A 246,508-nucleotide genomic window follows, 5' to 3' on the forward strand; every position below is an offset into this window, starting at 1 on the left:
TCTCCCAGCAGCTTAAACAAAACTGAAGCACAATTTATTATTTTTCTTATCAGAGCCAAGCCGTGACGGATACAGAGTGCGGCTGTGCGCATGGGCATCCCGACTGTCTCTCCCTCTCTCTTTCTCCTTCCCTCTCTCTATCCTTCCCCCTCTACCTCTCTCCTTCTCCCTCTCTATCTCCCTCTATCTCCTCCCCCTCTCTATCTCCCTCCCTCTCTTCCTCCTTCCGTCTCCGTCTTTCTCCTTCCCTCTATTTCTCTCTTACTCCTTCTCCCTCTTGATCTCTCTCTTTCTCCTTACCTATCTCCATCTCTCTCTCTTTCCCTCTCTACCTCTCTCCTTCCCCCTCTCTATCTCCCTCTTTCTCCTTCCTCCCCTCTGGACGCGATTCTCCCATGCCGCGCCGTATGGGACAATCGCACCATTTTTTCCCGCGGCGATTCTCCGAGGAGCAGAGAATCGGCGCCATTTGCGCCGGTGCGTTTGGCGCGATGCCGGTCCCGGGCCGCTGTCCGCAGCCGGGCCGCCGATTCTCTGGCCCGGATGGGCCTAGCGGCCGCACGGAAACGGCAGAGTCCTGCCGGCGCCATTCACAGCTGGTCGCTGCTGGCGGGAACTCTGCGCGCAGGGTCAAGGGCGGCCTGTGGGGGTGTGTGGAGGGGGAGCCTCTGATGGGGTCTGGCCTGCAATCGGGGCCCACCGATCGGCGGGCCGGCGTCTCCAGCCCCAACCCTATTTTATTATGCTGCCGGCCCCTGAACCCCCACGCCATGTTGCGTCGGGGCCAGCGCACTGAGGAAGTCCCCCGCGCATTCGCGCGGTCCAACTGCGCATGCGCGGGTTGGCGCGGCCCAACTGCGCATGCGCGGGTTGGCATGGCACCTATTTGGCGGCGGGAAGGGAGGCTGGAGAGGCGTGAACCGCACCAGCGCCATGCTGGCCCCCTATGCGGGTCAGAATCTGTAGTCCCCACGCCCGTTTCACGCCGTCGTGAAATACGACAGTGTTCACAACGGCGCAAACACTCTGTCTCCATTTCGGAGAATCGCGCCCTCTATCTCCCTCTCTCTCTTTCTCCTTCCTTCTCTCTGTCTTTCTCCTTCCCTCTCTATCTCTCTCTTACCCCTTCCCCCTCTATCTCCCTCTTTCTCCTTACCCCTCTCTATCTCTCTCCTTCCATCTCTCTTTCCCCTTCACTCCCTACCTCTCTTTTTCTCCTTCCCCCCTGCCTAGCTCCCTCTCTCTTTTTACTTCCTTCTTTCTATCTCTCTTTCTCCTTCACTCTCTCCATCTCTCTTCCTCCTTACCCTTTATTCCTCTTTCTTCGTCTCTTGTCTTTTTCCTATTTCTTTTCTCTCTTCACCTCTCCTTCCCTCTTCTCTTTTCCTCCTCTTTTTCACCTCCCTCTCTTTTTTCTCCCTTTGTCACTATCATTTTCTCCCTTTTTTTTTCCTTATCTCGCTTCCTCGCTCTTTCAGTTTCTTTCTTCGTTTTCTCCCTCTATCACTCTTCCCACCTCTTTCTCTCTTATTTTATTTACTCCATCATGCTCCCTTTTTCAACCTCTGCCTTCCCCTTTCTTTCATGTCTCTGCAGGTGCATTCAAATTGTTCTTTTGGTTGAAAACTCAAATACTTGTCTTGGGTTACTAAAAGGTTCCAAATATTATTGAATTTCTTTGTCATCTTTAACCAGATCATGGTGGTATCAATGCTTCATATTTCGTCGTGATCCTTTAGTCAATTCAGGCACCTCCTAATGTTTAGATGAAACCTTATAAAATGAAGGGTTAGACTATGCCAGGTTTTAAAAAATTAGTCCTTCATGTAAAATATCCAATATGTTTCATATGAAGCAATGGCTGAATATGAGTCAGTAATTAATTCAATCATATAAACTCAAGAATTAAGTCAAAACTTTAGGCACATCAGAAGATACGCAAGCTTAACCTTAAAGTCACCAGTTAGTTATACCTTATGATGTCTGTTCACTAGTTCAAAACTTGTTTTTGTTTTCATAGATTATCATAGAATTTACAGTGCAGAAGGAGGCCATTTGGCCCATCGAGTCTGCACCGGCTCTTGGAAAGAGCACCGCACCCAAGGTCAACACCTCCACCCTATCCCCATAACCCACTAACCCCACCCAACACTAAGGGCAATTTTGGACACTAAGGGCAATTTATCATGGCCAATCCACCTAACTTGCACATCTTTGGACTGTGGGAGGAAACCAGAGCACCCGGAGGAAACCCACGCACACACGGGGAGGATGTGCAGACTCCGCACAGACAGTGACCCAAGCTGGTATCGAACCTGGGACCCTGGAGCTGTGAAGCAATTGTGCTATCCACAATGCTACCGTGCTGCCCTTTCTTTCACTTCAGTGGAAATTGTAACACAGAGAAATTGCTGGAGGCCAGCCTTTTCGTGCTTTCTATTGGCAGCGGAATATGAGAAAATATTTTAATACTATGCAAATATGAGAAAGCTACCAGATGGCATAAACTCTGCTGCCCTTGTACTAAACAATAACACATCTCATTCACCCATCAACTTGTGGCTTGTCGATTGGATCATTGCTTCATTTTACAAGGTGTTCTGGAATAGAACTCAACACTGGAATTGCTGGTTAACAGCTCGATCTCTGACCTTGTGGTGGTTGGACAAAGGACCATAGGCGGCAATGGGAGTGAGACAAGGGGCGCCAGAGCGATGAGTCACCGGGCTAGCAGATTGGCTAGTCAAGGGAGTCAGGTGGGGGGGGGGGAGAGAATACCGCCAGTGGATGGCAGGGGTGGGGTTAGGTTATCGGGTGATGTTGCTGACGGGGGGATCTGAAGTAGGTAATGGAAAGGAGGTTGGGGGTGGAGGCGGCCAAGAGGCGAGCCAGGAATGGCGTGGCGCATGGGCCGGGGGCGGGCCCAAGAAAGGTTATGGCTGACCGGCGGGGAGGGTGGGGGGGGTTTGTGCTGATCACCTGGAATGTCAGGGGACTAAATGGGCAGTTAAAAGGGCACGTGTGTTTGCGCATTTGCGGGCTCTGAAGGCGGACGTAATTATGTTGCAGGAGACACATCTGAAAGTGTCTGACCGGAGAAAGGCTGGATCAGCCAGGTCTTCCACTCGGACTTGGATTCTAAGTCCAGGGGGGTAGCAATTATGATCAATAAGCGGGTTCAATTTGAGGCGGAGAGCATAGTCGCAGACGGCGGGGGCAGATTCCTTATGGTAAGGGGTAAGCTGGAGGGGAGAAGAGTGGTGCTGGTGAACATATATACACCGAACTGGGACGACGTTGACTTTATCAAAAGAGTGCTGGGGAAGATCCCGGACCTAGACTCATTAAGTTGATAATGGGGGGGGACTTTAATAGGGTCCTTGACCCGGGGCTGGACCGGTCATGTCCCAGAATGGGTAGACTCCCAGCAATGGCAAGGGAACTGAAAGGGTTCATGGAGCAAATGGGGGCTGTGGACCCATGGAGAGCCAGACAGCCGACGGGAAGGGGCTACTCATTTTATTCGCATGTTCATAAAGTATATTCTAGGATTGATTTTTTTATCTTGAGCAGGGACTGTGTGGGGGAGGTACAGAATACGGAATACTCTGCAATCACTATCTCGGACCATGCCCCGCACTGGGTGGACCTGCAGGTCGGGGAGAGGGGGAATTACCAACGCCCGCAATGGAGATTAGACGTAGGACTGTTGTCGGAGGAGGGGATATGTGAGAGACTTCGGAAGTGTATACAAAATTACTTGCAGGTGAACGACACGAGGGAGGTTTCAGCAGCGACCCTGTGTGAGGCACTGAAGGCAGTAGTGAGGGGGGAGCTGATCTCAATTCAGGCTCACAGGGACAGGGCAGACAGAGCAGAAATGGACAGATTGGTTAGGAAAATTCACCGGCTAGACGAGGCGCATACGGGGTCCCCGGGGGAGGACCTACTCAGGGAGAGACGAAGACTGCAGGTGGAACTGGGGGTGCTACCCACGAGTAGGGCCGTTGAACAACTTAGGAAGGCGAGGGGAGTGGTGTATGAGCACGGGGAGAAGGCCAGCAGATTGCTAGCGCAGCAACTCAGGAAGAGGGAGGCAGCCAGGGAAATAAGTAGAGTGGTTGATGGGGAGGGGAGCAGAGTGGAGGACCGGGCAGGACTGAATAAGCTATTTCGGGACTTCTATAGTAAGCTTTACACTTCAGAAACCCCGGAAGAGCCTGAGGAGATGAAAAGGTTCCTGGATGGACTAACCTTCCCAAAGGTAGTCAGGGGACTAGTGGACGGGCTGGGGCCCCGATTAGAGCGGAGGAGGTATTGGGGGGCCTAAAGGCCATGCAGTCAGGGAAAACTCTGGTGCCGGATGGATACCCAGTAGAGTTTTACAAGAAGTTCTCGGAGATAGTGGGACCGGTCCTGACAAGGGATTTTAATGAGGCAAGGGACAGAGGGACCCTGCCGCCGCCGATGTTGCAAGCCACCATCTCACTGATATTGAAGCGGGACAAGGACCCGAAATCCTGCGGGTCATACAGGCCAATCTCCCTGTTCAATGCGGATGCCAAGCTCCTGGCGATTAGAATTGAGGACTGCATACCGGAGGTGATTGGGGACGATCAGACAGGGTTTGTGAAAGGCAGGCAGCTGACAGCTAACTTGAGAAGATTGCTTAACGTGATCATGATGCCCCTGACGGGCAAGGAGGTGGAGGTAATGGTGGCAATGGACGCTGAGAAGGCCTTCGACCGGGTGGAGTGGGGCTATTTGTGGGAGGTGCTTGGACAGTTTGGGTTCGGGGAGGGACTGGTTAATTGGGTCAGACTATTGTACCAGGACCCAAAAGCTAGCGTTAGGACGAACGGGATAATGTCAGATTATTTCAGACTACATCGCGGGACCAGACAGGGGTGCCCACTCTCCCCGTTGCTGTTCGCGCTGCTATAGAGCCGTTGGCGATGGCGTTGAGAGCTGCGAAGGGGTGGAAGGGAATGACTAGGGGGGGGTGGAACATAGGGTCTCTCTTTATGCGGACAACCTGCTCCTGTACGTGTCGGACCCACTGGCCGGATTGGAAAATATACTGGAAACATTGAGGAAGTTTGGCCGGTTTTCAGGGTCCAAATTAAATATGGCCAACTGTGAGATGTTTGTGGTGCAGGCAAGGGGCCAGGAGAATAGACTGAAGGAGCTGCCATTTAGGCTGGTGGAGGAAAGTTTCAGGTACTTGGGGATACAGGTGGCATGAGGCTGGGGGAGGTTGCATAAGTTAAATTTGACTAGGGTGGTGGAAGAAATGAAGAGGGAGTTTCGGAGATGGGATGCACTCCCTCTGTCACTGGCGGGAAGGGTGCAGACTGTAAAGATGACAATCCTCCCTAGATTTCTGTTCATCTTCCAGTGCCTCCCGATCTTTATCCCACGGTCCTTCTTCAAAAGGACTGGCAAAATCATCATGAGCTTTGTCTGGGTGTGAAAATCCCCGCGGGTGAAGAAGGCGATACTTGAAAGGAGCCGCAGCGAGGGGGGACTGGCATTGCCGAGTCTGATCAACTACTACTGGGCGGCTAACATAGCCATGATAAGGAAGTGGATGGCGGGTACAGGATCTGTCTGGGAGCGAGTGGAGGCAGCTTCGTGCAGGGGCACCAGTTTGGCAGCCCTGGTCACGGCTCCCCTACTGCTGTCGCCAACCAAGTACTCCACCAGCCCGGTAGTGGGGGCGGCCCTGTAGATATGGGGCCAGTGGAGGAGGCATGTAGGGGGGTGGGGGGGGGCTGCATCTGTCTGGGCTCCAATATGTGACAACCATCGATTCGCCCCCGGGAACATGGATGGAGGGTTTCGAACATGGCGGCGGGCGGGGGTGGGAGGGTGGGCGATATGTTCCTGGAGGGGAGCTTTGCGAGTTTGAAGGGCTTGGAGGAGAAATTTGGGCTGGTAAAGGGAAATGACTTTAGGTACTTACAGATGCGGGACTTTGCATGCAGGCAGGTCCCATCCTTCCCACACCTACCGCCAATAGGGATCCAGGACAGAATAGCCTCTAGAGGAGAAGGAGGAGATGGTAGAGTCTCGGATATCTACAAGGTGCTCATGAAGGGGGAAGAGTCCCAGACGGAGGAACTGAAACTCAAATGGGAGGAGGAGCTCGGCGGGGAGATGAAGGACGGGCTGTGGGCGGAAGCCTTGAGTAGAAAACCCGACCTGCAGGTCCACCCAGTGCGGGGCATGGTCCGAGATAGTGATTGCCGAGTATTCCGTATTCTTTACCTCCCCTACACAGCTCCTGCTCAAGATAAAAAAATCAATCCTAGAATATACTTTATGAACATGCGAATAAAATGAGTAGCCCCTGAGTAAACTCAACCGCAACATGTGCCAGGCTCGACCTGATTCAATTTAAGGTCGTTCACCGGGCCCACATGACGGTAGCTCGGATGAGCAAATTCTTTGGTGTAGAGGAGGTACAGGGAGGGATTTGCATGGGTCATGTCCCGGGTTCTGAAAACAAGGGTGGTGATGAGTCCAGGGGTGGCAATTTTCAGGGTTTCAGAAGACCTGGAAGTCCTGGGGGAGAAAGAGGCATTTGTTCTGGCCTTTGCTTCCCAAATAGCCCGGCGGCGAATACTGCTGGCATGGAGGGACTCAAAAGCCCCGAAGACCGAACAATGGCTTTCGGGCATGTCAAGTTTTCTGGGTATGGAAAAAATTAAGTTCGCCTTGAGGGGATCTGTACTGGGGTTCACCCGAAGGTGGCAACCATTCACCGACTTCTTTGCTGGAGAGTGAACGTCAGCACGGGGGGCGGGGGGAGATTAGAGTAGAGTAGGAGGGATAAATAGGCCGGTAGTGTCTAGGGGAGAGGAACGGGCATGTGCAGTATGGTTTGATTGAAGTATTGGTTTTATATTGATGTTTGCACATTTCTGTAATCTGTAACTGTTTACAATGCCAAAAAATACGTCAATAAAATTGTTTGTTAAAAAAAAAGGACCATAGGCTGCTATCCCCTTTGAGAGCTGGCTGGTGGTGATTTAATCGGAGGGTCACCACACCTCAGGCGAGAGGCAAGGTTGGGAAGGCGGGCGGGCCTTCATGAATAATCTCAACCGATATAGGAATTGAACCCATGCTGTTGACATCGCTCCGCATCACGAACCAGCCGGCCACGACTTACAATGAAGATAGTTTATTTCTCAGCTCAACAGCTACACTTGTGCTCTGCCCAAGATCCCGGGAATAACTCCCGCCGTCCTGTCGTGTCCTCATGTGACCACTCGAGTGCCTATAACTTGAAGAGCCATACAGACTCGAAATGTTAATTCTGTTTCTCTCTCCACAGATGCTGCCAGACCTGCTGAATTTTTCCAACATTTTCTGTTTTTATTACAAATGATAAATTGTGTTCTATTTCATTTCATGCTACAGAGGTTGGATTGGATTTGTTTAGTGTCACGTGGACCAAGGTACAGTGAAATGTATTTTTCTGCGAGCAGCTCAACAGATCATTCCGTACATGAAAAGGAAATAAAAGAAAATACATAATAGGGCAACACAAGGTACACAATGCAACTACATAACACCGGCATCCGTTGAAGCATACAGGAGTGTAGTGTTAATGAGGTCAGTCCATAAGAGGGTCATTTAGGAGTCTGGTAACAGCAGGGAAGAAGCTGTTTTTTAATCTGTTCGTGCGTGTTCTCAAACTTTTATATCTCCTGCCTGATGGAAGAAGTTGGAAGAGTGAGTAAGCTGGGTGGGAGGGGTCTTTGATTATGCTGCCCGCTTTCCCCAGGCAGCGGAAGGTGTAGATGGGCTATTGTGTTAAGATTCGAAGATTTGCATGCACTTTATGTCTACAACCTTTATTTCTGGTCTCCACATTTCAGGTCCTACTGTGTGTCAATTATTCTCGTTGTAAATTCACAAGTTCACATTCTAGTTAAATTCCTAGAGCCTCACAACTTCAGCTATTGCATACTTAGACCACTAGGTGGTATTATATATTTTGAAACCATAATCGACATCAGGTTTGCTGTGGCTGAAATTTCTAACATTCAAAATAAGGTTTAAATCAAAAGTTCAAAAAAGCACACATTTCACAGGAACATGATTTGATTCAGTCATTGAGTTTTTGTTGCAACAACAATAATGATGTGCATTTATATAGCCACCTTTATTATAATAACACATCCCAAATCACTTTGTTGGAGCATCATAAAACAAAATCTGGCACTGGGATGTGATTAGGTCAGATGGCCGAAAGCTTGATTAAAGGGGTAGACTTTAAGTATCGCCTTCAAGGAGGATAGAGAAGCGGAGAGGTTTAGGGAGGGATTTGCAAAGCTTAAGGCTTTGGCAGCCAAAACACAGGGCTACCAGTGACGGAGTGACTAGAATTGGGATTACTCAAGAGGCCAGAATTAGTGGAGCGCGGATATCTCAGAGGGCTGGAAGAAATCCCGGAGATATGGAGGGGCCAGGCCATAGAAGAATTTGAAAACAAGAATAGAGTTTCGAAATCAAGCCAGAATTTAACTGTGAATCAATGTGGATCAATGTCCCCTCAGTTTCAAGCAAGAACCTTTGTCACTTGCTTTGAAGACTTGAAGATTATCATAGAATTTACAGTGCAGGAGGAGGCCATTCGGCCCATCAAGTCTGGAAAGAGCACCCTACCCAAGGTCAACACCTCCTATCCCCATAACCCCACCCAACTCTAATGGCAATTTTGGACACGGAGGGCAATTTATCATGGCCAGTCCACCTAACCTGCACATCTTTAGACTGTGGGAGGAAACCGGAGCAAACCCACGCACACACGGGGAGGATGTGCAGACTCCGCACAGACAATGACCCAAGCCGGAATGGAACCTGCGACCCTGGAGCTGTGAAGCAATTCTGCTATCCACAGTGCTACCGTGCTGCCCAGATAGCAAGATAGCAGGATGCAAGTAGGATTTCAATGGTTAAATTACTTATTTGATTTGCCTATCGATCAGGTTTTGCCAGGCATGGAAGGTTAAATAGACCCACAAGTGGCTATTCACTTTCACTACTGATACATGGTTTATCCAGATGCAAGTTGAAATCCTTATCAAGATTCAAAACGGGAAGAGTGTGACTACGATATCAAACTAAAATGGTTGTGAATGTACCAACCATGTGGATTGGCATAGATGATTCAACTCTCGACAATAAGAAACCCATTTTTCCAGTGTAAGCTTGGGGCAGAAAAGTAACCAGCTGATTTCCCTCTGAATGAGTTCTTGCTGGAAGGAGATTGGGGAGAAGAGAAGAAAGATTTTTGCTTCTTGAATCTTTCACAATCATAAGTCCAATGCTAAGGCACTTTGGCTAATTACAGTAATTTAAATCTCTATCAGACTCTTCACCCTCCCGTAGACTCAATACTCGAGGAGATTTCGCTGATAAACGAAAGCTGCAGCTATCCCACGTATTTTCCAGTGCATAAAATACCACAATTCATGTTGAATTGTTAAACATAGATAGCAGCTCCACTCACATCTCACCTCATTAAGTTCATAGGATTCAGTTCATCGTAGATTTATTCCATTTATGAAAACTAACATCCAATTTTGTAGAGAGAGAATAAGCGTTGAGAGTGGGGATAAAGGAGTCTTTTTCAGGATGGCAGCCGGTGACTAGTGGTGTGCCTCAAGGGTCTGTGAGCTGGGACCACAACTTTTCACAATATACATTAATGATCTGGAAGAAGAAACTGAAGGCACTATTGCTAAGCTTGCAGATGATACAAAGATCTGTCGAGGGACAGGTGGTATTGAGGAAGCAAAGGGGCTGCAGAAGGATTTGGACAAGGTAGGAGAGTGGGCAATGAAGTGGCAAATGAAATACAATGTGGAAAAGTGTCAGGTTATGCACTTCGGAAGGAGGAATTCAGGCATAGACTATTTTCTAAATGGGGAAATGCTTAGGAAATCAGAAGCACAAAGGGCCTCGGAAGTCCTCGTTCACGATTCTCTTAAGGTTAACGTGCAGGTTCAGTCGGCAGCTAAGAAGGCAAATACAATGTTAGCATTCATGTCAAGAGGGCTAGTATACAAGACTAGGAAGGTACTTCTGAGGTTGTATAAGGCTCTGGTCAGACCCCATTTGGAGTATTATGAGCACTTTTGGGCCCCGTATCTAAGGATGTGCTGGCCTTGGAAAGGATCCAGAGGAGGTTCACAAGAATGATCCCTGGAATGAAGAGCTTGTCGTATGAGGAACAGTTGAGGACTCTGGGTCTGTACTCGTTGGAGTTTAGAAGGATGAGGGGGGATCTTATTTAAACTTACAGGATACTGCGAGGCCTGGATGGAGTGGACATGGAGAGGATGTTTCCACTTGTAGGAGAAACTAGAACCAGAGGACACCATTTCAGACTAAAGGGACGATCCTTTAAAACAGAGATGAGGAGGAATTTCTTCAGCCAGGGGGTGGTGAATCTGTTGAACTCTTTGCCGCAGAAGGCTGTGGAAGCCGAATTACTGAGTGTCTTTAAGACCGAGATAGATAAGATTCTTGATTAATAAGGGGTTGCCACAGAAGGTTGTGGAAGCCAAATCACTGAGTGTCTTTACTACAGAGATAGATAGGTTCTTGATTAATAAGGGGATCAGGGGTTATGGGGAGAAGGCAGGAGAATGGAGATGAGAAAATATCACCCATGATTGAATGGCAGAGTAGATCCGATGGGCCGAGTGCCCTAATGTTGCTCCTATGTCTTATGGAGAAAAAGTCCAGATTTCAGCAAGGCCTTTGGGGTAAAATACTGCATGAATTTGAAGTGATATGTTCCCAACATTTTGTTTTACTAGCTGAGTCTCAATTTGAAGACTACTGTCCCATTTGAAGTTCTTTTCCTGTGTACCACATCAATTCCACTGGAAGTATTTTTCCTGTGTACCACATCAATTCCACTGGAAGTTGTTTTCCTGTGTACCACATCAATTCCACTGGAAGTTCTTTTCCTGTGTACCACATCAATTCCATTCAGTAACATAAACACCTCAGCAGATCCCCTCTAAATCCCATCTCCAAGGAATAAGAAGCAACTTTTCCCATCTCAGCTGAACTTTCAGCAAGGCCTCCTTTAAATGGGTGTCCAAAATCACATAAGTTCAAAATCATAATTCTCCAGCTAAGATATGGCCAGTTCTCTGCGTAACTATGGTAATACTTAATGGGAGGGCGGCGATTCCCCCTTCCTCTCTGGCATGAGCTCCACAATCAAATCTGACTTCAAGATGGCTGGAGGTGTACTTTCATAACATAACATAACATAACAAGTTGATTATTAGCATGTCATTCCTTCCAATAGGCCTGATGGCATGCAGTAAAGAGTGGGAGAGTTTTGTGGTCAGACATACTGCAGAAGACAATGACAAACTACTGCTGTGCTTGGTCAAGCATAATCATGGCCCAACCCAGTGGAATATCATTGTCACCGATGCGTTCTTCGGGCATGGTACCTGAAGGAGAAAGAGGAGTACTTTGTATTCTATACTTTTATGATGAAGAACAGCATGCCATTAGGCTTTTGAGCAGACTGGGGGTGCCCTGCGTAAGGGGGGTAGGGGGACTCTCCCATAGTGCGTTTGGGCTGGTGGGGGTCAGGGATTGCTTTACGGGCCTTGAGGATCATAGAACATAACAGCGCAGTACAGGCCCTTTTGCCCTCGATGTTGCGCCGACCTGTGAAACCACTCTAAAGCCCATCTACACTATTCCCTTATCGTCCATATGTCTATCCAATGACCATTTGAATGCCCTTAGTGTTGGCGAGTCCACTACTGTTGCAGGCAGGGCATTCCACGCCTTTACTACTCTGATTAAAGAACCTACCTCTGACATCTGTCCTATATCTATCTCCCCTCAATTTAAAGCTATGTCCCCTCGTGCTAGACATCACCATCCGAGGAAAAAGGCTCTCACAGTCCACCCTATCTAATCCTCTGATCATCTTGTATGCCTCAATTAAGTCACCTCTTAACCTTCTTCTCTCTAACGAAAACAGCCTCAAGTCCCTCAGCCTTCCCTCATAAGATCTTCCCTCCATACCAGGCAACGTTCTGGTAAATCTCCTCTGCACCCTTTCCAATGCTTCCACATACTTCCTATAATGCGGCGACCAGAATTGCACGCAATACTCCAAATGCGGCTGCACCAGAGTTTTGTACAGCTGCAACATGACTTCATGGCTCCGAAACTCAATCCCTCTACCAATAAAAGCTAACGCCTTCTTAACAACCCTCACAACCTGGGTGGCAACTTTCAGGGATCTATGTACATGGACACCGAGATCTCTCTGCTCATCCACACTGCCAACAATCTTACCATTAGCCCAGTACTCTGTCTTCCTGTTATTCCTTCCAAAATGAATCACCTCACACTTTTCTGCATTAAACTCCATTTGCCACCTCTCAGCCCAGCGCTGCAGCTTATCTATGTCTCTCTGTAACTTGTAACATCCTTTCGCACTGTCCACAACTTCACCGACTTTAGTGTCATCTGCAAATTTACTCACCCATCCTTCTACACCCTCCTCCAGGTCATTTATAAAAATGACAAACAGCAGTGGCCCCAAAACAGATCCTTGTGGTACACCACTAGTAACTGGACTCCAGTCTGAACATTTCCCATCAACCACCACCCTTTGTCTTCTTCCAGCTAGCCAATTTCTGATCCAAACTGCTAAATCACCCTGAATCCCATGCCTCCATATTTTCTGCAGTAGCCTACCGTGCAGAACCTTATCAAACGCTTTACTGAAATCCATATACACCACATCAACTGCTTTACCCTCATCCACCTGTTTGGTCACCTTCTAAAAGAACTCAATAAGGGACGCCATTTAACAACTCAAGGGCTTCTTGTTGCAAATAACGGCTCGCCAGCTGATAACGCGCTTGCCAGCTCCCCACTAACTAGATTGAGCAGCACTTACTCAGCCAACCCCAGCCAGCTTGCAACAATGGCACCGAGGAGACCAACATTCAGGGGACCTGGGGAGCTCTTGGACACAGTGGAGGCCAGGAGTGATGTCCTGTTTCCCCAAGGGTCCCAGAGGCTGAGCAACAAAGCAACCAGTGCAGCCTGGGAGAAGGTGACGGTGGCCGTAAGCTCGAATAGTATGACCAAGAGGACTGGGCAGCAGTGCAGGAAGAAGGTCAACGACCTGCACAAGTGAGTAGACATAAACAGGGTCAATGCCAGGGAAGAGAAAGGCAATTCCAGTTCCAGGAATCTGGTTCGTATCCAAAAGAACCTGCGCATCCTCCCCAAACCATAGGAAATGGACCCACGCACATGCCCAAATATCAGAACATAATTTTAAAACAACTAGAAAATAGAACAATTAGTTTTTTAAAAATCAGAAGTGAATTTGATGTACAGATAAATAGGCTAGTTATATACCGATATCTTTTTATTTGCGGAGTCTTTTAAGCCTTTTATTAGAAAATCACTTATTTTTGATATGGATATCAATACATACATTTACATCATGAAAACTGTTTACTCAACTTGATACTCATGTGTTCCTGTGAAATGTTTCATCATACAGATCACATAATAAACTCTAAATTCCATCACCGAAATGGTTATAACTAAAGTGACACTCTTTTACAGGTCACTTGGTCACAACAAACCAAATTTTAAAAGAAATGCTCAATTAAATTTAAACCTTTCAGCTCGCCCATTTTCAGAACAGGCAGTGTTAAGCTTTACTAATTCAATTGCAGTGCCCTACTGCAATAATAAAAAATAAATGATATGCATGTTCAAAGTGGAATCAAAAAGATATGTTTTCAGCAGGTTCATGACAGTGTACTGAAAACAGGATGTGCGACTTTTCAATGATGTGATCAGGATCATAGATTATCATAGAATTTACAGTGCAGAAGGAGGCCATTCGGCCCATCGTGTCTGCACCAGCTCTTGGAAAGAGCACCCTACCCAAGGTCAACACCTGCACCCTATCCCCATAACCCCACCCAACACTAAGGGCAATTTTGGACACTAAGGGCAATTTATCATGGCCAATCCACCTAACCTGCACATCTTTGGACTGTGGGAGGAAACCCACGCACACACGGGGAGGATGTGCAGACTCCGCACAGACAGTGACCCAAGCCGGAATCGAACCTGGGACCCTGGAGCTGTGAAGCAATTGTGCTATCCACAATGCTACCGTGCTGCCCGGTAACTGTGCCACTGTGGTCCAAAAGTGACGCCTGGCAGCTCCCATTTCCAGCTTTAATACATAAATCCAGGAAACAAAAATAACCTTAAATGTCTTCAAACTTTTATACAAGCATGAATTATGTTATAGGACGGATAAGGGGGTAGATTTTCAACATCCAACCAACACACAAAATTAAAGTTGCGCAAAGCCACCCTTATACAAATCACCCAAGGGTTAATGAAAACCAAACTGCAGCTGATCTGCCCTTTCATCCCAAGGTGCAAAGTTGAACATGTACACCCAATATTTAGATAACATTGACTCACTTTAAGCTGCAATAGTCTTGATTATGTAAACTGTTTTGAGTACCAAACTGCAAATGCTTTGCATCATGTTTTGCAACAAATCCTCCACAAAGATTTTGAAAACATCGAAAGTGCACAAAGGGGTTGAAATGAAATGAACATGAAAATCGCTTATTGTCACGAGTAGGCTTCAATGAAGTTACTGTGAAAAGCCCCTAGTCGCCACATTCCCGCGCCTGTTCGGGGAGGCGGTTACCTGTATATCTGCAGAACTATATGCTATGAAACCATTATTTTAATTAAATTTCCAATTTAATTACACACAGGCAGCTCAATGTATAGGAACCCAAACAATAATAAAGATACATCCCCGATCCCCGAGATGGCAATGTGCACCTTCTTGTACAAAACTATTGTGTAAACAATGCAATGTATGAACACAAAGCCTGAACACAAAACATTCCCAGACCATACGAGTTTTAAAAGATCAGCACATGATGTAGCCAAATCTTTTACCGAATTCCAAGGAGCAACAGTTGTAGAAATGTGATCACTCTTGTGAACAAAATTCTTTAATTACCATTCTCGTTATTGTGATGTAAAGATTAGTGCTTACAATTCAGAGCAATCTTAACAAATGAGTTATAGGTTTATTAGGATTGAAGCTTTTCATCACATATGGATTGTACATAATTCTGCTTTGTGGCGATCGTGATCAACATTATACAACTTCATAAACACTGCTGCAGTATCATTTACTGCCAGATGCTCAGGCGGCACCACTGCATCTTCTCTGTATTGCAGTATACCTCTCTCCGATTAAACTTTATTTATGTGGTTATTGCACAACAAATTATGACAGAAGTTAAAAGTTGCAATTCAATCTCAGGGCACCACGGGCATTCAGAAACTGCTAACGCCAAGATTGATTTGAATGTAACCTCATGGGGGCCACAGATTAAATTACAACTGACTCCCTCCACAGAACCCATTGTACATATTTAAATATTTGCAGTTCAATGATAATAGAATTTACAAAAACAGCATATATTTCCAAAAGGCAGATCAATTACGAATATGCTCCGGTTCAAGAGCTTTGGACGCATTATTTTTCATTGTAAGCAATGCAGGAGATACATGGTAGATGATGCATTATAAATAGTAAACTGAAATAAGTGCAAGTTTTAATCTTGACAGTAACATGGAAAATTAACTATAGGAAAACTTAAAATACACAAATAATAATGAAATTAATGCTCAAGAACAAAAATGATCTCAAGCTAGCATTTTGTTTCTGAAATTGTTCCCAGTTATATTATGCTCTCTGCTGAAAGCAGATTTAAAAATATGAATGACAGATAAATTATGTGAATTGCAGGATTTGGAGTTGGTTTGATATGATATGGCAGACAGGATCAATGTGAACCAGGTGCTCAGTTCTCTTCACACCTTTTTCAATCCTTTTCCCATTAAGCAAGCAAAGACAGTCATGACCATCTTTGGCTTCACTTCAACCAGATCTTCAGGCAACGCATATACACGAGTGCCTATCTTTCGTGCTACTGAAATGGCATATCTGAAAAGAGACAAGCACACCATTAAAAAAAGGAGTAATCAATTAAAAGAGATACTTCCAGAAAGAGTGTCTTTTGTTGTTCAGCCCTGCATCCTACCTTCTAGTTGGTTTATGCCCACCCCGCATTTTGTGCAGTACATTTTGTTTTCAATTATGTTTGTTGCTTTCTTGTGATAAATTATGGAGGAAGGCTCCCATCCAGGTTACCGACCCTTCGAACAGTTTAAGTATTCCTTTCAACATTTTAGCAATAGCATCTCTCCGCTGACATTTCAGTTTGAAACTAATTACTAGCAGTGACAGATACTGAGAAAAGCGATAACTCCGACCACAGCTCAAGCAACAAAACACAATTGAACTCCTTTAAAACAATTCAAAATAGAATGAACTGGTTATTCGCATTTAATTGACTTTGGGAGATGGGGTAAGAGGGGATGGGAATGACATTTCAAGCAACATTTTCTCCTGTTTGCGGATTGGCAATAATAATAATAATCTTTATTAGTGTCGCAAGTAGGCTTACATTAACACTGCAATGAAGTTACTGTGAAAAGCCCCAAGTCGCCACATTCCGGCGCCTGTTCGGGTACATGGAGGGAGAATTCAGAATGTCCAAATTACCTAATAGCACGTCTTTCGGGACCTGTGGGAGGAAACCGGAGCACCCGGAGGAAACCCACACAGAAACGGGGAAAACATGCAAACTCTGCGCAGACAGTGGCCCAAGCCGGGAATCGAACCGGGGACCCTGGCACAGTGAAGCAACATTGCTAACCACTGTGCTATTGTGCCGCCTGGCAGAAAGGCTGGGTGAAATACTTACGTAAATTCTGTTGAATTTTGTTTTAGTTTAAAACAAGCAAATCTGGTGGACAAAAATACAAAGAATCAAAAGGACACCTAATAGCTATTAGGTGCGGTCTTTCAGATCAGACATTACACAGATGTCCTGTCTTCCCCTTCAGATAAATGTAAATGATCCCATGGCACTATTTCAAAGAGCAGTAGAATTCCCAGCATCCCCAACAGCACCCCCCTCCGCCCCCCAATTCAATGTCCCCAGCCAATATTTATTCCTGAACCAACATGTGGTCATTATCATATTGGCTGGGATTTTCTGGCAGAGCCATGGAGAGACCCACCATGGGGGATGCAGCGGACCAGCCAAAAGTTGAATGGCAGGACCGGAAAATCCCAGCAGCAGGCAGAGCCGGAAAAACCCGCCCATTTTGTTTGTGGAAGCTTTCTGTGCACAAATGGTCCGCCATGTTTCCTGCATTACAACAGTGATTACACTTCACAAGTATTTCACAATCTGTAAAGCATCCTGGACATCCGGTAGTTGCGAATGGAAATGCAAGTCTTTCCCTTTTAAATTTTCTTTTTAAAAAAAAAAAGTACAGCTCATTTTGAAGCCAGAATTTGTCGTTACTTTTATCCAAAATAACAGCCTCATGGTAGCACTGTGGTTAGCACTGCTGTCTAACAGCACCAGGGACCCTGGTTCGATTCAGACCTCGGGTGACTGTCTGTGCGGAGTTTGCACGTTTTCGTAGTGTCTGCGCGGGTTCCTCCGGGTGCTCCGGTTTTCTCCCACAGTCCATAGATGTGCAGGTTAGATGGATTGGTCATGCTAAAAATTGCACCCAAGTGTCCAAAGGTTAGGTGGGGATAGGGCGGATGCTCTTAGTGGGTCGGTTCAAACTCGATGGGCCGAATGGCCTCTTCTGCACTGGGGATTCTATGAAAGTACTTCAAATAAGAATCACCCACCCCAATTCTGCACAGGTATTTTTGTTTAAGTAATTAGTAGAGCATTAGGAATTACTGATCATGAACACCAAACTTACTTAGCATTGTTCAACTTGTCAATGTCTGAGAATTCAGTCTGTTTCACCAGCTCATAGCGAATCGCATTAGGTACAATAGCATCTATCAAGTCTATAACGGGCAAACTGGTGCAAATGCATTTATCCTAGGAGATAAAGAAGAAGAAAAAAAGTCCTTTAAAAAAAGTAGATTATACAGTGGGGCTGGTTTAATGGCAACCAGTCTGGACAACCGAGAATTTCTATAGAATGCAAAGCAACAAAACAAGTTGGCCTGCTGAAAAACAACCTTCATTTGCCTAAATTTTGAACATCTTACAAAAGAAGGGTGAATAAAGTATAACAAAATATAATGATAAATGCTCACACTGGAAGAATTTTCTATTCTGCTGTAAAGATTCAAGATATTTTTATTGGTGCTGATCAGAAGTCATCAAACGCCTGCGCTCCCTCTTTCAGTACAAGTCATGCATCAAAACTTTCACCATCTTTTAACCCAATGAATCATTACAGAACGCATGGTGCACTGCATACCTTTCTAACTGAATTTCCAGCCTTGCCCAAGTCACCTTTCACCATTATTGAAATGGAAAGATAAAGCTTTGCCGCAAACTATCAGAAATCCCTTCATCACCGTCAGCTTGTGATTTCCTTGCTAGAGATCAGTTGCTGCTCACCCATCATCTGTGTGTTCACTGACCAACGTTGGCCCCAGTTCCATAAATGCTTTGATGTACTAATTCCTCATCCTGATGTTCAAATCCCTCCTCTTGGCATTCATTGTCCCTCCCTAGCTTTGTAATTTCCTCCACGCGTACAACCCTCCGAGAATTCAGTGTTCCCCCAGTTTCTGTCCCAGAATGAAAGGACACTGTTTAAAAATAAGAGATGAGGAGAAATACTTTCTCTCAGAGGGTTGAGTGGTCGGGATATTGAAAAATGTTGCAATGCACAGGTAGATAGATTCTTGACTAACAAGGGAGTCAAAGATAATCGCAGGTAGGCAGAATGTGGAGTTGAGGTTATAATCAGATCAGCTATGATCTTATTGCTGGCTGAGCAGGCTGGAAGGGCCAAATGGCCTATTCCTCTCTAAATTTGTATTCTCATTTGGTCTTGTCCATCTCGGTCTTCTTTTCCCCCCCAACATTGACAGCTGTGCTTTCAACTATCCGGCCAATCTTTGGAATTTCCGCTCTAAACCTCCAGATCGCTTGAACTCTCTCTCCTCTCTAGGATGCTCCTTGAAACTTACCTCTTGATCAAGCTTTCAGTCGCCTGTTAAAATATCGCCTTCCAAGTCCCAGTGTTAACATTTCTCTGATTAAGCTGCTGTGAAGCACTTGTGTTAAAGGTACGATATAAATGTGGGTGCCAGCATCCATGAAAAGTACCACAATCTTGCACTACTTGGCATTCAGAGATTAGCTACATCCCGGAATTGTTGATGTCATCCAAACACTAGTACTGCTTTCATGATCAATTGAAAAAGTTTTCACATTTTAAAGTGGTGAGAGTTGGTACTTTTCCCCAATCATGGGCGGGTTCACATTATTCAATCCCATTTAGTTACAGACAAGAACAATGATGACCTTGAATCATACAGAACAGAAGAACCCTTTGGCCCATCAAGCCTGCACCAAATTAAAAAAATTACACCTACTCTAATCCCACTTCCTGGGGGCAGCACGGTTGTGCAGTGAATAGCACTACTGCCCGACGCGTCGAGGACCCGGGTTACTGTCCGCATGGAGTTTGCATATTCTCCCCGTATCTGCGTGGGTCTCATCCCCACAAACCAAAAAGATGTGCATAATAGGTGAATTGGCCATGCTAAATCACCCCTTAATTGGAAAAAAAGAATTGGGTACTCTAAATTTGTTTTTTAAAAATCCCACTTCATCACTTTTTAAAAAAATGTTCATTAAAAATTTTTCATGGTAATCAAAACCATTAAAAACAATTAACCACAATTACACAATAGAAAAAAAAACCCAAAACACATTAACTTTAACCCAAAAAATTAAACTAAACCCCCTAACAGCTGACAGTGACTAGCTCCTTAAAAAAGGAAATGAATGGCTGCCATCTTGCGTAGATTCCCTTCCACCGACCCTCTGGCGGTGTACGTAACCTTCTCCAAATGTAAGAAAGACATGAGGTCATCCAACAGGCCGAGGCACTAGGCAGAGTAGGAGACCTCCACCCATACAGAATCTGTCTCCGAGCTATCAATGAGGTGAAGGCGAGGACATCCGCCTGAAGCACCAGTGAGTCTGACACCCCCGAAATGGCCACCAATGGACATGGATCCAAATCTACATTGAGCATCTCCGACATGGAAGAAAAAGGCCCTGAAGCTTACCAACTTGGGACAAGTCCAGAACATAGGAGTGTGGTTAACCAGCCCCCAGAGAGTAGCGCTCATACTTATCCTCCATCCCAGAGAAGAATCCTTAATCAGATGAACCTGCGCACCACCTTGAACTGAATGGATTTTTAGCTGAGCAGATGAAGACATAGAGTTGACCCTGTGAAGGTCCTCACTCCATACCTCTCCATCCAGAATGTGACCCAACTCATTCAGCCATTCATCCTCACCTCACTCAACGTTGCTGATTCCGCTGAGGATAGTGCCAAACATGCCTGAAATAGTGATCCCCACAACCCCCCCGCCCCGCGCAAAAACGTTGTGAATCTGAAAAGACCTGAGAAGACCGGAACCAGGCAATTGGAATTTCTCCACCAACTCCTTAAAACTAGCAAACCTCCCCTCCGCAAACAGGTCTCCAAATCTCTGCAGACCGTTCCCAGCACCCCCCCCCCGCCTTGACTTCAATGTAGAGTACAAACCTGCTAGCAGAAAAGGGTGTTGCAGATGGGGAACTAGCGAAGGCAGGGAACAGAGCTTGAAATGCTGGACACCACCACGGGATTCCGGGAAAATCTCATCGGAGGGAGAGAAAGGCAACAATGCAGTAACTATTGTGCGATGGCTAGAAACAGTGCAGGAGCTCGTTTCCATTTGTCCCCATATGGACCACGATCACTGAACCACAGCAATATCTTCTGAATATTGGCTGCCCAATAGTAAAATAATAAATTGGGTAGAGTCAGGAACCCTGATTGTGTCTCTTTGGAGCAAAGCCCTACGGATCCTTGGAGTCTCACCTGCCCCAATCCACAGCAGCCATCGTTACCCAATCCACAGCTGCCATCCTTACCCAATCCACAGCTGCCATCCTTACAAATCCACAGCAGCCATCTTTACCCAATCCACAGCAGCCATCCTTACCCAATCCACAGCTACCACCCTTACCAATCCACAGCAGCCATCTTTACCCAATCCACAGCAGCCATCCTTACCCAATCCACAGCCGCCATCTTTACCCAATCCACAGCAGCCATCCTTACCCAATCCACAGCTGCCATCTTTACCCAATCCACAGCTGCCATCTTTACCTATTCCACAGCAGCCAACGTTACCCATCCACAGCAGCCATCTTTACCCAATCCACAGCAGCCATCCTTACCCAATCCACAGCTGCCATCTTTACCCAATCCACAGCAGCCATCCTTACCCAATCCACAGCCGCCATCTTTACCCAATCCACAGCTGCCATCCTTACCCAATCCACAGCAGCCATCTTTACTCAATCCACAGCAGCCAGCGTTACCCAATCCACAGCAGCCATCCTTACCCAATCCACAGCAGCCACCCTTACCCAATCCACAGCCGCCATCTTTACCCAATCCACAGCAGCCATCCTTACCCAATCCACAGCTGCCATCTTTACCCAATCCACAGCTGCCATCTTTACCCATTCCACAGCAGCCATCTATACCCAATCCACAGCAGCCATCATTACCCAATTCACAGCTGCCATCTTTACCCAATCCACAGCAGCCATCTTTACCCAATCCACAGCAGCCATCTTTACCCAATCCACAGCTGCCATCGTTACCAAATCCACAGCAGCCATCTTTACCCAATCCACAGCAGCCATCTTTACCCAATCCACAGCAGCCATCTTTACCCAATCCACAGCAGCCATCTTTACCCAATCCACAGCAGCCGTCTTTACCAAATCCACAGCTGCCATCCTTACCAAATCCACAGCACGCATCGTTACCCAATCCACAGCAGCCATCCTTATCAAATCCACAGCAGCCATCGTTACCCAATCCACAGCTGCCATCCTTACCCAATCCACAGCAGCCATCTTTACCCATTCCACAGCAGCCATCGTTACCCAATCCACAGCAGCCATCCTTACCCAATCCACAGCAGCCATCTTTACCCAATCCACAGCAGCCATCGTTACCCAATCCACAGCAGCCATCGTTACCCAATCCACAGCAGCCATCTTTACCCAATCCACAGCAGCCATCTTTACCCAATCCACAGCAGCCATCGTTACCCAATCCACAGCTGCCATCCTTACCAAATCCACAGCAGCCATCTTTACTCAATCCACAGCAGCCATCCTTACCCAATCCACAGCAGCCATCCTTACCCAATCCACAGCTGCCATCTTTACCCAATCCACAGCAGCCATCCTTACCCAATCCAAAGCTGGCATCTTTACCCAATCTACAGCTGCCACCCTTACCCAATCCACAGCTGCCACACGTACCCAATCCACAGCAGACATCTTTACCCAATCCACAGCAGACATCTTTACCCAATCCACAGCAGCCAGCGTTACCCAATCCACAGCAGCCATCTTTACCCATTCCACAGCTGCCATCCTTACCCAACCCACAGCAGCCATCTTTAGCCAATCCACAGCTGCCATCCTTACCAATCCACAGCAGCCATCGTTACCCAATCCACAGCTGCCATCTTTACCCAATCCACAGCAGCCACCTTTACCCATTCCACAGCAGCCGTCGTTACCCAATCCACAGCAGCCATCTTTAGCCAATCCACAGCAGCCATCTTTACCCAATCCACAGCAGCCATCCTTACCCAATCCACAGCTGCCATCCTTACCCAATCCACAGCAGCCATCGTTACCCAATCCACAGCAGCCATCGTTACCCAATCCACAGCTGCCATCCATACCCAATCCACAGCAGCCATCTTTTCCCAATCCACAGCAGACATCTTTACCCATTCCACAGCAGCCATCGTTACCCAATCCGCAGCTGCCATCCTTAACCAATCCACAGCAGCCATCTTTACTCAATCCACAGCAGCCAGCTTTACCCAATCCACAGCAGCCATCGTTACCCATACCATAGCAGCCATCTTTACCCAATCCACAGCAGCCATCGTTACCCAATCCACAGCAGCCATCTTTACCCAATCCACAGCAGCCATCTTTACCCAATCCACAGCAGCCATTGTTACCCAATCCACAGCAGCCATCATTACCCAATCCACAGCAGCCATCTTTACCCAATCCACAGCAGCCATCATTACCCAATCCACAGCTGCCATCCTTACCCAATCCACAGCTGCCATCCTTACAAATCCACAGCAGCCATCTTTACCCAATCCACAACAGCCATCCTTACCCAATCCACAGCTACCACCCTTACCAATCCACAGCAGCCATCTTTACCCAATCCACAGCAGCCATCCTTACCCAATCCACAGCCGCCATCTTTACCCAATCCACAGCAGCCATCCTGACCCAATCCACAGCTGCCATCTTTACCCAATCCACAGCTGCCATCTTTACCTATTCCACAGCAGCCATCTTTACCCATTCCACAGCAGCCAACGTTACCCATCCACAGCAGCCATCTTTACCCAATCCACAGCAGCCATCTATACCCAATCCACAGCTGCCATCCTTACCCAATCCACAGCAGCCATCTTTACTCAATCCACAGCAGCCAGCGTTACCCAATCCACAGCAGCCATCCTTACCCAATCCACAGCAGCCACCCTCACCCAATCCACAGCCGCCATCTTTACCCAATCCACAGCAGCCATCCTTACCCAATCCACAGCTGCCATCTTTACCCAATCCACAGCTGCCATCTTTACCCATTCCACAGCAGCCATCTATACCCAATCCACAGCAGCCATCATTACCCAATTCACAGCTGCCATCTTTACCCAATCCACAGCAGCCATCTTTACCCAATCCACAGCAGCCATCTTTACCCAATCCACAGCTGCCATCGTTACCAAATCCACAGCAGCCATCTTTACCCAATCCACAGCAGCCATCTTTACCCAATCCACAGCAGCCATCTTTACCCAATCCACAGCAGCCATCTTTACCCAATCCACAGCAGCCGTCTTTACCAAATCCACAGCTGCCATCCTTACCAAATCCACAGCACGCATCGTTACCCAATCCACAGCAGCCATCCTTATCAAATCCACAGCAGCCATCGTTACCCAATCCACAGCTGCCATCCTTACCCAATCCACAGCAGCCATCTTTACCCATTCCACAGCAGCCATCGTTACCCAATCCACAGCAGCCATCCTTACCCAATCCACAGCAGCCATCTTTACCCAATCCACAGCAGCCATCGTTACCCAATCCACAGCAGCCATCGTTACCCAATCCACAGCAGCCATCTTTACCCAATCCACAGCAGCCATCTTTACCCAATCCACAGCAGCCATCGTTACCCAATCCACAGCTGCCATCCTTACCAAATCCACAGCAGCCATCTTTACTCAATCCACAGCAGCCATCCTTACCCAATCCACAGCAGCCATCCTTACCCAATCCACAGCAGCCATCCTTACCCAATCCACAGCTGCCATCTTTACCCAATCCACAGCAGCCATCCTTACCCAATCCAAAGCTGGCATCTTTACCCAATCTACAGCTGCCACCCTTACCCAATCCACAGCTGCCACACGTACCCAATCCACAGCAGACATCTTTACCCAATCCACAGCAGCCATCTTTACCCATTCCACAGCTGCCATCCTTACCCAACCCACAGCAGCCATCTTTAGCCAATCCACAGCTGCCATCCTTACCAATCCACAGCAGCCATCGTTACCCAATCCACAGCTGCCATCTTTACCCAATCCACAGCAGCCACCTTTACCCATTCCACAGCAGCCGTCGTTACCCAATCCACAGCAGCCATCTTTAGCCAATCCACAGCAGCCATCTTTACCCAATCCACAGCAGCCATCCTTACCCAATCCACAGCTGCCATCCTTACCCAATCCACAGCAGCCATCGTTACCCAATCCACAGCAGCCATCGTTACCCAATCCACAGCTGCCATCCATACCCAATCCACAGCAGCCATCTTTTCCCAATCCACAGCAGACATCTTTACCCATTCCACAGCAGCCATCGTTACCCAATCCGCAGCTGCCATCCTTAACCAATCCACAGCAGCCATCTTTACTCAATCCACAGTAGCCAGCTTTACCCAATCCACAGCAGCCATCGTTACCCATACCATAGCAGCCATCTTTACCCAATCCACAGCAGCCATCGTTACCCAATCCACAGCAGCCATCTTTACCCAATCCACAGCAGCCATCTTTAGCCAATCCACAGCAGCCATCTTTACCCAATCCACAGCAGCCATCTTTACCCAATCCACAGTAGCCATTGTTACCCAATCCACAGCAGCCATCATTACCCAATCCACAGCAGCCATCTTTACCCAATCCACAGCAGCCATCATTACCCAATCCACAGCTGCCATCTTTACCCAATCCACAGCAGCCATCTTCACCCAATCCACAGCAGCCATGTTTACCCAATCCACAGCAGCCATCTTTACTCAATCCACAGCAGCCATCTTTACTCAATCCACAGCAGCCATCTTTACCCAATCCACAGCAGCCATCTTTACCCAATCCACAGCAGCCATCTTTACCCAATCCACAGCAGCCATCTTTACCCAATCCACAGCAGCCATCTTTACCCAATCCACAGCAGCCATCTTTACCCATTCCACAGCAGCCATTGTTACCCAATCCACAGCAGCCATCTTTACCCAATCCACAGCAGCCATCTTTACCCATTCCACAGCAGCCATCTTTACCCATTCCAAAGCAGCCAACGTTACCCATCCACAGCAGCCATCTTTACCCAATCCACAGCAGCCATCTATACCCAATCCACAGCAGCCATCATTACCCAATCCACAGCTGCCATCCTTACCCAATCCACAGCAGCCATCTTTACCCAATCCACAGCAGCCATCTTTACCCAATCCACAGCAGCCATCTTTACCCAATCCACAGCTGCCATCGTTACCAAATCCACAGCAGCCATCTTTACCCAATCCACAGCAGCCATCTTTACCCAATCCACAGCAGCCATCTTTACCCAATCCACAGCAGCCATCTTTACCAAATCCACAGCTGCCATCGTTACCCAATCCACAGCAGCCATCCTTACCCAATTCACAGCTGGCAACTTTACCCAATCTACAGCTACCATCCTTACCCAATCCACAGCTGCCATCTTTACCCAATCCACAGCAGCCATCCTTACCCAATCCACAGCTGGCATTTTTACCCAATCTACAGCTGCCATCCTTACCCAATCCACAGCTGCCATACTTACCCAATCCACAGCAGACATCGTTACCCAATCCACAGCAGCCATCTTTACCTATTCCACAGCAGCCAGCGTTACCCAATCCACAGCAGCCATCTTGACCCATTCCACAGCTGCCATCCTTACCCAACCCACAGTAGCCATCTTTAGCCAATCCACAGCTGCCATCCTTACCAATCCACAGCAGCCATCGTTACCCAATCTACAGCAGCCATCCTTACCCAATCCACAGCAGCCATCCTTACCCAATCCACAGCAGCCATCTTTACCCATTCCACAGCTGCCATCCTTACCAAATCCACAGCTGACATCATTACCCAATCCACAGCAGCCATCTTTACCCAATCCACAGCAGCCATCTTTACCCAATCCACAGCAGCCATCTTTACCCAATCCACAGCAGCCATCCATACCAAATCCACAGCAGCCATCTTTACTCAATCCACAGCAGCCATCTTTACCCAATCCACAGCAGCCATCTTTACCCAATCCACAGCAGCCATCTTTACCCAATCCACAGCAGCCATCTTTACCCAATCCACAGCAGCCATCTTTACCCAATCCACGGCAGGCATCTTTACCCAATCCACAGCAGCCATCTTTACCCATTCCACAGCAGCCATCGTTACCCAATCCACAGCAGCCATCTTTACCCAATCCACAGCAGCCATCTTTACCCATTCCACAGCAGCCAACGTTACCCATCCACAGCAGCCATCTTTACCCAATCCACAGCAGCCATCTATACCCAATCCACAGCAGCCATCATTACCCAATCCACAGCTGCCATCCTTACCCAACCCACAGCAGCCATCTTTACCCAATCCACAGCAGCCATCTTTACTCAATCCACAGCTACCATCGTTACCCAATCCACAGCTACCATCGTTACCAAATCCACAGCAGCCATCTTTACCCAATCCACAGCAGCCATCCTTACCATATCCACAGCAGCCATCTTTACCCAATCTACAGCTGCCATCCTTACCCAATCCACAGCAGACATCTTTACCCAATCCACAGCAGCCATCGTTACCCAATCCACAGCAGCCATCTTTACCCATTCCACAGCAGCCAGCGTTACCCAATCCACAGCAGCCATCTTTACCCATTCCACAGCTGCGATCCTTACGCAACCCACAGCAGCCATCTTTACCCAATCCACAGCTGCCATCCTTACCAATCCACAGCAGCCATCGTTACCCAATCCACAGCTGCCATCTTTACCCATTCTACAGCAGCCACCTTTACCCATTCCACAGCAGCCATTGTTACCCAATCCGCAGCTGCCATCCTTAACCAATCCACAGCAGCCATCTTTACTCAATCCACAGCAGCCAGCTTTACCCAATCCACAGCAGCCATCGTTACCCATACCATAGCAGCCATCTTTACCCAATCCACAGCAGCCATCGTTACCCAATCCACAGCAGCCATCTTTACCCAATCCACAGCAGCCATCTTTACCCAATCCACAGCAGCCATCTTTACCCAATCCACAGCAGCCATCTTTACCCAATCCACAGCAGCCATTGTTACCCAATCCACAGCAGCCATCATTACCCAATCCACAGCAGCCATCTTTACCCAATCCACAGCAGCCATCATTACCCAATCCACAGCTGCCATCTTTACCCAATCCACAGCAGCCATCTTCACCCAATCCACAGCAGCCATCTTTACCCAATCCACAGCAGCCATCTTTACTCAATCCACAGCAGCCATCATTACCCAACCCACAGCAGCCATCTTCACCCATTCCACAGCAGCCATCTTTACCCAATCCACAGCAGCCATCTTTACTCAATCCACAGCAGCCATCGTTACCCAATCCACAGCAGCCATCGTTACCCAATCCACAGCAGCCATCCTTACCCAATCCACAGCTGCCATCCTTACCAAATCCACAGCTGCCATCTTTACCCAATCCACAGCTGCCATCCTTACCAATCCACAGCTGCCATCTTTACCCAATCCACAGCAGCCATCCTTACCAAATCCACAGCAGCCATCTTTACCCAATCCACAGCAGCCATCTTTACCCAATCCACAGCAGCCATCTTTACCCAATCCACAGCAGCCATCTTTACCCAATCCACAGCAGCCATCTTTACCCAATCCACAGCAGCCATCTTTACTCAATCCACAGCAGCCATCTTTACCCAATCCACAGCAGCCATCTTTACCCAATCCACAGCAGCCATCTTTACCCAATCCACAGCAGCCATCTTTACCCAATCCACAGCAGCCATCTTTACCCAATCCACAGCAGCCATCTTTACCCAATCCACAGCAGCCATCTTTACCCATTCCACAGCAGCCATTGTTACCCAATCCACAGCAGCCATCTTTACCCAATCCACAGCAGCCATCTTTACCCATTCCACAGCAGCCAACTTTACCCATTCCAAAGCAGCCAACGTTACCCATCCACAGCAGCCATCTTTAACCAATCCACAGCAGCCATCTATACCCAATCCACAGCAGCCATCATTACCCAATCCACAGCTGCCATACTTACCCAATCCACAGCAGCCATCTTTACCCAATCCACAGCAGCCATCTTTACCCAATCCACAGCAGCCATCTTTACCCAATCCACAGCTGCCATCGTTACCAAATCCACAGCAGCCATCTTTACCCAATCCACAGCAGCCATCTTTACCCAATCCACAGCAGCCATCTTTACCCAATCCACAGCAGCCATCTTTACCAAATCCACAGCTGCCATCGTTACCCAATCCACAGCAGCCATCTTTACCCAATCCACAGCAGCCATCCTTACCATATCCACAGCAGCCATCTTTACTCAATCCACAGCAGCCATCGTTACCCAATCCACTGCAGCCATCCTTACCCAATCCACAGCTGCCATCTTTACCCAATCCACAGCAGCCATCTTTACTCAATCCACAGCAGCCATCTTTACCCAATCCACAGCAGCCATCCTTACCCAATTCACAGCTGGCAACTTTACCCAATCTACAGCTACCATCCTTACCCAATCCACAGCTGCCATCTTTACCCAATCCACAGCAGCCATCCTTACCCAATCCACAGCTGGCATTTTTACCCAATCTACAGCTGCCATCCTTACCCAATCCACAGCTGCCATAATTACCCAATCCACAGCAGACATCGTTACCCAATCCACAGCAGCCATCTTTACCCATTCCACAGCAGCCAGCGTTACCCAATCCACAGCAGCCATCTTGACCCATTCCACAGCTGCCATCCTTACCCAACCCACAGTAGCCATCTTTAGCCAATCCACAGCTGCCATCCTTACCAATCCACAGCAGCCATCGTTACCCAATCTACAGCAGCCATCCTTACCCAATCCACAGCAGCCATCCTTACCCAATCCACAGCAGCCATCTTTACCCATTCCACAGCTGCCATCCTTACCAAATCCACAGCTGACATCATTACCCAATCCACAGCAGCCATCTTTACCCAATCCACAGCAGCCATCTTTACCCAATCCACAGCAGCCATCCATACCAAATCCACAGCAGCCATCTTTACTCAATCCACAGCAGCCATCTTTACCCAATCCACAGCAGCCATCTTTACCCAATCCACAGCAGCCATCTTTACCCAATCCACAGCAGCCATCTTTACCCAATCCACAGCAGCCATCTTTACCCAATCCACGGCAGGCATCTTTACCCAATCCACAGCAACCATCTTTACCCATTCCACAGCAGCCATCGTTACCCAATCCACAGCAGCCATCTTTACCCAATCCACAGCAGCCATCTTTACCCATTCCACAGCAGCCAACGTTACCCATCCACAGCAGCCATCTTTACCCAATCCACAGCAGCCATTTATACCCAATCCACAGCAGCCATCATTACCCAATCCACAGCTGCCATCCTTACCCAACCCACAGCAGCCATCTTTACCCAATCCACAGCAGCCATCTTTACCCAATCCACAGCTACCATCGTTACCCAATCCACAGCTACCATCGTTACCAAATCCACAGCAGCCATCTTTACCCAATCCACAGCAGCCATCCTTACCATATCCACAGCAGCCATCTTTACCCAATCTACAGCTGCCATCCTTACCCAATCCACAGCAGACATCTTTACCCAATCCACAGCAGCCATCGTTACCCAATCCACAGCAGCCATCGTTACCCAATCCACAGCAGCCATCTTTACCCATTCCACAGCAGCCAGCGTTACCCAATCCACAGCAGCCATCTTTACCCATTCCACAGCTGCGATCCTTACCCAACCCACAGCAGCCATCTTTACCCAATCCACAGCTGCCATCCTTACCAATCCACAGCAGCCATCGTTACCCAATCCACAGCTGCCATCTTTACCCATTCTACAGCCGCCACCTTTACCCATTCCACAGCAGCCATCGTTATCCAATCCAAGCAGCCATCTTTACCCAATCCACAGCAGCCATCTTTACCCAATCCACAGCAGCCATCCTTACCCAATCCACAGCTGCCATCCTTACCCAATCCACAGCAGCCACCTTTAGCCAATCCACAGCAGCCATCTTTATCCATTCCACAGCTCCCATCATTACCCAATCCACAGCAGCCATCTTTACCCATTCCACAACAGCCATCTTTACCCAATCCACAGCAGCCATCTTTACCCATTCCACAGCAGCCATCTTTACCCATTCCACAGCAGCCATCGTTACCCAATCCACAGCAGCCATCTTTACCCAATCCACAGCAGCCATCGTTACCCAATCCACAGCTGCCATCCTTACCCAATCACCAGCAGCCATCTTTACCCAATCCACAGCAGCCATCTTTACCCATTCCACAGCAGCCATCGTTACCCAATCCGCAGCTGCCATCCTTAACCAATCCACAGCAGCCATCTTTACCCAATCCACAGCAGACATCTTTACCCAATCCACAGCAGCCAGCTTTACCCAATCCACAGCAGCCAGCTTTACCCAATCCACAGCAGCCAGCTTTACCCAATCCACAGCAGCCATCGTTACCCAATCCACAGCAGCCATCTTTACCCAATCCACAGCAGCCATCTTTACCTAATCCACAGCAGCCATTGTTACCCAATCCACAGCAGCCATCGTTACCCAATCCACTGCCGCCATCGTTACCCAATCCACAGCAGCCATCTTTACCCAATCCACAGCTGCCATCCTTACCCAATCCACAGCAGCCATCTTTACCCATTCCACAGCAGCCATCGTTACCCAATCCGCAGCTGCCATCCTTAACCAATCCACAGCAGCCATCTTTACCCAATCCACAGCAGCCATCTTTACCCAATCCACAGCAGCCATCTTTACCCAATCCACAGCAGCCATCTTTACCCAATCCACAGCAGCCATCGTTACCCAATCCACAGCAGCCATCTTTACCCAATCCACAGCAGCCATCTTTACTCAATCCACAGCAGCCATCTTTACCCAATCCACAGCAGCCATCTTTACCCATTCCACAGCAGCCATCATTACCCAATCCATAGCAGCCATCTTTACCCAATCCACAGCAGCCATCTTTACCCATTCCACAGCAGCCATCCTTACCAAATCCACAGCAGCCATCTTTACCCAATCCACAGCAGCCATCTTTACCCAATCCACAGCAGCCATCCTTACCCAATCCACAGCAGCCATCTTTACCCAATCCACAGCTGCCATCTTTACCCAGTCCACAGCAGCCATCTTTACTCAATCCACAGCAGCCATCTTTACCCAATCCACAGCAGCCATCTTTACCCAATCCACAGCAGCCATCGTTACCCAATCCACAGCAGCCATCTTTACCCAATCCACAGCAGCCATCTTTACTCAATCCACAGCAGCCATCTTTACCCAATCCACAGCAGCCATCTTTACCCATTCCACAGCAGCCATCATTACCCAATCCATAGCAGCCATCTTTACCCAATCCACAGCAGCCATCTTTACCCATTCCACAGCAGCCATCCTTACCAAATCCACAGCAGCCATCTTTACCCAATCCACAGCAGCCATCTTTACCCAATCCACAGCAGCCATCCTTACCCAATCCACAGCAGCCATCTTTACCCAATCCACAGCTGCCATCTTTACCCAGTCCACAACTGTGAAATGGCCTAGCAAGCCTCTCAGTTCCTGAACATGGGCAACAAATGCTGGCCTTGCCATCGATGCCCACATCCCATACCAGAACAATTTTAAAAAGTATTATACAGGTTAAGTGAGTGTGGAAAGTTTTGGCAGATGGAGTATGAAGTAGGGAAACGTGAACTTGTCGACTTTGGCAGGAAGAATAGCGAAGCAGTATACTATTTGAATGGAGAGAGATTGCAGAACCTCGTGTCCCCACTAGGTGTCCTAGGTGACAATTGTAGTGTGCAGGTACAGCAAGTGATTCAGACGGCAAACAAAATGTTGGTGCTTATTGCAAGGCAAATGAATATAAAAAGTAGGGAGGTTTTACAGCAGCTTTGGGGAGCCCAAATCCGGTGTCCGGTGTACAACTCTGGTCTGCTTATTTGAAAAAGGATATAAATGCATTTGAAGCAGTTCAGAGAAGGCTCACTGGTCTGATTCCTGGATGAGGGGCTTATCCTATAAGGAAAGGTTGAAGAGGTTGGGTCGATACCCAGACCGATTTTTGATAGACAAGGGAGTTGAGGGTTATGGGGGGCAGACAGGAAAGTGGAATGGAGACCACAAACAGTTCAGGCATGATCTTATTATATGGCGGAGCAGCCCTCAAGGTCCAAATGGCCTTCCCACATCCCATGTTCATTGTTTCTATAAGTAACAGTTTTGCGTGTCAGACTCGCATTTAAATGGGAACCGGTTTAAGTTAAATTGTAATATGTATGGGGAAAGGTGGAATTTTAGAAATGCTTGCATTGTAACAGGAATGGGAATTAAATAACTAGGTACATTTTATGCATGCATCTGAAATGACAGAGTTGCATTTATATATTGACTGGACGCGTTTTAAGAATAAGAATTTAAGAATAGTGGGGCGGCACGGTGGTTAGCACTGCGGCCTCACAGTGCCAGGGACCCGGGTTTGATTCTGACCTCGAGTAACTGTCTGTGTGGAGTTTGCACTTTCTCCCTGTGTCTGCGTGGGTTGCCTCCGGGTGCTCCAGTTTCCTCCCACAGTCCAAAGATGTGCAAGTTAGGTAGATTGACCACGCTAAATTGGTTCTTAGTGTCCAAAAGGGGTTACGGGGGATTGGGCTTAGTTAGGGTGATCTTTCACAGGGTCAGTGCAGACTTTTTTCGGTGTGAATATCCAGTGTGGGAGAATTCAGCAACCGGCGGGGGCGGGATTCACGCCAGCCCACGGCGATTCTCCGACCCGGCGGGGGGTCGGAGAATCCCGCCCCATAGCCTCAAACAAAACTCTCTGCTTAGAAAAGTGCATCATATTATGAATGGTGCGGGGTGAGAATTTTAGTTGTGATTAGAAAATGGGTTAAGTTCTGATTTTATTTCCTCGAATAACAAAATTGTACATTTATTGCACGATAAATGTTACTTTAGGAATGTGCAAGTGGATGGGTCGAGACATCTGCCTCAGACAAATCTCTCATCTAGATTATACTTGGACAGAAACTGAAGTTGGGAAAATTCACTTGCATCATATCAATGCTGAACAATGAGAAACACAAATTATTATAGAACCCCTGCAATGCAGAAGTAGGCCATTCGGCCCATAAAGTGTGCACCGACCCTTCATAAGACCACCCAAGGTCTGAATCGAACCTGGGTCCCCGGCGCTGTGAGGCATCAGTGCCACCGTGCCATAAAGACAAAACAAGTAAACCAAAGCATGGGGGATAATGATTGGAAGGTTAACAGGTCTCAGTCGCTCAATGCTCACAACCCAATCAGATATGCTGTACATAGCAAACAAAAAAGGGGGACACGGTGGCACAAAGATTAGCACTGCTGAGTCACAGTGGTAGGGACCCGGGTGACTGTGTGGAGTTTGCACTTTCTCCCCGTGTCTGCGTGGGTTTCCTCCGGGTGCTCCGGTTTCCTCCCACAGTCCAAAGATGTGCAGGTTAGGTGGATTGGCCATGCTAAATTGGCTCTATGTCGGGTTACGGGGATAGTGTAGGGTTTGGGCCTAGGTAGGGTGCTCTTTCAGAGGGCTGGTGAAGATTTCATGGGCCAAATGAAACAATTCTGCACACGAGCGAGAGGAAAGAGGAGGAGCAAAACAGAATTGTATCTTCAAAAGTCAGTGGAAGGACTGGTAGGTCAGCAATTTCCCAATTCAGAACGCCAAATCGGATAAGGTAAAATAGCTCATATTTTGCATTTACCTTGAAGCTAGTAATTGAGCTTTTCTTCTTCGCATTTGCCAAGGTCACATTTACCCATTTTATAATGATTTCATCTGTCACCTTAGATCCGTCTCCAAGATCTGAAAGCACCTTCAGAGTATATCTGAAAGAATCAAGTGGAAGGTCAAAGATTGAACATTTCCAAAAGTTTCATGATGTGTCCTTTTTATAACATGCATCTGAACCAAAGCAAATGCTCATTTCCATAATCCTACAGATTGGCAATAAAAATCCAGCACTAACTGGGCAACATTGAATTAGAGAGAGAAGAATGTGGCATTTTGCCATTGAGACGGAAGCAAATGTTCCATGGGGAGAATACATAATCGCATCACCATGGTCGCTTCTTATACACTTCCTAGAGGACAGAGCATCCTAACCTGCCATATCGAGTAATCTACTCTTGCAAAACTCAAGTTCCCATGACTCGGGTTTTAGCCAAAAAGTCAGCATGTGACTTTTACACAAGCAATAGTTCGGAGGAACTGAACTCCATCCTCCCGCATCACCTCACTATTGCTGGTAGGGAGATGGGTGGATGGTTAGTGTGAAGTTGGTGGTAGGGTTCGTTAAGTCCTCACCGAGGTCGAGGATCCCCCCCACCCCCCAGTCAGAGCTAACCCATATCGGGTTTGTATTTAGCTTTTTGTTATTTGGAATTTAAGCATCCTATCTCCGTCAATGGCCTGGGCAGATTATCTATCCTGGGGAGAACTGGACTCTTCCAACTTTTCCCTGAGGTCACCATTTTTAGGGAATAAATGGGCTTGGTTAATCCTCGATTCATTTGTTGATTGTTCCTGGACCAACTCAGGTATTTTTACTTTAAGGGGTTTATTCTTCTTCTCCTCATCCGGGCGAGCAGTGTGCTCTTCAGTGGGGGTGGAGCAGCAGGGAGAGAGCTGTGGGGTGTGCCGGAAGTCCTGGGGGAGTTGACTTTTGTGTGTCAGAGGGTGCCAGGCACGGGGCTGTGGTCGGTATCCTGTGCCCCCCCCGAGCTTAGGATGTTACTTTTCGAAGGCACTTATTAGGGACACGAAAGAGAAAATGCTGGAAAATCTCAGCAAGTGTGGCAGAATCTGTGGGGAGAGAAAAGAGCTAACGTTTCGAGTCCAATGACTATTTGTCAAAGCTAACAGACAGAGAAAGTGGAAAATATTTATTAGGGACATCCTGAGAGAACTCATATGTGCGCGGGGGCCTGGTCTTGGGTCGATATCCTGCCCCCCTGAGGCAAGGAGATTGTGGCGTGCCATTGGTGCCTCTGGCGCTGGAGTTGAAGGAGATGCAGATTTTCACAGTCACCTCATTGCAGTGTTAATGTCAGCCTACTTGTGACACTAATAAAGATTATTATTGTTAGTACGTGCCCGAACATGGCGCGAAAATGAATCCTGAGCTCTCGTGATAATTGCGAGGGGCTGGTTTAGCTCACTGGGCTAAATCGCTGGCTTTTAAAGCAGGCCAAGGCAGGCCAGCAGCACGATTCAATTCCCGTACCAGCCTCCCCGAACAGGCGCCGGAATGTGGCGACTAGGGGCTTTTCACAGTACCTTCATTGAAGCATACTAAGGGCTGTTTAGCACAGGGCTAAATTGCTGGCTTTGAAAGCAGACCAAGGCAGGCCAGCAGCACGGTTCGATTCCCGTAACAGCCTCCCTGAACAGGCTCCGGAATGTGGCGACTAGGGGCTTTTCACAGTAACTTCATTTGAAGCCTACTTGTGACAATAAGCGATTTTCATTTCATTTCATTTCAATCACTGCATGGAAGGTGTGGACCATTTCACCTGTTTTCATGGCTTTGTCCTATTTTCCGTCCATCACTGGTGGGGCTTATCAGAGGTGTCAAGTTATGTCTAATGATTGTATTGACCCAGTTGTACTGCTGTTCTCTCCTCTTCCCCTCTGCATTCATGTATGTCGAGCCTTTACTTGGCTGTACTATTCCTGTTGCATTATTTGTTAAAATGTAAAACCTCAATATAGTTTTTTTTCAATCCATTAAAAAAATCCTCCGCCTCATCTTCAGAACCAAATAACGCACCCCAGTCTGCTCTTGAAACGTCATCGTCAAATAAATCATCAACAACATCGGCATCAGCCATATCATTCCACAAACAATCTTCTGTTCCATCAAGAGCATTGGATATCCCACATTTCCTGAATGATTTGAAGACAATCTCAGTTTAGATTTCATTCCAGGTCCCTACAACCCATTCAAACAGAGTGGCGAATGATGGAGGCTAAATGCTGCCTCTCCACTTATCCAGTCATTTCACTTTTCTCTCGTGCAATCCTTGAAGGGTTCATCTAGAGAGACATCCAATGGTTGAATATGGTTGGTTAGGCCACTGGGAAATTGCTGCAATGTCACTGTTTTGTGGTCTAACTACAGCAACACTATCATCAACAAGATGTGATCTGAACGTGTTCCAGACGAGCAGATCATCTTCTTTATGTAATCCTCATGGTCAGAAACTCCAAACTTTGCTCAGCCGTATTTTCAAGCCACCTTCATCCATCCATCCTTTATCGTGAATGTGGGTGGCTACTCCTATTGGGAATTGCTGTTCTGGGAGGGTTTTTCTTTTGAATATCACCATTGACTTGAGCTTTGTCTCATCAGATACATACAATAACACTCCTGGGTGCCTATGCTTTCCATGGCCAGTTGTCTTCACGAACACAGGGTTGTCTCTCCAACCTTTCTCACCATCTGACTGGCTGGCATGTCATAATTTATGGAATTCTGATCCATGTTCCCCATACCTGCCAATCGTTATCCAATCTTTTGTCGATATTTGATTGTAAATTTCTGAAATGCGATAAGAGCCTGTCATCAGGTTACGCTGTAGATGCTCTGAAATCCTGGTCTTACGTGCAAAACATTGTCTTCATAAACATCCAAGGCTGGGTTTGAAATCTGCAAAGGCTAATTGTCTCGCTTGATTCAGGGCGAAGCCTCAGAGAGACCCTTGAGAAACCGAAAGTCCATTCTGGCGATTCTCAAATGACTTGTTTTGCAACTTCATCTTCCATCTGCTGCCATGTGCTAGGCTTTCCTCTGTTTGCGCATTTATTCTTAGGCAGCTGCCCAAACTGCGCAGAAAGCTTCAACCAATCTCTAATGCTCTTTACCCAAGGTCTTGAATTCTCTAACTGCTGTGCAATTATTTGTCCGCTTTGCAATTTCAACAACCTGTGTGTTTGAGCTGGGCTATATATTTGCCCTTCCTTCCTGACACCATGCTGCCATATTAGAGAGGGATTGGCAGAAATGCAGAGAGTTTCAGTGAGGTGGTAGCCTGGACATTACACAATGACGTGCGCAGACATGGGGAGTAAAGCACTACTTTCACAGCGTGCTATTCCATAATTCCATCAATGAGTAGGTTTGCACCAGGGAGAGTTGGACTTTAGTGGTGAACGAGTGGCAAGTGCAAAGAGTTTGGGTTTTTTGGGCTAAATATTGGGGGTCAACGAATATGAGAGAAATGAATGATTTTGGGGGCAAAAGTCAGGGGACCACTTTTACACAATATCAGCCATGTCTTGAGCAAATACGGAACTGACTTCGGAAATGGGGGTGGATACCAGAAAAGAACATGAACAGTTGGCCCTGTTGACTAGATGGCTAGCGTGCGGTTCAGAATCAGCTAGCAGCTGGGTCTGATGCCATACTGAGCTAGCGGCGCTCGAGATTGCTTGAACATGTGAGCCGCATGGATGTTGGCACGATCCCCAAGAATGGATTGCACAGTGAGTTAGCCACTGGCACCAGATCCACTTGTCGCCCATCCCTTCACTTCAAAGCCGTCTACAAACATGACATGAAGTCCTGTAACATGGACCACAAGCGTTGGAAGCATGTTCCCATCAATCGCCACAGCTGGTGGACAGCAGTGAAGGAGCATGTGAAAAGAGGCAAAGAGAAGAGACGCAGCCGCTGGCAAGACATGAGAGACAACACCACAGAGAGACAAGACCACAGAGAGAGAGCCAGATGCTGCCAAACCAATCATGACCCACTGGCATGCACCCACTGTCTCTTAAGATAGGGAGGCCAAGAAAAAAGATATAATATACAATGGAGAGGATATAACTGTTTGCCCTTTTGTATTCTAGAAAAAAAAACTGTTTTCAATAACAATCAGCTCTTTCCAAGTAACATTAAATCAGATTTATTTATTCCCTCTATCCCAACATCTTGCCAAAGAACATTTCTCAAAACAAGTGAGCTTAGCCAGCACAATGTTAACTCTTTTGATGTTTCTTTATAATTTTCAATCAACTGAACGCTTGAAAGATCATACTGCCAAGAAGGGAGCACAAGAATGTTTTATGTTTTAAAAATCTACATGACTGCATCAACTAGAGATTCTCTTACCTTCTCATAAGTTGCCAGATGAGTGCCAGTGTAAGTGTTGGATTGCCATCATTCAAGTCTTGCCCACCAATACCCACAAGGGAAAAGCTGGCCTTTGTTTTGCCCAATTCAACAGCATAGTTGCAGTTTTCAAGCTAAAACCAGCGAGAGCAAATGTCAGATTAATTTGTTAGCACAGGGCTAAAGAGCTGGCTTTTAAAGCAGACCCTGGCAGGCCAGTGGCACGGTTCAATTCCCGGACCAGCCTCCCCGAACAGGCGCCGGAATGTGGCGACTAGGGGCTTTTCACAGTAACGTCATTTGAAGCCTACTTGTGACAATAAGCGATTTTCATTTCATTTCACAAAGCATCTACAAAGTCAGTCTCTGATTCAACCATTAGGAATGAGACAGAATGATTTTACTGGGTTTTTAGTACATAGCCAAACTGTGCATGTGTGTGTGTGTGTGGGGGGGGGGGGGGGGGCACCACACACATACACAGTTATTTTTAAATTGTTGCAAATTAATTTTTTTCAAAAAGTAACATTTCTAAAGTTATTTTCATTCAGTTCAATTACCATCTATGGATCTTAAAATCTTGTCGCTGAAATATGGGCTTATGATAACAGAGGCCAAAGAGTGCGACGTCAGGTCAAGATGCCGGGGGTAACCTGGCCATGGCTATTTTGAGCCCCAACACGACTCTGTACCCATCAGTCAATGATCTGCCTGGCATCAGGATTCCCGTCCCAATAAGGGTAGGAATCCAGTCTCCCAAGAGCTGCCAGTCAATTAGAGGGCAGGCAGCTCTTCAGTCCCTGCAGCATCACCAGGGGCAGTGGCCACTGCTGGAACTGCATCTGGCCAGAACCAGAAAGATGGAGCAGGTCCAGAACTCCGTTAAGTGGAGCTGGGCATGCTGGGGCCAGTTGGCCAGTGAGGGGGTGGGGGAAGAGGCATCATTGCTGAAGGCATGGGGTGGGTAATGGGCCTGTTTTCTCCATCCCCTCCAGCCAGCCATCAGGGGGACCTCCATCCATGGGCCAAAGAACCAAATCAGGCGATCCCTCCCCGCTCCCCCACCTGCTGCTGCGAGACAAATTAAATTCTACCTATGACTTTATGTCAGCAAATCCGAGATTTCTTTAATCCTTTTCCACATTATTAATTATTTCATCATAAAAACAAAATGATTGGCATCAAGTTTATTTACAACCATCCACACGGAGGAGATGTTCTGCGGTGCAAATGTATTATTGTGATTTGAAAACACCACCTTTGCCATATTTTGACTAGAACCTCAGCTCTAGGATCTGCATGTGTTTAATGAAGATGAATCAGAGGCTTCCAGAGTGAAGGTAGATGTATTGTGGAGCTGAGCCACACAGTTGAGGAGGAAGGTTAGATTTTCCAACACCAATTCCAAGATTCTCTTGGGGCAGCAGTGGTGTCTCTTAAAATTAATCAGCTGGAAAAGGAGCGGGCTGCGTACAGTGGGGGAAGGATACTTCAGAGCTTCTGTTTCCAATTTCTACTCAGCAACCTGCTGAAAGCTATGGTGAAGACAGGACTGCCTCAGCTGTGATACCTCCAGGCCCAAATAGAGGGGAACTGTTGCCTATGCTATTGCACTCCCTCAGGAGTCATGATGGGGAGAAAATTAAGACGCTAATCATTCAGGCAGCAAGGACAAAAGTTAATTGGCTAAATAAAGATCAAGTGTATGCTAGTTAGGAGCACTCATTACATAATTACTTGTGTACATACAAAGAGACATTCTTTCAACAACCGGTTGGTGCCACAGGGGTGCATCATAACACCAATATTTTAAATAATTTGATAGGTTTTTGTTAAAACTTAGGTTATTGTTACAGTGCCGCTTTAAGAGGTGAACACTTTTTAAATTGGTATACTCAAACGAGTATAAAGAGACACTTATTGACTCTGGCCGTGGGAGCTATATATTTGTAATGTTTCCGTTTGTGAATAAATCGAAAGATTGATTTCTGGTTTCCTCCTTCACCTATTGGCAATAAGAAGTTTAAAACGACAGCAGAGAAAAGCAAATATTGGAAACCAAGAAAAGGAATTTTAAGTCAGAAGATTATAATTCCAGTAGGTTTTCTGAAGAATGTCTGAAAGCAAGTGTAAATTGTCAGGTTATAATTACCCACCCATGTACTGGGAGTCTGGCTCCAAAGATCAGGATGTATGGACACAGGTTACATCCCAACCAAGGATGAAACAGGGTGTGGTCTCGGCATGGTCACTTCCTTTGGAGTTTCTTTGCCCAGTGCTAACATTTAAATTACTGGGTTGTTATGAAGTGTCACGTATGGTCTTAACTAGGGTTCAGGTCTCAGAAAGTGAGGTCTCAGAAAGTGACCCCCTTTTTGGAGTCTACCAAACCAAAAGCAGTCATTTCCAGCAGCTTTGATGCCACAAATGGGACATTCCGTACTATCAATAATGTGGTGGAATCAATGATTGCGGCATTTCAAGACCATCCAGTGGGTGCAACGATAAAGGAAAAGTTACGGCCCCAGGAAAGAAAGAGGGACAGTTAACACGTGCACCTCAAAATATTATGGGATGACCTGTCCAAAGCAGAACAGCAGGCTTCTTGAAGTGACGCATGAAAGAGAATTCAGAGGTTGAAGATAATGAACAGTCGAAAGTCAGATGAATCTTTAGTTTCATGAGAGGATTAGCCATGGCTTCATTTAACTATGTGGCATTAGATAGTGTTTCCACCTCAACAGCGTGTGGAACAGATTGGCTAAAGTGTTATCACACGTCAACAAAAGGTCATGGGAGATGAAAAGTTTACTTCTACTTTTTTGGCCACATATTTGAGAGTAGATCCATTGACATAACAACCACGTTTTTGCATTACATTTTGCAATGTTTCGCTTTGTGAAATAGATCAAAAATGGAGTAAAGATTGACATCTGGTCTCCTCCTTCACCCACTGGCTGTAAGAAGTTTAACAATGAACAGTTTCTTCCAGCTTTATTACAGAATAAAAATGTTACCAAATGAGACACATTTTGAATATCTATGATATAAATGCATGCCCTGCACAATGAAAACAGCATAAAAAAGAGGCATCACTAGTGTTCTGAGACTGATTAAAAGGGAGGTAATTAATTCAACATACTTTCTTCATGTTAGCCCCAAGCTGTGGATAAGGAGGCCTGTTGACATGGTACCAATCCACTGGCACAGTGACCTTCTCATATAATTGGAATATTACTAAGCCATCAGTCAGGTCACTGGATTGAAGCAAAACAGCAGCAGGTAAGCATTTTATGTAAACTTTACAAGTGTCAAACAAGCATAATGATGAAATGTGTGTAACCAAAATGCCATAACCAGTCTTTTCTCTTTATGGATGTTGACAAGACCTGCTATGCACGCATACCATATTCTGTTTTACTCCTGATTTTTTACAGTCTGGTGAAGTGGATGATGAAGTGCAATGCTTTGTTAATTGGTCGAGGGATGTGGCGAACTGACAAAGTCATAATTTACTGCTCAACCACAGCTGCCCTTTAGGTGGCAATGGTGGGTCTTTGCTTTCAACACTTTCAGTTCTTGCTAATGTTTCCACGATGAGGTTCGGTAGGGAGCTCCAGGATTCTGACCCAACAGTTATAAATTGATGCATTGTGCCAGGTACTGGTTAGGATCCTGGTAGCTAAGCATGTGACCCTGTACACCGGAAACGCCTGCCGTCAGCTGAGTCTTAAAGAATTTGGTGAATGGGAGATCCAACGTGAAGGGAAAAGTAAACAAATTCAACAGAAAACCTATCCCAGTTCAAGAATAGTTTGGACCCTTCCTCCATGACCCAACACTGGACCATTCCTCCATGATCCAAAACTCAGTTGACTGTGCTGAACTCCATTTTAACTGTTCACTTTATTTAGATGGTTGGGACACCTGACGGGAGTGGACAAAATGTTGCCCCCGTGTTCCAGACATGGTTTAATTTGTGTATTATGCAGTATTTGCATGAACTTTACTGGCTTCTACACTGATGTATCCCAATATTTTATTAGCTTTGCCAAATTGTCTAGAATAAGAGATTTATTTGCAAAGTCCTTTTCCAAACTTTATTTTTGAAAATTCTACTCTATTTATTGTATATTTATAATCATGTAATTTTTCACCCAATGTGCAATTGTCAGTGCTGAATTTAGTTGGTTTGACAGAGGCACAGCTGATCCAAAATCAGCCTGCGGATCATTTTAAAAATAAATTTAGAGTACCCAATTCATTTTTTCCAATTAAGGGGCAATTTAGCGTGGCCAATCCACCTACCCTGCACTTCTTTGGGTTGGTGACATGGGGAGAATGTGCAAACTCCACACGGACAGTGACCCAAGGCCAGGATCAAACCTCGGTGCCGTGAGGCAGCAGTGCTAACCACTGTGCCACCGTGCTGCCCTTTTTAATTGTTTATTTATCCATGGGATGAGTGGAAAGGTTGCTGGAAAGGTTAGCAATTGTTGCCCACCACTAATTATCCTTGAACTGAATGGCTGCCAATAATTGACCACATAAGGGCCTCAATTGGTGCAAGAACAGGCGCTTCAGAGGCCTTGTCTGCACCAGGGTAAAATTGCCGAGATGAGGGTGGGCGAGAACTCAGTAGGAAGGCCATTCTTTCTAATTTACCCTCTTTTCTCCCCTCCCTAAAACATGCTTGGGGGGTGGGGTGGGGGCTCTAGCTTTCAATTCCAGATTTTATTAACTGAATTCTGCCGTGATAGGATTTGCGCATTAGCCTGGCCTCTGGATTACTTGCTCAGTGACATTGCCATGCACCATCACCACCCCACCCCAAGAGAGATGCTGGGAAAGAAATGGGACAAACAGCAAAAACAGGGAGGGGTTTAATGGGAAGTAGCATTTCCCAGAGCTCTGTGGTGACTCCTTTATAGAATCACAGTGCAGAAGGTGGCCATTCGGCACATCGAGCCTGCACCAACCCTCTGAAAGAGCACCTTACCTAGGCCCAATCCCCCTAAAACCCGTAACCCCATCTAATCTTTGGACACTAAGGGACAATTTACCATCGCCAATCCACCTAACATGCACATCTTTGGACTGTGGGAGGAGACCGGAGCACCCGGGGGAAACCCACACCGACATGGAGAGAATGTGCAACTCCATACAGTCACCCAAGGCCGAAATTGAACTCGGGTCCCTTGTGCTGAGGTAGCAATGCTAACCACTGTGCCATCCTTTACTCAACAAAAATATGTTAAATGGTTAGCTAAAAGGAAAAGTTCATTTTGATAAGTGAAAGGGATTTGTGGTAGCCAGTATAATTTACAGTAGTGTCGTGTGTTATTCAAAAGGAGCCAAGAAACAAACGCCTCGTCTTACATGCATGGATGCTATTAGAAGTAATGATACAGGGAAAGGACTTCAGCGATTGCGTTCATCAGAAATCTAAGATAACTATGGAGAAAGTAAAGTAAACAGGATTCTATGAAATATTGTTCAGTAAAAAATCAAAATTCAAGAGTGCTATATTTTGGTTATATAGATACATTCACAAATTGTTGCCCAAATCTAGTGAGGGACAGTAAGGAATGTGATATGTCATGGATAAGCCATATTTTCCTCAAACACATTGAAGTTCCTGATGCATTGGGGAGGAGTTTTCTAATTCCTCTTGAAACTAGGGCGCGATTCACCGACCCCCCACCGGGTCGGAGAATCGACGGGGGCCGGCGTGAATCCCGCCCTAGATTCAAGAGGAATTAGAAAACTCCTCCCCAATGCATCAGGAAGATTCGGCGGGGGCGGAAATTGTGCCACGCCGGTCAGCGGGAATCCCCCGGCGATTCTCCGGTCCGCGATGGGCCGAAGTCCCGCCGCTTTCAACCCACGCTAAGCCGGCGTGGATTGAACCACCTTTCGAACGGCGGTATAAAGCGGCGCGGGTGGGCTCCGGGGTCCTGGGGGGGGGCACGGGGCGATCTGGCCCCGGGGGGTGCCCCCACGGTGGCCTGGCCCGCGATCGGGGCCCACCGATCCGCGGGCGGGCCTGTGCCGTGGGGCACTCTTTTCCTTCTGCCTTCGCCATGGTCTCCACCATGGCGGAGGCAGAAGAGACCCCCTCAACTGCGCATGCGCGGGGATGCCGTGAGCGGCCGCTGACACTCCCGCGCATGCGTCGCCCGGCCAAGTCATTTCCGCTCCAGCTGGCGGGGCACAAATCAGTTTGGCTCGGGCCTAGCCCCTCAAGGCGAGGGCTCGGCCCCTCAAGATGCGGAGAATTCCGCACCTTTGGGGCGGCACGATGCCGGACTAATTTGCGCCGTTTTTGGCGCCGGTCGGCGGATATCGCGCCGATTGCGGAGAATCCCGCCCCTAGTTTTTATTTACCTAATTCCCTCCCATAGTTATTCGCAGTACAAGCAGCTGGAGAAGAAACAGTATCACTTAGTGGCTCAGTGACGAGCCTAGTAATCTTTTCTTACCCCTAGTTTGTATTGTCTATTAATGGGGACGTGGTTAGTTTTAAAACCAGACCTTGTGCACATTAGAAGCAGCAAAGTTCCAAGCATGACCTCACGTTATGCCATGTAATACCCCATGTCCATGAACCCAGACTGACAACATCTTTTGTTAGTACTCTTGTTGCAGTTTCCTGTGCTCTACAATGGACTCCAATTGCTTCAAGTTTCGTGCAAAATTGTTCATATGGAGTGTATCAAGAAATTTGTAGGAATCCAAAACAAATCTGTCAGACTTTTGTTTTCTTAGATTATCCTTAACCTAGTCAATGAGCCAAGACTGGGTTTATACAGGAAGCAGTTTGTCAGTACTTAAAATTCCAATAGAAGCAACAGTATTACAGATCATTCACTTCTTCATAGAATCATCAAACTGAAGATAAATATGTTTTACCTGTAAAGGTGATTGACAAAGGGACTCACCCCCTGTGAATTCATCCAGTTCCTGAAGGTCCTTTCTTCCCTCGATTCACCTAGAACAATACAGGATTAATGGAGAGAGAACGGAGTGGCGTGGCAACCAAGTTAAAGAACCTCATAAAGACTGGTGCAACAGGCCAGGAAATAGGGGGGGGAAATACCAGAGTACTTGATTCTCCAGTAGGATTTTATTGGTCTGAAAGTCACATGGATGTACTTATCTATTGTCCACAGCTGTCACATCCTGCTGGTTACTTTAACAAAAAGACTTAACTCATAGGATGTATTAAAAAAAGCATCATCCCTCATAATTTGCTTTCAAAACAATGGCAACGCGAATGGCATTCACAAATGCTGCAGCAATTTCAACTGAGGGCAAATGATTGCCGGAAGGTGGAACTTCAGTTAGGAATATGGATTGGAGAAGCCGGGCTGTTTCCCTTGGGAGGAAAGGAGTCAGATCGGTGTTTTGGTGGAGATGTTCAAAAATAACGAGGGGTCTGAAGAGTAGATAGGGAGAAACTGTCCCGCTCGTGAAAGGATCAAGAACGAGAGGGCATAGATTTAAAGCAAGTGGCAAAAATAAGCAACCGCGCGATACGAAAAAACACTTCACGCAGCGAGTGGCTACGGTGTGGCATGCACTGCCTGAGAGCACGATGGAGGGAAGTTTAATCGAAGCATTTAAAAGGGATTTAAGCTATTATCCAGAAAAGGAAGAACGAGCAGGGTAACAGGGCATAACAGCGCCACGTGAATTGCTCAGAGAGCTGGTGCAGACATGATGGGTCGAATGGTCGCCTCTGCACTGTGACAATTCTGTGACGTATGTGGAAATCCAAACATCATTGCCAGAGTTTCAGTTGCATAAACAGCATCCCTGTGTTTGGCTTGCTATTGAAATGTGTTGAACAACAAGTATCTGCTCGGTAGAATCAAAGTAAGACTCATGACAAGAGGTGAGAGTTGGTGTTAAATGATGTAACAAGCCTGTCCTGGAGCCATTTAAGTTCCTTATATATGTAATTAAGCCTGGATTTGCTGTCAGAGATCCTTTTACCAATGAGCTAAGCATTAATTACAGACAGTGCACCTCTCTGGTACTGGAAATTAACAGTGTGGAGGCCTATCTCTTCTGGCTTTAATTGTTTTTTTGCATTTCAACAGTAACTACAATTTACTTTCCTGTAATGCACTTTGAGATTCCCCGAGGTGTATGAAAGGCACTACATGAATGGAAGCTTTTTTGTTGGATATGCAATTATTGTAAACTTAATTTTCTTTATATTCTTTCGTGGGATGTGGGCATCGCTAGCCAGGACATTTGTTTCCTGACCCTAATTTACCGGGAGGTTTGTTTAGCCATTTCAGAGGGCAGGCCAAGAGTCTATCACATTGCTGTGGGTCTGGAGTCACACATTGACCAATTAATGAAATGAATGAAAATCGCTTATTGTCACAAGTAGGCTTCAAATGAAGTTACTGTGAAAAGCCCCTCGTCGCCACTTTCCGGCGCCTGTTCGGGGAGGCTGGTACGGGAATTGAACCGTGTTGCTGGCCTGCCTTGGACTGCTTTCAGGTAAGGGTGGCAGATTTCTTTCCCTAAAAGGGCATTCATGAATCAGATGGGGGTTTAAGAACAATCAGTGATGGCTATCATCATCACCATTACGGAGATTTGTTTTATATTTCAGGTTTAATCATTGAATTTAACTTCAACTATGGTGGGATTTATGTCTCCCAGAGCATTAGCCTGGGACTCGGGATTATTAGTCCAATGACATTACCATTCTGTTATCACTCCCTTTAACCTGCTTTAACGTTTCTTCTCCCTCTGTTCAATCTTTCTTTCCCTCTTTTTATTTCTCTTTCTGCACCCGATTTGGCATTCGATTTGATGACACTAATTTACATTTTCCTTCCCAGTGTTCTTCCTTTAACCCAATTGGCATATCTCTCTCTTAAACCATTGTTTATCCTGTTCACTCGGATTGCCTATTTCCCCGCTGTGGTCTTATCAGCTCACACTGTCAACAACCTGCACTGCAAAATATCATAATTACATAGATAAGGGCAAGGCTAGTTAATGGTGGATGTCATTCATTGCCCATCTGCTGCAAATTACAGGTCACTGTATCTACAGTACAATTTTAATGCATTTAATACATTTCAAATGACTTGTTCTGTAACTGTGTCATTTAAAAAAAAACATTTCAGTTGTTTTTTCTGTTAACTCCACAGAGCATTAATTAAGAAGGGTAGCAAGGCTAATCCAGGGAACTACAGGCCGGTGAGCCTTACATCGGTGGTAGAGAAATTACTGGAGAGAATTCTTCGAGACAGGATCTACTCCCATTTGGAAGCAAATGGACGTATTAGTGAGAGGCAGCATGGTTTTGTTAAGGGGAGGTTGTGTCTCACTAACTTGATAGAGTTTTTCGAAGAGGTCACAAAGATGATTGATGCAGGTCGGGCAGTGGATGTTGTCTATATGGACTTCAGTAAGGCCTTTGACAAGGTCCCTCATGGTCGACTGGTACAAAAGGTGAAGTCACACGGGATCAGGGGTGAGCTGGCAAGGTGGATACAGAACTGGCTAGGTCATAGAAGGCAGAGAGTAGCAATGGGTGCTTTTCTAATTGGAGGGCTGTGACTAGTGGTGTTCCGCAGGGATCAGTGCTGGGACCTTTGCTGTTCGTAGTATATATAAATGATTTGGAGGAAAATGTAACTGGTCTGATTAATAAGTTTGCAGACGATACAAAGGTTGGTGGAACTGCAGATAGCGATGAGGACTGTCAGAGGATACAGCAGGATTTAGATTGTCTGGAGACTTGGGCGGAGAGATGGCAGATGGAGTTTAATCCGGACAAATGTGAGGTAATGCATTTTGGAAGGTCTAATGCAGGTAGGGAATATTCAGTGAATGGTAGAACCCTCAAGAGTATTGAAAGCCAGAGAGATCCAGGTGTACAGGTCCACAGGTCACTGAAAGGGGCAACACAGGTGGAGAAGGTAGTCAAGAAGGCATACGGCATGCTTGCCTTCATTGGCCGGGGCATTGAGTCTCAGAATTGGCAAGTCATGTTGCAGCTGTATAGAACCTTAGCTAGGCCACAACGGAGTATAGTGTTCAATTCTGGTCGCCACACTACCAGAAAGATGTGGAGGCTTTAGAGAGGGTGCAGACAAGGTTTACCAGGATGTTGCCTGGTATGGAGGGCATTAGCTATGAGGAGTGGTTGAATAAACTCTGTTTGTTCTCACAACGGAGATTGAGGGGCGACCTGAAAGATCTACAAAATTATGAGGGGCATAGACAGAATGGATAGTCAGCGGCTTTTCCCCAGGGTAGAGGGGTCAATTACTAGGGGGCATAGGTTTAAGGTGCGAGGGGCAAGGTTTAGAGTAGATGTACGAGGCAAGTTTGTTTATTTACACAGAGGGTAGTGGGTGCCTGGAACTCGCTATCGGAGGAGGTGGTGGAAGCAGGGACGATAGTGACATTTAAGGGGCATCTTGACAAATACATGAATATGATGGGAATAGAGGGATACGGACCCAAGAAGTGTAGAAGATTGTAGTTTAGTCGGGCAGCATGGTCAACACGGGCTTGGAGGGCCGAAGGGCCTGTTCCTGTGCTGTACTTTTCTTTGTTCTTTGTTTTCAGACCACAGGGCCCTTTCTCAGTAAGGCTAGTCTTAATGTGACAATCACTACAAATGAGGAAGTCAAAAAACTGAACTCTACCCTATGGTCTGTGTCCTTGATGGTACAATGTAGCTAGCTAAACAAAGTTGAGACAATAACTTCCATTCAATGGCACAATAGATTATAACCTTCTGGTCATTAACAGGAATTGTCAGAATATTAAGTAGTCCAAAAATATAGAGTGCACACATGGTCCAGCAATATCCCCATCCCAGTGCAGACATGGTCCAGCAATATCCCCATCCCAGTGCAGACATGGTCCAGCAATATCCCCATCCCAGTGCACACATGGTCCAGCAATATCCCCATCCCAGTGCACACATGGTCCAGCAATATCCCCATCCCAGTGCACACATGGTCCAGCAATATCCCCATCCCAGTGCACACATGGTCCAGCAATATCCCCATCCCAGTGCACACATGGTCCAGCAATATCCCCATCCCAGTGCACACATGGTCCAGCAATATCCCCATCCCAGTGCACACATGGTCCAGCAATATCCCCATCCCAGTGCACACATGGTCCAGCAATATCCCCATCCCAGTGCACACATGGTCCAGCAATATCCCCATCCCAGTGCACACATGGTCCAGCAATATTCCCATCCCAGTGCACACATGGTCCAGCAATATCCACATCCCAGTGCACACATGGTCCAGCAATATCCCCATCCCAGTGCACACATGGTCCAGCAATATCCCCATCCCAGTGCACACATGGTCCAGCAATATTCCCATCCCAGGAAGGAAGATAAGTACAAGAAAAATCTTTCCATTGCTGCAAGTCTGATGATATAGGACAGGAGAAGAAGAAATAATAATCTTTACTGTCACAAGTAGGCTTACATTAACACAGCAATGAAGTTACTGTGAAAAGCCGCTAGTCGCCACATTCCGGCGCCTGTTCACAAGAGGGAGAATTCAGAATCTCCAAATGACCTAATAGCACGTCTTTTGGGACTTATGGGCAAACCAGAACACCCGGAGGAAACCCACGCAGACACAAGGCGGACGTGCAAACTCCGCACAGACAGTGACCCAAGCCGGGAAGCGAACCAGAGACCCTGGCGCTGTGAAGCCGTAGTGCTAACCACTGTGCTACCCAATGCCTCCTTTGTCAGATGAAACTTCCTGATTAATGTTCACAAAGGGTTAATTTGCATATTCAAAATTGAATTTCCGCTGCAAAGGTAAACTAGGGTTTACTATTCCATTCGGTAGTTGTGAAATAGAATTGTGAAAACATTGTGCAATGTGAAAAGTATCCAGCAACAAACCCAGGCCTCAGCCATTGTCAACTGTGACTTTTAAATTACCACCAGATATCTTTCTAGAATAGGATTTATTCTAAAACTGTGAACTTTAAAGGGAAAATTAAAACAAATCTGCATATTATCCAGTGATATCCTCCCAAAGGGGAATGTTACTTGACTGGCTGACCTTTCATTGCCTATTTCTTGCTTCGTGAAGCCCCAAGGCCAGCAGCGCGGGTTCAAATTCCGTACCAGCTGAGGTTATTCACAAAGGCCTGCCTTCCCAACCTTGCCCCTCGCCGGAGATGTGGTGATCTTAAGGTTAAATCACCACCAGTCAGCTCTTCCCCCCTCAAAGGGGAAAGCAGCCTATGGTCATCTGGGGCTATGGCGACTTTACCTTTTACTAGCTTACCTACAAGTGAGGACTTTATTTATTAATTTAATTCCCAAAAGAATAAAGTGAGGACGTAATAATAATATTTTTGTTTAATAGTAATCTTTATTATTGTTACAAGTAAATTTACATTAACACTGCAACAAAGTTACTGTGAAAATCCCCTAGTCGCCACACTCCGGCGCCTGTTCGGGTACACAGAGGGAGAATTCAGAATGTTGAATTCACCTAACTAGCACATCTTTCAGGACTTGTGGGAGGAAACCGGAGCACCCGGAGGAAACCCATGCAGACACGGGGAGAACGTGCTGACTCCGCACAGACAGTGACCCAAGCTGGAATCGAACCTGGGACCCTGGCGCGGTGAAGCAACAGTGCTAACCACTGTGCTACTGTGCCGCCCTTACCCAAAAAAGCATACAAATTCAGAGTAGGCCACCCGGTCCCTTGAGCCTGCTCCGCCATTCAATAAGATCGCGGCTGATCAGATTGTAACCCCAACCTGACATTCCTGCTTACCTCAACATGGTCCTTTTAGTTTAATTAGTTTAACCAAATAGTATAAGTGGGGACAGATGAAGTCTTGTGGAGCAGTAGGCAGTGTCCCTGACCCACACCAGGACTTGATTGCCAAGGAAGGTGTGCTCATAACACATCCAAAAGGTTGAGTATCAACCTGCAAAATCCTCCCGACATATACCAATGGCAGGTGAGACACACACTCCTGGTCAGCCGGACTTGATGGCAGAGTGGCATCCCTCAAGCTACAACCTCTGGTGACAGACTCGCAACCTGTTCCAGGGAAAAAACTAGCTCTGGAAACAGATGAAAGTCTGCCTTGTACACCACTAGCTGCAGGTCAAGAAACAACAACTATAAAAGTGGAGACAGTTTGGTTTAGCGTTTTACATTTCCTTTGCAATTCGTTTTTTTGTTTGATGCAGTATCCGTTTAAGGGGCAGCTCTTTTCATTTGCGTCTCCGCTTGCTTGATTTAGTTTAATTGGTTGTTGGTTTAGCTCCAAAGAATACAAGTGGAGACAGCTGTAACAATGAGGTGTGGAATGAACAGACTTTGTCACTTTGTTCAGCTGTCTTAGGGAAAGACTAGCTTTGGACTCATTCCTCCACAATATAGATTTACTGCAGTTAACATCTTCTACAGCACTGGCTCACAGTTATTAGCAGGAATAAATGCTATGGCAACCAGATGATCTACATAAATGTATATTCTGACCATAACAATTCTAAGCGGTTTAAAATACCATTCGGTTAAATCCCAGCAAAAAGACGTACAATCAAACTCATTACTGTGCTTTTGCTACCCTTTAAACAGCAATATATCAAATCAATCATTTTAAATCACCTTTACTTCACTACAGAATGGAAAATATAACCACAAATACAAAGGCCAAGGACTGGAAATGCACAAAAAAGAACAGGAAAACCTGGAAATGGTAGCATCTGTGGAAAGGTCCTCAACCTGAAACATAACTCTGTTTCTCTCACTACAGTGCTGCTGGATGTGCTGAGTATTCCCAGCATCTACTGTTCTACTTTCGAAAAAAAAATCTGCATACAACAAATATGGCCACACCGTGAATTTTGCAATATTAGGGTATCATAATAAGATTTAGTGGGACATCAATTGGAAATAAAATTTAAAATTAATCTATCGCGTATAATTCATTAAAAGTCATTCCCCACAATTCATAAATATAGACATATAGGTTTAGGTAAAACTATAAGCTTATTTGTATAAATTGGCAGATTCATTTTACTTGCTATTCAATTAGCTGGCAAGTGTACTCTTCCAGATTGAAAATGACATCAATTTACGAAATTACACTTCATACGCAACTCATACTGACCCCAGGTACACAGGTGAAAATGGAGTTGCCTGTAACCACTATGAGCACAAGACCAAAGGCTTCACATTTTTCATAAGTTTGCAATGGTAGTATAAAGCTTAAAGCCAAATAAACATTTGTTTCTCATTCTAAAAGACAGATTTATTCTGAAAATAATAATTTCAGATTATAGAAATTAATTGTTTTACAAAGACATGATAATCCTAAAATGCATCAACATATATATTTTAAATAAATGCACCAGCACAAACAAGTGTAATTTCAATGCACATAAATGCTGCATGCTGAAAATGGATCAGAGCAACAAGCAAGGTTTAATGATGCATTATTTGAATGAATAAATTATAAAAACACTGGGCGCTATAATCATGGAAACCTTTTTCTTTCAAAAGAAAATTCCAATATTTATTCCAAAAACGATAAAGCACTTGGTACAATTTATATTCAAATTCTAGTTACAGCTGGGCTTCTATCCTAATTCTTCGAAAAGGAACAACAGACATAATAATCCAATTTAAAAATAAATCAGGCAGCAGTATGGATGTTCCATGGACCTCAATCATATTTTAATATATTGAGGAAATTGAGGGCAGCACGGTGGCACAGTGGTTAGCACTGCTGCCTCACGGCATTGAGGACCCATGTTCGATCCTGGCCCCGGGTCACTGCCCGTGCGAAGTTTGCACATTCTCCCCATGTCTGCGTGGGTCTCACCCCCACAACCCAAAGGTGTGCAGGGTAGGTGGATTGGCCACGCTAAATTGCCCCATAATTGGAAAAAAAAATTCGGTACTCTAAATTTATAATAAAAAAAACATTGAGGCAATTGAAAGAGGGATAACCATTAGGCAGTATTTTATGGCCCTGCCATGGTGTGTCTCTCCCCAACCCCCGCAAATGTGGTGAACCATTTTCATCTTTATTCCGCTTGGCGGAACATCAGCTGGATAGGAGGTGCCTTTAAATCCTGCCCATTTTCGAAGACTACCTTTCCTGCTGACGATCTTTGCCAGTAGCAACCAGTATTGATATTTTTTTAATAATGTGTATAACATTCAATGAATTGTTACCTCCTGCTCAAATTTACATGGATATAAAGGAAATTAAAACAATTTTCCATAATGCATCTTTAATCTTAGTCCTATATAGCATATAGTTTCTTCATTAGCAGTAAGCGATTGAAAATGCTAATATGGTGTTGTACAAGACAACATCAGCATGATTTCCTGCCACTCCAAATTGCAACGCCTATGCTCAGATGGGCATCCATAATGACGAGATGCATTGAAAATAAAATAAACTATACACTATATAATTGAAGAATGGTATTATTAAATTTTGGGGTTCTGCTAACTTTCAGAGTGCCTTTACAGCACCAGAACCCCACAATTGAATATTTGCTTTGTAACTCGTTTCCAGTCACTACTTCCTTATGTGGACATATGAGAAGTATAAGCTTCTGAAAAAAAACCACACAGCCAATGGCATGCTCTGTTACTTAACATAACGATTACGGCAGTTTCCAGGAAAAGTAGCAGTGCATTCCGCAAGTGCTCCCAGAAATTACCCTGTTCACAAAGCAAATCAACAGCTGTGAAAGGAAGATGGAATGTGGGAAGGTTGTGGTCATCGTGGGGTGAGGGGGTTCAGGAGTGGTGAAAGAGAGCACATCAAGCAGTTCTAAATACAGTACCTACAATGGGAGGGGTCAATTCTGCATTCACCAAAGCAGACAGGAATACAAAAAAAAAGGAAAGCAAAATGAAACGCACTTTGAAGCAATCTGACGATTTGCATATACTACTCCAAGCATTATTCAAATAATTGTGTTTGTTGGCTATCGAAGCAATGACTGAAGTATGTGCACTCTTGCACGGAGGAAAAAAATAAATTGCTGCTTTTTCATTATGTTGAAAGATTTCAAAGCACTTCACACCACAAACTTCTTTTCAAAGATCTCAACCATTGTGGCAGACATTTTGCAAATGCAATGTTCCACTAACAACGTTGAGGTAAATAACCAACTCTATTTTGATGGTATGGGTTGAGAGAGGAATGTTTTAAAAAATATATATATTTATTCTAATTTTTCAACAAATTTTCAACAAACCCCCCCCCCCAAACAAAAAGAAACAAGATCACAACAATCAGAAATTAGACATTGGATTTCCCCCATATACAATAACACCCCATATAACATTTAAAAACACAAATAGGGAAACCCCCCCACCTTCACCCAAACGCCATCCCAAAAGAACCCCCCCCACACCCTTGGGCTGCTGCTGCTGACCTCCTCCTAACGCTCCGCGAGATAGTCTAGGAACGGTTGCCACCGCCTGAGGAACCCTTGCACAGACCCTCGCAAGGCAAACTTTATCCTCTCCAGCTTGATGAACCCTGCCATGACATTGATCCAAGCGACACGAGGGGGCTTCGCATCTTTCCACAGTAACAAAATCCTCCGCCGGGCTACCAGGGACGCAAAGGCCAGAATACCGGCCTCTTTCGCCTCCTGCATTCCCGGCTCGTCCGATACCCCAAACAATGCCAATCCCCAGCTCGGCTTGACCCGGGCATTCACCACCTTGGACATAGTCCTCGCAAAACCCCTCCAAAATCCATCCAGCGCCGGGCATGACCAGAACATATGGACGTGATTTGCCTGGCTCCCTGAGCACCTCCCACATCTGTTCTCCACCCCAAAGAACCTACTGAACCTCGCCCCTGTCATATGCGCTCTGTGAGTAACTATGAACTGTATTAGGCTGAGCCTGGTGCAAGAGGAGGAAGAATTAACCCTACTCAGGGCATCAGCCCACAGACCCTCCATCTCCTCCCCAAGCTCCTCCTCCCACTTGCCCTTTAACTCCTCCACCGAGGCCTCCTCCTCTTCCTGCAGCTCCTGATAAATCGCTGAAACCTTGCCTTCTCCAACCCATACACCCGAAGTCACCCTGTCCTGAATCCCACGTGCTGGAAGCAGCGGGAATTCCCTCACCTGCCGCCTCACAAACACCCTCACTTGCATGGACTTGAAAGCGTTTCCCAGGGGTAGCCCAAACTTCTCCTCCAAACGCTCGCAAACGTCCCATCGATGAACAGGTCCCCCATTCTTCTAATCCCTGCCCAATGCCAGCTCCGAAACCCCCCCATCCATCCTTCCCGGGACGAACCGATGATTCTCCTGAATCGGGGGCCAAACCGAGGCTCCCACCTCGCCCCTGTGTCGCCTCCACTGCCCCCAGATCTTCAGCGTCGCCGCCACCACCGGACTCGTGGTGTACCTCGTCGGCGAGAGCGGCAGCGGTGCCGTCGCCAGCGCCCTCAGGCTCGTGCCCACACAGGACGCCATCTCTAGCCTCTTCCACGCTGCCCCCTCTCCTTCCATTACCCACTTACGGATCATCGCCACATTGGCTGCCCAATAATAGCCACACAAATTCGGCAGCGCCAGCCCCCCCTGTCCCTGCTACGCTCCAGAAACACCCTCTTCACCCTCGGGGTCTTATTCGCCCACACAAATCCCATGATGCTCCTGCTTACCCGTTTGAAAAAGGCCTTGGGGATCAAAATGGGAAGGCACTGGAACACAAAGAGAAACCTCGGAAGGACCGTCATTTTGACCGACTGCACCCTACCCACTAGTGAGAGTGGCAGCATATCCCATCTTTTAAAATCCTCCTCCATCTGCTCCACCAACCACGTCAAATTGAGCTTGTGCAGGGCCCCCCAACTCCTAGCTACTTGGATCCCTAGGTACCGAAAGCTCGTTTCCGCCCTCTTCAGTGGTAGCTCATCTATCCCCCTTCCCTGGTCCCCTGAATGCACCACAAAGAGCTCACTCTTCCCTACGTTGAGTTTATACCCCAAAAAGTCCCCAAACTCCCTAAGGATCCACATGACCTCCGCCATCCCCTCCACTGGATCCGCCACATACAACAACAGATCGTCGGCATACAACGATATCTGGTGTTCCTCTCCCCCCCGGACCAGTCCCCTCCCATTTCCTGGACTCCCTCAGTGCCATGGCCAGTGGCTCAATTGCCAGTGCAAACAACAAGAGGGACAAGGGACACCCCTGTCTCGTCCCCCGGTACAGCCGAAAGTACTCCGACCTCCGCCGGTTCGTAGCCACACTCGCCACTGGGGCTCTATATAGCAGCCTGACCCAACTGATGAACCCCTCCCCGAACCCAAACCTCCGCAACACTTCCCAAAGATACTCCCACTCCACCCGATCAAAGGCCTTCTCCGCGTCCATAGCTGCCACTACCTCCACTTCCCCCTCCACCGAGGGCATCATAATCACATTGAGGAGCCTCCGCACATTTGTATTTAGCTGCCTACCCTTCACAAATCCCGTCTGGTCCTCATGAATCACCCCCGGGACACAGTCCTCAATTCTCGTGGAAAGCAACTTAGCGTCAACATTGAGGAGCGAGATCAGTCTATAGGACCCACATTGCAATGGGTCCTTGTCCCGCTTCAAGATCAAATAAATCAGCGCCCTGGGCATTGTCGAGGGCAAAGTCCCCCCTCCCTCGCCTTATTAAAAGTCCTCTCTAGCAACGGGCCCAGCAGGTCCACGTATTTCCTGTAGAATTCAACCAGGAACCCATCCGACCCCGGGGCCTTCCCCGCCTGCATGCTCCCCAATCCTTTAACCAGCTCCTCGGCGCCCCCAAACCAGCCACCTCCTCCTCCACCCTCGGGAACATCAGCTGATCTAGGAATCGTCGCATCCCCTCCTCCCCCGCTGGGGGCTCAGAACTGTACAGATCCCCATAAAAGTCCCTAAATACCTTGTTTATTCTCACCGCACTCCGCACCGTATTCCCCCCATTATCCCTAACTCCACCAATCTCCCTCGCCGCCTCTCTCTTACGAAGCTGATGTGCCAGCATCCGACTCGCCCTCTCCCCATACTCATACGTCGCCCCCTGGGTTTTCCTCCACTGTGCCTCTGCTTTCCCAGTGGTCAACAGGTCGAATTCCATCTGGAGGTTCCGTCGCTCCCCAAGTAGCCCCTCCTCGGGGGCCTCTGCATACCTCGGTCCACCCTTAAAATCTCCCCCACCAACCTCTCCCTCCTCTCTCTCTTCTCCCTGTGGGCCCTAATGGAGATTAGCTCTCCCCTGACCACCACCTTCAACGCCTCCCAGACTACCCCCACCTGCACCTCCCCGTTGTCGTTGGCCTCCAAATACCTTTCAATACACCCCCGCACCCGCCCGCACCCCCCCTCATCCACCAACAGTCCCACATCAAGGCGCCACAGCGGGCGCTGGTCCCTCTCCTCCCCCAACTCCAGCTCCACCCAATGCAGGGCATGGTCCGAGATGGCTACGGCCGAATATTCCGTTCCCTCCACTTTCAGGCGCCCTACTCAAAATGAAAAAAATCTACCCGGGAGTAGGCTCTATGGACGTGGGAAAAGAAGGAAAATTCCCTGGCCAGCGGCCTGGCAAACCTCCATGGATCCACTCCCCCCATCTGGTCCATAAACCCCCTGAGCACCTTGGCCGCAGCCGGCCTCTTACCCGTCCTGGACCTAGAACGGTCCAGTGCTGGGTCCAGCACCGTGTTGAAGTCCCCCCCTCCCATTATCAAGCTTCCTACCTCCAGATCCGGAATCCGACCCAGCATGCGTTTCATAAATCCGGCATCATCCTAATTCGGGGCATATACGTTTACCAGTACCACCCGCACACCCTGCAACCTACTACTCACCATTACATATCGGCCTCCATTATCCGCCACAATATTCAGTGCCTCGAACGACACCCGCTTCCCCACCAGTATTGCAACCCCTCTGTTCTTCGCATCCAACCCTGAATGGAATACCTGTCCTACCCATCCCTTTCTCAGCCTAACCTGATCTGCCACCTTCAGATGTGTCTCCTGGAGCATAACCACGTCTGCCTTCAGTCCCTTTAAGTGCACGAACACCCGAGCCCTCTTGACCGTCCCGTTCAGGCCCCTCACATTCCAAGTTATCAGCCGGATCGGGGGGCTACTCGCAGCCCCCCTGCCAACTAGCCATCTCCTTTTCTCGGCCAGCCACGTGCCCGCACCTCCCGCACCCTCCAGTCCCCCAGGCGGCGGACCCCCGCCCCGACTACCTCTCCTACTTCCAGCTCCCCTTTGGCCAATGCAGCAGCAAACCAGTTCCCCCCCGCTAGATCCTCATCTAGCCATTTTGCTCCCCCCATGACACTCCCGTAAGTCAGCTGACTCCTGCTGACCCCGGCCTCTCCCGCCATTCCATCAACCCCCCAGTGTGAGAATCCCCCCCTTGGCAGCCAGCACCGCCCTTCCCCCCCGGCCCGCCCCCATCCTTCCCTAACGTGGGAAAAGCCCGCGCTTTCCTGAGACCGGCCCCATCCCCTCTGGTGCAGCTCCTTTTGCGACCTTACCCCAACTCCCCATCCCCGGGCCTCCACCCCCCTCTTCCTCCGTGGGACCCTGCCCCTCCAACACCAACGCCCACACTCTCCCACACCCTCACATCAAATCCATTCACCCATCCCCACCCAGCACTCAAACAAAAAGAACATTCCCCAAACGCAGTAAACACAGTAAACATCCCCCCACGACAAACCCTCAATTTGAGTCCAACTTTTCAGGCTGTATAAAATTCCATGCCTCATCAGGCGTTTCAAAATAGTGGTGCTGATCTTGGAATGTGACCCACAATCGCGCTGGCTGCAGCATCCCGAACTTAACTCCCTTCCGATGGGGCACCGCCTTATCCCGGTTGAAACCAGCCCTCTTCAGCCACCTGCGCACTCCAGTCCTGGTAAATTCGGATCTCCGTGTTCTCCCACCTGCTGCTCCACTCTTTTTTGGTCCATCTCAGGACACACGCTGTCCATAAAGTGGTGGAACCTCACCACTACAGCCCTTGGCGGCTCGTTGGCTTTGGGGCTCCTTGCCAGGACCCGATGAGCCCCATCCAGCTCCAGGGGCCTCAGGAAAGCTCCCACGCCCATCAGCGAATTGAGCATCGTGCTCATATATGCCCCGGCATCGGGCCCTCCACTCCTTCAGGGAGACCCAGAATCCGGAGATTCTTCCTCCTCGACCTATTCTCCAGGTCCTCAAATTTGTCCGCCCACCTCTTGTGCAGCTCTTCGTGCGCCTCCACCTTCACCGCCAGGCCCAAGATCTCGTCCTCAGAGGCTTTTTGCCGCACCTCCCGGATCACCGCCCCTTGGGCCTTCTGGGTCTACACAAGCTTCTCAATCGCCGCCTTCATTGGCGACAGCATTTCTGTCCTCAGCTCCTCAAAGCAGTGTTTAAGAAACTCCTGCTGCTCCTGCGACCACTGCGCCCACACTGCTTGGTCTCCACCCGCCGCCATCTTGCTTTTCCTCCCTCGCACTTTTCGCTGCACCAGGATCACTTTTTTAACCGCTCCACTCCTGGTCCAATCCATATAATGTTGGGGGGACCTTGCTGTCACCTTCCCACACTGGAAGCTGTCGAACAATTGCCGTTGGGGCCCCTCTGAAAAGCCCAAAAGTCCGTTCCCGGCGGGAGCTGCCGAACGTGCGACCTACCTAGGCATAGCCGCAACCGGAAGTCGAGAGAGGAATGTTGACCAGGTTACCAAGCAGGAAATCCCTCCTCTGCTGTTGAATAGAGCCAGGCCTTCTAACATTCAACTCTAAATCAGCACAGCATTGGAACGTGAAGCTATTATCCAAAACTGGTTTTGTGGGAATGTTAGTTAGTTTCCATTGAGAACTAATGTTTGTATTTCCCTAACTTTCCAACCATATGATGTTGATGGGAGGTCCAGGACACTTAAAGCTAGACTGCAGCTGTTAACGGTGAAGTACATTCTGGCTGCAGCAGGCTCTGGGAGTCATCAGAGAGGAGTGTCTGACCGACTAAGTGTAAAAATGGTACAACATGGCACAACATGGCAGATAGTGGGCTCCCCAATATTCTGCTGTGTCACTAAAGGCCCTGGTTCAGGAGGTGGACAGGGGAACAGGTGCTCATTGAATGCAATATCTTTCCAACTACAAGGGTCTTACTTGGCCAGTTATCCAGCACCTTATCATGTCAGGCAGCTTGTCAATATGCATTGTCTAGGCTGATTCTATGAATAACCATTCAGGTAAAACATCAGAGCAGCAGTAATCAATCAAACCTGATCACCTTCATGAGGGGGGCCGGACAGCTCAGGAAACCAGTCAGCCAATGGTCCAATAGAACTAGCAAGGAAGTGCTTTTCCCGCATTGAATCAGGGTTACGTGTGCTTCCCTTTGGGCTCTCAAACAAGGGTCCTGCTGCAATATCTCCATCTCCCCCAGATCCCATTCTGCAATCTCCCCCCCCCCTCCTCCCTTCCTCACTGATGTACTTCAAAGCCCCTGATCCTCACCATACCCTGACCTCTGGTTGCTAGGGACTATCCCCAATGTTCCTCTGCACTGTAGGTGTTCCTGTCTGGCAGTCAGAACCTCAAATCTGGCCGGTTGTTGAGTGGGAAACAGAGAGCTAAAGACTTTCTGCCATTAACAGTCATTCACCAATCCCAAAATCACGGACACTTTTTTGTTTTTGCTGTCACTATAATTTGAAGATAACGCCGGCTCTCAATATCTTCAAGTAGCCATAATATGGTACCTTTCTCGAAGAGTTCAACTGAGTCATACCCAAATACATACTGGAAACATGCTACAAATTATATTTTCCCCTTGTATTATTTAACTTGATTATCTCTGCCACTGAAGTTAAGTGGGCATAATCATTTTGCCCCTGCTGGTCAGTCTGTAAACAATATATCTCGAAAGCTACTGGAGGGATTTCAATGAGTTTGCAGGTAAGGTGTGGCCCAAGGAAGAACTAATTCGATTTTGGTGAAAATACAGATCCAGATCCTGGAAGTTTTTTAAAAAAAGGATCCATTAACATTGGGCAAGAGAACAAATTGACTCCCCCCCCCCCCCCCCCCAAATGGTGTGCTGTTTGATTTAGAATGTTGTGGATTGTTTTAGAATGTTGTAGATTGTCTCAGTAGCTGTGGTGGTTTTGGGCACATCTGGCAAAACATGAGCAGAGTTTTCAGTGCAGATTGTTGGATGTGGATTGACCCGGTGCCTCTTCAGTGAGACGGAAGCTCTTAATAGAAAGATTTATTTTTTTCAGCTTTGTAGTTACAGAGCATCAATCAAGCAGGGAAAAGCCTCAAGGAAGAGTTGCGTGATTGTAATCGCGTTGAGTTGACACAGCATATCAGAGGTACTGCCTCCACTTGCCCTCTTCACTCATTTAATTATGAGGCTTTTATTGTTATTACTGGACCTTGTATCAGAAACCTGTTGGTCAACATGTCACCAGAAGCACTATATCAATCCACATACTAAGAATTATGGATCAAAGGTGTAATCTGTAATCATTATTATTAATTATTATTATTAGTTCACGTATAAAGCCTGTCAATGCATCATCCATGTAAATAACGACTGCAGGGTGGTTCAAAAAGGAATGCGAAAACAAAAGAGGCAGTAAATAGGCAAGAACAAAAACAATCATTAAAAAGGGGTAGCTTCCTCTTGGAGGGGGTTTAGTTCCCTTTAAACTCTGGTTTTCATTTAAGATACAGCTACATACTTCTCAATGTGCAACTTACCTTCCAACAAAGTGAGGTCGTACTCCTTGTTTGGCTTGTGCAATGCTGGGTATTTATTAAACAGGTTGGCTACAAAGGCCAAATTGAGTTTGGGATTACCACTGACAACATCAAGTGGAGTGACAAACTGCTTGCAGCCTAGTTTATCAGCTTGTTGCAGCATGCACTCTGCCCGTTTAAGGTCATATTTCTCCTGTAAGATCACGAAAAGAGCAATTAGACACCAAAATAGTTAAGGACAAACATCTAATGAAAAGCACCACGGCAAACTTACGTTAAAACCAGCCATGTCAATCTCAATCCTCATATCATCACCTTCTCCATTGGGTGCAATCTGATCAAGTAGATGGAAATAAGCCTTGGAATCCTAGAAGTGGAATATTAAAACAAAGTTAAGATATCGGGAGTGAACCAGTCGCCAAGCAGTCACCAGTTTATTGTACCAGAAGAAAACATCAGAATTTCAACCCAGCATTGCTTTCAAATGTTGTTGTGTCTGTTTCTGTATTGATGATGTATTTTGTACCGTTGACACATGAATTGAAATCAGCCACCAATGCGGAATATCACATAATTCAAAGTTAAAATATTGCAAATGCTGGGGATCTGAAATAGAAGCACAAAGTGCTGGAAATACTCGGGTCTGGCAGCATCTGTGGAGACGCAGCGCTTCTTTCACAGCAGAGGGAGGCAGCCCACGGTTAGCAAGGATTTCTGGTCCCGCTGTTGCCAATGGGGTTTCCAGCTGAATGTACCCCTTGGTGCCATGAAACCTGCGGCAGGGGATGCGCCGTTGGCAAGAGCGGAAGATCCCGCCGGCGTGAATGGCCAAAAAGCTCTGGCCTAAATGACAAAAGGGATGCTGACGCAAACTAAAAAGAGGTGGTAACGGGGCCAGTAAAAGAAACAAAATGGTGGGTCCAGAGTTGATGTAAATGAGAATGGCATTCATAGTCAACAGCTGCTGCCTGAAGAAACTAGGACAGGAGTTGGAGTCTAAAATTGATGAACTCATGTTGAGCCCAGAGGTCTGTAAAGCTCCTCAATCTCATGTTGAAGTTCATTGGAAGAGTTCAGGACGAAAAAGTAATGGGGGTGGATAGAAAAATTTAAATCATACATGGCCGAAGGCTTGAAGTCATGCTTGTGGACTGAATGGAGGTGTTCTACAAAATAATCACCCAATCTGCATTTGGCATCCCCAATGTAGAGGAAACAGCAGAGTGAGGATTAAATACAGCGTATTCAATCTATCGTAGATATACTTGATGTCCTGGACAATGGACTTGTTTGAAAAGGTGCCGTGTGACGGAGAGAAAGTTGGGGGCGGAGTGAAGAGTGGACCAGAGTATGGCAAATTGAATGGTCCTTTCACAATGATCAAAGGAAAGGAGTGGGAAAATGTGTTTGGCCGCAGCATCCGTGCTGGAGGTGGCAGAGGATGATCCGTTGAATGCGCAGGTCGGTGGGATGGAGGATGAGGAAAAGGGGAACCCTAACTAGGAGGAAGGAAAAAGGAGCGAGGGCTGAAGTGGAGCTGACCGTCTACCACAATAGAGGGAAATCTCAGATGAGGAAACGGAAATCATATTGCAAGCACTGGAATGAAATTGGAAAGAAATGAAAATGAAAATCGCTTATTGTCACGAGTAGGCTTCAATGAAGTTACTGTGAAAAGCCCCTAGTCGCCACATTCCGGCGCCTGTTCGGGGAGGCTGGTACGGGAATGCGACAGAGGCAGAGAAAATAGGAAGTGGGGTGTGAGGAAGAGGAGTCAAGATAGCTGTGATCCACTATAAGCCTCCTGATTCCCAATGGTGGCTGCTCTCTTGCTTTGAGATCAAGTCTAGAATTCTCTTCTGCCTTTTGATTGAAGAATTTGCGGGTGGGATTCTCTCATGGCCCCACCGGCAGCTTCAATGGTGGGTTGGGGGATGGGGGGTGGGGAAAGAATCTGCCAGGAGCGGTTCAATGAAACCATGTGAACTTCCCGTGGTATCTTCCGCTGGTGCCCACCATGGCAGATAAGGAAACATTGGTCCAAAACACGTCTGGTCCAAGGTGGCATGAAGAAGTTGGGGCACAGCTGAACAATGCTTGGGGCCATCTGTGGAGTTCAGAATGGAGGTTGGACCCCAGAACAACACGGCAATGGGTGGGGGAAGCATCTACAGGCAGATCTTCCAAATACATTGTCATCCAGGATACCGATCTTCCAACCTCGGAGTGTTCCCAGCTATCCATCTTCATTCTCAAGTGGTCCATCTTCTTTCTTCGATTGTGGGTTGGTGATGTTGGATACCTTTTCAATATGGCACCTGGATATGACAGCGGTTTACATGTCATTAGGCTGGCCCTGCCTTGGAATACAGCACAAAACCCCAAGTTGCATATCTAATAAGGTTGGGGCTGGAAGATACGACACCCCATCTCCCTGCCACTGCAACGGGACTTAATCGCCAGATGGGAGAATTCCGCTGTTTTATTCCATCTGCCCCACGTAATTTGGTAACGTGCAAATTTTCAGTGTGAAATATTTGTGCTGGCTCCAAATCATCCTTTCTGCAATTAGCTTTCTGTCCCTACAAAACATGTCAAACAATTCCATCAACCCCATCGGGAAGAGCAGGGATAAAAATAGCCACAGATATCTCACAGATAAGAGAGGAAGTCCGATATCAGTCTTCATCGTGGAAATGTTTAATCAAAATGCTAGTACCTTAATGTCTTGACTGAAGTTGCTGATTTTTTTATACTCTGCGTTTTCAAGATGGTAATTGACCCAACGCAGGAGCAGATCCTCAGGTGAAAGTTTCAAGAGCTCCTCTAACTCTTCACCTTCCCTCAGAAGAGCAATAAGTGCTAAAGCAAAGAAACAAGTGCATCAGACATGTGACAATTTCTCAGGGTCAAGTTTAATATTCATGCAGAAAAGATCGTCACAAGCCATAAAACCAGATGAGCGGAATTTTAGATATATCCAAAAGTAGCATGACTTTAAAAACTTAGGACAATGCATGAAACATCGGTTGCCAAGTAGACTACAAAATTACACATAGTATTGTCAAGGTGAGCATCATCATTGCACTGATTATTAAACATTGCTACCTTGGAAGATCTTCTCATAAGAGGCAGGCTCGTAAAGCAGTATCATCACACCTGGACAGTTGTTGAAAGGATTTACAATAATGAACTGCATGCACATTGATAATTCTTCTTGGAATCTACAGTGCAGAAGGAGGCCATTTGTTCCATCGCGTCTGCACCGACCCATTTTGAAAGACGATCCTATGTATGCCCAACCCCCCACCCTATTCCTGCGGCCCCACTCCCAAGGGGAAATTTAGCATGACTAATCCACCTATCCTGCATACCTTTGGATTGTGGGTGGAAACCGGAGCACCCAGAGGAAATCCACACGGACACGGGGAGAACATGCAAATTCCGCACACTCACTCGAAGTCGGAATCGAAAACAGGTCCTTGGCGCTGTGAGACAGCAGTGCTAACCACTGTGCCGCCCTTTTATTATGATGGAAGCACGGTGATGCAGTGGTTAGCTCTGCAGCCTCACGGCGCCGAGGTCCCAGGTTCGATCCCGACTCTGGGTCACTGTCCGTGTGGAGTTTGCACATCATCCCCGTGTTTGCGTGGGTTTCGCCCCCACAACCCAAAGATGTGCAGGATAGGTGGATTGGCCACACTAAATTGCCCCTTAATTGGAAAAAATGAATTGGGTACTCTAAATTTATTTTTAAAATGATACATAGATACATAGAACATACAATGCAAAAGGAGGCCATTCGGCCCATCGAGTCTGCACCGACCCACTTAAGCCCTCACTTCCACCCTATCCCCATGACATAATAACCCTCCTAACCTTTTTGGCACTCAGGGCAATTTATCATGGCCAATCCACCTAACCTGCACGTCTTTGGACTGTGGGAGGAAACCGGAGCACCCGGAGGAAACCCACGCAGACATGGGGAGAACGTGCAGACTCTGCACAGACAGTGACCCAGCGGGGAATCGAACCTGGGACCCTGGCGCTGTGAAGCCACAGTGCCAGCCACGTGTGCTACCGTGCTGCCCAATGCTGATGACACCACCCGATCACTTGCACGCAGGAATAAAGTGATGAGAATGAGCACTGTACTTCTGGACTCCTTCACTGCCTGAAATTATTGCCCCTTTATACTAGGATGGCATGGCAGCTCAGCGGTTAGCACTGCTGCCTACAGCACGGAGGGCCCGGGTTCAATCCCAGCCCTGGGTCACTGTCTATGTGGAGTTTGCACATTCTCCCCGTGTTTGCGTGGGTTTTGCCCCCACAACCCAAATATGTGCAGGTTAGGTGGATTGGCCACGCTAAATTGCCCCTTAATTGGAAAAAAAATAATTGGGTATTCGAAAGTTTTATTTTTAAATAAAATAAAATGGCATATAGTCTCTTTTAAAAACGTTACGTTCAGCCTGATGGGACTGCAGATACCATCTGTGTTTCTTGTTTACCTTCATTCCTGGTAATCTCAATGTCAGCAAAGAGACCAATCTTTATGATCTGCCACAGAAGACCCAGTACCAGATGGTGTCTCCCTTCCTTTAGATCTTGTGCACCAATGTTCACCACTGTACAACCAATGGCAGAGGCAGAATTCAAAGCCAGGTTCAGGTTTTCCTGTGAGAGAAGTAATTAGAGCTGTGATGTCCTCAAACAGCATATTGATTCCAAAGCATGAACTACTTTAAAAACGATTCCCTCACAATCGTGTCAGCTCTGATTTTATTCTTGGAATTATACAGTCATGGAGAACTCAAATTACAATTCAACGGTCAGCTAAATATAAAGGGCACCCCTTTTGTTATAATCCCAGCTGGTGTTACTACTGGACAAGTCAGGTCCCAGGGCAAATCCTGACTTTATGGATCCTAACTTTTATGGTTTTTGTTTGACACATGGTTGACTGCCGATGAACTTTTAACAAAAGACCAAAAACATGTATTAACAAGATTAAACTATAATGCACTACTCCTTCACCCCAGCTACACTAGATTTGTATGGATAACACAAGTTATAAAATATCTTATAATGTTCTCAGTTAGTATTCCACGTAATCCAATAGGTGAAATGTGGTCAGGCACCCCACACCTTGAAACTAAGTGACAGATGCATTCCGGCTCCGCCTTCCACGGACTCGCTCAGACACTGAGCCACACCAGCAGAACGCCACTGCTTCACAGGCCCGCGATACGGAGCCGCCAGCCTCCTGATTACTTCAGCGTTTGGCTTCTCGCAAGCTCAGTTTAAATCTGGTTCCTGCAACTGTCTCCAATTCAGCGTCCTTTCTCTGCTCTTCTCTTCAATATCCCTGAACAAGGCCTTCCTCGGATTCCTGTTCTTTTTCCCTTTGACTTGATTCTGTCCCAGAGGCATTCTTTTGCCGCACTCTCGGGTTTTTTGGACTTCTATTTTGCTCTTTTAGGAAATTTGCTCACTGCATTTCTGTCCTGTGCCCTGTTGCTCCTGACACTAAATTATAACCAACTCCCAAGCTCTTGCTGTCTCAGTGTCAACCCAGGTTGCTAAGTAACAGCCTATATTTTTAAAAATCCTGTATTTGCTCTAGCGTCCTAAACCCTCATTACAATGCAGGCATCTAAAACCAACCTGCAGACTTGCAACTACATTTTTTTTTTTTTTACAAACATGAACCTAAAATTTAAATTTAAACCCTTCTTGGCACACCAGTTCAGAAACACAAAATTAAGCTTAAACTTGAGCCTTATTCCTAACACCAGCAAAACAAATCTAAATTACTTAAAACAATTTTGCAACCGTTGCCAGGAACAAAATCTTCCATAGCGCCTTTGCAAAAAGTTGACAGAATTTGAACGAACACATTAGTTGGCATATTGGTGGATGTGAATAAAATGACAATCACATACCCTACATATTTGCTTAAATTGTTGCTGGTTAGGTAGTACTTACAGAAATTGTGAATGGAGTTAACTTCCTTTTATTGATCACCCGGTCATCAATTGTATCTGGCTGGGATAAGTTTATCATTTTGCTAAACAGAAAAGAGATTTTTTGGTGAACAAGTTGAACTCTAAGCCAATATGGAGAATATTTTTGTGTTGAGCAACCCCTTGCACTGCCCTAAATTCCACACCGTCTTCCAGAAATGGCTTCCTCACTAGCGTAAGGAACAGCCAATCAGAGCTTTTACATACTGATATAGAGCATTAAGGAGTGTGTACTTGCCCCCCACCTCACAGTGAACTCCTAAATGTCAGCTGGACCAATGGAGAGAGATGGCAACTTGAAAGGGGGAAGGGCAGAAGGAAAGGAAGAGCAAGTTTATCTAGGTATTTTCTGAACAACTTGATTAGAGACCTGGAAGTGGATTGCCTTCTCAGTCCTGGTGACTGTGCACTGCAGCAGTCTCAGACTAGGTGTCAGAATGGATGGGAAAGTGCTGGGGAGGGACAACGACAGGAGAGTTCATTCATAACATTTATAACTAGTGGGTCACAAAATCTATTCATAATACAAATAACCTATTTGATTTGTTATGTTCTCGGTGTAACATAAGCGGCTTCCTTGTGGTGCACTTGACAAAGGAAGGTTCAGACGTGGAGATAACTTCAACACGTATATTAAACTATTTACACTTCTATTACTCGGGTTCGACACTACTGTTAATCCAACTATAGCTACCCAGACTGACTAACCAGCTGCTGCAATCCATGTGGTGGGCGTAATATTGAATCAACCCTGTGTCTCTACTCACTGACTGTCTCCACTGGAAAGAGGCAGATCAAGTGTGTGGTGTCCTTTATATATGGGTTGGTGTAATGCCCCCCTGTGGTCGTGTCACCTCCTTGTGTATCGTGAATGTCTATTGGTCATGTCCTATCTACTTGATCTATTGGTTGAGTGTGTGTGTGTGTGATGTTTCTGGTGCTCCCTCTGGTTTCTAGCTAGCCTACATGCATTTACATTGATGCACATCACCACATCCCCCCTTTTTTATATGTTCATATTTTCTGTACACTTTAAGAAAATTGAACAAAGAACAGGTAGATAAGGTAAGGTATATACAAGTCATGGGAACAGTGATTAAACAATAAGTCCAAATCATTCGTGTGTTCCAAAAACCATCAATCATCATGGTCAAATGTCTTTCTTTGTTATGAACGGCATCAACGTCCCTGTGCCACAGGAACATGAAGTGGTCAAATCACTTCGCTGTCTGATTTGGAGTCCCTTTCATTTTTCGATGTTTGTTATGGTGCTGTCGGATGGCATCTTGTAGCTGATAAGGTGTTGACGTTGAAGAGGTACCATCAACAGTATCATTCGAGGTCATGGATGTGCCATATGGTGAAGTTGGATAAGACTGTACATACTGTTCCTGGCCACATGCTGTGCAGGAAGGATGATCCTGCTGAGAAGCGTTGAAGCTTGTCGAATTGGAAACACAATTACTGCTCGCATAAATACCTGGTGATGGTGTGAAACTAGAACTTTGCATCTTATAGGAATATGCCGTCTGGCCAGGCTGGGGTGCAGCAAATCCTGGGCTGTAACTAGGGCATCCAGTCTGTAGTGCAGATTGCGCTTGCGGTAGTCCTCCTTCGGTCTTGATTCCATTAATGGGCAATCTGTAGTGCTGGCCTGTCTGAGTATATGCTGCATAGACTGCTGGCTGCCCGAATACTGGGTTTGTCCAGCATGAGCTGTCATTGGCTGCACTGCTGGTGTTCAAAAAATGTGTGGATATTGCTGTGGTGAATATTGATGTATTCCTCTTGGACTGTAGCCGCTGCTTGTTATTACTGACCCAGTGTAATTGTTAAGTGATCCATCTCCTGTCGTTGTGGCATCTGCTGTCACCCTGAGCATGCCATCACTGAGGTTGCGGCACTCCCTGTCTAGAGTAAAGTCTGGCTTACGTGAATCAGAGTCGGCGTTTGGTTGCTCCCCATCTGGAGTCTGGTCTGTTTTAACAGAGTCAGTGTTGGTTTGTTCATGTTCCCCGTCCAGAGTCTTAGCAGGTTCACTGGAGTCAGCTGAGATTTCTTGAAGTTGCACGTCTGGAGTGGGAACATGCAGGAATGCATTGACTTGTGGAGAGGTTCGAGCGAATGAGGGTGGAAGTATCATGGTGTCACCGGAGTCACCAGTGGTCTCACAGTGATCGTCGAGTGCCTCTGTACACACTAGCTGAGGTCTGTCACTTTGCACATCTTGCATGGGAAGTGGGATGTTGTCGTCACTCGTCTCACATACCATGGGTAGATCCTCAGTAGCTGCTTGTTGTTCACTTGGGTTGGGTAAATTGTCAGAGTCTTCATCTGGTGATGCAAACAATGTGGGTGGACTGTCATTGTCTTGCTGTTGTCCTTCATTTGGGCTTGGACTGTCATCGTCGTTTGTTCTTCACTGTAGCATGATAGACTGCCATGGTTGTCCTGCTGTGCACTGGAGCGTGGTAGACTGTCATAGTCTTCTTGCTGTTTGCTTGAGCATGGCAGAATTGCATCGTCTGCCGCTAGTTGGTCATAGGAGGTTGATAGACCCTCATGGTCTTGTTCCTGCAAGGACTGCGCGTCGGAGTCTTGCATTGCTTCTATCGTGGAGGCTGTCCATGAGCTCGCTGGGGAGGCTTGTGCCACTGGAGTCACATCTTGTGTGCAAGGACTGCGCTCTGGAGTCTTGCGTTTCTGTGATTGTGGAGTCTGTCCACAAGCTCGCTGTGGAGGCTCGTGACACTGGAGTCACTTCTTGTTCGTGCAAGGACTGCGGTGTGGAGTCTTGCATGTGTTCTTTCTTAGAATCGGGAACCCTGTGCGGTGCGTGGACCACGCTCTGTGTGGCAGCAGGCCGCTCTCTGTGGGCTTGGACCGCTCTCTGTCTCTTGGTGTCAGGCTGCAGCATCATCCTGCACTCACGAGTTGGGATGTCATATCTGCTGGGCTGAAGATCCTCAAATCAGAAGAACGAATCCGCGTCTGCGTCGGATTCAATACGGGGGTCGCCAATGTGCAACATGTCGAGTTGCGGTTCGGATTCGGTACTGGGGTAGCCTCCCAAGGTGACAGGTCCGTCCGAGTCGTAGTCTTCTAGGACCATATCATCACTGTTTGCGTCGGAGCTGGCATTGGGCTCGCGAGGTCCAGAGAAAATGTAAAGGTCGGTATCGAAGTATTCAAGTTCGGAATCATCGGTTTGGGTGTAGGTAACTGCTTGTTGCAGGGTTCTTCGGAGGTTAATTGCATTCCCTGGTTCAATTTGAGGCATTGTGCTGTCATTCCAGGTGAAGGAAGGTTGTTTTACAGCTTTAAAACAGGTTTTCTTTGATTTGGGAGGTTTCCCCTTTAAATGGGCGTGGTCCGAGGCCTCGGGCGTCATAACGCGCGTGACATAGAGCGTAGGAAGTGATTGCGCATGCGCAGATTCCTTTTGGGCCATTTTTGCAATTGCGCATGCGCGGCTTCTCGCGCATGCGCAAACGGGCCTTCCCGTTCTGTGCGCTTCTCGCGCAACTGCGCAAGTGCAGTCCCTTTAGAAAGATGGCCGCCAATCAAAATCGTTCTCTGCTCCGGGATTTCGGCCTCGTGGCAAGTACTGGCGCTTCTCTTACCTTTTCTTGCTGATTGGAGTGTGTTTTCCTCACTGTATTTGCCAAATTTGTCCAGGACTGCCTGGAAGTCGCTCCTGTTTTGCCCCTTGGAGAACTTGAATTTTGAAAAAATTTCTTCTGCTCTGGCACTGGCAATGGTGAGGAGAAGCTCTTTTTTTTCAGGATCGGCCACTTCCTCTAGTTCGGCTGCCACCAGGAAGATTTCAAACTTTTGCCGGAATGCCTGCCAGTTTTCGCGGAGATCGCCGTGGCACTGGAGCTGCTGCGTAAACCGGATCTCGAACATCTTGCCTGTGTATCGTTGCTGGTTGTCACTGTACGCTGAGGTATGTCTATCTGGATTGAAACAGTTCACTTCTGGTACCATGATATGTTATGTTGGAGGTGTAACATAAGCGGCTTCCTTGTGGTGCACTTGACAAAGGAAGGTTCAGATGTGGCGATAACTTCAACACGTTTATTAAACTATTTACACTTCTATTACTCGGGTTCAACACTACTTTAATCCAACTATAGCTACCCAGACTGACTAACCAGCTGCTGCAATCCACGTGGTGGGCGTAATATTGAATCAACCCTGTGTCTCTACTCACTGACTGTCTCCACTGGAAAGAGGCAGATCATGTGCGTGGTGTCCTTTATATATGGGTTGGTGTAATGCCCCCTGTGGTCGTGTCACCTCCTTGTGTATCGTGAATGTCTATTGGTCATGTCCTTTCTACTTGTTCTATTGGTTGAGTGTGTGTGTGTGTGTGTGTGTGTGTGTGTGTGGGTGTGTGGGTGTGTGGGTGTGTGGGTGTGTGGGTGTGTGGGTGATGTTTCTGGTCCTCCCTCTGGTGTCTAGCTAGCCTACATGCATTTACATTGATGCACATCACCACACTATTTATTTGCCTTACTGCTGCAGACAGTCATGCCATCTCAACTCAGATACTGCAGGGAGAGCTTTCATTGCCAGCTCAGTGGACTATTCACTAAAACAGAAACAGTGGGTGCCACCATCTCGTTCCTGATCATAACCAACAGAAATATTATACCCATCATATCTTAGGTTAAGTGTTTCCACGATCTTGATTAGTCATCCATATGGCCAAGAGGAGCACCTCAGAGTCTCGTGACTCAGTACCATCGCAGCGGGAGAGTCGATGGCAAGAAGGGGTAACTTGGTGGCAAAGCAGGAAAGAAGACTGGGTCATTGCAGCATCAGCAGCGGCCCCTCTAGCAAGCGACTGAAAGAGAAGGGGGACTGGCAGAAAGGAGAGGGGATGGGAAGGTGGCAATTAGGTCAGGAAGTGGAGGTTGGGAAATCAGGCAATCAAACCAAGAGGTTGCAGTACCTGAAGTAAGAAAGTGGAGGCTGGGTGGGAGCCAGGAGTGGGAGTAGCAGCACTAACTGGGGAGGAGGTGGTGACAGAGAGGGCGAATCACCATTCCTTAAATCCGGCAATGGGAGGAATATTCTTGTTCCTCCTGGCTCCACATTCAGGTAAGTATATATTTTTTAATGTGGCCTTTGTCGGCCAAGGATTGCCTGATCGGAAAACCCAGTTTATGGACTACCAGAACTGGGTGCCTCAGGGCAAATCGCTCTTGCAATGGAGGATTCAGAGATATTGGACCCTTATTTGCACATGCATATTGCCAGTTCTTGGCTTGGACATCTTACGATGATGTCTTGGCCCTCAGCAATATGGCAGACGGCACAGATCTGGCTCATAACGAATGCTTGCTTCCTGCCTGTTCCAGGGAGACTTAGGAAGTTGAATTTCTAGGTCTACGTATCCAACCAATTTGGGGCCAATGAAGCATTTCGTCACAAGGGAAGAGCTATCAACAGATAATCCGACCAAAAACCAGTCTTGTGCACCTCTTCGCAGTTAGATTCAGAGTAGAACTAGCAGAGGGCTAGGAGTATGACACCTCTCATGGGCAAAGAACAGTATCAAAAAAAGGAACAAATAAAAATAATCACCAGTATTTCAAACTTCATTATGTGGTGCCATTGTTTTTATTGCAATGATAAAATAAAGGAAAAAAAACAAGTTACCAGAGAAGAATTCCATCACCAACTGCGCTAAACAGGCGGTCACTGTTAGCATCCATAGGAATCAAATGTTTACAGTCAGGATCCGCTTCTAACGCTTTGTTAATCCAATTAACAAAAGCAACCTTCTCTTCCTCTAAAATTTAAAAGAATAGCTTTCAGTCAATTCTTGTCACATTTAATACAAGTTGAAAAAGATTAAGGAGTCACAGGATAGAGGTAAATGGGTGCTCAAGGTGGTTAAAAACGATTCATTAACATCTCTTGAATTGGTCTTTGGATTTCTTCATTTTTATCCGTCAAGTATATCATGTGCTGAAGTTGGACTGGAATTCTTCACCTTCTAGACGCAAAAGACAAAAGTGCTAACACCAAATTACAACTGCGCCTTCAAATAAAAGAAAAATCAACGAAGAAAAACAGTTGCGTTGTTCTGAAGATGAAAAGTTAGGATCTGGATTAGGGTGATAAAAATTGGATAACAAATCTGAAATGATGGCTTCATTTTTTTTTCACCAAATTAGTCATTAACAGCAGTCAATTGTCTGACCAGGGGGAAGTGCAAATGATTCGAGCAGGCTCAATTGAGCAGTACTACCATTGCTGAATCCCCCACTATCAACATCGTGAGGGCTACCATTAACCAGAAACTGAACTGGAGTAGCCACATAAATACTGTGGCTGCAAGAGCTGGTCAGAGTCCCCAAAGCCTGTCCGGCATTTAAGGCGGAAACCAGGGCTGTGATTGATATTCCCCCACTTGTCTGTATCGGTGCAGCTCGAACAACACTCAAGAAGCTTGACACCGTCCAGGACAAAGCAGCCCTCTTAATCGGCTCCCCATCCATCACCTTCAATATTTACTCCCTCCCTAATACACAGTGGCAGTGGTGTGTACCATCTACAAGATGCACTTCAGCAACTCACCAAGGCTCCTTCAACAGCACCTTCCAAACCCACGATCTCTACCACTTAGAAGGACAAGGGCAGCAAGCACATTGGAACACCAGCACCTGTACACTCGCCTCCAAGTCACTCACCATCCTGACGTGGAACTATATTGCTGATCCTTTGTCAACGCTGGATCAAAATTCTGAAACACACTGAACAGCACTGTGGGTGTACCTACACCACATGGATCACAGTGGTTCAGGAAGGTTACTCGCCACCATCTTCTCAAGGACAATGACGGATGGGTTACTAATACTGGCTTATCCAGTTATGTTCACGTCCCAGGAGCAAATGAAAACAGAAAATTCCTCAAAATTACACATACCTTGGAGTATTTCCTTTTCTAAATATTTTTATTTCCATTCAAATCCTGATGCAAACAAGAGTCAAACATTTCTTCAGACATTGTGGGCGAGATTTCCTGATATTCACTCGGAAGTGCTGGCTCTGGCGAGAAAATTAGGGTCAGTCCCCAGAAATGCAGCACTTGAGAGCAGATGCCTGACGCTGCAAGGCTGGCGGGGCGAGGCCCATAGAGCCAGCATCACCAGCTCCACAGAGATCAGGGCACCATTTTTAAAATTACTCTTTCTCCCCCTGCCACCCACCCCTGCTGCACCCCACACGTAAGGGAAACACCCCCAATATGGCTTCCCGAGGGCATCCCCCCTTAGCACCCTCCTGTCACAGCCATTCCATGCCGCTGTCACGTCATTTCCCCGCCGCCCCTTCCCTCCCCGGGGCTACATTTAAAACATTTGTAAACCTCGCTGGCGTGATGTCACAATAGTGTTCAATTCTGGTCATAGTGTTCAATTCTGGTCGCCACACTACCAGAAGGATGTGGAGGCTTTAGAGAGGGTGCAGGAATGTTGCCTGGTATGGAGGGCATAAGCTATGAGGAGCGATTGAATAAACTCGGTTTGTTCTCACTGGAACGAAGGAGGTTGAGGGGCGACCTGATAGAGGTATACAAAATTATGAGGGGCATAGACAGAGTGGATAGTCAGAGGCTTTTCCCCAGGGTAGAGGGGTCAATCACTAGGGGACATAGGTTTAAGGTGAGAGGGGCAAGGTTTAGAGTAGATGTACGAGGCAAGTTTTTTACGCAGAGGGTAGTGGGTGCCTGGAACTCACTACCGGAGGAGGTAGTGGAAGCAGGGACGATAGGGACATTTAAGGGGCATCTTGACAAATATATGAATAGGATGGGAATAGAAGGATACGGACCCAGGGAGTGTAGAAGATTGTAGTTTAGTCGGGCAGTATGGTCGGCACGGGCTTGGAGGGCCGAAGGGCCTGTTCCTGTGCTGTACATTTCTTTGTTCTTTGTTTTGTTCTTTATTAGTGAGAGGGAAATTCTGAATGTGGGGGAACGAATGGCAGGGAAACCTGTTAATTTTATTAAAATGTATTAAACTGTATTCAAGGTTTAGAGGAGATGTACGAGGCAAGTTTTTTTACACAGAGGGTAGTGGGTGCCTGGAACTCGCTGCCGGAGGAGGTGGTGGAAGCAGGGACGATAGTGACATTTAAGGGGCATCTTGACAAATACATGAATAGGATGGGAATAGAGGGATACGGACCCAGGAAGTGCAGAAGATTTTAGTTTAGACGGGCAGCATGGTCGGCACGGGCTTGGAGGGCCGAGGGGCCTGTTCCTGTGCTGTACTTTTCTTTGTTCTTTGTATTGAAATGAGGTTACTGCCCTTTCTGGGTGGGACCCTCATTGCACATCACTGGCGAGGCGCGGAGAAAAATCGGAAAAAGATGTCTCACAGGCGAGAATCTCGTTTTCTAATTCTGTGCCTACGTCACCGTTTGCACTCGAGGCAAACTCAGACGCAAAATCACCCCCTATATTAATATATAACTTTTCAGTATAACGTGATCCTTTGAATTCTAGCCTGAATGGGCAGCACGGTAGCAGTGGTTATCACTGCTGCCTCACGGTGCCAAGGACCCGGGTTCAATCCTGGCCCCAGATCACCGTCCCTATGGAGTTTGCACATTCTCCCCGTGTCTGCGTGGGTCTCACCCCCCACAACACAAAGATGTGCAAAGTAGGTGGATTGGCCATGCTAAATTGGCCATAATTGGAAATTTTTTAAATAAATAAATAAAGTCCAGCCTGAAGAGGCAGCTTGAATGTTCTAATAATTGCCTTTAAAAAGAAATGGAAATCAAACATCTCTTCAGCTCAAGGTATATTCAGACAGAATACGCATACCGCCATTGGGCTTTTAGCTCTCAAGAACCACAACCCTCAAGGATGCAGCAGATCAATTAGTTACCAATTTAAATTTCCTGTTGATAAAAAAATATATCTACTGCTAGATGTGGATTATGTAGTAGCCAAAACTCTCCAAATGTGAGCCATTAGTGTAAACTCTTGTATTGGATGACGTAACTAAGTTAAGAATAATCCTTTTTTAATTATCTTTTATTGTCACAAGTAGGCTAACATTAACACTGCAATGAAGTTACTGTGAAAATCCCCTAGTCGCCACACTCCGGCACCTGTTCGGGTACACAGAGGGAGAATTCAGAATGTCCAATTCACCTAACAAGCGCGACTTTCAGGACTTGTGGGAGGAAACCCACACGGGGAAAACATGCAGACGCCGCACAGTGACCCAAGCCGGGAATCGAACCTGGGTCCCTGGTGCTGGGAAGCAACAGAATTAACCACTGTGCTGCCGTAGATATTTGAAACAGTGCCACTCGAGGGCAAGGCGTCTCTCTCTTTAAACTTAGAAACTAAAGTGAAAGTCAAAGGCCCACTGGCACATCCAAGGCTAAAGAGAATAAACAAGATGACAAGATAAATAAGGATGGAGTGATTTGGAGATGCCACAGTGTAAAATTAAATCTTGGGGTTTTAGCTCTCAAGAACCACAACTCAAGGATGCAGCAGATTAATTCGCTATACAATTTACATTTCCTGTTGATTAAAAAGACATCTACTTCTAGATGCGGGTTAAGTAGTGGCCAATGAGAGCTATTAGTGCAAGCTCCCGTTTTGAATGACTTAACCAAATCCAATTTAATATTTTAAAATCCCCCAGTCCAATTGAGGAATAAAATTTGAGGGAGATCAGGAGTTCTACAGTTTTGAGCGATTCAAGAATATTTAGAAAATAGTGTGTTGAATCCAGGTTTTAACAAAGATTTTATGCTTACACGTTCAACAAGCAATCTTGCCCACCCATTTTTACAGTGTTGAAGCTGCTCAACACTGGTACAGATGAGGTAACCGTTAAAGCGGGGAAACTGTACAATCAACTATATTCATTGGTGCATCAAAAATTGTTTTTGCATTTGGCTGCCAAGCAGGGTGACCAAACTAGTATTTAAAAGGTAGTCCTCAGGGCAAGGAGGGCAGAAAACAGGCAACTCCTGGATGGAACTAGCTGACAGTAAGAGTCTAGAGTGGGGGGAAAAGTAGGGAGAGAAGTAACCATGGGGGTTGAGGAGGGAGTGAGGCAGTGACTCATTCAGGTCACCGACAAGAATGGCTCTGAAGCCAAGTTGTCACAGTTTTCTGCTCCTGGAACGGAGGCAGCTCAAAGCCCTAATAGTAGCGCTCAGTGGAGAATGTATAAGGGCTAACAGGAATTCTGCAGTCATTTAAGAATGAATAATTTAATGAGATTACAATGAGTTGTGCCTTCATTTTGCTGATATAATTGATTTACTCATTTGTAAAAATACTTTGCATATTCTCTGCGACTTTAACTTATTTTCTCTTTTGTTCCGTTATCCTTATGACGCCACCAGACTGCGTGGGGACCTCTGTCATACAGACTAGAGAAGACATGATGATTTCATCTGGAAATGCAGCCACGCTGAAGGCTTAATTTCCCACGTTTCTGACAATAAATCTTGAGAATGCAGCTATATTCTGGGTAGTACCACACAACATTAGGCATAATTTAGGTTGCATCCATGGTTCAGCGGCAGAATTGCTATTTCCGACTCCAAAAGTTGCGGGTCCATCTCATTCAATAGGCTCGGCCACAGAAGGTGGATCCAGGTGCTGTCCATCAGGCGAGATATTAAACCAAAGCTTCATCTGCCCTCACGTAGCTATTTATAAGGAGAGCACGGGAATTCTCCCCCATATCCTGAACAACATTTATATTTCAGTCATAATGAAGAGGCCAACAGAGGAAAGGGGGGGGGGCGGGCACAGGTCATCCTATCATCACTTTAATTGTATACAATTATTACACAATCACTGAAACAACTACACGATGACATAATTAAGTTCCAACCCACCATCAGACTCACCAAAATCGGTTGCATTCTTGGACACGCTCATCTCTATCAAGGACGGTCACCTCAGCACTTTGCTTTATCGCAAGCCCACGGATTACCTCACGATGCTCCACTTCTCCAGCTCTAACTCTAAACACATTTAAAAAGCCATCCCCTATGGACAAGCCCTCCGCATACACAGATCTGCTCAGACGAGGAGGAGTGTAACAGACATCTACAGACGCTGAAAGATGCCCTTGTACGAACGGGATATGGCGCTCGACTCATTGATCGACAGTTCCAACGCGACACAGCAAAAAACCGCACCGACCTCCTCAGAAGACAAACACGGGACACAACCGACAGAGTACCCTTCGTCGTCCAGTGCTTCCCCAGAGCGGAGAAACTACAACATCTTCTTCGCAGCCTTCAACATGTCATCGATGAAGATGAACCCCTTGCCAAGGTCATCCCCACACCCCCACTACTTGCCTTCAAACAACCGCGCAACCTCAAACAAACCATTGTTTGCAGCAAACTACCCAGCCTTCAGAACAGCGACCACGACACCACACAACCCTGCCATGGCAATCTCTGCACAACGGGCCAGATCATCGACATGGGTACTACCATTAGACGGGAGAACACCACCCACCAGGTACGCGGTACATACTCGTGCGACTCGGCCAACGTTGTCTACCTCATACGCTGCAGGAAAGTATGGCCCGAAGTGTGGTACATTGGCGAGACCATGCAGATGCTGTGACAACAGATGAACGGACATCGCGCGACAATCACCAGGCAGGAATGTTCCGTTCCAGTCGGGGAACACTTCAGCAGTCAAGGGCATTCAGCCTCTGATCTCCGGGTAAGCGTTCTCCAAGGCGGCCTTCAGGACGCGTGACAACGCAAAATCGCCGAGCAGAAACTTGTAGCCAAGTTCCGCACACAAGTACGGCCTCAACCGGGACCTGGGATTCATGTTGCATTACATTCATCCTCCACCATCTGGCCTGGGCTTGCGAAATCCTACCAACTGTCCTGGCTTGAGACAATTCACACGTCTTTAACCTGGAATTACCCCTCTCTCTGGATCTGTAAAGATATAATTACCTGCAAATGCTCGCATTCAAAGCATTGTCTTGCATCTTTGACTTTGTCTATATGTATGTTTCTGGAAACTACCTCTTCACTCACCTGAGGAAGGAGCAGTGCTCCGAAAGCTAGAGATTTGAAACAAATCTGTTGGACATTAACCTGGTGTTGTAAGATTTCTTACTGTCTTCACCCCAGTCCAACGCCGGCATCACTACATCATCACTATAATTGAATAGCCATTGGGAACAAGTTTCCATCTGTCATACAAAATTAATTATTTTTTAATGGATCAATCTTGAGAACGATCTTACGGGGGCTGCATAGGAAACAACAATTCATTCGGAGGACGTCCGAGGGCACACCCAGGACTTCCCCGGTGCCAGACATTTTCTTCGCAGAAAGTAGTTAAATTCACATTTGAGCTTCCATACAAATAAGAGGTGGTGTTCCAGTCAACAGTACCACTGAAGAGCGACTCCCACAAACAGCAGTTTTATTCCAGTATTACATGTTGACTTCCTGTTTCAATCAATATTGGATGTTAACAGGCAGCTGCAGCCACTGTTCCTGGGACAGACCGGGAGGTCCATCCAACTTAATCGCTAACAAGTCGCCTAATGTTTTTCCCGTAATTATCTTTCAGAAGACTGACAGCTCAGTCATATTTCTGCAGAATTGTGGAGAAGGGGGGTCTGCACCGCACACCAAGCTAATTCCATGCATCGCTCTTAAATGGATCTGCTTTGTATGAAATGCAAGGTCAAGAAATAGGCCATTTCCCTGTAGTGTTTCAAACACTGCTCCGACACAGACCGGACATTTGTGGCAACTTATCGAAAATTAAACAGCAGATAGCACAGGAAGCTGGGGCGACTGATGGATGCAAGCTGGCTTTGTACAAGATTCAGTGGTAGAGTGGTTTTACATGGTCTGCTTTTGGAGTCGGTTGATTATAGAAGTCAACAGGCAACATCAGCGTTTGATGTTGCACCTCATCAGTGCCTCAAATACACTCAAAATCCTTCCCGGGCTTCTTATCACGAATATCTATCCACATGAAAGGAATAAGCAGATGGAGAAGGCATCGTTTTTCACCATGGAACTGTCTGCAAGCACATAATGTAGTATGGACCGACTGCTACTCATGAACAGCAGTATTTTTTCTATGTAGAGCAGGGAAAAGGAGCAGTAGTGGTATTGTCACTGGGCTAGCAATCCAGAGGCCATGGGTAATTCTCTAGGACCTGTGTTCGAATCCCACCACAGCAGATGGTGAAATTTGAATTCAATAAAAATCTGCAATTAAAACTTTAATTATGACCATTGTTGATTGTTGTAAAAATTCATCTGGTTCATTAATTCCCTTTAGGGAAGGAAATCTACCACCCTTTCCTGGTCTGGCCTACATGTGATTCCAGACCGACAGCAATGTGGTTGAATGCCCTCGGAAAGGGACTAAGCAAGTCATCCATTTCAATGGCAATTAGGGGTGGGCAATAAATGTTGGCCCAGTCAGCAGCGCCCACATCCCCCAAATGATTAAAATATATTGTAAGCATTATTAAAATATTACAATATTAAAAGCTACAATCTACGAATGACATTTACAAGTCAGGCCAAATTACTCTGAGAGGTTCTAAACTTTCTAATTCACATTACTTAATAATAATAATAATAATAATCTTTATTGTCACACGTAGGCTTACATTAACACTACAATGTAGTTAGTGTGAAAATCCCCTAGTCGCCACATTCCGGTGACTGTTCGAGTACACGGAGGGAGAATTCAGAATGTCCAATTCACCTAACAAGCATGTCTTTTGGGGCGTGTGGGAGGAAACCGGTGCACCCAGACAACCTGCATAACTAGGGCTGTGGACAGGGTTTTAAACTAATGGTGTGGAAGAGTGAGGATTCAGAGAAAGGAAGACTTAGAAATCCAAGGAGAAAGGTAAAGGCATCAGAACAGTACAGCAATGTGGGTGAATACAAGCAGAGGGGGACAGGACACAAGTTAACAGAAAATGTACATTGGTGAATACGTTCATTACATGCAATAGAAGTTTTTTAAAATTAAGGTTCTTTATCGGAATGCAGAAAACATCTACAGTAAGATAGAGGTAACCCTTTGCACAAATAGAGATAAATGATTTTGATCTAATCATCATTAGAGACATGGTTACAAGGTGACCAAGGTTAGGAAATAAATGTCCATGGTGTACAATATTTTGGAAAGATCGACAGAATGGCTAAGCAGATTGGGTAGTCCTGATAGTAAAAGATGACAAAGGACATTAATGAGAAAGGTCTGGTCTCAGAGATCATAAAGTAGAATCAGCATGGGTAGGCATTAAGAATAGCAAGAGTCAGGAAACAGTTTATGGAAGCAGTTTAAAGGCCCTCTAACAATAGTCACATTGTTAGGCAGAGCATTAAACAAGAAATTATTGGAGCTTGCAACAAAGGAAATGTAATAATTGTTGGGATTTTAATTTTCATATAGGCTTGGACAATTTTATTGGCAAGAATGGTCTAGAAGATGAGATGTAGAATGTTTTGAGGGAGTTTCTTGAAGCAATACATTATGGAAGAGACTAGAGATGAATCGATCTTAGATTTACTATTGTGTAATGAAGCAGGGTTAATTTGTAATGTCATAGTAAAAGATCCACTGGGCATCATGATCATAATACCACTAAATTCTGCATTAAGGTTGAAAATGGCATAAAATCCAATTGCATAAATATGAGGGGAGAGTTGGTTAAATAGATTCGAGATAATGGAGGTAATTGAAAAGTGGGAAACTGTTTTAATTCAAAATGCTCGCGGAAAGTACATTCAACTGAAAACCAAAAATTCAGTGAGAAAGAACCATCCACGGCTCATTCAGGGTAAGTACTAGATGGACAGCATGGTAGCAATGGGCAGCATAGTAGCACAAGTGGCTAGCTCTGTGGCTTCACAGCACCGGGGTCCCAGGTTCGATTCCCCGCTGGGTCACTGTCTGTGCGGAGTCTGCACGTTCTCCCAGTGTCTGCGTGGGTTTCCTCCAGGTGCTCCGGTTTCCTCCCACGGTCCAAAGACGTGCAGTTTAGGTGGATTGGCCATGCTAAATTGTCCTTATTGACCAAAAAAGGTGAGGAGGGGTTATTGGGTTACGGGGATAGGGTGGAAGTGAGGACTTAAGTGGTCGGTGCAGACACGATGGGCCGAATGGCCTCCTTCTGCATTGTATATTCTATGTTCTAGATTAAAACAAGAGATTTACAACATTGCGAAAAACAGTAGCAAGTCGGAGGATTCGGAGTGGTTTAGAAACAAGCAAAGAACAACCAGAGAGTTGCTAAAATGGGGACTAATAGGAGTAAACCAGCCAGAAATATAAAACAGATAGCAAGAATATTCATAGGTTTATATAAAAGAGAGTATCTAAAGTAAGTGATGGTCCCTTAGAGGCAGAGACAAAAGAAATTATGAAGAATGAGGAAATTTAGGGGGCATTGAACAAATAGTATCTTAATTTAATTTAATAATCTTCATTGTCACAAGCAGGCTTACATTAGCACTGCAATTAAGTTACTGTGAAAAGCCCCTAGTTGCCATATTCCGGTGCCTGTTCGGGTACACAGAGGGAAATTCAGAATGTCCAATTCACCCAACAGTACATTTTTCGGGACTTGTGGGAGGAAACCGGAGCACTCGGAGGAAACCCACGTAGACACGGAGAGAACGTGCAGACTCTGCACAGACAGTGACCCAAGGCGGGAATCAAAGCTGGGACCCTGGAGCTGTGAATCAACAGTGCTACCCACTGTGCTATCACACCACTCCTTGAAGACACATGTTTCACACCAGGAATAGACCATATTTAGCCCGGGGCTAAAAAAAACAAGAACATTTATATCAGTAGGGAAAAAGTATTGGAGAAACTTAAAGGACTCAAATCTGATAAATCCCCAGGACCTTCTGGCTTACACCCTGCAGAGAAAGTGAATACGTTAGCTATGAACAGTCCCACTAGATTGAAAGTTGGCAAATGTCATACTTCTTTACTTCTTTTCAAGAAAGAAGGGAGAGAGAAAACCGTGAACTCAAGGCCAATTAACCCAACGTCAGTTGTTTGGAAATGCTGGAATCGATTAAGAAGGAAGTCTTAACAATGTATTTGGAAAAGCACATGATGATTAAAGCAAATCAACATGATTTTCCTAAAGGGAAATCCTATTTGCCAAATGTTTTGGAGTTTTACTAATCAGTCGGGTAGAGAATGGAGGAACCAGTCGATACAGTATGCCTGCCATTCCAAAAAGGCCTTTTAAACGTGCCAAACAAAAGGCTAATAGGCAAGATGAAGGCTCATGGAGTTGTAGGTAATATGTTAGCATAGAGACAGGAGTGCTTATTACAACAAGTGGCTGTGAGGGAATAATTAATCCAGGCTGGACTGTAAGTTCAATCTGTAACACACATCATCAGTGCTCCTAAGATACAAGAAGTTCTTTTTCTAAAGTGTTCTAGTAGTCTCCATTTATAGTCCAATCAATGTCACATGTTCAATTAGCAATTCCTTTAAGAAGGTAACTGCTACACACTGTACATTGCTAAATGGATAGGAAGCAACGAGTGGGCATAAATGGGGCTTTTTCAAGTTGGCAGGCAGTGAATAATGGATTGTTGCAAAGGTCAGTGCTGATGCCTCAGCTATTTACAATCTATATAATGATTTGGATTAAGAGACAGAATAACATATCCACGTTTGATGACAACAAACTGGGAAGAAATGGAAGCTTTGGGGAGGACATAGAGGGGCTGCACAAATATATACCAACAGGTTAAATGAGTGGAATATAGTGTAGGGAAACTGAAGTTATTCGCTTTGCTTGAAAGAATAGGAAACCAGAATAATTCTTAAAAGATCTGCAGTCCCTCAGCGTGGTTGTGGTCCTCACGGCCTCTCACGTGGTCGAAATGTTTCTTTACTGCCTTGTCGCTCAAGTCCACTACAAATAAAACTGGCCCCGACTGGGACACGATTCGGTCTGGTAACCATGGTGGACCTGAGGCAACATTTCTGACAAGGACCAGGTCACCTACTTGAAAGGTCAGTTCCCTTTTCCCGAAGTGTGTTGTTTCCTCTGAGTGGCTTTCCATGCATCCTCCCTCCCTGACAAATTTGGGAAGACGAAGTCCAAACTGGCTCAGTAATTCTGCTAGTGTAATGCCCGTGGTAACATGGGGAGTCATATTGTAAGACAAAAGAAAGTTGGCCAACCCAAGGTGCAGTTGTCTGGTGGACTGCTTCTTCAAAGCTGCCTTGAAAGTTTGTGCAGCTCTCTCCGCAGTGTGAGGGGGGCTGGTCTGGTATGGCAAATGCCATTCGTTCTAACAAAATGCTGAAAGTCCTCACCAGCGACGACTGTGCCGTTATCAGACACAATTACTTCAGGACGCAATGTGTAGCAAACACCTGCCGCAAGGTCTCTACTGTGGCCCCAACTCTTGAATCTCCAACCACTTTGAATGGGAGTGACCAAAACGAGGAACGTTTGCCCAAAGGACCAGCGAAGTCCACATGTACCCTCATCCAAACGCATCCAGGCCATTCCCAAGGGTGGAGGTTTGATGCAGAGGGAAGTGTTTACGGTGCATGGTAAGGGCTGCACTGGCACACCATGTTTTCAGTGTCTTTGTCTACCAGATGTAGCCAAGGGCAAGCATTTTCATTTTTCTCTGGCCCAGATGGGCACCACGTAATTATTGCAACAAGGGCTCGTGGGCAGGGGACACTACCACCGGGGAACCCCAAAGTACGATTCCAGCCTCACAAAGGAGTTTGTCCTTATGAGCAAGGTACAATCTTACTTGTTCAGATTTAGTGTGTACCCACCCAGTTAAAATGATGTGTTTTACCTCAGATAGGGCTGAGTTCCATTGTGTCCCATTCTTTATGTAGCTAGCCGAAACTGGTAGGGTGGCCAAAAAGTTCAATGTTAAGATGATTTCTTGAGGTACCTTTTACATTTGAGTAGGATTCACACATCTCTGAATCTTCTCAACACCTCTTCTAAACTTGCTATGTGCTCCTCAGTGATATTCCTGTTATTAGGACATCATTCAACTAAACCTCAACCTTTGGGATGCCTTGAAGCAGATTCTCCATTGTGTTTTGGAATATCGCACAGGCCAAGGAGATGCCAAAAGGTAATCTGGTGTATTGAAACAGACCTTTATGCATTTTAATTGTCACAAATCTTTGGAATCTTCAATTAGTTCTAGTACACTTGACTGAGGGAGAGTTTGGTGTATGTTAGGCCTCTCGCCAACTTTGCACATGCAATTGGGTATGCCTGGTTGATTGTAAGCTTGGGGTCTGGAGTGGAAATGCTCCCTGACCAGCTTCACCAACTGGTCAAATAACTTTGTATCAACTAACTTTGTATCAAGAGCCTCTGGGAACTGTTAGTAGGATAATGTTCTGTTTATCCTCCTTCGTTATTCGTTTGCACGTGCACGATGGACCGTGAGGGAACTTCCCTTCGAGGGGCCACACTATTCCACAGAGAACAAGCAATGTGGGGAACAGGCAGGAACATAGAATTGAAGCCCAAGATCAGCATGATCACGCTGAATGGCGGAGCAGGCTGGATGGGCTACCTGGCCTACTCCTTCTCCTTGCATTTATCTAGCACCATTAACATAGTAATACATCCTAAGGCACAGTATTATTAAACACAATTTGACACCAAGCGCATCAAGAAATATTGCAGCAAAGTTTGGTCAGAAGGTAGGTTTTAAGGAGTGTCTTAAGGAGGAAAGAGAGTTTGATAGGCAGAGGTGCAAGAGAGAACTTCAAAGCTTAGGGTCTTACCACAGCTACCAATGGTGCAGTGATTAAATTGGCGATGCTGAGGAGACCAGAATAGGAGGACCGCAAATACCCTGGGAGGTTTGTACGGCTGCAGGAGGAAGGGCAATGCCATGAAGAGATTTGAGAACGGGGCTTTAAGAACTAAAACAGAGTTGTTACTTAACTGGAAGCCCTTCTATATTAGTGAGTGCAAGGCGATGGGTAAACTAGACTTGGTCAGTTCGGCCATGGGCAGCTGAGCTTTGAATGGGAACATGGGAGGCTGGCCAAGAGAAGTGTCAAGTCTAAAAGGTAACAAGAGGCATGAATGAGGGTTTCAGCAACAGTTGAGCTTTTCTTGTGGTCAAAGCGGACACCAAGGCTGCAAACAGCAGCCTCTTGTCAAGAACAGGAAGACATGAAAAAGAACCAAAAATATTCAGCAACCGAACCCATGAAGATTTATGTTGCGATGCTGAATACATTGAAACAGAACTGGTACCGTGGCAGCGGGGAATAAAGAATAATTCAATATTGGGTGTACATGTGACAATAAACAATAAACAAATCCATCCAGCCGCATCTTGCTCACACAGACTGAGCTGAGCTTATTCATTAAGTATTGAGGACAGATTTCAATTATTGGTTTGAATTTTTAGAATGGTGGGTAGGCCCCTCTCCATATGTCACGAGCCGCTTCAAACTCTTTTACTGTGATTTGTGCCAAAGACCTATGTAATTCGTGTTACCACTGAAATTTCAGGATATTTTAGAGATTTTCAAATGTTAGCAACGAAAGGTTCAAGAGCGAAATGAGTTGTTGAAAATAGCCGGTGTGCTTCTTTGGTATCCAAGTGCTGCCTTCATTTCTGACCTCGTCGGTAATGGAAATGGGAAATTGTCCAGGACAAATCGATTGCTTCCAGAGACATGGACAGTATCAACGGGGTGAACACTGCACTTTAAAGGGAAAGAAATTGCAGGGCTTTAGGGAAAGAGACGGTGAGTGGGACTAATTAGATAGACCTTGCAACAGCATACAGGGCCAAACTGCTCGTTCTGTGCTCTATTAGTCTATGACAGCCAGCTACATAAGTGCTTTGCTTGTCCAGAACGGAAGCAAAATTATAGAGAACTCTATTATTGTCAGCACAAGCTGTCAAAGTATTTACCCTGGAAGGGTTTCTATTCATGGACATGGTAATTTATAAAAAGACCACGATTAAAATTTGAATTTTACATTCCTCCCTCCCACGCGCCCCCCCCCCCCCCCAACCACCAGATTTTTATGCTAGGGTGGGCAAGGCCTCAGGCAGGATGCCCGCCCTAGCCCAAATTATCACTCAGCTTCAAATATTAGGCTTCCGGGCAATTAAAGATCTGTGGGGAAAAGCCAAAAATAATCCATCATAGATCTGAAATTTGGGGGGAGGGTCTCGTCTCAAGATGCAGTTCTTCGTCCGAACATCTGCTCCCCCAAGTGACACTATTTCAAAGGGCTGGGGCACTATCCCGGTTGTCCTGGCCAATGTTTATCACTCAATTAACACTACTAAAACAAACCATTTGGTTATGATCACGTTGTTGTTTGCGAGATCTTACTGTTCCCTACATTGGGAGGTCAGTTAGCTCAATTGGCTGGACGGTTGGTTTGTGATGCGGAGCAACGCCAATAGCGCGGGTTCAATTTCCATACCAGCGGAGACTATCCATGAAGCCTTCTCAACCTTGACTCCTCCTCCCCCCACCTCCCTCCACCCCATCTTGAGGCGTGGTGATCAGGTTAAATCACCACCCGTCAGCTCTCTCCCAAAAGGGGAGAACAGCCTATGATCCTCTGGGACAGTGGTGACTTTCATTTTATTTTCACATTACAATAGAGACCGCATTAATAGATTGGCAGCGGATGTCTGTCAGGCACTATATTCAAGCAAGTCTTTGTTATTTTAGCTTTGTAACTTTTACTGCTCTCTAAATCCTCTGATAGAACTTGGGGCTAAAGATGCTCATTCCATCCAACATTTGTAACTGATAAGTTGTGCTAACAACATGCACCCACTATAAACTGAATGTACTTTTTGGTGAAGGCTCAAAATGTCCTTGACACACAAACTGATACAAAAACACTTGACCAATATGTCCAACACAGGAAAAGGTTTACATTTATCATACTGTGTATCAAGGGTGGGGTTCTCTCAAAAAATGGCTCAGTGCCATTTTGTGCACAAAAACCCAGTGTGAATGGTGCCAGTCATTCCGGTGCAATTCCCATCGCAATCTTCCCACACTTAGTAATTTTTTGGAGAGGGGCATGATTTGCACCGGCACTGAGAGCGGTCCCTAAACACCATCGGCAAAACTGGCTTCAGAGAGATCGGGTGCCATTTTTAAAGGTTGGCACTGCCAAGGTGCCACTGCCCTGCCCAAGCGCCCAACCACCCGGGGGCTACAAAGAAAGAGGAATACCAGGAGCTGGGAGAATCGGTCTTAAAAAATAAAATCCCAGCATATTTAAATGATGATTTAAATATTCTAATCTGATTCTCGCCCAATGAGGGCGTGAACCAGAACACATCAGCTGAAGCTAGCCGACGGCATCGCGCACTGTTTGGCACCCACTGCAAATCCCGCTTCAGGGTTCACCTTCTATTCCCCGACACAGCGGGATTTGCACCGGATGCAATGCGGCCGGTAAAATATCTCCCCCACCCTCCCCTTCAAAATGTCTCAGAAATATTTCAAAGCACCTCTCTAACAAAATGAGAACTGGAAGAATAGGAAAAGAAGTACAAAGTAAAATAATTTGTGAGCAGACTTTGACTGCCAATGATCAAGCACAGATCCAGAACTGGATCAGCAGAAATCAAAAAGGCACTCAATACAAACACAAAAACATTTCAGAGATTGCCTTCTCACTTATCCGAAATGAGCCTTCATGTTGGACAAACCTTAACAGCTAAATAAATGAAATAAAAGTTTATATTTAAAAAAACGTCAGTCTACTTCGGTTATGAAGGTCACAGCAATGATGGTTTTAAATTCTGAAGCAACATTCAGACAAGCGAAGAAAAAGTTGTTTCCCAAAGCCAGTGCCAAGAGATTAAAAACACAATTAGCTCATTGGTTATTTATGGAGTTCAAGCTGACTTCTACAGAGACGCAGATCTTTTCAATTCAGCACACAATGTGCCCATTAAGGTGACCGATAATATCCAGACGGAAAAAAAATATATATTTTTCCATAGGTGGATGTCACAACGACAGTCATTGTAAAAAATTTCCATGGAATATTTTGAGCTGCAAAAATACTCAAATGAATTATAATGCCCCCATCCAAATTAGCATCCAGGTATGGTCGATTAGATAACAACTCCACTCATGAGGTAACCACAATCTACTTCCACTCATTATTCACGAGTGTTGTACCAATGTAATCAGTCTCCCCTGATATTCTGGCGGGTCATGGCATAATCCTCATTCGTATTACTCTTCAGGTCAGGATGTTTTACCTGAATTAGCTATTGGATTAAGCTCAGAGTCCCTACAACCACCTGATTTGACCTCGAGTCTCGGGAAAGTGTGTTTAGTGCTGTGTCGAACTCACCACCCCAGCCCCTCCCCGGAGAACAGTTGTGGGGCCTGGTCAGGTCAAGTAGCAAACATCTTCAAGGAAGCAGGGAATGTACCTTCATAAGAATGTTGTGTTCCTTCACTGGAGCGGTCAGACATTCCACCAATTGCACAAATTCCCTCCTTTTTGTTAATGACTTTTCTGAATGTTTTGCTGATCTCTTTGTCTTTGAGTTCCTGGAAAACCTGAAATTTATTTGAAAAAATAAATAAATGACAGGAGCTGATTTGGCTCAATTATATTACAAGGGAGTCAAGGCAGACAGGAAAGATCAGAATGAGATCAGCCATGATCTTACCAAACAGCAGAGCAAATTCAAAAGACTGATTGCCATTGCTCCAATTATAATTTTTTAAAAATATTTTTATTCCAAATTTGCCAACATTTTTACAATTTACAACAGTCACAAAACCCACCCTCCACATTAAACCAAACTCCATACACCCACATCCCCCCCCCCCCACCACCACACCTCCATCATTCCGCTAGCAGCAGTCAACGGTAACCAACTCTCCAAATTGCTTAATAAGCAAACCCCAACTGATGTAGAACCTGCCACTCACTCCCTTTAGAGCAAATTTCACCTTCGCCAGGGCAAAAAACTCCCGCAGGTCTACCCGCCACGCCGAGGCACAGGGCAGGGAAGCTGACCTCCACCCCAACAAGACCCGCCTGCGAGCATTCAGCGATGCGAAGGCCCAGACATCTGTGCCCGCTCCAGCCCGCAGCTCCGGCCACTCTGACGCCCCGAATATGGCTTCCAGGGCATTCGGCTCCACATTGACATGCAGAACCACTGTAATGGTGCTGAAAATCACCCAAAACTTTGGGCAGGACAAAAACATATGTACATGGTTCGCAGGGACCCTCCCACATTGCTCACAGACATTCTCTGTCTCCCCCCTCCCCCCCCCCCCCCACTCAAACAGCGGCTCACCCCTGCCTTTGCCAGTGCGCTCTGGACATCACCTTCAGCCATATCAGCCCCAGGCTCGGACACAAAGCCAAGGCATTCACCCTCCGCAGCACCTCACTCCACGATCACTCCTCCAGCGCTGCCCCCAGCTCTTCCTCCCACTTAGCCTTAACCCCCTCCATGGACACCTTACCCTCCTCCAAATTCCTCCCCCCCGCCCCCCGCCGCTGACAGCACCGCCTCCAGTAACGAGGAGGCCAGCGCTATCGGGTAGGTCAGGAAAACCTCCCTCGTCCCACAATTGCATGTACTGGAAACGCTGACCCTGCGCAAACCCAAACGTCTCATTCAGCTCCCCCAAGTTCACACACCGCCCTCGCAAAAAAAATATCCTTCACCTCCCTAATCCCCTGCTCTTCCCATCCCTGGAAACTCACATACATTCTCTCCGTAATTTCCCCTGATCGGCATCCCCCCAATCGTGCTCCCAACGCAAAACGCGGCCGAAACTGCCTCCAAATATTCAGCGTGGCCACCACTACTGAACTCACCGAATACTTCCCTGGGGCCATCAGGAGGGGTGCCGTTACCAGCGCCTGCAACACCTACCCCTATGTGAGCCCAGCTCCATCCTCACTCACAAGGCCCCCACTTCCTATTCCATCTCTGAACCTTCTCTGCATTCCCGACCAGTAATAATATATCAAATTTGAGAGGCCTAACCACACCTGCCCCCCCCCTCCCCTCCCGACTGTGTCCCCTCTGCAGATTCATCTTACTTATCCTAGCCACCTTCCCCGCTCAGTCAACGAAGAGACCACCTTACCCACCCCCTTGAAAAATGCCTTCGGCAAAATGACTGGCCGCAGCGAAGCAAAGTCAAGAATTGCGCCAAATTGTTTTCTTTCACTGCATGTATCCGGCCCGCCAACGACTATCTCACTTCAGCAAATCAGTCCACTTTCCCTATAAAGCTAGTAAAATTGAACTTCCGAAGACCTGCCCAATCCCAGGCCACCGGCACCCCAGATATCTAAAGTGAGACGCCGCTAGCCAGAATGGCAGCCACCCGCCCCAGCTCCTGTGCTAAATTCAGCTTATACCCAAAGAATGCCCCAAATCTTTGAAGCAAACTCATTATGTCCCCCACCGAGGAGCCCGGCTCCGAAATATACAATAAAAAGTAATCCGGATACAAGGACACCCTATGCTGCATCCCACCCACTGTCCCCCTCCACAACCTCAAGCTTCTCAGCACAATTGCCAAGGGCTCTAAAGCCAATGCAAACAAAAGGGGGGGGGGTGCATGGGGCATCCCCTGCCTTATTCCCCGATGCAATAAATTGCTATAAGTTTCTGCTCGGCGATTCTGCATTGTCGCGCGTCCTGAAGGCCGCCTTGGAGAACACTTACCCGGAGATCAGAGGCTGAATGCCCTTGACTGCTGAAGTGTTCCCCGACTGGAAGGGAACATTCCTGCCTGGTGATTGTCGCGCGATGTCCGTTCATTCGTTGTCGCAGCGTCTGCATGGCCTTCAGAACAGCGACCACGATACCACACAACCCTGCCATGGCAATCTCTGCAAGACATGCCAGATCATCGACAACGAATGAACGGACATCGCGTGACAATCACCAGGCAGGAATGTTCCCTTCCAGTCAGGGAACACTTCAGCAGTCAAGGGCATTCAGCCTCTGATCTCCGGGTAAGCGTTCTCCAAGGAGGCCTTCAGGACGCGCGACAATGCAGAATCGCCAAGCAGAAACGTATAGCCAAGTTCCGCACACGAGTGCGCCCTCAACCGGGACCTGGGATTCATGTCGCATTACATTCATCCCCCACCATCTGGCCTAGGCTTGCAAAATCCTACCAACTGTCCTGGCTTGAGACAATTCACACCTCTTTAACCTGGGGTTCCCCCTATCTCTGGATCTGGAAAGACTTAATTACCTGCAAATGCTCACATTCTAAGCATTGTCTTGCATCTTTGAATTTGTCTATATGTATGTTTCTGGAACATACCTCTTCATTCACCTGAGGAAGGAGCAGTGCTCCGAAAGCTAGTGTTTGAAACAAACCTGTTGGACTTTAACCTGGTGTTGTAAGACTTCTTACTGTGCTCACCCCAGTCCAACGCAGGATCTCCACATCAGATTAAAAAGGGCAGATGCTTTTCTTATTTCAGAAGCATTGAAGATGCTGGAAGGGCCTTAAATCTGGTTCTTGACAATAGCTGGATTAGCTGCAGCATTATTCGTCAGCAGGGCAGGAGGAGGCAACCGACAGGCTGATCTTTTAAGAACTCGAAGTTGGGTGAAATGAACGCCAGGGGAAATTGTGAAACTACTAAGGTTAGAAGTCTCAGATGCAAGGGAAACAAATAGATATGTTTAATTGTGATAGGCAAGTGTGGTGGACAAATGTTACAGGGATAAGTGTGTCACCTACCGGAGATAGATGCAGAAGCATAACTTTGAACAATTGACAAATAAATCTTTCAATGCATCCATCTGCGAAGACATTACACCATTTAAACAGAAAGGGGTTAAGCACAGGAGACACTGGAGTATTAAACGGCAGACAGGATAGCAAACAAAGCAATATGAAGAGAATGAATACAATACCCTCTCCCCCACTTTATAATACAGCACACTAACTTATCAAGAGTAATGTCAGAGTAACTACTAGTCGAATGTTTCAAAGTACTGAATTTTAAAATCAATTCGGCTTCATTCTCCAGCTTCCAGGTTATAAAGCAATCTTTCCAAATGTGTTGTAAAAAATGAGAAATACATGATGTAAAAAGTGAGGAATGGACTGCACCTCAAGAATAAATTTTAACCCTTTGTTTTGATTACTATAATTTATTCACAAGAGACGTGCAATTACGCCAATCAGAACATGTGTTTCTACTGAGGAGAAAGGATTGATGAATGATACAAGAAAAGACTCCAGTTTTTAATCTTTGCATTTCTTTGATGATTATGTTCATTTAGGTTGAATCTTTCCTTGTATTCACCCTTGGATGCCACAACACAAAAGGTTCACAGATGAGAACCAAATTCCATTGCTTTACGAGCTAATTTGTGATCAAGTGGAGGTAGGACACACAGGAAAAAAAGGTGCGTTTGTTCAGTATTGCATTGAAAGGCCAGTAAATTACATAGAAATGTGCTTTTGAGCTGAAGGAGAGGAACTTAATTTCTGGAAAATAGGTATTCGCTCCCAAGCGTTCTAACACAAATACTCTGATCATATTTCAGAGCATTTCGAAGCAGGATAAAGCGCCCTTCATATTTGGTCAACAATGTGGCTTAACCCAAACTACAGTCAAGGACACTTTCCTCCATTACCAGCTACATGCTTTTCTCCAGGCTTCACGCCGCTCTGACTTGCAATTGGATCGCCATTCCTTCCCAGTCACTGGATCAAAATCCTGGAGAAGCCTTCCTAGCAACACTGTAGGTGTTCCTGTACCAGATGGACTACAACCGTTCAAGTCAGCAGTTCACCACCACCTTCTCAAGATCAGTTGAGAACAAGGCAACAAATTCTGGCCCTGCCAGCGACGCCCACATCCCATGCACGAATTTTTAAAAAAGTAACCCATCAGGTAAATTTTCATAGTCTTGCCACAGTTCAGCAAGCATATGAAAATTAGGTTGAGCTGTACATGTCCCACCGGAGGTTCCTTCTTATTTTCATACACAGTGGAGGATGTATTGTCACTGGACTATCAATCCAGAGACTCCGGGCAATATCTGGGTACATGGGTTCCAATTCCACAGTGATACGACAGGATCTTCTGGTCCTGCGGGGGCGACCCTGTGGTGGGTTCCCCAGCGACGGAACAGACGACTCACGCCATAGATGTCGGCGTGAGATGATCCCACCAGCGGACAATAGCGAGCCAACTCCGCTGCATGGAAATACTCAGCGGGGGGTCCGGAAAATTCCACCCAAGGTTTAAGTGGCAGACCAGACAAAAAACCCAGTTTAACCAAACTTTATACTCCGGATAGGCCGAGGTATTTAATGATGAGCAGGGGGCAATTTCACTTCCCATTCTATCCAATTGAAATGCTTGGTTGATTGGTTAAACAGTAACAGTTGAAGGTTGCACAGAAACCACGGTGTTTGGGAATATACAAAGGCCGAAGAACCAAAAAAAGAGAACTGCCAAACATAGAAAATAAATGCAAACGTTCACTCACCGAGACAAATTCCTCAAAACTGATCTTTCCATCCTTGTTGCGGTCTCCGACGGTCAGAATTTGTTCCACAATTTCACGCACCTTGTAACCAGGCAGTGGAAGGTTCGCTTCCTTAAAGAGGTCTTGAAGTTCATAGTCACTGACGTAGCCAGAATTGTCAAGATCTTTTTTTAAAAATAATTTAAAAATCACATTTATGCAGTCTGCCTTAGAACAGCCAGAGCGAAAATAGGGACATTTAGCCTATCAGTTGTTGGAAAAATGTTGGAATCCATTGTTAAGAAAGTCTTAGCAATTCATTTAAAAAAGCATAGTAAGTTTAAAACAAGTCAACGTGCCTTTACTAAAGGGAAATCCTGTTTGACAACTTCATTGGAGTTTGACAATTTAATTAGTAAGGTAGATAATGGGGTGTAGTGTGCCTGGATCTCCAAGTGGCATTCGATAAGGTGCCACAGAAAAGGTAAATAGGCAAGATAAGTGTGCACGGAGTTGAAGTTAATATATTAGCATGGATAGTGGATTGGTTAACAGCTAGAGAGTAGGCATAAATGGGACTTTCAAGTTGACAGATAGTGAATAGTGGAGTATCACAAAGGGTCAATGCTGGAGCCTCAGCTACTTACAATTTGTATTAATGACTTGGGTAAATTACTCGGTATCTTCTCCCTTGCTGATGGTATAAAGCTGAGTGAATAGGAAAGCTGTGGGGAGGACACAGAGGGTGCAGAGATGTATAGACAGGTTAAGTGACTGAAGAACAAGATGGCAGATGGATCATAATGTAGAGAAATTAAGTTATTCACTTTCGTTGAAAGAATGAAAGAGTTGAATATTTTTTTTAAAGGTTAGAAACTTGTAAACATAAATGATCAAAGAGACTTCAGTATGCTCAAATATGGAACACAAAACATTAAAATAAAGGTATGGAAAGAAATTAGCAAACGGTAGGTTGACCTTTATTGTCAGGGGACTGGAGTCCAGGAATAAAAAATTCTTGCTGGAGTTGCACAGTGCATTGGGGAGGCCATTTGGAGTCATATGCACAATCTTGGTCTCCACATTTAAGAAAGAATATATTTGCATGGGGGCACAGCGAAGGTTCACTAAATTGGGACCTCGGATAAGGGGGTTGTCCTATAATGAGAGGCTGAGCAAATTGGATCTATTTTCTCTTGAGGGAGAAGAAAGGCGATTTCATTGAAACACATAAAATTCTTAAGGAGCTTGATAAGATGGGCACAGATCGTATCCACAGATCGGGGAATTTTAAATACGGGGGCACGGTCTCAGGATAAGTTGCCGATTATTTAGATGGAGATGGGGGCCAGGGTGTTGTGGATGCTCCATCATTGAAGACTGGGATAGACATATTTTTGATACCTCAGGGAATCAAGGGTTCCTAGGAATTGGCAGAGAAGTAGAGTTGAAGCCCAAGATCAGCAATGATTGTATTGAATGGTGGAGCAGGTTCCTATTTCTCAGGTTCTTGATCATTTCTCTACGTACACTTGCACACTGTCTATGAAGTTTGGAAAACTAGATTAATAATCCAGCTGCAACTACATTTATGTGCTGTGTTTAATAAATACTTCAAATGAATCATTGCTTGCTGGGCTGTTCATTTTAAAGTATTGTGTCATGGGAAACACTTGGCAAATAATCCTGGGCAGGTGTTTGCACTTTGGCCCTCCAAGGTCAGGATCAAACCCCACACCGTGGCAGGAACAATCACTTAAAACTGATTTTATCTTGACTGGCCAATTAGTGTCATCTTGAACCAGAGTCCGCTGGACGGGAGGTCACCGTCATTTAGGGAGCCGAAGGGCCTGTTCCTGTGCTGTATATACAGCTACTTAAGCTGCAAAGGGCCTGCAGGCCAACAGGAAAATCCAGCCTCTGGTCCAGAGCCTTAAATGGTCTCTTAATAACCTTACCTAGCTATCTACCTACCGCTTATGTGCCGGCAGCACTCCATCTCCCACCAAAAGAAATCCTGCATGTTATTTTGATAGCACTGGATATAGCACTTAGGGAGAATGGTATCAAAGGCTATGGGGAGAAAGCAGGATTGGGCTATTGAGTTGGATGATCAGCCATGATCGTGATGAATGGTGGAGCAGGCTCGCAAGGCCAAAAGGCCTCCTCCTGCTCCTGCTCCTATCTTCTATGTATCGATGTATAGCGACCTAAAGGGTTTTTCCCCTAATGCTCTTTAATCACATCATCCTTCAGTAATGAAGTGTTGATCTAAGTATCTTTCTCAACACTCTAGAAGTTAATTACAGCAGCACAACCATATCAATACAGCTTATGTTTCCCCAAAAATAGAACGGTGGATGAAAATCAACATTTTATAACAGACGGAAACCATACCTATTTTGTTAAAAGCTTCCTTCATTTCCTCCAGTTCTTCCCGGGAGATGTGAGTTGTGTGGTTTTCCATCTTGAACTAAACTGGATAGTCTTCTTTATGCTTTCAGACCTAATTTGAGCACAAGATCAATTCAATACCTTTAATTCCTGAAGCAGGACATAAATGGAACATAAGAACGAACAATCAGTTTGAAAAGGAGAGTCTGTTTGTTTTAAAACCAGTCACTGATAAGCCTGTTACTCAAGACTCGGCGCTGTGTGACAAACAGCCTGCGCCCCTTCGCAACCTCTGCAGGAATATTTGCAGAGTCGGAACTACTATTTTCCAAAGTTGTTCTGAAATTTTGAACATGCTGTTTTGAAGTGGCCACTCACACTTGCCCCAGTTGAGGCCCTTGCGTTTTTAAGGGCCATTTCTTGCCCAACCTCAGTTTTTAGGCAAACGAGATTTCCCAGTTCGGGGGGCAGCCCAAATTTGATCGGGTTCAGGCCTCATTCAGTTTTCTTTCTAACTTCGGGCCCTTAAGGTCCACTGGACCTTCTCCCCCCAGCCGCACCTCCTCTCTCTCCCTCTCCCCCCCCCCCCCCCCCCCCCCAAGTGGATCTTCCCTCCCCTCCCCGAGACCCTACAAACATACCCTTCTGTCAAGTCCCGGGACCTAGGCTCCAAAACCTTCAGGAAGCTCCTCCCCTGCTCTTCTGTCCACTGCAAACTCTGTCGTTGCAGGGCCTACCTAGCGAACTGCCGGCCAATCTGATCGTGGCAGTGCCACCCGCAGCCAACTGATGCTTATAGAGTGTGAAATGGCAGTGGGACAGCCAGAGTTGGCGGGTATGAGTTCCCTGCCGACCTTTTGGATGGTGGGACAGGAAACCCTCGACATCTGGAATATCCTGGCCAGTGTCACATACAGTCGTGGACCAGGTTGGAGAATCTCATGGATTGTGTGCACACGAACTTGACGGCACGACTTTCATACATTTCATAAAAGTTCCAACTCGCTGTAAGGAAGTGGCAAAAAGCAATTACTTTTGAGTAGAGGCGAAGTAAAGACTGTTTTAACTTTCATAAATTAAACTGTGACCGAGAGGCAAGATTGAAAGTAAACGACCAGCACCAATGCTTCAAAATGCTTCGGCTGCAACTGCAGCCACTTGCACCATGTTTAACTCTGAACAAGGAACGCCCTGTTTCAGCAAAGCCATTTAGTTTATTTGTGTTTCAGACATTGCCTTGCCCTTAATGACTAGGCCGATTTCTCGTTACAATACAGAAGCAGAGCAATGGTTTGTGCTTCTGCAAACAATAGCTGACCAGTCAACCAGAAAATTACACCAGCCTGAGAACATTTCACTGAACTGGCAGGGGAAACAATTCAAGTGGGTTCAAAATGCAAACTAATCGTCACTGTTACGGCCAGCTGAGAAGGGGTGAACTGGTTCCTCTCTATTCAGCCCCCTTGGTTGGTCACAAAAGTTTTAAGTTTCTTTTTTACAAGGCTATGCTGTTGCCAAACCACAATATAGTTAACTTTAAGCTCATAAGAAGCCAATCAAACAAGGCTTTGAGTCAAGGACAGAAAATTTATTAATGGCTGAACAAGAAAAAAATAATGAAAATGCGACATCAAAAATTCTAGCCGAGGTGCCGAGGATCAGAGGGATTTTGGTGTGCATGTACACTGGTCGCTTAAGGTAGCAGGGCAGGTGGATACAGTGGTTAAGAAGGCATAGGGTAAGGTGCACAGGAAGCCCAGCAAATCATGTCCACATGAGGGTTTTGGCAGGGTTTCGCTAGGGTGATGTCCATGATACTCACAACTGGTGCCGTGTCCAGAGGTGGCGATCTTTGGAGTGTCGGAAGAGCCGGGAGTCCAGGGGGCGAAAGAGGCCAACGGGCCTTTGCCTCCCTGGTAGCCCGGAGACAGATCTTATTAATGTGGAGGGACTCAAAGCCCCCCCCCCCCCCCCCCCCCCGAGTGCAGAGACCTGGGTTCGTGACATGGCTGGGTTTCTCAGTCCCTAGAAAATAAAGTTTGCCTTAAGAGGGTCAATGTTGGGGTTCACCCGGAGGTGGCAGCCGTTCGTCGACTTTCTCGGGGAAAATTAAAATGTCAGCAGAAGCAGAATTCCAAAGGGGGGAGGGGGACAGACTGTTGTTTTATGGTTGGGGTGTGTGAAGATTGTGAAGGGGGTGGAAATGTTTATTGTACCATGTTTATGTTGCTGTTATTGTTATTATTAAAATCGCAAATACCCGAATAAAAATATTTTTTTTATAAAAAGGCATAGGTTACACTTGTCTTCATTAGCCTGATATAGAATTTAAGAGCAGGGAGGTTATGGAACCATATACAATTTTTGTTAGGCCACAGATAGAGTATTGTGTGCAATTCTGGAATCAACACTACAGGAGGGATGTGCTAGCACTGGAAAGGGTGCAGAGGAGATTTACCAGGATGTTGCCTGGGCTGGAGAGTGTTAGTTATGAAGAGAGATTGGAGCAGAGGAGATTGAGGGGGGATATGATTGAGATGCATGAAATTACACAGAGATCAAAAACCAGGGGACATAGATTAAGGTAAGGGGGCAGGAGGTTTGGAGCGGATGCGAGGGAAAAAACCTTTTACCCAGAGGGTGGTGGGAGTGTGGAACGCATTCTCTGCAAAGATGGTGGAGGCAGAGACCCTCTTAACATTTAAGAAGTATTTAGAGGTGCACGTGAAATGCCAAAGGCTATGGGCCAAGTGCTGGAAAATGAGATTAGAATGTTTTCGACTGGCACAGACACAAAGTGCTGAAGGGCCTTTACTGTTCTGTAGCGTCAACCTGCAGCTCTCTCTGGATTCCGACTCCCAGGAGATCATCAATCTCAACTGAGCAAAATTGAGCACTTTTTCCTTTGGTTATTTTACCCAATTATGTGGATGTTTTGATTATTGTTCGTTCTTGGGTAATAACGTGAAGCAAGTACATAGAGAGGATGCACGGATCAAATGGCAAACGTGACCCACTGAGCAATCAGGTAGATAACAGCACAAGCCTCACTCGGGCCAACTTGCAGAATTTTGCAATGAGGAAAAGGCATTGAGCACACATGCTGCCTACCTCAGTGGGAACAGATCATGAACCGTGACTCTTCCGTTCAAAAATTTGACCTAAATCATTTAATCAAAGATACATGCACAAAGTTCATCACGATTCGCGACTCCTCAGATACTGAAGCAGCTTGTGCCCATGTTCAACAACGCCTGGACAACATTCAGGCTTGGGATGCACAGTGGTTAGCACTGTTGCTTCACAGTGCCAGGGTCCCAGGTTCGATTTCCGGCTTGGGTCACTGTCTGAGCGGAGTCTGCACGTTCTCCCCGTGTCTGCGTAGGTTTCCTCCCGGTGCTCAGGTTTCCTCCCACAAGTCCCGAAAGACGTGCGGTTAGGTCATTTGGACATTCTGAATTCGCCCTCTGTGTACCTGAACAGGCACCGGAATGTGACGACTCGGGACTTCTGACATTAACTTCATTAATGTAAACCTACTTGTGACAATAAAGATTATTTAAAAAACAAGGGGCACAGAACAGGTGCCAGACAATGACCATCTCTAACCAGGGAATCTAATAATTTCCCCTCGACATTCAATGGCATTATCATCGCCGTATCGTCCATTAGAAGCATCCTGGGGCTACCCTGGACCAGAAGCTGAACTGGGCCAGCCCCATATAAATACTGTGGCTACAAAGGCAAATCTGCGGCTGGGAATTCTGTGGTGAGTAACTCACCTCCTTACTCCTCAAAGCCTGTCCACCATCTACAAGACACAACAAGGAATACTCTTCACTTGCCTGATTGAATGGAACTCCATCAACACAAGAAGCTCAAAACCTTCCAGGAAAAAGCTGCTCACTTGAGTGGCACCCCATGCAACATCTTAACCATCCACTCCCTTCACCACTGACACACAGTAGCAGCAGTGTGTACCATCTACAAGTGCAGCAACTTACCAAGGCTGTTTCAGCAACACATTCCAAACCTGTGACCTCTACCACCTAAAAGGACAAGGGCAGCAGGTGCACGGGAACCCCACCACATGCAAGTTCCCCTCCAAGTCGCACAAAATCCTGACTTGGAACTATATCACCGTTCCTTCATTGTCACTAGGTCAAAACCCTGAAATCCCTCTCAAACAGCAGCGTGGGTGCGTCTACATCACATGGACTGCAACGGTTTAAGACGATGGCTCACCACCACCTTCTTAAGGGCAATAAAAAGGCCAGGGCAGCACAGTGCACAGTGGTTAGCACTGCTGCCTCACAGCACCAGGGATCCGGGTTCAATTCCAATCTTAGGTGACTGTGTGGTGTTTACTCTTTCTCCCCTTGACTGTTCCTCTGGGTGCTCCAGTTTCCTCCCACTGTCCAAAGTGTGCAGGTTATCTGGACTGGCGATGCTAAAATTGCTGCTTTATGTCCAGAGATGTGCAAGTTAGGTGGGGTTACAGGGCTAGGGCGGGAGAGTGGGCCTAGGTAGGGTGCTCTTTCAGAGGCCTACACTGTAGGGATGCTATGGTCGAGCCAGCACTACCTGCATGAAGAATAAAAAAGCAGCAAATGTTTTACAAGGATTATCATGACTAGTACAGTCTTTGAGGGCCGAAGGGCCTATTCCTGGTCTTTGTTCTTATCTGCTTAGGATTTTGGCGAAGGGTGGTATCATGACCGGTACAGGCTTGGAGGGCCGAAGGGCCTGTTCCTGTGCTACATTGTTCTTTGATTCAGCTTTGTGTATTTCACTAGATCCACAGGCTGCTCATTAAAAAGGTATTGTCCTCTCTATGGCTGAGGGAAGGTTCTAAACTATACAAATTAATTGAATGCAATAAAAAGGGAGCCGCCCAACTTCCCAGCAAAGCAACAGTTGTGTTGGGAGAGTGGGAGCAGTGGTGAGGAGAGTGAGAGGTTTGGTGGTACGGACAGAGACAGGACAAAGACACAACATTTTTACAGAGGTGCAAATAAGTGATGTGATGGTTGATGTTAGAGGTCAAAATAGATGTTTCGTGATGGATTGGATTGTATTTTGAAGTAAAGCTCACAAACAGCTAATACACCAATGTGCTGGCAGCTTTAGCAAAGGGCAGAATCAATGGATAGAACCTAGAGTTGTCAAGGTGGTGAAGCCAAACACCTTTCAGTGTCCCACACTGTACATTCGAAAGTTTTTACAGCGAGAGCGGAGATCCAGGTGGGGGGGTTCCCCTGGGTGACATGTGTGTATGGTGTGTCCTATGCGAGGCTGGGTGTGTTTTTTTTTTAAATAGTTACTCTGGCGATAGAAGTGTTTTATTCCTTCTAACTGAGTTACTATCGGGGTAAAACTGGCAGAAGCATCCAAAATTAGTTATTTAAATCGCTTCTGTCGGATTGTTCTCAGCCCAGCGCAACTGTCCAGAGTAAGTTCGCACTTCTGGACAATTGCCAGGTAAACCATTACATGGGAACCTCCTAGAAGCATTCTCCATGAAATTAGAGAAGGTTTTCTTTAATATTGAGACAATTTATACTCCAAACTGCACAAAACCCAGGCTATGGTCCAGCAGCTGTAACTCACTGCTGATGTGGACCACAAAGTGGCCCGTGTGTCCTGTCCAAAGCTAGGGGAGTACTGGAAGGAGGTGTTTAGGGTAATTTGCAAGGTGGTGCGTGTGAAACTGGACCCGGGTCCGCAGGGGGCCATATTCGGGGTGTCGGACCAGCCAGGGTTGGAAATGGGAGCGGAGGCAGATATCATAGCCTTCGCCTCGTTGACCGCCCGAAGGCGGATCCTGCTGGGATGGAGAGCAGCCTCTCCACCCAGTGCCCTGGCGTGGTGGGGGGACCTGTTGGAATACTTGACCCTTGAGGTTAAGTTTGAACTGAGGGGAAGCTCGGAGGGGTTCTACAAGTCATGGGCACTATTTATTATGCACCTTCAAGAACTGGATAACATCGAACATTAGTTGGGGGGGGGGGGGGGGGGTGGAGAGCAGTGTAGATTAAGGGTGACTACGGGTAATCCCGGATTCCTTTTTGTCATTTGTTTATGTAAACATGCGGGTTGAGGTTTGGGGGTTGGTGAGCGGATGGGATCGTTGTTATTATGGGGATTGACATAACTTGCTGATTATTGATGGGTGTTAATGTGGGAGAAAATGTGAAAAAGGAGAATAAAAATATTTATTTAAAAAAGATAAATTTTAAAAAAAGTGGCCTGTGTGGTTGGCCATCAAGTATAGAATCACAACAGTGCAGAATGAGCCCATTTGGCCCATTGAGGCTGCACTGATCCTCCGAAAGAGCAGTCTACTGAGACCCAGGCTCCCACCGCATCCTCGTAACTCCATATCCCCACCTATCCTGCACATCTTTGGACAGTGGAAACACCCGGAGAAAACCCACGCAGAAACAGGGAGAACGTGCAAACTCCACACAGACAGCCAAGGCCAGAATTGAACCAGGGTGCCTTGCGCTGTGGAGCAGCAGTGCTAACCACTATGCTACCGTGCCACCCCAAGTGTTCATTATCAAAACGTAACTATATACATCCCCAGTCTAGCTGACTTCTGCTAGATTCGGCTGCTCACAGTCCACTGTGATGTGACACTCTACAACTTCATACTGTAGGCAGTACAGTACTCCTTTCTCACATTAACCCTTGCTACGTCAAACACCCTTACACTACAACTGCTACACTAAACACAAGCAAAAGCTCAGTGACTAAGTGATGTACAGCTGTTTTTTCCCCCCAATAAACAAACGGATTTCAGAGTTTCCATTATTTAAAATTGACCACTTGGAATTTAAGTGGCAAATATATTTCCGTGGCAATAAGTTCAACCATTTTAATTTATTTTCGATCTAAGTACAGCCACAGAGAGAAGGTCCGTAGAGATCCACCTCACCCTTCTCCATTCCCCCACTCAGTGTGAGCAGGTAACCTTCCGGCCTACGCCACAACAGATGGATTTCATGTAACTTCCCTTGATATATTGAAACTGGGGAACAGGATGGAGACTGTGCAGAGTTATATGTATTTTCTCGTGGACCTAAAGAACATCTCAACTATAAAAGCTTGAGCTGAAGCAGATCAGACTGTCATGTAAACTACACCCAGAGATTATAGGCTGAAATAAAAAAAACAGAAGTGTTGGAAGAACTCAGCACGTCTGGCAACGGCTGCGGAGCGAGAAACAAAGTTAACGTCAAGATCAGTATGACTTCTTCAGAACAAAGAAGAGTTCCAAACAGAGTTCCACAGTAGTTAGCACTTCTGCCTCAGTACCAGGGGCCCGGGTTCAATTCCAGCCTTGGGTCACTGTCTCTGTGTTGTGTGTACGTTCGCCCCATGTCCGCGTGGGCCCCCCGTGCTCCGGTTTCTTCCCACAGTCCAAAGAATGTGTAGGTTAGGCGAATTGGCCATGCTACATTGTCCCCTTAGTGTCCAATGATGTGGTTAGGTGGGTTTACTGGATTATGGGGATGTGGTAGTCTGTGTAGAGGTATTACGGTACCTGGTAATGCTGGAACACCATTGGTAGATATTGTATGTTTCCTATTGGTCAAGCTGTATGGTAGCTCCGCCCTGCAAGGCGGGGTATAAGAGCCCGTGCCACCCCAGGAGCCTTCTTTCTGTACCTGAGCTGCTGGGGGAAACATCTAGCTTATTAAAGCCTTCAGTTGGACTACACCTCGCTGTAGTGGTCATTGATCGTGCATCAGGGGATAGGGTGAGGGGGGGGCATGGGCCTAATTACGGTGCTCTTTCAGGGGGTCTGTGCAGACCCGTTGGGCCGAATGGCCCCCTTCTGCACGGTAGTGATTCTACGATTTTATGTCCTGCTAAGATTATCGAGCATTCTCGGTTTGAATTCCAGATCGCCAGCATTTAGTGATTTGCATTTTATTTTAAATTAGAGGCTGAAAATGTGTTAAGCAAACTCTTTCAGGAACTGAGCCAGCCAAATATTTCCTGACAATTCCAAAACAAAGTGTTTAAAATTTCCCTCCAAAGTTACCCAACCCTAATCCTAACACTTTATTACAACTGCCAAGCACATCATGATCTAAACCTGGATCATCCAACTTCTGAATTCTACAGTCACATCACCCAAACCATCGCTCACTGCCTTTGTCTGATAACGTCAATTACAAATCCAAAAATATGTTTCAAACCCAAATAATGATCATGTATCAAAGTAAGAAATTTAGTTTTGAATTGCTTTTAGAGCTCTTTGTAATCTAAAATTCAAGTTATATGGAGTAAAACAGTATTAAAGGCGAAGAACAATAATTATAGACTTCATTAATCAGTTTAGTTTCTGCCTACAAAATTCAATCTTCCGTTTGCCAGAAGGGCAATCATTGATCAAAACTACGACTTAAATTGCACAGTGGTGCTTCACAGCGCCAGGGTCCCAGGTTTGATTCCCCGCTGGGTCCCTGTCTGTGCGGAGTCTGCACGTTCTCCCAGAGTCTGCATGGGTTTCCTCCGGGTGCTCCGGTTTCCTCCCACAAGTCCCAAAAGACGTGCTGTTAGGTGGATTGGACATTCTAAATTCTCCCTCTGTGTACCCGAACAGGCGCCGGAATGTGGCAACTCGGGGATTTTCACAGTAACTTCATTGCAGTGTTAATGTAAGTTTACTTGTGACAATAAAGATTATTATTAAATAGATAGATTGGAAGATTCAGATGAAGGGAATGCCTCAATTACATAAATTTAACATGACAGGCAAGACTGCAAAGTTGAAGCAGGTTGACAGGGACATTTAGGGATGGGTAATCCATACCAACTTTCCCAGCAATGCCTACACCCTATAAATGGATAAAAAACACTGTTTCCACCTTTGCGTTCTTAGGTGTGCCACAATGCAGCCAAATTCAAATCCTGTTAACAATTTGCCCACCTTCAGCTGTGTAATTTGCCAACCTTACCTCAGGTGGGAACACGGAGATTTAATTCATTCGCCCCGGAAAATTACTGGAAAAACTAAACAGCCTGGGCACTGCACCCAATTGCAAACCAAAATGGGGATTGCTTGCATGATTTCATGGGTGCCCATTCAAAAAAGAAATTATCGTCAAGGATATTCAATTACTTTCCCAGATTATGCCGGGCTTTGAACTTCCTGCACATTATTTTGTTAAATATATTGGGCGGGGTTCTCTGGTCGCTGATGCCGAAGTCACGTTCGGCGATCAGCCAGAGAATCCCCGTTTGTGGCAAAATCGGTGGCTGCGCCGCTTTTGTGATGCTCCCCCCCCCCCCTCAAAAACGCATACCCGGGGAGTACGCTGTACACCATATGGACAGCCTCAGGACATCACCCGAGACCCTGCCCCGATGCGCCGTCCCCGATGGGCCGAGTTCCCGACGGCGTGGAACACTTACGCTTTTTTTTTCGTGGACACAGCGTGGTGGCTGCAGGTTGAGTCCCGCGCCGCCACAGTTGGAGGGGGGGGTGCCGTTCTGGTGGCCGGAGGGGCTTTGGCGAGGGCTGGGGGGGGGGGGGGGAAATCGGGGGTGGCAAGGTTGGTTACAGGGGGGCAGGTTTTGGCAGGCCAGGTCTGCACGGCGCGGCCGCCGCAGGTCGCCACCGTGCGCAAGCGTGGCCATGGACTTGGCAATTCTCCGGCCGTATCCGCAGATAAAGCCAGCGGCTAAGGACGGAGAATCGGCGTGGGGGCGGCGCCGTATTTCCTGGCGTAAAATGACACCGTTCCCACGCGGGCGTCAGCATTTAGATTGCAAATCGGAGAATCCAGCCGTTATGCTCGTTACTGGAGTGCTAATCCAGAGGTCTGGACTAAAAAAATAATCCAGGCAACGCAAATCTAACTCTCACTGTGACAGTTTGAAAATTTGGATTCATTTTGAACTATTTGGAAATAAGGAAAATGGGATCGTGAATGTGGCCATGAATTTGATGGACTATTATTCACCGATACCCTTCTGGGGGAGGAAATGTATTGTCCGCAACAATTTCTCTGCATTAAACTTCATCTGCTACCTGCTGGGCCACTCCACCAACTTGCTTCAGTCCTTTGAAGTTCTACTTGATTCTCCTCACATTTTACAATGCTTCCAAATGTTGTATCGCCACAAACTTTGAAATCGTGCCCTGTATACCAAGGTCTAGGTCCGCAGAGAAAACCGCAGAGTTTTCAATCAGTGGTCGGGGACTTGACATTGCGGCGAATAATGGATTGGGATCCCGTCCTCACACTGCTCATGATATTTTTACAAAAAAAACATAAACAGGCTAATTGGCTAGGAGGGGAGCTCAGTGTCCAATTAGTGGCACTGAGCATTTCCAGGAAGTGGGAATTGCCTACCTGCTGCCCGTGGTAAAGGCAGGTGGTAGTCATGTCAGAGGCTGTCAATGCCTTGAAGATTAGAGTTGGCATCTCCTGGGAAGGCCAGGGAGGCCAAACATGATGGAAAACAAACTTGGGAGGACAAGGCAAGAACTGGAGCTCGTGCCAGCTCTAATTGGTCCCACAGGTTGGATTCGCAAATGACTCCAACGTAAATTTGCACCCTGCAGTGAACCCAATACTAAGAATCTCTTAAGATAATGTTGCAGATCTATTTAGGTATGTGAAATGTCTATTACTCTCCCTCTTTCTCTGCTCCTCTCTCCACTGTGCAGTGGTAAATCTTAGCAATTAAACAGTTGACATTTTAGCTTCAATGATACTGTCTCTGGCACAGTTGTTAAATTATTCTGTATTGTTTGCAGCAAGCTGTGCCCACTCCTCTTCCAATTTATTTATTTGATTTTCCTTTTGGTAAACTTCTTCTCTTCCTCCCTTTCAGATGCTCTTTAAAACCCATTTCTTGGACCAAGTTTATGGTCATCTGCCCTAATGGCTCCTTCTGTGGCTCCGAGCCAAAGGTTGCTGCATAACACACCTATTAAAGACGCTATATAATAGATGCCTTTCTAAAGAATAAAGGGATTCGGGGATATGGTGTTAGGGCCGGAGAGTGGAGCTGAGTCCACAAAGATCAGCCATGATCTCATTAAATGGCGGAGCAGGCTCGAGGGGCCAGATGGCCTACTCCTGTTCCTAACTCTTATGTTCTTACATAAACACAAGTTATTGTTGTTTGGATCAAACAGCTGGAATTTTAAACTTATTGCTTGTACTTTTAACTTCAGCCTGTCCTCTGTTCTTCCATTTCTTTTATCTTCCGGTTTCTCCCTTCTCTAATTGTATTTTCAGCCTTTCCACTCCTTTCCACACAGCCAAAACTTTATCACAAGATTGTTCACAATGCAATCTTGAGCCAGGATTTAATACAATGCAATACAAACAAACCAACAATCTACTGTTGAACTTTCAAATTTTGTGACAAATTATGTGTATTTCATGGTCTTCCGGAAATCTTACGATAAGGGTTTTGTATGTTTATTAATAGAAAACTATTTCAACAGTCCCACCCATCATAACTTTGACTTAATAACCCCTGAAGAATCCTAACATGAATGACCGTAACTTAAAACACATAACCACAACTAATACCTCATCATCCAGTGTGGTCCAACCAATGTCTTCGTTGCCCGTATCTGGGTCATGGCAGCTTAACTGGGGGTCCCTTGGAGTTTGCGAGGCAGTTTCAAGGGGTCAGCCGAAATAACCAGAGGATGTGTCAAAAAATATACAATTTGCATCCTTCAATTAGCACGTCCCGAAAGATGTGCTGTTAGGTAATTTGGACATTCTGAATTCTCCCTCTGTGTACCCAAGCACGCGCCGGAATGTGTGATTAGGGGCTTTTCACAGTAACTGCATTGCAGTGTTAATGTAAGCCTACTTGTGACAGTAAAGATTTAAAAAGTCACTTGCCACCCAGAAGACATATCTATATTTGTCTGAATGAGTTGGCTCCTCAAAATTCTGACGGTAATTGGTCACCAGGGAATCAGGAGAGGGGGCCGCCCGGGATGGGCCGGCGCCGTCGGCTGGAGGACTTTTTCCGGCACTGGAGGAGAGTCCTCTTGGTCACACTCCACCGCCACTTCGTCCCAGGTATCCTTATCCGTGAAACCACAAGCTCCCATTTCTGACACTCAGCAGTTATTCATTTAACATTTCTACCATGTGCTACTCAAATTATTTTCCCTTTGGCTACCTCACAAACAACCAAAAGAATGTTCACACAAAGAGCGCCAAAGTGCTGTTGCAGTGTTAACATCGGCGGGAGAAGAGAATTTGATGCCAACTCCCAGTTTGAAAAGAGGACACAAAAGAGTGCTGGATAGATTTGTCCCACTGAGACGAGGAAGGAATGGTAAGGTGAAGGAGCCTTGGATGACAAGAGAAGTAGAGCTTCTAGTCAAGAGGAAGAAGGATGCTTACATAAGGCTGAGGAAGCAAAGATCTGACTCGGCTCTGGAGGGTTGTAAGGTAGCCAGGAAGGAACTCAAAAATGGACTGAGGAGAGCTAGAAGGGGGCATGAAAAAGCCCTGGCGGGAAGGATTTGGGGAAACCCCAAGGCATTCTACACTTATGTGAGAAACAAGAGGATGATCAGAGTGAGAGTAGGGATCAGGGATAGTGGAGGGAACTTGTGCCTCGAGTCTGAGGAGATGGGGGAGGCCCTGAATGAATATTTTGCTTCAGTATTCACTAGAGAGAGGGACCTTGTTGCTCATGAGAACAGTGTGAACCAGGTTTTTTTTTTTTTTTTTATAAATGTTTTATTGAAATTTTTTTCCCCAAACAACAATTTTTCCCCTCTTACAAAGCAAACGCAACAATAACAATACAGAAATTTTAAACAATACACAAGTAACAAAACCCCTTTATCTTTGACCTAAACTGAACCCCCCCCCCCCTCCCCCTGGGTTGCTGCTGCTGGTCATCTGTCTTCCCTCTAACGTTCCCCTAGGTAGTCGAGAAATGGCTGCCACCGCCTGGTGAACCCTTGAGCCGATCCTCTCAGGGCAAACTTTATCTGCTCCAGTTTAATGAACCCCGCCATATCATTTACCCAGGCCTCCAGTCCGGGGGGTTTCGCCTCCTTCCACATGAGTAGGATCCTGCGCCGGGCTACGAGGGACGCAAAGGCCACGACATCGGCCTCTTTCGCCTCCTGCACTCCCGGCTCTTCCGCAACTCCAAATATAGCTAACCCCCAGCTAGGTTTGACCCGGGCCTTCACCACCCGCGAAATCACTCCCGTCACTCCCTTCCAATACCCTTCCAGTGCCGGGCATGCCCAAAACATATGTGCGTGGTTTGCCGGGCTCCCGCCACACCTCCCACATTTGTCCTCCACTCCAAAGAACCTGCTCAATCTTGCTCCCGTTATGTGTGCTCTATGTAGCACCTTAAATTGAATCAGGCTAAGCCTGGCGCATGAGGAAGAGGAATTTACCCTGCTTAGGGCATCAGCCCACATACCCTCCTCTATCTCCTCCCCTAGTTCTTCTTCCCACTTTCCTTTTAGTTCGCCAGTGTGAACCAGGTTAACAGACTCGAACAGGTTGATATTAAGGAGGATGATGTGCTGGAAGTTTTGAAAAGCATCAGGATAGATGAGTCCCCTGGGCCAGATGGGATATACCCAAGGTTACTACGGGAAGTGAGGGAAGAGATTGTTGCGCCGATGGTGATGATCTTTACGTCCTCACTCTCCACTGGAATAGTACCGGATGATTGGAGGGAGGCAAATGTTGTTCCCCTGTTCAAGAAAGAGAATAGGGGAAATCCCTGGGAATTACAGACCTATCAGTCTGACGTCTGTAGTGAGCAAAATATTGGAAAGGATTCGGAGAGATAGGATTTATGATTATTTAGAAAAACATAGTTTGATTAAAGATAGTCAGCATGGCTTTGTGAGGGACACATCATGCCTCACAAGCCTCATTGAATTCTTTTGAGGATGTGACTAGACACATTGAAGGAAGGTCAGGCAGTGGATGTGGTGTACATGGATTTCAATCAGGCAGTTGATAAGGTTCCCCATGGTAGGCTCATTCAGAAAGTTAGAGGGCATGGGATACAGGGAAATTTGGCTGTCTGGATACAGAATTGGCTGGCCAAAAGAAGACAGCAAGTGGTAGTGGATGGAAAGTATTCCGCCTGGAGGTCGGTTGTTAAGAAGGCGTATGGTGTGTTGGCTTTCATTAACAGGGCGATTGAGTTTAAGAGCCACGAGGTTTTGCTGCAGCTTTATAAAATCCTGGTTGGAACACACTTGGAATATTGTGTCCAGTTCTGGTCGCCTCATTATCGGATGTGGATGCTCTGGAGAGGGTACAGAGATTTACCAGGATGCTGCCTGGACTGGAGGGCATGTCTTATGAAGAAAGGTTGAGGGAGCTAGTGCTTTTCTCACTGGATCAAAGAAGGCAGAGTGGTGACGATAGAGGTGTACAAGGTGATGAGAGGCATGGATAGAGTGGATAGCCAGAGGCTTTTCCCCAGGGCGGAAATGGCTGTTACAAGGGGACATAATTTTAAGGTGATTGGAAGAAGGTATAGGGGAGATGTCAGAGGTAGGTTCTTTACACAGAGAATGGTGGGTGTGTGGAATGCACTGCCAGCAGAGGTGGTGGAGTCAGAGTAATTAGGGACATTTAAGCGACTCTTAGACAGGCACATGGACAGCAGTAAATTGAAGGGGTGTAGGTTAGGTTGATCTTTGATTAGAATAAATGGTCGGCACAACATCGTGAGCTGAAGGGCCTGTACTGTGTTGTACTGTTTTATGTTCTATGGTCTAATTTATCAAACAGCTCAAAAAATATCTCGGGATCCCAACAACATTTGGTGAACGCACACCATATTTCCGCAACCAACCCCAGGCATAAGGTGAAGATTTCAGTCCCATGCGGGACGACAGCCACCTTATCAAAACTATTTTTGGAATACACCTTTAATTTAATGATGGTAAATCTACAGAGAAGTTTATTACATAAAATGAGCTCTATACTGACCCGACCCAAATATATTTCATGGACCCGCGACACTTGATGTCGGGACAGGCCATTGAATCTGAAGAGAGGCCTTCATCGAGATTCGCGATGCTCAACACATCTCCGTCGCAGTGCAGCGCAATCTGGATCTCACGTTCGCTGGTCGAGATCCAATCACGCACATTTAAATGATGCATTAGGCTTATTTAAATATGCACTTGCCCAATTCACCCGGGGCCCGGGACTCACCAGCCTCATCAGCGAGGCTTCAACCAGGCACCATTTGGTACTGGGTCACAAAGTCGTGAACCAGTCATGATGGCACCTGGGGGGGGGGGAACCAGTCATGATGGCACCTGGGGGGGGGGGGGGGGGGGGGGGGATCACAGAAGAGATAAGTTGAGTGAAGTGAGGGAGGGGTCCTGGAGCCGTGGTGGGGGTGCAAATGGAGATCGAAAGATCAGGGCTGCCCCGATCCGCGAATAGTCTTCCTGGACTGGCGGGTATATAGGGAGTTCCTTGCCAAGGCCAAAAAAAACTGCAAAGTGCCGTTGGACAGTGGGGTCTTTCTCAGCGATGCCGGCGCTGAGCAACACCCGCTAAATGTGCCATCCTGCGGACTTTAGAGTTCTGTGAATCTCGCTGCAGATTTAGTCTATGTTTCAATATAGCACAAATTAAATTGAACTGGTGTATTGGAAATGATGGACACACAAATAATCAATTTTCCATGGCTGAGGATTTCAGCTGCAGGTTATCTGAGGCAGGAGAGACAAATGATTTGACTCAAGTGGAAGGAGGCTAACTTAACGGCGAGGATACGGGGTCAGAAATTCAGCTCAGGGTCAAACAGGACACTGAGGTGGAGATCATTTTGGTTCAGTGTCAGACAGTGCTCAGGGCGGGGAGAGACATTGAGTCAGTGGTGAGGGAATGGGATTTGTCGTCTTCCCAATATTTAATTTAACATTTTTGCTCATCCAGTACTGAATGGCAGATAAGCAGCCTGGACAATTTCAAGCAATGCTGTGTTCTTACAGCAGCTTAGACACACTAAGCTACTTATAAAAGTCTACATTAGGAATGTTCCAAATTTCAGTCAATAGTTCACGCTGGTGTTATTCAATCATGTGAAAGAGCTTTACTACAGATTAAACCCTTTTATTACTACGTAGGATAAAATGCCTACATAACAGAAAACATTTAGTGGGCTAAATAATTTGAAGCAGTTTGAATATTTCTATTCATGTCACTACTTCATGCAGGTATACAAGATCAATTGATTACTTGGGTGGCCATAACTCAGACTGAAGTCTATGGCCAAGAAAATACCAGCTTCAATTGTAGCCATCTAAGATGACCACCTGCAAAGGACCATGGGAATTATGGCCAACCCAGGACTCAGGCAGATACACAGCCTATGTGTATCTGAAACACAGGTAACCAGGCCTGATCGAAACCCCCGCTCATTTGCATTTTAACGGCCCATTTTCCCAGGACAATAGAACTCCAATCAAGCAACCAGTACAGCCACAGACTGATCGGCGCCGCTCCCCTTACTCAGGAAGCCCAACTGCCAAGGTCAATGACCGCTAAGGGCCCGCCCAGCCACCAAGGCACCTGCCCCTTAATTGGCCGAAATCGAAGACAGTGATCAGAGCCCTGTCAAACTATTGGGTCAAAGGTTAAGGACCGCCCCAAAAGAGCGCAAAATCCCAGAGGGATAAAAGAGGGCACAGCCATGTGTTCTGTCCCTTTTGGATCCGGCCTGTGCAACATGGTAGCACAAGTGGATAGCACTGTGGCTTCACAGCGCCAGGGTCCCAGGTTCGATTCCCCGCTGGGTCACTGTCTGTGCGGAGTCTGCACGTACTCCCAGTGTCTGCGTGGGTTTCCTCCGGGTGCTCCGGTTTCCTCCCACAGTCCAAAGACGTGCAGGTTAGGTCGATTGGCCTGGTTAGGAGGGGTTATTGGGTTATGGGGATAGGGTGGAAGTGAGGGCTTAAGTGGGTCGGTGCAGACTCGATGGGCCGAATGGCCTCCTTCTGCCCTGTATGTTCTAGGTCTATCTAATCCAATCGTAGCAGGAACAGCCAGCCAAGTTTAAGACCAATGATTGCGAGCTCAGCAGAGACAGAGCCACTTTCTTCGAACCAGCCAAGTGAAATCCAGATAAAGGCCTTGTCTATTTGCACAGTGCCGATCGCCCTGAAGTTAAGTATAGGTTATTGTAGCTGATAGGTGTAGTTTAACTCGTAGTAGATATTCTGTTTGCATGTCGAGATAACTCTTGTGTATGTAAATAAACCATCTTTTGGACTAACTAACTGGTTGTGGTCATTTGATCGATATATAAGGGAAGGCATGTGGTTCACCAACATTATTAATAGAGCAACACAATCACTGATTGACACAAAGTTAAGCGATCATGCCAATGATAGGCCTTGAGATGGGGGTGTGGTGTGGGAGCTTTACCCTCAAATTTGGGGAGAAATAAATTGTGTGGGACTCCTACTGGATACTGATGGATGTCAGGTGAATTCTGCATCATGATTCTTTGCGTGATCCACATTGCAAAATGCCTTGCTGATATTGGTGGTCCAGGCTCACAAACATAGCAGTATCAGAGAGCCAACTCCACTCTGGGAGGAGAATTTCAGCATGAGGTGCCTAAAGTAGTAATGACAGATGAAAGAATTTTAAGATCAGCAGAATGCTTTTCGGTTTTAAAAAAATAAATTTAAGAGCACCCAGTTATTTTTTTTCCAATTAAGGGGCAATTTTAGCGTGGCCAATCCACCTACCCTGCACATCTTTTGAGTTGTGGGGGTGAAACCCACGCAGACACGTGGAGAGTGTGCAAACTCCACACGGACAGTGGCCCAGGGCCGGGATTGAACCCGTGTCCTCAGCACCGGATGTAGCAGTGCTAACCACTGCGCCACCGAGCCGCCCAAACAGCAGAATGTTTTAATAAGAGACTGGTTTTGCTTGGACATAATAGTTATAACAACTGAAGCCAACTGCTTCAGCGTAAGCGAGATTTATTAGTTGTAGTGTGTGCATTGGGAGTATCGTAGGGGGCTAAGTACGCAGCCTTGCGGGGTCCCAGTATTGAGGACTATCGTGGAGATGTTGTTGTTTATCCTTACTAACTGTGGTCCATGGGTCAGGAAGTCGAGGATCCAGTTGCAGAAGGAGGAGTCAAGTCCTAGGTTTTGGAGTTTTGACAGGAGCTTGGCTGGGATTATGGTGTAGAAGGCAGAGCTGTAGTCAATACATAGGATTGATTCATTTCCAGCATTCCAAAAAAGACACATTTCTGATTCAGCTGTGAATAAATGATTACAGATTCGGCATTAAGACAGATGGAAAGTTTTGCAAGTGGCTTAATTGGGTTATCATCAAAATGTTTTCCCTAGTTCTAGTGTTAGTAAATATATATATATATATAATATATATATATATAATATATATATATGTGTGTGTGTGTGTAGTTGGCTGCAGAGGAAAAAAACAAAAACCTATGCTGGTTGGATTGGATTGGATTGGATTTGTTTATTGTCACGTGTACCAAGGTACAGTGAAAAGTATTTTTCTGCGAGCAGCTCAACAGATCATTAAGTACATGAGAAGAAAAGGGAATAAAAGAAAATACATAATAGGGCAACACAACATATACATATATATGGTTCAAGTGCTTTGAAGATAGTGCAAAGAAGGTTTACCAGGACATTGCCTGGTCTGGAGAGTGGTAACTATGTTTTAATTGGAAAGACGGAGGCTGAGGGGTGACCTGATTGAGGTGGACAAAATTACCAGAGGTATAGACAGAATGAATAGTCTGAAGCTTTTTCCCAGGATGGAAGACTCAATTACATGGGGGCAGAGGTTCAAGGTGAGAGGGGGAATGTTTAGGGGAGATGTGCGAGAAAGTTTTTCAAGCAGAGGGTGGTAGATGACAGTGGAGGTGGTGGAGGCAGGCACGATAGCAACATTTACGATGTATCTTGATAGACATGACCAGGCGGGGAATGGAGGGATACAGATCGTTTGGGCAACAGCTTGTAGGTCTAAATAAGGAATCTGGATCAGCGCAGGCTTGGTGGGCCGAAGGGCCTGTTCCTGTGCTGTACATTTTCATTAATGTTCATAGGAGTCTGACTCAGGAGACCTTGTTGACAAGATGCTCCAGAAATGTGTAGGGCCAGGGCGATGCAGTCTTCGCTGGACTGGTTGTGGCGGTATGCAAACTGCATAAACATTTCCTTTATCAGGTGTTAGCTTGGGCTAGCGATAGCACTTTTGCCTCTGAGTCAACAAGTTGCTATTGCTCCAAAAGAAACTGCTCCCAATATCTGGGTAAACAATTCGTGCAATATTCGTTGGGATGATGTTGGTTGCAGAACGTGTCTATCAGACAAGTTTTTATAATCTTCAGTAAGATAACAGCAAGACTTTATTACCTACATATTTGCATATAGTTACAAGGGTACAGATAAGGAGTCATCTCAATGATTAGATCTTAATATTTCTAGGCAGCACATTAGCCCGAGGTCAAGGGTCATGTGCCTTCTTATATCAATGGACAGCACTGTAGTGAGTCCCACTTTATACTACAGTACCGAGGGAATGCTGCAATGTCAGAAATGGTGTTTTTGAAGGTGAGGCATTGAAAGCAAAAAAATAGCTCCTATTCAACGAGGAACAACTTTTATCCGTCAACCATTGCCACCTAATTGAAAAAGATTCGCTGGTCATTTATAACAGTGCTGTTTGTGAGGCCTTGCTGTGTGTAAATTGGCTAACATCATTGCCTGAAGAACAGTATTGGCTACACCTCAAAATGAAAAATTTGTCGGAATCCTTTGGATGGCTGCAGAACATGACACAGCACGATAAAAATGCAAATTATGTTACATCAGTGAGAAGAAAATGGTGTTGAGATAGCTCTTCAGATATGATCTAACGGAAAAGTCAGGAACCCCATTACCACGCGTTTAAATATCACTGGCTGGCTTCCCTTCCCAGCAGTCCCACCCCCCCCCCCCCCCCCCCCATCTGTCCCCCCCCTTCCCCCACACACCCACTGATGTGAACCACATTGGTGGGTTTACATTAGGTCCTGGCAAAACAGGAGCTGGTGAACGATCCCCAACAGGGGCGCACAGGTCAGTAGAGAGTCCACGCATATGTGGTCACTGCTGTTATGAGTAGTCCACAGCAGATCTCACTATTAGCAGTAAATGATATGAGGAATGAACTAATCTGCTTCTGATGGTGTCAAGAACTTAAGTCTTCACATTCTATTAGTACCACAGATGAACGTGACATTGTTGAATGCAAGGGGTCAACGGAATGTTAGGAAAGCTCGGATTCATACAAGTTTTTATTCTGGTCACTGACAGATGTATTACATTTCCAGCTCCTGATTTTTCTATCCAGCAGGAGCCTGTAACAGACAGCATTACTGCTGCTTACAATCTGGAGTTCAATCACAAGAGGAAGCAGCATATATGATGGTGGGGTTGGAAGGGGTTTGACATCTGTACCTGTTACAACATGTACAAAGTCTATTTCCCCAATCTCCACTGATTGCTGTAAGCATTTTGGGAAATTAAACTTTAATTCCTGTGATTAGATAACAAAATCCCAACATTGATATCTAATTTTGTCTGAATAGCTCAATTAGTAATATACAATTAAAAATATTATGTTGTTTACGAGATTAACAGTGAACGTCAGATGAAAATAAAAGACAAGTAACAAGACTAGCCACCTAGAGGAATAATGAGGTGCAATTTTCAGAGTAACAAGATTAGTAGGAATCCAGAGGTGTGAATGGCCATATCAGAAATAATGTTTGCCAGAAATCAATGGGACAATACAAATGATCACTTCTAAAGGCAAGAAATTTGAGCGAGGTAGACAGCAGAATCCACAGAGGAGGCTAAAGAGTATAACTCATTGTGGAAGGAGACTAGTTCTTCATCCAACAGCAAAAAAGCCAATTCCATCTATGACCCGAGAAATGGAGACCTGTTCCATCTAACATTTAGCCACAGCAGATTGCAGATATTCTCCTCTAAAAGATGTAGTTTCATGCCTTCGCTGAACCAGGGAAAGAAGTTTTTCTAGCCTTGGTCATCTAAATGGTATTGTGTGGTAACTATTAACTGGATGTGACCTATAGAGTTACTAAAGTTGGACATTGCTTGGGAAAATGGGTGTCTCAAGCGAGTTCAGGCAATGTGGGTACATTTTTGAAACCAGGAGGCAAGTTCAGATGACATGGTGATGAATACCAGACTGAGCACAGAATCAGATAAAGTAAAAGCTTTTAAGAAATAAACTTGTCAGGGGTGAGGGCAAGGTTTGGGGGGGCGACCATTCCTTAGGGCTAGCATTAGGAAGATGCTTTGCAGAGATCACGGCAGTCAGAGGGGTTGGGTCTTTTGAATTTACTATTTTATTACTGGGCGGCGAACACGGAGGTGAGGAGCTGGGTTAGAGAGGGGGGGGACTCCCAGTGGTTAGAAGGGAGGAGAGTCTGTGTAGGGGGTGGGGGCTGAGGGAGTTGGCAACAGCGCCGCTCCCGATGGCCCCGGGGAAATACTCGGAGCCTGGTAGTAGTAGCGATGTTGAAAATCTGGAGGCAGTTGTGCCAGCACTTTAGGCTGGGGGCGATGACAAGGGAACTGCCGATTCGGGGGAATCACAGGTTTAAGCCAGGGAAGTGGGATGGGAGTTTTCAGAGATGGGAGTAGAAGGGAGTCAGGACTTTAAAGGATTTGTTTCTAGGGGGCGGTTTGCGGGATTGAAGGAGCTGGGGCGAAATGTTTAGGTATATTCAGGTCCGAGATTTCACCAAGAAGGAGATACAGAGCTTTCGGTGGCACCAGTCTCCACTCTTGGAGGAGGCGCTGACGACAGGGGGAATGGAGAAAGGGATGGTGTCAGCGATTTATGAGGAGATTCGGGGAGAGGAGAAGGCACCGCTGGAGGGGATTAAGACAAAGTAGGAGGAAGAGTTGGGAGAGGGCATGGAGGAGGGGTTGTGGAGTGGGGTGCTCCGGAGGGTGAATGCTTCAACTTCGTGTCCAAGGTTGGGGCAGATAGAGCTGAAGGTGGTGTATAGGGCGCACCTCACAAAAGGTGAGGACGAGCCGTCTCTTTGAGGGGGTAGAGGATGTTTGTGAACGTTGCGGGAGGGGCCCCGCAAACCACGTTCATATGTTTTGGTCCTGTCCAAAGCTGGAGGGGTATTGGAGCGAAGTGTTCAAGGAAAATTCGAAGGTGGTACATGTGAGGCTTGAGCCGGGTCCTCTGGAGGCCATATTCGGAGTATCGAGTCAGTTGGGGTTGGAAGCGGGTGCGGAGGCAGATGTTTGAGCTTTTGTCTCGCTGATCGCCCGACCACGGATCCTGTTGGGGTGGAGGTCAGTCTCTCCACCCTGTGCCGTGGCGGGGGTGGGGGTCTGTTGGGAGTTTTTAAACACTCGAGAAGTTGGAAGTTTGAGTTGAGGGGAAGGATGGAAGGGTTCTACAATTTATGGGCTTTGTTTATTATGCACTTTCTAGAATAGGATGGCATCGAACATTAGGGGGGGTTGGACTCTGTATGTTGTCGGTGACTATGTATGGGGTGGACGGTGGATTCCTGATTCCTTTTTTTTTTGATGGTTGTATTTAAAATGTTGAAGGTTGTTTGGAGATTGGTGGGAGGAAGGAATTGTTGGCCACGGGATTGACATTGTATTTGTTATCGTTGATTGTTTGTTGGTGAATGTAAATTTGGATGAAAATGTGAATAAGGAGAATAAAAATATTTTTTAAAAAAGAATTGAACTCATGGCCAAGAGTTGAAACTGGTGCACAGTATATAGTTGTACAGTTGGACAGCTCCGCCACCACTTTCCAGATAGCTAAACAGTACAAACAAAATCAATACAATTGTCTTTCAGAATCCATAATACACATTGAAAAGAAACCCCTCCCAAACATAAATTATAACTAGCCTTGGACAAATTAAATTACCTCAGACAATCAAAGTAATATGAATGAAATATGAAAGGACCTTGGATTGACAAACATAAATCCCTTTGAATGAAGAAACTGCAGCAGCAAAGCGAGAGGTCCACAACACAGCATACAACCACCTTTCAAGTAACCTTCTGTTCGACCATATATTAATACATTTTGACACTCAAACCGTTATTGACTGATAAATCACCTTCCGAAGACCGACTGTCATTTAGATCAACTAAACTGCAAATGTAATTGGCTAAACTGGTATAGGCTGCTTCCTACAGACAAAAGGAACATTAGGCAAATTAATGTTCCTTTTGTCTGTAGGAAGCAGCCTATACCAGTTTAGCCAATTACATTTGCAGTTTAGTTGATCTAAATGACAGTTGGTCTTCGGAAGGTGATTTATCAGTCAATAACGGTGTTCAAGATAGGGAAGGAAAATAAATTTAAAAAGGAATGAAAATAAAATGAGACAGATTCAATCGAATTCTGAAGAGAGAGAGTGTCGGTTTGATCGAATCATCGAACCGTTGTATATTTTCCTTTCTTTTCTCTAAAGTAGCCCATTCGGGACTTGTAACAAGACTTTATTAAAGGTTCTGTAGTAGATAAGACTTTTGGATATCCATGTTCAAGTACATTTCTCTTTCAGCAATGACAATCTGTTAATAGACAATCTGTTGATATACTTGCATTCTGTAAACTCTGTAAATCTATTGAATATTTTAAAATGTTTATAATAAACCCCCACTAAAAATGTTACTGTGTATGTGTTACATTGAGTAAGTTTAAGCTCCTAGAAGCTCATTAGGATGTCCTAAGAGAAAAGGACCCACTATTAGAATGCGACTGATAGTCATTCAATTACTCAGGGCTCTGAAGGTTATCTTCCCAAAGTGAAAGCCTCTGATTGTTCTCTTTAGGTGGCTTAGTCTTAAACAGACGAGGAATATTAATAATGCAAGTCAGAAATCAAAAATTATTCACAAAACGGGGCATTGAGTTATTCATATACTTAAATGTCATCGTGTTTATTAATCGTTGTGGTTTTTTTGCCTTTTACTTTAATAAATATTCTTCATCAATTGTTTACACGACTGGTTCCTCACTAGGTTTTTTCATGGTTCCTCACATTATTCCAAACATAAATACACCACTAAGAATCGTTGTTTTAAGTTATCCTTTCAGGCTTGAGACACTCTCACAGGTAACATCAGCGGGGTTCTCAACAATATAAATAATAAATATGTCTGCCTAAATACAGCAGAGAACAGAAATACTCTGACCCAGGAAGAAAACTAGAACTGCACCCAAACCGGAAGTAGAACTCCATATCGTAGTTGAATAGCCGGAGTGCTGTGGAGGTTCAGTCAGTGAGTACGTTCAAGACAGAGATAGATAGATTTCTGGTTAGTAAAGGCATCAAGGGATGTGGACATGGTGAGAAGAAAATGGTGCCAAAGTGGATGATCAGCCAGGATCTAACTAAATGGTGGAGTAGGCTTAATACATAGATTACATAGAACATACAGTGCAGAAGGAGGCCATTCGGCCCATCGAGTCTGCACCGACCCACATTAATCCCTCACTTCCACCCTATCCCCGCAACCCAATAACCCCTCCCAACCCTTATGGACACTACGGGCAATTTTTAGCATGGCCAATCCACCTAACCTGCACGTCTTTGGACTGTGGGAGGAAACCGGAGCACCCGGAGGAAACCCACGCAGACACGGGGAGAACGTGCAGACTCCGCTTAAGGGGCCAAGTGGCCTACTGCTGCTCCTATTTCCGATGTTCCAATGTCACATTTCAGTCAACTAAGAAAGGGGGCAATTCAAACATCCAGATTGATGAATTGGACAGTTTTACAGTTGTGCTAAAGGGTCACCAAACTGAAATGTTAACTCTATTTCTCTCTCCGGAGACATGGTCGGACCTGCTGAATATTTCCAGCATGTTCAGTCTCTGTGTTAGGTCTGTAGGTTCATGTGAACAATTGACAGATTTTGCAGGTCTACAACAGCGTGCACACGAGCTGTTCATTAGGCTTAGTGCTGTGCTTTCACCAACTGCATCCAAGAACTAAAACTCAAACAGATTCCACTGAGAAAATTCTCATCATTGCCTCTGAAAGAATTTACAAGAAATAATCTAGCCCAAGTAGTGAAAAACTTGGCTGTAATGATCTTTGCACATAGTCCAGCATTATTTTGTCTATTAATTTTTTTAATAATATGGGACTCTTATGATGCAATTTAAAAGGCAGATAGTCTATTTGTTCTGCTCCCCTCTTTATTTTGCTCAATTCGAAAGACGCTGGTTGTCATCAAACTGAAGGGACTAAACTCAAAATTGTGACAACCTTTGACCCAGAAGCAATACAGTCGGAAAAAATTGTCATGTCTGTGGAATCTGTAATTGCTTTCAAGAATGTTCTGAAAAGACGTTTAAGAGTTTGCATCAATTGCAGAAGGATCAGTTGTACCTTTCTTGGATGATAAGTACTGGTCCTTGTGACTTGGTGGCTCCCGACTTGGAAGCAGCAGCCAACAGGAAGGAAGATATAAATGTGGCCAGACACAAAGGAGAGCCGCAAACACAAAGGAGATCTGAAGGCAGAAGGTGATTAGCACACAGATACAGACACAAGGAACAAGCAGAATGAAAGAGGAACACAGACAATTATTGAGGAAAAGAAGCACATCTGTCAGGAAGAAGTTCCCAACAAGTTTTTATATTTAACAGAAAAGATGACAGGAGCTCTTGGAAGGTAATGTACGAGCTGGCTAAAAAGATCCAAAACCTGGAAAGGTGTGAGAATAGCTGAGTACTAAAGAGCTGGGCGTTTTACCAGAAGTGCGAATCTGTGAATCAGGTATGTTTGATGTTGCTTTATCAGTTGAACAGGAACTCTGAAAAGCTATATCATAAGGACTATCATGAACCGAGGAAGTGAGGGTCTGTAGAAGTGTGCCTTGCTGATCATAATCAGGCCCATGAAACTGTGGTGAAAGTTGTTGTTTGAATAAAATTTCTGACCTACCATGCATGAATGAAAACCAAACATTTGTGTAGCTGTGTAGCTATGTAGTGTAACATGTCTACAGGACATGAGCCAGGGACATGTGGTTGTACAAAATGTACCCTTACATCAACTATTCAAATTAATAATTTACCTTTTTATTTGAAAGATCATTTGCCTGTTAATTCATTTTAATTTTTGTTTGTTCTGATCATGTTAAAGCTGCAAAAAGTGAAATCTTGTTGGTAATCTGGTCATTGGGAAATTCAGTAAATTCGATTATAGGTTAAATGAATTATGGGAGGCCAAATGGGCTGGATTGTCATGCACATGACTGTGATTGAACAGAAGCAGCAGGTCAGTAAAAGTCATGGCAGGTGGGACCCAATTCTGGGATTCCCATCCACATTTCTGTTGCGGACAATTTTTAGCGGCGCAGTGCAAGGGTGGCAATAACGAGCCCACACAGTGGCCTGGCCTTGCTGGCTCCATTGCAGGCATTTCAAAGCTTCACAATTGTGAGAGAGTCAGGCCAGCTTCTGAAGGGAATGTGGTTCACACCAGCTCAGAGGAGGTTTGAACCATGGGGGAATCAGGGTCTGGAGTTGAGACATTTTGTCAGGCAAGCTCAAACATTCTGCCAACTTTGCGTGTCATAATGTACTGCTGTATGATGAGGTAAGTAAATTTTGAATGCAACCATTGATAAAAAAGTGACCATCAAATTGTTCATTGTGTAAGTAGAAAACAGATGCATTAGAGTACATTATACTGTGGGCAAAGTGTACTGCATTGAACAACATTGATATTCATATCAAACTTTGTCAGTTGACCCCCCCGTGTCTTGAGGAGGAAGTGGCGTAGAGGTATTGTCACTGGACTAATGATGCAGAGACCCAGGATAACGCTTTGGAATCTGAGCAGATTGTGAAATTTGAATCTGGAATTCAAAGTGTAATGATGACCATGAAACCATTGTCGCTAGTTGTAAAAAAGAATATGGTACACTAATATCCTTCAATGAAGGAAATCTGCTGTCCTTATCCGGTCTGGTCTCTATCTGACACCAGACCGCTGACAAAGTGGATGACTATTAAAATGCCTCTGGAATGGCCTAACCAGCCACTTAGTTCAAAGGCACTTAGGAATTGACAACAAATGCAACATCCAAATCCCATGAACAAATCAAAAAAAATTGAATGACAGCACAAGCATTTGAATCCCTGTGACAAATCTTTAACTGAGCTCTTTCAATGACTTCAAAGACTTTATTCAGCTCTGAAGTTTAAACCAAATCATTATGCAATGGAAACTGCTTGGCTGAGTTCCAAACTCAGCGGTTGAATAAACTCGGTTTGTTCTCACTGGAACGAAGGAGGTTGAGGGGCGACCTGATAGAGGTCTACAAAATTATGAGGGGCATAGGCAGAGTGGATAGTCAGAGGCTTTTCCCCGGGGTAGAGGGGTCAATTACTAGGGGGCATAGGTTTAAGGTGAGAGGGGCAAGGTTTAGAGTAGATGTACGAGGCAAGTTTTTTTACGCAGAGGGTAGTGGGTGCCTGGAACTCGCTACCGGAGGAGGTGGTGGAAGCAGGGACGATAGTGACATTTAAGGGGCATCTTGACAAATATATGAATAGGATGGGAATAGAGGGATACGGACCCAGGAAGTGTAGAAGATTGTAGTTTAGTCGGGCAGCATGGTCGGCACGGGCTTGGAGGGCCGAAGGGCCTGTTCCTGTGCTGTACATTTCTTTGTTCTTTGTTGTTCAAACCTCGCTAATGGATTCAGCTCAGCAGAGGTTGTTTATAAAGCTGTCAAATGGACGGAGAGTTTGATTAGCTCGACAGTTTTAAGATAACAATTTTTTAAGTGGTTCTTGAAATCACTGTTTGACAATTTGGTGATCATCTCAAAAGTTTCCCGTTCAAGCATTCTGTATATTATGGATTATGGTGGGGGGGGGGGGGGGGGGGCATGGTGGGGGCTGAAGGAGTATGGGGAGACAGCATGGGGAGTCAGCAAGGGAGGCATGGAGGGGTGAATAAGGCAAGAAGCCTCATGCTCATCTAAAGAATTGAACCAATATCCCAGTATGGAGGTGGGCCTTGTAATCTGCCCCTATCAGCATCCATCGGCCCAAGATTTTCCTCAAACTAACTTTCGGAAGCACTGGCCCCAACTCCAGCCCATCTGCATTCTGACAAGATACCCAACTCCCGATTTCTACAACCAAGGTGAAAAATCCAGCCCCATATGATTAATAACTTTTAAATCCCCCCTCAAAGTTTAGGAAATAGAACCATGTACACTTGATAATCCAATAGGCTGACAGTATCTGAATTTAAAGATATGCTTTACCTTTTTGTTTCCATTTCTCCTGTGGCTGTCAACAGTGTTTTATTTCAAGATCAAATGTCACTTAATTCTAAAGGATAGAAACAGAGTAACTTTGAAAACAAAAGCAGGAGGAGGCCATTCGGCCCTTCAAGCCTGCTCTGCCATTCATTATGACCATGGCTGATCATCAAGTTCAATAGCCTGATCCTGCTTCTCCCCCCCCCCCCCCCCCCCCCCCATACCCCTTTAGCCCCGACAGATATATCTAATCCCTTCTTGACATTACACAATGTTTTGGCCTCAACTACTTTCTGTGGTAGCACATTCCACAGATTTCTCGTCACCTCTGTCCTAAAAGGTTTACCCTTATTCTCAAATTAGTTCTGGACAAACCAATCGGGAATATTCTCTCTGAATCTATCCTGTCCAATCCTGTTAGAATTTTGTAAGTTTCCAGGAGATCTCCTCTCACTCTTCTAAACCCCAATGAATATCCAACGCCAATGAATATGCTCCTAGCCAACTTAGTCTCCCCTCATATGACAGTCCCGCCATCCCAGGAATCAGCCTGGTAAACCTTCGCTGCGCTCACTGCATAGCAAGAACATCCTTCCTCAGATAAGGACACCAAAACTGCACACGATATGCCCTATACATGGTTAGACGTATTAGTGGCTGTGATATGAAGAGTCTAAAGTTCTGTTCCTTTTTCACAAACACACATTTATTTCCTTCCAACAGCCTTTGCACAAAACTCTCACTATACCATCACCTGACAGAGACCACCTGAAGCCCCTTTACATATCAGTGTCAATTAATGGATACTTAACATAAATGAGACAACTAATTGCAATGTCTCTTAACCCATTACTTAACATACAATTACAGTAAAACATCTCTATTCATATATTCAATTGGGCATTCATTTCAGAACACAAAAAATATTTCATGTGCTGCTTTTTAAAATCAGTCCTAAATTGTACAGTGATGATACTCGGAGAATTTCAATTGAGAATTTGGCCAAAGAAAAACGTGCGGCAGAATAAAAAGTGAGAACAATCACTGGCTTACGGGGAAATGGGAATGTGGAAAAGTATTGATTATTCAGTACAGACCTTCAGAATAAACTGCACATTTTAGATTTTTTGATATTTAATTTCAGATGCCATGAACATTGAAAGGAGTATCCAAACACAATTGATATTTAAAGGAGTCCTCATTGCACAAAGGAACCTGCCCGTTTAGCTGCACCTTGGCCAAGAGATGCATTCTTTTTTTAAAAATTCATTTACAGGATGTGAGATTCGCTGGGTAGGCCAGCATTTATTGCCCATCCCTAGGTGCCCTTCAGACATTTTGGGGGAGGGGGGGGGGGGGAAGAGTTGCCTTCTTGAACTGCTGCAGTCCTTCAGGTGTAGGTACATCCACAGTGCTGTTTGGGAGGGAATCCCAGTATGTTGCCCCAGCGACAGTGAAGGAACGGCAACATATTTCCAAGTCAGGGTGGTGAGTGACTTGGAGGGGAAGCTCCAGGGTGGTGGGGTTCACGGGTATGTGCTGCTCTTGTCCTTCTAGGTGGTAGTGGTCATGGGTTTAGAAGGTGCTGCCTAAGGAACCTTGGTGAATTACTGCAGTGCATCTTGTAGATGGTGCACACGGCTGCCACTATTCCACTGTTTGTGGAAGGGGTGCCAATCAAGCGGACCCAGCTTTGTCCTGGATGGTGTTGTGCTTCTTGAGTGTTTTTGGAGCTGCACTCCTCCAGGCAAGTGGAGAGTATTCCATTATATTCCTGACTTGTGCCTTGTAGATGGTGGACAGGCTTTGGTGGGATAGGAGGTGAGTTACCCGCCGTGGATTCCTAGTTTTTGAACTGCCCTGGTAGCCACAGTATTAATGTGGCTAGTCACGTTCAGTTTCCGATCAATGGTAACCCCCAGGATGCTGATTGTGGGGTTTCAGCGATGGTAACATCATTGAATGTCATGGGGCGATGGTTAGATCCCCTCTTGTAGGAGATGTCATTGCTTGGCACTTGTGTGGCGTAAATGTAACTTGCCACTGGTCAGTCCAAGCCTGGAGATTGTCCAGGTCTTGCTGTATTTGAACATGGACCTTGAGGAGTCACGAATGGTGTTGAACATTGTGCTGTCACCTGCAAACATCCCCACTTCTGACTTTATGATGTAAGGCAGGTCATCGATGAAGCAGCTAAAGACGGTTGGGCCCAGGCCATTATTCTGAGGAAAATCTGCAGTGATGTCTTGTTGAGATGATTGACCTCCAACCACCACAAACATCTTCCTTTGTGCCAGTATGACTCCAATCAGTTGAGAGTTTCCCCCCTGATTCCCATTGACTCCAGTTTAGCTAGGGCTCCTTGATGCCATACTCGGTCAAATGCTGCCTTGATATGAAGGGCAGTCACTCTCACCTCACCTCTGGCATTCAGCTCTTTTGCCCATGTTTGAACCAAGGCTGTAATGAGGTCAGGGGTTGAGTGACCCTGGCAGAATTAAAACTGAGCATCCGCGAGCAGGTTATTGTAAGTGAGTAAGTGCTGCTTGATAGCACTGTTGATGACTCCTTCCATTACTTTGCTGATGATGGAGAGTAGACTGATAGGGTGATAATTGGCTGGGTTGGATTTGTCCTAACTCATGTGTTCAGGACACACCTGGGCAATTTTCCACATTGCCAGGTAGATGCCAGTGTTGTAGCTGTACTGGAACAGCTTGGCTAGGGGTGCAGTAAGTTCTGGAACACAAATCTTCAGTACTATTGCCAGGACCCATAGCCTTTGCAGTATCCAGTGCCTTCAGCCGTTTCTTGATATCACGTGGAGTGAATCGTATTGGCTGAAGACTGACATTGTGATGCTGAGGACCTCCGGAGGAGACCGAGATGGATCATCCACTCGGCATTTCTAGCTGAAGATTATTGTGAATGCCTCAGCCTTGTCTTTTGCACATACATGTTGGGCTCCTCCATCATGGAGGATGGGGATATTTGTGGAGCCTCCTCCTCCAGTGAGTTGTTTAGTTATCCACCACCATTCATGGCTGGATGTGGCAGGACTACAGAGCTTAGTTCTGATGGGTTCATTGTGGAATCGCTTAGCTCTGTCTATTACTTGCTGTTTATGTTGTTTTGCATACAAGTAGTCCTGTGTTGTAGCTTCACCAGGTCAACACCTCATTTTACAGTGTGCCTGATGTTGCTCCTGGCATGCTCTCCCGCACTCTTTATTGAACCAGAGTTGAAGCCCGGCTTGGTGGTAATGGTAGAGTGGGGAATATGCCAGGCCGTGAGGTTACAGATTATGGTTGAATATAATTCTGCTGCTGATGGCCCACAGCGCCTCATGGATACCCAGTCTGGAGTTGCTCGATCTGTTTGAAGTCTATCCCATTTAGTATGGTGGTGGTGCCACACAACACAATGGACTGTATCCTCAATGTCAAGACAGTGACATGGTCACTGCCATGGACAGATGCATCTGCAGCAGGCAGACTGGCGAGGATGAGGTCAAGGATATTTTTCCCCTCTTGTTGGTTCCCTCACCACCTGCTGCAGTCCCAGTCTAGCAGTTATGTCCTTTAGGGCTCGGCCAGCTCGGTCAGTGGTGGTGCTAGCGAGCCACTCTTGGTGATGGACATTGAAGTCCCCCACCCAGAGCATACTCTGCACCCATGCCACCCTCAGAACATACAGTGCAGAAGGAGGCCATTCGGCCCATTGAGTCTGCACCGGCCCACTTAAGCCCTCACTTCCACCCTGTCCCCGTAACCCAATAACCCCTCCCCACCTTTTTGGACACTAAGGGCAACTTAGCATGGCCAATCCACCTAACCTGCACATCTTTGGACTGTGGGAGGAAACCGGAGCACCCGGAGGAAACCCACGCAGACACGGGGAGAACGAGCAGACTCCGCACTGACAATGGCCCAGCAGGGAATCGAACCTGGGACCCTGGCGCTGTGAATCCACAGTTCTAGCCACTTGTGCTGCCAATCTGGGAATGTCCTGCTAGTGATAGTGGTGTCTGGGACATTGTCTGTGAGATATGATTCCATGAGTATCACTATATCAGGCTGTTGCTTAACTGGTCTGTGAGACAGCTCTCCCAACTGTGGCACAAGCCCCCAGATGTTAGTAAGGATGACTTTGCAGATCGGCAGGGCTGGGTTTGCCGTTGTCGCTTCCGATGCCTGGTTCAATGCCCGGTAGTCTGTAAGGTTTCATTCCTTAAAATGTAGAAAAAAAGTTCTTATCCCTACACAAAAAAGCAATGCACACAGGGATCATTCAATCTACGAATATATTTTCCAAAAGGTTATTGTTTTGGGGCTTCTTCACTGGTTATGACTGTGGCCCATGTTAGGATTCCAGTTGATGTTCTAATTGGGGGTGAAGAGCTCAGAATGGAATCCTGGCTCAAAAGACCATGGGCGGGATTCTCCACTCCCGCGCCGATGTGCCCACGCCGTCGTGAACGCCGTCGAGGGTCATGACGGCGCGAAACGGCCCCTATCCCGATCGATTCAGGCCCCGACAATGGGCTAGGATCGGGGCCGCATCATCTACACACGCCAGGCCTTGTCGCCGCATAAAGGCGGCGCCGCATAGATGACGTCACCTGCGCATGCATGGTTGCCGTCCTCTCTGAGTTCGCCCCAGAAGAAGATGGCGGATGGATCTTGCGGGGCCGCAGAAGGAAGGAGGTCGTCCTTCAGAAAGGACGGCCCGACGATCGGTGGGCACCGATCGCGGGCCATGCCACATTTGAGGCACATTTGCAGGACCCCCCACCCCCCCAGCGTTCCCGCGCTGTTCCCGACGACAGCGACCAGGTGTGGACGGCGCCAGGGGGAACCCGCCGTTTTGGCCTGGTCGCTCGGCCCATCAGGGCCTGAGAATAGCAGGGGTGCCGGAGAATCGCCATTTTGGGTGTCTCCGGCGATTCTCCGGCCTGCGGCCCGTGGAACTCGACAGGGCCGTTCCCGCCACTTGGGAGAATCGCGGGAGGGCGTCGGACCGGCGTCCCGGGAAATTTTGGCACCCCAGGCGATACTCCCACCGGCGCGGGAGTGGAGAATCACGCCCCACAAGTTTATTTTATTTTTCCAAATAAAGTGGGAGGACCAGAGTCACAGGATCACTGATTAGTTTTAGCAACAAGGAAAAAATATTATGAAAAATTGGATCTCCTCCCCCCCCCCCCCCCCCACTTAGTTTAACAATTATACACAGGTTTTAGGATTAACACAGATTACAAAGTACATCTTAAACTACCATGTTCTCATTCACACTAAGTCACTTTTAAACACACAAGATGACTGTGGGCAAATACAGTCTCCACTCTGAACCCCAAGTTAACGTTTGTGGATGTCTCCTTGGAATCCCCCCCAAATGATCGGCATGTGTGCGTTTACAAACTTTACTTCCAAAAACAAACTTTAAAATCTTCTCCCATAATAATACTTTCCCTTAACAGTTTTCATTCTGAAATCCAGTCCAGGCTTTACAAATGACTCTCTAAATCCAAGCTTCCATGACGCGTTTAACAGTGAATCCAGTCCAGGATTTATCACCACCCTTTTTAGATTTCCTTTGCCTTCACTGTTTTTACACAAACCCTGAGATTCAGCCACTGATTTCTAGTGTTCCAGTCCCGGTCCACAGGCTGCAGTAAAATCTCACAAACCTGAAAATCACTTCAGATATCTTTCTGGTGTCTTCTTCGCTGTCTGGTTTTACTGAACAGTGCTCTGTTCTCGTGCCTTTAACTTCAGACTTCTTTGAAACTTCTCTTGATTTCTCTAGTTTCCTTAATTAGCTGGTCTTCAGATCTCTGCAATTGTTTTCTTCACGATTACTCCATGGTATGGCTTTCCTTCCAGAAAAGCTGAGTGAGATGTTCCCTCTCTAGTCTTCTAGAACGCCTTGATCCACTGCAATTCGCATACCGCTGCAACCGGTCCACATCAGACGCCATTTCCCTGGCCTTACACTCATCCCTAGAGATCTCGAAAACAAGGACTCCTACATCAGACTCCTATTTATTGACTACAGCTCCGCCTTCAACACCATAATCCCAGCCAAGCTCATATCAAAGCTCCAAAACCTAGGACTTGGCTCCCCACTCTGCAACTGGATATTCGATTTTCTGACCAACAGACCACAATCAGTAAGAATGAACAACAACAGCTCCTCCGCAATAGTCCTCAACACCGGGGCCCCGCAAGGCTGCGTACTTAGCCCCCTACTCTACTCCCTGTACACACACGACAGTGTGGCAAAACTTGGTTCCAACTCCATCTAAAAGTTTGCTGACGATACGACCATAGTGGGCCGGATCTCGAATAACGACGAGTCCGAATACAGGTGGGAGATAGAGAACCTAGTGGAGTGGTGTAGCGACAACAATCTCTCCCTCAATGCCAGCAAAACTAAAGAGCTGGTCATTGACTTCAGGAAGCAAAGTACTGTACACATCCCTGTCAGCATCAAGGGGGCCGAGGTGGAGATGGTTAGCAGTTTCAAATTCCTAGGGGTGCACATCGCCAAAAATCTGTCCTGGTCCACCCACGTCGACGCTACCACCAAGAAAGCACAACAGCGCCTATACTTCCTCAGGAAACTAAGGAAATTCGGCATGTCCACATTAACCCTTACCAACTTTTACAGATGCACCACAGAAAGCATCCTATCGGGCTGCATCACAGCCTGGTATGGCAACTGCTCGGCCCAGGACCGCAAGAAACTTCAGAGAGTCGTGAACACCATCCATTGACTCCATCTATACCTCCCGCTGCCTGGGGAAAGCAGGCAGCATAATCAATGATCCCACCCACCCGGCTTACTCACTCTTCCAACTTCTTCCATCGGGCAGGAGATACAGAAGTCTGAGAAGACACACGAACAGACTCAAAATCAACTTCTTCCTCACTGTCACCAGACTCCTAAATGACCCTCTTATGGACTGACCTCATTAACACTACACCCTGTATGCTTCATCCGATGCCAGTGCTTATGTAGTTACATTGTATATGTTGTGTTGCCCTATTATGTATTTTCTTTTATTCCCTTTTCTTCCCATGTACTTAATGATCTGTTGAGCTGCTCGCAGAAAAATACTTTTCACTGTACCTCGGTACACGTGACAATAAACAAATCCAATCCAATAAAACAGCTGCTTCAAGCAGAGCTACTCTAACTGCCTTCTCTCTCACTACCTATCTCCAATTGCAATCAATTTAACAAAGCTAAAACTTAAAAGCTTCTCTACCTTAGAAGGCCTCAGTTGCTAAGCAACACCCACATACCTCTGCTGGCCTATTTCATCTTCATACTATAACCCTCTCCAAACACAATAGGAACCCAGTTGGCACTTAACCAGCCCCCACACATGGCTTTGTCCAACATGATTCTAACTTTACGTTTTACCCTGCCAGTCACCAAATCATTAAATTAAACTTACTTAAAGGTACACCTTATTTCTATGGTTTACAAATACATATCTAATTCCCTAAAAACTACCTGTTTTTCCTTGAACCTAACATTTAAAAAAAATATTTGATTTTATTTTTTATTTTTTTAAAAACAAGTTATTTTCAGAAAATCCGCCCAAATGAGTGAGGTCATAATACTGGTATGACACATTTAATATTTATTTATCTTGATATACAAGTGCTTCAAAAACGTAAAAATGTTGTGACCTTGTACCTATCAAGTTACATTACAGAAAATATTTTTTACAAACTTACAGTCTCGTATTTAGCTCAATTTAATTTTATCCTCACAATTTTTGGGTGCTCAAACTAAAGACCATTATAACACACTTCAATTTCTGCATTCAATTAATTGTTCCCCCAAAATGAGTACCACCATATATTATTTTCTCACAATGAATTTTATCACATGGGTTAAACGTAAAACGATGGTCGAGCCAGTCTTTCAATTAAAATTATTACCTCCTGAACCTTGCAGGGTTGCAGTAATACTGGGAGTTATGTAGCCTGCCAGCAAGTAAGCTTTAAGAGAGTATACCAGGCACAAAATCCAATCACGTGCAGAACAAAAATCCAGAGTTCCTCAGTGTAGCCTGAACTGGTTGACCTTTGATACTCGTGTGACTGTGCTCCCAAGCAAGTTAATGTGTAACATGCCCAAAGGTCTCAAATTCTGAAGTGCAACACACAGACAAGGCAATTGGGATTGAAGCTGGCCTCAGGCAGGTGAAAGGGAAGAGCAAGAGAATTTCAATATAACAAACAATTAATGAACTGCAGTGTTCAAGATGGCAGCCCACCGCCACCTCAAGGGCAATTAGGAAGGGGCAATAAATGCTGGCCTAGCCAGTGCAGGGTACCTCCCATGAATGAGTAGTTTAAAATATACCATGCATCTCAAAAAAAAGGGTGAGTAACGCAAGAACGAGTCTTCTTAGAAAATTAACTACAGTCAACATTCTTAAAGTTAGCTGCAAACAAATAACTTTGTGGAGTTTGTTATCTTAAACAGCTGGAATCCACTGGAAGAGTATTGCACTTGCAATATTAGCCAGGATTCGGTCATAATAGCTTCTGAGTTTTAACCACAAACCAAGTGAAAATTTCGGAGTCCTTGCAAATGTACATTTATGAAGCGAACATTTTCTTTGCACGCTCCCATGCTTTGCAGGCCCATAGTCCGAGTCAAGCTAAAGCAGCAGCCAAAACACATTCAACTTTATAATTTACAAATTTGATTGAGCATGTTGCAGTTTGACTGTCCATTGGTATCTATTTCTACAAATAGCCGCCACTGGAGGGCTTGTTTGCTTTGTAGCCTTCAAACGCCTTAACTGTTAAGGGAAGATGATCATAGCACAAACCGAGAATAAGGAAAGTGGAAATCCCCTGTATGAAGCAGAATTTGTTGCAGGTCACGATTCAATCCCCTAACTTCTGCAGTTTTGTCCATATGAAAGAAATGTGACAATGCCCATCTTCACTACTGAATGTTCAGTGTAAATGCCACAAGAAAAAAAAAGGTACATATGGAAATAATATCAGGAAAAGACAGATTAGTCCATGGAACCTGTACTAAGGTGCAATCGTCACACAATTACGAACATCTATACAATCTCTGGAACATATTAAAGAAGGTGATGTTCTGCGCAAGTTGTCTCCAACCTCTAAAAGGTCTTCAATTAAGTTTTAGGAGGTGGTGCACTTCACACTTAGCTTTTATGTGTTGTTACATTATCCATATTCAAGAACCTGGTCAGCTTACTTCTGAATACTTAGTGAATTTGCACTCATCGTATGTATCAGAACTTTGATCCATGCAACCCTGTATTGGTGCATATTGTTACATTCGTCTCTTCTCGACAAAAACGCACCATACACCAGAACTGGTGTAATAATGAAGGTTCTGTCATGATATCCACATTAACATATCATGGTGCAATCACGCACACACACTGATGGACAGGTAGATGGACCAACCAACACACACACACATCACAGCCAATCATCAGTGAGAGCACACGCACTATAAAACAGGGAACACCACAGTTCCCGCTCATTCTGCCAGAAGATAGTTCAGAGCACAGAGCTCACAGCGTGCCACTCAGACATACACCATGTGCTGAGTGCCTCACAAAGATAATGCTAGGGCTGGGTCCACAGGTTAGCTGGTGAAGTACGAACCACAGCCAGAAGTTAATAGTTATTATCGTACAGAATAATAAAACAGAGTTGTACCATCTACAACCGTGTTGGTTCGTTTGTGTATCGGAACACCCAACACGACATGATACCAGGTCTGGAAACTCGCCAGCGACTGAGACCTACCTGCACCTCTTCAGAGATCCGCCATCCTGTGCCATGGACACCATCAGCCCGCCGCAGCCGCTCCAAATCGCTGGAAATCTCAGCGTCAACTGGAAGCTGTTTAAACAGCGCTTCCAGCTCTTCCTAGAAGCCACAGACAGGGAGAATGCATCGGACACCAGGAAGATCGCCCTCCCCCTCTCCACGGCAGGGCAACACGCCATCCACATCTACAACTCCCTGACATTCGCGGAAGGCGAGGACAAGACGAAGTACAAGACAGTCCTTCTAAAATTTGAGGAACACTTCAGTGTGGAAGTTAATGAGAGCTTCGAGAGGTACCTCTTCCAGCAGCGCCTGCAGGGTAAGGATGAGCCTTTTCAATCTTATTTGACACACCTCCGTATCCTCGCGCAGTCATGCGGCTATTAGGCCACCTCCGACTCCATTATTCCGGATCAGATAGTTTTTGGGGTCACCTCAGACACCCTACGCCAGCAGCTCCTCAAAATAAAATGCCTCACCCTAGCCACCGTCATCGAAACCTGCATCCTCCACGAAAACGCGACCAGCCGGTACTCCCAATTCCAGGCGGCCAAATCAGCACGGCAGGGGTCCTACGAGGCCGAGCGGGTCCAGTCGATAGAGTTCCTCACGGCCCGCGGCCCGGACGAGGGCGGCCATTTTGTGCGCTTTTCGAGGGCTCACGCGCTTGTACGCACCAAAAGAGGGGATGGCGACGCAGAGGGACGTGATGCGTAGGCACGCTCTATGCAGGAATGCACGTGCATGCGCGGAGGCGCAACGAACGCCATGACGTCACGACGTGCGGCAACAGTGGATCCGCACACTTAAAGCGGCAATGTCCAGCCAAAACGCGACAATGCCTCCGCTGCGGCAGGATGGGCCACTACGCTGCCCGCTGTCGAGCAGCTCAACCTGCCAACTCTCTGCAATTCCGCCAGCCTCGCAGGGACGTGCGGGCCATTCAGCCCCCATACACCGAGTCATACCCTGACGACGTGTAGACCGGTGATACCGACGACCGGGAACCCTTCCGCGTTGCGGTAATAGACAGGAATCGGATGTCCCCAAGTAGGACGAACCAGCCGATTCCAGTGCACAGCATTAATCCGGGCGATGAATGGTGTGCCACCCTAACGGTCAACCCGAATTCATCGCCCACCTAATAGACTGAACTTATGAGCCTGTTTGCACATTGGACTCTCTAACTTGTTGTGCAATAATGTTAACCTGTTTCTTTCTTGTTGTTCCAGGAGTTCTCTTTTGATATTTGATGATTGCACTTTTTTTGTTTGTGGTACAACCTCGTTGCTCTGTTGCACCCGACACCTTCCTATGTATACAGTTTAGCCTCATGTACATGTTGTAAATATTGCACACACATACTCAGATGCACTCAGTACACACCAATATTTATTACCATGTAGGCACATATCTTTGTGAAAAGGGGGGATGTCATGATATCCATATTAACATATCATGGTGCAATCACACACACACTGATGGACAGGTAGATGGACCAACCAACACACACACAACATCGCAGCCAATCACCAGTGAGAGCACACGCACTATTAAACAGGGAACACCACAGATCCCGCTCATTCTACCAGGAGATAGCTCAGAGCACAGAGCTCACAGCATGCCACTCAGACATACACCATGTGCTGAGTGCCTCACAAAGATAATGCTAGGGCTGGGTCCACAGGTTAGCTGGTGAAGTACGAACCACGGCCAGAAGTTAATAGTTATTATTGTACAGAATAATAAAACAGAGTTGTACCATCCACAACCGTGTTGGTTCGTTTGTGTATCGGAACACCCAACACATCAGGTTCATTATTTGAAGCTGAGAATATATGCAGATAAGAGTTAACCGGGAGATTATGTACACATCTTACTCCTACTTTCTGACCGAATACAAGTCATGGGAGTGATCCATCCTGTCGAGGTGTGTAACGACAAGCATTTTTAAATATACTTCCTTAAAGGTATATACCCATAAAATCACAACATATACATGGAGTGTTACCTCTATCCAAGTCCATAGAGTTATATTTATCAATATTAAAATAATCTGCAGAGGCCTAATCTCTCGTCACACCTATCATTGCATTATACTTGCCAAAGGTTCCCCTTGAGTCTTCAACCAGATAATTGACAAAGGTGAACAGTGTCCCATCCAGAGGACAGGAAGGAAAATGTCAACAAGAATAATTTGTAAAATTATTTCACTTTAGAAATGGACCCTGACATGCCTGACTATCATGTCTCATACCAGAGAAATTTCTAGCCTTCAGGAAACCAGCAGGGGACCTAGTTATCTTTAAAGATGCGTAATGCTGTAGAAAATCAAATTCTAAAGAAATGCACCAACACCCTTCTCATTTCTATGGCAGAGCTCCAGCCAATGCCGTTGGTATATCTACAAGGGCAAAACTGACCCTGACTCCTCCATTAAAACTCTCAAGATTCTAGACCTGGAAAAAAACATCCTTTGTCCAACACCCAGGAGAAGTGGAAGGTATTGCTAGAACCTGCATTATTGCCATGGCAATCAACCATTTTACCACCGAACAGGTAGCAGCAGAAAGAGCTCTGCCTATGTAAATTGTCTGGCCCTCATATGCATTGTGTGCTATTAGAATTCCTGGAACTCCTGTCTGTGTCTTTAAGACTTATTTATCTCCTCTACGTGCCTTCTTCCATTGGAGGTCCTTGCTTCTGGAAAAGCAGATCACCTTACAAACCTCTGAAGGAATACAGATTGGATTTTTGATGCTGGACTCGCATGAAACCATCTCTCTTATTTTTACTGTGGTCTTTCCCTGTACCTCTTTCTTTTGCTTATGCCTCTTTTATAGTCTGAATGCAAAAGGGGCAGATGTTGCAACAAAAAAAAAAAACATCCTGCATTTTGAGTGTAAAATAAGTCAATCCTCTTATTTTACCTGATCTCGATTTTACCATGGGATTATTAATAGAGGATCAGATCACTCCAAACTGAAAGGTTGGAGAAAATATACCACCACTTATGAAGGACAAAAATCAAAATCACCTTTCTGTTTCTGGATGTGATCAGGGCAGTTTAAATGAATCCTCCTCCTGTCCGTAACAACTGCAACGGCTGCAACAACAATTCCTGTGGGATTCCACTAGTGACTAGCTTGCACCCAGCACTACTACCACCATTAATAACTATCCTCAGTCTAGGAGGATGGAAGTAGTTACTTACACAAGCCAAAATTTGTCTTGTGACAAATAGGGCTCCAATTTATTTCCTAACCTTTTGTGCCAATAGTATTTTGAAAATCACCAACCCAGCATCTGACATTCCTAAACAACAGGCAGGAAATAGAACCTTCTTTGCCAGAAGTCATGCTGAAGTTCCCCAATCACCCTTTCTCCAACAATCTAGTTGTATAGGACATCATCAATACACTTTCCGAGCAAATATCAAATACGCGGCTTTGTTATTTCCGTAATACGAATTATTTTTCTTTAATATAAATTCTGCACAGCTTCACAGAGATCTGATAACGTCAAGAGGAAATGGCTCACAAAACACAGCCCCGGTCTCTTTTCACACTTTCAGGTGAATGGAGTCGGGGCCGGCAACACAATCTGCTTTCAAAATCATTTCTTCTGACCAAGATTATATAATCACTTTGAAATTCTCAATTTTAGCCCAAACTCCATGAAGTGCTATTCGGAATTCAGCATCATTTTAATAATGAAGACTGAAACAAAGTAGCAACTTGAAACCTTATCCGCGAAGGCCACCAGGATCTACCCTGACGCACCTTTCACATTACTGTATTCGATCCCCAGTGGTTTCCAGACTCCGAATACTTAAAGACCTTGCTATTAGCACGTTAATTCACGACCCTCTTCGCCAATCCTTCCCACTACTGACAGCAGCCTTCAGTGGAATTTGCTAATAAATTAACATTTTAGTTTATAGCATAGCCTTAACTTAGGAATCGCGGAGTTAGATCTGAAGAATATCCTCAGTGCTACTTCACCAGTACCCAGTTAGCAACAGTTCTGCAGCAACTCGCAAGACGGAAGCATCTTTAAAATGTCCACCCATTTAAACAAAAGGTGGTCAAAGGAAATGGAACAGTTTGGGTAGGCAGCAGCTCCAATACTGACTGCAGTCTCCATGCAAACTTCACAATCAGCAGAAAATAGGGAGCAGAGCACGATGAAACTTTGCCCTCCTATGTCTTGACTGTAGGGTGCAATTAACTTTTGGCTCCAATTCTAGCTTCTGATTTTTGCAGGAATTTTTACTGCATGTGATAATATGCAATATTTTTTAATATTGGGATAAGGGATTAACAGTTAGGTTTAAAGACCGGAGAAACTGGTGTTGTTATGCTTAGAGTGCAGAAGGTAAAGATGAGATTTAGTGGAGTTGTTTAAAATGATAAACTATTGCAGAGTCTTTAAAGAGAAATTATGTGGAGATGCCGCCGCTGGACTGGGGTGGGCACAGTAAGAAGTCTTACAACACCAGGTTGAAGTCCAACAGGTTTGTTTGGAATCACTAGCTTTCGGAGTGCAGCTCCTTCACCAGGTGAGTCACCTACGCTCTGAAAGCTAGTGATTCCAAACAAACCTTGTTGGACTTCAACCTGGTGTTGCAAGACTTCTTCTTTGAAGAAAAAAGCCTTCCAGCAGCAAAAAGGTCCGTAACAAATGGACACAGACTGGTGTCAGGGGTGACGTGAGGGAAGGTTTCCTTTATACACCAAGTTGCCGTGATCGCGAATGTACCATTTTTATAAAAAGTGGTGCAAGTAAACTCAGTAGGAATTTTCATCAGAGAATTAGATGAATGCTGGAGGACATTTTTCAAAAAACAGGAGGCGAGTAGAACTAAATGGATAGGTTTTTCAACGAGCCACCAGAGGGACAATGGACCAAATGGTCTCCTGTGCTTCTAGCAGTGGTCAAACAGAATCAAACCTTTAAAACAGCTGCTCTCCACCAATCCAGATTATACCAATGGTTATTGCTGTCATCCACTTTGCAGTGTCCTTTTGTTTTGAAATAATCAACAGCCTTCCATCTACTGCCAAGACCATGCTGTGGGTAAAAGACAAGCAGAGTGGGACAGGAAGGGACAAATAATTTGACGGTCATAGTGTAGTAGCAAAAGGTTCACGCAAAGCATGGTTGTAAAATAAAAATAACGAAAGGCTCTTTATCTAAATGCATGAAGCATCTGTAATAAGAAAGATGATCGATTGGCAGAAAAAGAGAAGCAGTTTAGATCTCATCACAATTGCAGAGCCATGGGCCGGAATTTTCAACGGGCACGAGAAACGGGATGGAAGCCGCTGATGCTCGGGCGGCTTCCTCCGCTGTTGTTTCAGGCACTTCTAAAAAGTGAAGTTTATAGAAGCCATTTTTAAAAGGGTGCCCTGATTTTAAAAAGTAAAAAATAGAGCCCCCCCCCACCCCTGGAATCCTCTCGGAGCAGCACCCCTCCCATGGACACAGAACGGTGCCCGGGCATGATTCTCTTCACCCTTGGGGGGTTGTACTCACCTGTGCACCTGCAGAAGGTTCTATTCACCAGGTGCAAGTCATGGGTGACCTAGCAGTTTCACCCCCACCGCCAATCCCTTCCCCCGAAAATGGGACAGAAACCATCACCCCCCCCCCCCCCAACCCTATCTTTACAAGGTGACCAAGGTTGGTAATCCAGGGTACAAAATATTTTTAAATGACAGAAAAGGGGGAGGAGTGGCCCTTATAATGAAGTATGACGCAAGGACGTTAGTGAGAAAGGATCTTGCCTCAAGGTGATCAGGAAGGAAAGTAGATGAGGAATAACAAGAAAATGTTGGTTGCTGGAATTTATAAGCCCCCAGCAGTGGTTATACCATTGGACAGAGCATTACACAAGAAATCGTTGACATTTATAACAAAGGCAATGTAATAAACGTGGAGGACTTTAATCCTCATATAAAATGGACCAATTAACTTGGCAAAGATAGAATGGAATAAAAACAGAAAATGCTGGAAAAATTCCACTGGGAAAGAGTGATCATAATACAACTAAATTCCATGCTACGGTTGAAAGTGACATATTCCAATCACTTACAAGAATCTAATTTACACTATGTCACCTAGGCATGTAGAGAGAGATAGCAACGGATTATTGAATAGTTAGGCTAAAAATGTATGGCAAGGAATGCACACTGGTAAACATTTAAAGGAAAGAATTCAGAAAGTTTGAAGTATATTCCATTAAAATAAAATCAGCATGAAAGATCCATCAATGGATTACTAAACAAACTACGGCTAGTATTAGATTAAGAGAACGTTGCAAAAAAATAGTAGAAATATGAGGAGGATTGGGAGTGCTTTAGAAGCAAGCAACCAAACAATTGATATAGATATAGAGGGAAAAATGGAAGATGAAAGCAAACTAGCCAGGAATAGAAGTTTTTTTAAGTGTATAGATATACTGAAGGAGTCCTCTCGAGCAGGAGAGGCAACAAAACCAATACTTCAGCATTCCGATCTCTGCTTGATGTGGATGTATATCTTTCAGCATATGGATGCTGAGTTGTGGAGGGGAGTCATGAACAATGTGTGGAGCAGCTTGTTGTCCAGCATCCCTCTGGTTTGACTTTGTGGCTGAAAGATTGAGGGAAGAGTGGACTGGCACAGAATAAATGCATCATGATTGCTGCAGAAAAGCAAACATTCACCAGTGTACTATGCAGAATGTGGTCAGACACTAACCACACACTGAGTGACTGGTAATTCTCGCATTGAGACGCGGTACCCACAGAGCCACGTGTTTCAATCGATGACGCCCTGCACCATGAGAAAGTCTGTTATCCTGGCACAACTACATGCACACTTCAGCTGCTTACCTCTGTTCAGAGAGGAAACACAATTATGACCCACCTCCTGGCATAAAGGAACAGTCACTGCTGTAACACAGCGGCAGACTGGGAGACGCAACTGTTCTAGGAATTCAGGGCCACGGTCACCTTTGCAGTTGCTTGCAATGCTGTCCTTGCTCTGCCCAGAGGCAGCACTTTTGGTTCCAAGAGGCAGGGTTCTGTGAGCATCCCCCTTTGTGGATCCACACATGATGCACATCCTGCTCCAGGCTGAGGGGAGGTAGCAGAAACGTTCCCGGACCAGGTGGTGTGCACACAGTCCATGCTAATTTTCTGACCAAGATGGCACAAGAAGTGAACGCGAGCACTATTTTGGAACCTAAATAACACCCATAATGCCAAAGCTACAGCAGCCATGGCACCATTTTTTGCGCCTTGAAAGTCCTTAAACACAAAATAAGAGTTTTAAAAACATTCAATGGTTACTCTTGGGAGTAGAAAAGGATAAAATTTCCATGGAAAACATTCCTGTTTCTCACTTATAATCTTGGGTGTAGAAGCAGCTTCTCTGGGGTTTCTGTTCAGGATAACAGCAGAAGAGCAGTAGAACCTCCATGAAAATCCTATTGTCGCAAGTCATCTCAGAAACAACAGGCAGCAATGGAGATCTAGTGCAAGGCGATATACAAACCAAATCCACACACGTTATTTACCATTAGTTATTTTAGGTGGTTAATTAAGGGGACGCAACATGGATCTGTAAAAGGCAAGTGATGCTCCACGAATTTTTAAATCCTGCCAAAGGAAAAACGCAGATGCTGTATATACGGATTTTCAACAAGCATTTAACAAGATGCCACCCAAGAGGTTTATGGTGCACAGTATAAATGAAAATCTGACCAAGTGGCAAGTACCTCACCCCCGATTCCCGAAAGCTTGTCCACCAACTTGCAAGGCACAAATCAACAGGGTTATAATGGAATACCCTCCACTACGTGAATGAGTGCTGCTCCAACAACTCAAAAAGCTCAACACTGGTGTGTTTGGTCTTGCAAAGGAATCCATCAAAAACTTTGACTTATTCAAACCAGGATCTTTATTGAGTCTTGTGTGGTAAGATAGCAATCTGTTACGGAGCATGTTATCATGGAGTCTCTTTATATTCCTCTGGAACTACACCTAGCTCCCAACATTCACCTGTGCGTGTCTTATTACCATCTCCTGCAACCACCTTCTGATGATGGCTGGATGTGTCTCCATTTATATGGGAGTCCATAGTCATATGACCACAGTCTGGAGGCCACATGGTGTGGTTGCACTGCCACCTACTAGTTGAAGATCGCACACCAACCATCTATGGTATTGCTTACAGGCATATCACCACAAACATAGTAGTATGATTGACTGGCACCCCATCCAACAACTTAAAACCTTATTCCCACCGTCACCAGGCCACCATAGTTGCCATGTGTACCATCGACAAGAGGCAGAACAGCAACATCCCGAAAGGCTTCTTTGACAGCATCGTCTAAACATGCAACCTAAATCAACCATGGAAACAGGATCACCTGGAAGAAGTCACAATCCATCCCAACTTGGAAATATACATAGCTCGGTCAAAATTCCCAATCTCTCACTACTGTGGGAGTAACTTTGGCACAGAAACAGTGACTCCAAAAAGGACAGCTGATGATGGGCAATAAATGTTGATTGCACCAGTGACACCCACATCCGGTATATTAACAAGGCAAAAATAAGCCGTTGCTCTCACCGACACATAAATACACTTCGCTCTGGGACACACCAATGTCAAAATTCCAGATCACAAACCAGGGAATAGTAAACTCTGAAGAGGACGGTCAGTGACTTCATGTGGGCACAGCAATGTCCGTTGGTTAGTGTTATTGAAAATATGGAAAGATGTGTCATTTGAAACATGGAAGTCTGGCAATATCTGGTCTGAGAGAAACATGAGAGGATACAGGGAAAGATCCCACAAAGGGTTGACAGCAGCTGCCAGGGAAGGATTGTAAAAATGCAGATATCCTTGGTCAAGCAGGCTTAGCAAACAAGACAAACAAGATTTTGAATGAAGCCAAAAACAATTGCTCACACCTTCATTGAAAGTAACTATCTTAGTGAACAGCTGGAAAAGAATGGATGCGGTTCAGTTAAATTTGGTGACGATTCTAGGTGTGAAAATTTGCTAATACCAGGTAAATTAAAGAAAACTGGAGACTATCAGTCTACGAGAAACATAATTCAAAGTCAAAATAAAAGTCAAAATTATGAGCGGAGGACACAATTGGAAAATAAAACTATAGAAATGATAAGAATTAAAATTCACACCTCTATTGAAACCAAAGCATTTTTGAACATCACAAAGGACACAATGTAATCAGATCTGTGAGGTGAAGTCATGTCAAAATGAGTACTTAGTTGGATTAGAATGTTTAGATCAAAGATACTTTTTACAATCAAATCAAGAGTTACTTTACAATAAAGTCATAAAAACTCAATAACTGTTAGAAAAATATATAAACCCGAAGAAAGGGGACACAGCCAGAACCAGAACTCAGAGAAGCGGAGAAGCAGAGTCAGATTACAGTCAGCTCGGCCATGGGAAAGGTACAGGGCAAAGCAGCCGAGCTAAAACATCTAAGGAAGACTAGAATTTAAAGAGTAGGCAGAGTCAGCTCAGAGATAGCCAGCAGAGCCAGCTCTCATAGCTCGGTACATGGGAAAGATAGGACACAGCAACCGAGCTCATCGGCGAATACATCTAAAGAAGACCAGACTTTAAAGAAGATAGATTGTCAAGGTGGACCTGAAGGTCCGTTCAACCAACCAGAAGGATCCAGAAGCAAGATCTTTTTCCTTTCTGTAAAGAAAGTATTTGCAGCTTTTAAAAGAAAAAATATAATAATAAAATAACTCAATTTAACCTGAAATAGTGGTTATTCTAAAGTCTACTTTACTTACTTAGCAATGCGGGACCCAGGATCGATGCTACTAAGTGGTAAGTAGATGAAATCTTCGGTGAAGGTATGGGTGATACCGGGAGATAACTTGAAAACATAGTTTGACCTGAATACCACCCACTGAAGCTTGCATCAGAGTCAGGGAGAATCCCTGATCACCATTTAGAATGTCGGCCCTTTTTGGTATAGGGGGAATTCTAAGAATAGTGGTGAGTTTTCAAAAACATTAGGCAGAAAAAAAACAGAGGTTAGATGAAATTGGATACAATGTGAAGCATTAGGTTTTGGGAAGAAGGATAAGGAAAGTAAAATTCACCAAATAGCAAAATATCATAATGAGTACAAGATTATAGGGAGACAGGGCGGCATGTGGCACAGTGGATAGCACTGGGACTGCGGCGCTGAGGACCCGGGTTCGAATCCCAGCCCTGGGTCACTGTCCATGTGGAGTTTGCACATTCTCCCCATGTCTGCGTGGGTTTCACTCCCACAACCCAAAGATGTGCAGGTTAGGTTGATTGGCCACATTAAATTGCCCCTTAATTGGAACAAAAAATAATTGGGTACTCTAAATTTTGAAAAAAAATAATAAGGCGACGGACCAAGGACTCGGATACACAAACCCTTAAATTTTTAATTGACAAATTCATGCGGCTGTAAAATAAACATGCATGTTGCCTTCACCTCTCTGATTGCACGGCGACGTATTTTGCTGGAGTGGCGGTCGGCATTGCCACCGGGGGTAGCAGCATGGTTGGGTGACCTGTATGACTTCCTGCGGTTATAGAAGATAAAGTATGAGTTAAGGGGCTCAGCAGGGGTTTTGAGAAAAGGCAGGGGATGTTTGCGATCATATTTGAGGAGCTGTTCATCGTGAAAAAAGGAGAAAAATGTGTACAAACTGTATAGCTGATTATTGGGAAGTATGTTTCCCGGGGCGTTTATTTGCTGTAACGTACTTTGATACAAGTTTGTAATAAAATGCGTTTTAAAAAAAAATAACATGCGTGACATATCTGGTTGGGAACAATGGTATGAAGTTCAATAACAAAGGGACACTACTGAGATTATCATTCATTGACTCGAACTACACCTCCCGTTGCCTTGGGCAAGCGGACAGCATAATCAATGACCCCTCCCAGCCGGCTTATTCACTCCTTCAACTTCTTCCATCGGGCAGGAGATACAAAAGTCTTGAGAACACGCATGAACAGATTCAAAAACAGCTTCTTCCCCGCTGTTACCAGACTCCTAAACAACCCTCTTATGGACTGGCCTGATTAATACTGCACTCCTGTATGCTTCACCCGATGCCGGTGTCTATGTATTTACATTGTTTACCTTTGTTGCCCTATTATGTATTTTTGTTTCTTTTCATGTACTTAATGATCTGTTTGAGCTGCACACAGAAAAATACTTTTCACTGTACCTCGGTACACGTGACAATAAACAAATCCAATCCAATGGTTACATTACCCAACCAAAGGTTACACAATTCCACACTATCAACCTGAATCCACATGAGTCAGAGTCAGGATTGAATTAGGGTTTTAACCAAATCTCTGCACCGTGCTCCCTAGGAGTTCAATATCAATGTGACTATTCTGGGCACCCTCCTCCAGGAAGGATGGCAAAGTGGCAGACAGGGCATGGAAGAAGTTTACCAGATTGATAGCTTCTGCTTATGAGGCGATGATAGAAATTAAAGCTCCTTTCACATAAATGGATCAGTAAACCCGACAGGCTTCAAAATGATCTTAATGAAGTAAAAGTGAAAAGCTGTTTGCATTGCTTGGTGAGTCACCAATTTTATCACCTAAAGAATGCAAAGCTGCAAGAATGTTTTTTTAGAATAAGGAAAATCTGATCGAACTTCATTTCTGTATTGCATCCATTATTTACGAAGAGAAATGGCAGAACAAAAATTAAACTAAATCAGCACAATGGATAAAAAGAACATTTTCAATGATGGCATTGCAAAAGGACTACTTTGCAGAGCATAGTTGGTTGGTAAGTTTGCCCTCCCCCATATCGGATTCTCTCATAGAATATGATGCCTTAAAACATGAAAAGGGAATTGTTCAGAGTCTGATAATGTTGAGTGGAGGAATAAAACATTAATGGGACAGGAGATCCTAATGATTCCATGGGAACTAGACACAAACCCCATCTGAAGTAACCATTACCATTAAGTGTAGCCTTGTGAGGAAGATGTTTGTGACAAGTGATCCGTAAGGCTGGCTGGGCAGATAGGGCACACTGCCCAAGTGCTCAAGTTCATTGCTACTTATGTAAATTTTTAAGAAGTCATTATGCATTTAATGAGCTTGCTTGTATCATTCAGATTGCATCACGAGCATGTGTAGTGTTGTTCAAGGTCACTCTAATTTGGAGTCAGGCCCATCTATGCTACATTTCATGTATCTCAAAATTTACTGACTTTCTACAGTCCAACTCAAAGTCATTATTCCCTCTCAAAAGGCCGTGACAATTCAATTGAAGATGGCACTTGAGCAGTGTTCCCATTTGCCACGTAAATGGACAGCACAGTAGCACAGTGGTTAGCACTATTGCTTCACAGCACCAGGGTCCCGTGTTCGACTCCCGGCTTGGGTCACTGTCTGTGCGGAGCCTGCCATTCTCCCAGTGTCTGCCCGGGTTTCCTCCGGGTGCTCTGGTTTCCTCCCACAAGTCCCGAAAGACCTGCTGTTAGGTAATTTGGACATTCTGAATTCTCCCTCTGTGTACCCGAACAGGTGCCAGAATGTGGTGACTAGGGAGTTCTCACTAACTTCATTACAGTGTTAATGTACCGTGCTCCGTATACACAGGATCTGCTCAGACGAGGAGGAGCGTAACAGACATCTACAGACGTTGAAAGATGCCCTCGTACGAACGGGATATGGCACTCGACTCATCGATCGACAGTTCCAACGCGCCACAGCAAAAAACCGGACCGACCTCCTCAGAAGGCAAACATGGGACACAACCGACAGAATACCCTTCGTCGTCCAGTACTTCCCCGGAGCGGAGAAACTACGTCATCTTCTTCACAGCCTTCAACACGTCATTAATGACGATGAACATCTTGCCAAGGTCATCCCCACACCCCCACTACTTGCCTTCAAACAACCGCGCAACCTCAAACGAACCATTGTTTGCAGCAAACTACCCAGTCTTCAGAACAGTGACCACAACACCACACAACCCTGTCATGGCAATCTCTGCAAGACGTGCCAGATCATCGACATGGATACCACTATTACACGTGAGAACACCACCCACCAGGTACGCGGTACATACTCGTGCGACTCGGCCAACGTTGTCTACCTCATACGCTGCAGGAAAGGATGCCCCGAAGCGTGGTACATTGGCGAGACCATGCAGACGCTGCGACAACGAATGAACGGACATCGCGCAACAATCACCAGGCGGGAATGTTCCCTTCCAGTCGGGGAACACTTCAGCAGTCAAGGGCATTCAGCCTCTGATCTCCGGGTAAGCGTTCTCCAAGGCGGCCTTCAGGACCCGCGACAACGCAGAATCGCCGAGCAGAAACTTATAGCCAAGTTCCGCACACATGAGTGCGGCCTCAACCGGGACCTGGGATTCATGTCACATTACATTCATCCCCCACCATCTGGCCTGCGAAATCCTACCAACTGTCCTGGCTTGATACAATTCACACCTCTTTAACCTGGGGTTACCCCATCTCTGGATCTGTAAAGATTTAATCACCTGCTAATGCTCGCATTCCTAGCATTGTTTGGCATCTTTGAATTTGTCTATATATGTGTTTCTGGAACAGACCTCTTCATTCACCTGAGGAAGGAGCAGCGCTCCGAAAGCTAGTGACATTGAAACAAACCTGTTGGACTTTAACCTGGTGTTGTAAGACTTCGTACTGTGCTCACCCCAGTCCAACGCCGGCATCTCCACATCAGTGTTAATGTAAGCCTACTTGTGACGATAAAAAGATTATAATAAATCTCACAACTTGGCTGTAAAGAATGAGGGAGTATCTTTGGACATTGATGGATATTTATTTATTTTCGGACATGGGTGGATATTATGTGTAAAAGCCATTTCTTTCCAAGGTCAATATACAACAGTGGTAGCTTTACGATACAAATTTGTGTTTCCTTTTGCAAGCATTACTTTCCTCTTTTTGTTCAAGGATCACAATATGTGCATTAGAGCTCAAACAATCCATTGCTGCATTTTAAATTAAGCATACTGAACATTAAAAATGGATTCTGCAAGTAACATGCAAATCGGATATTAAATGATGTCTGGTCATTTACACATTTTAGTTTAAGAGCCACAAGACTGCATTTGCCAACAATGACCTAACAGCATTTGAACAACAGATCAGGGTAGATATTTACTCTCAGTGGGTTTTCGGCAGGGAGGGAGTGAGAGCTGGCCCAGATTTCAGGCAGAGGAATTTTAGCTTCCCGGCCTTACTAATATTTGATTGGAAGCTTTCCTACCTGATCATATCATAAACGGGAAGCTATCTTGCTTTCCTGTTGCCTGTTTCCGATGGACCTGTAGAGGTCTATGCAGATCTCAAAGGGTGGGGCGGGGGGGAATTTCCTTTTGCATATTACTGCAAGGTAGTCATTTTGGAGCTATGAATGGAAGACAGGCCTTCACATCCCAAGCCTCTCTGGAGGCACTTGTCAAAGAGGCGAGGCCAAGAAGGGAATCATTTTCCACGAGTCGGAGGAAGATGAGGCAGTCTGGCATCCACCAGGTGAAGAAATGTGGGTTTAAGGCGACAACCGCTAGAAATATCACTCCTCCGATCTAAATCCAGTGCAGGAAACGTTTGAAGATCTAATAAGAAAAACAATGCATCTAGCAACTGTATATCTAGTTTCTTCTCACAACACATCCACTACCAGCATAAACCTCATGTAAACTTTCCTTGATAATGGATACGCCAACTCAGCCTCCTTTTCTGCAGAAGACTGCAGATAATAGCCGGGGTTGGGGGGAGGGGGGGGGGGGTAAACCTTGAAAATTTGCCTCACACAAGCAGCTATGAGTATTGGATTTTCAAATCCCTTAATTTTCTCTAGCAGCCACCTGTATAGTACCTTGACAAAGGCTTCCTCAAAGTTCAAATAAATCGCAGCACTTGCACTTCACCAGCTAATTGGTCTCTCGCCCCCTCATAAATCTATGCACCGTCTATGCCAAATCTCACAAGAGTTTCGTCAACACCCTTTGGGGGGGGGGGGGGGGGGGGGGGGGGGGGTCCGTGATACTGCCACAGTGGTGTAGAGCGGCTGGTAGGGGCCGATACCTTAGAGGGGGGGGTGCTTTGTCTTCGTGTGCACATCAGTGTGGTTGGGGGAGGTGGGGGAAAGGGAGAGAGACAGAAAGAGTTAAAGTTCGGTGCTGACCTCGCCATCTCCATCAGGCCCATCCCACCAGACAGACAGCGTAAACCACGCCTCCAGATTTTTTTTTTGACGGAGTGGCTGAAGATCTGCTCTGGAAACTCGGATGTGCATCTGGGGATACAGACACTGGTTTCAGTCAGAGCCTGAAACGGAGAAATTATGGGAAAATTTTGCCCCAAATCTTCTCCCTTTTATCTGCATCGAAAACCCAACACTCATCGATAGAGAGAATATCACCTTAAATTAGAGATTTGTATTTCTACCACAATTAAGCTAACTGGTCTGTAGTTACTTGGACTAGTTCAGTCTTCCGTTTTAAAAACCGGATACAACACTGGTTACTATCCAGTCCACAAGCACATAACAACGCCCAACAGAACCCTGAAATCTAATATCTAGGCTAAAGCCTTGGCAATTTCTTCACTTGTCTCCCTTGGGATCAAACATATTTCCTGACAGGCTTTGATTCTTTGTCATCCTTCAGGCGAAATAGCAGAAAGAGAAATGTTCCTTTATTCACCTTAGAAAAGGTGAATTAGAAAAGGGCTTTGAAACATCATTTCTGAATAGGAGTTTGTCAAGAGGATATTATTCATCAAAGTTCTTCACTCAAAGGAGGAATTTTGTCTTCCACCTTCCTTTGAAGGGAATCTTTATCATGTCTCCATAGAATTTTAGGCAGCAATAAATGGAGTCTGGCAGAATAGGCCATGAACTCACTGCTCCTTTGTGCCAGATTTATGCATCAAAGCATTATTACATTTTAAAACAGTTTGGACAATCATTTAGATTTCCCATTCTGGAGGTTAAAGCACACACACATCTGAATGAAAGCACAAAAAACAAACTAAACAAATCTGCATTGCTGCAATACCTTTCATAACCGTTGTTTGTCTCAATGCTTCCTTTGGAAGTTGTTCTATCGCTTGAGTTTGTCGCAAAGAGACAAAGGTACAGAGGTGCCCACACTCTGGGATTCTTACACATACGATGAGGGGTTTTCTTATTAGGAGATGTTGCTCATACAAGATGGCAAACACTGCTGCTGAGGTCACAACAAATCACATGGTGCTTCACCATCTGGCCAACGGAACCACCACAGACCCAAATAAGTGCGCAAACTGGGGTCAAACTGGGCTGAGTCATCACACCAATGCTCTTCCTCACGGCAACACTCCAGCCCATCACCCTGACGCTCCCCACTGGCGTTGAGCTAACCTACCGGACAAACGGGAAGTGATTCAACCTCCGACAACTCCAGGCTAGAGCCAAGACCATTTAACATCTCATCGAGCTGCAATAGGCAGACGGTGCTGGTGTGCACTCACGCAAGAGACCGAGCTACAAAATCAACGCATTCACCAAGGCATACGAGAGCATAAACCTCAAACTAAACATCCTGAAAACAACCATCACCACCAGCCCGCTCCTGCCACACAAAACTGCCCCCCAACCATCAAGAAGCACGGTAAGCACAGTGTTCTGGCGAAAAGAGTAAATAGGGTGGTCAATAGGACTTTAAACTAGAGATTGGGGGGAAGGGAAAGTCAGGGAACCAAGAGGTGAAGTAATCAGTGGGAAGCGTAGTTGCTTAGGAATACAAAAAAAGCACGAAAAGACAGAACTCAGGAGAGGTTCCGATAGTCCCCATCCCACAAAATATGACACAGTGTATGGAAAGGCTCAGTAAACCAAGGTCCACCTCACTAAGAAAACAAAAAGGGACGGTCAATAGAGAATTAAAGTTGCTATATTTAAATTTGCGCAGTGTACGGAACAAGGTAGATGAGCTTGTGGCCCAGATTGTGACTGGCAGGTATGATGTGGTAGGCATCACAGAGACGTGGTTGCAGGGTGTTCAGGACTGGCATTTAAACATCCAGGGATTCACAACCTATCGAAAAGACAGAGAGGTGGGCAGAGGGGGCGGGGTTGCCTTGTTAATTAGGAATGAAATTAAATCAATAGCACTAAATGACATAGGGTCAGATGATGTGGAGTCTGTGTGGGTAGAGTTGAGGAACCATAAAGGCAAAAAAACCATAATGGGAGTTATGTACAGGCCTCCTAACAGTGGTCAGGGGCACAAGATGCACCACGAAATAGAAAGTGCATGTCCGAAAGGCAAGGTCACAGTGATCATGGGGGACTTCAATATGCAGGTGGACTGGGTAAATAATACTGCCAGTGGACCCAAGGAAAGGGAATTCATTGAATGTTTACAGGAGGGCTTTTTGGAACAGCTTGTGATGGAGCCCACGAGGGGACAGGCCATTCTGGACTTAGTGTTATGTAATGAGCCAGACTTGATTAAAGATCTTAAAGTAAGGGAACACTTAGGAGGCAGTGATCATAATATGGTAGAATTCAATCTCCAATTTGAAAGAAAGAAGTTAGAACCAGATGTAAAGGTGTTACAGTTAAATAAAGGTAACTACAGGGGCATGAGGGAGGAACTGACGAAAATCGACTGGGAGCAGAGCCTAGTGGGAAAGGCAGTAGAACAGCAATGGCAGAAGTTTCTGGGAGTAATTGAGGACACAGTACAGAGGTTTAGCCCAAAGAAAAGAAAGGTTATCAGAGGGGGGGGATTAGGCAGCCATGGCTGACAAAGGAAGTTAGGGAATGCATCAAAGCAAAAGAGAAAGCCTATAATGTGGCAACGAGTAGTGGGAAGTCAGAAGATTAGGAAGGCTACAAAAACAAACAGAGGATAACAAAGAGAGAAATAAGGAAAGAGAGGATCAATTATGAAGGTAGGCTAGCCAATAACATTAGGAATGATAGTAAAAGTTTCTTTAAATACATTAAAAACAAACGGGAGGCAAAAGTAGACATTGGGCCGCTCCAAAATGACGCTGGTAATCTATTGATGGGAGACAAGGAAATAGCTGAGGAACTAAATAAGTACTTTGCGTCAGTCTTCACAGTAGAAGACATGAGTAATATCCCAACAATTCAGGAGAGTCAGGGGGCAGAGTTGAATATGGTAGCCATCACAAAGGAGAAAGTGCTAGAGAAACTAAGGAGGTCTAAAAATTGATAAATCTCCGGGCCCAGATGGGCTACATCCTAGAGTTCTAAAGGAGATAGCTGAAGAAATAGTGGAGGCGTTAGTTATCTTTCAAAAGTCACTGGAGTCAGGGAAAGTCCCAGAGGATTGGAAAATCGCTGTTGTAACCCCCTGTTCAAGAAGGGAACAAGGAAAAAGATGGAAAATTATAGGCCAATTAGCCTAACCTCGGTTGTTGGCAAGATTCTAGAATCCATTGTTAAGGATGAGATTTCTAAATTCTTGGAAGTGCAGGGTCGGATTAGGACAAGTCAGCATGGATTTAGTAAGGGGAGGTCGTGCCTGACAAACCTGTTAGAGTTCTTTGAAGAGATAACAAATAGGTTAGACCAAGGAAAGCCAATGGATGTTATCTATCTTGACTTCCAAAAGGCCTTTGGTAAGGTGCCTCACGGGAGACTGCTGAGTAAAATAAGGGCCCATGTATTCGAGGCAAGGTACTAACATGGATTGACGATTGGCTGTCAGGCAGAAGGCAGAGAGTTGGGATAAAAGGTTCTTTTTCGGAATGGCAACCGGTGATGAGTGGTGTCCCGCAGGGTTCAGTGTTGGGGCCACAGCTGTTCTCTTTATATATTAACGATCTGGATGACGGGACTGGGGCATTCTGGCTAAGTTTGCCGATGATACAAAGATAGGTGGAGGGGCAGGTAGTATGGAGGAGGTGGGGAGGCTGCAGAAAGATTTAGACAGTTTAAGAGAGTGGTCGAAGAAATGGCTGATGAAATTCAACGTGGGCAAGTGCGAGGTCTTGCACTTTGGAAAAAAGAATAGAGGCATGGACTATTTTCTAAACGGTGACAAAATTCATAATGCTGAAGTGCAAAGGCACTTGGGAGTCCTAGTCCAGGATTCTCCAAAGGTAAACTTGCAGGTTGAGTCCGTAATTAAGAAAGCAAATGCAATGTTGTCATTTATCTCAAGAGGCTTGGAATATAAAAGCAGGAATGTACTTCTGAAGCTTTATAAAGCATTAGTTAGGCCCCATTTAGAATACTGTGCGCAATTTTGGGCCCCACACCTCAGGAAGGACATACTGGCACTGGAGCGGGTCCAGCGGAGATTCACACGGATGATCCCAGGAATGGTAGGCCTAACATACGATGAACGTCTGAGGATCCTGGGATTATATTCATTGGAGTTTAGGAGGTTGAGGGGAGATCTAATAGAAACTTACAAGATAATAAATGGCTTAGATAGGGTGGATGTAGAGAAGTTGTTTCCATTAGCAGGGGAGACTAGGACCCGGGGGCACAGCCTTAGAATAAAAGGGAGTCACTTTAGAACAGAGATGAGGAGAAATTTCTTCAGCCAGAGAGTGGTGGGTCTGTGGAATTCATTGCCACAGAGGGCGGTGGAGGCCGGGACGTTGAGTGTCTTTAAGACAGAAGTTGATAAATTCTTGATTTCTCGAGGAATTAAGGGCTATGGAGAGAGAGCGGGTAAATGGAGTTGAAATCAGCCATGATTGAATGGTGGAGTGGACTCGATGGGCCGAATGGCCTTACTTCCGCTCCTATGTCTTATGGTCTTAACCCCACCTAACCTTGTGGACACTTAAGGGGCAATTTTTAGCATGGACAAGCCACCGAACCTGGCCATCTTTGGACTGAGAGGGGAAACCAAAGGTCCCAGAGGAAACCCATGCAGACATGGGGAGAGTGTGCAAATTCTAGACAGTCACCCAAGGTCGAATTGAACCTAGAACCCTGGTTCTGAGGCAGCAGTGCTAACCACTGTGCCACCATACCGCCCATATTCGCGTTCCAATGCAACATTAGCTATACAATGGGCAAAGAAAATGCCACATACTTATTATTCATTTTAGGAGTGGTTTCCCATTTACATTGCCTCATGAATTCATTCAATCCCCAAAAGGAAACTCTGTTCAGATACAGTAGTTTGCATCAAGTCTGTCTATTTTTACTTTGTAGTAGGTGCTGAGGAATTATTTCCTGTTCAACGGGTGGACTATCGCATTTTTGACTAAGTGCCGACTCGGGTGGGAAAAGTAGAACGCAGCCTGTAGTAACGACAAGGGGAGTCCATCGAGTTCACAGGGAGACATTTATTCAGCTTTACAGTGAAACATACGGTGGGCCCGGTTACACATTACCGGGTCCTTACTCCTTTCCCTCGGCCAATACAGAAGCCGGCCTATTATACAAATACTGGTTAATTCTTGGTCCAATCAGGAAAAGGGAACAATCATCCCCAGCTGGATGAATCTCACGTTCGGCACATGGAGGTTACTACACCACGCACCTCCCTCCCCACCCAACATCCATAAACCCGCTGAAAGGCGACCCCAGAGGAGAGGACCAATGTAAAAAATGGAAGGGTTAAACCCATCGGCCCAAGATCTTCGCCCATACAACGCCCGCCATTGCATCAGCTTACTGAAAGGGGGGGGGGATTTACGCACCCACCGAAAATGCTCAATGAACTGTCACCCTAAAATTTTGCACCGTAGTATTGTAGTTTAAGCACAACATAAATAAAACAGAGCCCCACGCAGAATGTCACAAGACCAGCATTCACACACGGAATGCCCTATCTACTCAACGTAAACAGAGTCAGTCAAACATACGTCAACTCAACAGCGTCTTTCGACTAAAAGCTTGTAGCCATGCAGCAACCATCAGTACCTATGTAGAACATTGCTGTCGTACAGCTCACTATCCCAGCGTCGCGGAAGAGTCCCTCGAAACCAGCGCCGCATTCACAACCCGAACAACAGTCCAAGGGGGCGGCAGCAAACTCACGAACGGCCTCCCCGGTGAATCGACTGCCGCAGCAAGCCAGCAGCGCAACAGGACGGCAGATAGAGACTAACGAAAACATTGCGCAATCTCCATCAGAGGTCACCTTCAACGATGCCACTTCCAGTACTGCCGGATACATCGGCCCCGGAACAGACGCAGAATATGTGCTCTACATGCCGGTATCAGAAACCTCGGCCCAGCGCTCGCCTTCCATCTCAACACAGGATCCGGAAAACGCATCACAGCAATAAAATCAGGCTGTGCCCCCAGTCCATACAGTCGTAAAAACAAATTTCTGGGATGTGGCCTGCAGCTTCCTCCCCCCCCCCCCCAACCCCCCTCATTGTTAATGTAGTAACGACAAGGGGAGTCCGGCGAGTTCACAGGGAGACATTTAGTCAGCTTTACAGTAATACATACAGAGGGCCCACTTAACATACCGGGTCCTTACTCCTTTCCTTCAGCAACTACAGAGGCCGAGCTGTTAAACGATTCTGGTTAATTCCCGTTCCAATCAGAACAAGGGAACAATCATACTCAGCGGGGATTTGAATCCCTCCAGGGTAGATGGTGGAATTTGAATTCAATAAAAATCTGGACTTAAACGTCTAATGACGACCATGAACCATTGTCGGTTGTTGAAAAAAAAAACATCCTGTTAACTAATGTTCTTTAGGGAAGGGAATCGGTCATCCTTTCCAGGTTTGGCCGAGATATGACTCCAAACCCACTCTTAAATGTCCTCAGGGGTGGGCAATAAATGCTGGCCCGGCCAGCGACGCCCACATCCCATGAACGAATAAAGAAAAAAAAATTTGTAAATATCAATAAGTTAGCTTTCATTTTTCCAATTTAGGGATTTACCAGAAGCATGGGACATTCCGAAAATGCCGAATTGTTTGTGGGCAGCATGAACACCAAATGCACATCACAAGCATGTAGCTCAATGCACTTAGCTGAACATAATTATTAAAGCATGAATAGCTAACAACAGGTACCATTATAACTAGCTGTCAACTCTCAACTTAAGGAGATGGGTCTCAAGTCGAACAAGATTGTCGAACACCACAAGTCCAAGTTTTCCTACATTACAACAATGACTACAATCACAAAAGTACTTAATTGGCTGTGAAGCACAATCTGATTATAAACCAATCTTTTCAGAGCAGGAGGGGAAGTGGAGTAAAAAGGCATAAATAGTCAGAATGTAAAACACTGGCCTGTTTAAGTCAACAAACCAAATGGAGTAGTGGGGGACATTTCTTATTTCCATACAATCAGGCAAAGACACATTGTATCAATTGAACTAACTGAATCCGATCATAACTATTGCTCTGTACATCACAGCAAAATTGCTTAATAAAGCAAAGCAAGCCTCATCTCATCCCATGGCAACTCTTGTCTGCCTTCAGAAAGACTGGCTTCACCTAAGGAAGGGGCAGTGCTCCGAAAGCTAGTGATTTGAAACAAACCTCTTAGACTTTAACTTGGTGTTGTAAGACTTCTTAACTGTTCAGAAAGACTGAATGACATGGGTATGCAAAATACATGGATCCAGGTCAGAAGGAGTTTAATGCAGGTCATGAGGGGTTTGATTGTGATCTCATAGGTAGGTATGTAATAATGTTAAGTTATCTCCCATACAAATAAGGACTCAGATTTGTTTTGGGGGGTGGGAAACGGCTGAAGCCACAAAATCATCACCCAAATTCACAACAAAAGCACTGGGGCCAGGGAAATGAATGTATGCCAGTGAAGATGGGTTGATGAACAAGTCAAAGTTGGGGAACAGGTGGCCTAAGTTTCAGTTATGTAAGGGTTTATGGACAATCCAGGGTGAGAAAGGAGAATTCGAGTCTACCGATAACAAAGTGGACTTGTTTTTATCCATTTACGGAACGTGGGCATTGCTATGTAGGCCAGTATTTATTACCCATCCCCAACTGCTCTCATGGTGGCGGTGAGCTGCCTTCTTGAACCACTGCAGTTCATGTGGTGTAGGTACATTCACAGTGCTGTTAGGAATAGAACTCTAGGATTTTGACCCAGCAACGGTGAAGGAATGACGATATATTTTCAAGTCAGGATGGTGAGCGACTTGGAGCGGAACCTCCAGGTGGTGGTGTTCCCATGGTGAGCGACTTGGAGCGGAACCTCCAGGTGGTGGTGTTCCCATGTATCTGCTGCTCTTACTATCTAGAAGGGCAACGGTTGTGGGTTATTTGGAAGGTGCTGCCTCAGAAGCCTTGGTGAGTCCCTGCAGTGAATTGTGTAACCACTGCTGCCAATTTGCATCAGTGCTGCAGGGAGTGAAGATTGAAGGTGATGGAAGGGGTGCCAATCAAGCAGGTTGCTTGGTCCCAAATGGTGCCAAGCCTCTTGAATGTTGTTGAAGCTGTACTCCTCCAGGCAAGTGGAGAATATTCCAACATACCTGATTTACGTCTTGTATGTGGTGGACAGGCTTTGGGGAGTCAGGTGGGGAGTTACTCACCGTATGATTCATGGGGCATAATTTTACGCTGCTCGCTCCCCACCCTCCCCAATTTGAGTTCTGAGGCGAAGGGAGGGTGGGGCAGCTGGTGGGAGCATAAAATTGAATGGATGGTTAATGCGTCCTCGTTGTGTGCCAGGCTCAGCCTGATACAGTTTGAAGTGGTCCAGAGGGCACACATGACTATGGCCCGGATGAGCAGGTTTTTTGAAGAGGTGGAGGATAGGTGTGGGCGTGTGTAGGGGGTACTGTGAACCATGTCCGTATGTTTTGGGCATGTCAAAGGCTGAGGGGTTTCTGGCAGGCTTTGCTGATGTCATGTTAGAGGTCTCAAAAGTGAGGGTGGTTCTGAGTCCAGAGGTGACAATCTTTGGTGTGTCAGAAGACCCGGGAGCCCAGGGGGTAAGAGAGGCCGACGTCCTGGCCTTTGCCTCCCTGGTGGAGGGACACGGAGCCCCCGAAGCCTGGGGTGTGCGTTAGCGACATGGCGGGGTTTCTCACACTCAAGAAAATGAAATTCACTTTGAGGGGTTCATCGCAGGGGTTTGCATATGGCTAGTCGAGTTCAATTTGTGGCCAATGGTAACCTCCGGGATGTTGATAGTGGGGGATTCAGTGATGATAATACCACTGAAATGTCAAGGGGTGTAGTCAGCGTCTCTTTTGTTGGAGATGGTCATTGCCTGGCACTTGTGTGGTTACTTGTCAGCCCAAGCCTGGCCATTGTCCAGGTCTTGCTGCATTTGGACAGGGACTGCTTCATTATCTGAGGGTCACGTATGGTGCTGAACATTGTGCACAGTCATCCGCAAACATCCCCACTTCTGACCTTATGATGGAAGGAAAGTCATTGATGAACATGATTGGGACTGGGACACTATCCAGAGAAACTCCTGCAATGACGTCCTGGAGCTGGGATGATTGACCTCCAACCAGCACAACCATCTTCCTCGATGCCAGGTTAAGACTCCAACCAGGAGAGGATTTTCCCCTCAGATTTCACGGACTCCAATTTAGCTATGGCTCCTTGATGTAATACTTGGTCAAATGCTGCCTTGTGTCAAGGGCAGTCACTCAGCTCACCTCTGGAGTCGAGCTCTTTTATCCATGTTTGAACCAAGGCTGTAATGAGTTCAGGAGCTGAGTGACCCTAGCGGAATCCAAACTGAGCGTCCTTGAGCAGCACTTGATAGCACTATTGATGACTCCTTTGCTGATGATGTAGAGTAAACTGATAGGGAGGTGATTGGCTGGATTGGATTTGTCCTGTTTCTTGTGTATAGGACATACCTGGGCAATTTTCCACAGTTGCGGGTAAATGCCAGTGTTGTAGCTGCACAGGAACAGCTTGGCTAGGGGTGCAGCCAGTTCTGGAGCACGTCTTCAGTACTATTGCCGGAATATTGTCAGAGCCCATAGCCTTTGCAGTATCCATGGTCTTCAGCTATTTCTTGACATCACTAGTGAATTGAATTGGCTGAAGACAGACATCAGTAATGCTGGGGACCTTCAGAGGAGGCCGAGATGTATCATCCATTCCACACTTCAGGCTGAAGATTGACACGAATGCCTCAGCCTCAACCTTTGCACTGATATGCTGGGTTCCTCCATCATTGAGGATAGGGAGATTTGTGGAACCTCCTCCTTCCATGAGTTATTGATTATCCATCACGATTCACGACTGGATGCGGCACAGCTGCAGAGAATAAATCTGATCAGTTGGTTGTGGAATTGCTTAGCTCTGTATCACTTGCTGCCTATGCTGTTTGGCACGCAAGTAATCCCGTGTTGTAGCTTCACCAGGTCGACACCTCATTTTTAGGTACAGGAACATCGGAAGAAAAATAGGCCATTCAGCCCCTCGAGCCTGACCCACCAATTGATGAGATCGCGGCTGATTTGTGGCCGAAATCCAAATACCGGCCTGTGGCCCATATCCCTTAATATCTTTGCCTAAAAATTTAACAACCTTCTAGCTTCAATTGCTGTTTGAGAGAGTTCCAAACCTCTACCATCCTTTGTGTTAAGAAATCCCAACATCGCCAGTATGCCTGGTGATGCCCCTGGCATGCCCTCCTCCACGCTTCATTGAACCAGGGTTGCTTCCCTGGCTTGATGGTAATGGTAATGGGGTATGCCGGGCCATGAGGTTACAGATTGCGGTGGAGTGCATGCTGCTGATGGTCCACAGCACTTTATGGACGCCCAGTTCAGTTGGGAGATCTGTTCTCAGTCTATCCCATTTAGCACAATGTCCTTTAGGACCCAGCCATCTTGGTCTGTGATGGTGTCATGGGGTTCACAGTCAATGTTGAGGACTCCCCGGGCAATGCCTTCACAACTGTACAGCACCTCTGCTCGTCTGTCCTGGTGGTGGGATAGGACATACCCAGGGATGGTGATGGTGGGATGGTATCTTGGACATTATCTGTAAGGTATGATTCCAAGAGTATGACTGAGTAAGGCTGTTGCTTGACTCAGCTGTGAGACAGCTCTCCCAAATTTGGTACAAGCCCCCAGATGGAGGACTTTGCCAGGGTCAACAGGGCTGGTTTGCCTTTGCCATTTCCGGTGCTTAGGATGGTCCATCCCGTTTCATTTTGTTTTGTTGCCTTGGAACTGGTTGGATACACCCGAGTGGCTTGCTGAGCCATTTCAGAGGTCAGTTCAGAGTCAACCGCATTGCTGTGGGTCTGGAGTCACGTGTAGGGCAGACCATACCAGTACACCAAATTTCCTTCCCTAAAAAGGACATTCGGGAACTAGATGGGGTTTTGCGACAATTGAATATGGTCATCATTGGACTTTTCATTCCTGATTTTGTATCGAGTTCAAATTCCACACATGCAAACCAGGTGCCCAGAACATTACCCTGGGTCACTGGATCACTGGTCCAGTGACAATACCACTATGCCACCACCTCCCCCAACTGCACCAAGTCAAGGTGGCTGCTCAACACCAGATTCTGAAGGATAGCCAATTAAAATAAAATGCTGGCCCAGCTAGCAAGACCCATGCCCTGTTGAAGAATGTTTTAAAAACGGATTTCAGCGTTTGGCTGCACACGTGGATTCCACAGGTTTCTGTCATGACAGCAAAGGCTGGCAGTTGCGTCATCATTAGCAGCGCAAAATTCGGGCCATTGAATTTTCCATAGAAACGCAGTAATCTCTTTTCATGAAAACAGGATGTGGGATTGAAACACAAACAGTTAAAATAGATATAATGAAACTTTGAAAGTGCATCTATTTCAAGCACAGCTGCTGTAATCGCAAAGCAAAGGTTTTGTTATCTCAATAAAGGCAGTACAGATTACGAAGCAGGCCACTGATCTTCAGTGACAAGTTAAATTCAGTTTTCACTGGAAGTTTTAGAGTCATTTTGGGGGGGGATGCAGGGCTACGGGGGAAAAAGGTGGGTGGGACTAACTGAATTGTTCTTGTAGCGAGCCCACCCAGACATAGGTGGATTGGCCTACTTCGGTGTGCGATTTATTTACAGCTCAGGCCATTGCTCAATTCTAGCTCCATAAGTCAAATATCACAGGATACAGGGTGGCATGTGGTGCAGTGGATAGCACTGGGACTGCGGCGCTGAGGACCCGGGTTTGAATCCTGGCCCTGGGTCACTGTCCGTGTGGTGTTTGCACATTCTCCCCATGTCTGCATGGGTTTCATCCCCACAACCTAAAGATGTGCAGGGTAGGTGGATTGGCCACACTAAATTGCCCCTTAATTGGAACAAAAAATTTGGATACTCTAAAAAAAATTTTAATTTTTAAATATCACCGGATACCAGGGATTGTTCCTGATGTTCGGAGATCTGTTTACTTTTCCATGAAAACCATATGAATATTCCGCAGTACATTCCCAAATGATTTAAAATCACCGATAACCCCATTTGAAAAGACAGGAATTCCTTGCTCTTGAAGGAATGGGAAGCATTAGGTCAAAAGTTCTAACTTGGGAGGATATAGTACAAATTACACTGAGGCATTCTACTCCTCAATACGAGAAATACACAGAAGATAGGGAGATCAGTGATACTGTTACACACGCTGGGCTAGTGCATGGTCAATTCCAGCCCCACAGGCCTCACAGTATCAACATAATTGAATTAATTATTAATTTGTATATTGTCCCAAGATCTTTTATACTTGACCCCTTCAATGACTCAGTCACCAGATTTGAAAGTAAAACTTAATAACAGTTTACTTCTAACAGGAACAGGGAGATAAACATGAAATGGCGACAATCGAACAATGGTCTGCTGATCTAATTATTCCCCGAACACCGTCCCACCCTCCACCCACGCACACAACACAGACACACAGTGGGGGTAGGGAAGGATCAAAATAATGGAGATTAAACTGTGAATGAGAGAGGAGTATCTTCGCTGCTGAGGTTGTGGTCTATGTAGGCGGTGATCCTCTAGGGATGTGAAGTGTTGAAATCCACCAGGTGGATCGGACTCTCTAGTCTGTGCCTTCAATTAGAACCCGCAGGCTGCAGAACATCCTCTGGAGTGTAACTTCAGGGGCTGGTTTAGCACAGGGCTAAGTCGCTGGCTTTGAAAGCAGACCAAGGCAGGCCAGCAGCACGGTTCAATTTCCGTACCAGCCTCCCCGAACAGGCGCCGGAATGTGGTGACTAGGGGCTTTTCACAGTAACTTCATTTGAAGCCTACTTGTGACAATAAGCGATTTTTCATTTCATTTCATTTCACTTTCACTTGACTGATCCCCCACCAGATTGTCAGACTGATCCCCACCAGATTGTCAGTGAGACTGAGAATCAATCTTAGAATTCTCTACTCAGTATTTTAAAGGGGGTTGACCACTCCACTGCTCGAACTCTTATCTGCTCTTTCTGCAGATCAAGATTAATTGTAGTAAAAAGAGAGAGAAAAAGGATCTAGGGAGGTCTCAGCACTGTGCCTTCCTCAACCTTTCAAACAGAGGTTAGACTTTCACAGACCTGGCTACAGAGACTGCTTGCAGACTTTTAACCAGAGGTTAAATTTTTACAGGCCTGGCTGGAGAATGTTTAAATCGCTAGCCTTAGCTGTTACAGTATCCAAATCTGCTCCTTGCTGCCTTCCAGGTCTAAGCAGAATTGAATGCAAAAATGGCAATAACCTTCTCTTTCCAGAAGCTTTTGAAGCGCTCTACCAATCAAAATCAGGAACTGACTACATCCTGGAATTTCAGAAGAGTTGATTGACTTCTAGCCAAGTCCATCAAAATGACACTGGACCATGCCAAATAGCACAATAGACCGAGGAGAGTGCTTGGGCCAGTTCAAACAGCACAATGGACGGGGAGTGTTTCAGTTTAAAACCAAAGTCTGCAGAATGGTGGAATCCAGCATAACATGACGTAAAGAGGATTACACAGTAAAGCAAGATTTTAAACACGATTGGGGGTGTAGTGGTTCTCATGAAGAGAAAGAGACAGTCAGAGGCTTGCCGGATTCCAACACCAAAATAAGTAACAGAAAGGATACAGGGCACGTGGACGGATCGCCCTAATCAGATTGAAACCAATTGATTATATTGTGGACCTAGGACTGGAGTACAAGTTTGCTTAATGCAAAACTAAATTAAAATGTCACATCACTTTGACAACAAAACCTCAATGCACTTTAGCCATTAATTCCCAACTACAAGGTTGTTATCTCTTTCATATGAATAAAAGATGATAGTGGGTTGAATTAACTGAATGAAGTCGAAGGGAACCCAACAGAAGCCATCTGTGAGCAATCAATCAATGAGGCAAAAGCTATATCTGCCCCGCTCCTGTCTGCAGCTACGACAGGTCCGACATCCTGAATATGGACTCCAGGGGCCTGGCTCCAGTTCCATATGCAGAGCCTCGGACATGGTGCTGAAAAACGGCCCCTAATATTTCTCCAACTTCGGGCAGACATATAGACACATGGACATGACTGGCTGGACCCCTCCCACACCACTTGCAACTATCCTCCACCCCTTCATCCTTGCCTTTGTTAAGTACACCCTATATACCATTTTAACTGAATCAAGGGCCAATGCCTCACTCAATAGGTCCCCAACCCTTCCTCCCACCTCGGTCTTAATCCATTTCATGGACTCCTTGTCCGCCTCCAAAATCCTGCTGTAGATCGCCAAAACGACCCCACCACCCTCCCACCAATGGTATCTCCTCCAACAATGAGGACGATGGTGCCACCAGAAAGCTCAGGAAAGGCTTGCTTGTGAAATTCACTACCTGCATGTACATCAGCCCCTGCTCCTCCAAACTAGCAAGTCTCCCTTCCAGAAACAGATCCATCATTTATTTTGCCCCTTTCTCCTCCCATCCCCAGAACTTCGCATCCATTCTCCCTGGCTCAAACCCATGATTCCCTCTTATTGGCTTCACCCTTGACCCCACCCTCAACTTTGAAGTACGGTCAGAATTGCCGACAAACCTTCAGCGTGGCTGCCACCACAGTACTTCCCCGGTGTCATAATATTCAAACACACACATCATGATAGACACAAACAGACAAATCAGCACACACAACACGACAACCAATCATAGACAAGGACAGAGACAGTATAAGAGAAGAAACACGACACCTGGTGGCCAGTAGATCTGGAGACCAGGACAAGGACAGGACCTGATTAACATCACACACAGGGAGTCACCACGTGCAGAGTATCAAGACAGAACTGTAAATAACAAGTTGAAATAAAACAGCGTTGTACCAAATACAACCGTGTTGGTTCATCTGTACATCAGAACACCCAACACTACACCCGGGGTGTACGATAATGGTGCCATTGCCAGTGCCCACAGCCCAGACCCTTTACAGGAATCCGTCGCCATCCGCACCCACAAAGCCTGTCCCCTTACACCAGATCCGCGCCTTCTCACGCATTCGACACCCAGTAATAGTGTATCAAGTTCGAAAGGGCCAAACCACCCCACCCCCGACTGCCATCCCCTTTGGAGCACCGCCTTTCTTATCCTCGCCACCTTCCCTGCCCACACAAACAAAGAGACCCGCCTATCCACCCCTCAAAGAAATGCCTTCGGCACAAAGACTGGTAGACACTGGGACAAAAACAGAAACAGTGGCAGAATATTCTTGACTGCCCTTACCCAGCCAGTGAATGACATAAGGAGCCAATCACATTTTTGTTTAATTCCTTATTAATCTAATGTCCGGTGGGGTTTGCCATTCCCAAAGACTGATATCCCAATGTTATTCTAAATCCTCTGTCTGGCAGTTACTTCACATTTGGGTAGAAATTAATCCCATGTTGCTCTTGAAGCTGGTGCAGCATGGTTTCAGTCAAAGTTTTACATTATTAACTGAAGAAGCAGCTGATCAATTACCGTGTGCACACAGCTGACATGAAGTGCACTTATTTTGCTTTCTCTTTTAAGTGACTTCCCCTCCCCCATAACTAAGTTGACATTAAGGTTCTCAAACCCTTCATAGCAACTTTTAAAAACAGTTTAATACAAAATACTGAATATGTAATCCGTCATAACGTTAAAATCCCTACAGTGCAGAAGGAGGCCATTCAGCCCACAGATTCTGCATTAACCCTCCAAAAGAGAACCCTACCAATGCCCACTCCCCACCCTAACCCCGTACATTGATCATGGCCAATGCACCTAACTTGCCCATCAATGGACTGTGGAAGGAAACCGGAGCACCCATAGGAAACCCATGCAGATACGAGGAGAACATGCAAACTCCACACAGTAGGTCACCCAAGGCAGGATTCGAACCCAGGTCCGTGACGCTGTGAACCAGCAGTGCTAACCATTGTGCTGCCCACGTTAATCATCATTTCATAAACACCAATCCGTGGGAAAACATTATATAGCATTACTTTCACTCCCACAAGTTTTCTTACAGCCAATAAAGTACTTTTGAACTATAGCGACTGTTGGGAAATCAGCAGCTTATTTTTGCACAGCAAGCTCCCACAAACAGCGATATGATCATGACTGGATAATCAACATCAGCAAATACAGATCAAGTGTTATGGCCAAGACACTGGGAATAATTCCTCTGCTCTTCTCTGAAATAATGCCATCGGATCTTTTCTATCTACCCACGTACAAATAACTTTGCAGTTTAACAGCACAACCTGGAACGGCACGGTGGCATAGTGGTTAGCACTGCTGCCTCACAGCATAAGCGACCCAGGTAACTGACCTTGTGGAGTTTGCACGTTCTCCCCAAGTCTGCGTAGGCTTCCTCCAGGTGCACCGGTTACCTCCCACAGTCCAAAGATGTGCAGGTTTGGTGAATTGGCCATGATAAATTGCCTTTGTGTTCAGAGTTAGATGACAGGATAGGGCGCGGGATTGGGCCTAGGTAGAGTATTCTTTTGGAGCATCGGTGCAGACTCAATGGGCGAAATGACCTCCTTCTGCACTGTAGAGATTCTATGATTCTAACCTAAAGACAGGACCCCCAACAGTGCAAGTGCTCTATCAGTACTGCAGTAGAGCATCATCAGCAGTGGCTTTTCTGGTCAAGTCTACTCTGATGGATGATCGAAGGCTCCTCGTAAAGCTTGGACTGCAGCGGTTCAAGAAAGCAACTCACCGCCACCTTCTGAAGGGCAACTATGGATGGGCAATAACCAGCGACAATCCGTAAATTAATAATAATTTTTTAAAACTCAATGTAAAAAGATGATTTATGGAATTGTGAATACCCTACAATACCAGATTCATATTCTGTCAGTTATTTTTTATTCAACAGAAATTTCTTGGTGATTAATCAGATTCCTTCGTACCAAACAATCTGAAGTCTCTTAAAAACCAAATGTTGCAGCACCTACCAATCTGGATTTATTTAATCTTCCCTCCTAGCCTTTCACCTAAAATGCTGTCCTGCACCATGGTCTTCAGCTTGGGTTTCACAGTGACTATGTCCGTGATCATGTGCTTTTTCAGTAAGTTCTTATGCTCCAGTTTACTTATGTTTTACTGAACTAATAAACACACTCTTTAATTCAAAGTTCAGCTTTGACTGGAAAAAAAGGCCAGAAATGGAACAACTCAATCTTGCATTATCTTCCAAAACTGAAAAGCCTTGAAGGATGATGACTGTAGAGATGTTGTATTATTAACAATTAGCACAGGAGCTATTCTGACCTTGCCACTGCCAGTTAGTAACAAGATTAACAGGGTCTCCAAGTTACCACACGGGTTCCACAGACAAAACACAACATTTGTTGTATTACTGCAGATGCTGGAAATCGGAAATGAGGAAAGAAAAGGTTGGAAATACTCAGTACTGCAGGCAGCACCCGAGAGGACAGAAACAAAAAATGTTTGCATTTCAGATCAGAGCTGAAGAAAGTTAGAGATGGAGGAGGTTCTAAGCAAGTACGGAAACAGGGAAACCGGGGAAGGGAAAAACAAATGGGGACAACTGTGCCGGGGCTGGCAGGAGCGATGGTGCAAGGCAGAAAGGCATGCTAATGGAACTATGAAAGAAAACCAAAGATGGATTTAGAGGATCTATTGACGACAACAGCAGAATCAGCTCTCTGGAAAATGAAAGCACTTGAAGTCAAGATCAGAAGGCTGCCACGGCAACAGACGATGTGCTGTTCTTCATTCGTTCATTGAACTTCATTTAAATATAGTGTAGGAAGTGAAGGAAAAAATGGTCACAGTGTACGTGGGTGAGAAAATTAAAATGGCTCTTCCATCTTCAAACGAACACACACCGATAAGGAACTCAAATTCGTGGCTGAAATTTGTGTTTATCATCTTCAGCCAGATTCCGTAAAGTACACTCAAGGCGGACCTTCTTTTTTTTTTTTTTTTTTTTTTTTTTTTTTTGCGACTCAGCTTTTTATTGCAGTATCACCATAGTATAAACAGAACAAAAGCTATGCACTGTACATTTTTGTTTTGCATGCTCTTCAGGATCTCGTTCACATCATTACATTCACCTTGACAAAAGTAAAAATTAAGCGAAAAGTCACCCTAACATGAAATTTACTTCCTGACTCGGCTATATCCACTGAAAAACTAATACAATACCGAAATATTGCCGTAATGTTGTTGCAAACAACATTATAAATACGGAATTACAAATTTAAAACATTTTAAAAAAATATTTGTTGTAGTAAACAGAAAACCAGATGGGTCATCTACTTCAATATGGTCTCTCCCGACGGTCCTGGCGACGGTCACCCTTCCTATCCATTTTTCCTGGTCCACCTCTGCCACCTCGGAAGCCCATTAACTCTCCCATGGGGGGACCACCAAGCATGCCTCTTCCACCTCTAAAGCCACCTCGGTCACCACCACGTCCACCACGGAAACCACCCCGGTCACCACCACGTCCACCGCGGAAACCACCACGATCCATAAGGCGGCCACCTCTCATCATGGGGCCACCCCTGCCACGATCACCAGAAGGGAATGGTGGTGGGAGAGGACTATCTGGTTTTGGAGCCTTACACTGGTTACATTCAGTTCGCCAGGCAAAGTTAGAATTCCCGCAAGTTGGGTTAGGGCATCTCCAGTCACCAGCTCTCTGCTGTGTATTTCCTCCAGAAGGTCCACCACGAGCACGTGGACCACCACGAGCACTAAATCCTCCTCCACCACGGCCCATGGGTCCTGGTCTGTAATGTAGATTCTCACCTCCTCGCCCAGGGGGACCACCACCTCTGCCATCACGGGGAGGAGCACCACTTCGCATGTTATTAAACTTCAAGGCGGACCTTCAAGAGCAGGTCACTACCTGGGCTGGAGCATGAGATTTCAATGGAGTAGGGCTGGTGACGGAGTCTTGCCACCCATAGTCCCTCTGGCTGCATTGGAGAAATAGTGTAAGTAATGCAATCTGTTTAACCAAAAGACAGGCCGATCGGTTGCAATTAGGTTCTGGGCTTTATTGCATTTTACTACCCTCATCCAGTTTGGAGGACAGGATCATTTGAGTTTTAAAAACTCTCAATATCCACAGTCAGTTTTATACACATTGGCTGACATGAAGTCCAATGTTCAGTATAGGATCACTTTCAACAATTATAGTTGGATTTTATTTGACTCCATTCTCTTCTTTAATCAAAACTTGCTAGCAATATAAATGGAACCCAATATATGGTCTTGTCCACAGCTCCTTCTCTATCGAGTAACCACATTTCGAAATTTGAAGTCTGAAGGCAGTAACTCAAATTGGAATCATGGGGCAGGATTTGGGTTCTGATGTCAGCAAGAGATAAGGGTTGCTTAAGGTGAGTTGAACAACCTGCTTTACACTTGATTGACTATTTAGTGGCCAGAGGGTACACTCACTGCCCAATAAAGGATGAAAGGCCATCAGACTCTCAAAGCTCAAGTACCGATAGACTGGAGGTCCTCTGGCTCAGAAGGAGCTGCAGACTACCATTGCAGGTAATGGAGAGAGAGGGCATCTCCACCTGGAGGTGACCTCTCAGCAACTTGCATTGCATTAGAATTTTGTTTTTATAAATGGCCACAGCTGCAGGGCCACCTCTGCAGAGGGCAGCCTGCAACTACAGCCAGGTAGGCATGGAGGGCCTCAAAGCCTGCCTTGAGTGCTTGTCCCCAGTCTACTGCCGGAAGGCAACTTCTAAAGCCACATGGTCTCACAGGCCAAGGAGGAAATTCCAGTTAACCTCTGATAATTGACAACAAATTAACCTCAATTAATTGGCTACCTGATGTCTGTGTGCAGGTAGGCCTTCCACTTCAGATATAGCTCACGGTGGGAGGGTGCTGATATACCAACCGACGGGGCAAAATTGCAGGCCCACTCACCTCCATTGCCACTCCTATCTCATATGGGGGGCAAGGATTCTGCCCATAGATTAATATCGAGCCCCTAAGGGAACAAAGGTGTCTCAGTTGAGAGTGAGCAAGCCGAGTTTGTTCCAAAAGAATATTGCAAGTTTGGAGGTGGCAAAGTCTGCTATTATATATCTGCTGAGGTTACGAGTTTTTTTTTTTCTTACTACTTATCACGGCTGAATTCGGTAAAGAAGCTGCATTACTGATTACTTCACTATCCACTAACAAACCGTCTTGCAAGGCAAACAATTGTGCAGATAAAAAACATATTCCTCTGCACGCACACACAGATGAGCAGACATATCAATTTCCCAGTGGTTATTCTCTTCAGTATCTCGGAGGCTGCTTTGAACTCAATATTTCATTTAACCTCTCTACACATTCAGACCGTCTACGTTTCGGCAGTGTATATAGACTGAAATTCATTTCCAGCAGCTATTGATGTGTTGGGTAGGCTGGGTCGATGTGGACTACATTTGATGCAGTGTAGCGAGAGACAGACCTCCAACACTTGATAAGATGCAACACAATTTTATTTAACATCTAAACTATTATACATGTTCAACTGTGGGTTGACCCTATGCTGACTTGATTGGAGACCTGATACTAGCTTAACCAGACTTACTAGCTATGACCTGGTGTTTGCACTGGCCAGCTCACTAACTCTGACTGTCTCAGAGGCTGGGTCCCGAGAGAGCGGGAAAACTGGTGCCCCCTGGCTTTATAGTGGCCGTGTCCTGTCTGATGATTGGCTGCTCTGTTCTGTGTGCTTACTGATCATAGTGTGTGTCAATCACTGCCTGTCTGCACTCCAGTATGTATATTATGACATCTCCCCCCCTTTTTTTTGTATTGTGTGTTGAGATAATAAATATTAAGATGCATGTGCGTGTGGATGTGTATATCTGCGTGACTATATACAGAATGTGCTAAAATAACCTTATGTACACAGGAAGATGTCGCTCGTGCAGATATAGGGCGGATGAAACGGTAACAACGATATTTACAGAGGTCAAAACGATAAGGTAACACAGTTGTGCAAAAGTTCAGTCTATAAGCTTAGTCTCTGCGGCGGGCGACGAATTCTGGTTGACCGCCTCAAGGGTGGATCAGAGGCTGCCTGCACTTGGATAGGCGGGACTGCCGCCAATGCGGTGCTCACAGAGGTCGGCAGGATTGCTGGTAGATCAGTGGCCTCGTGATAGGGCACGTCCAGAGGAAACATTGTGTGAGGCGGGACATCATGGTTAGGTGGTGGGCGTGGAACTCTGCGCAGCGCCTGTCTGTTGCGACGTAGGAAGGAACCATCAGCCATGCGGACGAGGAACGATCTCGGGGCCACTTGCTTGGCCACCACAGCTGTGGCGGACCAGCTACCCACTGCACACGAACACGATCAGTTGGGACCAGCTCTGGGAGATCCGTGGCAGGAGCGTCGTATGCAGATTTCTGTTGGGCCCGAGACTGCTGCATCTTTTGTATGACCGTGAGGTGGTCAAGGTCTGGAACATGGATGGCTGGAACCGTGGTTCGCAGAGTGCGATTCATGAGCATCTGTGCGGGAGACAACCCAGTGGACAGCGGGGATGCTCTGTATGCCAGCAGCGCCAGGTTGAAGTCGGAGCCTGAGTCTGCAGCCTTGCATAGTAATCTCTTGACGATATGGGCCCCTTTTTCGGCCTTCCTGTTTGACTGCGGGTAGTGGGGGCTGGAGGTTACGCGACGAAAGTTGTATAGGCGGGCAAAATCAGACCATTCCTGGCTGTAAAAACAGGGACCCTTGTCACTCATCACTGTGAGCGGTATCCCATGCCTGGCAAACGTTTCTTTGCATGCTTTAATCACCGCCTTCGACGTGAGGTCGGACAGTTTCACCACTTCAGGGTAATTGGAGAAGTAGTCGACCAGGAGGACATAGTCACGCCCCTTGGCGTGGAAAAGGTCAACACCGACTTTGGACCATGGGGAGGTCACTATCTCATGTTGCTGCAGAGTTTCTTTGGGTTGAGCTGGCTGAAATTTCTGACATGTGGGGCAGTTGAGGACCGTGTTGGCAACGTCCTGGCTGATGCCTGGCCAATAGACTGCCTCTCGAGCTCTGCGTCAACATTTCTCGACCCCCAGGTGACCATCATGGAATTGGCCGAGCACCATAGCTCGCATGCTCTGCGGAATCACAATCCTATCGAGCTTCATGAGGATGCCGTCCACCACAGTCAGGTCGTCCTTGACGTTGTAAAACTGGGGACACTGTCCCTTCTGCCAGCCATTCATGAGGTGCTGCATCACACGCTGTAACAGAGGATCCTTGGCCGTTTCCTCACGAATTTGGATGACCCTCTCATCAGTGGCCAGAAGGTTGGAGGCACACAATTACACCTGCGCATCGATTTGGCAGACAAATTCAGTTTGTTCACACGGTGTGGTGATAGACCTGGAAAGGGCATCTGCAACAATGAGTTTTTTGCCTGGCGTGTTGACAAGTTCAAAGTTATAGCGGCGTAGTGTATACATAGATGTATATTATGACAGCTATCTTTCACAGAATTTGGCTGTGTGTGTTCCAGACATGTAGCATATTTATTTCAGAGACTAGCTCACGCATTACTATCCAACAGCACTTTAATCACTGACTGACCGACTATGCTCTTTGACAGATCTCAATAGAATGACATGGCTGGAAATGAAAACAATACGTAGAAAAGACACAAATGCCAACAAGCATTATTTTTCTCCAGTTATTTCCCCAGTGTTTATTGTTTAGTCTTCAAATTGCCAAGAGAGCTGAGAGATGGCAAACTTTAACACTTCGAGTCCAGTGAAGCATCATAATGTATCAAACAAATTGGCCTGCTGTTCATTGCTGAAAGACACATTTAATATTTTCCATGAGTTATAATTCTTTACAAGAAGGGCTGCATTGTTACGCCATCCTGGGCAAGTGTGCAATTAATTCCAGACCTGGAGTCACAACACAAGTGAATTAACCAATAATTCTTATAAAAATTCCCAAACTCTTTGGCCCTTGGCACCAGGTTTGTAAGTTGAAACACAATCACTATTTGTTTATAACAAGAATAATGATAAAATATTCAGTAAATGCAAGTGGATAACATCAAGCTAACCTACTACCCCCTTTAACTGTCCCACCCTCTACCCACATACCCAAGACAGGCAAACACACAGAGAAGTGGAGGAAAAGGGTGAAAATAATAAGGATGAAGGTCAAAAGATAAGTCATTGCTTCCAATGATTGTTCTTTAGCACGCTTTCCTCGCAGCACACTCACCAATTAAAGTCTCTAGTTTGTTCTTCTTCACTCGCACCTTCTTCGGGTCCACTAACAATGTTTAGACATCAGACACCCAAACTCTTTCTTGACCTTCGATTATACCCATGTCCGGAGGCTTCCAGCCGTAAGATGGACTGTCCTATACTTTCTGGTAATTATGAAATGAGTGATGCCGTGAACAACAAAAATACATACAGGGCTTTCAAACATAATCTATGTTTACCTTCACCGTGAAGTTGGATATCCAAAGTCACAAATGCTTTTAGCACTGCACCTCAATTTACATTATTTTTAAAAATCATTGAGTTTTGTAAGAGGCAACCCCCCTGCCCCAATCACTGGTCTATTTCCTCCCCTCAAACAGCTGGATTTTGAATAAAATTGTTAACTGTAACTGATATTTAACGACACAGGTCTTCACACTGAAAGCTCAATGCACTAACATACTCAACCTGACTTTGCAGTGGTAGTGATGGCAAGACTGTCAACATTGGCTGCTGTTACTCCTCTGAAACTGGCAGCAAGTCCACACATGTACAATATCCAGACGGTGCTGTCAGTTCCGCTATGCTTCTCCAAAGACTGTTGAAGTCTCCACAGAATGAATTCCCCAAGCAATCAGCGAACTGACAAAAACTTTTACCTACATTCTGTTGAATGAGGTTTAACGTCCACATTGGCCTTGGAAAGCTAATTTTGTTAATTGTGGAATGCCAAATTTCGGCATCATTAAAAAAAAATTCCATATTTCAATTTCAAGTTTTTTGCTGAGAGCCACCCTTTACTCTTCCATCCAACTCCCCTACCGCACCAGTGATCCCCTCCCCACAAAACCCATCCCGCTCCACTTGCCTCTCTCCAGGGATTCAGCGATGATCCCTGGTGAAAGCTCAGTGTGTCCCAGGCGGAGCCCATTGTTCCCAGTGGCATTGCTGGGTACAAGAGTGCTGCTGACCTCTTGATTAGGGCTGGATTTCCACCCCACTGAAGACATGATCGATTGGGAGACCTGACCCAGCCAACGTTTGGACTGAAATAGACAGTGGAGTTGATACTGGCTTTCCCACTTGTTTTCCAACCATTGTTGGAGGAATCTAATGGATTAAATAAATCCTGCCCAGTATATGGAGCTAACCATTGTTTTTAATAATCAAACAAAGCAAGATCTTTTCAGAGTGGCCCCTCTCCAACACAGGCTAACTCCTGATTTTACCAAATTAATCATATGACGATTAGAATTCTTTTGAACGTTTGTCAAAGTGACTGAGGAATTAAGTATACTATGGACAGAAAGTAAGGCCAGCTGGTATCTCATTGATATTGCTTTGACGGTCTTGAAGCAGAGACTTGAGCCGGCCTTCTACATACACGTCATGCAACCATTTACCTTTTTAAAAAATTTAGCATGTGCCATCACCCCCTTGCTAGTAATAAAGTGACAAATGCCACTGCATTTTCAAATAACCATAACATGAACTATAGGACAGGATTAATAGAACCAGGCCGACAGGCAACTTGCAAAATTAATAATCAATCCTCCAGCACGGTGGTACAGTGTTTGGCACTGCTGCCCCAGAGCACCAGAGACCCGGGTTCGATTCTGATCTTGGGTGACTTTCTCCCTGTGTCTGCGTGGGTTTCCTCCGGGTGCTCCGGTTTCCCCCCTCAGTCCAAAGATGTGTAGGTAAGGTGGATTGGCTAAGGCTAAATTTCCCCTAGGTGGGATTATGGGGATCAGGTGGGGGATTGGGCCTCGGTAGGGTGCTCTTTCAGAGGGTTGGTGCAGACTCGATGGGCAGAATGGTCTCCTTCTGGACTGCAGGGATTCTGGTTACCCTTTTGAAAATCGAGGTGCAATGTATTCTGGGGCTGCAAGAAGACGGAGCAAAAATGTTAAACAACTGGTATACAGTCTCAATATTCCAAATGAACGGGTCTTCAGAGATTTAGGAAGACAATTCCAGATGTGTAGGATGCAAACTGCTGAAGATGCAGCTGTTTCATTTTGTTTCATTTATTATTTCATGGGGTGTGGGCAAGACATTGTTGCCCATCCCTCATAGCCCTCAAATGGAATGGTTTGCTAGGCCTTCTCAGGGGGCAGTTAGGAGTGAGCCAATTATTGCTATGGATCTGGAGTCACAGATAGACCAGACTGGGTAATAAGATTTCCTTCCCCAAAAGGACATTAGTGAATCAGATGGCTTTTTATGACAATAAACTGATAATTTCCATATCTGGACCAGAATTCATTTATTAACATGGCGAGATTTGAACCCAAGTTCCCAGACCATGAGCCAGGGCCTTTTGGTTACTAGCCCAGTGACATCATTATATCATAGAATTATCATAGACTTTGCAGTGCAGGAGGCCATTCGGTCCATCGAGTCTGCACCGGCGCTTGGAAAAGGCACCCTATCTAAGCCCACACCTCCACCCTATCCCCATAACTCCGTAACCCCATGTATCCAACCTTTTTTTGGACACTTAGGGCAATTTAGCATGGCTAATCCACCTAACCTGCACATATTTGGACTGTGGGAGGAAACCGGAGCACCCGGAGGAAACCCACACAGACACAGGGAGAACGTGCAGACTACGCACAGACAGTGACCCAAGCCGCGAATCGAACCTGGGACCCTGGATCTGTGAAGCAACTGTCCTAACCACTGTGCTACCGTGCTGCCCACTCCCCCACTGCTAGAAGCAAAGGAAAAGAGAGGGAGGATGCGTGCATAAGAGCCAAGAATCGAGAACTTCCGGTTGCGGCTGTGCGGAGCTAAGTCGCACATTTGGCGGCTCCCGCAAAAACGGACTTTGGGGCTCTTTTCAGGGCCCCCAATGGCACTTTTTCGACGTTTCCCGGTGTGGGAAGGAGATTACAACAATTCCCCGATAGTATATGGCTTTTACCAGGATCGGGGCGATTAAAAAGGTGGTGGTGGACGCGAAGAAGGTGCGAGGGAAGAAGAACAAGATGGCGGCGGGCGGAGACCAGGCAGCGTGGATGCAGTGGGCGCAGGAGCAACAGGAGGGTATCCAGCGCTGCTTCAGAGAGATTACAGCGGACCTGCTTGAGCAGATGAAGGCTTCTATTGATAAGCTGCTGGAGACACAGACGGCCCAGAGGGTGGCGATCCGCTAGGCCCGGCAAAAGATCTCCGACAATGAGGACGAGATCTTAGGCCTGACGGTAAAGGTGGAGGCGCACGAGGCGCTCCACAAGAAGTGGCAGGAGCGGTTCGAGGAGATGGAAATCGGTCGAGGTGGAAGAATCTGCAGGTTCTGGGCCTCCCGGAGGGGCCGGACGTGTGGTCACCTTGTTGAACTCGCTGATGGGAGTGGGGTCCTTCCAGGGGCCCCTGGAGCTGGAAGGGGCCCATAGAGTGCTGGCGAGGAGGCCCAAGGCTAACGAGCCTCCGCGGGCGGTGCTGGTGCGGGTTCATCGGTTCGCTGATCGGGAGTGTGTGCTCAGGTGGGCCAAGAAGGAGAGGGGCAGCAGGTGGGAGAACGCGGAGGTTCGGATATATCAGGACTGGAGTGTGAAGGTGGCGAAGAGGAGGGCCGGGTACAATCGAGCGAATGCGGTGCTGCACTGGAAGGGGGTGAAGTTTGGCATGTTGCAGCCGGCGCGACTGTGGGTCACCTACAAGGACCGGCACCATTATTTTGAGTCTCCGGAGGAGACGTGGGCCTTTCTTCAGGCCGAGATGTTGGACACAGATTGAGGGTCGGGATGGGCGTTTGGGGACTGCGGTTGATATGTTACTTTTTGAGGGGGGGTCCTTTGCTCTTGGTTTCTTTTTCTTTGTGTTTTTCTCTTTCTGGTCGGTGAGGGTGGTTTGGGCGGGTTGGGCACTGTTTTGGTTGGGTTGGTCGGGGGGGGCTCTTGGAGGGGGGTAAGCAAATGGAACAGGTGTGGATGGCCGGTGGTGAGATGGGGCCCCGCGGGGGAGGGGGAGGCCCGAGTCGGGGGTGAGGGGACTGGGCCAGTAAAAGGAGCTACGTCAGAGGTGGCGGGGCCGGGTAGGTGGAAAGCGCGGGCTTTTTCCCGCGCTGAAGACTGGAGGGGGCGGGGAAGCGAGGGTTGTTTCCCGCGCTTAGGATGGAAGGGGGAGGGGGAGAGCCTGTGGATGGGGAACGGAAGAGGAGGGTGTGTCACACAATGGGAGGAGTCGAAGGAGAGGCGGGAGTGGCCGGAGTCAGCAGGAGTCAACTGACTTGCGGAAGTGCAATGGGGGGAGTAAAACAGCTAGGATGGGTCCTAGCCGGTGGGGGGTATAGAGTTGCTGCTGCTATGGTCAAGGGGGAGCTGGAGCTAGTGGGGGGGGGGTCGAGACGGGGGACTGCCGCCGTGTGGAACGGGCCGGGCGTGGGGTGCGGGCGCGTGGCTGTCCGAGGAGGGGTTATGGCTAGCCGGCAGGGGAGCGGGGCGGGTAGCCCCCTGATCCGGCTGATAACCTGGAATGTAAGGGGACTGAATGGGCCGGTCAAGCGGGCCCGCGTGTTCGCCCACCTGAAGGGGCTGAAGGCGGATGTGGTTATGCTTCAGGCGACACACCTGAAGGTGGCAGGCCAGGTACAATTGAGGAAAGGGTGGGTAGGTCAGGTGTTTCATTCGGGGCTGGATGCCAAAAATTGAGGGGTGGCGATCTTGGTGGGAAAGAAGGTGTCGTTCGAGGCGTCGAGCATTGTGGCAGACAATGGCGGTAGGTACCTAATGGTAAGTGGTGAGCTGCAGGGAGAGAAGGTGGTACTGGTCAATGTGTATGCCCCGAATTGGGACGATGCGGGTTTTATGCAGCGCATGTTGGGTCGGATCCCAGACTTGGAAGTGGGAGGCCTGATAATGGGGGGAGACTTTAACACGGTGCTGGATCCGGCACTGGATCGCTCCACGTCTAGGACGGGTAGGAAGCCGGCTGCAGCTAGAATGCGGAGGGGCTTTATGGACCAGATGGGAGGGGTGGACCCTTGGAGATTTGCAAGGCCGGGGGCTAGGGAATTTTCATTCTTCTTCTCACATGTCCATAAGGCTTATTCCCAAATCGACTGTTTTTATTTTGAGCAGGGCGCTGATAGCGAGAGTAGAGGATAGAGTATTCGACGATAGCTATTTCGGACCACGCCCCGCATTGGGTGGACTTGGAGCTGGGGAGGAGAGTGACCAGCGCCCGTTGTGGCGCCTGGAGGTGGGACTGTTGGCGGACGAGGAGTTGAGCGAGCGGGTCCGAGGAAGTATAGAGAGGTACCTGGAGGCCAACGATAATGGGGAGGTCCAAGTGGGGATGGTATGGGAGGCGCTGAAGGCGGTGGTTAGGGGAGAGCTGATCTCCATTAGGGCCCACAAGGAGAGGAGGGAGCGGGGGGAGAGGGAGAGGCTGGTGGGGGAGATGGTGAGGGTAGACAGGAGGTATGCGGTGGTGCCTGAGGAAGGATTGTTGAGGAAGAGGCGCAGCCTCCAGGCCGAATTCGACCTGGTGACCACCAAGAAGGCGGAGGTTCAATGGAGGAAGGCCCAGAGGGCGATTTAAGAGTATGGGGAAAAGGCAAGCCGGATGCTGGCACATCAGCTTCGGAAGCGAGACGCAGCTAGGGAAATCGGGGGAGTGAAGGACAGGGGAGGGAGTGTGGTGTGGAGTGGGGTTGGCATCAATGGAGTCTTCAGGGTCTTTTATGAGGAATTGTACCGGTCCGAGCCCCCACGGGAGGCGGGAGGGATGGGCCGCTTCCTGGACCAATTGAGGTTTCCAAAGGTGGAGGAGGGACTGGTGGCGGGTTTGGGGGCCCCGATTGGGCTGGAGGAGCTGGCGAAAGGGATAGGGAGCATGCAGGCGGGGAAGGCACCGGGGACGGACGGTTTCCCGGTCGAATTCTATAAAAAAATATATGGACCTGTTGGGCCCGTTGCTAGTTAGGACCTTCAATGAGGCAAGGGAGGGGGGGGGGCTTTACCCCCGACGATGTCCCGGGCACTCCTTGATCTCCTTGATCCTGAAGTGGGACAAGGATCCCCTGCAGTGTGGGTCTTACAGACCAATTTCGTTGCTAAATGTAGATGCCAAGGTGCTGGCGAAGGTCTTAGCCACGAGGATTGAGGATTGTGTGCCGCAGATCATCCATGAAGACCAGACGGGGTTTATGAAGGGGAGACAGTTGAACGCGAATGTGCGGAGGCTTTTGAACGTTATCATGATGCCGGCGAGGGAGGGAGAGGCGGAGATAGTGGTGGCGATGGACGCTGAGAAAGCTTTCGATAGGGTAGAGTGGGGGTACTTGTGGGAGGTGCTGAAGAGGTTTGGGGAGGGGTTTGTCAGGTGGGTTAGGCTGTTGTATGCGGTCCCGATGGCAAGTGTGGCCACAAACAGGAGGAGTCAGAGTACTTTCGGTTGCACCGAGGGACGAGGCAGGGGTGTTCCCTGTCCCCCCCGCTCTTCGCCCTGGCGATTGAACCCCTGGCTATGGCACTGAGGGAGTAGAGGAGCTGGAGGGGGTTGGTGCGGGGTGGGGAGGAGCATAGGGTGTCGCTCTATGCGGGCGACTTGGTGCTGTATGTGGCGGACCCGGTGGGGGGAATGCCGGAGGTAATGAGGATCCTTAGGGAATTCGGGGATTTGTCGGGGTACAAGCTCAACATGGGGAAGAGCGAGCTGTTCGTGGTTCACCCAGGGGACCAGGAGAGGGGAATTGGCGAGTTCCCACTAAAAAGGGCGGAGAGGAGTTTCAGGTATTTGGGGGTCCAGGTGGCCAGGAGCTGGGGGGCCCTGCATAGGCTTAATTTCACAAGGCTGGTGGAGCAAATGGAGGAGGAGTTCAAGAGGTGGGACGCGTTGCCGCTGTCCTTGGTGGGTAGGGTGCAGTCAGTCAAAATGACGGTGCTCCCAAGGTTTTTGTTCCTGTTCCAGTGCCTCCCCATGTTTATCCCGAAGCCCTTCTTTAGGCGGGTCAACAGGAGTATAATGTGACTTGTGTGGGCGCGAGGGACTCTGAGGGTGAGAAGGGTGTTCCTGGAGCGGAGTAGAGATAGGGGAAGGCTGGCGCTACCCAACCTCTGTGGGTACTACTGGGCCGCCAATGCGACAAATGGTGCGCAAGTGGGTGATGGAGGGGGAGGGGGCTGCATGGAAGAGGCTGGAGACGGCGTCTTGTGTGGGCACGAGTCTGGGGGCGCTAGCGACGGCGCCACTGCCGTTCCCTCCAAGGAGGTATACCACGAGCCCGGTGGTGGCGGCTGCCCTCAAAATCTGGGGGCAGTTGAGGCGGCACGGGGAAACCACCAGTTTGTCCCAGGGAGAACAGATGGAGGGTTTTCAGGGTGGCACATGGCAGGGATACGAAGGTTGGGGGACCTGTTTGTGGACGGGAAGTTCGCAAGCCTGGGTGAGCTGGAGGAGAAGTACGGGCTCCCCCCCAGGGAACACCTTCAGATATTTACAGGTAAGGGCATTTGCCAGGCGGTGGAATTCCCGCGGCTGCTGCCACACACAGTACAGGACAGGGTGCTCTCGGGGGGGTGGGTGGGAGTGGGGAAGATCTCGGAATCTTACCAGGTGATGCAGGAGGAGGAGGAGACCTCGGTGGTGGAGGTGAAAGGTAAGTGGGGGGAGGAGTTGGGAGAGGAGATTGAGGAAGGGACGTGGGCAGATGCCCTAGGGAGGGTGAATTCTTCCTCTTCGTGCGTGAGGCTCAGCCTCATACAGTTTAAGGTGCTGCACAGGGCACACATGACCGGGACAAGGATGAGCAGGTTCTTTGGGGGCGAGGACAGGTGTGTTAGGTGTTCAGGGAGTCCAGCAAATCACACCCATATGTTCTGGGCATGCCCAGCGCTGGAGGAATTTTGGAAGGGCATAGCGAGGACGGTGTCGAGGGTGGTAGGATCCAGGGTCAAACCGGGCTGGGGGCTCGCAATATTTGGGGTGGCAGAGGAGCCGGGAGTGCAGGAGGCGAAAGAGGCCGGTATTCTGGCCTTTGCGTCCCTGGTAGCCCGGCGAAGGGTTCTTCTTCAGTGGAAGGATGCGAGGCCCCCAAGCGTGGAATCCTGGATCAACGATATGGCGGGGTTTATTAAGTTGGGGGGGGGTTTAAACTTTATTTTTGTTTGTGTTATTTCCACTGGAGGGTCTGAGGGGGTGTTGTGTTAAGTCGGGGTGTTAATGTTAATTTATTATTTATGTACAGGGAGGAGGGGGGGTATGGAGGGTTGCTTTTCTAGACTGTGTATTGTACTTAACCCTGTTGGGTTCCTTTTTCATTTTGTTATTGATATTTTATGAAAACCTTAATAAAAATTATTTTTTTAAAAAGAGCCAAGAATCAGTGAAAAGTGTTCCCAACTCTGGTTGGACACAGTCTTGGAGGTTTCATTATATTACCTCTCACCTTCACTCTCTGTCCAGTCAAGGCAGCCTATTGACCCCAATTTTCACTATGACTGTAATTAATAAAAGTTTTCAAAAATAATGAGAAATAAACAAAATATTATTTGTTTTAATGCCCTATCAATTTACCCTCAGCTTGGTCAAGCAATGGCCAGGAGATTAAATCCTGGACAATTGACAATCCTCTTTGGGGCTTTGAGACTGGAAGATTCTAGGGCTAGATGAGGCTACAGATATCAGATGGGCAAGACTACAAACATTTAAACACAAGAATAGGATTTTAGATTTGGGACACTGGCTGCCTCCAGCCAATGTCAAGGACAGGAGAGATGGACGGGCGAGACGTAAGAAAGATTCCATCGCCTTCCAGGCGACCTGTTTGAGGTCGAACCAAGCTTTTTCTTTTACTTGCAAACTCAGCATACTATTTTACACTGAATGGAACTTTCAACCCCATACGCTCTCTATCATCAAAACCACTGAATTTGTTGTCCTTAATATACGCCATCTCTGCCCCTCTAAATATGCCTTCAACGATGTCTTTATTCACCTCCAGAGTAGACTAATCTAATTATCTCCTAGCCAATCACCCTTTGTAAATTTGACCTCCTCCAAACCTTTGCTCTTTACTCGCTGATGCACCATCAATTACACACAAGGAAAGTTGTAGAAAAAGAAGTAATGGTTTTAATACTCTAAGATGTAGCCTGTCTGCTGCTGAACCCAGACTGGAGACAGGGCTTATATACAACACCCAGTGGGGCGGAGCCACGGAAGAACAACAATATAGAACACAGTGAGTAACAATGGAACAAACAGTAACAGAGAATATATACAGCGCTGTAAGTAACAGTGGAACAACAATAAATAACAGTGGTTCACCACACTCCCTATGTCCGAATTCCCTTCAAGCCCATTTACCCATCACCCCAAGCCGGGCCCCTGGTTTGACATCAACCAGATTTTAAAGTTCTCACCCTTGTATTAAAATGTCAGGACCACAGTTAGCTCTGCAACCTTCTCAATCCTCCACAATCTTTGCACTTGTCAATTCTGGCCTCTTGCACCTCCACAAATTCCCTCACTTGACCATTGGCAGTATGACCTTTCAGCTGCCAAGGTGAGAGACTCTGTTATTCCTTCCTTAAACTTTTCTGCTAATTTTCCACTCCTCTTCCAAGTCAAACCTTCAAACCTACCTACTGACCAATCACTGGGTCATTTTGTGAAACTGCCATGTGACTCAATTTTAAATTAGGTCTGCTTACGCTTGTGAAATCCACGGGATGTTTACCTGCATTATTAAAATGCTACGTAAACACAAGCTTTTGTCATCCAGGATATAATCAGTGGCAACAAGGTATACCATCTACACGATGCACTGCAGAAACTTACCTTCCTTCCTTTGGCAGCAAACCCGCAACCTCTACACCTTCCAAACCAGTGCTCTGAAAGGACAAGAAACACCGCCACTTACAAGTTCCCCTCCAGGCCGCACACCACCCTGACCTGGAGCCTTAATCTCTGTTCCATCACGGTTGCTGGGTCAAAATCCTGAACTCCATCCTTAACTGTATTGTGCGTGTACCTATAGCACATGGACCGCAGCTGTCAAGAAGGCAGCTCACCACCACCTTAGAGGGCAATGAGGGATGGGCATTAAAAATGTTCACCTAGCCAGTGATGCCCACATCTTGTGGAAGAATTAACAAAAAACAAAACCCAAGTTATAAAGTATATTAGTCAACACCACACTATTTGTTCAAGTTTTGTAACCATTCTGCACACAAATATTCTGCATTACAAAAGATACAACAAAGAAAACAGTAAACCTGGTGAACAAGTATAAAAAAAGGAATAAACTATGAGAATATCTTATGGACTGAAATTGGGCCACAACAAGGAGACAAAACAGATGCAATGACATTTGCCGACCAATATGCAACACGCCCAATATTAATTTCTATTAAAGTCAATGAAACCCAATGTCAGGCAGAGCACATAACAGGAAACTTATACAATGTCACCCATTTTGGATTCTGGGCCTTGACCAATTTCATCTCCGTTATCTGGAGATGGTGATGGACCCCACCCTGAACCACGGAGATACAACTTTGTTAAAAATTGCTTAAATAATACTGAATCCAGATTATCGCTTCCAAAATAAGAAAATTAAACTTTAAAATGAATGATGTGTTGGGTGCTCTGCTACACAGACAAACCAACACGGTTGCGAATAGTACAACTGTTTTATTACAAACATTTATTTACAGTGGTAAACTGGTTACTGAGGTTCGATCATAACGCTTGAATCTGTGGACCTATTCCTAACACTATCTTGGAGAGGCACTCAGCACATGGTGGATGTCTGAGTCGCTTGCTGTGAGCTCTGTGCCCTGAGCTGTCTCCTGCTGGAATCCCCAGGAAGTGTCGTGTTCCCCGTTTTGTAGTGTGTATGCTCTTGCCTGTGATTGGCTGTGGTGTTGTGTGTGTGTTGTGTGTGTGTGTTGATCGGTCCATCAGTATGTATGTCTGTTTGCACCATGATGTTTACCTGAATATCATGACAATGAATACTAGAAATTTGATGAGTAAATTTGAGAACACAGTTATGAGTGATAAATGTTTAGTATTGATCAATCCAAACGAATAAAAGCAAGATATTGTGACTATATAAAATTCAGTGATGGTGCAAGCATTAATATGGCTTCGAAACTTTAACCAGTTTCTTTGCTCATTCTCAATTTGGTATGTTAGTCTTCATCGCAAGAGGATGTGAGTTCAGGAGCAAGGATCTCTTACTACAGCTATGCAGGACCTTCATCAGACCACACCTCGTGTATTGTATGCAGTTTTCGTGTCCTTATCGAACAAAGGTTATACTTGTCACTGGGGGAGTGCAGCAAAGCTTCACCAGACTGATTCCCGGGATGGCAAGATTGTCTTGAGAGGAGAGATTGAATCAACTGGGCCTGCATTGACTGCAATTTAGAGGAATGAGGGGGAATCTCATTGAAACATAGAAAATGTTGGCAGGGCTGGATAGAATGGATACAAGGATGAGGTTTCCTCTGGCTGGGGTATATAGAACAAGGGGTCACGTCCCCAGAATATGGAGTAGGACATTTAGGACAGAGGAGATATTTCTTCACTCAGAGGATGGTGAACCACTGAGAAATAGATTTAAAGGCACTGAAGGCTTCAAGGGGTACGGGGAGAGAGTAAGAGGAAATAGAGGATCAGCCTTGACCATATTGAATGGCGGAGCAGGCTTGATGGGCCAAATGATCGATCCCTGCTCCTATTTTCTACATTTCTAATTACCGAAAATCCATTTAGTGCTAATTATTCTCTTTGCAGCTGAGCGATCATGAGGTCTGGGGCTTGGAAAAGAGGAAGAGAGAAATTTGAATTCATGATTCAGCTCTCCCCTGTCATAATATACACCAGTATATCATTGTGCAGACACACACACTGATGGACACACAGTAAGACCAATCAACACACACAACACCACAGCCAATCACCAGTTAGAGCACACTCACTATATAGACAGAGGGCATCAGAGTTCCCGCTCATTCGGGATGCAGCTTCTCAGAAGGACAGAGCTTACAGCTTAGATCTTCACCATGTGCTGAGTGCATAGACTGGTTAGGACAGGCATAGGTCTTTAGTTTAATCTAACATCGTGTTAACCCACAGTGAAAGTATGTTCAACAGTTTCTAACTTAATGAAATAGTGTTGTACTATTATAAGTGTTGGTGGCTTGTATGTGTTCCACGGATCCAGAGCACCCAACACATCATGGTACCAGTAGTTGAGGGATGTTAGAACTTCTTAGACCTACCTGAAAATGATCTGCCTTCTACCAGCATACAGCCATCCTGTAAAATGGACAGCGCCGCCCGCCGCCGCTGCTCCACATCACCGGTAACCTCGGGGCCTACTGGAAAATATTCAAACAACACTTCCAGCTCTACCTTGAAGCCACAGACCGGGAAGCTGCCTCAGACACCAGGAAGATCGCTCTCTTCCTATCCACGGCCAGGGAACATGCCATCCACATTTTCAATTCTCTCACCTTTGCTGATGGTGAAGATAAATCAAAATTCAAGACGGTCCTCCTTAAGTTTGACAGTCATTGCGACATAGAGGTGAATGAAAGTTTAGAGCGCTATGTATTGCAACAGCGTTTGCAGGGTAAGGATGAACCTTGCCAGTCCTTTCTCACCCACCTCCACATCCTTGCGCAGTCCTGTAATTACGGGCCCACCTCCGACTCCATGATACGCGACCAGATTGTTTTCGGTGTTCAGTCGGACCCCCTACGCCAGCAGCTCCTCAAGGTAAAGCAGCTCACCCTAGCGATTGCCATCGAGACCTGCGTGCTACCTGAAAACGCCACTAGTCGGTATTCCCACATCCAAGCGGCTGAAACGGCGCGGCAAGGTCCCCTCGAGGCAGAACGGGTCCAGGTGTTGAGCCTGGATGAGGGCGGCCTTTTTACATGCTTTCCGCGGACTCCCGCGCTGGTGCGCACCGAACGAGGGGACGGCGACGTCAGCAAACGTACAGCGCAGGCGCGCACCACGTACGACCGCACCTCCCATGCACGGTGGCGCAGCAAACGTACTGACGCTACAACGTGCGGCAACTGTGGCTCCGCCCACTTAAAGCAGCAATGTCCTGCCAAATCCCAACGACGATGCCGGAGATGTGACAAACTATGCTGCTTTATGCAGATCAGCTCAGCCTGCCAACTCTCATCGCTCCAGCCAGCCCGCAGAAATGTCCGGGCCATTCAACCCACGGCCACCGAGCCCAATTCGGACCTGCTACCCGATATTGACACCGAGGACCCGAAGGCACCTTTTCGAGTCGGTATCATTACGAAAAACAGGGTGTCCACGAAGCAAAGAATCCTGCCTCTATCGGTATACAGCATCAATCCGGACGATGAGTGGTGTGCCACCCTTACGGTCAACTGATCCCAAATAAGATTCCGCCTGGACACTGGTGCCTCCGCCAATCTCATTGCGCGGTCTGACCACCAAAGCCTTCGGGTCAAACCAGCCATCCTGCCATCAGCCTGTCAGCTATTAGATTATAATGGCAATGCCATTGCTGCCAGCGGCTCATGCCAACTTGAAGTGAAGCACAGGTCACGCAAAGCCATCCTTCCCTTTGAAATATTGGGCTCCTCGAAAGCCTCCCTGTTTGGCGCGCAGGCATGCAAGCTGTTGAACCTAGTTCAGAGAGTTCACTCTCTCCTGCTGACGCGTCGGCCTTTCAGGACACTGACTTCAGGGCGCAGCTCGACGCCATTATCAACCATTACCACAACGCCTTCGAGGGCATGGGCAAGCTCCCGGACACCAACAAGATTTTATTAAAACCGAATGCCACGCCTGTGGTGCACGCATCTCGGAGGGTCCCAGCACCCCTTAAGGACCGCCTCAAGCAGCAGCTGCAGGACCTCCAGAACCAAGGAGTGATTTCCAAAGTCACAGAACCGACGGACTGGGTCAGTTCCATGGTCTGTGTAGAAAAGCCTTCCGGCGAATTGAGAATTTGCATTGATCCCAAGGATCTAAATCGCAATATTATGAGAGAGCACTATCCAATTCCCAAGCGCGAAGAGCTCACATGTGAGATGGCTCGCGCCAAGCTCTTTACCAAACTCGAAGCCTCAAAAGGATTCTGGCAAATCCAGCAGGAAACTCTGGACATTTAACCCCCCCTTTGGAAGATATTGTTACAACAGGATGCCATTTGGGATCATATCTGCTTCAGAAGTGCTCCATAGGATTATGGAACAAATGATGGAAGGTATTGAAGGTGTTCGCGTCTATGTCGCTGACAATCATTTGGTCCACCACCCCGCAGGAGCATGTTAGTCGCCTCCAGCGCGTATTCAGACGTATACATGAGCATGGCCTCCGCCTCAACAGGGCCAAATGCTCTTTTGGTCAGACGGAACTCAAGTTCCTCGGGGACCACATCTCCCAGTTGGGTGTGCGGCCGGATGCGGACAAGGTGGCTGCTATCACAGCTATGAAAACACCAGAGGACAAGAAGGCGGTCCTCAGATTTCTGGGCATGGTCTATTTTTTAGGGAAATTCACCCCTAACCTCACCTCTCATACCACGGCTCTCAGGATTGTGGTCAGGAAGACGACAGACTTCCAATGGCTCCCTGTCCACAAGCGCGAATGGAGAGAACTCGAGGCAAAACTGACCACGGCCCCGGTCTTAGCTTTCTATGATCCAGCAAATTTCGACCGATGCCAGTCAATCCGGCATTGGGGCAGTGCTCGTTCAACGTGATGAGGCCTCATCATGGGCCCCCATTGCATATGCGTCACGTGCGATGACCCCCACGGAGCAGCGCTACACGCAGATAGAAAAGGAGTGCCTGGGCTTTCTGACCGGTGTTAAGTTTCACGATTATGTCTACGGACTTCCTCAATTCACCGTCGAGACCATTGCCCGCAGGTCAATATAATATAGAAAGACTTGAACGACATAACTCCTCGCCTCCAGCGTATTCTTCTCAAGCTCCGGCGATACGACTTCCAGCTGGTATACACCCCAGACAAGGACCTCATCATTGCGGACGCTCTCTCCAGGGCAGTCAACACTCCATGTGACCCAGCGGGATTTGTCTGCCAGGTTGACGCCCATGTGGCATTCGCGGCCTCCAATCTACCTGCCTCGGATGACCGCCTGGTCCAAATTCACCGCGAGACGGCGGCTGACCCCTTGCTACAGCACGTCATGCGCCACCTAACGGACAGGTGGCTCAAGGGCCAATGCCCTCAGTTCTATAATGTCAGAGATGATCTGGCGGTGGTAGACGGGGTTCTTCTAAAACTGGACCGCATTGTCACCCGCATTGCATGCGCCAGCTTGTCCTGGAACAACTACACAAGGGCCACCTTGGCGTGGAAAAGTGCCGCCAACGGGCTCAAGAGGCAGTGTACTGGCCGGCATTAATGAGGATATAGCCAACACAGTGCTCAACTGCCCCACTTGTCGGCACTTCCAGACGGCCCAACCACGTGAGACCCTGCAGCCCCATGAGTTGGCCACATCACCATGGACCAAGGTGGGCATCGACCTGTTCCACGCGCTGGGTACAGACTATGTCCTGATCGTGGACTACTTTTCGAAATACCCGGAGGTGATACGGTTGCACAACCTCACCTCGTCTGCAGTCATTCGTGCATGTAAAGAAACCTTTGCTCAACACGGCATCCCGCTCACGGTTATGTCGGACAATGGCCCCTGCTTCGTCAGCCAAGAATGGTCCAACTTTGCCAGGCGGTACAATTTTGCCCATGTGACATCCAGTCCCCTGTACCCCCAATCCAACGGCAAAGCGGAGAAGAAAGTAACCGAAGAAAGTCAAACGGCTCCTATGCAAGGCTGCCGATGCTGGGTCTGATTTCTACCTTGCCTTGCTGGCCTATCGCTCCGTCCCACTGTCCACTGGCCCGTCGCCAGCCCAGTTACTCATGAGTCACACCCGGAGGACAACGGTGCCATCCATCCACGTCCCAGACCTCGACCATGTTCCGGTCCTTCGCTGGATGCAGCTGTCTCGTGCACAGCACAAGGCGGCTCATGACTCCCGTGCAGCTCATCTCCCTGCTCTGGCTCCAGATGACAATGTCCGCGTCCATCTTCCGGATGGTGGCTGGTCTGCAACCGCTGTTGTCCTTCAGCAGGTGGCCCCCCCTCGTTCCTGGTTAGTCTACCGGATGGCTCTATTCTGCGCCGCAATCGACGCGCCCTTCGTCTCGTTCCACGCTCGCCACGTGATTCTCCAGTGTCGCCTCGTCCTCCTGCCGACCCTGCCATGGACTATGATCCCTGTCACTCTGCCTCCCTCTGACTTTGACGCAGTCCAGCCCGCTCCTGAACCGGCAGCTCTCGACCCACCCTTGAGGCGGTCAACCAAAATTCGTCGCCCACCTCAAGAGACTAAATGTTTGAACTTTTCGAATTTATGGACTCTCTGAATTGTTTTGTTTGATCGTTTCCCTGGTTTGTATATAGTGTTGATCTGGTTACTCTTGTTGCATACTGCTTCTCTGCACCAGGCACCTTCACATGTAAATAGCTTAGTTCTCATGTACGTAGTCCTGTAAATATGTCTTCGCACCCCACACGTAGTTAGGAACATTCTCACCACACATTATTTATTGCCACACACATTTATAAAAGGGGGTGGGGGATGTCATAATATACACCAATATATCATGGTGCAGACACACACACTGATGGACACACAGCAAGACCAATCAACACACACAACACCGCAGCCAATCACCAGTTAGAGCACACTCACTATAAAGACAGGGGGCATCAGAGTTCCCGCTCATTCAGGATGCAGCCTCTCAGAAGGACAGTGCTTACAACTTACAGCACAGATCTTCACCATGTGCTGAGTGCTTAGACTGGTTAGGACAGGCATAGGTCTTTAGTTTAATCTAACATCATGTTAACCCACAGTGAAAGTATGTTCAACAGTTTCTAACTTAATAAAATAGTTATTAAGTGTGGGTGGCCTGTATGTGTTCCACGGATCCAGAGCACCCAACACATCATCCCCGTCAAAGGGGAAAGCAGCCAATGGTCACCTGGGACTATGGTGACTTGACCTTTACCTATTCTATGGGCTGGCTACATACAAATGTCTAATACATGGACCCACAATTCCTCTGTTGCAGCAGAGATATTCATGTATTAATTTTATACTGGTCAATATTTCCACGAGAATAGTGATGCTCAACCATCATTAATCATCATCCAGATAAAAATGGCTAATGCCTTGCAATCATTTACTGCCGCAATCATAGATTATCATAGAATTTACAGTGCAGAAGGAGGCCATTCAACCTATAGAGTCTGCACCGGCTCTTGGAAAGAGCACCCTACCCAAGGTCCACACCTCCACCCTATCCCCATAACCCAGTAACCCCACCCAACACTAAGGGCAATTTTGGACACTAGGGGCAATTTAGCATGGTCAATCCACCTAACCAGCACGTCTTTGTACTGTGGGAGGAAACAGGAGCACCCGGAGGAAACCCACGCACACACGGGGAGGATGTGCAGACGCCGCACAGACAGTGACCCAAGCCAGGAACCGAACCTGGGACCCTGGCGCTTTGAAGCAATTGTGCTATCCACAATGCTACCGTGCTGCCCCTGCCAATCATACTAGGTTTGGCTGAAGGTGGTGTTTCTGGATGAATGAAAAGAAAGCTGCACAAAGGTTAAGGTCTTTTTCCTCTCTCCATGGTTTCTCCCCATTATGTGCAAGGAGAACAACAACAAAATAAAATTGTGAGCAAGAATGGGCAAGAATTGTCAAATCAGATTACAGAAGTTGTTTGTTTGTCATTACCAGCTCTGGCAAAGTCTTTGTGCATGAAAGCAAGTTTCCAGTAAAAATCCATAATCATTAGATCATAAAAAGCATTGGTCATGTCGTCTGAACACATCGTCTTTGAAATAAGCTTGGTTCCAACAGCTTGATTACTGGCCACTTTTGATAAATAGCTGTTGAAAAGGGTGACCCTCGCTAAGGTAGCATTCCAGATTCCAGCGTGGATTATAGTCGGAGGACAGGCAGGTGCCAGACATGGCACATGAAATGCGACCCAAGGTGGAACAGCTGGCATCTTACACCTTCTCTGTGCTCAATGAGCCATAGAAGAGCAACAATTCTCATTTCTAAATGAGTGTCTGCCAGATCGGGGAAGTCAGTCAAGGGACTCTCAGTGCACTAATGTAATTTCACAAAACTAAACCACATCAAATAACCTCATTAAAGTATTGATGTTATTTTTTAAAGCAAAAAAAAAAAAAAAAATCCTAAACCCATTGTTCATTCCCAATACTGGATGTGGGGCTGCTTTTAACGTTGTGAACTAGCACCCATTAATCCCTCTGCTCCACAATGCCAAGTCATCAACTCTGCTGAAAGTCACTGACCCGAATCATTAGCAATGTTTCTCTCTCCACAGATGCTGCCAGACAACATCCTGCTGTCTTGACGGATAGTAATCAGGAGCAGGAACCAGAAATGACTTTCCCCAAAACCTAGGGCACGCATGTCAATAATACCATTCCCATTGCTGCCCAGCTGATCAATGACATTGGATAGATCAAAATTAGGGCCTTCTAGTCATTATAGCTCAGCAACTCTGTTCTTCATCAAATGAGCAATTGGGAGATCCTTCAATTTCCAAGATATGGAGTCAGCTTCACTTTTTTGAACGTTTTCTGAAGGAAACTCCAACTGAACCATGACGAAGGCAGTGGAGTTATTGGAGGTGTGGTGGAGAGATAGAGCTGTCTCGTCAGTTTATATAATAGACCTATACAATGGGCGCGATTCAACTCATTAGGAACAAAGTCCCATAGTGAGCTTGTTTGGCCACATGTTTAGGGTTAGCTCGCAGCGCAACTTTTCTTGTATAAGGGGCCTCAGCAGGAATGCACAGCCAAAGGCCACACATAGCCCCGTTTTGTGCACTGAGGAGTTCCACTTGCCGGAGCTCCCCAGTGTAGTAAGATATCAGAACCCCATTTTTAAATGGCGCCCTGATCTCCAAGGCCCCCAAAGTGACCACTGACCCCACTGCCACTATGGGAGGTTCCCCAGCCCCCTCCTCCACACCAAAAACACCCACGCAGGGCACCCCAGCCTGGACATGTGGCACGCAAAAAAAGTGCCAGCTTGGCACCCTGAAAGTGCCCCATTGGCACCAGCAGTGCCAAGGTATGTGCAGTATAAAATGAGCCACATTATTATGAAGTGTTTTTATTGTGGGTATAATATTCATTATTTTGCTAATAACTGGATCCAAAGGGCATGCAGCTGGGAACCTCCGATCCCCTGGGAGACTCCTAAAAGTGCCATTCCGTTTGGTCCCCGTTTGTGGTGACCAGTGCTGAACGGCACTCACCCGATATCTCAAAAGGTGAAGAGGATAAATCCCAAAGCTTCAGGGCAATCTGTTTATATACAGATCTGCACATTAAAGTAAGGCTAGCAGTCTTGCGTTAATATGCATATTTGCCGAAACGTGATCCCACCTACAATGGGCAGGATTTAGAACATCAAACATACAGTGCAGAAGGAGGCCATTCAGCCCATCAATCTGCACCGACCCACTTAAGCCCTCACTTCCACCCTATCCCAATAACCCCTCCTAACCTTTTTGGTCACTAAGGGCAATTTATCATGGGCAATCCATCTATCCTGCACATCTTTGGACTGTGGGAGGAAACTGGAGCACCCGGAGGAAACCCACCCAGACACAGAGAGAAAGTGCAGACTCCGCACAGACAGTGACCCAGCGTGGAATCGAACCTGGGACCCTGGCACTGAGAAGCCACAGTGCTATCGTGCTGCCCATATTACATTGCAATGTCTCACAAAATCACGTTAGATGTCACGACGCATTGAGATCCGGGTAGATCCCGGGAGCGGATCTCCCAGCTTTTATCGGGCATGCTGCGCCACGGCGAGCAGACTTTCAGGTGCAGTGTAGCAATTGGATCATGCCCAACAGGTTTTGCATCCATAATTTCCCTCCATTTCAAGCCCAGTAATCATCCCATTCCCTTGTGCACGGGAGAAGATACAAAATCAGACAGTGACGCCAACTCAACACCACAGTGTACACTGAAATAATGAACAATGAGCTGCAGAACGTACTTGCTACAGAATTACTCTAACCCATGGACAACGGAAAACAAGATTGGAACAGATCTTTGATCACAACAGTTCAAGGACAGGAAATGGAAAATGTTTTCACATGTTGTTCACAACATCTGCATCTTTAGCAAGAAACATTTGTTACAGATCAGAACTTGGTTATTTATTCAACAGAACTTTCTGATCCAGTTATAAGCAAAATAACTAATATTATACCCACATTAAAAACACTTCATAATAACATGGCTCATTTTATATTGCACAGCAAAATATATTTTGACAACACAATCCTAGGTCAGGTCAAAAATTTACTTTGTTCTGAATGATAATTTCATGTGATCGTAGCGAAGCTGTTGATATCAATTTCAAAAGGCCCACATTTTAGAAAATTATAGAATACGAACTATCAAGAGCACCATTACAAACTCCGAAATATTGCTAGGTTAGAATTAGGCTGTCTAGTCTCTACTCTGGCGGCAGTATCAGTCATGTACCCAAGTTGCCACAGTCACATAATATTTGTTAGGGCTTCGAAATGTAGCCAGTCTGATTGGCACAGCTGCTTTTCTGTCGTCATGTGACCATGTTATGCAGTTGCGTCTGGAGGCAGATATTTTAGGGTAGTTCAATAAAGTCTCTCATGGAGACAAGACATGGAAGACGATGGTGGTCCTTCGACTTGAAACATGGTGTATAGAAGTGGAAAACAAATAACGTTTTTGAACACTGGAAGCACTGAGAATGCAAGAACACAAAAGGCTCAGATCTGTGAAAAAGTGGCTTAAAGAACGGACAAATACAAAGCTGCAAGTACTGAGCGAGTAAAAAATGGCTGCATTAATCTTCCCATCCTATCTCCACTAACATTGCCAGTGATATGTGGCAAAACTGGCAATTTCTGCCTACTTAAAATGGGGGAATTCCGCCCATAGTTTTGCCATTGTGAGACTACGTCCTGTGGTGAGGGCGAGAACAGACTGTTTCCCCCTGCAGAGGTTGGCAGGAAACCACACCAAATCTTTCAGCCCCAACCTCTTAATTATATACCCGGGTGTTTTAAACTGTATTCAGTGGCAGGGCAAGCTTGAAAGGCGTATTGCCCGCAGTTGTGTCCAGGTGCCAGATCAAAAACATCACTGACCCACCATTGAAGAAAGATGGTGGACCTCCTGAGAATTACCTTTTCACTTCAGTAGCAAATTAATTATCTAATCACTGCAGAATATTATTCTGACTACTGAGAGTTAGATCAACTGATTTCAGCGATGACAAACATAATAGGAGGCATGGATGCCCACTTCAGTCGCTAGGCATTCCAAACATTATGATGAGTGAGAATGGCCCTCCGTTCACATGTGAAGAATTCAGCCAATTCACAAAGGATTGGGAAATTCAGCACTACACAATCTTCGCAGTATCACCAATTGAATGAAATGGTAGCAAAGATCGTCAAAGGATTCATCAAGGGAGTGAGCAAATCAAGCACAGATGTATACAAGGCAATCCTTACAAACTACTCTTCCAAAAGCAAAAAAAGCGACGGAAACAAGAAACAGTAACAGGTGTGAGTGAGACCATCAAGATGAAATGACAGATAGCCAAATTGCAGTTTGAAAGGACAGCCAAACTATTACCAGCGCTTACCATCAGAATGCCAGTAATGCTCTCAGCAGGTGTCAGTCAACTTGGAAACTTGGCACATGCATAGAGGAATTGTCACCTTGATCATACATAGTGGAAGTGAACAACAAAATATACCAGTGCAACTGCAGGTATATCCAAACAACTAGCAAAGCTGTTCCTCCAAAGCAATTGGGTGGTCAGGGAGAAGAGATCTCACCAGCTGTACGGAGTGCAGAATTATCATCGATCCCAGTGGTCCACAAGTTCCCAAAAACTGCAAAGGAACAGTTACCAAGACAAGGGCCATAGGAACAACACTCGCTGGACAACCAAAATCACGCAGTCGAACAGCCAATGTCAACATGCATGTGTTCCATTAAGAAACCTGCACAGTCTAAAGATGATGGGTGCAATGCATTTCAAAGGTTGACGAGCAGAACAAACCGTTGGTAATGCACGAGTATTAACTCAGTCGCACAGGATCATGCATGCAAATGTGTCTTTTGTTCGCCAGTAAAAAGGGGATTTTTGTATCTTTTGTTGAATATGAAAAGGAAGATGTTTGGGTTTAGAAAGGTAATCCATCTGCTCGTCACGTGACTATGGAAAGCCAGATGTGTCAATGCCATGAAGCTGCCTCTGGATGGAGACACCTCAAGGCAGTTTCTCTCCCTGAGAAAAGACACTAAAGACTTGTCCTACTTGAAACAATATTGATTAAACGCATGGGATATCAAGTTACCAGAGTTCCATCACACATTCACATGAATCATGATTGTTACAGCACAGGAGGAAGCCATATAGAAATGTATTTTTAACTAAACCGGAGTGCCAGCTGCAAACCTGAGGAAGTAACTGGATGCTCACTAGTAGGTAGACTTAAGAAGCTGTCATTACGCAAGTCGCATGCTTTTGATTATAATAACTTAACATTCGCTGCTTGTATCACACAAAGTAACCATTGCTGGCCGCTCATCATCAGAAAGCTTCTCTGGTTAATATAAAAATGTCATGGCAGGTTGGAATTCAGCACCTTTCACTTGCTGAAATCCTACCATTCCAAAAGGCATGAGCTGAATTATTATTGGGGAGCTGCCACATAGTCAGGCCAGACCTCAGCAGCTACATACAATAGAAATGCAGTGGCATAAGGACATCGAGCAGGATGGATATGCATTTCAAGGAGGTGCTTCCCTCCTGTTGACCAGAAAACATGATTGGCTACAATTAGACACTATTGTCACATGCAGTAGGTATTCTATAATACCTGCACAGCTGTTTTGTTGCATTCCTGGCCTGTATACATTTTGCAATTTGAAAGTTCTAAATGCACTGTACTTGCACATTAGCTCACACATGCACAACTATTTTTAAATCACAATTGTACATTTTTGTGAGGGCCACGAAGAATCCAGCAAGAGTTGAAGGATAGAAAGAAATAACATTTATTTACAATAACATATATATCCACAACAGCAGCAGCAACTGCCTTGCTGCTCACTCCTCTATAGCTGGTTCCAAACTGGCCAGCTGTATTTATGCAGGGTATCTGCTATTGATTTCTCTGCCCCCCTCATTGGGGAAGCTCATACTCCCAAAGGATTGTGGGATTGCCATTAGTCCCCGGTCAATGGTAAGCAGACAGGTTATAACATACATTTAAAAAAAAAAACTATTTTCAAAAAAATATATGTCGCAATAATGTTAAGGATGCTCTGAAATCTGCCTCTAACTGAAATGGAAAAGAATTTCAATCAGTCTCAAGAAATAGGAACGAGTAAACCAATCGGGGAGATAATGCTGTTTCTCCCAATCAATTAATTATGGGTAATCTATATATCACTTGATTTGACCTGCTGTTGCTCTATATCCCGCCACGTCTTTACCTAAAGAAAATGGAAATTGTTCCAATACAAATAGGACATGAAACAGGCTGTCACTCAATCTGCACCCGAATACTTTTTAGTAAATTCAATAGCCAGGAAAAATTAAATTGGCTCCAAAACAATGGTTCAGAGGAAGAATCTGTTTTGTTAGCCATCAGAATATGTTGACACTACGGTACACTGCATTTTCAATCACAACATTTAAAGAGTAAAACCTTTTTGGTTTACGAATGTGAATGATAAGACACTGCACCAAATGACAGTGCTCCATGAACTTGGTGCTTGGCTTTCATTAGCTCTGCAAAACATTCACATTCTATTACTAAGAAATCTTTATGCTATGATTCCGAGCTGGATCAATGCTAAAGTGAAAGATCCTCATTAATTATGCCTAGTGGCTTAGTTCCTTTTTAAAATACCTACCAATATTTTTTTTTTAAAGGAACAAGCATCATAAAATCATGTCACTGATTTAAATTGGCGTATACTTCGCATACGGAATGCTCTCACCTTCCTGATTAGCAATCATGCAACATGTTCGGACAGATATTAAGAGTGTGATCAAAGTTGCACGGCTGACCATCAAGCTGAGCACACCATCAGCTCTTCATATTGTCAGGAATTAAATTGCAGGAAAACAGGTGGATCGACACAGTTCTCAACAATGGGTCAACTGCCCATTCATTCAATTGCGCGTTATTCAGGTTCCATCATACTGTAGACTGGGGATAGGTTTCCGCTACCAGATACAGTCCATGCCTTTCATAACATTACAATTATCACCACACCTCAATTCTTCTTCCTGATCTTTTGTAGTATAGACATGCACATGATCCCTTAAGTTACCGATACGGTCTTACATATATCCATGTAGCATATAATATTTATTATACTAAAAGGTTGGGTTTTTTTTTTAAATGTAGATTCTTCCTTAAACTATGCTCATCTAATCAGAAACATGCCCGGTGCGAGCTGGGGGCAAGGGGAGAGAGAGCGACAGAGAGAGAGAGCCTGCTCCTGGGCCTGGCCAATTTGGCCATTAATAGGTCCAAGTAGCAGGTGGTCAAGGGGATTGTCCAACCCAACTGTCTGCTCCTGAACCGCACCACATTCACAGCAGGGTGGCGCTGGAGAGGGAGCATGCGGTGTCCATTGGCCAGCTTCAAGCCTTCCATGACCAGTGGGCTCCATGGGGGCTGGGGAAATATATTTTAGCTTAATTAAGTGTCCTTTGAGGTTTTGTTTTAGTTACAGTGCCCCATCAGGCACGTGTCACTCCCCTCGCTTTTGTTTAATTAAGAGCATCATCAGAAGCATTAACGTTTCAGCCAATTGCAACATAAAGCTCAGTTTAGTTAGGAATTTTAAATCATGATTTATAATCAGTGATCACATTATGAAGCCAATTGGTAGTTTGCAAAGAATGCAGCAACATGATTACCTCAAAGCATTAGACTACATATAGGAAGAAAGGTTTTCAGAATAATGCGAGGATCATGAATAAATCTGATCCTTTCACAATGGGAAGGATGTTGACGTGGGGGAGGTAAGGATACACGTCCCCATTCCATAGCATATAATAATCTAATAATCTTCCTTATTGCCACAAGTAGGCTGACATGAACACTGCAATGAAGTTACTGTGAAAATCCCCTACCGTCGTCACATTCCGGCACCTGTTTGGGTACACGGAAGGAATATTCAGATATCCAAATTACTTAACAGCACATCTTTCAGGGCTGGTGGGAGGAAATCAGAACACCTGGAGGAAACCCACGCAGACATGGGGAGAACGTGCAGACTCCGCACAGAGTGATCCAAGCCAGGAATCGAACCTGGGACCCTGGTGCTGGGAGGCAACAGAGCTAACCACTGTGCTGCCGTGCCGCCCCCCCCCCCCCCCCCCCCCACTGCCATTTTTATGACAGTGAGCTGCATGGCATGTGAGCATCCTGATATGGAGAGGCGTCACAGTTTTTTAATATTTAAAAATCGGGTTCCCAGGGCAATTGAGAACGCAACTTAAATTTAAAGGGTGCCAGGTGTAGCCACCTGAATTGGTCAAGTCCCGATTTAAAATGGCGAATGGCAAAGGCTGAAGGGAAATTCAGCCAACACAGGCAGAAACCAGCAGGTGCAGGTTTGCTGTGTATCTAACTCTGCAAAAGCCCAGACAGCATTGATACCAGTGACCATCAGCATAATAATGTCGCAGCCATCTACATACTAATGAGCAATCTCCGGGAACAATAGCAACATTTGGGACACACAAAACTAAGCCAGACTCACCGGCGCCAGCAGGAGCCAACACAAAAGAGGTTAACGAACACCTCAAGACCGCCCATCGATCAGGGAGCCGCTCCAGTATTGGAGAAATCGAACCAAGCGATTGGAACAAAGTTCAATCACCTAGAACCAGGTACAGGGCCCGCCCCAAAAGGCGGGAAGCCCCTGGGGACTATAAGAGTTAAGCCCCAAGTTCAAATTGCTCTCTTCTTCATGCCCGGGTCACCCAGCAACACGAACCAACATTGACCGTGACCAGCGCAGTGACCGCCGAAAGCCCGCAAGTCTTAGAGATTGGCGCTCCCAGCTACCAATCCGTACCAACTTCGAATCCCGCAGACTCAGAACCCGAACGAAAGGCCATTTGTTCCCCTGACCTGGTGGGCCTGTCCGAGGTTAAGTATAGGCCTGTTAGTTGTAGAAGTAGCTTAGACATAGAATTTGTGCATGAGTAGCGATTACTGTGTATAAGCTACTTCTACAACTAACAGGCCTATACTTAACTTCGGACTGGCCCACCAGGTCAGGGGAACAAATGGCCTTTCGTTCGGGTTCTGAGTCTGCGAGATTCGAAGTTGGTACAGATTGGTAGGTAGGAAAGCCTATCTCGTAGCGAGTGTTGAATTAAGACTTACGGGCTTTCGGTGGTCACTGCACTGGTCACGGTCAACGTTGGTTCGTGTTGCGCTGGGTGATCCGGGCAGGAAGAAGAGAGCGATTTGAACTTGGGGCTTAACTCTTATAGTCCCGTGGGGCTTCCCGCCTTTCGGGGCGGACCCTGTACCTGGTTCTAGGTGATTGGACTTCGTTCCAATCGCTTGGTTCGATTTCTCCAATACTGGAGCGGTTCCCTGATCGATGGGCGGTCTGGAGGTGTTCGTTAACCTCTTTTGTGTTGGCTCCTGCTGACGCCGGGGAGTCTGGCTTAGTGTTGTGTGTCCCAAATGTTGCTATTGTTCCCGGGGATTGCTCATTAGTATGGAGTTGGCTGCTACATTATTATGCTGATGGTCGCTGGTATCGATGCTGTCTGGGCTTTTGCAGAGTTAAATACACAGCAAACCTGCACCTGCTGGTTTCTGCCTGTGTTGGCTGAATTTCCCTTCAGCCTTTGCCGTTCGCCATTTTAAATTCGGACTTGGCCAATTCAGGTGGCTACACTGGTGAGTTTCCCAGGGTCAAGAAATCTGTCAGCAAAATGAATGTAGAAACAGACACTCACCAAACCTCACTCACCCCCATCAAGCACCAATCTTTACTCCCTTGTCTCATGACTACCTGTGGCTCTGATAAACACCACACTGCCCCACCCCCACGCATTCCCGCCAAAACCTTATCTTTTCTGATTACGGCCTCAAACAGACTGTGACAGTGGCATCCGATCACTGGCTTTCCCACTTGGTTGGCCAGCTTCCAAGGAGGAAATGGAATTTTTAAGAAATTATCACAAAGTCTTGTTGTTCAATTCAATATAACCTCCTAGCCAACAATATCTTTATTCGCACTGATCCAATCTTGCCACAAAACATCACATAATCACGAATAGAATTGTCCTGAGATGATCTACGAGAGAAGAGGTGACAAATCTGATTATATATTCTAACCCCCTCAGGATACTAAACAATAAAAGACTGGCTGAATCCCAAAATACATCATACAGTTGGTTACAAAAGCTCTACACAATTCCATTTTAAATGAATCAAAAATCAATTAATTTGTTTGGAAGCCTGGACAGTCATATTTCTGGCAGGAATAGATAGAATCGGTTAAAATGATTTTCCAAACTTTGAAAATTCGATTTTAGAACAGGAAAGGCTTTAATCTGACAAAATATTCAACCTTAGAATAAATTGGAAAAAACTTTTGACTCTCAACGACAGTATTATTATCTCAGTGGGATTGGATTACCTCAGTGGGGTGTTTTGAACTGGTTCATTCTCCTAAAGAGCCAGGAGAAAAGTGGTCCCAAAAAAGGGAAATGTGAAACGTGACCTGGGTGTCCTCATACACCAGCTGCTAAAAGTAAGCCTGGCGGTGCAGCAGGCAGTAAAGAAGGCAAATGGTATGTTGCCTTGATAATGAGAGAATCAGTACAGGAGCAGGGATGTCTTGATGCAAATTATGCAGGGCTTTGGTGAGAGCAGACTTGGAATATTGTGTGCAGTTTTGGACTCCGTATTTGAGGAAGCACGTTCTTGCTGTCGAGGGAGTGCAGCGAAGGTTTACCAGACTAATTCCTGGGATTACAGTACTTTTGTACGAGGAGAGATCGAGTCAATTAGGGCTACATGGAGTTTAGAAGAATGGAAGGTGGGGACATCTGAGAAACATTTGGGGGCAGCATGATAGCATAGTGGTTAGCACCATGGTTTCACAGCACCAGGGTCCCAGGTTCGATTCCCGGCTTGGGTCACTGTCTGTGCAGAGTCTGCACGTTCTCCCCGTGTCTGCTTGGGTTTCCTCCGGGTGCTCTGGTTTCCTCCCACAGTCCAAAGGTGTGCAGGTTAGGTGGATTGGCCATGATAAATTGCCCTTAGGTTAGATGCAGGGTTACACAGATAGGGTGGAGGCGTGGGCTTAACGAGGGTGCTCTTTCCAAGAGCCGGTGCAGACTCGATGGGCCGAATGGCGTCCCCCTGCACTGTAAATTCTATGAGAAACCTATAAAATTCTAACAGGTTGCAGGGTAGGTGGATTGGTTACACTAAATTACTCTTTAATTGAAAAAAAGAAAGAATTAGGTAATCTAAATTCATTTAAAAAAATAAAATTCTAACAGGACTAGACAGGGTAGATGCAGGATGTTCCGGGGGGGGGGGGGGGGGGGGGGGGGGGGTGTGTAGAACCAGGGGTCACTGTGTGAGGATATGGGATAGACCATTTAGGACAGAGGGGAGGAGAAATTTCTCCACCCAGAGAGTGGTGAGCCTGTGGAATTTGCTTCCCCAGGAAGTAGTTGAGGCCAAAACATTGTATGTTTTCAAGAAGGAATTAGATAGATATAGCTCTTGGGGGTAAAGGGATCAAAGGATATGGGGGGAGCGGTGGAGAAAAGTGGCAGGAACAGGTTACTGAGTTCGATGATCAGCCATGATTATAATGAATAGCAGAGCAGGCTTGCAGCATGCTAAGTGATGTTGAAAGTTTGTGTTGAATTCATGTGATGACCATTTAATTCAACAGATCAGGATTTTAAGTATCATTTCGCTTTCAACAGTTGTGTTTCATGATTCTTTGTAATGTTGAATCCCTCTGCCCTCAGACTGCATTTCTTATTAATTGTTATTCAATCATGGGGATGTGGGTGTTGCTTACTAGGCCAACATTTATTGCCCATCTCTAATTGCCCTTGGACTGAGTGGCTTGCTGGGCTATTTCAGAGGGCATTTTAAGTCAAACATGTTATACGTCTATGAAGCATTGTAGGTCTTTTACTACATTAGAGGCAATCCCCCACCCCCTTGAATCAGTCTGGGTTGATTCTGCAGCAGGTTGCCAACTCCAGCCTGATAAGGCTGCAATTATTTGCTCCCAAAAATGTAGCGGAAGCAATGAATCTCACTCACCAGTAACTGGTGTGTTTGTCAACAAATGTAGGTGTACAAGTATCAGATAACCCCCGATATTGGAAGCTGCCAGTTGCTATTCATTAATGCCGATGGGTTGTCAATTCTTCAACATACCCCACAAAACTGCTTTTGATATGTTTTTTGTCACTAAATGTCCATGACCATGCCAGTCCATTTCTTTTCCCATTATCCAAAGATAGTGCTTGATTGCTTTGACATATAATTATGTCAAAGCATGAAAAGACAGTGTTTCCTGAAATTACGTACACATTAGGGGACAACTTCAAAAATAAAACTCACATACTTAATGGCATATCCTGCAACATCTATCCTTTTGCATGATCTTGGCAGTGCAATATTCCCCACACTGGGCAGGTCTCATCTTCCACCTGACATAAACACAAGCAACTCATCCATATCTTGTAGCCCCTATACCTTGCATCAGGTTCCAGTCACTATTAGCCTTGTGCTTGCTCACCTACATTGTTCCATTCCCATTTTCAAATCTCTCCACAGCCTCACGCTCCCTATTTCTGTGACCTTCCCCAAACTTTACAACTCAAGAGATATCTCTGCTCTCCTCCCATTCTGTCCATAGCATAGCTTCATTTTCAGTTGCTCCACTGTAAATGGCTAAGCCGTGCCTTCGGATCTCGAGGTTGCAAGCTCAGGAATCCCATCTTTAAACCTCTCTCCCACCTTTAAGAAATTCCTTAACATCTACCTCTTTTAGGGAGCCCGGCGAACCATGTCCATATGTTTTGGTCATGCCCGGCACTGGAGGGGTTCTGGAGAGGAGTGGCGGGAGCAATATCTCAGGTGGTGAAAGTGCGGGTCAAGCCAAGCTGGGGGCTAGCAATATTTGGAGTAGTGGACGAACCGGGAGTGCAGGAGGCGAAAGAGGCCGGCATTCTGGCCTTTGCGTCCCTAGTAGCCCGGCTAAGGATCTTGCTAATGTGGAAGGAGGCAAAGCCCCCCAGCCTGGAGGCCTGGATAAATGATATGGCTGGGTTTATAAAGTTGGAGAGGATTAAGTTCGCCTCGAGAGGGTCTGCGCAGGGGTTTTACAGGCGGTGGCAACCGTTCCTAGACTATCTCGCGGAGCGTTAGAGGAAGGTCGGTCAGCAGCAGCAGCAACCTTTGGCAGGGGGGGGGGGGGGACACTTCCTGGGAGGGTGGATGAGCAAGAGATAACATGAAGGGTTGGGGAAACTGGCACGTACGGCTGAGGGCCAGTGTACAAAGCTGTGTAAATATATCATTTTGCCATGTATATATCTTGCTCTGCGCGATTTCTCGTGGTTTTTTTGTTACGGGGGGGGGGGGGGGTTATTGTTTGTAAGGGAGACAAATTGTGTTAAAAAACTTTAGTAAATATATATTTTTTTAAAAACATCTACCTCTTTGGCCAAGATTTTGGTCATCTGTCCTAATATACGTAACAATTTCAAATTTTACACGGTAGCATTGTGGATAGCACAATTGCTTCACAGCTCCAGGGTCCCAGGTTCGATTCCGGCTTGGGTCACTGTCTGTGCGGAGTTTGCACATCCTCCCCGTGTGTGCGTGGGTTTCCTCCGGGTGCTCCGGTTTCCTCCCACAGTCCAAAGATGTGCGGGTTAGGTGGATTGGCCATGATAAATTGCCCTTAGTGTTCAAAATTGCCCTTAGTGTTGGGTGGGGTTACTGGGTTATGGGGATCGGGTGGAGGTGTTGACCTTGGGTAGATGTGCTCTTTCCAAGAGCCGGTGCAGTCTCGATGGGCCGAATAGCCTCCTTCTGCACTGTAAATTCTATGTTAATCTATGTATGTTAATTACATTGTTAATAGAATGGAGATTGTCGATGGAGAAGCAAAGCGAAAATGACTAATGGTTCTGGTCTGATGACAAAACGTTGATAAATGTCTGAATGGCACACAAAATAGTTAACGAATATTTTAAGAATTTCAGAGAACCGCAGAATCTCCCTCATATTTGGGGAGGTGAAAATATATCAATTTTCAAAATTACATATTAACATCCGAACAGAACTATAGGAAAGATCAAGCCAAACCAAATATTAAGGCAATACTTATTTATTGGAAAATAATGTTTTCCAGCAAATAAAAATGTTTGATTATTTTTCTTCCTGTTTCCCTCAATTTCCAAACTGTGCTCTTGCCCCAGGTAAAAGTCTGGGGCTGGAGACCAGCTTATGCTGCCCTTTACACAACTGTTTCAAAGTGTGCAAGAGTACACTTTTTGTCAGGGGATCAATATTTACTTATTTGCGTAAAGGTAATGCCTCTATAGAATCATAGAATTTACAGTGCAGATGGAGGCCATTCGGCCCATCGAGTCTGCACCAGTCCCTGGAGAGTGCACCCTTTTGTACACTAAGGGGCAATTTAGCATGGCCAATCCACCTAACCCACAGAGCTTTGGACTGTGGGAGGAAGCCGGAGTACCTGGAGGAAACCCACACTGACACAGAGAGAAAGTGCAAACTCCACACAGTCACCCGAGGCTGGAATTGAACCTGGGACCCTGGAGCTGTGAGGCAGCAGTGCTAACCACCATGCCACCCTGCTGCCCCCTCTGGCGCATCATTTGCCCACAGCAACCCAGGTCCCAGCCACAGGCAATTGCAGTCCATCCACTCACTAATACTACTACCTTGGCATGCCATCATCCATCCGTGTCCAGTGCATTATTCAACACTTACATTTAACCCTTAACAATCAAATACGTTTGATGCTTCATTACCAGGAGTATTCTGTGTGATATCGCAGCTGTCGTTTTAGTGGAGATTTTACGGAGTTATGGGGCGGTATTCTCCGACCCCGTGCCGGGTTGGAGAATCGGCGGCGGGCTGCCCGAATCGCCCCAATGCCAGCACGCGATTCTCCACAGAGCGGAGAATCGGCACCATTGCGCCAGCATGGTTGGCGCAGCCACGGTCACGGGCAGCTCAATGTAGCCGGCCTGCCGATTCTCCGGCCTGGATGGGCCAAGTGGCTGTAAGAAAAGAGCCAGCGCCGTTCTACTCTGCTCTGGGCCAGCGGGTCCTCGGCATGTAAGGGTCGGGTGTCGGCCTTTGGGGTGGGCGAGGGGGGTCCGACCCCGGGGGGGGCTCCAATGTGGCCTGGCCCACGATCAGGGCCCAACAATCGGCTGGCCAGCCTCTGTGGCTGGGGGCCTCCTTTCCTACGTAGTCCTGCGCCATGTTGCGTTGGGGCCGGCGCATTGAAGGAGGCCACTGCGTATGCCCACGTTGGTGCCGATGCCACTGTGCATGTCCTTGTTGGCGCCGGCACAACTGCGCATGCGCCGATCCCACGGCGCACAGTTCACGACGGGATCTGCAGCTGGAGCAGCGCGAACCACTCCAGCACCATGCAGGCCCCCTGTAGGGACCAGAATTAGTCATGAGAGGGCCCGTTCACGCAGTCGTAAAACGCGACGGCGTTTACGACGGCGTGTACACTCTACCGCGGGATGGGAGAATCCCGCCCATGATATTCTTGCGCACGAGTATACGTAAAAAGCTACAGCTCCAAACTTAAATCCTCAATAAAGAATACCCTCATATTTCAACAAGGGGAACACAGCCGACTTGCTACATGAACCCCGTGTAGGTCTTCCAAAATATTTAGACGCGTTACAAAAAATCTAATTTATTTGCATTTTCACTTTGTACTAAGTATTGTTTTTCCAATTATTGCAATAGCCAAATGGGTTTTCTGTCAATTGAATAATTCATTCGTTCACACTTTTTAAAAAAATGTTCAGCCACAACAACAGTAAAAAGAAATCATAAATTTGTTATACATCCAAGAATAACATTCTTACCGAATGCAATCGCACAGCGCAAACTGAAGATAAAGGTTAGCAACCCAGACGAGAGCGCATCGCAAATCCCACCTCCAAAGTTAGACTAACTATTCCGTAGGCAATCCGAGAGAACAGACATACAAAGTTGATCTGAACAATTATTAAACTGGTGCAGGAAACGACTCGATTCGAGTGGCCATCAGCTGGCCGACAGCGGTCGTGCCCTATCTAAAGTGCCAACCTTCCCCCCACCCCTTCGGCAGCTCAAGTAAGTTTGCACCTCGGTGGGTGGTCAAGCGGCGACAATAAGTTGCAGGGTCCGTCCTCCACTTACTGAGTGAGTGAGTGGCGCTGCGCTCCGCCGCTTGCAGCAGGTTGTTGCGAGAGAGACAGAGAGGAGCAGCAGCAGCGCAAGTCCCGGACCAGCACTATTGTGATGTCACTGCACCCACAGCCCCGCCCACTTCTTCAGGTGCATCCTCCACAGCCCACGTCAATCAAACTAGAGGGGGGCGATGGCAATCGGCCGGGGGAGAGCTGGTGCAGCAGGTGAAGACGGCCTTGGGGGCGGGGCGAGCGCCGCCCACAAGAGGCCCGGTGGCAACGGTTGCTAGGGTCTGGTGGCTCAGGACGCTGGGGCGGCTAGGCCCAGGGCCGGGCTTGACGCTGTAAGATCCCTTCGAGGTTATGTTCACTTCGGCGCTGCATCACCCCCTTTCAGGAACTGCGTGTCTTTAAAACATTTATCCCACGGTTTTTTTTTTGTTTGATTTGGTTCAGGAAAAGATGCGCAAAAGAAGCACCGGTCGCTTTGGGTCTGCGCTCCAAGGGCAAAACAAAAAGTGAAAGTTGAAAATGTTTGAAATGCGCAGCGGTTTCCCCCGATTATCGCACAAGATACAAGCCGGTTCAAACTTTAGGTTTTTCATTTGCCACCACTTCTTTTCCCTTTATTTGTTTTCCTTGCGCCCCCACACATATTTAAATAGATGCAAACATGTACGATGAATGGGAAGCACAGCAGCATGAATCAATCATGCCCACAGTATTTACAAATTATGCAGCACAATGGCACACAATTATTTGCATAGCTTCTATCCTCTTTAGTAAAGGTCATGAGATTATAGTATTGCAGGTGGGTTACTGATAGGATGACAAGTACAACTCACATAACTTGTTGAAAAAAGATTGGGGGCAATTTAAGGGAATGCCCAAAAGAAGACTCTTAAAAAGCCTATTTTTAAACCGTAATATGTAAAACTAATTACAATTACGTCTGTTTGGTAATTTCACTTGTAAATATTCAGATGAAATGACATGTTACTGGTTATTTGGCGCCAGTTTTGCTGCAGTCACCGTGGTGTTTTGGTTTGATGACATTGAAAAGTTTTTCTTTTAAGTCCTTTCAAGTTATATCCTTTAGGGAAGGACATCTGCCGTCCTTACGTGTATAACCTTAGTGGCACTCCAGATCCACAACAATATACTTGACTCTTAACTATCCTCTGAAATGGCCTAGCAAGGCACTTAGTTGTAACAAACAGCTTTGAAAAAGTTAAATAATAATAAAACCAGATAGATCACCCAGCATTGAGCTAGGCAACCTATCTGACAGAGGCACAGTCAGCCCAGTTAACACGACAAAGTCCCCTTCACTAGCATCTGGGGACGTGTGTCAAAATTGGGAGCATTGTCCCACACACCAGTCAAGCATCAGCCTGACATAGTCATACCCATGCAATTAATTACACAGCAATAATCCCCCATATAGATTACAATATTGATTTATTGCTGATGAATATCTGTTAGTATGACAGAACAATGCAGAATATCAGCCGATGTCCCAGACTTCTCCATCACCATCTCTTGGCATATCTTATTCTCGTCTATGTCCTGTCCCACTGGCAGGACAAATCCACCAAAGATGGTGGCACAGTGGTTTACAGTCATTTCTAAAAAATAAATTTAGAGTACCCAATTATTTATTTTTTTCCAATTAGGGGGCAATTTAGCATGGCCAATTCACCTCACCTGCACATCTTTGGGTTCTGGGGGTGAAACTCACGCAGACATGGGGAGAACGTGCAAACTCCACAGGACAGTGACCTAGGGCCAGGATTCGAACCCGGGTCCTCAGCACCACAGTCCCAGTGCTATCCACTGCACCACACACCGCCCTCATGGTTTACAGTCATGAGAGAGTGGCATGGGGGCCTTTAATGTTGATTGCGAACCCTATGAAGTGCTATGGCATCAGGCCAAACATAAGCAACAAAATCTCCTGTTGATGACCACCTGCTACCATCCCTCAGCAGATGATTCAGTACTCTTCTATGTCGGATCCCATTTTGAAGAAGAACTGAGAGTAGTGGGGGCACATATGTGCTCTGGGTGGAGGCTTCACTGTCCTTCAGAAAGAGTGACTTGGTAGCACCATTACTGACAAGTTGGCCAAGTCCTGAAGGACATATCCACCACACTGGGCTTGCAGCAGGCGATGAAAGAACCAAAAAGAGAGAAAGGTCTGCTTGACCTTGGCCTCACCCATCTACCTGTCACAGATGCATCTGAGCATGACAGTATGGTTGGAATGGCCACTGCACAGTTCTTATGTAGACAGGATACCATCTTCACAATGAAGACAGCAACAATCGTGTTGTGTGGCACCGCCGCTGTGCCAAAAGGGATAGATTCAGAACAGATCCATCAGCTCAAAACTGGGCATCCATGAGGTGCTTTGGACCATCAGTAGTGGCAGAAATCTATTCTATCATAACCTGTAACCTCATGCCTAGCATATCTCTCTACTACAAACGTTGGCGGCACGGTAGCACAGTGGTTAGTACTGTTGCTTCACAGCTCCAGGGTAGCAGGTTCGATTCCCGCTTGGGTCACTGTCTGTGCGGAGTCTGCACATCCTCCCCGTGTCTGCGTGGGTTTCCTCAGGTTGCTCTGGTTTCCTCCCACATGTCCCAAAAGACGTGCCTGTTAGGTGAATTGGACATTCTGAATTCTCCCTTAGTGTACCCGAACAGGTGCAAGAGTGTGGCGACTAGGGGCTTTTCACAGTAACTTAATTGCAGTATTAATGTAAACCTACTTGTGACAATAATAAAGATTATTATCAACACAGAGTGCCAACCCTGCTTCAATGAGAAGCATAAGAAAAGAACACCAGGCATACCTAAAATTTAAGTGTCAAATTGGTGGAAAAACAACACAAGATAAAACACAGTAAATAGCATGCTATAAATAGCAGAGCTAAGTTACCCTACAAACAACGTGTCAGATCAAAGCTCTGCATTCCTGTCTCATTAATGGTAAATCGTGGACTTCTGGTTGCGGCCATGCCTGGATAGGTCGCACATTCTGGGCTCTCTTTTGGGCTCTCTAGAGGGGCCCCAACGGCACTTGTTCGACGGCTTCCAGTGTGGGAAGGTGACAGCAAGGTCTCCCCGACAGTATATGGATTGGACCAGGAGTGGAGCGGTGAAAAAAGGGATCATGGAGCAGCGAAAAGTGAGTGGGAGAAAAAGCAAGATGGCGGCGGGTGGAGACCAAGCAGCATGGGGGCAGTGGTCGCAGGAGCAGCAGGGGTTTCTTAGACGCTGCTTTGAGGAGCTGAAAACCGAAATGCCAATGAAGGCGGCGATTGAGAAGCTAGTGCAGACCCAGAAGGCCCAAGGAGCGGCGATCCAAGTGGTGCGGCAAAAAGCCTCGGAGAACGAGGACGAGATCTTGGGCCTGGCTGTGAAGGTGGAGGCATACGAGGCGCTGCACAAGAGGTGGGCGGAAAGATTTGAGGACCTGGAGAATAGGTCGAGGAGGAAAAATCTTCGGATTCTGGTTCTCCCTGAAGGAGTGGAGGGGCCCGATGCTGGGGCATATGTGAGCATGATGCTCAATTCGCTGATGGGCGCGGGAGCCTTCCCGAGGCCCCTGGAGCTAGATGGGGCGCACCGGGTCCTGGCAAGGAGACCCAAGGCCAAAGAGCCGCCAAGGGCTGTAGTGGTGAGGTTTCACCGCTTTATGGACAGAGAGTGTGTCTTGAGATGGGCCAAGAAAGAGCGGAGCAGCAGGTGGGAGAACACAGAGATCTGAATCTACCAGGACTGGAGTGCAGAGGTGGCCAAGATGAGAGCTGGCTTTAATCGGGCTAAGGCGGTGCTCCATCAGAAAGGGGTGAAGTTCAGTATGCTGCAGCCAGCACGATTGTGGGTAACATTCCAGGATCGGCACCACTATTTTGAAACGCCTGAGGAGGCTTGGAGCTTTATACAGACTGGAAAGTTGGACTCAAATTGAGGGTTTGTTGTTGGGGGGGGGGGATGTTTGCTGTATATATGGTTTTCACTACGTGTAGGGAATGTTCCCTTGGTTGGGTGCTGGATGGGGATGGGTGAAGGGATTTGATGGGGAGACTGTGGGAGAGTGTGGGCATCGGTGTTGGAGGGAGGGGAGGCCCGGGGATGGGGAATTGAGGTAAGGCCGCAAAAGGAGCTGCGCCAGAGGGGGCGGGGCCCGCTCAGGAAAGCGCGGGCTTTTTCCCACGCTAGGGAAGGACGGAGGGGGGGGGGGCGGTACTGGAGAGGAGCGCACACTGACTGCCAGGGAGGAGGGGGAGGGGGGATTCCCACAATGGGGGGGTCGATGGGAAGGCGGGAGAGGCCGGAGTCAGCTGACTTACGGGAGTGTTATGGGGGAGCAAAAGAGCTAGATATGGATCTAGCGGGGGCGGGGGGGGGGGGGGGGGGGGAGAGAGGGGGGGGTATAGGGTTGCTGCTGCATTGGCCAAAAGGGAACTGGAAATAGGAGTTGTGGTCGGGGTGGGGTCCGCCGTCTGGGGGACTGGAGGGTGCGGGAGGCGCGGGCACGTGACTGGCCTAGAAAAGGAGATGGCTAGCCGGCAGGGGGGTGGGGGTGAGCAGCCCCCCAATCCGGCTGATAACTTGGAATGTGAGGGGCCTGAATGGGCCGGTTAAGAGGGCCCGAGTGTTCGCGCACTTAAAGGGACTGAACGCAGACATGGTCATGCTTCAGGAGACACATTTGAAGGTGGCAGATCAGATCAGGCTGAGAAAGGGATGGGTAGGACAGGTATTCCATTCGTGGCTGAATGCGAAGAACAGAGGGGTTGCAATACTGGTGGGGAAGCGGGTGTCGTTTGAGGCAAAGAATATTGTAGTGAATAATGGAGGTCGATATGTGATGGTGAGCGGTAGGTTGCAGGGGGTGCGGGTGGTACTGGTAAACGTATACGCCCCGAACTGGGATGATGCCGGATTTATGAAGCGCATGCTGGGTCGGATTCCGGACCTGGAGGTAGGAAGCTTGATAATGGGGGGTGGATTTCAACACGGTGCTGGATCCAGCATTGGATCGCTCTAGGTCCAAGACGGGGAAGAGGCCGGCTGCGGCCAAGGTGCTTAGGGGGTTTATGGACCAGATGGGGGGAGTGGATCCATGGAGGTTTGCCAGGCCCCTGGCCAGGGAATACTCATTCATTTCCCATGTACATAGAGCCTATTCCCGGATAGATTTTTTTGTTTTGAGTAGGGCGCTAATCCCGAAAGTGGAAGGAACGGAGTATTCGGCCATAGCCATCTCAGACCACGCCCCGCACTGGGTGGAGCTGGGGTTAGGAGAGGAGAGGGATCAACGCCCGCTGTGGCGTCTGGATGTGGGATTACTGGCGGATGAGGAGGTGTGCGGGAGGGTGCGGGGGTGCATCGAGAGATATTTGGAGGCCAATGACAATGGAGAGGTGCAGGTGGGGGTAGTCTGGGAGGCGTTGAAGGCGGTGGTCAGGGGATAGTTAATCTCCATCAGGGCCCACAGGGAGAAGACAGAGGGTAGGGAGAGGGAGAGGTTGGTGGGGGAGATCTTAAGGGTGGACAGGAGATATGCAGAGGCCCCCGAGGAGGGACTACTCAGGGAGTGGCGGAACCTCCAGACGGAGTTCGACCTGTTGACCACAGGGAAAGCAGAGGCACAGTGGAGGAAAGCACAGGGGGCGACATACGAGTATGGGGAGAAGGCGAGCCGGATGCTGGCACACCAGCTTCGTAAGAGGGAGGCAGCGAGGGAGATAGGTGGAGTTAAGGATAGCGGGGGGAATACGGTGCGGAGTGCGGTGAGAGTAAATGAGGTATTCAAGGACTTCTATGAGGAGCTGTACAGATCTGAGCCCCCAGCGGGGGAAGAGGGGATGCGACGATTTTTGGATCAGCTGAGGTTCCCGAGGGTGGAGGAGTAGGAGGTGGCTGGTTTAGGGGCGCCAATTGGGTTGGAGGAGCTGGTTAAAGGATTGGGGAACATGCAGGCGGGGAAGGCCCCGGGGCCAGATGGGTTCCCGGTCGAGTTTTATAGGAAATATGTGGACCTGCTAGGCCCGTTGCTAGTGAGGACTTTCAATGGGGCAAGGGGGGGGGGGGACCTTGCCCCCGACAATGTCCGGGGCGCTGATCTCTCTGATCCTGAAGCGGGACAAGGACCCACTACAATGTGGGTCGTATAGACCGATCTCGCTCCTCAATGTGGATGCTAAGTTGCTGGCAAAAGTGCTGGCTACGAGAATTGAGGATTGTGTCCCGGGGGTGATCCATGAGGACCAGACGGGATTTATAAAGGGCAGGCAGCTAAACACTAATGTGCGGAGGCTCCTCAACGTGATTATGATGCCATCGGTGGAGGGAGAAGCGGAGGTAGTGGCAGCTATGGACGCGGAGAAGGCCTTCGACCGGGTGGAGTGGGAGTGTGGGAGTATCTTTGGGAAGTGTTGCGGAGGTTTGGGTTCGGAGAGGGGTTCATCAGCTGGGTCAGGCTGCTATATAGAGCCCCGGTGGCAAGTGTGGCTACGAATCGACGGAGGTCGGAGTACTTTCAGCTGTACCGTGGGACGAGGCAGGGGTGCCCCCTGTCCCCCTTGTTTGCATTGGCAATTGAGCCTTTGGCCATGGCACTAAGGGAGTCCAGGAAATGGAGGGGATTGGTCCGAGGGGGAGAGGAACATCGGGTGTCGCTGTATGCGGACGACCTGTTGCCGTATGTGGCAGATCCAGTGGAGGGGATGGCGGAGGTCATGCGGATCCTAAGGGAGTTTGGGGACTTCTCGGGCTATAAGCTCAACGTAGGGAAAAGTGAGCTCTTTGTGGTGCATCCAGGGGACCAGGGAAGGGGGATAGAGGACCTACCGTTGAAGAAAGCGGAAAGGAACTTTCGGTACTTGGGGATCCAGGTGGCTGGGAGTTGGGGGGCCCTGCACAAGCTCAATTTGACGCGGTTGGTGGAGCAGATGGAGGAGGATTTCAAAAGATGGGATGTGCTGCCACTCTCACTAGTGGGCAGGGTACAGTCGGTTAAAATGATGGTCCTCCCGAGGTTTCTCTTTGTGTTCCAGTGCCTTCCCATTATGATTACCAAGGCCTTTTTTAAACGGGTAGGTAGGAGCATCATGGGTTTTGTGTGGGCAAATAAGACCCCAAGGGTAAAGAGGGTGTTTCTGGAGCGTAGCAGGCAGAGGGAGGGCTGGCGCTGCCGAATCTGTGCGGCTATTATTGGGCAGCTAACATGGCGATGATCCGTAAGTGGGTAATAGAGGGAGAGGGGGCAGCGTGGAAGAGGGTGGAGATGGCGTCCTGCAGGGGCACGAGCCTGAGGGTGCTGGTGACGGCACCGCTGCCGCTCTCGCCGACACGGTACACCACGTGTCCGGTGGTGGTGGCAACGTTGAAGATCTGGGGGCAGTGGAGACGGCATAGGGGCGAGGTGGGAGCCTCGGTTTGGTCCCCGATTCGGGAGAACCATCGGTTCGTCCCGGGAAGGATGGATGGGGGGTTTCGGAGCTGGCATCGGGCAGGGATTAGAAGAATGGGGGACCTGTTTATAGACGGGACGTTTGCGAGCCTGGGGGCGCTGGAGGAGAAGTTTGGGTTACCCCCGGGAAATGCGTTCAGGTATATGCAAGTGAGGGCGTTTGTGAGGCGGCAGGTGAGGGATTTCCCGTTGCTCCCGGCACAGGGGATTCAGGACAGGGTGATTTCGAGTGTATGGGTCGGAGAGGGCAAGGTTTCGGCGATCCATCAGGAGATGAAAGAAGAGGAGGAGTCCTCGGTAGAGGAGTTCAAGGGCAAGTGGGAGGAGGAGCTTGGGGAAGAGATAGATGAGGGTCTGTGGGCTGATGCCCTGAGTATGGTTAACTCCTCTTCCGCTTGCGCCAGGCTCAGCTTAATACAATTTAAGGTTACTCATAGAGCGCATATGACAGGGGCGAGGTTGAGTAGGTTCTTTGGGATGGAGGACAGGTGTGGGAGGTGCTCGGGAAGCCCGGAGAATCACGTCCGCATGTTCTGGTCGTGCCCGGCACTGGATGGGTTCTGGAGGGGTTTCGCGAGGACTATGTCCAAGGTGGTGAAAGTTCAGGTCAAGCCGAGCTGGGGGTTGGCACTATTTGGGGTAACGGATGAGCCGGGAGTGCAGGAGGCAAAAGAGGCCGGCATCCTGGCATTTGCGTCCCTGGTAGCCCGGCGGAGGACCTTGCTATTATGGAAGGACGCGAAGCCCCCTAGTGTGGAAGCCTGGATGAATGACATGGCAGGGTTCATTAAGCTGGAGAGGATAAAGTTTACCTTGAGAGGGTCTGTGCAGGGGTTCTTCAGGCGGTGGCAACCGTTCCTAGACTATCTCGCGGAACGTTAGGAGGAGGTCAGCAGCAGCAGCAACCCAAGGGTGGGGGGGTGTCTCCTTCGAGGGGGGTATTTGGGTGGGTGGGGGGGGCTTCCCCAAGGGTACCTTTGAATGTCATATGGGGGGGTTGCTATATATGGGGGAAACCCAATGTATAAGTTTTGTATTAATTTTGATTATTGTGTTTGTGTTCTTTTTGTTATGGGGGGGGGTTGTTAAAAATTTTGTTGGAAAATCTGAATAAACATATATTTTTTTAAAAATGTAAATGGTAAATCGTGATTGACTTTTAAACAATTAATGGGAGAAGGAGACTCCACAAATACCCTCATCCTCAATGATAGCAGAACCCAGCATTTGCAACCATCTTCAGCCAGAAATACAGGGTGTATGATTAATCTTGGCCTCCTCCTGAGGTCCCCAGCATCATAAATGCTGGTCTGGAGCCAATTGGATTAATTTGGTGTGATATCAAAAAACAGCTGAGAATACTGTGATAGAGCAAAGGCTCCGTGCCCTGACAACAACCCAGCTGTAGTGCTGGTAACTTCTGCTCCAAAACCAGCTGCACTGCTAGCCATGCTATTTCAGTAGTTACAACACTGGTTTTACCAGTGGCGGAGGAGTGGGTCTGAGGGTGAGGAGATTCTCCATTGGCTGGATCCATAACTAGCGTAAAGGAATATCGGTTGTCGTTGTTCGAGGCTAATGATCTCAACTTGCGGACATGACTGCAAGAGCTCATCAGAGCAGTCTTCATCTTCAGCTGCTTCATCAATGACCTGTCTGTCGTCAGAAGATGAGAAGTGGGGAGATTTGCTGATGATTATGCAATGTTTAGTTCCAATAAATTTGGAACTTCTCACATAATGAAGCAATAGCCATCATGCAACGAGACCTGGCAACATTTGGGCTTGGACTGCTAAGTGCCAAGTAACATTCGAGCAACACAAGTGTCAGGCAATGACTATCTTCAACAAGAGAGGATCTTATCACCTTTCCATAATATTCAATGGCATTACCTTCACTGAATGCCCCAGCATCTGGGAGTCCATATTAACCAGAAATGTAACTGGACCAGCCATGTAAACACTGAACTGAAATAACAGGCCAGAGGGTGGGAATTATAGCAGTGAGAAACTCACCTCTGACACCTCAATGCCTGCCCACCATTTACAACGAACAAGCCAGGAATATGATAAATACTCCCCATTTGCCTGGATGACTGCAGCTCCAACAGCACTCTTACGCTGGCATGTGGACATAGCCCCATTATTGGCAAATCCAGCCCAGGGACTTTTGAGCCAGGGTTCCATTTTGGGATCTTCCCATTAAGTTCTAACATCAAGTGGGACCGTAACAGATGAAGAAATATTTCTTCATTCAAAGGCTCGGGAACCTATGGAATTCTTTACCGGAGAAGGCTGCGGACCCTTCCAAAGGGTCTATTGTCTTCCAGACCCTTCCATCTGGCAGACGGTACAGAAGTCTGAAGACCCGCAGGTCCAGACATAGGAACAGCTTCTTCCCCACAGCTACAAGACTCCTCAACGACTCCTCGTCGGATTGATCTATTCCCTGTAAGACGCCCTATGCTGCTCTTGCTCATTTATTTGCTTTGTTTGGCCCCTTGTTCTGCACTGTAACCAGTCACTGTTTGTCGATGTACCATTTGTCAATGTTCTCTGTTGATTATTCTTTTGTCTACTATGTACATACTGTATACGTTCCCTCGGCTGCAGAAAAATACTTTTCACTGTACTTCGGTACATGTGACAATAAATCAAATCAAATCAAAACGTGTAAATACGAAATAGAATCATGAACACCCATAAGGACAAAGGATTTAGAGGAGAAAGGTTTCAGAAGGAGAAACATTTCATGGAAATTTCAGCCAAATTTGTGTGAACAGTAACAGGCAAATGCAATAAAATGGCTGGAAGACAGAACTCAATTTCCTTGTGTGTGAAGAAGACCCCAGTGGAAGTTTTAAACATTGTCCATCCCTAGTTGCCCTTCAAAAGTTGGTGGTGAGTTTTCTTCTTGAACCATGCAGTCCCTGAGGTGTAGGTACATCCACTGTGCTGTTAGGGAGGGAGTTCCAGGATGTTGCCCCAGCGACAGTGAAAGAACGGCGATATATTTCCAAGTCAGGGTGGTGAGTGACTTGGAGGGGGACCTCCAGGTGGTGGGGTTCCCAGGTATCTGCTGCTCTTGTCCTGCATTGCTTCAAGGTACTGAAGATTCTGAAGGCCGAATTCTACTACAATGCAATGCTTCCAACCCACAATCCAAGCATTTAACTTTTGGACTCATTTCATCCGTTGCTTTTTTTCTCTGTAAGTTTTATAATTTCCTTTGATTTGATTTGATTTATTATTGTCACATGTATTAGTATACAGTGAAAAGTATTGGTTCTTGCATGCTGTACAAACAATGCATACCGCACATATGGAAGGAAGGAGAGACTGCAGAATATAATGTTACTGTTATAGCAAGGTGTAGAGAAAAGATCAACTTAATACGAGGTAGATCCATTCAAAAGTCTGATGGCAGTAGGGAAGAAGCTGTTCTTGAGTCGGTTGGTACGTGACCTCAAACTTTGGTATCTTTTTCCTGACGGAAGAAGGTGGAAGAGTATGTCCAGGGTGCGTGGGGTCCTTAATTATGCTGGCTGCCTTTCCGAGGCAGCGGGAATTGTAGACAGAGTCGATGGATGGGAGGCTGGTTTGCGTGATGGACTGGGCTACATTCACGACATTTTGTAGTTTACTGCGGTCTTGGGCAGAGCAGGATCCATACCAAGCTGTGATATAATCAGAAATAATGCTTTCTATGGTGCATCTGTAGAAGTTGGTGAGAGTCGTAGGTGACATGCCAAATTTCCTTTTCAAGAATGCGGGGGTCGGCTATCATCATCCATTTACTTTGCCCATGTGGTGGTTTGCCTTTGGTGTCACAACGATCTTCCCAGAAAGCTGTGCCACCCGCCCGCCCACTGCTTAACTGCCAGTCGCTGCAGCTCCTCAAAACCTTCCACTACATGGACTATGTTGCTTTGAACTGTTATGGGTTTGGATCCGCTATTGCCTGTTACTACTGCCGTAATGAACCCAGCTCTACTGTCGAAGTTGCTGGGAAAAAATGGGCAATGTGCAGAGTACAGTGGTGTGATCAAAGTTTACTCCCCTTTCTGCATCCCTGCAACATTTTGGCGCCTGTTCGGGTACACAGAGGGAGAATTCAGAATGTCCAATTCACCTAACAGCACGTCTTTTGGGCATTGGTGGGAGGAAACCGGAGAGCCTGGAGGAAACCCACCCAGACACGGGAGGATGTGCAGACTCCACACAGACAATGACCCAAGTGGGAATCAAACCTGGGACCCTGGTGCTGTGAAGCAGCAGTGCTAACCACTGTGCTACCATGCCATCCTTTGCACTGTTGCCATTTGTAATAAGTCACGTTGATTTGGCGCGATATCGTTCCATGATCAGAGCAGCTATGCTTGCCAGTGCGACCCTGCCCATAATCATAGACAAAAATCCAACTATATTTTTAAATTTCTGTAGCAATGAAGCTTCTCTTCGCAATTATTTTCAACTTCATTGGAATTCCGGAGGGGATTTGGCCAGGCCACTTTGATGTTATAGGGCAGAATCACCAGTGGTTCCACTTGTTTAATTTCCTGACTATTTATGATCAACTATGTTATTTAGACTATAGAGTTAATAGTTTGGTCAAGTCTCCCCCAATCCTCCCGAAGTTTGCGGACACAATGGGGGCAATGTTGCTTTTGTAAATGAGTTTTGTATTGGTGATTGAAAATTGAAATTAAAAATTGCTTATTGTCACAAGTAGGCTTCAAATGAAGTTACTGTGAAAAGCCCCTAGTTGCCACATTCCGGCACCTGTCCGGGGAGGCTGGTACGGGAATTGAACTGTGCTGCTGGCCTGCCTTGGTCTGCTTTCAAAGCCAGCTATTTAGCCCAATGTGCTAAACCAGCCCCTGATGAAGGGTTTTGCTACATACTCACCTGTTGGTGGGCACAATTAACAAAGTTTCAAATATCCTGTATTTCTGTTTTTCCTACAAAAGTGGATAACTTCACATTTATCCACACAATATTCCACCTGCCATGTCTTGCCCACTCATTTAGTTTGTCTAAATTTTCTTGAAGCATTTAAAACTTGAAGTATCAGAGTAAAGTAAGTCTAGGTGGAATTGTGTAGAGTTTTGGTGGGACCACACCTACAGTACTGTGTATAATTTTGGTTTCCATACTTAAAAATTAATGTACTTACCTCAGAGAAGATGCAATGATTGTTCAACCGTTTGATTCCGGATTGAGAAGGCTGCCACTAGTAAATTAAGTCTATATCATCTGAAGTTTAGAAGAATGAAAGGCTTTCGCCGTGAAATGCAGCTGAAGCAGTCTGTTCCCTAATGCAGCAAGACCTGGAAAATGTCCAGGTATGGGCTGATAAGTGGCAAGTTACACTCACGCCACACATGTGCCAGGCAATGACCATCTCCACCAAGAGGGAATCTAACCATCACCCCTTGATGTTCAATGGCATTAGTCTTGTGAATCCCAAACTATCAATGCTAGGGGTTACCATTGACCAGAAACTGAAATGGACTAGCCACATCAATACAGTGGCTACAAGAGCAGGTCAGAGGCTAGAAATCATTAAGTTCATAGTTCATAGAATTTACAGTGCAGAAGGAGGCCATTCAGCCCATCGAGTCTGCACCGGCTCTTGGAAAGAGCACCCTACCCAAGGTCATGCAGCGAGTAACTCACTTCCTGACATGCCAAAGCCCCTCCACCATCTACAAGGCACAAGTCAGGTGTGTGGTGGGATACTCTCCACTTGCCTGGCTGAGTGCAGCTCGAACAACACAAGAAGCTGAAAGCCATCCCGGACAGCAGCCTGCTTGATTGTAAGAACTCACCAAGGCACCTTAGGCAGCATCTTTCAAACCCATGAGTGCTATCATCTCAAAGGACCAGAGACCAGACACTGCCACCTACTGGAACTTCTCCTCCAAGTCACTCATCATCCTGCAAATATATCACAGTTCCTTCACTGTCTTGGGCCAAAATCCTGGAACTCCTTCCATAACAACACTAACCTCAAGGACTGCAGTGGTTCAAGAAGGTAGCTTGCCACCGCCTTCTCAAGGGCAACTAGTGATGGTCAATAAATGCTGGCCTGGCCAGTGACACCCACATCCCGTAAATGAATTTAAAACAAGAAATTAAAGTTCCTATACATCTTGACAGGATAAATGTTAAGGTGTTTCTTTTTCCTAGCTGGCTGGATGGCTAGAACTAGGTTTCACAATCTCAGAATAAGGTGTTGATTATCTAGGACTGAACTGAGAAGAGATTTCTTCAGTTGGGCGGATGTGAATCTGTGAAATTTTTGCACTCTTTGGGGATAGGGTGAGAAAGTGGAGATGATGTAAAAGTTCAGTCAAGACGATAATGAATAGCAGAGCATGCTTGATGAACTGTGTGCCCGGCTCCTGCTCCTATTTCTTATGTTATTGCGTCCTCCAGCTTGGGAGATTGCAACAGGGGTAGGAAGTTCATTTTCATTTTTACATGACGTCATATAGTATTTTTAACTTAGTAAAATGTCCATAGATACTTCAGAGCAGCTTTTTAGGACAAAACTTGATGCCGAGCTATGTAAAGACATATTAGGACAGATGAGCAAAGGCTTGACCAAACAGGCAGATTTTAAGGGGTGCCTTAAAAGAAGAATGAAAGGTAGAGAGGTGGAGATTTAGGGAGAGAATGTCAGACTTAGGGTCTATGAGCCGATATAGGTTAGTGAGCATAGGGGCCAATATAAGTTAGCGAGCACAGGAGTACTGGACTGAGATAGGATACAGGCAGCCAAGCTTTGGATGAGCTCCAGTTTAAGAAGGGTGATAGTTCGAAGACTGCCAGAAGAACATTGGATTAGTGAAGTCTAGAAACTGGTATTCTCTTTGCAAGTTACCTTGGGTGTTTTCCAAATCAGGAATAAAGTACCCGATCCTTCAGAATAGTTAGTTTTGAAATGATAGATAAAATTTATGAAGTATTTCTTATTAAATGAAGAGCATAATCCAAAAGAGTGATCAAGATCGAGAGTTCATGCTGGTGGAGGAAGTTTGGAAGAAAAGAAGCAAGGAAGAGAATGTGGACAAGGAAGAGGCCAGATTTTCCCATCCTGAGTTAAGGGAACAGGGGCGAGATGGCAAAAAGGTGGTGTTGGTGGCAGACCTCTCTCCAATCCCCAAAGGAAGGGGAAGAGAAGGGTGTGTGTGGGAAAGTGAAGTTGTCTACCTCATTAATTGGACATGTTGAGGTCATTCGGATCTCATTAAGAGTTTGCCTTCTAACTTTCTGAGACCTTCAATGGGGGGGGGGGGGGGGGGGGCAGGGGTGAGGAGCTCTCGAACATTGACCAGCAGCAGCCTGCTGGGAAAAGGGGTGGCGGAGCTGAAACTGTTTTATTCAATGGAAGAAAAGTGAGAGTGTGGATAGCTGACATTTCCCTAGACCATCACGGCTTCCAGCTCTCAATTTGTCCTTGCTTGCTTGAAGATGAAGACCCATCAATAGTTTATTTCAGTTCTCCCTTTCTCCCCTCACTCTCTTCCTTTCCCACACTGCCCCCTGATTTTCTTCCTTTCCCGCTCTGTCCCTCTTCCTCTCCCTTTAGCACTCAAACCCTCTCACTTTTGCCTTTGCCCAGTCTGCCTCACAATCGCACTTTCCCACTCTGTCTTTCACCCTCTCTCCCTTTCTCATTCTGACCCTCTCCCCTCACTTTCCCACTCTATCCACATCACCCGCTCCCTTTCCCACTCTGCCCCTCTTCCTTTATCACTCTCTCCCTTTTCCACTCTCTCTCCATATCACACTCCGTCACTTTCCCTTTCCCACTGAAAAACTCTCCCTTTCCCCACTTTGTTGCTCTCTCTCTCCCTTTCCTACTCTGTCACTCTCTCCCTCTCTTTCCACTCTGTCACTCTCTCTGACTCTCCTCTCTATAACTTCTAGAGGCTCCCAGAATGAATCCTTGTGATTTCCACCACCATCAGCCCCAATTCTTTTGCAAACATTTTGCGTTCAAATCAAAGTCCCCGATGTTCTTTCCTCCAGACCCATTTCTATTTTTCATTGAATAAAAGCAAATTACTGCGGATGCTGGAATCTGAAACCAAAGAGAAAATGCTGAAAAATCTCAGCAGGTCTGGCAGCATCTGTAGGGAAAGGAAAGAGCTCATTTTTCGAGTCCAGATAACCCTTAGTCAAAGCTAAAAGACATATAAATATTTCCCACTTTCTAAGTCTTTTAGCTTTGACTAAGGGTGATCTGGACTTCCCGGAATGCTAGCTCTTTTCTCTCCCTACAGATGCTGCCAGACCTGCTGAGATTTTCCAGCATTTTCTCCTTGGTTTCTATTTTTCACCCAGCGGATCCCCGCGAACAGGGAACTCCCGGAGACCCGATTCAAACAGAGCTCCTTCCTGCAATCATTCATTAGCCAATCGGAGCGTTCCGGCTGAATGACCAATCAGAGCATTGAATGGTCAACCAGTCAGGGCAGTGTAAGGCGAGGGCAGCTCGGTGGCGCAGTGGTTAGTGCTGCTGCCTCACGGCGCCAAGGTCCCAAGTTCAATCCTGGCTCTGGGTCACTGTCCGTGTTGAGTTTGCATATTCTCTCTGTGTATGCGTGGGTTTCGCCCCCACAACCCACAGATGTGCAGGGTAGGTGGATTGTCCATGCTAAATTGCCTCTTCATTGGAATAAATGAATCGGGTACCCTAAATTTATATTTTTTAAAAAGGGTAGCGTCAGACTGCCCAATGTCAAACTCGTCTGTGTCATGATATGCAAACAAGCAACCAATGAACACTCAGAATAGGACACAACCAATTGGCAGTCAGGACACTCAGAGGTGGCATCACCACAAGGGGGCATGACATAAACACTATAAAAGGGACGAGGCACTCACACCCTGCCTCTTTCCACAGACAGACATCTAGAGAGTTAGACAGGGTTGATCAGCAGCATCACACCCCAGCACGTGGCTTAGAGCAAGCTGGTACAGTTAGACTGGTACAGTTAGTCACATGAAATGAAATGAAAATGAAAATCACTTATTGTCACAAGTAGGTTTCAAATGAAGTTACTGTGAAAAGCCCCTAGTCGGCACATTCCAGCGCCTGTTCGGGAGGCTGTTACAGGAATTGAACCGTGCTGCTGGCTTGCCTTGGTCTGCTTTCAAAGCCAGCGATTTAGCTCTGTGCTAAACAGCCTCTAGCTCTAGCTCAGGGGTGAGCTGGCAAGATGGATACAGAACTGGCTAGGTCATAGAAGGCAGAGAGTAGCAATGGAAGGGTGCTTTTCTAATTGGAGGGCTGTGACTAGTGGTGTTCCGCAAGGATCAGTGCTGGGACCTTTGCTGTTCGTAGTATACATAAATGATTTGGAGGAAAATGTAACTGGTCTGATTAGTAAGTTTGCAGACGGCACAAAGGTTGGTGGAATTGTGGATAGCGATGAGGACTGTCAGAGTACACAGCAGGATTTAGATCGTTTGGAGACTTGGGCGGCGAGATGGCAGCTGGAGTTTAATCCGGACAAATGTGAGGTAATGCATTTTGGAAGGTCTAATGCAGGTAGGGAATATACAGTGAATGGTAGAACCCTCAAGAGTATTGAAAGTCAGAGATCTAGGTGTACAGGTCCACAGGTCACTGAAAGGGGCAACGCAGGTGGAGAAGGTAGTCAAGAAGGCATACGGCATGCTTGCCTTCATTGGCCGGGGCATTGAGTATAAGAATTGGCAAGTCATGTTGCAGCTGTATAGGACCTTAGTTAGGCCACACTTGGAGTATAGTGTACAATTCTGGTCGCCACACCACTAGAAGGATGTGGAGGCTTTAGAGAGGGTGCAGAAGAGATTTACCAGGATGTTGCCTGGTATGGAGGGCATTAGCTCTGAGGAGCTCGGTTTGTTCTCACTGGAACGACGGAGGTTGAGGGGTGACCTGATAGAGGTCTACAAAATTATGAGGGGCATAGACAGAGTGGATAGTCAGAGGCTTTTTCCCAGGGTAGAGGGGTCAATTACTAGGGGGATAGGTTTAAGGTGCGAGGGGCAAGATTTACAGGAGATGTACGAAGCAGGTGTTTTACACAGAGGGTAGTGGGTGCCTGGAACTCGCTGCCGGAGGTGGTGGAAGCAGGGACGATAAGTGACATTTAAGGGGCATCCTGACAAATACATGAATAGGATGGGAATAGAGGGATACGGACCCAGGAAGCGTAGAAGATTTAATTTAGACGGGCAGCATGGTTGGCGCAGGCTTGGAGGGCCGAAGGGCCTATTCCTGTGCTGTACTTTTCTTTGTTCTTTGTTCTTTGAGTTACTACAGTTAAGATTAGCAGAGAGTCAAACTCATATGAGAACTGTGTTAATAGTTCAATAAACATGTTGAACTCATTTCAGAGTGTGGAGCATCCTTCAGTTAAGACTGCATCAAGTAGCAGCCTGTGTTAACCAAAACAGCATAATACAACAGTCTGGGGGAGGGCGGAGGCTGGAGAGTGGGCAGTACCAGTGAGGGATACCCACACCCTTTTTATCCGATTGGGTGACGGGTGGAGGAAGCCGGACCACAGACAGCCACACCCCCGCTCTGATTGGGTGACGGGTGGAGGAGGCGGGGTCAAAAGACAACCACGCCCATGATTCCTGCTCTAATTGGGTGAGCGGGCAGTGGGGCGGGACCTGCAGAGAGTCACGTCCCCCGCTGTGATTGGGTGACGGGTAAAGTGGGCGGGCCTGCAGAGAGCCACAGCCTCCGCTGTGATTGGGTGACGGGTGAAGGAGCCGGGACCCGCAAAGAGCCAGGCCCCCTGCTCTGATTGGGTGGGGAAGAGGAGGCGGGGCCCGCAGACAGCCACGCCCCCCGCTCTGATTGAGTGAGCGGCAGTGGGGCGGGAGCCAGGCGGCCGGCGCAGTTTTGCCGCTGTCTTGTTTTGGGGAAGCTGGAGGATGTGAATGAAGAGCCGGGGCCGCGGCGAGTCCAGCCCAGCCGGCAGCATGTGTGAGCAGGGGCTGGAGATGGCCTCCATCTTGCCGGCTCTGCGGGAGTTGGAGAGGTGAGCTCTACACTGAGGGGAATGGGCACCGCAGTGGCTCAGGCAGAGACTAGGCCCAGGCTGCAAGCCCTCAAGTTTGGGGAGGATTGATGCGAACACCCCCCCCCCCCCCCCCCCCCCACCCCCCTCACCTGCAGCATCCGTCACTGACATGGTTTATATGAATATATTAACTTTTTCTGTTTAACTTTTTATAAATAAATTAAAGCCAATTGATTTAACCTCCAATATAAACAATATTTTATTTGAAACTATATGACAGATCCTAATAGATCCTAAGATCTTAAGAAATAAGATATAGGAACCCATTCGTCCCCTCGAGCATGCTTCAATGAATGCTCACGATTTCAGTCACATAACGTAATAAAAACGTTATTTTTGAATGCTGGGGAACAAATGTGTACTTTTTCCATGGTATCTATCAGGGCTCTCACATTTTGTCTTATTTCTACTACGAGCCAAAGCACTGGCCTGAGAGTCAAAATGTTTCGGCTAGTGCTGAAAGTCACCAGCACCATGGGTTCTTTCATAATTTGTGTGTTGTTTTTCGGTCATACGTGTGAAGCTTCCTCCATGGTGGTGGTCCCTTTGCCACTGAGTCATAGAATCTACAATGCAGAAGGAGGCCATGCGGCCCATTGAGTCTGCACTGGCTCTTGGAAAGAGCACCCTACCCAAGCCCCTGTGTCAGTTGTGGAATCAAGGCCAGCTCCAGGATGTCGGTGCAAAATCTAGGCTTATGGGGTGCTACACTGTCTGAAGCCCTGTTTTGCAGTTGAGATGCCAAATTGAGGCCCCATCTGCTCTAGCGGCACACAAAAGATCCCGTAGCCCCTTTGCGGAAGAGAACGAGAGCTTTCCTTGTTGAATGACAATATTCATTCCTTGAACAACATCACTAAAACAGATCATTTGCACATTGCAGTGTGTGCAATACTGTTGTGAGCAAATTGGCTATACCACTGACTATAGTTCAAAAGTATGCCATTGGCTGTAAAGTGAAGGTTTAACATGAAGTTCCAAGAAACCCGATTTTGATTTTTGGGATTATTTAGTTAATTTGCAATTACTTCAATCTTGGGGAAGCAAAAAATGTTTCTCGTGTAATTTCAATTGATGCACAACTTACCCTTCCTTCCAAACTTGAGTAGTCTTGATCAGACTGGATTTGACACGCGCTTGAGGTTATGAAATGCAAATCTTTCTTCCTGCTTACAAGGTTGGATGTTAATGTAGGGCAGGAAGGACAGGAGTTATAGAATCAAGACGGTCTGCAGAACAGAAAAGGTCCTTCTGCCCATTGCGACTGCACCGGTCAAAAACAACCACCTAACTATTCACAGTGGTTAACATTGTTGCTTCACAGCGCCAGGGTTCCAGGTTCGATTCCCGGTTTGGCCCGCTGTCTGTGTGGAGTCTGCACATTCTCCTTGTGTCTGCGTGGGTTTCCTCCGGGTGCTCGGGTTTCCTCCCACAAGTCCTGAAAGACTTGCTGTTATGTGAATTGGACATTCTGAATTCTTCCTCTGTGTACCCGAACAGGTGCTGGAATGTGGCAACTAGTGGATTTTCACTGTAACTTCATTGTAAGCCTACTTGTGAAAATAAATATTATTATATATTATCCCATTTTCCAGCACTTGGCCCAAAGCCTAAGATGTTGATGGATGTGTTTGATGGGAGGGTGTTACTTGAGAGGCTCTGGCTGCTTTTGGATCACTGAAAAGAAATAATCTGTATCTACATATTACCTTTCACATCCTTTGTGGGGAGGTGATGGTGGAGTGATAATGTCACAGGACTGGTAATCCAGAGGCCCAGGTTCATGCTTTGGTGGCAGGGATTCAGGTCTCACCATGGCACCTGGTGGAATTTAAATTCAATGATAAATCTGGAATTGAGAGCTAGTCTCAGTAATGATGACCATGAAACTACCATCAATTGTCGTAAAAACCCATCTGGTTCACCAATGTCCTTTCGGGAGGGAGGTCTGTCATCCTTACCTGGTCTGACCTACATGTGACTCCAGACCCACAACAGTGTGGTTGACTCTTAGCTGCCCTCTAAAGTGGCCTAGCAAGCCACTCATTTCAAGGGCAATTCGAAATGGGAAGCAAATGCTGGCCTTGCCGGTGATGCCCACATCCCATGAAAAAGCAAAGAGGAATATAATCCTTCTGTTGCAAAGCTCTTCTGCCAATTAAGTTCTTCTGAGTTGAGTTATAGTCACTGATGTAGTTATAATTACAAAACATGATAAACGAGACAACCAATCAGTACACAGCAGTGTTTAATAAAAGGCAGTGAGGCAATTGAGATAAAATGTTTATAATGAAGTTCTTTGAGGAACAGCAGACCAATAAAACTTCCCTGTTCTTCTTGGAGGAGAGACATGGAACTTTCAGTGTTCAACAGAGTAGGTAGACAGGACATTTGAAATTTGGCATGTGTGATGGTGCAACTCTCTTTTAATACTGCAGCGATGTGTGTACGTTGGTTAGTGTTCAAGTCTCTGGAGTAGGTCATGAACTCATGACTCAGAAGTAAAGAGTGCAAATAGTGAGACAAGTTAACATGGTACACGACCGCTGAGTCTCTCTGAGCTGGATGGAGGGATACTGTAGGAAGATTGTGTCGTCAATTGTGTCGAAAGCTGAAGAAAGGTTAAGGAGGATGCAAATAGATAATGTACCATGGTCACAGAACAGTGAATGTCATTCATGACTTTGGAAACATTTTGATGCCATGGGGGGGGGATGGTAACCAGAAATTAAAGAAGTTGATTTGGGAAATATCATTTGGGTTGAAAAATATTGGAGTTGAAAGTGTGGAGATGGAGCAGCAATTTGTAAGGACAGAGCGGCAGTGCTGATTTTGATTTTGAAAGGGATGGTCACTGAGCCATTTACATTGGGTAGCATAGGGACCAGGAAGGAGAGCTAAATGGAGTGTGGGAGATGGGGTGCATATGGGAGAGAAACTTTGAAAGATAAGGGGTCAGGACTTGGGTAGGGTGAGGGAATCTGAGGTGTGGCTTGGATAAGAGGAAGGGGGAGTGGCGTTGAGAGAGTTCAAATGCTCATCTTGGTACTGTCTTGGAGTTTGAGTGAAGAAGACATGTGAGAGGTTGTACTTACAAATTGAAGTATCCTAATGATGTGCAATAGTTGTTTATGGTGGTATTAAAAGTCAGGAAACCTCCTGAACAACCTACTTGAGATTAGTTTGAAAAGTATGCTGTAACATATTGTAACCTGGTTCTCCAAACAGTGCCAGTCCGGAAGATTACAATACAGTGGTGCAGAAGCCAAGGCAGATTCTTTGTCAGTTTGTTGACAAAATGCTGACAGACGTGGATGTTGGTGAGTACCCACTCCCCTTATTACTTGTAATTGCGGTCCAGTGTTGAGTATTGGTAATTAATTTGCTATTGAAAGGAGGAGAGTTTGTTCAGCAGTGTCTTACATTAGTAAACATCATTATCTCTAAATCCCATCTACAGACAATACTTTGTTTTGTGAACGATTATTGTAGAGGGTGTATAGTCTTGGCTCAGTTTGGAACTCAGGAGTTCCAGATTCTCACTCCGTGAGAGTAGAGACCAAATGCTACCCAAAGAAGCGAGAGTCAAACTTGCATTGCTGCATCTTACAATTAGCTCAAAGTACATTAGGTATAAAATGTATGCTATATCATCCTTACTTAGAGATCAGTTAGAGAAGGGAATCTGGCAGGATTTGTAAATGGTTCATTTCTGTAACTTCTCCCCAATGCATATTCCACATTTTGATTTTCCTAGAATATGGGAATAAGGGTTTGGTGGAAGTGTTGTTAAGTCCAGTTTATTGTTGATTTTGTTTGTATTTGTGTCATTGCGGCAAATAGCAATTTTTATGTATTTTGATCATTTTCGTTTAACAGCATAACTGTAAATTTGTTGCAACATGTTTATCTTCCAGAAAGTACTTCAAATATTTTGTCAGAATTGCAGATTCAACTCTGTTCCTTTAATGTGGTTTGTTTCATTGCTAACTCCTGCAATAAAGTAATTTATCTAAATGCTGCAGGCCCTTGGAATAACAGAGTAATTTGTAAGAGAATATATTTTGATAAATTATTTCCTAGTGTTCCAAACGCAGATGAAATTTGATGATAGAAACAATTATGTTTCATTGAAGATCTGACTGACAGCATGAAGCATCCTGGCTATCAACTGGAAAGACAACTGTTGACAAAATTGTTTCCCTCGATATTTTGTCATTGATCCTACAATAGCTATATCATGGAAAAAGCTGCTACCTTTAGTCAATGCATAAAATGTGTCAACTGAGGTTCAGTTGGTACCACTCTCACTTCTGAGTCAAAAGGTTCTGGGTTTAACTCTCACTCCAGGACATGAGCAGAAAAATCAAGGCTGATACTTCTATGCAGTATTGACAAAGTGCTGCACTGCCAGAGATGTCGTCTTTGAGATGGGATGTTAAAACAAGGTGCCATCTGCCTGCTCCAGTAGATGTACAAGACCCCATGGCACTGTTTCAGGAAGAGCCAGGGAGATATCCCTGGTGTCTTGGCCATTATTTATCCTTTAATCAATAAAACAGAAACAGATCATTACCTGTGCGTGGGAGTTTGCTGGGCACAGGTTTGCTCCCGAGTATTCTACATTTTACTGGTGACTACACTTAACGGTACTTAATTGGCTGTAAAATGCTTTGGGATCTCCGGGGGTTTTGAAAACTATAAAAATACAAGTATTTCTTTTAAAACTATCCTTTTCTGTTGAAATTTCAGTTGCTTTGGAGCTTTCGAAGAAGACTGACTCTCAGCCAACATGTGTGATGTTGTTGGACTTTATTCAACACATTATGAAGTCTTTTCCTCTTATGTTTGTGAATACCCCACGAAAACCAACTAAAGAAATTCAGCGGCTCAGTAGTGATGATGAGTGTGGTTGTATTGGTGAGTGCTTGTGGAAGCTACAGAAACATGGGTGTAATCCGTCACTGTTTTAACACCAGTGTTAAAGATCGACCATGGCTATTAATCTTTCAGTACTGTGGCTCAATTTTGACATTTAAGTTTCACAGTTTGTTGACAAATTGAGTTTAAATGATGCACGTGAAAATTAAAATGACATTCCAGTTAAATCAATAGTTGCTTTAATTGTTTTTTTTTGATGAAGCAAAATGCCAGGTGGAAATGCAACTTAAAATAATATATTTCAGCCACGACTTTTGAGTGCAGCACCTAAAACAACAAAAATCGAGCGTTCAATAATTGTTCACCAGGAATTAGTTTCTTGCAACATTGCTTTATTTTGCCATGTGGGGGATAGAAATTTACCTTTGCCCCAAACAGCAGCCCATTTTACATCACATCCAATTTTCTTTTCCATGGGTTAATAAAACAGGATATGAACTTTTGGAACGCATTTTAATAATTTTCTTTATCAGAACTGTATTGAGGTGGACTCATTTAGTTCTCTTTCTTGAAGGAGTTGCTATTTTCAAACTATTATTTTACTGTTGCAAGATGCTGGTGAAACTTCTCTATGGCATTGCATTGATTTTTTAAAAATGTATTTTTATTGAAGTTTTCAAGTTTTACAATTATCGCATGAAAACAAAAGAAAAAGAAAAAAAAGCCATAGGTATCAGTGCAAAAACAGGTACAGTACAAAACCGAAGTCATTGTCAGCAGAGAAACAAATAAGACCGGATGAGTCAGGGACAATATCCCTAAAGTGTTTCCTCCACGGATGCAAGATCAGGCTGCACCAAAGCAGGATACAACCAATAACAGAGTTACATCAAAGCTTAAAAAATAACAGAGGAATAAAAAACCCGAGAACCCCTGAGCAAAAGGGGAATTACGCTGACACCCACAATGTGAAGGGCCCAAGGTTAAAAAGGATAACATCAGCTCCAAACTAGAAGAGCCGATGGCCATCCCCTTCTCTGGGACAGGGAACCCCCCGAAGGGGGCAGGGGAACTTGGGAGGGAGGGCCTGCCCACATTGTCCTAGCACCAAGGAAACCATCCCGACAATTAGGATCACTCAGGAAAAAGGGTCAGGGACAGAGAAAAAAGTATGGATGATCTGATCCAAATTAAAAGAAAAAGGTAAGAAACCCCCACCCCCCAATACTGGTTTGCTCTAACTGGCGGGGGCATTCCTCGATCGTAACGAGGACAAACTAACCGTACCAACTCCAACCCTTCACCCCTCTCCAGCTCCCCTCATGTTCCTTTGAAGTGAAACAGGGGCGAGACAACAAAAATCACCATCCCCCTCCCTCCACTACAAGGATTGTCAGACAGTAGAAGGCACAAATACATTTAGGATAAACAATGTGCACAGATCCCGCATTCAACATTCAGCTCAACACGATATAAACTCAAATCAGGATGCCCAGCAGTACAGGCCATCAAGCGGAGAGCATGATCAACAGGGAGCAAAGTCCAGGATATAACAAAGATGCAGAAATGCCAGGCAGTCCTCAGGAAAAAGGCTTCTTCACAGGCGCACAAGAAACCAATATCAGAGATGGATCAGGATCAATGAGCACTCTTTAGGATCTCTCAAGGACTCCAGCGATCGAAGCATGAGACACCATTACTTCCACCATGCTGTCTCACCAGAACCCAGTTGGTCAACGAACTAGGCTCCAGCCAGAGGGGGATGACTCGACCAGTTTGGCCACCCCCAATTCCTCACAACAGACATCCAGAACAGGATCAGTGGTCAGTTGGCCACATTAACCTCAGGGCTCGAAGACAGGGTTAGATGTGCTCCATCAAACTTCTTTAATGCAAGAACCCCCTCGTGCGCCTCCATTGCCTCCATAAAAACATGCCACAACTCTTGGAATTGGGCCTTGACAACCTGTAACCTCCGAGCCGAGATCTTCAGCCAGAACAGCACCTTCGTTGTAAGCCTTTATCAGTCGATGCACACAGCACCATCAGAGTGGGAACCCCCTCAAAAGCAACTGCGCCACTAAAGGCAGGGCCCTACCCGATCTCCTTCCAGTCACCACGAACAATCGAGGATTTAAACATTCTAACTCTGTTCCATTATGGAGGAATACCGACCAACAGTTCTTTTTTTTTGGTGAAAAATATTTTGCTGAGGCATTTATATAATAAATTTTAACAGAATAAGCACCCCCCCTCACCCCACCCCTGTTGACAGCTTCATTCTTCCCAAATAAGTCGATAAACGGCTGCCACCTCCGGGCAAACCCCAGCATCGATCCCCTCAGGACGAATTTGATCTTCTCAAGCTGAAGAAACCCTGCCATGTCACTAATGTACACCCCCGACTTCAGGGGCTCCGAGTCCCTCCATGCTAACAAGATCCGTCTCCGGGCTACCATGGAGGCAAAGGCGAAGATATCGGCCTCTCTCGCGTCCTGGACTCCTGGGTCTTCTGACACACCAAAATTCGCCACCTCTGGACTCTGAACCACCCTTCCCGTTAGTATTTCCGACATGACGCCAGCAAACCCCTGCCAGAATCCCCGAAGCTTCGGACATCCGACTAACAAGTGGCAAGTCATGTTGCAGCTGTATAGAACCTTAGTTAGGCCACACTTGGAGTATAGTGTTCAATTCTGGTTGCCACACTACCAGAAGGATGTGGAGGCTTTAGAGAGGGTGCAGAAGAGATTTACCAGAATGTTGCCTGGTATGGAGGGCATTAGCGATGAGGAGCGGTTGAATAAACTCAGTTTGTTCTCACTGGAACGACGGAGGTTGAGGGGCTACCTGATAGAGGTCTACAAAATTATGAGGGGCATAGACAGAGTGGATAGTCAGAAACTTTTCCCCAGGGTAGAGGGGTCAATTACTAGGGGGCAATTACTAGGGGGCATACACAGTGGCTGTTTAGCACAGGGCTAAATCGCTGGCTTTGAAAGCAGACCAAGGCAGGCCAACAGCACGGTTCAATTCCCGTAACAGCCTCCCCGAACAGGCGCTGGAATGTGGCGACTAGGGGCTTTTCACAGTAACTTCATTTGAAGCCTACTTGTGACAATAAGCAATTTTCATTTCATTTCATAGGTTTAAGGTGCGAGGGGCAAGGTTTAGAGTAGATGTACGAGGCAAGTTTTTTTACACAGAGGGTAGTGGGTGCCTTGAACTCGCTGCTGGAGGAGGTGGTGGAAGCAGGGACGATAGTGATATTTAAGGGGCATCTTGCCAAATACATGAATAGGATGGGAATAGAGGGATACGGACCCAGGAAGTGTAGAAGATTTTAGTTTAGACGGGCAGCATGGTCGGCACGGGCTTGGAGGGCCGAAGGGCCTGTTCCTGTGCTGTACTTTTCTTTGTTCTTTGTTCTAACAATTCTTGGGACATACTGGTAAACCAAGAAAAGACAAAAAAGAAATGTGCACACGGATAAAAAGATGGATTAAAAGATGAGCAGAGCTGGAGCTCATGAAAATGAAACTGCTCCCGCTGTCACATCACGTGATTACCCCACTGCATTGAATTTTTATAGCAACGAGCTTCTAATCTCAATTCAATTCATCATAATGATGAATACAATTACACTCTTATCAAGCTCAAATGCTGACAATACTGTGTAACTTATTATTGCCCCATAATTGATCAGAATTGTCCAGATTTCAATCCCTGTCAGTGTTGAATTAACTGTCCTCAGACAGGGTACTGGTGATCTTAGTTCAATGATGAAACATGACTTGAGTGTCCTTTGGCAACTTGCTGCTTTGTGGCACCGCCTGAATATTCAATGGAGGACCAATTTGTTGCACCACCCTAAAAAAAGTGATGAGTACAACAAAAATCGCTAAACCATATACAGTATATATACTACTTTTCAAAATTCATTTTGCAATAATATTTGTTTAAATCTATCATGTATGTTTGTTTTTAATTGCCTAATAGTTGTTGAATCCAGGCAGATGCACTGATACCCTCAGTCGGAACCTGGGCTAAATCTCTGATTGGATAAATAAATTACATTTGCCTGTTTGCAATATTTGATCTGAATATGGCTATTTCTTTCTATTTTCAAGGTTTCAGTAACTGGATTATAACCAGGCTTCTCCGCATTGCTGCAGCCCAAAACTGTCAAGTGCTTCATGACTGTATTGCAAAGATTATCCTTTCTTTGCTTTGGTTGTTCAAGAGCAAGAATCCCTTCATATTTGGAGTACAAACCAAGGAACTGTTTGGCCTCTTTCAGGATCTAATCTGTCTGAGGGAGAAGACGCTGATAATGCACATGAAGCAGGATTCTTTCTTCTGGCCGTATATAATTAATCGTTTTGTTGTGGCTGAGAGAGAAAATGCAGGATATTTAACCCCTGCACCTCTTCAATTGACGTCTGTGTTACAAGTGGAATTATTGGAGGTCACATTACTGAGAATACTTTCCTCGATCCTCTCAAGTGTGTTTTGCAGGAGGCAACGACTCATCTTGTGGGAAATAGGCTGCTCTCTTTTAGAGCATGGCAGTTCCAATATTAAGAGTATTGTGTTGGCCTTGTTGACCAAGTTGGTAAACCTTGGAGGACCACCACCAGAGGAAGTGGCAAATACGTTCTTCACAAATTTTATTGGTCTCTTTAAACTGTTTAAAAAGGCCGACAGGGCAGAATTGGGATTATACGAGGAGCCATATGCTAATTTGGTCAGAGCACTTTTTCCTGTCGCTCCTGAATATCGCACAAACATGTTTGCAATCGAGCCTGTTTACCTGAACGTGATGATGGACAAACTGAGTGTCTTTATGGGAGATGGACTGTTGAAGCACGTTGAATCAGATAAATTGAGATTAGCTCTATGTCAAATATTCCAGCACTTTTTGATGTTCGCCCCGTCAGGACTCGTGTGTGCAGTGCCAATCCAGAAACACCGAATAAATTTAATTTGCACAGCGTTAACTGAAATGATAGGAACTCAACCCAAACAGGAGGTAATTCTTTTTAAAATTCCGAACGTCCCCATGCTGTTTCAAATTATGTATTTTCCTCTGGTCAGTATGGTTTGCAGGTCATTTGTAACCACGTCTTTGTGAATGGCTTTCTGTAATCAGTAACGTTGCAGTAGTAGAGTGCAGCACTGTCGGAAGTACTCTCTTTCAGATGAGATGTTTAAAACGTGTCGTGGCAGCTTCTGATGGTTGAAGTGATAATAAAAGATCTCATGGCACAAAGAAGACCAGGAAATTGTTTTATTTTCTCTCTTCAACCCACAGTGCCAAAATATATTAATTACTCCTTTATGTCTTTGGTATTTACGGGATCTACATTGTGCAAATTAGCTGCAGCGTATATTTGCGTTGATGGCAAGTAAAGGCCAGGAGCCCCATTCATGCTCATTTCCATCTTGGGCAGATTTCACTCCATGTACTAATTCCAGCTCCCGCTTAGTTGAAGGGGACACATTTTAAGGTGAGGAACAGGAGGTTTAGAGGGGACTTGGGGAATTTCTGTTCACCCAGAAGGTGGTGGGGGTCTGGAATGCTCTGCCTGGGAGGGTAGTAGAGGCGGGAAACTTCAACTTTTAAACAGGATGTGGATGAGCACTTGAAATGTCATAACATTGAAAGATATGCGCTGGAACGTGGGATTAGTGTAGATTTAGTGTAGTTTTGTCGGTGCATACTCGATGGGCTGAAGGGCCTCTTCTGTACTCTATGACTATGACTTCCTCCTACCACCCTGTTTGCCTCCATAAGATATTGGACTTAAAATAATTGTCATATGTTAAATGCTGTGAACAGTTACTGAGAAATATCAAGCTGCCAAATAAATTAATGTCTGTCTTCACACGCAATGTTGCAGTTAAACTAAACGAAACACTTTTCAGGATATTATGGTCCCGTTGAACTGAATAGAGATTTAAATGGCTCGCTACATCCTGTATGGGCAGTAAAAGACTGGCCCATGTTTCAAAGACCATCAGCACAAGAATTGTAGCAATTCAAGAAGGTGGCTCATCGTCATTCTTCTCCGAGCAACTAGGGATGGACAGTAAATGCAGTTTCCCCAGCGCATGTCAAAAACAAAAATAAAGAGTGGAGCATGGTGCTGTCCATGAAATTTTAAAGTTTTCATAAATCTTGCGAAAGAAAAACAGAAAATGCTGGAAATACTCAGCAGGTCAGACTACATCCATGGTGATAAGTTTCAGGTTGATGACCTTTCATCAGAACTGAAGAAAGATATAGATGTAATAGGTTTTGAGCTAGTGAAAGGATGGAGGGCAGAAGAGATTAAATGACAACAGGGAGTGTCAGTGGGTATCGTAAAGAAACAAAAGATGCATCACAGCTGAGGTATGAAGGGCTGTAGAGCAGCCATCCAAATGCAACCAGGTGGGACAAAGAAAGACAATAAGACAAACCAGCGCAATAAAATGTCTGAGCTTGTGGTCTGAAATTGTTGAACTCATGAGCCTTGAAGGCTGTAGAGTGCCGAATCGAAAGATGAGTTGCTTCCTTGAGCTTGGCTTGAGCTTCATTGCAATATGGTAGCCAAAAAGGACAAAGCTCAGTGGGAGCGCGGTAGAGAAGTGAAATGGTAAGCGACACAAAGCTCGGTCACGCTGGCGGTGTTCTACAAAGTGGTCACCCAGTCTCCCCAATGTAGAGGAGAACATGTTGTCACTAGCGAATATAGTATACCGAGTCAAAATAAGTTCACGTAAAATCATGGTTTTACTTGGAAAGAGCATTTGGAGCCTTGGATGGTGAGGAGGTAAAAAGTCATATGTTGCATCTCCTGTGCTTGTCACCAGTAGACTTGGAAAGGCTGCACAAGGTGTCACCACTAAGATAAATGTTACAGCTATTTATTCAGTTCTCTTTGAAATTATGTTTGGTAACTCATGAAGTTGATGCTTTGTGTTTCAGTATTTGTTAAGCTGCTTGTATATAGCAATGAGGGCAGAAGGGATCACTGTCATTCAAGAAATATGTAATCGGACCCTGACACCAGTTCCCAAAACAGACGGAGAGAGTAGTAGTGATGAAGTTCCAGAAAAACGACCACGCTTGAGTTTAGCTGTACAAAGCATACAGAAACCAGTCACACCAGCTGAGTATGGACTATATTTGTTTTGCTTATATACTTTTAACATTTGTTCAATGATAACCATTTTCTTTGTTTCCTGTTGGCTGCAAATTATTTAACTAGCAAAAGAATTAAACATCAGATTTGCCATCTGGTCTTTCCTTATTATGACTGTCCAGTGAGGTATGCATTTGAGCTGACTTGCTCTTTTCCCCTACTTCTGAGAAAAGATCATAGTTGGCATCTAAAACTGTTCATAAGGGAATTTATATGAAGTAGACTGGGTTACTACGTGGCGATGTACTTCGTCTGCAACAGCTTTCAGTTCTGCAAGACCTCTGCATTCCTCTGATTCTGACTTTCTAAGCATCCCTGGTTTTCTTTGCTTCAACACTGGCAGCCGTGCTTTCAGCAGGTTCAGGCTTTAAGCTCTGGAATTCCCCCTTTCACCCTCTCCAGCTCTCTATTTAGGAGCTGCCCTAATGTTGTTCAGTGGCAAATATTGTTTCATAATTGCTCCCATCGGAGTTGCAATATACTTGGTAGCACAGTGGGTAGCACTGTTGCTTCACAGCTCCAGGGTCCCAGGTTTGATTCCCGATTTGGGTCACTGTCTGTTTGGAGTCTGCACGTTCTCCCTGTGTCTGCATTGGGTTTCCTCCGGGTGCTCCGGTTTCCTCCCACATGTCCTGAAAGACGTGCTCTCCGGTGAATTAGATATTCTGAATTCTCCCTCTGTACCCGAACAGGCGCCGGAGTGTGGCGACTAGGGGCTTTTCACAGTAACTTCATTGCAGTGTAAATGTAAGCCTACTTGTGACAGTAAAGATTATTATTATACATGGAAGTTTATGTTATCTAGCCACCTTGGAATTTTAATCACTAGCAGATGATTACCTCCTGTGTTGTCACAAACATTCAGCTTTAGAACTGGCAAATGAAGATAATGTGATTCTAGTGTGAATCTTCAGGAGAAGACTTCCTAACTCCAATGCCAGGCACAACTCCCCCCTCAATAAAATCCATAATGTGGATAGAAAACATAAGTCAAAATTGTAACAATGGACAGAAAATAAGCGTTTTCAATATGCTGTAATGATTTGAGGCATGCATCACAGTGAATTAGTGGGCTCTGTCGATTCTCCTACCTGGTACTGTTACGACCGCATGTATGGTGGAATGGTTAAAAGTTGCCAATCTACTAGACTGGCCCCAGAAGTGGTGTAGATTGGTTTTGCCCCTTGCTCAAGCCAAAACTTCTATCCACCAAGTTAACTACATTCTTTATGGCTGGCATCGATCCATATGTTTTCTCTCTTTCTGATTTCAACCACAAATTCCTCCAACATTTGCTCTGCTGTTCCATAGTTGTGGTATCTAAGCTCTCGCTGTTGGCTTGAGTGCAAGCTCCCACTGTTTCACTTAAACTTGAGGGAGCCAGGATAGTTATGAAAGAGGAACTTTTAAAATCAGTCGTGGTAACTGTGGCTGGAGTCGGCAGTTAGAATTTCCATTTAAATATTGCAGTAATGGATTCATGGAACAAACTGCTAGAAATTTACTTCTACTATTCTGCTGTTGGGTTGACTGCTGGGAAGAGAAATTCACCAAGTTATTTTGTGGATCAAAGCAAGAAGACATGACCCATGTTTAACAGGCCCATACTCTGAACCCCCCACCACAAGGGCAGCACGGTAGCACTGTTGCTTCACAGCTCCAGGGTCCCAGGTTCGATTCTCGTACTGTTGGGTAATTTGGAAATTCTGAATTCTCCTTCTGTGTACCCGAACAGGCGCCGGAATGTGGCGACCAGGTGCTTTTTGCAGTGTTAATGTCAGCCTACTTGTGACAATAAAGATTATTATTATTACCTCCCAAACCGTGTTATTTGTTATCTCCCAAACAGGGGTAATGAGAAGGTGGATATGGAGAGGATCTTTCCTCTTATTGGAGTACCTAGAACTAGAGGTCACTGTTAAAAATAAGGGGTCGCTCATTTAAGGCAGAGATGAGGACAATTGTTTTCTCTGAGGGTTGTGAGTCTCTGGAACTCTCTTCCTTGAAAGGCGGTAGAACAAAGAACAAAGAAATGTACAGCACAGGAACAGGAAGCCGACCCTTTGAATATTTTTAAGGCTGAGTTAGATAGATTATTGATTAAGGGGGCAAAAGGTTATTGGGGGTAGGCAGGAATGTGGGATCGAAATCACAATCGAATCATGATCTTCTCTCATGGCAGAGCAGGGCCGAGTTGTCTACTGCTGCACCTAATTGTTATGTTTGTATATTTTAAACAGAAACATCTGATTCTTCATGAATATAGCGGCAATACATTTATTTTCAGAAATTGTTTTTCAATGTTTTTTCATGCAAATCTGGTTCTTGTAGATTTGGTCCAGTGGAAATAAAATTCAAGAGCAAGTTATGGTGGGCAATGTGCGAGAGACTCACATCGTTGATCAGCTTGCTGGAGAAGGTTCAGTCACATGAGAAGGCCATAACTGCACTGGAGGGCATCACAGTTATATTTCGTTTGGCTGCTTTGTGTACAGCATTCTGTGACCAAGGAGTTTCAGACAGGTACAAAGTAGTTTTGATCTATGTTTATTCTTTCTCACAGTTGTTCCACTCTTCAGTACTTCAGCCGTCTACTTCTAACATCCTGGCCTTGGGGGAAATGAGCACTAAACGTTCTCCAACCGTTTGTTATGGTTATTTGTCACAAGACTTTGCAAGTCTCTTCTTAGATGTGTCTATATGCTGAAATGGAAACCAGTGTTTGGTCACATATTTGAGCATAAATATCAAGAATAGTTATATAACCATTGTTTGCTTATCCTCGGCATACTTGCACTCAGGAAGTTTGGGTGAAAGCCCACGCCTTCAAAGGTACAAAGAACCCGATGGTTAAGCCTTTGCCCTCGTACTTCCCCAAGTAATTTTCAAATGGTAAAAAGTGGAATCAAAAAACATTATCAGGCATATTGCGGTGCAATGCATGGCCTTTCGCAGCAATCTACTTGAGTTGAAATTCGATTTGTCTTCACTAAAACAAACATTGCAATCTCTTTCTGTTCAGTGCTGACAGAATCAAAACAAGTGAAAACTCCGCTGGGAAGATACAATGTTCCACTGGAATTTCGACAATGAAAATACAACTGATTTGGACAACATTTGAGATGTTTACACAAGTCCTAGAATGTGGCAGAAAACAACTGAGCACTGCTTCCAAAGTTGAAGAATTCGGACAGTTAGTTGATAGATTATTAAAAATAATCGATGCTGCAATCTACTTGCAAGGTAGGTGAAGTAGATATTTAATGTTGGTAGTTTAATGTGAGGAATATTGGTACAATAAGGGCAGCACGGTAGCATTGTGGACAGCACAATTGCTTCACAGCTCCAGGATCCCAGATTCGATTTCGGCTTGGGTCACTGTCTGTGCGGAGTCTGCACATCCTCCCCGTGTGTGCGTGGGTTTCCTCCGGGTGCTCCGGTTTCCTCCCACAGCCCAAAGATGTGCAGGTTAGGTGGATTGGCCATGATAGTGTCCAAAATTGCCTTTAGTGTTGGGTGGGGTTACTGGGTTGTGGGGATAGGGTGGAGGTGCTGACCTTGGGTAGGGTGCTCTTTCCAAGAGCCGGCGCAGACTCGATGGGCCGAATGGCCTCCTTCATGTTGGCATATAAATCCACCTTTCAAGTCTTGGAAAAAATCCTTCCAAAAATGGGCTGAGTATAAAAGTGAAATACCCATGTGGGTGGTCGCCATTTTGAAATGTCATCTGTTTCTAAAGCAAAGAGTGGCTTAAACCCCCACACACCTTTGTAACACAGCCTGTATCACATGCTTGATCCATTGCACTTAATTGTACGGTACCAGTGAGTAAAATATGCATTTGTGGGAAGAAAAATTGAGGCTGACAAAAATGTAAGTAAAGCATGTTGTGGCAGAAAAGAGGTCAACTTGCACACTGCGAATATGCGAAAACATGAGTTTTGGGGGCTGCTGGGGACTTCTGTGACAGATTTACTGTACATGTTTATTTTGATTAGTGGTTATTATTCAGGTAATGGGTTCAAATCTCACTGTGGCAAGTAGTAAAGTTGAATTCAATGTATCTGACAATTTATGAGCTAGCAGTAGGAAGGATTTTCTGAAAACCAAATGAGGGAAGGAATCTGCCCCAGTCTGCCCTGCATGTGACTCATGCATGCAGCTTGTTGACTTTTAATACTGTAGCACTACTTTTGCAGGCAGCAAATGTGGTAGCATTGTCCGTGCCAACCGTGCATCAGCCATTGCTATGGGTTGCACCCTGATCTTGAGGATTGTGGGTTCAAGTCTCAATTTGGAGACTTGAGCATATAAATCTAAGATGACACTTCAGTGCAGTTCTGAGGGTGTGCTTCATTCGCAAAGATGTGTTAAACTGAGGCCCATCTGCTCTCTGAGGTGGACCTAAAAGCTCCATGGCGCTGTTTTGAAGAACATCAAGGGAATTATCCCGGGTGTTCTGACCAGTATTTATCCCTATATCAACATCACTAAAATAAGATAATCGGGTCATGATCACATTGCTGTTTGTGGGACCTTACTGTGTGTTTTTTTGGCTGCTGTGTTTCCTGTGATAGAACAATGAATTCACTTAAGAAGTATTTAATTGGCTTTAATTTTCTGAGGTTGTGAAAGATGCTATCTAAATGCAAGTCTTTTTTCACATCAGGATCGCAAATGAAAAAAATGTCAATTTTAAAGGTAGCTTTTACTCAAATAATTGAGGGTAATTGGGTAAAGTGTCCTTGATGGTTCTTTTTATAATTACACTCTTCATTACTAGCAATTTGCCAAGGATCAGTAACTAGCGTGCTCTGAACACTATCTGTATCTGATCTGGCACATCAGTAGGGAAAGAGAAATTTTAGCTTTATTCCCCCTCCCCTGATTGCTTCCAGCAACTCATGTTGGACGTGCGTGTGTGCTGAATATCTGAGAATTGAAATTTTATATGCCACTACTTTCAGGACATTGGTTAAAGTGTTTGTGCCAATTCCTGTACTTTAACCCCCATTCAATTGTTTCACTCATCTTATACTCCCAGGGATTTGACTTTAACATGCTAACCTGTGTGCTGGTGACACCAATGATGAGATTTATGGTTCAATGACTGTTATGATTGAGATCTATGGTTCAATGTCCTGCAAAGCTCAAATTACAAAAAATTGGAGCTTTAATGAAGCATTGACAATGGATAGTATAATGAGAGAAATTAATGATTAAGAGTCACGGGCAGCACGGTGGCGCAGTGGTAGCACTGCAGTCTCACGGCGCCGAGGTCCCAGGCTTGATCCCGGCTCTGGTCACTGTCCGTGTGGAGGTTGCACGTTCCCCCCGTGTTTGTGTGGGTTTCGCCCCCACAACCCAAAGATGTGCAGGGTAGGTGGATTGGCCACGCTAAACTGCCCCGTAATTGGAAACAAAATGAATTGGGTACTCTAAATTTATTTTAAAAAATAAAGGAAAAAAAATTATTAAGAGTCATAGATGTTTACAGCATGGAAACAGGCCCAGCTGGTCCATGCCGCCCAGTTTCTATCACTAAGCTAGTCCCACGTGCCTGCATTTGGCCCATATCCGTCTATACCCACCCTGCCCATGTAACTGTCTAACTGCTTTTTAAAAGACAAAATTGTACCCGCCTCTACCACTGCATCTGGCCGCCTGTTCCAGATGCTCACCACCCTCTGTGTGAAGAAATGTCCCCTCTGGTCTCTTTTGTATCTCTCTCCTCTCACCTTAAGCCTATACCCTCTAGTTCTAGGCTCCTCTACCGTTGGGAAAAGATGTCAACTATCTATCTACCTTATCTATGCTTCTCATTAGTTTGTAGACCTCTATAAGATCACCTCTAAGCCTCCTTCGCTCCAGGGAAAAAGGTCCCAGTCTATCCAGCCTCTCCTTATAACTCAGACCATGAAGTCCCGGTAGCATCCTCGTAAATGTCTTCTGCGTTCTTTCTAGTTTAACAATATCCTTCCTATAATAGGGTGACCCAAACTGAACACAATATTCCATGTGTGGTCTTACCAATGTCTTGTACAACTTCACCAAGATGTCCCAACTCCTGTATTCAACATTCTGACCAATAAAACCGAGCATGCTGCCTTCTTCGCCACTCTGTCCACCTGAGAGTCCATCTTCAAGGATCTATGAACCTGCACTCCTCGATCTCTTTGTTCTGTAACTGTCCCCCACTCCCTACCATTAACTGAATAGGTCCTGCCCTGATTTTGATCTACCAGAAAAGAGAATGTGTGAGTAACTGAAGGAGCTGGGTGTGAGCAAGGCAGGTAAAGATGTAAATAGCAGTGCAGAACAGGCTGTAATGGCTTAGGAACTCTGGTGAAATGGGTTC

General features: G+C 46.2%; 3 protein-coding genes across 9 annotated transcripts in view; 2 read left to right on the forward strand and 1 right to left on the reverse strand.

Moving 5' to 3' along the window:
- Positions 1–15,064: 15,064 nt before the first annotated feature.
- On the reverse strand, positions 15,065–209,642 carry LOC140389625 (plastin-1-like). 7 transcript variants are annotated; one of them, XM_072473903.1, is made up of 16 exons: positions 209,500–209,642; positions 98,943–99,051; positions 96,567–96,730; positions 91,491–91,620; positions 74,652–74,784; positions 68,944–69,025; positions 67,467–67,632; positions 65,675–65,817; positions 63,230–63,322; positions 62,956–63,148; positions 46,052–46,130; positions 42,282–42,396; positions 39,140–39,273; positions 34,730–34,853; positions 17,941–18,065; positions 15,065–16,090 (listed from the first exon to the last, which is right to left on the reverse strand). In XM_072473903.1, exons 2-16 carry the CDS (start codon positions 99,010–99,012, stop codon positions 15,958–15,960), a joined length of 1,884 nt encoding a protein of 627 aa, XP_072330004.1. In that variant the 5' UTR covers positions 99,013–99,051; positions 209,500–209,642; the 3' UTR covers positions 15,065–15,957. The 7 variants fall into 7 exon arrangements, with proteins under 7 accessions (XP_072330004.1, XP_072330007.1, XP_072330006.1 ...); XM_072473906.1 differs by having other exon boundaries at positions 209,504–209,623; XM_072473905.1 differs by having other exon boundaries at positions 209,450–209,562.
- Positions 209,643–220,750: 11,108 nt separating this feature from the next.
- On the forward strand, positions 220,751–221,656 carry LOC140389478 (membrane progesterone receptor epsilon-like). Its single transcript, XM_072473609.1, has 2 exons — positions 220,751–220,958; positions 221,427–221,656. The coding sequence occupies exons 1-2, from the start codon at positions 220,751–220,753 to the stop codon at positions 221,654–221,656; spliced, it is 438 nt and encodes a 145-aa protein (XP_072329710.1).
- Positions 221,657–227,867: 6,211 nt separating this feature from the next.
- LOC140389479 (serine/threonine-protein kinase ATR-like) overlaps positions 227,868–246,508 on the forward strand; it is a 56,036-nt gene continuing 37,395 nt past the window's right edge. Inside the window, exons 1-7 of the mRNA XM_072473610.1 lie at positions 227,868–228,037; positions 231,308–231,399; positions 232,832–232,999; positions 237,091–237,992; positions 239,934–240,121; positions 242,482–242,673; positions 243,173–243,393. Of these exons, the coding sequence (XP_072329711.1) occupies positions 227,937–228,037; positions 231,308–231,399; positions 232,832–232,999; positions 237,091–237,992; positions 239,934–240,121; positions 242,482–242,673; positions 243,173–243,393 (1,864 nt within the window). The 5' untranslated portion in view covers positions 227,868–227,936. The remainder of the gene's footprint in view (positions 228,038–231,307; positions 231,400–232,831; positions 233,000–237,090; positions 237,993–239,933; positions 240,122–242,481; positions 242,674–243,172; positions 243,394–246,508) is intronic.

This window comes from Scyliorhinus torazame, chromosome 14 (genome assembly GCF_047496885.1).
Source record: "Scyliorhinus torazame isolate Kashiwa2021f chromosome 14, sScyTor2.1, whole genome shotgun sequence".
Taxonomy (NCBI): Eukaryota; Metazoa; Chordata; class Chondrichthyes; order Carcharhiniformes; family Scyliorhinidae; genus Scyliorhinus; species Scyliorhinus torazame.

What these genes read in the sequence shown, in the direction of transcription:
- LOC140389625 (XM_072473903.1), bottom strand. Translation starts at nt 99,012, where the DNA reads ATGGAAAACCACACAACTCACATCTCCCGGGAAGAACTGGAGGAAATG. An exon ending in TTGACATGGCTGGTTTTAAC is followed by an intron (nt 63,149 to 63,229) that starts GTAAGTTTGCCG and finishes GTGATCTTACAG; the next exon opens with GAGAAATATGACCTTAAACG. An exon ending in CGACCTCACTTTGTTGGAAG is followed by an intron (nt 46,131 to 62,955) that starts GTAAGTTGCACA and finishes GTATTGTTCTAG; the next exon opens with GTGAATCGAGGGAAGAAAGG.
- LOC140389478 (XM_072473609.1), top strand. Translation starts at nt 220,751, where the DNA reads ATGCGGGGGTCGGCTATCATCATCCATTTACTTTGCCCATGTGGTGGT. An exon ending in TATTGCCTGTTACTACTGCC is followed by an intron (nt 220,959 to 221,426) that starts GTAATGAACCCA and finishes AAATTTCTGTAG; the next exon opens with CAATGAAGCTTCTCTTCGCA.